This window comes from Macaca fascicularis, chromosome 16 (assembly GCF_037993035.2).
Source record: "Macaca fascicularis isolate 582-1 chromosome 16, T2T-MFA8v1.1".
Classification (NCBI taxonomy): domain Eukaryota; kingdom Metazoa; phylum Chordata; class Mammalia; order Primates; family Cercopithecidae; genus Macaca; species Macaca fascicularis.
In genome coordinates this window covers 3652402-3896194 of record NC_088390.1, presented here as the reverse complement: position 1 = coordinate 3896194, position 243793 = coordinate 3652402, and the positions used below count along the sequence as shown (strand labels likewise).

The 243793-nt window shown below is 51.4% G+C and overlaps 8 protein-coding genes across 69 annotated transcripts; 5 read left to right on the top strand and 3 right to left on the bottom strand.

The window, feature by feature from the left end:
- Nucleotides 1-3575: 3575 nt before the first annotated feature.
- NCBP3 (nuclear cap binding subunit 3) lies at nt 3576-47422 on the top strand. 5 transcript variants are annotated; one of them, XR_010582221.2, is made up of 15 exons: nt 3576-3781; nt 6716-6781; nt 9827-9932; nt 18890-19015; nt 22321-22449; nt 22708-22784; nt 24110-24218; nt 26956-27055; nt 27661-27764; nt 30133-30433; nt 32129-32283; nt 33925-34086; nt 35456-35618; nt 36083-36244; nt 46248-47422. XR_010582221.2 is itself a non-coding variant. In XM_005582533.5 (14 exons), the coding sequence occupies exons 1-14, from the start codon at nt 3599-3601 to the stop codon at nt 36189-36191; spliced, it is 1890 nt and encodes a 629-aa protein (XP_005582590.1). In that variant the 5' UTR covers nt 3576-3598; the 3' UTR covers nt 36192-37216. The 5 variants fall into 5 exon arrangements, 2 of the variants coding, with proteins under 2 accessions (XP_005582590.1, XP_065388685.1); XR_010582222.2 differs by lacking the exon at nt 46248-47422 and adding an exon at nt 38356-38606; XR_010582220.2 differs by lacking the exon at nt 46248-47422 and adding an exon at nt 36952-37216.
- Nucleotides 47423-47472: 50 nt separating this feature from the next.
- Nucleotides 47473-143139, top strand: ITGAE (integrin subunit alpha E). Of its 17 annotated transcripts, none has more exons than XM_065532605.1 (31): nt 47473-47590; nt 65854-65974; nt 80247-80338; nt 82223-82290; nt 82689-82806; nt 83032-83196; nt 83897-84012; nt 84945-85096; nt 86665-86818; nt 88023-88173; nt 89254-89321; nt 90170-90311; nt 91668-91810; nt 92150-92290; nt 93575-93799; nt 94926-95056; nt 97049-97179; nt 98698-98861; nt 101038-101166; nt 105697-105770; nt 111418-111550; nt 113868-113966; nt 115149-115228; nt 117298-117375; nt 119001-119064; nt 119143-119250; nt 123150-123206; nt 123510-123605; nt 126651-126746; nt 130661-130771; nt 143035-143139. In XM_065532605.1, the coding sequence occupies exons 1-31, from the start codon at nt 47500-47502 to the stop codon at nt 143104-143106; spliced, it is 3570 nt and encodes a 1189-aa protein (XP_065388677.1). In that variant the 5' UTR covers nt 47473-47499; the 3' UTR covers nt 143107-143139. The 17 variants fall into 17 exon arrangements, 14 of the variants coding, with proteins under 14 accessions (XP_065388677.1, XP_045231543.2, XP_065388678.1 ...); XM_045375608.2 differs by lacking the exon at nt 143035-143139 and adding an exon at nt 133182-133496; XM_065532606.2 differs by lacking the exon at nt 143035-143139 and adding an exon at nt 132801-132964.
- On the bottom strand, nt 120164-122966 carry HASPIN (histone H3 associated protein kinase). The gene has a single exon (XM_005582523.5). The coding sequence runs from the start codon at nt 122931-122933 to the stop codon at nt 120531-120533; it is 2403 nt and encodes an 800-aa protein (XP_005582580.3). The 5' UTR covers nt 122934-122966; the 3' UTR covers nt 120164-120530.
- Nucleotides 143140-143218: 79 nt separating the features above from the next.
- P2RX5 (purinergic receptor P2X 5) lies at nt 143219-173865 on the top strand. Of its 13 annotated transcripts, XR_012425134.1 has the most exons (14): nt 143219-143487; nt 144137-144356; nt 155902-156052; nt 156676-156747; nt 157026-157101; nt 157183-157279; nt 157548-157628; nt 157928-158066; nt 158635-158768; nt 159278-159371; nt 159692-159757; nt 163577-163659; nt 167524-168255; nt 171743-172389. XR_012425134.1 is itself a non-coding variant. In XM_074018228.1 (13 exons), the coding sequence occupies exons 1-13, from the start codon at nt 143292-143294 to the stop codon at nt 173573-173575; spliced, it is 1449 nt and encodes a 482-aa protein (XP_073874329.1). In that variant the 5' UTR covers nt 143219-143291; the 3' UTR covers nt 173576-173865. The 13 variants fall into 13 exon arrangements, 12 of the variants coding, with proteins under 12 accessions (XP_073874329.1, XP_073874331.1, XP_073874328.1 ...); XM_074018228.1 differs by lacking the exons at nt 167524-168255; nt 171743-172389 and adding an exon at nt 173536-173865; XM_074018230.1 differs by lacking the exon at nt 167524-168255.
- A 2954-nt stretch (nt 173866-176819) lies between these two features.
- Nucleotides 176820-177673, bottom strand: EMC6 (ER membrane protein complex subunit 6). 3 transcript variants are annotated; one of them, XM_045375623.2, is made up of 2 exons: nt 177473-177673; nt 176820-177387 (listed from the first exon to the last, which is right to left on the bottom strand). In XM_045375623.2, exon 2 carries the CDS (start codon nt 177336-177338, stop codon nt 177006-177008), a length of 333 nt encoding a protein of 110 aa, XP_045231558.1. In that variant the 5' UTR covers nt 177339-177387; nt 177473-177673; the 3' UTR covers nt 176820-177005. The 3 variants fall into 3 exon arrangements, with proteins under 3 accessions (XP_045231558.1, XP_005582586.1, XP_005582587.1); XM_005582529.4 differs by having other exon boundaries at nt 177498-177673; XM_005582530.4 differs by having other exon boundaries at nt 177586-177673.
- A 231-nt stretch (nt 177674-177904) lies between these two features.
- TAX1BP3 (Tax1 binding protein 3) lies at nt 177905-182955 on the top strand. The gene is made up of 4 exons (XM_015437388.4): nt 177905-177997; nt 181076-181195; nt 181589-181666; nt 181967-182955. Exons 1-4 carry the CDS (start codon nt 177959-177961, stop codon nt 182102-182104), a joined length of 375 nt encoding a protein of 124 aa, XP_015292874.1. The 5' UTR covers nt 177905-177958; the 3' UTR covers nt 182105-182955.
- Nucleotides 182956-184302: 1347 nt separating this feature from the next.
- CTNS (cystinosin, lysosomal cystine transporter) lies at nt 184303-211881 on the bottom strand. Of its 26 annotated transcripts, none has more exons than XM_074018243.1 (13): nt 211540-211655; nt 211079-211291; nt 208094-208173; nt 199918-199996; nt 198529-198613; nt 192381-192532; nt 191670-191773; nt 191419-191550; nt 189259-189358; nt 189050-189169; nt 187695-187865; nt 185869-185986; nt 184303-185609 (listed from the first exon to the last, which is right to left on the bottom strand). In XM_074018243.1, the coding sequence occupies exons 8-13, from the start codon at nt 191436-191438 to the stop codon at nt 185476-185478; spliced, it is 663 nt and encodes a 220-aa protein (XP_073874344.1). In that variant the 5' UTR covers nt 191439-191550; nt 191670-191773; nt 192381-192532; nt 198529-198613; nt 199918-199996; nt 208094-208173; nt 211079-211291; nt 211540-211655; the 3' UTR covers nt 184303-185475. The 26 variants fall into 26 exon arrangements, 25 of the variants coding, with proteins under 25 accessions (XP_073874344.1, XP_015292950.2, XP_073874339.1 ...); XM_015437464.3 differs by lacking the exon at nt 192381-192532 and having other exon boundaries at nt 184303-185228; nt 185495-185609; XM_074018238.1 differs by lacking the exons at nt 192381-192532; nt 211540-211655 and adding an exon at nt 211666-211881.
- Nucleotides 211882-212126: 245 nt separating this feature from the next.
- SHPK (sedoheptulokinase) lies at nt 212127-243048 on the top strand. 3 transcript variants are annotated; one of them, XM_005582520.5, is made up of 7 exons: nt 212127-212359; nt 217575-217716; nt 225264-225447; nt 226005-226157; nt 228190-228365; nt 236707-236907; nt 241246-243048. In XM_005582520.5, the coding sequence occupies exons 1-7, from the start codon at nt 212192-212194 to the stop codon at nt 241656-241658; spliced, it is 1437 nt and encodes a 478-aa protein (XP_005582577.3). In that variant the 5' UTR covers nt 212127-212191; the 3' UTR covers nt 241659-243048. The 3 variants fall into 3 exon arrangements, with proteins under 3 accessions (XP_005582577.3, XP_065388686.1, XP_073874338.1); XM_065532614.2 differs by lacking the exon at nt 236707-236907; XM_074018237.1 differs by lacking the exons at nt 228190-228365; nt 236707-236907; nt 241246-243048 and adding an exon at nt 226852-227838.
- Nucleotides 243049-243793: the final 745 nt, after the last annotated feature.

Genomic DNA, 243793 nt, shown 5'->3' with positions numbered 1-243793 from the left:
TGACCAACAAACCTCTAGACCCAAACCAAGTTCCATCGTGAACTTATGGCTGAATATGACACTTGCTCACTCCTTTCTTAAAACTCTCTTTCTGGTCTGTCCCAATGTCCTGTTCTCCTGATTTTCTCTGTTAATTAAAAATTATTTCCGGGTGTGGTGGCTCAGGCCTGTAATCCCAGCACTTTGGGAGGCTGAGGCAGGTGGATCATGAGGTCAGTAGTTCAAGACCAGCCTGGCCAAGATGGTGAAAACCCATCTCTACTAAAAACACAGAATCGCCTGGCGTGGTGGCACATACCTGTAATCCCAGCTACTCAGGAGGCTGAGGCAGAGAGTTGCTTAAAACTCTGGAGGCGGAGGCTGCAGTGAGCCAAGCTCATGCCACTGCACTCCAGTCTGGGCAACAAAGTGAGACTCCAGCTAAAAAAAATATGTATCCAGGCTTTGGAAATAGGAAAAAGGAAAGTGCCCTCTTGGTACTGTGCCAGGTGTTATCTGCCTGGGGAACCATCTGATTCTCTACAGATGTATAGCTTTGTCTGACTTCTTATGCACTATTGATTAGGGTATTTTACAACTGAGAGTAGTGGTTTATAGAAAATTCATAACAAGTGGCCGGGCGCGGTGGCTCATGCCTGTAATCCCAGCACTTTGGGAGGCCGAGGCGGGCGGATCAGGAGGTCAGGAGATTGAGACCATCCTGGTTAACACGGTGAAACCCTGTCTCTACTAAAAATACAAAAAAAAAAAAAAAAAAAAAAATTAGCCGGGCGTGGTGGCGGGTGCCTTGTAGTCCCAGCTACTTGGGAGGCTGAGGCAGGAGAATGGTGTGAACCCAGGAGGTGGAGCTTGCAGTGAGCCGAGGTTGCACCACTGCACTCCAGCCTGGGAGACAGAGCGAGACTCTGTCTCAAAAAAAAAAGAAAAGGAAATTCATAACGAGTAAATAATTCCTGTCCAGTAGTAATGCAAATGTTTTCTGTCTGGTGGTAAAGGGAATCCTGGAGATTCTAGTTTCTTGCCTTATAGGACATTAACTTGCCTTGTCGAATTAATCTCAGCATTCCTTTGACTGACCAATTACATATTCATTCAGGTTCCCCTTCAAACTATTCTTCACGTTTCTACCGGTTTCCCCATCTACTAACGACTGGATAACAGCTTTGACATGTATTCATTTGACATCTGTTTGAGAGTCACGTTTTTTAACTTTTTGAAAATTAGGCTTTACCACCTTCCTAAATTCTCTGTGGCTCCAACTCAGCAGGGCGGCACTGCGAACAGGAAAGGGGGTGGGAGACGGTGAGCAAGGTGACCAGAAAGAACAAGGCACAGAGGGCTTTCCTGACAAGTGCTAGGAGCCTTGATGATTGCCCGATGTCCCGGCTTGTCCTGGACTCCTCATGTACCTGCCAGCTGGTGTGCCAGGGCGCTGGGGCTCTTCTGAATGGCACCAAACTGCAACACTGAATCCTCACTGAATTGAGTCCTCAAGCAACAAGGCTCCTCCCCAGCAGGGAGAAGGGCCTGCCCAGCCTTCCTCTCCCATCCTCTCACCCCACAGACCTAGTAATGGTGAGAGCTGTGACTGTCACCTATAGCTGGCCACCCCAACTACACATTTTGCTCGAAATAACACACACACACACACACACACACACACACACGCATTCTATGTATGCATTCAACCCAATTTTTTAAAATTTGTTTTGGAGACAGAGTCTTGCTCTGTCGCTCAGTCTGGAGTGCAGCGGTGCGATGTCAGCTCACTGCAACTTCCACCTCCTGGGTTCAAGTGATTCTCCTGCCTCAGCCTCCCGAGCAGTGCATGCCACTACACCCAGCTATTTTATTTTATTTTTTTAGTAGAGATGGGGTTTCACCATGTTAGCCAGGATGGTCTCAATCTCCTGACCTTGTGATCTGCCCGCCTTGGCCTCCCAAAGTGTTGGGATTCGGGCATGAGCCACCATGCCCGGCCTCAACCCGATTTTTAAAACTACTTTGTATCCCATTCATCAAATAAAACTAGTCCTCTAAAGAGCTGTGTCTTGTGTTTATCCTACGATTTAGCCCAAATTTAAGAAAAACTATGATGTAGCCCAAAATTAAGAAAAACCATCCCTTCTGTTAGACCCTGTATCTACATATAAATTATCACATTTAATCCTCACAACCTCCTTTAGAGGTAGGTAATGGTCCATTTTACTGATGAAGGAACTGAGACTCCAAAGTGCTAAGCAGCTTGCCTAAGGTCACACATGGTGGATGGGGCAGGGCCAGCCAGCTCGAAACCCAGGTGTGTCCGATGCGGACCATGGTCTTCCTTAGTTTATCATTATTTGCTCCTCCATGGTCAGCGCTGGCAGGGCCTCAGAGACTGCAGGGTCTCACCTACGCCCTCCTCAGATGCAAAAACAGACCCAAAAACCTGTCCAAAGCTACCCAGGGAGGAAGACGCAAAATCAGGACTCAGGCCAGGCGCAGCGGCTCACGCCTGTAATCCCAGGACTTTGGGAGGCCGAGGTGGGTGGATGGCTTAAGGTTAGGAGTTCGAGATCAGCTTAGCTAACATGGTGAAAGTCTGTCTCTGCAAAAAATAAGAAAGAAAGAGAAAGAAAGAAAGAAAGAAGGAAAGAAAGAAAAGAAAGAAAGAAAAGAATGAAAGAAAGAAAAGAGAGGAAGGAAGAAAAAGAGAAATGAAGAAAAGAAAGAGAAGAAAGGAAGGAAGGAAGGAAGAAAAAAGAAAGGAAGAAAGGAAGAAAGGAAGGAAGGAAGAAAGAAAGAAAGAAAGAAAGAGAAAGAAAATCAGGACTCAGAACCTAACAGCTGATCAGTGACACCCTCGGGATGCCTAGACAACCCCCCTCCCCCACTAGGCTAGAAGTATCCGCAGGAAACTACGCTCACAGGTCTACAGTGGATGGCACCCTCAGGAGTCAGGAAATCAGTGTCCAAGTTCTGGCCTTTGGGCAGGTCTCAAATTTTGTGTATGTAACATGGGCCAATTTTGGGGAGACTTTTAAGAGACAAAGGCAGGCAAGGCAAGTAACGTTATAAACCTACAGATTGCCCAGAGGTGATATATCAAGGCTCATCGTAAACTCCGGAAGACTTAGATCCAGCTTTTATCCCTTAAATGGCGTCACCTCGGATCAATTTCTATACCTCAGTTTCCTCATATATGAAATGGGGGTCATAATGGGATCTACTTCATAGAGTTGTTCTAAGGGTTCGAGCGCTTGGAAGTGTCTGGCCCATGGTGATCGCTCAGTAAAGGTGGCTTTTAGTACAGGTTTAGCCTCAAGGCGTAGCTACATTGTAACCCTTGACTACCCCGGTCTCCTCCAAGCTCCGTCGCTCCCGCAGGCCCCGCCCCCGTCCCCGCTCAGTCCCGCCTTCTCCTCCCCAGGTCCCGCCCGCGCAGCACGCCCGGGTTCCTCCCGCCACCAGGGGGCGGCGGCGCTGAGGGCGGCCTTCTGGCCGAAGCCGGCGACGCTCTAGGTAGCTGCGGCGGCTCCTCTGTGGCCAGTGGCTGCGGCGCTCTAGCCGGCGGCCGTAAGGGGCGGGCTCTCGGTGGTGCGGCCGGCAGGCAGCTATGGCGGCCGTACGGGGCCTGCGGGTGTCGGTGAAGGCGGAGGCCCCGGCGGGGCCAGACCTGGGGCTCCCGTCCCCTGAGGCGGAGTCGGGTGTTGACCGTGGCGAGCCGGAGCCCATGGAGGTGGAGGAGGGCGAGCTGGAAATCGTGCCCGTGCGGCGCTCGCTCAAGGAACTGATCCCGGTACGGGCGGGGGTCGGGGGGCAAGGAGGAGGTCGCGGGGCTAGTGCCCAGCGCCGGAGGGGGCCGGAAGGGGCGGTGGCTGGAGCCCCAGCCGGGGAAGTCTGGGGAGCGGGAGAGAAGGGAGCCAGCGTCCTGGGGACGAGGGCGCCGGGCTGGAGGAGGGACGCGGAGCGGGAGAAAGGACGCCGGTGCGCCGGAAATGGGTGTTGAGGGGGCTGGAGGGGGTGGCGGAGAGCTGGGAGAGAGTTGAGGACCCCCCTCCGCTGCCCCCTCCGAGCCGTGCTGTGCAAAGGGGTGAGTGAGGAGTGTCTGGAGGGCTGAGATAAAGGGGGAGCCCTGGGCGGGAACAGAACCGGGAGCAGCCCAGAAGGAGCTGTTGGGTGGCGCCAGCAACCAGGTCTCTCCTGTGGGTCTTGCCCCGGAGGAATTTGTATCTGTGAAACATGGCACTCGCTCTTTCTCTTGGGAGGGCTGCACTTGTCAGCAGCAGAAACTCACTGTTTCTGTCGTGACTTCAGGGTCATCTTGCGCCACCCGCCCCCCACCCCCCCACCCCCCCCGCCGCAGCTCCACTGGCACCTACACCGTGGCCCCAGCATCTCACTCTTAATGAAAGTAAACTAGCAAACGATCAATAGACGCCCTTGATCCCTCATTTACCGCGCTGGGGATGGTGAGGTGTTTTGCTTGTGACTTGGTGGCTGTAGATCCAGTTCTTAGAGCTGATTTGAGGCCTGGATGACTCCTCTTAATTTCTAACTTAATATGAACTACTTTTCACCACATGTCAACATATTTAGACTGAAGTTATGGAGAAAGGTTAAGGTATGATCGCTAGAGATGGCAAACGTTATTGATTATGATTAACAACAGCTAATATATTAGCATTTACCATTCACTACATTGTGTCACTTAAATATACTGGCCATGCACACCTTTAGTGCCAGCTGTTCAGGAGTCTAAGTTCCAGACCAGCCTCAGTAATATAGCAACACCCCTTCGAGGTCCCTCCTTTCGCCTCTCCCCATCTCAAAAACAAAACAAAACCAAAATAAGTATCACTGCAGTTGTGAAGTAGGTGTTATCATCCTTTCAGTCATTCAGTTCGACATGGTTTTTGTTTTGTTTTGAGACGGAGTTTCGCTCTTGTTACCCAGGCTGGAGCGCGATGGCGCAATCTCAGCTCACCGCAACCTCTGCCTCCCGGGTTCAAGCGATTCTCCTGCCTCAGCCTCCTGAGTAGCTGAGCCCAATGGTGCGATCTCGGTTTACCACAACCTCCACCTCCTGGGTTCAAGTGATTCTCCTGCCTCAGCCTCCCAAGTAGCTGAAATTACGGGGGTGTGCCACCATGTCCAGCTAATCTTGTATTTTTAGTAGAGACAGGATTTCTCCATGTTGGCCGGGCTGGTCTCGAACTCCTGACCTCAGGTGATCCTCCCGCCTCTACCTCCCAGAGTGCTGGGATTACAGGCATGAGCCACCGTGCCTGGCCAACATGTATTTATTGCATCCCCCACTATGTACCAAGACACAGCCCTAGGTGCTTGATCAAGATCAACCTCCCTGCTGGAGTGTATGCTCCATATAAACTCTCAATGACAAAAAGGAGCCAACCTTGTGAAGACTGAAAAGGGGTTCCCCCAGCCGGGGCAATAGCAAGCACAGAGGGTCTGGGGTGGGTCCAGGATCGTTGCAAAGTTCTGTAGCGCTAATGGAAGGGCAGTAAAAGAGGTCAGGAAGGCAGGTAGATACCACGCAGGAAACTGGGACCCAGAGAGGTCAAGGAAACTATACAGTGTCCTGTAATTAGTGACCGTCAGAGCTGAGGCTTCCGTCCTCGCTTGGTTTCCAAATCCCATCCCCTTTGCATTGCACTGTGCTGTATTTGCCTCAGGAATTCTAGGTGAGGCTGGACTTCTGCATTGAGGTGGAGGGTTGGGCTCCACCTGGTGGCTGGGCATGGGGAATTCGTTCAGACTAGGTTGGGGAGCGAAGTGACTGTGCTTCATCTTTTGACATTTTCCACAAAAGCCTTTAGATTTTTCTGTACATGGATACTTTCAGTTGATGGAATCACTTCAGGTTTTGGACAGGCTCTGCTCTTCTTATTGGAGTGGTTGATTGATACCATGGAATCACTGGGATGGGGCTTCTTAATAAAAGGTTGTCAGGGGTGGGGAAGGGTTTTGAAAAGAATGACTCTTCAAAAAGAACCAGACTGGCCAGGTGCGGTGGCTCATGCCTGTAATCCCAGCACTTTGGCAGGCTGAGACAGACAGATCACCTGAGGTCAGGAGTTTGAGACCAGCCGGCCGACATGGTGAAACCTCGTCTCTACTAAAAATACAAAAATTAGCTGGCCATGGTGGCGCACACCTGTAATCCCAGCTACTCAGGAGGCTGAGGCAGGAGCATCACTGGAACCCGGGAGGTAGCAGTTGCAGTGAGCCGAGTTTGCACCACTGCCCTCCAGCCTAGGTGATAGAGCAAGACTCCATCTCAAAACACAAACACATAAACAAAAAGAACCAGACTCTGGGTGGTGGCTCATGCATGTCATCCTAACACTTTGGGAGATTGAGGCAGGAGGACTGCTTTAGCCCAGGAGTTGGAGACCAGCCTGGGCAACATAGGGAGACCCTGTCTCTACAAAAATTAAAAAAAAAATGAGCTGGGTGTGGTGGCATATTCCTGAGGGCCCAGCTACTGGGGAAGCTGAGGTGGGAGGATGGCTTGAGCCTGGGGAGTCGAGGCTGCAGTGAGCTGTGATCATTCTACTGCACTCCAGCCTGGTCAACAGAGCGAGACACTGTCACAAAAAAATAAAAATGAAAAAAAAATAAAAAAGAAGAACCAGCTGTCAGCCCGACTTTTATCATAGGTTTTTCCTCAATTGCTGTCTGAATTTCTCACCCTTCCCCTTTGTGTTAGGACACGAGCAGAAGATACGAAAACAAGGCTGGCAGCTTCATCACTGGAATTGATGTCACCTCCAAGGTAAGACAGGCTATGATTTATTTATTCGCTTGATAAGCAAGTGAACTTAATGAACTTGATCCCTAGGACTTAACAGTAAATATTTCCTCTTTTCTTTTGTTGCTGGATTTAAATTTTCTTTCTAAAAAAAAAATGGTGTTATTGGCCGGGCACACTGGCTCATGCCTGTAATCCTAGCACTTTGAGAGGCCCAGCAAGTAGGTCATTTAAGACCAGGAGTTCGAGACCAGCCTGGGCAACATAGTGAGACCCGTCTCTACAAAAGATACAGAAATTAGCTGGGTGTGGTAGTGCAGGTCTGTAGTCCCAGCTACTCGGGAGGCTGAGGTGGGAGGATCACTTGAGCCTGCCAGGTTGAGGCTGCAGTGAGCTGAAATCATGCGACTGCATTCCAGCATGGACAACAAAAAAAAAGTTTGTGTTATACAACGATGTCTTCATGCATCCTGAAACGGTGCAGGCAGCATTTGTGTGTTCTTACAGCCATGAAAAGATAAAATCACTCTACCTAGGTAACTGTGTTGAACCATTTCTAAGAAAATGTCCAGGATTGGGAATGCTTTTTTAAATGGTATGTCCATTTCTAAAAACAAATATGTACTGTTTCCACTTGAAATGAAACAAAATATGAAAAGCGCCTGGCACATAGTAGGCAGCCCCCCTTTTTCCTTTTTCTTTTTTTTTCAGATGGAGTCTCGCTCTGTTGCCCAGGCTGGAATACAGTGGTACGATCTAGGCTCACTGCAACCTCCCCCTCCTGGGTTCCAGTGATTCTCCTGCCTCAGCCTCCTGAGTCGCTGGGACTACAGGAGCACACCACCACGCCTGGCTAATTTTTGTAATTTTAGTAGAGATGGGGTTTCACTATATTGATCAGGCTGGTCTCGAATTCCTGACCTCAGGTGATCCACCTGCCTCAGCCTCCTGAAGTGCTGGGATTCCAGGCGTGAGCCACCACGCCCAGCATAGTAGGCCCTTAACAATCTTTATTCCTCATTAGCTGTAGACCCAGAAAAAGAGGACTTCCTGATTGCCTGGCTGTCTAAAGTCTGAAGCCCAAGTCAAGTGAATTATTCTCAGTACTTAAGACTATTGCCTTGTATCTAATGATTGCTATTACCAGATTACCACCTTCATTGTAACATCTCATAGAGTCAAGCCTATTATTTTCCTTATATGTAGTCAATACATGTAAGTTGCTTTAATCAGTGATGTTCCATTTTAGACCTTTTTTCTGATTTTAATGTGTAACGTTAAGTTTGGAACAGAATTTTGTATTACATTTCTGAATAATAATATATATTGCTGTATTGAATACATAAAAGCAAAATTAAAAATATATTTCATGCCTACCTTTTTATAATGCTTTTTTTGTTTTTTTTTTGTTGTTGTTTGTTTGTTTTTGTTTTTGTTTTTGTTTTGAGGCAGAGTCTCACTCTGTCACCCAGGCTGGAGTTCAGGGGTGCGATCTCGGCTTACTGCAGCCTCTGCCTCCTGGATTCAATTGATCCTTCTGCCTCAGCCTCCCAGGTAGTTGGGACTACAGGTGGATGCCATCATGCCCAGCTAACGTTTTTATGGTTTATCTGTGTCTCTGTGTGTTTCCGATTACTTAAAGGCCAAAAACAAAACAAAACAAAAAATAAGAAAGAGAATCGGTCATCTTTTAGACAAGAAAAGAGAATAAAGTGAAAATATTTTCTCACTGTAATTTAAAAAGTAAACTCTTCTTAATCTTACACCGTTTGCCATTATATGAAACAGGTATATGGGAAAACGGTGGTAGTCTCAGAGTTAGTGCTTTGTTTCTAAAGGAAGTAAATTGTTGTTTGTACTAGGAAGACTTGAGCATAGCTATTGGGAAATAACGGAAGTGTTACAGTTTTACCGATCCCCACAAGCTCTGTGTAGTCAGACCTTCAAATAGTGTGGTGAAGTCAATATACAATTAATGAAGGGGCCTGGGCACCGTGGCTCACATCTGTTATCCCAACACTTTGGGAGGCTGAGGCAGGCAGATCATGAGGTCAAGAGATGGAGACTATCCTGGCCAACATGGCGAAACCCTGTCTCTACTAAAAATACAAAAATTAGCTGGGTGTGGTGGCGGGCGCCTGTAGTCACAGCTACTCAGAAGGCTGAGGCAGGAGAATCTCTCGAACCCGGGAGTTGGAGGTTGCAGTGAGCCGAGATCGCGCCACTGCACTCCAGCCTGGCGACAGAGTGAGACTCCGTCTCAAAAACAAAAAACAAACAAACAAAACCAGTTAGTGAAGGGTTCCTAAGAGCCATCAGAAACCCACCTTTGGACCTGGGTTTATTTTAGCTCTTAGAAGAAACTTACAAAGCTGATTATTTTTTCAGTAAAGTGTCAATGGTTCTTACCACTTAAAGATGAAAACTGGTGATTCCATGGCCACAAGGCTGGAGGGGGAGAGAGTTTCTTTGCTTCAGTGTTGTTTTTGAACAGACTAGCTTTAGGGAGTGGACTGCTCAGGCAGATACGATGTGGAAGAGCATGACAGGTGTGACTGCCGTTGCCCGCAGACAATGTGAAATGGTTGTAGGTGGGCTCCTAGAAATAGCACTGGAATCAGATCTACTCGCTTACTAGCTGAAGTATCTCCAGCAAACCTTTTTGCTTTTTTGTGCCTCCATTTCTGCCCCTGGAAAATGGGGATGTTGAAATTGTTTAGTTGTAATTTGTTAGCATCATCGATAATAACAAATGAAGTGTCATATAGCTTCATAAACTGTAAAGGACTGTTCATTCACTCAGCAAATGCTTATTGAGTTCTTACTATGTCCCAGGCACAGTGACAGGCTGTGTTAGGTTGGAGATGCTTGCAAATTGCAGCAATATTAACATACTGCCTCCCAGGCATTGAGTGTGACTGTCCAGGTCTCTGCAACAGTTTTTCAAGGTGTAGTGTTGCTTATTTCTTCTTGTTTATTTCAGGTTTGTCACTGACGCATCATGATGCATTCGTGATTTAATTTGCCTTCTCCATGTTTTACTACTTTCACTTTTTCTGTACTTTCTAGGAAGCAATTGAAAAGAAAGAGCAGCGAGCCAAACGCTTCCATTTTCGATCGGAAGTAAATCTTGCCCAAAGAAATGTAGCCTTGGACCGAGACATGATGAAGAAAGGTATGGGGTGTTTTCGGGGAAATTTGTCCACATATCCCCAGAGAGCGACTTTTCCCTGCCATCGCCTCATGCTTCTGCCTTGCCTTGCATGTCCACTCCTTATCCAAACACTCCTGTGAGAAGGGACCTGTGAAGTCTCCATTTCTGAGGTCACCTGTTTAAAGTTCAGATGCTGTCAGCTGGCTCAGATGTTAGAGCTGGAGAATAAAGAGATTGTCTTTTCTGAGGGGGCCCAGAAAAAGTTACCAGTTAGTGGCAGAGCTAAGATTTGGACCTGTGCTTCTAAGGACCCTTACTCATTTTCTGCTTTTATCATCGAGGTGTTAACTTTTGTTTGCATTTAAATGTAGTGAAAGTGTATCACAGTGAGACTTCCTTTTCGGGGAGTTAGAGCAATTTTGAGATTGGTGGGGAAAAGCCATTAACACTTTTATTGATAATCTGAATCTGTTGGCCAGGTGTGGTATCTCATGCCTGTAATCCCAGCACTTGGGGAGGCCAAGGCAGGTGGATCTCTTGAGGTCAGGAGTTTGAGACCAACCTGGCCAACATGGTGAAGCCCCGTCTCTACTAAAAATAAACAAAAATTAGCCGGGCGTGGTAGCAGGCACTTGTAATCCCAGCTACTTGGGAGGCTGAGGCGCAAGAATTGCTTGAACCCGGGAGTCGGAGGTTGCAGTGATCCGAGATTGCGCCACTGCACTCCAGCCTGGGCAACAGAGCAAGACTCTGTCTTAAAAAAAAAAAATTCTGAATCTGTTGATAGTCTGAATATCTGATATATATAAACCACTCAATAACATCCTGTTGTCAGAGAAAGCTAAACTAATCCTGCCCTGAGTTTTAAGCCTGCCCTTACCGTTGGACTTGTGATTTGATTTGATCTTTGTGTTTTGTTGGGATATTTTGCTCCCTAGAACTCACCCCGAGTTATCATATATAGTAATCTGCCACAGTTTTCTAAAGCAATTTATACATAAAAGGAAAAATTACTACTTTTTTAGTGAGTCTATGTTCTTATTTATTAATCTACTCTAATATAAATCCATGAATGCAGAAGTGTTCCCTGTGTGGCATTTGCAAATTTGGGCGTTCATAAAGGGTTTAGTAGGCAGCCTTCTGACGGCATGTTAAAGGCCTGTATTGTATGAGCTTCTCTAGCCTTGTTTGGTTGATAAAAGCAAAAGCTCTGTAAATACATTGAATGAATGAAAGCATAGCTGCTATTTGTTGTAAACTTGCTTTTTCACCAGACTCTGTTAAGCACATTACCTCTTTCTTTCTTTTTTGTTGCTCACAACAACTCTATGAGGAATATATTTTTATCCCTATTTTATAAAGGAGGAAGCAGCCTCAAAGAAGTTTAATAAATTGCCCAGGGTCATGTAGCTAGTAAAGGTGGAGTCAGGATTCACACCTGGTTTCTTTGACTCTAAAGCCTTGCTTTTACCTCCTTTGCTCTGTTGCTGTGTAATGTAGGCTATGGTGCTGTCGACTGAAATTGTGTCTCTCCTCAGTCCGTCCTACTGGGCGCAGCAGTGTGGGCGCAGAGCTGAACTGTGGAAGCTGCTTCACTCTTTATCCTGCACGGCCAGTTCAAGTCAGAAACACGACCTTGCTTCCCTCGTGGGCGGGGGTGTCTGTTTGAGGAGAAGTCCTGTGGAGGCCAGGGACAGCGGTGAGGCTTGACATTCATGTGCCTGTACCTCCAGGCACGAGCGTCCCCGTGTGTCTCTCTGACAACTCTACCTCGAGGGCACCATAGCTTTATCACACCTGTCGACTTCTGGTCCCGAGAGCATTCCTTGGGGCGCCTTGCCTCTGATATGGCTCATGCCTTTCACTCTGCACATTTGCCCTTCCTTGTCCCGTGCCTTATCTCTGGTCAGGTGTCACTTCCCCCATGGAGCATCTCTGCTCACCCACTTGAAATGCTTTCTCACTTTTGTTGGAGCTCTTTAGGGTGCGAAAGCCTCCTAGAATCTAGTCTCAGTTCCTTTGTGACTGAGGACAAGTTCTTGAGCCTTGTTAGTTTCAGTCTCCTTGTCTGTGAAATGGAAATACGATACTTACCTTAATAGGATCACTTTTGGGGTTAACTTTTAATATAAAAAAATCTTTTTTTTTTTTTTTTTTTGAGACAGAGTCTTGCTCTGTTGACCGGGCTGGAGTGCAGTGGCCGAATCTCAGCTCACTGCAAGCTCCGCCTCCCAGGTTTTACGCCATTCTCCTGCCTCAGCCTCCCGAGTAGCTGGGACTACAGGCGCCCGCCACCTCGCCCGGCTAGTTTTTTGTATTTTTTAGTAGAGACGGGGTTTCACCGTGTTAGCCAGGATGGTCTCGATCTCCTGACCTCGTGATCCACCCGTCTCGGCCTCCCAAAGTGCTGGGATTACAGGCTTGAGCCACCGCGCCCGGCCTAAAAAAAATTTTTTTAAAATACAACTCCAATCTCATGGTTCTAAAGATACTCCTAAAACAGGCAGTAAGGCCGGCCGTGGATGTCAGCTGGGGAAGCTTGCTTATTTCAATCGATTCTTTGTCCAGGAGGCAGCAGGGCCTAGGATAGTGTTCCTGAGCCCTGGGGAACCCTGCTGCCCATCTCAGACCACTTTACATTAGTTGGGGTTGGATAGGTCCCAGGGAGAGTTACTGGTTTTCTTTTCTTTTCTTTTTTTTTTTTTTTTTTTTTTTGAGACAGAGTCTTGCTCTGTCGCCCAGGCTGGAGTGCAGTGGCGCGATCTCGGCTCACTGCAAGCTCCGCCTCCTGGGTTCAAGCGATTCTCCTGCCCCAGCCTCACGAGTAGCTGGAATTACAGGCGCCGCCACCACACCAGCTAATTTTTTGTATTTTTTAGTAGAGACAGGGTTTCACCGTGTTATCCAGGATGGTCTCAATCTCTTGACCTCATGATCCACCCACCTTGGCCTCACAAAGTGTTGGGATTACAGGTGTAAGCCACTGCGCCCAGCCGTTTTTTTTCCCCTCTCTGTCGCCCAGGCTGGAGTGCGATGGTACGATCTCGGCTCACTGCAACCTCTGCCACCCAGGTTCAAGCAATTCTCCTATTTCAGCCTCCTGAGTAGCTAGCATTACAGGCACCTACCACTGTGCCCAGCTAATGTTTGTAGTTTTAGTAGAGACGGGGTTTCACCATCTTGGCCAGGCTGGTCTTGAACTCTGACCTTGTGATCCACTCACCCTGGCCTCCCAAAGTGCTGGGATTACAGGTGTGAGCCATCGCACCCAGCCAATAGTTATTCTTTTTATATCTTCCGGGTAGTTGTTATTTCGTTTGTTTGTTCGAGAAGGAGTCTCGCTCTGTCGCCCAGACTGGAGTGCAGTGGTGTAATCTCGCTCACTGCAACCTCCGCCTCCTGGGTTCAAATGATTCTCCTGCCTCAGCTTCCTCAGTAGCTGGGATTACAGGCGCCTGCCACCACGGCCAGCCAATTTTTATATTTTTAGTAGAGACGGGGTTTCACCACGTTGACCAGGCAGGTCTTGAACTCCTGACCTCGTGATCCACCCACCCCAGCCTCCCAAAGTGCTGGGAGTAGAGGCGTGAGCCACCACGCCCAGCCAATGAGAGGAATTCTTATAGGGCTGCTGGGGACTGTAACAAAATGTTCCAGTTCATAGTGTGGCGCTTGGCACACAGCAGGTGCCCAGGTAATGTTAGTTCTCATCATCTGGTGTTCTCCATCTTCCCAGCCATCACTGAAGTGACCTAGCTTCTTGGGAGAGTGAGGAAATTGGAATAAGTATGTTGACTCCTGCATCCACACTAGTTGTCAAGTTCAAGTTATTTGTTATTAATACCAACAACAATAATAAAAGATAACATTTGTTAAGTGCTTACTATGTGCCAGTCACTCTGCTACGTGATTAACTTACCCTTTCAACAGCCCTGTGAGGAGAAGGTGTTTATTATTTCCATTTCACCGAGGAGAAAAGTAAGGTGTTAAGAGGTTGGGAAACTTGCTTGTAGTCCCACAGCTAAGTAAGTAGGAAGGCTGAGGTTCAAAGGCTGATCGGACTGAAACCTGTGTTCCTAACTGCTCTGCCAGCATTCAAACAGTTTGGGATGTGGTACCCTAGACTTTTCTGCATCAAGAATGACTTGCTATGTTTGAATGATTCAGTGTCAAACAGCTTTGGTCTCTTTATGCCCAAGATTCAAGCTTTCATGGGTGGAAGAGACCTTGGAGGTCATCTAGGTTAATCTTCTGCCCAGCCCTGCAGGCCTTTTAGCAAACTTCCTAATGGTCTTTTGGCCGCTGCCTGAATGTTTCTTAAGTGATGGCGTGAGAACTATTTATGAAGCAGACAACTTTATTTTTGGATACTTACTTGTGTTGAGCATTGCCTTCTAGTAATTTCTGTCTGTTAGTTGCTGTGTGACTGTGAAGTCCTTTCATCCAGTAGTCCTTCGGGTGGTAGAGGCACAGGCTTGCTGCCCATTCGCTCAGCTTTGCTTCGTGTGTCGTGACTTTCTGGTCTGCCTTTTCTAAACACTTTGCAGTTTCTGTTGTTCTTCCTGAGGCGAGATACACGTTCCAGTTATGGTTGGATTCACAGAGAGAATGGCAGGACTGTCACTCACCGTTGTCTCTGTCTCCGCCATTTCAGTGTTGCAGTCACCCTGTATGCAGCCAGAGCACTTAGGTCTTTTCCCCAGGAATGGTGCCCATCAGAGCAGGCTTTCTCATCATGTACTTGAGGCACTTTTAAAAAAAATTACTTTTAAATGTATTCCTATTAAATTACATCCTGTTGATTTCAAACCTCTGCTTTCATTCTGTTGAGTGAATTTTCATCGTAACTCCACCTTTCAGCTCCTAGCTCTACTCCTCAGCTTCTTGCTCTCCATTGTGTACACATGGCTTCTGTTTCTTCATCCAGTGGTTGAAGGGTGGGCAGTGTCTTTCATTATCATAAGTCTTATTCTATTACCATAAGGCCCACGGTTCATTTTACTGTCATGAGGAACTAGATTACATGCCTTAATGAACTTGAAATAGAGCCCCATCTATGTATTCTCTGAATTTCTTGACCTGGTAATCCTATCAAAAAAGAAATGAGGTTAGTGTGCCTTTTTTTGTTTCATCCACAGGCTTGGAGCTTGCTCCTTACGGAACTGCCGTCATTTCCTGTGGGAAATATTTGGTTATTTATTTATTTATTTTTTAGAGATGGGATCTCACTGTGTTGCCCAGGGTGGTCTTGAACTTCTAGATTCAAGTGATCCTCCCATCTCAGCCTCCCAAAGTACTGGGATTACAGGCGTGAGCTACCGCACCTGGCTTAAGACTTAGTTTTTAAAGGGATCATGGATTCTAATAACCTTTTTTTTAAAAAAAATTTCAGAGACTGACAGTGAGCTTTTCAATCTGAGATTTGGGAATTTTTCCTTTTTTTTTTTTTTTTTTTGTGAAAACCTGTACAGGATTAACCCTTCTCAGAGTTTTAAGGTACTTCCCTGCTACTTTTTAGAGATTACTACCTAATTCTGAAATCGTAGCTGTGTGTTTGAGTTAGTACGTGGGATATAATTCTAGACTAGAAGATTTAAATCTAAATTCTTATGCTCTTGTCACCTAACTTGAGTTTTGACTGTTCTTTAATGATAGTTGTTAGCAGAATAGCAAAATAGGTCAACAGTTCTGCCTTTTTTTTTTTTTTTTGCATCATCTTCCCAAAGCAGATTTTGCTATAAACACAAAAAGAAAGCTGTCAGCTTTTTTTTTTTTTTTTTTTTTAGACAGAGTTTCACTCTTATTGCCCAGGCTGAAGTGCAATGGCATGATAGGCTCACCGCAACCTCCGCCTCCCGGGTTCAAGCGATTCTCCTGCCTCAGCCTCCCGAGTAGCTAGGATTACAGGCATGAGCCACAACGCCTGGTTAATTTTGTATTTTTAGTAGAGACGAGGTTTCTCCATGTTGGTCAGGCTGGTCTGGAACTCCCGACCTCAGGTGATCTGCCCACCTCGACCTTCCAAAGTGTTGGGATTACAGGCATGAGCCACCGTGCCCAGCCTGCTGTCAGCATTTTTGATGAGCCTGTTCACTCTGGACTCTAATCTTTTCTTCATTAGCTCTTTTACAAACAGTTCATGCTCACCAAAGAACATTTGGAACATAGAACAGGAAGAAAAGTTGCTCACAGTCTACCATCCAAACCCAGTCATTGTCAATATTCCGTGTGTTTCCTTCTAATCTCTTATGGGCGTGAACTTCTGTTTTTCTCCTTTGTAGTCACATTGCTTTTTTTCGTTCCCTGGACAGTCCATGGTCAGCATTTCCATGTTACTGTATAGCCTGGCATTAGTCGTTCAGATGGTGCCATTCTCATTGTAATCTGTCTCTCTCCTACCTGTGTGCTTTGGCAAGTTGTGCTCACCTGAAATTCGCCACCTTCTCTTTTCCAGGGAACCCCAGGAAGTCCTTGTTAGTGGCTGGCAGTGCAGTAGTGAGCAGAGGCCTGAATGTGGATAAGATTGATTGAGTCCAAGGGCCTTCTCGGTGCTTGGAATTAAAAGCCATGACTTTGGAACAGAAAGAGCCTAAGGGAAGTAAGGAGATGGTTTCCTAGAAGGCAGCAGAAAGCAGGGAGAGCCCCGAGTGATGATAGAGGAAACAGACCGAGGATTAGGGAGAAAACATTAGGGAGACGTGTTGATCTGACAAAAAACATTAATTTTAAATGAGACTAGCATAGAAAACAAAGACCAAAAAAAATGACAAAAATAATTGCCAAGGGCATCATAACATTACAACATTAAAAAAACCTACAGGTGAAGAAATACCTTAAAAGCAAACAGGAAAGAGTATAAGGAACAAAATTTCTGGCCTCAGATGTCTTTTTTTTAAAAAAAAAAATAGAGAAGGTCTCACTATGTTGCCCAGGCTGGTCTCAAACTCTTGGGTTCAAGCAATCCTCTCATCTCGGCCTCCCAAGGTGCCGGGATTACGGGCACGAGCCACTGCACCCAGCCTCACATGCCTATTTTAAGTTAGAGAAGTCGTACACATCAAAACTTGGGCAATGGATAATCCTGTTCAAAAGAAGCAGGTAAAGATACAAAGAAAAAAAAAAAGAGAGAGAGAGGCAGGCGCTGGGTGCAGTGGTGCACGCCTGTGATCCCGCACTTTGGAAGACCGAGACAGACGGATAACTGGAGGTCAGGAATTCAAGACCAGCCTGGGCAACATACTGAAACCCCATCTCTGCAAAAAATAAAAAAATTAGCTGAGCACAGTGGTTTTTTCTTTTGGAAAAGGTCTTACTCTGTTGCCCAGGCTGGAGTGCGGTTGTGCGATCATGGCTCTTTGCAGCCTCAACCTCCTGGGCTCAAGCAATCCCACCTCAGCCTCCTGAGTACCTGGGACTGTAGCTGTACACCACCACACTCAGCTAATTTTTAAATTTTTGGTAGAGATAGGGTCTCCTGGTGTTACCTAGGCTGGCCTCTCGAACTCCTGGGCTCAAGCAGTCCTCCCACCTCAGCCTCCCAAAGTGCTGGGATTATAAGCATGAGCCACAATGCCCACCTGGATTCATAAATCTTCACGGTATCTTTATCTTTTTAAATCTGGGCTGTCAGGAAAGTACTCAACTGAGTTACTCTGGCCACACTCACATGGGCTCCTGTTAAACGCATCTCTTAACTCTTTGAGATTTAAAATTATTATGTGTTTAAAATTGTTAAACACATTTTTTTATGTGTAAAATTTTTTTGTTTTAAATAGAAGTAGTAGCATATATCTACAGAAGAAGGATGGGAGAAAAAATTTTTTAATTTTGTTACTAGCCTGTAAAAACATGCTTGGGAGTAACAGCCATTAAATTCTTTCTTTAAATTTTATTTTATTATTATTTTTTTGAGACGGAGTCTCGCTCTGTCGCCCAGGCTGGAGTGTAACGGCGTGATCTCGGCTCACTGCAAGCTCCGCCTCCCGGGTTCACGCCATTCTCCTGCCTCAGCCTCCCGAGTAGCTGGGACTACAGGCGCCCGCCGCCTCGCCCAGCTAGTTTTTTGTATTTTTTAGTAGAGACGGGGTTTCACCGTGTTAGCCAGGATGGTCTCGATCTCCTGACCTCGTGATCCGCCCGTCTCGGCCTCGCAAAGTGCTGGGATTACAGGCTTGAGCCACCGTGCCTGGCCAGAATTACGTTTTTAATAGACCCTTCCAGTTTGCCCTTCAAAGTGACGATGCCCACCAGCAGGGGAAGTAACTCTTTCCCCTACTTACTGCCAACATTTCACACTAAAATATGTAAGATATCTTGATTCAAGTACCAGAGACGCGGGAAAAATGAGATGTAAAATCTGGTCGGTGAAAACTGCTGTCCTCTTGTTTTCATGTGCATGTTAATGATCGGTAGTGAGGTCAGCCCATCTCCTCACATGGTTATTGGCCTTTTGTATTTCCTTTTATGTAAATTGCTTACTCATGTCCTTTGCCCATTTTTATTTTGGGTTGTCTTTTTTTTCTTAATTGACTTGTAGGATCTCTTTAGTTTCATGCTTTGACATAGTCATGGGCAGCATCTTTCAGAATTGTCTCCACTACTGCACATTTCTCTTCAATATACATTTAAAAATTTTGGAATCAGCCAGTTAGCTTCAACAAATACTCCTGTTGAGCTTGATAGTGCTCTGATTGCTACAGATTAATGTGGGGAGAGGTATCATGTATTTTATCAACACCCTTTGTTTGATCTTTCTGAGCCTGATACACCTGCTCCGAATTAATGCTGTTGTTCAGTGATAAAAGTTAAGGTAGTTTATCTTACTGTTGTGTCTCGTGCTCTTTTGAAATAATTGTAGTTTCTCTAAGCATGTTTCTTTCTAAACTCGTGCTGTCTGAACTGTTAGGAAGGAGGGCGGATGGGATGTGCAGTTGCGGGCAGGAAAATTCTATCATCTTTTCTGTGTCTTGTCTTTCTAGCAATTCCCAAAGTGAGACTGGAGACAATCTATATTTGCGGAGTAGATGAGATGAGCACCCAAGATGTCTTTTCCTATTTTAAAGAATATCCTCCAGCTCACATCGAGTGGTTGGATGATACCTCCTGTAAGTACACCGAGTTTTCTGTGAATATGCTTTTGTTGATGATTTTTCAAGAGGTCCTGCCATCAGAGATGATGAATGATTATGGCTCATACTACTTGTTTATGCCTAACTTCTGCTGTTAGTCCAGGAGAGAAAAACTTGTCGAGCAGTGAAGCCCAGCATGCCTTTACCAGTCTGCCAGCCCATACCCCGTAGTCTTCCAAGTCAGCTTAGAGGTGGTGGCCAGGGCTCTAGGAGGTGGGTTACTGGCTTCTGAATCTGCCGTACTCGAGTGAGGCCCCTTTAACACTCACCTTTTCCCAGTAAAGGAGAGGATCCAACTGCATAGACTTGGGGCTGCATTTTCAGAGCCTTGGACTTTGTCGTTGCTGCCTTCTGTACTGTTACTCAGAGGGCTGTGTCTCTGACCTAGAGAGAGACCAGTTTACACACTCGACAGAGTGTCATTCTGAATAGCAGAGTGACCTAGAGCTAAACACTCTCGTAGACCTCTCCTTTCTGCTTGCCTTGAACTGCGTGTTCTAGAATATCACCTGCTTGCCCTAACCCATGAGCTTTCCACCTTGTGGGCCAACTGTAATTTTAACTTGTCTGCTTACTGTAAGTCTGACCTGACCTCTTGTTACTGCTTTGCTGGCTTCTTGTCTTGACTCACGTCTAGTCTGGCTTTCCTTGCTGCCAGCTGGCTGACCTACTAGGTAGCACCCTGGATAGCAGCCTGGTTTTCTTAGCTGCTCTCTCCGGAAGGTGTCTTCACTGAAGGAGAAACATGACTGAGTGAAACATTTTTCTCCTTTTTTCTTTCTGTTTAACTTACACTATCCAAATCAGGAACCGGCAAAGCTTTTTCTGTGAAGGGCTGGAATACAGATATTTGAGGCTTTGTAGGCTTAGCGGTCTCTGTCACACGTACCCAGCTCTGCTGTGGTAGCATGAAAGCAACTATAAATAATACGTAAACTATGAGCCTGGCTGTTTTCCGGTAGAATTTTATTTACACAAACAGGTGGTAGGCCGGGCATGGTAGCTCACTCCTGTAATCCCAGCACTTTGGGCAGATCACTTGAGATCAGAAGTTCAAGACCAGCCTGGCCAACCTGGCAGAACCCCGTCTCTACTAAAAATACAAAAATTAGCCTGATGTGGCAATGCATGCCTATAATCCCAGCTATTCAGGAGGCTGAGGCAGGAGAGTTGCTTGAATCCGGGAGGCAGAGGCAGCAGCGAGCCGAGAAAGTGCCATTGCACTCCAGCCTGGGCAACAGAGTAAGACTTCATTTCAAAAAAAACAAAAAAACAAAAAACAAAAAACAGGTGGTAGATGTATGTAGTTTATTGTATATTAATCATACCTACATAAAGCTGGCACAAATATAAATAAACAACAGGTGGTGGGCTAACTTTTGCTTGAGGGTTATAGTTTACTAACCCTGATCTCAGTCATTAAAACTGTGAAGGCATAGTAGAATTGGAGGGGCTCTCAGAATTACTTAGTTCACCTACCTCGTGTTATTTATCAGAACCTGAGAAACAGAGGAAGGAACATGTTGCCTAAGGCCACGTGGCACATTAGTAACAGAAGTGAGAGCCTCAGACCTTCATTTCCCAAACTGAGATACAGGGGACACAGAAGTTTGAGAAATACTCTTTTAAACAAAGTTAAAGAGGTTTATTTTCTGTGAGACTTCTCAAACCCTTTTCTTGCTAAATTATCTTCCTTAAAGGGGCACATTAAATTAGTTGCTACAAAGCCAACTGGCTGTCATGCCTCCATTCTCCATATCCCAGGGATACCTCCGTCACCCACGTTTTCCAGAGGGAAGGGGGAACATCACTTAGCACGTCCCGACAAGGAACAGCAAAGGGCTTCCTGTAGGGGGCGGTAGTGTAAAGGACAATCCAAACTTATTTGACAGTTATCATCAAGAACTGCTAATACTTGAATATTCAGTATTTAACTACCTGTGTTCTGTCCCAAGTAGTTTTAATATACACAACCCTTTTTCATAGAATACTTATTTTGTGGAACCCAGTTTGGAAATGCAGCTCTAGGCTTATTTCATCAGAGAGGTTTTACTATCCTTTTCTTTCTTTTCCCTTCCCTTTCCTCTCTCTTTTCCCTTTCCCCTTCCTTCTTCCCCCTTCCCCCTTCCCCTTCCCCTTTCCCCTTTCCCCTTTCCCCTTTCCCCCTTCCCTTCCCCCTTTCCTTTTCTTCTCTTTTCTTTTTTTTTATTTTCTTGACAGTCTCACTCTGTTGCCCAGGCTGGAATGCAGTGTCATCATCTTGGCTCACTGCAAGCTCTGCCTTCCAGGTTCATGCCATTCTGCCTCAGCCTCCCGATTAGCTGGGACCACATGCACCTGCCACCATGTCCGGCTAATTTTTTGTATTTGTAGTAGAGGCTGGGTTTCACCATGTTAGCCAGGATGGTCTCCATCTTCTGACCTCATGATCTGCCCGGTTCGGCCTCCCAGAGTGCGCTCGCTCTCACTCTCTCTCTCTCTCTTTTTCTCTTTCTCTCTCTCTCTTTCTTTCTCTTTCTCTTCCTCCCTCCCTCCCTCCCTCCCTCCCTCCCTCTCTGTCTCTCTCTCTTTCTCTCTCTCTTTCTTTCTTTCTTTCTTTCTTTCTTTCTTTCTTTCTTTCTTTCTTTCTTCTTTCTTTCTCTTTCTTTCATCTCTCTCTTTCCCTCCCTCCCTCCCTTCCTTCAGCTTCTCATTTCTTTTGTATTTTTTTTTTTTTTTTTTTTTTAGTAGAGACTGGGTTTCACCGGGTTAGCCAGGATGGTCTCCATCTCCCGACCTCGTGATCCGCCCGTCTCGGCCTCCCAAAGTGCTGGGATTACAGGCTTGAGCCACCGCGCCCGGCCTTCTCATTTCTTTTGAGACAAAGCCTCACCCTGTTACCCAGGCTGGAGTGCAGTGGTGTGACTTCAGCACACTGCAGCCTCAATATCCTGGACTCAATCCATCCTCCCACCTCAGCCTCCCAAGCACCTGGACTACAGGCTCATGCCACCATACCCAGCTAATTTTTCTATTTTTTGTAGAGACAGGGTGTCACTATGTTGCCCAGGATGATCTCCCTTCAAGCAAATCTCCTGCCTTACCCTCCCAAAGTACTGGGATTACAGGCTTGAGTCACCATGCCTGGTCTGTGTTTCTCTTCATTAGTTGGTTTGTATATTTACTGATGATAATCTGTTGCTAGATGGGGCTGTAGTGATGAATGCGACGCGGAATCTACTCTCAAGAAGCTTTTACCATTTGCAAAGCCATGTAATGTCTTATTTTACATTTTATTTTAGGTAATGTAGTTTGGCTGGATGAAATGACAGCCACACGAGCACTTATCAATATGAGCTCCCTGCCTGCCCAGGATAAGATAAGAAGCAGGGATGCCAGTGAGGACAAGTCAGCCGAGAAAAGGAAAAAAGGTAACTGAACACAAAGGAGGGAACTGGGGTCTGAAAGTCCTTCTTTACACGGTCCTGTTGTGGGTCTTTGAGTTTCTGAGCAGAGCTCTATGTAGCATCTCATCACCAAGCATTTCTGAACTAAGCTATGATGCTTTAGATCATCAGGAAATAGGAGAAAATACTGGACTTTTAAAATTATATGAGATAGTTCATCTTGTATCTCATTTTATGAAATATTTTATCTTGTTTCGTCTTGTCCTTCACATTCCATTTTAGACAAGCAGGAGGACAGTTCAGAGGATGATGAAGCTGAAGAAGGAGAGGTTGAAGATGAGAATTCCAGTGATGTGGAGGTTAGTAACAGTGGAAAGACAGGTGGAAAGTTACTGTAAAAAATTGCTTACTGTCTTTTTAATTTAAGCCTTAAAGACTTAGTTGTGTTTTTTTCTCTTTCTTTTTTTTTTTTTTTTTTTTTTTTTTTTGAGACGGAGTCTCGCTCTGTCGCCCAGGCTGGAGTGCAGTGGCCGGATCTCAGCTCACTGCAAGCTCCGCCTCCCGGGTTCACGCCATTCTCCTGCCTCAGCCTCCCGAGTAGCTGGGACTACAGGCGCCCGCCACCTCGCCCGGCTAGTTTTTTGTATTTTTTTTTTTTTTTTTTTGAGACGGAGTCTCGCTCTGTCGCCCAGGCTGGAGTGCAGTGGCCTGATCTCAGCTCACTGCAAGCTCCGCCTCCCGGGTTCACGCCATTCTCCTGCCTCAGCCTCCCGAGTAGCTGGGACTACAGGCGCCCGCCACCTCGCCCGGCTAGTTTTTTGTAGTTTTAGTAGAGACGGGGTTTCACTGTGTTCACCAGGATGGTCTCGATCTCCTGACCTCGTGATCCACCCGTCTCGGCCTCCCAAAGTGCTGGGATTACAGTTTTTTGTATTTTTTAGTAGAGACGGGGTTTCACCGTATTAGCTAGGATGGTCTCGATCTCCTGACCTTGTGATCTGCCTATCTCGGCCTCCCAAAGTGCTGGGATTACAGGCTTGAGCCACCGTGCCCGGCTCTCTAGCTTTCACCGTTAGACCTTCTGAGGGTGCACCAGGCTCTTGTCCTTTAAGTTCGCGTGGATATAACGATTCACCTTGAAATCTCAGAATAGTACTCATGCTTCTACAAAAGAGAAAATAGTTTTATTGAGAAATACTTTGAAGTGTTATCTAATTGGTAAAATGAAGAAACAGCAAGTAATGGCATACTTCCTAATGGATTATGTACTATTGTTAAAAATATTAGCATGTATTCATTTAAAAAATATTTCCTGAGTACCTATTGTATACCGTATTCTAAGTGCTAGGGATATAGCTTCAAGTCAAACAAAGTCCTGGCCCTCTTGGAGCCTGCACTCTAGTGGGGAGTACAGAGGATACACTGATGCACAGATACCTTACACTGTGTCAGGTGGCGATGAGTGCTGTGAAAACTAAAGAGTAGGGGATAGAGAATGATGGAGACTGTTCTTTTAGACAAGGTGGGCAGGGGAAACCTCTGAGTTAGAAATTCTACAGAGGAACTAGTGCTGTAATGCTTGCAAGTATTAAAGGTAGAATGCTTTTCTTGATGGTAGCTTTACTACTGAATAAATATCAAAAGGACTTTAATTTTTATATTAAAAATACTCTTCTTTCTTAAGTTGGACACGTTGTCTCAGGTAGAAGAGGAGTCTTTGTTAAGAAACGATCTTCGTCCAGCTAACAAACTTGCTAAAGGAAACAGGTTATTCATGAGATTTGCTACAAAAGGTAAATATGATATTTGGTATTGTTTCGTATTTTCAATCAAAATGAGTTATTATGGAATGACATCCTTCTTTTTTGGATAGAAGTTAGATCAAGTAATCTCAAAGTTCCTTTTGAACTATAATATTCTGTGCTTATGAAATAATTGTTTGCCACCTGAGTTGGAATTTCTGATTTTAAAAGTGAATATTAACTATTTGTATATTTCTGTGACTTCTGGCTAAAGTGAGTTATTTTCTGTTAAAACTGGTTTGCCCCATATGTTTTCAGCCAGTTACCATCTGAATTATGAAAACTTTAAAATGAAACTTTATTTATTACAGCAACATCCTCCTGAACATTGCCAATGTACCATTCAGTTCTAATTCCCTTCTCATAAGACTGTTTACACACAGTGACTTTTGGTGGGCATTTAAAATGTGTATGTGTATATATGCATACACATATACACATATTGGTTTTTTCAATCATTTGAGAGTTAATTGAAGACAAAAGCCATCACCCCTAAATGTGTTCCAAAGAACAAGAACATTGTCTTATACATAGCACACTTATCAAAATCAAGAAATTTAACATTAATACAGTACTGTTACCTAATCCATAGTCGATATTCAAATTTTGTCAGTTGTTCCAATAATGTCCTTTATATATTCCCCGCCCAGCCCCCAGGTCTAGGATCCATCCAGGACTGAGTGTGTAAGTATGTAATGTTTCCTTAGTCCCCCTTAAGCTGGAACTACTTCTATCCTCCCATGTTTTCCAAGAGTATAGGTTTACTATTGTATAGAATGTCCCTCAGTTTGGGTTTGTCTGATGATTCCTCGTGGTTGAATTTGGGTTGTGCATTTCAGACAGTCGTGCCACAGAAGCAATGTCATGTCATTTCAAGGCATCACGTCAGGAGGCCTGGGATACTTACTCGTCCCAGTCCTAGGGGCGTTCACTTTATTCACTTGGTTAAGATAATCATCACTAGGTTTTTCCACTGTAAAGTTACTATTTTTCCATTTGTAATTTAAAAATTGGTGGGCTGGCCAGATACAGTGGCGCATGCCTGTAATTGCAACACTTTGGGAGGCTGAGGCAGGAGGATCATTTGAGCCCAGGAGTTCGAGACCAGGCTGGGCAACATAGCAAGACCTCATCCCTATTTTTAAAAATTAAAAAATGAATAAAATAAAAAATTGGTGGGCAGATACTTTGAAATCATGTAAATAGCTGTTGCTCATCGGAGCTTCATGCAGTAGCTTTAGTATCTGTTGATGCCTTTCTGACTGTATCATTTCTTTACTAGTAGACAGGTGCTCTACGGAAGAGCTTTCTGTTTTTACGTATTTGTTTGTTTATTTACCTCAGTTTAGAATCCTGGCTTCTTTATTCAGTGGGTTATCATCCAATAATATCAGTATTTTATTTTATTTATTTTTTTGTTTGTTTTGAGATGGAGTCTCGCTCTGTTGCCAGGCCAGAGTGCAGTGGCGCGATCTCAGCTCACTGCAAGCTCCACCTCCCAGGTTCATGCCATTCTCCTGCCTCAGCCTCCCGAGTAGCTGGGACTACAGGCGCCTGCCACCATGCCCAGCTAATTTTTTGTATTTTTAGTAGAGATGGGGTTTCACTGTGTTAGCCAGGGTGGTCTGGATTTCCTGACCTCGTGATCCACCCACCTCGGCCTCCCAAAGTGCTGGGATTATAGGCTTGAGCCACCGCGCCCGGCCTCGATCTCTTGACCTTGTGATCCGCCTGCCTCGGCCTCCCAAAGTGCTGGGATTACAGGTGTGAGCCACCGCGCCCGGCCTGATATCAGTATTTTAATTTACAAATTGTCTTGGATTTGGCCGGTAGAACCCCTTTCTTTCTTTATGGCACAGCAAAACATCTTGCTTTTCCAGACTCATTTTGCATCTTACCTGCTCCACATGTGGAATCAGCCATTTCTCCAAGGAGCTGGTGGGCATGGTTTGAGGGGTTTGGGGGTTGGGGGCTCTACATGCTGGTTTGTGTTGTCACGTTTACCTGCAGCACTGGATATATTTACAGTGGTGTTTGTTCTTTACAGTCAGAGTGTCCAAGAACTGTAGAAGGCCTTTGTATTACTGCTTTGGACAAAAATTTATGATGACTGACCACCTTTCTTTCCTGTTAACTGACATTTCAACTTGACATATGTGATCTTTACCACATTTACTCATTTAAGTGGCTGTTTGAGTACATTCTACATGTACAGTACTATGCTGTTTTTTTAAGCCATTCTGAGGAACACAATAAGCTGGAAAAAATGATTTACCAAATACATGGAATTGTATATAGTCTGTTTCCTTAATCCTGATTCTGTGTTGTTGGCATGTTATTCCAAAGTGAATATCATCTTTCATGGGGTGGCAAAAATGCCACCATTTTGAGAAAGCCTTTTTGATTCCTGAGTACCTGTAATGACCTAAAGCTCTTTTATGCCTCTTGGAACCTTGTATCTTGTATTGTTTATTTTTGTTTTCTCCATTAAGTCATTTGGCTCCAAAACAGCAGTTTTAACCTTGTTCATCTCTGTATTTTGCTTTGTCCCCTCTACACTGCATTGCTGTAGTGGGCACTCAGAGTGTGAATGTTGGTAGTGGATTTTTACTTTTTGTTGGCAATTTGCGCTGATCTGATTCCAGCTATGGAAAACATTTAAAAAAAAATTCAACATTGTCTTCGTACTCTCGGGAAATCCTAGGTGATTATTGTCATTCATTTGTAGATGACAAAAAGGAGCTTGGAGCAGCCAGAAGAAGTCAGTATTACATGAAATATGGGAATCCAAATTACGGAGGCATGAAAGGAATTCTTAGCAATTCATGGTAAGCCCAAAACCGTCAAATGCAATAGTATTTAAGTTTTTCTTAATCCTTCAGTTGGCATTCTGTGGTGAAATGTCTAAACCCTGTGTAGACTGGGAGGAAGACAAGAGGGAAGAATTCAAGATTCTTAAATGTGGTAAATGATGGGGAATGCTGAGTTTTAGTTAGTTACATTTAAAATATCTGTGTTAGTACCTAACATTGTGTCAACATGTAGTTGAAATGAATTAGTGAGGCCGGACGCGGTGGCTCATGCCTGTAATCCCAGCACTTTGGGAGGACGAGGCGAGCAGATCACCTGAGGTTAGGAGTTTGAGACCAGCCTGGCCAACATGGTGAAACCCCATCTCTACTAAAAATACAAAAATTAGTCTTGCATGGTAGTGGGCGCCTGTAATGCCACCTACTCAGGAGGCTGAGGCAGGAGAATTGCTTGAACCCAAGAGGCGAAGGTTGCAGTGATCTGAGACGGTGCCTTTGCACTTCAGCCTGTGAGACAGATCAAGACTCCATCACAAAAAAAAAAAAAAAAAAAAAAGAAATAGTGGATTTCAAGGTCCTTCCTATTAGTTTTTGATTGTGTGCTTATTTTGGCATTCTTGCAGGAAGCGAAGATATCATTCCCGTCGTATTCAGCGGGACGTGATCAAGAAGAGAGCCCTGATTGGGGATGACGTTGGCTTGACGTCGTATAAACATCGGCATTCTGGTAGTTGCCTGCTCAGCTCTTGGGTAGACACATGTTTGGCTCCTGAAATCATATTTTTATTCTTAATGCAATCTTTTAAGGTTCCAAACTTTATCATCCTCTCTTCCTTGCCCTCACCCTCTGCCAACATATAGGAAAGTAAGTCAAGTCACAATTAATTTTAAGTTGCCCAAAGAGGTCAAATGATTTTGTAAAAGCTGTTCTATCAAAAAAGGCAAAATGTGACATAGGAAAAATTAAAACATAACTTTCCTTAAGATCCTAATTTTTCTACTATTAATATCAGCAGCTGCATGAAAACAATTTTTTTTTTTTAAGATGGAGTCTCGCTCTGTCTCCCAGGCTGGAGTGCAGTGGCTTGATCTCGGCTCACTGCAGCCTCTACCTCCTGGATTCAAGCAGTTCTCCTGCCTTAGCCTCCCGAGTAGCTGGGACTACAGGCACGCGCCACCATGCCCAGCTAACTTTTGTATTTTTAGTAGAGACGGGCGTTTCACCATGTTGGCCAGGCTGGCCTTGAACTCCTGACCTTGTGTTCCACCCACTTCGGCCTCCCAAAGTGCTGGGATTACAGGCGTGAGCCACCGTGCCTGGCCAAAAACAATTTTTAAAATTATTCTATCAGATGAACTGATTGTATTGTTCTTTTTCTGTATTAAAAATAGGCTGCTGTGTTGAGTGCTTTGTGCGTGTTGGTTTGTGCATGTGAATGCCTCAGAAAAGTGGGATATCATGACCTGGGTTTCTTTCTCCTTTTTTTGGTGCTTATTGTAAAAGAACCATTTTATTTATATTTTATAAAGAATTATTCTTGTTTTGAGCCTAATCTGTGGAATCTTCTACATGCCTAATAGAACTAGCCAAGTCAGCATACAAAATAACATACACACACATTTATCATTGCAATGGGGACAGAAAGGGATGAAGTCTAGACATTTTATTTAATGTGTATATACAAAATTGTGTATTTGAGATCTACATGTTAATAATACACATAGTCTGGGAACAGTGGCTCACACCTGTAATCCCAGCACTTTGGGAGGCCAAGGCAGGAGGATCAGTTGAAACCAGGAGTTCGAAACCAGCCTGGGCAACATAGTGAGACCTTGTCTTTACAAAAAATTAAAAAATTAGCCAGACCAGGCATGATGGCACATGCCTGTGGTCCCAGCTACCTGGGAGGCTGAGATTGCCTGAGCCTGGGAGGTCAAGGCTGTAGTGAGCCAAGATTGTGCCACTGTATTCCAACCTGGGTGACAGAGCAAGACCTTGTCTCAAAATAATAATAATAACACATATACTTTTCTGTTACACAGTTACACTTTTCCAATTTTAGTTACTTTAAAATATTTTCATCATACACTTTTTATTTCCATATTAAGGAAATTAAAAAGCAAATTGCCCCTATTTCTAGTACCCTGTATGATGACTAATTTCATCTTACATTTTTCCCATGTGTGTATTTTCATAATAAGTAGTATAACTCTTGTGAACATATACTTTATATTCTACTTCTTTCGTTTATCGTATTTTTCCATTTTCATTATTCATGGTGCTTATGTTCTCTAAAGTCACTGTGAATGCTGAATTAGCAAATACTGAATGCACATAGCCTCTGGTCACATCATTTTTGTCAGTTGATAATATGTAACCTTGTTTTACATATGTTTCTCTTTAAAGACACCTTATTTAAGATACATTGTTGATTTGTTAACGTTGAGTTCACGGCCAATAGCCCTATAACTCATGCCTGAACACACCTTACCTGACATGGTATTTTTCCACAAGGCACATCAGTGCCCTCTCGCATCTTGGAACACTAGGCAGCACTTCAGCGCAACACTCAGGGCCATTTTAAGCAGTGACATCAGCAGCAGGCACACAAGTGTGAAAAATGCGGCACTCGTCAGTCGGACTGAAACAGACGCTTGTTTACAGCATGAGATGAAACAGGAAGGCAGAGTGTTGCTTTGTTTGACCTCTGCTGGGAGTGTGTGTGCCTGGTGACTCAGATTTTTTTGCCACACTGTGCGTGCCAGCAAATGACCATGGAAGCATTGCAAGTATTCATTTTGGAGTTACAAATAAATTTGGCAAATTTGCAAATACAAAATTTGTGAATAACAAGGGTCAGTTGTGTTTTAAATGACTTTGTGGTATTTGATTAGGCTGCTGCGTCATACTTTACCTAGCCATCCTCCTGTTGCAGTATCAGAGTAATGTCCGTTCGGCACTGTTATAGATAGTGCTCCAATAAAATGTCAGGGGTGGGAACCCCACCTTTTAAAAAGGTCACCAATGTAGAGTGGAAAATCATACTTATTAATTTTAGTGCTTTTCCTAATGTTTTCTGGTTTAATTTCTTCAGGGCTAGTGAATGTTCCCGAGGAACCCATTGAAGAGGAGGAAGAGGAGGAGGAGGAAGAGGAGGAAGAAGACCAGGACATGGATGCAGATGACAGAGTGGTGGTAGAGTACCACGAGGAGCTCCCGGCTCTCAAGCCGCCCCGGGAGCGGAGTGCGTCTAGACGATCCAGTGCCAGCAGCTCAGACTCAGATGAAATGGACTATGATCTAGAACTGAAAATGATTTCCACCCCTTCACCAAAGAAAAGCATGAAAATGACTATGTATGCTGATGAAGTGGAGTCTCAGTTGAAAAGTATTAGGTAAAACTTTGTTTTATCAATGCTAGCTTTAAATTTGATTTTAAATTATAACTTCTTAATTCCTCCTAATTTTATATCTTTTATCTATTCTGATTTCAGTCCCTTGTAGGAGTTTAATAAACGCCTCCAATATTTCCTCTGTACAAGCAGTGAGTCTTGTTATGAAAACAACAGACAACCTAGACAGTGACAATCATCTGTATTCCCACTCTTTCCCCACAGTAACTACTGTTAGCAATTTGGCGAATGACCTTTCAGCTATTTGTGTGTGTGTGTGTGTGTGTGTATATGGCACATGGAAAAACTATAGATGTATTTGTATAAAAGTGTATTTTTTATAAAAATGAGGTTATGCTATTTATAGTTTTGCATTGTGCATTTTTCACTTAACATATTGTAGACATTATTTTTTTCAAGTGTATGTAGTCTGTTGTTTGAAAGTATTATGATTTATTTAACCAATTACTTTTTGATGGACTTTAAGTTTCTATTTTCTTACAATTGCACTAACTAAATAAATTCCTCAAAGTCTAGTTATTACACAAACAATATACGTGTTTAAAAAGATGGTAAGTATTGCTTTATTTTTTTCCAGAAGGGTTTTTTTTTTCCTTTTTTTTTTTTGAAACAAGTCTCGTTCTGTCACCCAGGCTGGAGTGCAGTGGTGCCATCTCGGCTCACTGCAAGCTCCGCCTCCTGAGTTCACACCATTCTCCTGCCTCAGCCTCCCCAGTAGCTAGGACTACAGGCGCCCACCCCCACGCCTGGCTAATTTTTTGTATTTTTAGTAGAGATGAGGTTTCACCGTGTTAGCCAGGATGGTCTCGATCTCCTGACCTCGTGATCCACCCGCCTTGGCCTCCCAAAGTGCTGGGATTACAGGCATGAGCCACCGCGCCTGGCCTGTTCACTTTTTTTTGTTTTGAGACAGAGTTTGGCTCTGTCGCCCAGGCTGGAGTGCAGTGGCACAATCTGGGCTCACTGCAAGCTCCGCCTCCCAGGTTCACGCCATTCTCCTGCCTCAGCCTCCCGTGTAGCTGGGACTACAGGCGCCCGCCACCACGCCCAGCTAATTTTTTGTATTTTTAGTAGAGACGGGGTTTCACCGTGTTAGCCAGGATGGTCTCGATCTCCTGACCTCGTGATCCACCTGTCTCGGCCTCCCAAAGTGCTGGGATTACAGGCATGAGCCACTGCGCCAGGCCCCACATTCTCATTTTTAGTTTTCAGAGAACTTTCTGGTAGAGAATGCTGCTGGAACGGTGCTGGCACCTAGCATGGTATCATATCTCTTTAGAAGAGAAGTCTGCCCTTTAAAGAGAGAGACTGTAGACTATACCGTGTGTTGACTACAGCCAAATCACAGCATGTGTGAGCGGAAGCCCCAATCCCTTTGTAGGCCTCTACTTAACATTTGTCCCGGAAGAGGGGGATTGTAGTTACGTGCTCTGTGATAGCACATACACGTGTGGAAACCACCTTCGAAAACCTGCTTACTCGGACCAGTCTCTTTAGAGCGGGCAGATCATGGTTTCCATAAGCAAATAATTATAAGTTTATGGATTTGTAAGTGAATGTTGGCCATATTAGACTGGATTTCTTAAATTGTTTCCTCCAAAGTATGAGATTGTTGTTTGGGCCTTGTCTCACAGTTGAAGTTGGTTAACTGTGCCCCATCCTACCCCCTTTTTAAAGGAACTCCATGAGGGCAGATAGTGTATCTTCAAGCAATATCAAAAACCGAATTGGTAACAAATTACCACCTGAGAAATTTGCAGATGTCCGACATCTACTAGATGAGAAGCGTCAGCACTCCCGTCCGCGGCCACCAGTCAGCAGTACTAAATCAGGTACTGTTCTTCTCTTGGATTCCTGGCTGGATTCTGAGCTCCAGAAAGCAGACTGGGGCAGAGATAGGTCCCTGAGTAAAACATGCAATCTGTGAACTGATGTAGCTGTCCTGGTTCATCACGTCTAAATTGTGGGCTAGGTGTTGGAAATTTAGGAGATGAAAAATAATCAGACTTCTGAAAAACTAGCTTTAAATATTTTCATTCCAAATAATTAGTTATTCCTTGGTATCTCTGGGGGATTGCTTCTAGGACCCCCTCCCCACTCCCCTACAGATACCAAAATCTGCAGATACCAAAATCCATTGATGCTTAAGTCCCTCATATAAAGTGACATATTATCTGCATATAACCTACACACATCTTCTCATATACTTTAAGTCATCTCTAGATTATTTATAATACCTAATACAGTATAAATTCTTATCCTGTATTTTGTAAAATTTGTATTATTTTTTGCTGTACTGTTATGTTTTATTTTTTTCCCCCAAATGTATTCAATCAGCAGTTGGTTGAATCTATAGATGTGGAACCCATGGATGAGGAGGGCCGACCATATTTGACTCTATGACACTGGTATACTTTATATCCAGGAATAATAGAAATTAAGTTGGGTGGTTGTCTGAATGGTTAAGAGTTTGAACTAGATCATTTGTATGTTCAAACACTGATTCCGCAGGTCTTCAGCCGTATCTGCTATGTGCCAGACCCTGGGCTAGGTGCTAGGAATGTCAGAAGCCTTTGGAGGAGACGCAGAGCCACCATAGATCTACTAGGGAAATTGCGAAAGGTTTCTCAGTGAAAGTAGCGTTAGAGCCAGGCTTTGGGGAGGGTAGGATCTCTGTTGGCAAACCTGATTTTTTTTTACGTGGGAGGTAACCTGATCTTATATCTGTTTTAGAAAGATAACTTGAGGGTGCAGTGGGGTGGGGTAGAGAGTTAAAAAAGTAACGAGCCTGAACTAGGTCGGTGGAGACAGAATGGATAAAGAACAGGAAGTCTTGTGAAGGAAGACTCAGTGCTAGGAAGCGTTGGAGGAAAGGAGCTCAGGCCTCAGTGACCGGAGAGAACAGGGTGCTGCTCTCCGAGAGAAGCTAAAGTGAGAGGAGGCCTCGGCACAGGGCCTTGCCAATGAGTGTGTTTCTGTTGTTGCTGTCGTTGTGAGAGGGAACCCCAGAGGACAGGCAGATTTCTGGGGGGATTGAGGGATCCTTTGCTTTTTCCAGTCTCTTTGTATTTACTGGGTAAATGTAATACGTTTATTGGAAACTACTTATATGTTCAAAGATTGTGCCTTCCGCTTTCCGGGAGCTCACGGGATTTTTTGTTTGCTGAAACTTTTGTAAATTATTTAGTCTGCTTGATTCTGCTTTAAAAAAAAAATGGTTGTTTCTTCAGAAATTTAGTTCTGGAGCAGTCAGTTGAGGTTTTTTCCTCTGACAGCCCCTATGTCCGAATTTTCCTAGGGATATCCATACTGACTACAAAGGAAGACTACGTAGCAGCCTGATTGTCAGGTCCTGTGTCCTCACTTGGGGGGCAGGGCAGGGGTTAGTGCCAGATCCTGTAGAGGTCTCAGGCGGCTGGTTCTGAGCATAAAGCACACACATGGTCACTGGTGCAATTCTTCTCTTTTTTCAGATATACGCCAGCGATTAGGAAAAAGACCATATTCTCCGGAAAAGGCTTTTAGTAGTAACCCAGTCGTTCGGAGAGAGCCCTCTTCTGATGTGCATAGTAGGCTCGGTGTTCCCAGGCAAGATATTAAAGGCCTCTACGCCGATACTCGGGAGAAGAAATCAGGTTGGTAACACTTAAAACCGATGGGAATGGGGATTCAGTGAGAGCAGAGGACAATGGGTGTATTGGAGCAGACGGCAAGAAACAGCCCATGACAAACATAAGTGATTATTCCTTTTCCATTATAGTTATCATCAGTATCAGCATCAGCATCATCTCAACAGTAAGGAATGCTTAGAACATAGGAAAAAATAGCACACTCCTGGTTCTTTCTGCTTGGCACACATCTTTTTAGTTTCATGTGAGCTATTCTGGTCTTTGTCCACATACAAGTCCTACTTTTTTCACATAGCATTTTATCGTAGTTGTTTGCCACATTTTATAAACTTTATAAATAAAACTTTTAGGCCCAGCACGGTGGCTCACACCTGTAATCCCAGCACTTTGGGAGGCCGAGACCAGCCTAACCAACATGGCGAAACCCTGTCTCTACTAAAAACATAAAACTTGGCCGGGCGCGGTGGCTCAAGCCTGTAATCCCAGCACTTTGGGAGGCCGAGACGGGCGGATCACGAGGTCAGGAGATCGAGACCATCCTGGCTAACACGGTGAAACCCCGTCTCTACTAAAAATACAAAAAACTAGCCGGGCGCGGTGGCGGGTGCCTGTAGTCCCAGCTACTCGGGAGGCTGAGGCAGGAGAATGGCGTAAACCCGGGAGGTGGAGCTTGCAGTGAGCTGAGATCCGGCCACTGCACTCCAGCCTGGGTGACAGAGCAAGACTCCGTCTCAAAAAAAAAAAAAACAAAAAAAACAAAAAAAAACACAAAACTTAGCCGGGCGTGGTGGTGGGTGCCAGCACCACCGCACTTCAGCCTGGGCAACAGAGCAAGACCTTGTCTCGAAAACAAAAACAAAAACAACTTTTAATTGCCTTATAATGTGGCTATCCACCAAATTCTAAACACATATTTCTCTGTTGTTCAATTTTCATGAAATATATTTCAAAAAGTAATGGATGGTGGGCAGAATTTCTGAAATGTTACAGTATAGTAGGCCCATCGATTTGTAGAATGTTGAAGCTGGAAAGGAGCTGGGAATGGCCTACTCCTGGCAGAATGGATTGGCACACCGGGTGGTATCTCAGCAGGGAAGGGCAGGAGTAGGAAGAAACAGCCTCTCAGGTGATTCTGATGTGCCTGGTGACAGGGAGGGACCTGACCTGTCCCCCACGGTGAGAATCCCCTGCTGGGTCCAGACCCTTCTGTTTGCAGGCCAGGGGCTGCGGCCCAGGAAATGAGATTTTACCTACCCAAAGCTGCACTGTGATGGCGTTTCCTGCACAGCAGGTGTTGGCAGTGCCACTGCCCCCTCAGTACCACCCTGGTTCTTAGTGCTGACTGTGAAAGTGAAATGCCATCTCATCCAAACAGGTAATTTATGGACTCGCCTAGGATCTGCACCCAAGACCAAAGAAAAGAATACGAAGAAAGTGGATCACAGGGCACCTGGCGCTGAGGAAGACGACTCCGAGCTGCAAAGGGCGTGGGGGGCTCTGATTAAGGAGAAAGAGCAGTCTCGCCAAAAGAAGAGCCGGTTAGATAACTTACCATCTCTCCAGATTGAAGTTAGTCGGGAAAGCAGCTCTGGTTCAGAGGCAGAGTCCTGATGCCCCTGGGGCCTATGGCAACTGCCCTAAAACCTGACCTTCTTGCACAGGGTGGGGCGCGCAGTAGGAACCTCCCCCGCAGGAGCTGGCGCCCTCTCGCTCCTGCTCACACAGTCACCCTCTCAGCTCTTGCTACTTCGGCAAGACGTCTTAAGAATGGGACACATTTTCAAGGGCGTCTCTATCTTTCGCTGCAGAGTTGTAGTTCTGGGCCCTCGATTCCTTTCCCATCACCCCACAGGCTTTACCCTTTGAGAAAAAGGCAGCCCTCCAGATTTTGTAGACATTTTTCTTAATATTTTTAACATTGTGTCTTTTAAAAGAAATGTTTTACACAGTTCATCCAAAGAGCAGAGAACTGAACTTCTCACTATTGCCTTGGCCCTGACAGCTGTTACCAGCACCCTTTTCCCAAGAAAAGTCAATTCCCAGGTGCTTATTGGACATCCTTCGAGGGGGAAGAGGAGGGAAGCGGCCAGCTCACCCTTCCGGGACCCTAGTGTGGGGGCGAATCTCACCGACCTGACCTCAGAGGTGCACCAGTGCCGCCCAGGTAGATAAGAGCTGCAGCATTGACTGTGCTTCCGTTCTTCCCTCGGGGATTGCTCATGTCATGGGCCTCTTACTTGCTGTCAGCTTGATGTGAAGATCAAGTTCAGTGCTGTGGGATTTTTAGGAACAAAAAACTGTGACGTCTGGAATTGGGGTTGATTTTTGTGCTGGGGGTGGGATTATGGGTTAATGTTAAAGAATTTTTAAGTCTGTATTATGTTTAAAACACAAATGATTTGAAAGTTTAAATTTTTAATTTTTATATGTGGAAGTTCTTCCTGTTGGCTAAAGGGGAAGCTTGAGTGGTGTCTTCTTTTGTGCTGTTAAATATATATTCTATTCTTTGGAAGAAGGCAGAGAGAGGAGTATTATTATTTTTAAATGCTTCTAGTTGTATAGCCTGTCTGTTGTACATAGAGCTCAGCTTGCTTTTTGGCTCCAGTAGGAAAAAAATCCATCCATCTGAGATGGATCCTGTTGTTTATTATCACTCTAGAAGTTGATACATTGATATTTATTCTTTCTGTCCCCAAGTTGTGGCACCTGAAGACATCCTAAAACTTGGCAGAAAAGATAATAGTTATGAAAATTTTAGTTCATTTATTTTTAAGCTCCTTTCAGATTATTTTACCATTAGGAGGAGGTAGATTGTTTCTTCTTGCTGTCTGATTTTTGTTTTGTAGTATTTAATTTTGTATTCCTCTGCAGTTTTGAGAAACAGTGTTTCGCTTCGGTTTGCTGGAACATGAGAGTTAGAGCTGGTCGTAAGCCGTGGGCCTTTTTGCGATGTCACAACTCTTCACCTGCCTGGGCTGTTCCGCACACAGTGCAGCCTGGATCCTGGCGATCTGTACTTGTGGCCGAGCTAATGGTCGCATTGATAGTTGATTACACTGTGGCACGAATGAATGCAGAACACTGTTATTAATAAAGGAAGTAAAAGGGCTGCAAGATTTGAGAGCTGCAACAAAAACTGTATTGTCCCATATTTTGTTGATTAACCTGCTTTTTCTCCCTCCCTTTAGAGTATTAGAGCATATAACTGTGATATATTTCAGCTTCCTAATAGGATTCTAGGAGAGAGATGGTTCTGGTTTCTCCGCCAGTTGAGACTTAAGGCATCTGAGATTCCTCAGCTTTCCTTTCCCTGTGAAGCACACGGCTGAGAGCCAGGTTCTTAAGAAGGGTCAGGGGTTGGGGAGTTGGTAGAGTGAGAAGTGCGGGGGTCTGAGAATCAGAGACCTGGATGCCAACCCCTGGCTCTGTGCTATGGACCTGGGCCTCAGTTTTCCCATCTAGCAGTTGAGTGAGCTGGTACCAGAATTCCTGGCTTTGTTGGTGCGTCTCAGTGGCGGTTTATTCTTCCCAAGCTGTGATGGCGGTGGGCTGGCCTGCGTGAATTTCTATTGCAGGTGGCTGGAGGAAGCGCCGAGGAGACAACTGAGAGCGAGCATGAGGTGTGGACAGGGGCTTTTCCCATCCCAGCAGTCTCTGCAATGGGGCAGAGATGTCTTGTGGTCAGGGTCCCAGCTGGCATGGCCTCTGCAGGGTTTAGAATATGCCCCTTCACAGACTTTGCTTTTGGTTTTCCACCAGCAGCTCAGGCCCATTTGTTCCATGGCCTTTCAGCACTCACCAGTCTCTTGCTGGAGATCAGCAAAGACATTCTGGAAGGAGGTGGTGTGCAGTCAAAACTGGGTCTTTGATCTAACCAAGAAAAATACACACTTGAGTAGCCTCCAGTTTTCACAGACACACAGAGAGAACCCGGAAAGGCAGGTTTGACGATTTTACTTCTCGGAGTTACTGGCCTTATTAGCCTCTCTAACCCTTCAGCCCACTCTCAGTCACTCAGATCTTGCAACATCTTGAGTGTGTCCTGAATGACGAGGCCTTTTCTTTGGCGTTTCGGAGTGAGAATGGATAGTCAGGACAGGCCTCTGGCAGGCAGCTGGGCGTGCTTTTACCCTGGACGCTCCCCACACATGTGGGCACAGGGCTACCCACTTTGTGTATCCCTGTTAGTCTCATAGGTAGGAGATTTTAAATCCATGTTTGCTGCTTGATGGTAATTGCAGATACCTCATTTGTTTCCCACTCTCCTCTCTGGAGAGTTACCAGGTACCCAGGAGAACTTGTGGCGTCCACCGCAGGATGGAGTCTCCTTCTCTGGCCCCCTTGTAGTCTGATCCTGTGAACCCCTCCCCGTACTTCAGCCACTGTCCTTTCCAGCTGCACTTGTACAGCAGCCTCTTCACTGGTCTCTGCCCTTTCTCCGTTCTGCACACCGCAGCCGGGACGAACCTTTGTTGTTGTTACCAGCTTAATTAAGATAAAATTTGCATACAGTTCAGCCATTAAAAGTGTACACTTCAGTCGCTTTCAGTATATTTACAGAGTTGTGCACCAGCACTGCTATCAATTGTAAAACATTTTTATCACCCAGAGAAACCCTGAGCCCATTAGCAGCGCTCCCTATTCCGTCTTCCCTCTTAGCCTCTGGCCACCACTGATCTTCCTTCTCTCTCTCTGGATTTGCCTGTTCTGGACAGTTCGTATAAATGGGATCATATACTATGTGTCTATTTGTGACTGGCTTCTTCACATATTTTTGGGGTTCACCCCTGTCACATAGCATGTATCAGTATTTCGTTTTCAAAAATTAACGAATAATAGTCCATTTTATGGGTACGCCACTTTTTTTTTAATCCACTTACTGGTTAATGGGCATTTGAGTTTCTACTTTTGGGATATATATATTATATATACATATATATATTTTTATTTTTTTATTTATTTTTGAGACAGAGTTTCGCTCTTGTTGCCCAGGCTGTAATGCATAATCTCAGCTCACTGCAACCTCCGCCTCCGGGGTTCAAGCGATTCTCCTGCCTCAGCCTCCAGAGTGGCTGGGATTACAGGCACGTGCCACCACGCCTGGCTAATTTTTTGTATTTTTAGTAGAGACGGGGTTTCACCATGTTGGTCAGGCTGGTCTTGAACTCCTGACCTCAGGTGATCCGCCTACCTCGTCCTCCCAAAGTGCTGGGATTACAGGTGTGAGCCCCCGCACCTGGCCCTACTTTTTGGCTATGATGAATAATGTTGCTGTGAACATTCCCATACAAGTTTTTGCATGGACAGGTGTTTTCATGACTCTTGGGTTTATGCCTAGGAGTGGAGTGGCTGGGTCCTGATCACCTTTAACCTTTGGAGGAGGCGCCAGGAGGCTTTTCCAGGCAGTGGCGTCATTTTCCATTGTCCATTCCCACCAGCAGTGTGTGAGGACTCCAGTTTCTCCACATGTCCACCAACACTCACTGTTTTCTGGTGTGAAGTGGTACCTCATTGTAGTTTTTTATTTTTATTTTTTCTTTTTAAAATACATTTTGTACAGATGGGGTCTCATTATGTTGCCCAGGCTGGTCTCACGCTGGTGGCCTCGAGTGATCCTCCTGCCTCGCCCTCCCAAAGTGCTGGGATTACAGGCATGAGCCACCACGCCTGGCCCTCATTGTGGTTTTTTATTTGTATTTCCCTAGTGACTGATGATGTTGGGCACCTTTTCACATGCTTCAGGATGAACTTTCTTAAATATAAATCTGCTTCGATTATTCTTCTGCGTGAAACTTTTCCAAAGCTTCACTATTGCACTGAGAAGAAATTCCACACTCCCGACCGCATGAGCCCAGGAATTCAAGGCTGCAGTGAGCTATGATTAAGCCACTGCACTCCAGCCTGGGCAGCAGAGCAAGACCTGTCTCAAAAAATACGTACACACATCAATTCCACCCTTTTTGATAGCTTTTTATAAGGCTCGCCAAGGTCTGTCCTCTGGCAGTGTCCCTGGCCTGTTCTCCCCATCTCCCCTGCCCTCTGCTCACCAGTTCCCTGAATGCATCTCGATCTCACTAGCCCTCCAGACTGTGCACAGAACTGTTTCTACCTCCAGCGAAATACTTCCCCCCAGGCTTCTCCCCCTCCCGCCTCAATGTTCCCCTCACCAACTTAGGGTCTTAGGGCCCCTCCTAGGAGGCAATCCCCAGCTTCCAGAGCCAGGGTCTAGGCTCCTTCTCTGTGTCCCATGGCGCTGCCGCAGAAGAGTCTTGGCTCTCTCCAGGATTCAGTTCTAAGGTCAGTGTCTAAGGTGAAAATGGAGGGTAACTGAAATTCCTCTTAGAAATCTAAGGAAGGTGCCATGTTGAAGACCAACATCTCGAGGTCCCATGTAGTCATTTCTTGCCCATGTGGGAACAGATTACTGTTTGGATGAGTACCAGGTGAAGTGACTGGCCTGCAGTTAGGGCTGAGTTGTGCAAAAACCACTTGTATTTAGGTGTTAGAAGCACACTTAGGCGAGAAGGCCACTTTTGGGGAGCTTGGGAAGCGAGGCAGGCCGCAGGGGCAGCAGAGGCGTGAGCTTGCCCGCGCCCGCCCTCCTGTCCGTGCCCACGGAGTGAAGGAGGGGCCAGCGGAATGGCCCAAACAACTGATTTGTTTTTCTTTTTTACAAAGTTTTTCAGACACATACCATTGTGTTTAAGTGAAATGTGTGTATAATGCCCCATCACTGTACCCTGTAACCCCGCACACCTCTACACTGGACTGTGATTTCTTGTTCCGAGTTTGTCTTGCTAGACTGTAAGCTCCGTGCGAGCAGGGACCATGTCTGCTTGTTCACTGGGCTTTCCCCGGTGCCTGCCAGCGTGCCTGGCATCCAGCAGGTCTTGTGTAAAGATGGGATGAATCTGTAAAACCCTCCAGCCTCAGGAATGGCTCCATCCTCTGAGGCTCTGGGGCCCACTGACAGGCTAGTCATTTTTCTGCCATGTGCGTACAATGCTTTATTTTCATGTTGTATTTTCCTTTCTAGCCGGTAAGCAAGCTCCTGATGAGCCAGGTTCTTTGTGGTGGTGTCTCCGTATGCTTCCGTCAGGCCAGCCCAGAGTGAGCAGTGCTGCGAGAGTGTTTGGTAACTGAATGAACTGTGGTAACGCAGCCCAGCTCCGGCATCACTGTCTGCGGGTTAGTCTGATTCTAGATGAGAGCCCCAGATTCGAAAAAGGGACGATTAATTATTCAGAGGTGCATATGCTTGTATAAGAAAAAAAAATCTCATTAAATAGACCTGAGTAAACTTCACATTTTAATGATACGGCCATGTCGGAGCTGAAGCTGACCAGGCTCTCTAAAGCGTTTGCTAGGGAATCATGCAGATAGTCCAAAATGTGTTTTAGAAAAGGATTCATCTGTCCCAGGATAGACGTAGAGGAAGCTGGCAGGCAGGCAGTAGGCCCCAAAGAAGGACGGCTGAGCCAGTTCTGAAGCCTGTGGTCCTGTTGGTGAGGAAAGTGACGGCAGTCCAGAGCAGGTGAAAAGAACAGAGCTCATTCCTGCAGTGGCTGTTTTGCCTAAAGCAGCATTCCTCAAACTTCTCACTCGAAGCATTAAGTGATGGTGAGATGCTAACACGCACTTTAGATTTAAGTCAAAATTTGCTGTGAAGCCACGGCAAACTCTGGCTTCACGGGTGAATTAGTTGCTACACAAATAAGTTTGATACCTAAGTCCAGTAATTGCTTTTAAACCTTATAATAACAAGAAGTTAATAATTAGAAGTTAAACCATGTTTTTTTCTTTTACGAACTAAAAGAAGAGAATGCTTTTGATACTGAGAATGGCACACTTGCGTCAAGCCAGATTGTTACTGCATCACCAGACCCGCAATAAATATCTAGAACTTTTCTTACGTGTTTATAAAATAAATCTTAGAAGAAGAAATATTGTAGCTTTTTTTCCTTTTTTTTTTTTTTTTTCCGATGAAACTCTCTGAACATTTCACAGAACTTTGTTACTGGGAGTGGTTAGGGAAATGCTGCTTCAAAAAGCCTGTTTTAAGTAGTTGTGAGGCATCAACGTGGAATTTTGCTGTATTGTCAATAACACTCGAGAGTACAGGTTGTATTTCGCCTACCAAGGTCAGTACCCTGCTTCGGGATTCTTACCTGTTCATTTGAGCAATTCCAGGGGCCCTCTCTGGATGACCAGATTCTTAAATAGTTGAGACTTTGTGTTACCTCAAATTGTCACCCTCACCTCTGGGCCGGCGTAGGTTAGCGAGGTCGAGAGGCCCACACCAGTGGCAGAAGAGAATTATCAGGCGGGGCGCGGTGGCTCCTGCCTGTAATCCCAGGACTTTGGGAGGCCGAGGTGGGTGGATCACCTGAGGTCAGGAGTTCGAGACCAGCCTGACTAACATGCTGAAACCCCGTCTCTACTAGAAATACAAAAATTAGCTGGGCATGGTGGCGGGCACCTGTAGTCCCAGCTACTTGGGAGGCTGAGACAGGAGAATTACTTGAACCCGGGAGGCAGAGGTTGCAGTGAACCAAGATTGCGCCACTGCACTCCAGCCTGGGTGACAGAGTGAGACTCCGTCTCAAAAAAAAAGAATTCTCATCTTCCTTTCCCTTCCTAGGATTTTCGTGGTAGTTTTCAATCCTGTGATAATGGCCATCTTCTCCTCAGAGGGCCTGTGAGAGGGAGGCAGCATCTTTTAGCTCAGGTAGAATGCCTGTTGGGGAAAGTCAAATAGGACGGCAGCTGGGGCCGGGACCCTGGGACTCCTTCTGCCCCACATACTCAATTGGAAAGACAGAGCAAGTCCCCTCACCTCCCTGGGCCTCAGCTTCCCTGTCTGTCAAATGGAGGGCTCAACTGGGATGAGCTCCAGTTTCCTTCTAGTGCTAATGTGTGTTTGAGGACCCTTGCTCTCCTTTCCAGGGAGCATCAGGGGTTTCAGGAGTATGGGTTAGACAGCAGGAAAGAAGTAGGGGCTTGTAAACAAGAGATCCAAGCCCCTGTACCCTTGGTCCCAGCACCCAGTGCAGCCCTCCCACTCCCAGACACTTAGTTCTAAGAAAAGACAAGAGAATCCACTCCTTGTTCTCTCCCTGTCCCATCACCCCCTCAGTCCCCCACAGATCTGAGGCCAGAGGATGCCAACATGGTGGGCACCCTCTTGCTGTCTTACTCACGTAGGCTTTTCTTGGTGCCTGCACACGGCCCTTGTAAGGCCACCACTCTTACTGGATTATGATCTCATTTAACCTTAATTACTTCCTAAAAGCCGTATCTCCAAGAAGAGCCACATGGCGGGTTAGGGCTTCAACATATGCATTTGGAGGGCATTTACAGTTCAGTCCACAGCACCTGGCCATGTGGAGATCCCAGTCTGCATTTGGAGGGCATTTACAGTTCAGTCCACAGCACCTGGCCATGTGGGGATCCCAGTCTGCATTTGGAGGGCATTTACAGTTCAGTCCACAGCACCTGGCCATGTGGAGATCCCAGTCTGCATTTGGAGGGCATTTACAGTTCAGTCCACAGCACCTGGTCATGTGGAGATCCCAGTCTGCATTTGGAGGGCATTTACAGTTCAGTCCACAGCACCTGGCCATGTGGAGATCCCAGTCTGCATTTGTGGGAAGAAATCTCTGCTTTTTTAAAGTTTACACACCACCTAGCTGGGCACAGTGGCTCACGCCTGTAATCTCAGCACTTTGGGAGGCCAAGGCAGGGGATCATCTGATGTCAGGAGTTTGAGACCAGCCTGGCCAACTGGTGAAACCCCGTCTCTACTACAAATACAAAAATGAGCCGGGTGTGGTGGCGGGTGCCTGTAGTCCCAGCTGCTGGGGAGGCTGAGGCGGGAGAATCGCTTGAACCCAGGAGGCAGAGGTTGCAGTGAGCCGAGAAAGCACCACCGCACTCCAGCCTGGGCGACAAAGCAAGACTCCGTCTCAAAAAACAGAAAGTTCACACACCAATAGAGCTGAAGGCAGAAGAGTTTGTGGTGGCTCAGAATCGTGATTCTGGAGGAAGCAGACCTGTTTGGAGTCCCAGCTCTGCTCCTTCCTGCTGTGGCCTCTCGGAGGCAGCATCCTCATCTGAGGAATCGGGTTGACCTTGTAGGTGGCTGAGAGGCTCCGATCAGGGCTCGCGTGTGAGGCCTTGGCACTGAGCAGGGCAGTCCTACTGAGCGCTCAGTCAAAGGCCGTGAGTACCACTGCTCTGCAGCCCTAGGCTCTGGTCTCAGCAATGTCGTCACTCTTTCTGGCTTCCTAAGACTCAGAAGGCAAGTGGGGGAATAGAACCATTTCCTGCCTCTGAAGACTGTGCCTCAGTGCTTTTGACTCTGAAGACAGCAGGCAGGCCTTTCTGTTTTTTTTTTGTTTTTTTTTGGAGACAAAGTCTTGCTCTGTCGCCCAGGCTGGAGTGCAGTGGTGCAATCTCGGCTCACTGCAGCCTCCACCTCCTAGGTTCAAGCAATTCTCCTGCCACAGCCTCCTGAAGCTGGGACTACAGGCGCACGCGGCCACACCTGGCTAATTTTTTGTATTTTTAGTAAAGACAAGGTTTCACCATGTGGCCCAAGCTGGTCTCAAACTCCTGAGCTCAGGCGATCCACCCACCTCGGCCTCCCAAAGTGCTGGAATTACAGGCGTGAGCCACCGTGCCTGATCGACAGCCCTTTCACCTGACACCAAGCACGTCTCCTCCATCCGTGGACATTTTTGCAACTTTTTTTTAAAGAGACAGGTTCACACTATGTTGTCTAATTGGACTCAAACTCCTGGGCTCAAGTGTTCCCAAGTAGCTTGAGCCTCTCAAGTAACTGTGACTATAACCGCACCTGGCCATTTTAAAAACTTTATTCTTCCTGGTATCAAGGGGGGAAAGAAAAACATTAAAAAATACATAAAACTTTGTTTTGAAATCATTTCAAAATCACAGCAGTTTCCAGGGTACCACAAAGAACATTTTGCCACGTTTTCTCTTTCATTCATTCCCTCTTTCTTCCCTCACCCCTTTTTCTTCCTGTCCTCTCTGAACCGTGAATCATTTGAGGGTTATTTGCATACATCATGCTCGTTTATCCATAAGATGTTTTAGTGAACGCTTCCCAAGAACAGGGACAGCCTCTCACTTGTCCATGGTACAGCTGTCAAAGTTGGGAAATGTGTCATACTCTGATCGGCCCAAGAGTTGCTCATTTGTCGTTCAAGTTTCAGATGTGCCAACCGTCCCAATCACGATTTTGAAAGCCGTTGTTTTTCTGGTCCAGGATCCAATCCAGGATCAGGCGCTGCCTTTAGTTATCCTGTCCGCAGCCTGCTGTCATTTGGAGCAGGTCCTCAGCCTTTCTGTGTCTTTCATGACACGGATGTTTGTGAAGGGTACAGTCCAGTTTCCGTTGTGTCCCTCGAGTTGGTCCCGGAATATTTGTTTAACGTGAGTTGGCAAACCACATTCACGTGTGTTTTGGTTATGTACGTATTTGCCAAACACCCAGCCTTGTGCGAGGTGCTGCTGTGACGGGGAGCATTACTCAACACAGCCCGCTGACCTTGGGGGTGCAGTTTGGGTTTGTGGGGAGAGCAGCTACCGTCAGCAGGGCTTTGCGGACCCCTGTGTGTCTCATGACCAGAGGCACTGACGCTTGGATAAATACATGTTGGATGGATGCAGGATGAGTCAGCGTTCTAGAAGTCTGCAAAGGTACAGAAATGGCCCTGCTCCCTGTCCGGCAGCCAATCATCAGCTTTTCCTGGCTTCTCCAAGGCACCCTGCCGTTCACACTCCAAACACAAAGGCTTCTCTCAGGAATCAGTGAGCTGCAGTCTGGGTTCTGGCCCTGCCCTTCCGGGGATCTGCACAGTGTGGGCTGCTCTCTTCCCGCTTTAGGCCAGTGCTGGGGAGAGGAGACCCCTGTGACTCTCCCCGGTGCCCTTGGAGCTCAGAATGAAGTGACGGGGGAGGAGGGCACGAGCCCTGAAGCGCTGGGAAGACAGGCTGTGGGCCACAGGTCCCGACCCCGCCTGGGACAAGGTTCAACAGAAGTAGGATGGTTTCATCATGACCTGGCAGGAAAACCACCAGACCTGGAATTTTGCTTTTACAGCTGGTTAACTTCCCTGCTGTTTAACTTCTGTTTCATGCAGGATGAAAACCGGTGACTTGTAATCTCACATCACCGAGCAAGATCTAGTAGTCATAAGCATTCTGTCGGCAAAGCAGACAAGGCAGAGTGTTGGAAATGTCATCGGATCTTCACAGAACCTTAGCCGAGCAACCTTTCCGTGCGAGAAACAAAATAACGTGGATTTTTATCTAGTAATGAAGTCAACACCATTGTCCACTCTGTGTTAACACATTCACTTTTCAGAGTTCCCTCCCTGGGGCTGCAGACACTCATGTGAGAGAGACTTGGAATGGCCTGCCTTTTTAAATTTAATTAAATAAAATAGAAAATTCAGTTCATCAGTTGTTCTGGTGACATTTTAAGGGTTTAGTACCATATGTGGCTCGTAAGTACCGTCCTGGACAGTGTCGACCTAGAACAGTTCCATCCCTGCGGAGAGTTCTGTGTGACGGCACCACTCTGCGCTCCCAGCAGCCTGGGGAGCAGGGAAGCAGGAGACAGTTCCGTCCATCTCACAGACTTGGTCACACAGTACAGATTTGACAGCAGTTAAATACGACCGCAAACTGTCAATGGCGTGTTCTGTGGAATGCTGGGATGGATCAGAGGTGTGTTGGAAGATGGATAGAATTTTACTACTTCTGTTATTCTGGTAACTCAGAGTCCTGTTCAGTCAGTTTCCGCATCAGGATGCTGTCCTCGTGGTTTTAAAGAGGACGAATGCAGCCAGCGTTGAATCGAGGCGGTGATTCCACTCACCTGGCCCTCCAGAGCCCCAGGGTCTTGAGTGCATGGGCTGGTACAGGAGCCCAGTTTTTGACTCGGGGGGGCACTTCCTATGGGAGGAGGACCCCTGTCTCAGTGCTGAGGCAACCACCACTGAGGACCCTGGGCTGGAAGCTGGGCTGAGATGTCTGGTGCTAGGTTCTGAGGCCGGACAGGGACCGACTCAAAGGGATATGGACGGCAGGCTGGATTCATGTTGCTCCTGCACCTCCGGCTCTGCTGAGGACACCCAGAACTGCGGCCCTGGCCACACCTCAGCTCCCCATTCCATCAAAGTGTGGGTGGGAGAGTGGGGCTGACAGTGGTCCCGAAGCTCCTAGGGTCCAGCCCACAACTGAGGAAGCCACACGGCTGGTTGTGTATGAGCCAGAGTGTCTCTGTCTGATTAAAAGTGCCTATCTGCCTGTGGGTCGTTGCTGGTGTGTGTGCTTCTGTCCCCGCCTCCTGGCCTCCTGGCTGAGGGGAAGCTGAGTGGGCCACGGCCCATGTGTCTCACTTGCCTCGGCTCCCACACAGCTGCCTCTGCTCCAGCTCCAGCTAGGATGTGGCTCGTTCACACGCTGCTCTGCATGGCCAGTAAGTCCTCACCCGCTGCCTTGAGGGGCTGCGGTACCCTCAGCTCCAGCCAGATGTCTGCAGACCACAGCCTTGACTGTCTGTCTGATGGGGCTCAGTTCGAGCCAGAGGTTAGGGTGGGAGCTCCTCCAGGAGAGTGGTCTTGCTGGGTGGGTCAGGTGCCCAGGCTTGTTGGGAAGGGCGGCGGACGCTTTGTGTTGACAGTTCTAACAGCCAGGGCCTTCAGACTCCAGGGCTCTGCCACTCGGTTCCTTCTCCAGCCAGCCTCCCCCGACCACCTAAGCCCTCTCCCCGTGGCACCCACTTGGGGCAGGTGCTCGCCTCTGTAGTTTGTTCTCTGAGTATGGAGGCTCCGCCTGGCAGAGCTCCGTTCTGTGACAGAGCAGGGGTTGGGCTGATGAGGGTGCGGACCCTGTGAGAGAGTGTCGACGAGAGACCGGGGGCAAGCGTCTGTATGTAGAGGGCGAGCGTGTTGGCGGGGAGCCTGCTTCCTGTGTTGTCGGGCCAGGGTGAAAACTGGTATGTGGGGTGGGGGAGGCACTTCTGCTGCCTGGCGGGGGGGGTCCCGTTTTAGCCTTTAAACTGTCCCATGGAAGCCTCTGGGCAAAAGCCAAGCCACAATCCTTTCGTGGGCCCCCAGGGATGAGACAGCACAGTCAGGTGAGCCCCTGGAGGCTGCTAAGACCAGGCGGGAGGCCAGGGTGGTCCTGCCTGGTGATCTGAGCGGACTTCCCATGGACCTCCTGCCCCCGCTCAGGAGGTTGGCGGGAGAATTGGATTAGCATCCCACATGGGGCCAGATCACCCAGGAAGCAGGCCACAAGGTGTAGGGTACCAGCAAGTTACGGTTTTGGACAGATTTTAATATTTTATATTCATTTTATTTTTTGAGACAGAGTCTTGCTCTGTTGCCCCAGCTGGAGCCCAGGCTGGATCTTGGCTCACTGCAACCTCTGCCTCCCAGGTGCAAGCAATTCTCCTGTCTCAGCCTCCAGAGTAGCTGGGATTACAGGTTCGTGCCACCACGCCCGGCTAATTTTTGTATTTTTAGTAGAGACGAGGTTTCACCATGTTGACCAGGCTGGTCTCAAACTCCTGACCTCAGGTGATCGACCTGCCTCGGCCTCCCAAAGCGTTGGGACTACAGGCGTGAGCTACCATGCCCGGCCTAATATTTTATATTTCAAGAACATCAGAATAGTCACCACGGAAAGATCAACAGTTTGTTGAACTTCCTTTTATTTTACAATTTAGACTTCTCTGTTTTTAGTTCCATGTGAGGTGTAAGGAGTCTGTTTTTATGGCTTGTGGCTTTGATCTCCCATGACTGAGAATACCTGGAGCAGATGGTTAGACTAGACTCTTGTCTACCCTCTCCCAGTACAGAGGAGGTGACTGGGTCACAGAGGGGACAGTGACGACCCAGGCTTGCAAGCAACTGACAATAGACACGGGGCTCAGGCCCAGGCCTCTGTCCTGCCTCCCAGCTCCAGAATCCTCCTGTGGCTCATCTGTCTCCTGCAGCCTCTGGGGCCACCACTCATCACCTCAGTGCCTTTTCCAGCAGGTGGCATTGATCAACCCTCTTCGGAGGCCTAGGCCCTTCCCGAGCTGATGGGCAGCAGAGAGCAATGATGGAGCAGACTTGCCACGAGACCACTCAGCCCACAGCTCAGCTCAGCCATGGGAAGGGGTCGAGAGCAGGGCCCCAGCAGCTCCAGTGTGGGTGGCAGAAACGAAGCTGCTGCAGTTCTGCCCCACGCTGTGAGGTCCTGAGACTGGGACGGACCAGTCCGGGAGAGTTTCCTGGAGAAGGTGAGGTGGCGTTGAGTCTTGGGGGCTGAGGAGAGCCTGAGAAAGAAAATGCCTGGGAATTGCTGGCAGGAAAGACTCCCTCAGACAGTGGCCCAGGCCCAGCACCCTGAATCCCATGCCGGGCCGGGGCTCCTTAGGCTGGAGAGAATCCAGGACTGGCCTGGCGCTGACCTTCCACCCTCTCCAGGCCACCCGCTCTGGTGATGCCTACTTCTTGTTATTCGTGAGAGCAGATGGAATAATAGCGATTGTCTAAGGGAGATTTTAGAAGAGTCGGGTGCAGACAGACCGTGAAATCCTGGAACTGCCCACAGCCTGACCACCAGCCCCATCATGCCCTGTTACCCTGTGACCTGCCGTCCTCAAGTCCGTCTTCACCCCTGACTCATTCTGCAATCACAACATCAACTCACTTCTCCATCCTGGGTCTCAGAGGTTGGGTTTCCACCCTTGCACCCTTGCGTGAAGAGGCCTGTCCTGTCAGCCTCCAAAGCCTTACAGGGGTGAAGAAGAAGGAACCGGAAGTCCAGGGCCCACTCTGCTGGTGGCACGCACTCGGGCTGAGGTCTGGGGCTCTGCCGGGGCATCACCCCAGGCCTGTGCGTGATAGAAAACCTCCGTCCTTGGGGAGTGGGAGACTGTGGCATCTGAGGTGGGGTCTGAAGGATGGGGAGGTCCTTGGCAAGTACAGGCTGGGGGTGAGCAGAGGGGCCTTCCCTGCAGGGGGAATAGGAGGCACCAAGCCCTGGGGTGTGAGGAGTCTGGTTGGTAGGAAGATGGAGGCGGAGTGGGAGTGGGAGTGGAAGGCCGTCTCCTCTGGTGTTGCTTTCCCTTCCAGCCCCGCCCCAAATCGGGACATGCTGGGGCCTGGAGGTGCGGGCAGAGGCAAGGCCACCCCTGTCCTGGCGCCCTGTGTGAAGAGAAGGCAGGCTGTGCACACAGTAGCCTCTCCAGCCCCAGCAGCGTCTCACAACACGGGGGTAGGGAAAAGGCACTCCCGGCCGAGGGGCGGCCCAAGCAAAGGTGAAATGCCAGCAGAGTGCAGTGTGTGTGGGAGAGCTGGCTGGGGGAGTGTGGGCTGTGTGGGAGCCCCACATCCCTGCCCGTCTCTGGGAGGTCCCCTTGCGTGGGGCCGGTGTGGTGTGAGTGGAGGAATGCGGGCATCCAAGCCCGAGAGGCCCACAGCGGCGGGTGAGGAATGTGGGGACCTGAGTGCCGGCCTGGGGGAGCTTGGAATTCCTGCTGAGGGCAGTGGGGAGCCACAGGTCTTGAGCGGGGTGTCGACAGACTTGTATGTTGAGTGTTAGTTGGAATCTGGGGGAGAGGCCCGTAAGGAGGCTTCTGCCTCGGTCCCATCCACAGGTCCTGGGGAAGGCAGACGTGGGGAGGAGGAGACACTCATGAGAAACGTTTAGTTTCCTGGCCGGGCGCGGTGGCTCACACCTGTAATCCCAGCACTTTGAAAGGCCAAGGTGGGCAGATCACTTGTGATCAGGAGTTCAAGACCAGCCTGGCCAACATGGTGAAACCCCATCTCCTAAAAATACAAAATTTAGCCAGGCATGGTGGTGTGCACCTGTAATCCCAGCTACTTGGGAGGCTGAGGCAAGAGAATCGCTTGAACCCAGGAGTCGGAGGTTGCAGTGAGCTGAGATTGTGCCGCTGCACTCCAGCCTAGAAGACAGAGACAACGTTTCAGAAAAAAAATAGAGGCCGGGTGCAGTGGCTCATGCCTGTAATCCCAGCACTTTCGGAGGCCGAGGTGGGCAGATCACAAGGTCAGGAGATCGAGACCATCCTGGCTAACACAGTGAAACTCCGTCTCTACTAAAAATACAAAAAATTAGCTGGGCGTGGTGGCGGGTGCCTGTAGTCCCAGCTACTCGGGAGGCTGAGGCAGGAGAATCACTTGAATCCGGGAGGTGGAGGTTGCAGTGAGCTGAGATGGCGCCACTGCACTCCAGCCTGGGTGACAGAGCAAGACTCCATCTCGAAAAAAAAAAAAAAAAGGAAAAGAAAAGAAATGTTTAGTTTCCAGCACACAGTAGTGCTCAAGGCCTGTTGGCCGTTCTTGTTATTAGAGAGATGAAGGGTGAGGGAGAGAGATGGTCTCAGCTGACCGTGAGGTTCGGGGTGGAGTTGATGAGGCTCCGTGTAGAGGATCGAGGCGGGGGGACCGTGGCTGGGTGGTCCGGCGCAGGCGCGCTGCAGATGGCTCTGAGGCACAGCCCTCCCATGAGGCCCGGCTGGGTGTTCTGGGCTGGGTGTCAGGACCCCTGCGTCTAGTCCCACGTCTGCAGCTCCTGCCATCAATGTGGGTGAATCATGCCTCATGAGCCTCAGTTTCCTAAATTGGGAGTAGTGGTACTTATTGTACTGTGAGAATGCGTGTTTGAATTGCCCGGTGTGCTGGGGGAGACAGAGGGTTGAGGGGAGACAGTGGTGGCTGACAGGATGGAGGGGATCTCGGTCTGACTCAGCAGGCCTCTGTGGCTGGGGACAGCTCAGAGAGGTGGTCCTGTGGGTAGTGCGGTGACAGACACCGGTGGAGCTGTGTCTGTAAGTCTGCAGCACGCGATGGGGGCTTGAGGGGGAGGGCCAGCCCTCGCCTGTGGTTGTGACTCTCTCCAACCTCAGCCTCCACGTGCTGAGCCTCCTGCATCAGACCTGGGGATGGGTGTTGCCCCATTGGATCTGCACAACCCCGTGTCCCAGAGGGGAGACGGAAGGGAGGTGCCAGGGCCCTTCAGTGACTCCGAGGCAGTGAGGATTTGAACTCAAGACCCTCTACCAAGACGATGCTGTTTTCTGAGTCCTGGTGGGAAATGCAACAGGAGGTGGTTTCCTGATGGAGGCGCAGCTCGAAGGCGAACTGTCAGGCCTGAGGTGCGTCCAGTCCGAGGAAACAAGCTGAGCCAGGCCTGGCAGACCTGGGCACCAGCTGACTCTCAGGGAAAGCCCAGCAAATACAGCGACCTCCCCCACCCCACACACACACACACACACACACACACACACACACACGGATGTACACACACACGTAAGCACACAAGGATGCACGCACACGTGGATGCACACTACACGCACACATGGATACACACGCACACAGATGCACACACATGCACAGATGCATACACGCATGCACGCGCACACGGATGCACACACGCACACAGATACACACAGATGCACACACACACAGATGCACACATGCACGCACACACGCACACATACACGCACACACGGATGCACGCACACGGTTGCACACACGCACACACAGATACACAGATACACACAGATGCACACACATGCACATGCACACACGGATGCACACACATGGATGCATGCAGACACGCACACACGGATGCACACACATATGGATGCACACACAATGCACACACACATGCAGATGCACACACAGATGCACACGCACACGGATGCAGACACACACGGATGCACACCCACACAGATGCACACGCACACGGATGCACACACGCACACACGGATGCATGCACACACGGATGCACACACGCACACATGGATGTACACACACGGATGCACACACATGGATGGATGCACACATGGATGCACACACGCACACATGGATGCACACACGCACACGGATGCACACACATGGATGGATGCACACATGGATGCACACACGCACACGGATGCACACACATGGATGGATGCACACATGGATGCACACACGCACACGGATGCACACACACATGCATACACACACGGATGCACACACACGTGCATACACACACACATGTACACAGTTTCTCATGCCACCGTGCCCCCGCAGCAGGCTCTTGCTGACCTAGTTACCAGCCCTCTAAGCAGAGCTCTGCTGCAGCTCAGTGAGCCGCCAGCACAGCAGGAGCAGTGCCCAGCTTCTTGAGGCCATTCGTGACCCTGCCCTCTCTCTGATTACCAACCGCTCAGTGCCTCCAGCTTTTACTAAAGGCTTTGGAATCGGGCACAAACACAGAATCTGAGCCCCAGACGCAAATATTCACTCTTCCGATGGGCCGTGTGCAAACCACACCCCTCTCTGAGCCCAGCACCTAGCGTGGTGCCTGGAAGGCAACAGGTGCTCTGGGGGAGCAGAACCCTCTGTTGAACAAGATCTCTCTGTTGAACAGAGTGAACACGGGGGTGGGGTGGCGTGAGGAAAGGGAATATCTGGCCCACTCTGACATTTTTCGGGCGCCTCTTTTGGGCCTGGCCCTGTGCTGAGCTGGGCTCTGTGGCTGGGGGTGTTGTGTGTGACTCAGATCACATCATAGTTCGGGGGAGATAGACTGAATCACAGATCACCCTGATCCAGACAGAATTTGGTCAGAGCCAGACAGACCACAGGATGCTGAGGGGGTTCAGGGTTCGGTCAGAGCCAGACAGACCACAGGGTGCTGAGGGGGCTCGGGGACCCGGGAGTTACTCTGACTGAGAGTCTGGATTGGCTCCTGGCTTCTCGCTGGCTGAGCAGGGCCACAGAAGACGGGCTTTGCAGACGGAGGTGGAGAGCGGTGAGCAGGCCTGCTGGATGGAGGGAGCAGCTGTGCCGAGGCCTGGAGGCAGGAGTGTGCAGAGGGTGCCACGGAGACCCAGGACAGGAGACTAGACTTTGCTCTGCGGTCTCCACTCCTGCCTTTCAGTTACACCAACAGTGAAATAGGGGGACAAAGGCCCCACACTCACCCCTCGTAACATGTTGGCAGCTCGCACTTTTTAATTCTCCTCTAGGCAGTTTGCTGACCTCCTGTTTTTTCCCCAGCCTGGCTGACCAGGAAGCACAGGGCTCAACGTGACGTGGGCCCTGGGGCCGGAGCCCAAACTCCCTACTGGGCATCCCTTATCTCAGCTCTGGATTGGTGAGGGAGCAGCGGGAACAGTACAACCTTCTTCCCTGCCTGGGGGTCTTGATCTGGAACCTTTGAGAGTCTGTGTAGGCTGCAAGCGGCCACTCTCCCAGCACCTACCGAGTGTGGGCCACCATGCCAGGTCCTGAGATAATGTGGCAATCAAGGCAGATGCAGTGTGTGCCCTCATGGTACTCACTGGTGGCAGGGGGGCAGTCACTGGCAATAGGGAAACAAGGCCGAGCACAGTGGCTCACTCCTGCAATCCCAGCACTTTGGGAGGCCAAGACTGGAGGATTACTTGAGCCCAGGAATTTGAGTCCAGCCTGGTCAACATAACAAGACCCCCGTCTGTACAAAAAAATTTTTAAAAAAATTAGAGGCTGGGCGTGGTGGCTCACGGCTGTAATTCCAGCACTTTAGGAGGCCAAGGCGGGTGGATTGCAAGGTCAGGAGTTCGAGACCAGCCTGACCAACATGGCAAAACCCCATCTCTACTAAAAATACAAAAATTAGTCGGGTGTGGTGGCAGGTGCCTGTAATCCCAGCTACTCTGGAGGCTCAGGCAGGAGAATCGCTTGAACCCGGGAGGTGGAGGTTGCAGTGAGCTGAGATCATGCCATTGCACTCTGGCCTGGGTGACAAGAGCAAGACTCCATCTCAAAAAAAAAAAAAAGGCCGGGCGCGGTGGCTCACGCCTGTAATCCCAGCACTTTGGGAGGCCGAGGCGGGCGGATCACGAGGTCAGGAGATCGAGACCATCCTGGCTAACACGGTGAAACCCCGTCTCTACTAAAAACTACAAAAAACTAGCCAGGCGAGGTGGCGGTGCCTGTAGTCCCAGCTACTCGGGAGGCTGAGGCAGGAGAATGGCATGAACCCGGGAGGCGGAGCTTGCAGTGAGCTGAGATCCAGCCACTGCACTCCAGCCTGGGCGACAGAGCGAGACTCCGTCTCAAAAAAAAAAAAAAAAAAAAAAAAAAAAAAAATTGGCTGGGCGCGGTGGCTCAAGCCTGTAATCCCAGCACTTTGGGAGGCCGAGACGGGTGGATCACAAGGTCAGGAGATCGAGACCATCCTGGCTAACCCGGTGAAACCCCGTCTCTACTAAAAAATACCAAAAAACTAGCCGGGCGCGGTGGCAGGCGCCTGTAATCCCAGCTACTCAGGAGGCTGAGGCAGGAGAATGGCGTAAACCCGGGAGGCGGAGCTTGCAGTGAGCTGAGATCCGGCCACTGCACTCCAGCCTGGGTGACAGAGCGAGACTCCATCTCAAAAAAAAAAAAAAAAAAATTAGGATGAAGAGGAAGCCAGGAGACAGGCTGAGGCAGAGCACTTCAGGCAAGGGGAGGACTTTGTACACATGTGTACTCAGGGGATCAGGAAGGGCTCCAATGCTTCCATCAAATTCTCAAAGGGGGCCGGGCACGGTGGCTCACACCTGTAATCCCAGCACTTTGGGAAGCCGAGGTGGGCGGATCACGAGGTCAGGAGATTGAGACCATCCCGGCTAACATGGTGAAATGCCATCTCTACTAAAAATATAAAAATTAGCCAGGCATGCTGGCATGCGCCTGTAGTCCCAGCTACTCCGGAGACTCAGACAGGAGAATCACTTAAACTGGGGAGGCGGGGGTTGCAGTGAGCCGAGATCATGCCATTGCACTCCAGCCTGGGTGACAGAGTGAGACTCCAACTCAAAATGAAAAAAAGGCCGTGCGCGGTGGCTCACGCCTGTAATCCCAGCACTTTGGGAGGCTGAGGCAGGCGGATCACGAGGTCAGGAGATGGAGACCATCCTGGCCAACATGGCGAAACCCTATCTCTACTAAAAATACAAAAAATTAGCCGGGCGTGGTGGTGTGCACCTGTGGTACCAGCTACTCAGGAGGCTGAGGCAGGAGAATCGCTTGAACCCGGCAGGCAGAGGTTGCAGTGAGCTGAAAATTGTGCCATTGCACTCTAGCCTGGGCGACAGAGTGAGACTCTGTCTAAAAAAAAAAATAGAGGCCAGGTGCGGTGGCTCAAGCCTGTAATCCCAGCACTTTGGGAGGCCAAGACAGGTGGATCACGAGGTAAGGAGATCGAGACCATCCTGGCTAACACGGTGAAACCCCGTCTCTACTAAAAAATACAAAAAAAAAAAAAACTAGCCGGGCGAGGTGGCGGGCGCCTGTAGTCCCAGCTACTTGGGAGGCTGAGGCAGGAGAATGGCGTAAACCCGGGAGGCGGAGCTTGCAGTGAACTGAGATCCGGCCACTGCACTCCAGCCTGGGCGACAGAGCCAGACTCCGTCTCAAAAAAGAGAAAAGAAAAAAAAAGAAAAAAAAGAAAAAAGGGAAGATTCTCAAAGGGATCCATGACCCCCAAACAAGAACGTCAGGTCTGGGTGTATTTCCTGTGCTTTCTACTTTTGGGGCAGTGGCAGGGAGGACACAAATCACAGCTCTGGAAAAGCCGGAGTACAGAGTTTCTTCATTGTGTTCTCACGGAGGACCCTTAGGGACAGTTTTTTTCTGGTTTAAATAACAGGACTGGTTGTGCTTTGCCTGGCAGTGTTGTCTTTTTTGGATTTTGTGGACACTGCATGGTGTTGACTGATCTTTTTCATGTTGATACCACCTTCAAGAAAGCTTCATTCATTCCTGTATGCATTGAATCAACAAATGATTTTATTAAGCCAAAGGATTTTAGGAACTCTGCTGTGAGCCAGCGCTGTGTTCAAAGCCAAGAGTGGGGAACAGGATAGAAAGTGTTGGCACTGGGCCGGGCGTGGTGGCTCACGCCTGTAATCCCAGCACTTTGGGAGGCTGAGGCAGGTGGATCACAAGGTCAGGAGTTCGAGACCAGCCTGGCCAATATGGTGAAACCCCATCTCTACTAAAAATACAAAAATGAGCCGGGCGTGGTGCGGGTGCCTGTAGTCCCAGTTACTCGGTAGGCTGAGGCAGGAGAATTGCTTGAACCCAGGAGGCAGAGGTTGCAGTGAGCCAAGATCGTGCCACTGCACTCCAGCCTGGGTGACAGAGCGAGACTGTGTCTCAAAAAAAGAAAAAAAAAAAAGAAAGTGCTGGCACTGCTTGATCTACATGTTAGCTGTTGGCCTCCTTCCTGGTTTATTGTATCCCCCTCTTTTTTTAAACTATCATTTTCCTTCTGTCCTTTTCTGCCTGCCCCATTATTTTAAGCAAGCGTTTATCTTACCTGTATTATGTATTTTTATGAATCACCACAAATCATTCCAGGCAAGGAGAGGTATAAAGAAAAAGGAATAAAATATAGATATCAGGCTGGGCATGGGGACTCACACCTGTAAGCCCAGCACTTTGGGAGGCCAAGGTGGTGGATCACCTGAGGTCAGGAGTTTGAAACCAGCCTGGCCAACATGGAGAAACCCCAACTCTACTAGAAATACAAAAATTTGCCAGGCATGGTGGCGCACACCTGTGATGCCAGCTACTTGGGAGGCCAAGGCAGAAGAATTGCTTAAACCTGGGAGGCAGAGGCTGCAGTGAGCCGAGAACGCACCACTACACTCCAGCCTGGGCAACAGGGCCAGACTCCATCTCAAAGAATAAATCCATAAATAAAATTAAATTAAATATAGATATCCACTTTGTGCCAGACTCAGGGAAATGGCCTGGAAATGGAGAGATGAGAGATACAGGGCCTGGCCTCAGAGCCCTCTCCCCAGGCTCCTCCTCAAGTCTGGAATTTTTGGATAATAAAATCTTAAGCATGTACACAGGTAAACAAGATAACTATAGTAAAGCCAATATGTCCATCAAGCGGATGACACAATGATCAAGATCCGGCCACACAGCCTGAATTTATTTTGTGTTCCCTTTTTCATTTTCGTTGTCAAAGTATTTAAAGCCTGGCTGCTCAAAATGTGATCTGAGGACCAGCAGTTTCGGCATCATCTGGGAGCTTGTTGGAACAGACTTTCGGCCCCACTCTGATTCATTACCTGCTGAGTCAGAATCTGCATTTTACCAAGATCTCTGATGATTCATTTGCATGTTAATGCTTCAGAAACATGATTTTAAACCAAACCCCAAACATCGTGTCATTTCACTCCCAAAAAACATGGACATTTTCATTTCTAAAGACCATCAGGGGCCAGGCGCAGTGGCTCACGCCTGTAATCCCAGCACTTTGGGAGGCCGAGGCAGGCGGATCACCTAAGGTCAGGAGTTCAAGACCAGCCTGGCCAACATGGCGAAACCCCGTCTCTACTAAAAATACAAAAATTAGCTGGGCATGGTGGTACACCCCTGTAATCCTAGCTACTCAGGAGGCTGAGGCAGGAGAATCACTTGAACCCAGGAAATAGAGGTTGCAGTGAGCCCAGATCGTACCACCGCACTCCAGCCTGGGTGACAGAGTAAGACTCCATCTCAAAAATAAAAATAAAGAACGTGGACATTTTCTTAAATAGCCATAATGTTCTTACCACCTAACTAAATTTATGATAATTCTTTAGTATCATCTAATTCCAAATACTTAGTTCATATACAAATCTCACTGTCTCAAAGTATCTTTTTTTTTTTTTTTTTTAAGGTGGAGTCTCACTCAGTAGCCCAGGCAGGAGTGCAGTGGCACCATCTCAGCTCACTGCAACCTCGACCACCCAGGTTCAAGCAATTCTCCTGCCTCAGCCTCCCGAGTAGCTGGGACTACAGGTGTGCGCCGAGATGCCTGGCTAATTTTTGTATTTTTAGTAGAGTCAGGGTTTCACCATGTTAGCCAGGCTGGTCCTCAACTCCTGACCTCAGGTGATCCGCCCGCCTCCACCTCCCGAAGTGCTGGGATTACAGGCGTGAGCCACCGCGCCCGGCCTCAAAATGTCTTTTTAACAGTTGGTTTGTTCAAAGCAAGATCCAAACAAGGTCCACACATTACATGTGGTTGCTGTGGCTCTTTCTGTCTAGAGTGCACCCCCATTCCCATTTTCTGCTTTCATGTCTTTGATTTAGTGCAGAGTTTGGTCAGGGTGTTGCAGAACATCTACATTCGGGATTCGTGTGTTTGCTTCCTCTTGGTGGGATTTGTCTTTTTTTTTTGAGACGGAGTCTCGCTCTGTCACCCAGGCTGGAGCGCAGTGGCACGATCTCGGCTCACTGCAAGCTCCGCCTCCCGGGTTCAGGCCATTCTCCTGCCTCAGCCTCCCGAATAGCTGGGACTACAGGCGCCCGCCACCGCGCCCGGCTAGTTTTTTGTATTTTTAATAGAGATGGGGTTTCACCGTGTTAGCCAGGATGGTCTCGATCTCCTGACCTCGTGATCCGCCCGTCTCGGCCTCCCAAAGTGCTGGGATTACAGGCGTGAGCCACTGCGCCCGGCGGGATTTGTCTTTTTATTCCCCAAATTGCCTAGAAACTGGAAGTTTAACATCAGGTTTCAGTTTTCTGGCGATCATACACTAAGCAATCGTGAGGATTTTGCCCCACTTCCTACAGTTATTTAACTGCTTTTTCTTTTGTGTGTGTGTGTGTGTGTGTGTGTATATGTGTGTTTGAGACAGAGTCTCGCTCTGTCACCCAGGCTAGAGTGCAATGGTGCGATCTCGGCTCACTGCAACCTCCACCTCCTGGGTTCAAGTGATTCTCCTGCCCAAGCAGCTGGGATTACAGGCGCCCGCCACCATGCCCGGCTAACTTTTGTATTTTTAGTAGAGATGGAGTTTCACCGTGTTGGCCAGGCTGGTCTTGAACTCCTGACCTCAGGTGATCCGCCCACCTCAGCCTCCCAAAGTGCTGGGATTACAGGCGTGAGCCACTGCGCCCAGCCCTTCTTTTTCTTTTCTTCACTGAAGTATTTTAAAGCCTTAGTACTCAGAATGTGGTCTGAAGACCAGCAGTGTGGGCATCCCTTACAAGCTTGTTGGAAATGCAGAGTCTTGGGCCCTTAGATCCTTCCTAGGGTGTCACACCGAGAAGGACTTATGCCTGGGAGCCCCACTCCTGGGGATGTGAATATGGAGTAGTGGGCTCCGGTGGTGTCAGCCTAATTGTAAAGTTAGTCTATCAGACTCTCATTTAGTAGTTTTACCTATTGATGATCCTGGCGTGAATTAATTATTGTGTTTCATTAGGACTCACCAAATAGTTCGGTTCTATTATTCTTCCTACATTTATTAGTAATAATTTATCCATAAAAAAAGAAATTTTTCTTGCCATTTTTATAAAGGCCAGATGAACAAATGAAAACTAAATTTAATACTGGGCGCAGTGGCTCACGCCTGTAATCTCAGCACTTTGGGAGGCCGAGGGAGGCGGATTACTTGAGATCAGGAGTTCAAGACCAGCCTGACCAACAGGGCGAACTCCATCTCTGCTAAAAATACAAAACTTAGCTGGGTGTGGTGGCGCGTGCCTGCAATCCCAGCTACTGGGGAGGCTGAGGCGGGAGAATTGCTTGAGCCCAGGAAGTTGAGGCCGCGTGAGTCTTGATCGCACCACAGCACTCCAGCCTGAATGACAAAGCAGCGTCAACTTCCTGAGCTCAAGTGATTCTCCCACCTCGGCCTCCCAAGTAGTCAGGACCACAGGCAGACGCCACTGTGGGCAGCTAATTTGTTTATTTTTTTGTAGAAACGGAGTCTCACTGTATTGCCCAGGCTGGTCTCAAACTCCTGAGCTTAAGCAATCTGCCTGCCTCAGTCTCCCAAAGTGCTAGGATTACAGGCGCGAGCCACTGTGCCGGGCCTCTAGTTTTCTTTTTGTTATTGGTTTAAATTCCAGTATAGTCAGAGAACATATTCTGAGTTATTTCAATTCATTGATATTTATTGAGGCTTTGTGACCTAGCATATGGTCAATTTTGGTAAATGTTTCACATGTACTTGAAAATAATGTTTCTGAGGGCCGGGCACGGTGGCTCACACCTGTAATCCCAGCACTTTGGGAAGCCGAGGCAGGTAGATCACAAGGTCAAGAGATTGAGACCATCCTGGCCAACATGGTGAAACCCCGTCTCTACTAAAAATAGAAAAATTAGGCAGGCATGGTGGTGTGCGCCTGTAGTCCCAGGTTCTCAAGAGGCTGAGGCAGAAGAATCGCTTGAACCCAGGAGGCGGAGGTTGCAGTCAGCCAAGATCGCGCCACTGCACTCCAGCCTGGGTGACAGAGTGAGACTCCGTCTCAAAACAAAAAAAAAACAAAAAAGGAAAGAAAAAAAAGAAAAAAATGTTTATTTTTCCATTGTTGGGTACAGCGTTCTGTTTGTCAGGTCAAGTTTGCTAATTGTGTTATTCCTGTCTTCTATATCCTGCCCAGTTTTTGCTCTGCTTTTGTAGTTAACATAAAAGGATTGTTGAAGTGAAGTCTCCCGCTTTCATTGTAGTGTTTTGTATTTTTCCTTTGAATTCAATTTTTGCTTTTATATTTTGAAATGTTACTGGATACATACAGATTTAAAATTGTCACATCTTCCTAGTGAATTAAAAACAACATATTTGTGTGCATGTATTTCCTTCCCTTCCTTATACAGAAGCTAGTGTCGTTTATATACTTGTCCTTCATGTAATGATTTTACTTTCTTTCTGAAACCTCTACTGCTAAGTAAACAACCATTAACTGGAAAAAATATTTGCATCGATTTCATTAAAAAAATTGTGATGCATTCCACCCAACCGAAGATACTCAGATGATTTTTACTGTTAGGAAAATGTATTCATTGACCAATAAAACAAGTTTAGATGAATAAAAACAATACTTTGAATATAAAAATACAGTTTCCATATACAATTTATTGTAATGAAGGTTTATTGGCCTTATTAAAAGAAGAAGACAAGATTTGACAGTGGGGGCTAGGTGTGGTGGCTCACACCTGTAATCCCAGCACTTTGGGAGGCTAATGTGGGCGGGTCACTTGAGGTCAGGACGAGTACGAGACCAGCCTGGCCAACATGGTGAAACCTCGTCTCTACTAATAATACAAAAAATTAGCCGGGCGTGGTGGCGTGCGCCTGTAATCCCACCTACTCCGGAGACTGAGGCAGGAGAATTGCTCGAACCCATGAGCCAAGATCACGCTACTGCACTCCAGCCTGGGCGACAGAGTGAGACTCCATCTCAAAAAATAAAAATAAAAAATGAAGTCATAGCAAAAGTCACAGAGAAACACCTTGAGGGCAAAATAAATACTGAACCCAAAAGCACTTCCAAACACATGGAAATAGCCTGTGCGCTCATCCCACTTCAGAATCATAGAAGCTTCAGCCCTTGCGATCGGCGTACATAAGCAAAAGCAGGCATTTGGGATTTATCCAAACATGACATGCAATGCAGATTTGTTCCATATGGTGGTGTTGGACTAGAAACTGTTGCACAGTAAATCAGTGAGTGTGTCTTCATGTGAGAGTGTAATGTCAAATGTCATTCCTTATATCATGTTTACCCAGTGTATTTAGAGATGAAAAAGTCACTCAACCAAAAAAAGGAGTGTTGCCAAGAAGTTGTATAGCTTTTTAAGAGTGTTTATGGCGAAAGTCGTTAATTGAACAGTACTTGAACAGGTAAGTCTGTAAACTGGACTTCATCTTGCTTTTTTCCCATGTAAATATATATTAGAGATGGGAGCAGTGGCTCACACCTGTAATCCCAGCACTTTGAGAGGCTGAATCATCTGAGGTCAGGAGTTCGAGCCCAGCCTGGCCAACACGGTAAAAACCTGTCTCTATTGAGAATACAAAAATTAGCTGGGCGTGGTGGTGCACACCTGTAATCCTGGCTACTTGGGAGGCTGAGGCAGGAGAATCGCTTGATCCTGGGAGGTGAAGGTGGCAGTGAGCTAAGATCGCGCCACTGCACTCCAGCCTGGGCAAAAGAGTGAGATCTTGTCTTAATAAAATAAAAAGTAAAAAATATTTGGGAGGCCAAGGTGGGGGGGGCGGATCATCTGAAGTCGGGAGTTCGAGACCAGCCTAACCAAAATGGAGAAACTCCGTCTCTACTGAAAATACAAAAATTGGCCGGGCGTGGTGGCTCATGCCTGTAATTCCAGCACTTTGAGAGGCCAAGGCGGGCGGATCACCTGAGATTGGGAGTTTGAGACCAGCCTGACCAACATGGTGAAACCTCATCCCTACTAAAAATACAAAAATTAGCCAGGCGTGGTGGCGCATGCCTGTAATCCCAGCTACTCGGTAGGCTGGGGCAGAATAATCGCTTGAAACTGAGAGGCAGAGGTTGTGGTGAGCTGAGATCGTGTCATTGCACTCCAGCCTGGGCAACAAGAGTGAAACTCCATCTCAAAAAAAAAAAAAAAAGTAAAAAATAATTTTGGAACAAGATGGTGAGATACTCTTAAAATAAGGATGAAAATGTCTTCACAGTCAGTCCAGGCAACACTGTGGGGAGACAAGCCTTCTCCCATGCTGTGGTTGGAGTATGACTTGGCAAAATCTCTTTGGGAGGTAATCTTTCAATACCTATTTTTCCCCAAAAAATGTTAAATGAAAAATTTCAAATACATAGAAAAGTTGAAAAATTATACAGTGGACAACTGCATCACCACACTTAAATTTGACAGTCATCAACACTTTTGCATATTTGTTTTATCACATATATCTATCTACCCATCCAGCAAGCCATCTTATATTTTTATGCATTTTAAAGTAAATTGCAGGCTGGATGTGGCGGCTCACACCTGTAATCCCAGCACTTTGGAAGCCCAAGGCAGGTGGATCACTTGAGGTCAGGAGTTCGAGACCAGCCTGGCCAACATGGTGAAACCTTGTCTCTACTAAAAATACAAAAATTAGCTGGGCGTGTTGGCAGGCACCTGTAATCTCAGCTACGTGGGAGGCTGAGACAGAAGAATCGCTTGAACCTGGGACACAGAAGTTGTAGTGAGCCAAGATTGCACCACTGCACTCCAGCCTGGGAGACAGAGCGAGACCCCATCTCAAAAAAAAGAACTAAATAAAAATAAATTGCTGACTTACGTATAATTCAACTCTAAACATTTCAGCATACATATCAACAAAATGTGTCTGCGTTTCTTTTGTAAGGTAATATTTACATACAGTGACATGCACAAATTCTAAGTGGACCATTCATTGAATGTGCTTTAACACATGCACACCTTGGTAATTCAAACACCCATCAAGATACAGAATATTTTCATAATTCCAGAAAGTTCCTTCTAGTCCCTTCCCAGTTAGTCTCATCTTCTTAGGCATTTTTTTTCTTTTTACTATAGATTTAGTTTTGCTGGTTCTGGAACCTCATATAAATGGAGTTATACAATATGATTTTTGTTGCCTTCGCTCAACAAATCTGCTGTGCTCTGCTTGAATTCCCTTTCCCTGCATCAAGGTCATAAAATTCCTCCAGAAAGAAAGCTGAGGGTAATGACAGGGCTCGTGTTATTTGTTCGTGTTTTCTAGAGATCACTGCCCTGCGCTGCCTGTTGTCAAATGTCTGAAAACGTTTTATCCGTTTTGTCTAGTGTTCTAGTTGTTTATGGTGAAATAATTAATCCAATACCAATTATTCCTTCATGGAAAGGCCAAATAAGGGACAATTTAAGAACCAATATGGTGATAACAGATTATAACCATTGAATAAAATAGAATTCGTGAGCCTATTCTGCTGTAAATAAATTAAAAAAAAAAAAAAAAACAAATAAATGAGAAGAAAGAAGAAAGATGTAAGGCCTTCTGCCACTCAGCATAATGATTGTTGTTGTTGTTTTGAGACGGAGTCTCGTTCTGTTGCTCAGGCTGGAGTGCAGTGGTGTAATCTCGGCTCATTGCAACCTCCGCCTCCCAGGTTTAAGCAATTCTCCTGCCTCAGCCTCCCGAGTAGCTGGGATTAAAGGCACGTACTACCACGCCCAGCTAATTTTTGCGTTTTTAGTAGAGACGGGTTTCATCAGGTTGGCCAGGCTGGTCTCAAACCCCCTGACCTCCAGCGATCCAGCTGCCTCGGCCTCCCAAAGTGCTGGGATTACAGGCGTGAGCCACCGCGCCCGGCCAGCATAATGATTTTTGAGATTCGTCACGCTGCTCTATCTGTTGTTCATTCCTCTTTACCTCTGAGTAGGATCCTATCGTAGGAATACACCACAGTGGGTTTTTCCATATTCTCCTGTTGATGGACATTCGGGTTCTTTGCAGTTTGGGGCTCTTCCGAATAAAACATTCTTGTGCAGGCAGTTTTGGGGACACATGTTTTCTCTTGGGTCGCTTGAAGGGGTACATAGAACATACGCAGGCCCTCTTCCTGGGGCTCACAGTCTACTGTCACTTCGGTACAAGACGCGGTAATGTGAGTACGTTCCGCGTGTCCGGTGCGGAGCTGACGTGAGGAGGCAGGAAGTGCTTCTTTGGGGAGAGCTAGGCGTGGCTTCTTGGAGGACGGGGGCTCGGGTACTGGTACAGCTTGGTTTAGTAGGAGAATCAGAGGCTCTGGGTCAGATACACCTGCGTCTAGTCTTTCTCTCTCACACACAAAGATCCTTGGGGAGTCTCACTTTTCTCAGCTGTAAAACAGGGTTAAAGACGCCACAGGATTTGCTGGAATCATGGGAGTAAAAGGCCTCTTTCATTAAACGCTCCTCTTTTCCCCCCAGGCCTGGCCCCGCTGGCAGCCTTCAATGTGGATGTGGCCCGGCCCTGGCTCACGCCCAAGGGAGGTGCCCCTTTCGTGCTCAGCTCCCTTCTGCACCAAGACCCTGGCACCAACCACACCTGGTGAGTAGGGCAGGAGGCCTTCAGACTGAGGGGGCTTCCGGGGAACCTGAGATGGGCCCCAGGGACGGCCATGGCACCCCACCCCACAGTCAGGAGAGGAACTTTCTCTTTCAGAAGGGCATGCAGGAGAAAGAGAGAAGGCGTGAGAGAGGCTGTGGGCATTCGGCCAGTCTGTGGGGTCCACAGAACCCCAGCCCCGTGCCTCACTGGGCCTCTCCCTGTTCCATTGCCCAGGGGGAGGGTGGACTTAAAGACAATTTTAAAATAATGCATATTAAGGCTCTTTTGTTCCTTATGGAAGTAACACATGTTCAATATAGAACATTTGGAAACAAAAAATAACAAAGAAAAAACTGGGCCTGGCACCGTGGCTCACGCCTGTAATCCCAACACTTTGGGAGACTGAGGCCGGTGGATCACCTGAGGTCAGGAGTTCGAGACCAGGCTGGCCAACCTAGCGAAACCCTGTCTCCACTAAAAAAAAAAAATTAGCTGGGAGTGGTGGCGGGCGCCTGTAATCTCAGATTCTTGGGAGGCTGAGGCAGGAGAATTGCTTGAACCCAGGAGGTGGAGGCTGTAGTGAGCCGAGATCGTGCCATTGCATTCCAGCCTGGGTGACGGCGCGAGAACTCTGTCTCAGAAAAAGAAAAATAAACAAACAAAAAATGTTTGTGGTAGGATTGTTTGGAATCATGGAAGACTGACAATATTCCTCATTAGGAAAATGGGAAAAATACTGATATAACTCATACAATGCTATACTAAAAGCAGACCCCCTGAATGAAGCCAGTGCAATGGTTGTTTACCTGGATCCATCTGGAAACATACTGTGAGTTGCAAAAGGCAAGTTGTAGAGTTTAATATACAAAGGTTGGCGGGTGCAGTGGCTCACCTGTAATCCCAGCACTTTGGGAGGCCAAGGTGGGTGGCTCACATGAGCCCAGGAGTTCAAGACCAGCCTGGGTAACATAGTGAGACCCTGTCTACAAAAAACATTAAAAATTCAGCCGGACATGGTGACTTAAGCCTGTAGTCCGTCCCAGCTACTTGGGAGGCTGAAGTGAGAGAATTGCCTGAGCCCAGGGGAGTCGAGGCTGCAGTGAACCACGATTGTGCCGCTGCAGTGAACCACGATTGTGCCACTGCAGTTCAGCCTGGGTGACAGAGCGAGACCCTGTCTCAAAAAAAAAAAAGAAGTAAGTAAAATATGCATTCCCTCAGATGGCGATGGTGGCCATGTGCTGATGTAGGAGTATGTCTGTAGTTAGGAGAAGCTCTGGCATAAAGGGTCATGAGATCTGAGGCTCATTTCAATTTCCCGTGTTGTCACCAAAATGACTTATTTATTTATTGGAGACAGTCTTGTTCTGTCACCCAGGCTGGAGTACAATGGCGTGATCTTGGCTCACTGCAACCTCCGCCTCCTGGGTTCAAGCGATTCTCCTGCCTCAGCCTCCTAAGTAGCTGGGACTACAGGTGTGCGCCACCACGCCAGGCTAATTTTTTGTATTTTTAGTAGAAACAGGGTTTCGCCATGTTGGCCAGGATGGTCTTGAACTCCTGACCTCAAATGATCTGCCCACTTCGGCCTCCCAAAGTGCTGGGATTACAGGTGTGAGCCACCGTGCCCAGCCCCGAAATGACTTCTAGAGCTGTGTAGTTTTAAAGCCAGATCTGGTCAAGGTTTATGTATTACATATTGCTGTTACGTCTCTGTCATTGATTTCAATCCAAAGCAGTGATTTCTCCCCCATTTTTTTCTGGGTGGTCGTAGGGCTTTTCCTGTGTATACTCTCCCACTGCAGGCCCAGCCTAGGATGGTGACCTCCTCACCCCACCCCAGCCCATCCAATTGCTTTGCTTCTGGTCAGTGGTCAAGGGTTTCCTTCATACCCAGCATACCGGAGCAAGTGAGCCCAGGGTTCAAACAGGCACTGGGGCAGAGCCAGGTGAGGAGCTCAGGGTTCCTGGCTGGGCAGGGCAGGAGCTTTGCTTGATAGAGGATGGGTGGGTCGTGGTGGCTCCTGAGGCAGCCTCACAGGCCCTGGGACTTGGGCCATGACCCCGACAGCCAGGCAGACGTGGATCCTCTGATACTGTGAAATGTGTATTTGGTATTCCAAGACTGAATACATATTTTACAGTATAACACATAAAAATGTATTTGGTCTCAAAATAAATATTTGGTCCCATTTTCTGGCATATACTCCTAAAATCTTTGGAATCTCCAAAGTAATAGATGTCTTTTTCTTTGCTAATGAGTTGACAGGTGACCGGCAGCCCCCAGATAGCTTCAAAAGGGGGGCTGGTCACTGGAGAGACCCCAGCAGGATCAGAGGGTTGGACTTTCAGCCGCACACCCCCATCTTCCGGGAGGGGGAGGGGCTGAAGGTTTAGTTGATCACCAGTGGCCAATGATTCCATCAATCATGCCTATGTAATGAGGCCTCCATAAACACTCAAAAGGACAGGGTTTGGGGAGCTTCTGGGTAGTGGAACACATGGAAGTTTCTGGAGGGTAGCCCCGGAGAGGGTATGGAAGCTTTGCCCCTCACCCCCACTTTGCCTTATACATCTCCTCATCTGTATCCTTTGTAATATCCTTTTTTTTTTTTTTTTTTTTTTGAGGCAGAGTCTGGCTCTGCCACCCAGGCTGGAGTGCAGGGGCATGATCTCGGCTCACTGCAACCACTGGGTTCAAGCGATTCTCTTGCCTCAGCCTCCCTAGTAGCTGAGATTACAGGTGCGCACCACCACGCCCAGCTGAGTTTTGTATTTTTCGTAGAGACGGGGTTTAACCAATGTTGGCCAGGCTGGTCTTGAACTCCTGACCTCGTGATCCGCCTGCCTCTGCCTCCCAAAGTGCTGAGATTACAGACATGAGCCAAGGCACCCAGCCTGTAATGTCCTTTATCATAAACCAGTAAATGTAAATAAGTGCTTCTCTAAGTTCTCTGAGCCACTCTAGCAAATAAATCGAACCCAAGAAGGGAGTCACAGGAACCCTGATATATTTGGTTGGTCACAAGCACAGGTAAAATAACTAGGGTCTTGTGATTGGCCTCAGAAGTGGGGGACGGTCTTGTGGGACTGAGACCTCGACCTGTGAGGTCTGATGCTACCTCCGAATGGAGCATGTTGGAATTGAGTTGAAGTGAGGACCCTCAGCTGCAGTTGGCTGCCTAAGGACTGCTTGCCTGGTGTGGAGGGAAAGCCCCACTCACCTGGGGTCACTGGACTGTTTTGTGTCGTGAGAGTTGCAGGGGAAACAGAGCTCAGTGTTTCCAGCGTCACTAGAGAGTCCTTTCTGGATCCTCGTTTCATTGGTGCAGTCAAAAGTCTGGTCATTGCCAGGCGCCGTGGCTCATGCCTGTAATCCCAGCACTTTGGGAGGCCGAGGTGGGCGGATCACTTGAGGTCAGGAGTTCGAGACCAGCCTGGCCAATACGGTGAAGCCCCGTCTCTACTAAAAATACAAAAATTATCTGGGCGTGGTGACGGGTGCCTGTAATCGCAGCTACTCGGGAGGCTGAGGCAGGAGAATCGCTTGAACCCGCGAGGCGGAGCTTGCAGTGAGCCGAGATTGCGCCACTGCACTCCAGCCTGGGCAACAGAGCGAGACTCCGTCTCAAAAAAAAAAAGTGTGGTCACCATTAGATTGAAGTGTTAAGGGTGGGGCCAATTCATTCATTCATTCATTCAGTATTGATGGAGCATTTACTCAGTACCAGGCAATATTTCGGGAATAAGAGAGTAAGGGAGACATGGTCACTGCCTTCATGGAACTCCTGGGCTCATGAGGGAAACACAAGCCAGACAATGACAAGAGAGACAAGGACCTCACAAAATAACAGCCCTGGTGGGGGACGTCCGAGGCACGGGGGGAGTATGGAGGCAGGTGTGGTCATCCGCGTCTGCTAGGATTTGCAGGGTGAGTGGGAATTAGCATGAGAAGGAACAGGAAGGGGATTGCAGGCACAGAGAACAGCTTGGTCAGAAGCCTGGAGGCCGGCTGCGTAAGGTCAGGAAACTGAGAAAATGACCTGCGGCTAAAGCTGAGAGCAGAAAAGGAAGCGGGCAGAGGTGGGCGGTGCCTGTCACCCAGGCACTGAGGGTTTGGAGGAGTCAGAGGAGGGAGCTGGGAGAGGTGGGCGATGCCTGTCACCCAGGCACTGAGGGTTTGGAGGAGTCAGAGGGAGCTGGGAGAGGTGGACGGTGCCTGTCACCCAGGCACTGAGGGTTTGGAGGAGTCAGAGGAGGGAGCTGGGAGAGGTGGGCGATGCCTGTCACCCAGGCACTGAGGGTTTGGAGGAGTCAGAGGGAGCTGGGAGAGGTGGACGGTGCCTGTCACCCAGGCACTGAGGGTTTGGAGGAGTCAGAGGAGGGAGCTGGGAGAGGTGGGCGGTGCCTGTCACCCAGGCACCGAGGGTTTGGAGGAGTCAGAGGGAGCTGGGAGAGGTGGGTGGTGCTTGTCACCCAGGCACTGAGGGTTTGGAGGAGTCAGAGGAGGGAGCTGGGAGAGGTGGATGGTGCCTGTCACCCAGGCACTGAGGGTTTGGAGGAGTCAGAGGGAGCTGGGAGAGGTGGGTGGTGCTTGTCACCCAGGCACTGAGGGTTTGGAGGAGTCAGACGGTTTGAAGCCAGGAGGGGCGGTGACGTTTTCAGGGAGTTTTGCGTGGCAGGAAGATGAATTAAAGCTCAAGATTGTGTTTGGTTTGGGTAAAATTTTTATCAACATATACCATACAGAAGAATGCACACCCGGCCGGGCACGGTGGCTCACGCCTGTAATCCCAGCACTTTGGGAGGCCGAGGCGGGCGGGTCACCTGAGGTCAGGAGTTCAAGACCAGCCTGTCCACCATGGTGAAACCCCATCTCTACTAAAAATACAAAAATTAGCTGGGCATGGTGGTGGGTGCCTGTAATCCCAGCTACTTGGGAGAGGCAGAACAATCGCTTGAACCTGGGAGGCGGAGGTTGCAGTGAGTCAAGACCGCACCATTGTACTCCAGCCTGGGCAACAAGAATGAAACTCTGTTGAAAGAAGAAGGAAGGAAGGCTGCCGGGCGCGGTGGCTCACGCCTGTAATCCCAGCGCTTTGGGAGGCCGAGGCGGGCGGATCACAAGGTCAGGAGATCGAGACCACGGTGAAACCCCGTCTCTACTAAAAATACAAAAAATTAGCCGGGCGCGGTTGTGGGCGCCTGTAGTCCCAGCTACTCGGGAGGCTGAGGCAGGAGAATGGCGGGAACCCGGGAGGCGGAGCTTGCAGTGAGCCGAGATCGCACCACTGCACTCCAGCCTGGGCGACAGAGCGAGACTCCGTCTCAAAAAAAAAAAAAAAAAAAAAAAAAAAAAAGAAGGAAGGAAGGGAGGGAGGGAGGGAAGGAAGGAAGGAAAGAAGGAAAAAAGAAAGAAAAGGGAAGGAAGGAAGGAAAGCTGCACACCTCACAAGCATGCAGCTCAGTGAATGTCCACAGAGTGAAGCACCGTGTAAGCAGCGTGCAGATCCAGGGCGCGTGAGCTGCCTCGCCTAAGCCTCCTCTAAGCCCTGCACTCCCTTCCAGACGCATCTGCTGCCAAGAGGAACTTCCAGCCGCCTTTCATCTCTGTGGATTAGTCTCGCCTGGTGTTGAATTTAACATCAATGAGGCATACAGTGTGTGCCCCGCTGTCGGGCTCCTCTCCCTCCACATAAGGCCCGTGAATTTCATCCACCGTGTTGCCCGAGGCGGTTCTTCTTTTGGCTTCTGGGGTATCCCATTGTGTGAACAGTACTGATGACTGGCATTTGGGCAGTTTCCTTGGGCTGTGAGGAATAGCACTGGTGTGCACCTCCTTTTGCTGGATGAATTTTTTTTTTCTTTTTCTTTTTTTTACCCCTCAGAGTTGATCCCAAAGAATGTACTCATGTTGGGGGAGGGCATATGGGCTCAGGAGTGGAGTTGCTGGGTCAGAAGTTATGCAGTTGGTTCCGCAGTTTTCCAAACTGTTCGCGGTGCATGAGCAGGTTTCAGTCAGCATTTTCTGTAACCGTCTCCTGCCCAGTTCCCTCCCACCAATACCCCAGCGACCCCACGCCCCAGCTCCAGGTCCCACCGACGTTCACAGCCCCTCCCTCAGAAGCGTAGAGGCCAGGGTGCAGGAGAGAGTTTGAAACCCGTGGTGCCCAGGGCTCTGAGTCCGCCAGGGGCTGCGGGAGGGCCCAGCGGGGCTCCCTGAACAGCAAACGTCCCTGAACACCTGCTGAAGCAGAGAGGGGCTCCCAGGCTTGAACGTGCTGGGGAGGAGGATGTGGTGGGAGGCAGTTCTGGGTCCCTGCTGCAGATGGTGGGGCCTGAGACCACGGGCCTGCTGCACGGGGCAGGAAGTGCGCTGGCTGGCCGACTCGGCCCTAGAAAAAGGAAGGGGCTGGGCTCCTGCTTGAGAATGACGTGTGCCTCTCACTCACATTGCCTCTCCTAAAATGTAAGAGACCAGGGCCGGCAGCATCATGGGTTTTGGTTGCCACAGAAGGTATGAGTGGGACAGACAGCAGACATGGAAATAGACCCTCAGGGCTGGGCAGGGGCTCACACCTGTAATCCCAGCACTTTGGGAGGCTGAGGCCGGCAGATCACTTGAGGTCAGTTCAAGACCAGCCTGGCCAACATATAGTGAAACCCCATCTCTACTAAAGATACAATAAATAAATAAATAATAAAAATTAGCTGGGCGTGGTGGCAGGCACCTGTAATCCCAGCTACTTGTGAGGCTGAGGCAGGAGAATCGCTTGAACCCAGGAGGCGTAGGTTGCCGTGAGCCGAGATCACGCCATTGCACTCCAGCTTGGGTGACAGAATGAGACTCCATCTCAAAAAAAATAAAATAGAAGAAGAAGAAATAGACCCTGAGAACAGGACAGGTTACAGCTGGGTAAAGGCAAGATGTGAACTTCAAGTCAGTGACAAGTTAAAAAGATTATTAAAAATGTAAATACAAAATACTAAATAAGGTCGGGCATGGTGGCTCATGCCTGTAGTCCCAGCCCTTTGGGAGGCCGAAGTGGGTAGATCACCTGAGGTCAGGCGTTCGAGAGCGGCCTGGCCAACATGGTGAATCCCCGTCTCTAATAAAAATACAAAAATTAGCCAGGTTTGGTGGTGTGCACGCCTGTAATCCCAGCTACTTGGGAGGCGGAGGCAGGAGAATCACTTGAACCCAGGAGGCGGAGGTTACAGTGAGCCGAGATCGCACCACTACACTCCAACCTGGGTGACAGAGTGAGACTCCATCTCAAAAAAACAAACGAAGAAAAAATAATAAATAAAAGCAGGAGATGGACAAGGATTGCTGGGCTGTACCCAGTTCAGGGTGTAATAGGGCCCCTGTGGCTGTCAGCTGATGGCCAGTCGTCTATCAGAGCTGGTCGGTCAATGTTTTTTTTTTTTGGAGATGGAGTCTCACTCTGTCGCCCAGGCTGGAGTGCAGTGGCGCGATCTCAGCTCACTGCAAGCTCCGCCTCCTGGGTTCACGCCATCCTCCTGCCTCAGCCTCCCAAGTGGCTGGGACTACAGGTGCCCGCCACCACGCCCAGCTAATTTTTTTTTTGTATTTTTAGTAGAGACGGGGTTTCACTGTGTTGGCCAGGATGGTCTCGATCTCCTGACCTCGTGATCCACTTGCCTCGGACTCCCGAAGTGCTGGGATGACAGGGGTGAGCCACCGTGCCCAGCTGGTCGGTCAGTGTTTACTTGGTTTGTCAGCCATGTGCTCAGCAAACCTGCAGACCCCTGGCAGTAGGGGATAAAAGGTGTGGGGAGCAGGGGCAGCTCACACGGCCCAGGCCATGTCATTGCATGACAGCGACATGAATGGCAATGTTGGGATCTGCAGTGCACAGCCTGCACAGCTGTATGTGATGGTCTCCTGGGAATGCGCCATCCAGGTGGGAAGAAAGGGTGGGGATTGGGGTGGGGTGCTATAGTCAGGGCTGCTGCACGGCCTGGAGGGGATCAGGCTGCACTTCCTTTGGGAAGACTTCCTGAGGAGCTGGGGTTTGGGATGACTGGTCTGCAGGAGGAGGCGTCGCAGGCAGAGGAAACAGCCTGGGCAGAGGACTGAGGAGGAGAGAGACTGGAGGCCTGCACCTACCGCACCAAAATGGGGTCTGGGGTAGAGCCTGGTTTTGACTCCACCCTTCATGGGGGAGCAGGGAGGGAGATGCTGAGTCTAGGGCTGAGGTCAGGGCTGGGGAGAGAGGCAGGGTTGCTAAGGAAGCGACCTAATTTGGGGGCTCAGCTGCAGAGCCCGAACAGAGGAGCAGCTCTCAGCTGCACCCAGCTCTCCGCCCTCAGCCCTGCCCCAGCTGAGCCCTCTCAGCTGTCACCTGGGCTGTTGTTCAACAAATACTTACTGAGCCCCTGCTCTGTGCCAGGCATTGCTCCAGGCCCTGGGAATAACATGGTGAAGAAGATAGACAAGATCCTTGGGGAGCCTACTGTCTGGTGGGGAAGACAGATAATAGGCAGTATCAGACAATGACAGGTTCTGAGAAGGAAATCAGACAGGGTGATGCGAAGCAGAGTAACTGGGTTGTGAGGTGGGGCTGGCTGGGAAAGCATTTATGAGGAGGTGACAGGCGAGACTGGGGAAGGAGAATAAGCCAACCTTGGGGAGAGGGGAAGATGAGGGTTCTGGGCACAGGAAACAGCAGGTGGAGGGAACAGCACGGTGGAGGGAACAGCACGGTGGAGGGAACAGCAGGTGGAGGGAACAACAAGCTGGAGAGGGAATAGCACGGTGGAGGGAATAGCGTGGTGGAGGGAACAGCATGGTGGAGGGAACAGCGCAGTGGAGGGAACAGCGCAGTGGAGGGAACAGCGCAGTGGAGGGAACAGTGCAGTGGAGGGAACAGAGTGGTGGAGGTAACAGCAAACGGGAGAGGGAACAGCAGGTGGCAGGAACAGCATGGTGGAGGGAACAGCAAGCTGGAGAGGCAACAGCGTGGTGGAGGCAACAGCAAGGTGGAGAGGGAACAGCATGGTGGAGGGAACAGGGCAGTGGAGGGAACTGCGTGGTGGAGGGAACAGCGTAAGGGAGGGAACAGCAAGCTGGAGAGGGAACAGCACAGTGGAGGGAACAGAGTGGTGGAGGTAACAGCAAGCGGGAGAGGGAACAGCAGGTGGCGGGAACAGCATGGTGGAGGGAACACCAAGCTGGAGAGGGAACAACGTGGTGGAAGGAACAGCGTGGTGGAGGGAACAGCAAGGTGGAGAGGGAACAGCACGGTGGAGGGAACAGCAAGCTGGAGAGGGAACAGCACGGTGGAGGGAACAGCACGGTGGAGGGAATAGCACAGTGGAGGGAAAAGCATGGTGGAGGGAACAGCAGGTGGAGGAACAGCATGGTGGAGGGAACAGCAAGCTGGAGAAGGAACAGTGCGGTGGAGGGAGTAGCGCAGTGGAGGAACAGCATGGTGGAGGGAACAGCAAGCTGGAGAAGGAACAGTGCGGTGGAGGGAACAGAAAGCTGGAGAGGGAACAGCACAGTGGAGGAAACAGCATGGTGGAGGGAACAGCATGGTAGAGGGCTTGAGGCAGGAAATGCTGGTACTGGTCACCCAGAAACTGGGGCTGCCACTGACAGAAGGGACACAGTGTAAACTACATGAGTGGGCCAGCTGCTGTGGCTCATGCCTGAAACTCACTGTAACCTACAGGGCTCACTCCCAGCACTTTGGGAGGCCAAGGCAGGAAGATTACCTGAGCCCGGGAGTTCGAGACTAGCCTGGGCAACATGGCAAAACCCCGTCTCTACAAAACATAAGAAAATTAGCCAGGTGTGATGGCACGCATCTGTGGTCCCAGTTACTTGGGAGACAGAGGTGGGAGGACCATTTGAGCCTGAGAGGTTGGGGCTGCAGTGAGCCATGATCATGCCACTGTACTTCAACTTAGGTGACCGAGGGAGACTCTGTCTTTTAAAAAAAAAAAAAAAAACTACATGAGTAAATTTAAAACAAATAAATGGGTAAGGCATGGTGGCTCACTTCTATTAATATAGAAGTTTTCTTGTAGTTTTGGAGGTCAGAAGTCTGAAAAGGTGTCAGCAGGGCTGGGTCCCTTCTAGAAGCTCTGGGGGAGAATCTGTTTTCTTGCCTTTTTTTGGCTTCTAGAAGCTGCCTGCATTCCTTGGCTCATGGCCTCCTTCTCCTCCTAAGCCTGCAGCATAGCAAGCTTCACGTCTTTCACAGACACTTCTTGCAGAGTCTTGCTCTGTTGCCCAGGCTACAGTGCAGTGGCGCGATCTCGACTCACTGCAAGCTCCGCCTCCCGGGTTCATTCCGTTCTCCTGCCTCAGCCTCCTGAGTAGCTGGGACTACAGGTGCCCGCCACCACACCCAGCTAATTTTTTGTGTTTTTAGTAGAGACGAGGTTTCACTGTGTTAGCCAGGATGGTCTCGATCTTCTGATCTCGTGATCCGCCCGCCTCACCTCCCAAAGTGCTGGAATTACAGGCGTGAGCCACTGTGCCCGGCCTCTCTGACACTTTAGAAGGTCAAGGTGGAAGTGCTTGAGCCCAGGATCAGCTTGGGCAACACAGTGAGACTTCATCTCTATAAGAAAAATAAACAAAATCATCTGGGCACAGTAACTCACTCCTGTAGGCCCAGCAACTTGTGAGGCTGAGGTAGGAGGATCGCTGAGCCTGGGAGGTCAAGGCTGCAGTGAGCTGTGATCACACTACTACACTCCAGCCTGGACAACAGAGCAAGATGTTACCTGAAAAACAAACAAACCCTACAAAATAACAGGAGGCTATTACCATAGACAAGGCAGGATGATGATGGAAGGAACATTTGGAGAAGAGCTGCTTTCTAGAAATAATTACAGGCGTGGTGGCTCACGTCTGTAATTCCAGCACTTTGGGAGGCTGAGGTGGGTGGATCACCTGAGGTCAGGAGTTCAAGACCAGCCTGGCCAACATGGTGAAACCCCGTCTGTACTAAAAACACAAAAATTAGCTGGGCGTGGTGGCGGGTGCCTGTAATCGCAGCACTTTGGGAGGCCGAGGCAGGAGAATCGCTTGAACTTAGGAGACAGAGGTTGCAGTGAACCGAGATTGCGCCATTGCACTCCAGCCTGGGCGACAAGAGTGAAACTCTGTCTCAAAAAAAAGGAAAAAAAAAAAAAGAAAGAAAGAATTTGGAGAAAGAACCAACGAGGTTGGCAGGTGGATTGGATGTAGGGCATGAGTGAAAACACGACGGAAGTGAGGATGCCTCCTGGGCTTCGCCTTTAGGACTTAGTGGTTGCTGGTGCCATTTCCTGTGGCGGGGAAGATGAGAAGAAGCAGACTTGACAGGAAAGACCACAAGTTCTGTTTGTTTCCTATTGACGCTGTAACAAGTTACCACAGATGTAGTGGCTTACAACAACACAAGTTTATTATCTCTTTTTTTTTTTTTTGCACTCTTTTACACAGGCTGGAGTGCAGTGGTGTGATCTCGGCTCACTGCAACTTCCACCTCCCAGGTTCAAGTGATTCTCCTGCCTCAGCCTCCCGAGTAGCTGGGATTACAAACATGCACCACCACACCCAGCTAATTTTTGTATTTTTAGTAGAGACGGGGTTTCACCATGTTAGCCAGGCTGGTCTTGAACTCCTGACCTCAGGTGATGCGCCTGCCTCGGCCTCCCAAAGTGCTGGGATGACAGGTGTGAGCCACTGAGCCCAGATGCAAGTTTATTATCTTCTAGTTTTGGAGGTCAGAAGTCTGAAAAGGTGTCAGCAGGGCTGGGTCCCTTCTAGAAGCTCTGAGGGAGAATCTGTTCTCTTGCCTTTTTTGGCTTCTAGAAGCTGCCTGCATTCCTTGGCTCACGGCCTCCTCCTCCTCCTTGAGCCTGCAGCACAACAAGCTTCACGTCTTTCTCTGACTCTTGATTCTCCTGCCTCCTTCATAGAAGGACCTTTGTGATTACACTGGGGCTTTATAACCCACCTGGGACAGCCCTGGGGGCTTCTGGGATGGGAGAGGCCTCCTTGGGAGGCTTCCAGCCTTCCTGCAGTCTCGCTGCTTCTCCTCTCTGCCTCAACAGACCCCTGAGTCCCTGCAGCCTGCGCACACCACCCTGCAGCCATGTTTCTCGGGCCTCCCTCATAGAAGGACCCTTGTGATTTCACTGAGCCCATGCAGATAATCCAGGATAACCCCACATCTCATGACCGTTTATTTATATCTACAAAGTCCTTTTGGCCATAAAAGGCAACATATTCACAGGTTCTGGGGACTAGGACGTGGCCGTCTTTGGGGGGGCCATTATTCTGCCTCCAATAGCAGATGGAGAGGTGGGAATTTCAGCCTTTATAGGTGTATTGAAGCCACAGGCTTGGAAGGGATCACTAGGGAGAGTGTGCCGGCAAGGACGACAGTGACCCAGTCCCCGGATCCTGGTGGCAGATAGAGGCCAGACTCCAAAGGCACCAGCGAAGGCTTGAGGAATGAGGAGAGAGTCCGCAGAAAAATCTGGAAGAAAGTGTTTCAAAGAGATGGTTACGCTGGGCGCGGTGGCTCACGCCTGTAATCCCAGCACTTTGGGAGACTGAGACGGGTGGATCACAAGGTCAGGAGATTGAGACCATCCTGGCTAACACGGTAAAACCCCGTCTCTACTAAAAATACAAAAAATTAGCCAGGCGTGGTGGCGGGCGCCTGTAGTCCCAGCTACTCGGGAGGCTGAGGCACGCGAATGGCGGACACCCAGGAGGCGGAGCTTGCAGTGAGCTGAGATCGCACCACTGCACTGCAGCCTGGGAGACAGAGCGAGACTCCGTCTCAAAAAAAAAAAAAAAAAAAAAAAAAAGGAGAGATGGTTACTTATGTCCCGGGCTTCTGAGAGGTTGAGGAAGACGAGGACAGAGAGGGGTCCATTGGATGTGGCATTGTAGGGACGCCTGGTGACCTTCACAGGAGCCGACTCAGGGTGGGAAGTCCCCCTGGGGTGGGTTCAGCTGGGGGTGAGCAGATGCATGCACAGGTGCAGACTTTGTTACTATTCTGTAAGCCACGCCGATACGTGAATATATTTCTTTTTTTTTTTTTTTTTTTTTTTTTTTTGAGACGGAGTCTCACTCTGTCACCCAGGCTGGAGTGCAGTGGCGCGATCTCGGCTCACTGCAAGCTCCGCCTCCCGGGTTCACGCCATTCTCCTTCCTCAGCCTCCCGAGTAGCTGAGACTACAGGTGCCCACCACCACGCCCGGCTAGTTTTTTGTGTTTTTAGTAGAGACGGGGTTTCACCACGTTAGCCAGGATGGTCTCGATATCCTGACCTCGTGATCCACCCGCCTCGGCCTCCCAAAGTGCTGGGATTACAGGCTTGAGCCACCGCGCCCGGCCCCACGTGAATATATTTCATAATGTATTAAAATGTAGAGTGACAGGAGTTGAGGAAGTGGAGACGGTGTCTCATTTCTACCCCCATCCTGTGCTCTTTAATCTGTCCCAACCCACTGCAGCCACATCATGACTTTTTTTTTTTTTTTTTTTTTTGAGACAGAGTCTCACTCTGTCGCCCAGGCTGGAGTGCAGTGGCGTGATCTCGGCTCACTGCAAGCTCCGCCTCCCCGGTTCACGCCATTCTCCTGACTCAGCCTCCTGAGTAGCTGGAACTACAGGCACCCGCCACCTCGCCCGGCTAATATTTGCATTTTTAGTAGAGATGGGGTTTCACTGTATTGATCAGGTTGGTCTCAAACTCCTGACCTCAGGTGATCCACCTGCCTCAGCCTCCCAAAGTGCTGGGATTACAGGTGTGAGCCACTGCGCCCAGCCTCCAAACCTCCAGTTCTGACTAACCCACAGGATGGGGCACCAATATGCTGTCTCAGGAACTAAGGCTAGGCAGGGAAGGCCCCCGGGGTGGCCCACCAGGAAGCCAGCCAGCACTGCCCCCAACAGAACCAACCCCAACGCTGGCGGTTTTCTGGCCTCCCCATCCCTACCCCCACGAGCGAGCAGAGTTTTTGTTAACCATCAGCATCACCCCTTCTCTGTCAGGGTGGGCAGCAAGCAAAGAGCGGTTGCATTTAACCATTTCCTGCCTGGCGCTGTGTAGAAGTAGAGACTGGGCAAATGTTTTCCCCGTAATTCAGAGTCTGGGCTAGGAATCTGCAGGCCACACAGGGAGCCTGTGAGCCCAGACAACTGGAATGGGAAGTGTGCTGGGCAGGCAGGGAGAAGACGAGGAACACCAGCCAGCTCAGCTTTGCCATCTCCCCTCCCACTCAGGCTCCTGGTCACCAGCCCCAGAACCGAGAGGACACCAGTGCCCCTCCATCGATGCTCCCTTGTGCAGGATGAAATCCTTTGCCATTCTGTAGGTAAGTCACCCCCAACTCCAGGGAATGCTCCCCAGGACCCCCTTTCTTACAAAATCCCCCTCATCTAAACTCAAACCATTCCAACCCCAGCCCTGCCTAATCCAGCCCGTTCACCCCTAGACTCTAGCATCACCCACAGCAAGATTCCATCCCCATGTCCAGTCCCACCCCAACCCAATCCTAACCCCCAGCCACCTTTCCTAGATGCAATCCTAGCAACAGAAACGATCCCTACAATGTATTGTGTGTCCACCGTGTGCCTGGCAGTCCTCTGAGTCATTTAGTTTTCTTTTTTTTTTTTTTTTTTGAGACGGAGTCTCGCTCTGTCGCCCAGGCTGGAGTGCAGTGGCCAGATCTCAGCTCACTGCAAGCTCCGCCTCCCGGGTTCCCGCCATTCTCCTGCCTCAGCCTCCCGAGTAGCTGGGACCACAGGCGCCGCCACCTCGCCCGGCTAATTTTTTGTGTTTTTAGTAGAGACGGGGTTTCGCCGTGTTAGCCAGGATGGTCTCGATCTCCTGACCTTGTGATCCGCCCGTCTCGGCCTCCCAAAGTGCTGGGATTACAGGCTTGAGCCACCGCGCCCGGCCGAGTCATTTAGTTTTCATCCTCACAACCACACCATTTACAAGAGAGGAAGCGACAGTTCAGATAATGTAAATCTTTTGGTTACCAGTATGACAAAGGTCACACTTTTAGTGGTGGCTGATTCAAAACTCTAGCCCTTCCTGATGCAACTAACTCATCACACCTCAGTGGAATTCACCCCCTACCTATTCAGTCTAACTGTGGCCATCCTAGTAACTAGCATGGGGCCTGGCATATATTAGGTACTCAATAAATGCCATTTGAATGAATGAATGAATGAATGAACCTGATTCATTCATTAACTAAACTCTATCCATCCTACCCAATCAAACTCAAATCACAGATTTACTGACAACCTCTTGGCTATATATATATATATATATTCCTTGTCTGAGGCAGGATGCCATGGCTTACGTCTATAATCCCAGCACTTTGGGAGGCTGAGGCGGTGGATCACTTGAGGTCAGGAGCTCGAGACCAGCCTGGCCAATATGGCAAAACCCCATCTCTACTACAAATACAAAAATTAGCCAGGTGTGGTGGTGCGCACCTATAATCCCAGCTATTTGGGAGGCTGAGGCAGAAGAATCGCTTGAACCCAGGAGGTGGAGGTTACAGTGAGCTGAGATTGCACCACTGGATTCCAGTCTGGGCAACAGAGCAAGATTCTGTTTTTAAAAAAAAAATAAAAAAAATCCTTGTCTGAGAGGCACTGAGTTGAACAGACTCAATCTCAGTCCAGCAGGGTTGACTGAGTGATTCCGTGACTCAAAAATAAAACAGTATCCTGAGGCTGACAGTGGGGAGGAAGAGGAAGGAGCTACCATTTCTGCCCCTGAGGCTGTGGGGCAGTAAAATTCCCCAGGATGGGTCTGTGAGATTGGCGGTTCCTCGGTCCACACAGCCAGTCCCGCGGTTCCTTGCACATTCCTTGGCACTTTCACACCCACCAGGCAGTGCTTCTCCACCCACCTGTTCGACCAAGCTCACTGAGGAAAAGCAGCAGGTATCAGCTATTGCTGGACGCCCATCACCACACTCACAAGGCTGGGCACAGAGCAGACATCAATGGACATGTGTTAAATGGGCCAGCAGATGAGCCCCAGGGATGGGCACTCGGCCCTGAACATGTCCAGTCCTGACCTTGAAGTCCCCCGTTCTAGCTTTCTAGAGGCTTCTCTGAGTGGCCAACAGTTCCTCATAGGGGCCTGACCAAGGTGGCTCTGTGCCCTCTGACCTTGGCTTTGGGTCTCTGCCTCCCAGAGTGCCCTCCTCCTTACCTGGGTTTAACTTTTTCAGAGCATGTCCCCATCCCCAAGGGGAGGCACCGGGGAGTGACCGTTGCCCGGAGCCACCACGGCGTTTTGGTGAGTGCATGGGCAAGAGGGAGGGCCTTAGGGAGGCTGGTGCTAACCCTCGTGGTTGACCCTGGTGTTGAGAGCGGTTCCGACTGGCATGCTATTTCCGAGGCTGAGTAGTCTAGCATCTCCCTGGTGCCAGCCCCAGGGCTGACTGTAGCTCCGACCACCTATTCTGATACCAGGACTGACCTAGGTGTTCCCTGTGACCCAGCACACTCATGCAGGTGTCGGCCTCAGCCTTGACCCCAACACAGACCCCTACACCTGGTGAGGGGTGGGCCAGCCACTCCTGTGCCCCCTGCCTGGTTGATCCACTGAGTTCTAGAATGGGGGTGAGAATGTGGCTGTAGCTCGGGAACGCGGGGGTGACCTGGTGTTTCCCTACCCTCTATTCCCTCACCCAGATATGCATTCAAGTGCTGGCCCGGCGGCCTTACAGCCTCAGCTCAGAATTCACAGGCACCTGTGGCCTCCTGGGCCCTGACCTCCGTCCCCAAGCTCAGGCCAACTTCTTCGACCTTGGTAAGGATTGGACATTCACTGGCCTTGGATAGCTCTAAAGAGATCTCCTTGGTCTCCAAGAAAAGGCACCAGCTCACGGCAAATGCAGCGGGACACAGGCCCACGGTGGAGCAAGGCAGGGTTGAGGCATTGCATAAAAGGAATCAGGGCAGAACCACATGTGAGCGTGCTCAGGTGAGGACGGAGCCTTTCTGACTCTGAGCTCTTCCACCTATGTTTTTAAAGAAAATCTCCTGGATCCAGATGCACGTGTGGACACTGGAGACTGCTATAGCAACAAAGAAGGCAGCCGGGGAGAGGATGTGAACACAGCCAGGCGGCGCCGGGCTCTGGAGAAGGAGGAGGAGGAGGAAGATGAGGAGGAGGAGGAAGACGAGGAGGAGGAAGCTGGTGAGAAGAGGCAGATCTGGGTTGCTCTGAGTCTATCAGAGCCAACCCCTAGGCTGGCAGCCTCCAAGGGTGAGGGGTGCCTCAGTCTGAGATGGGGAGCAGTGGCTGGACTTTACAGGCCTGACCAGTACCAGCTCCACCCACTCTATCTTATAAATGGGGAAACTGAGGCTCAGAGAGTGGTAGTGATGGGAATGGCTCACACAGCAAGCAAAGCCTGACCAGGTTCTAGCTCTCTTTTTGAAGGGGGAAACAAAAGCTTCTCTCTTGGGGCCAGGCATGGTGGCTCACGCCTGTAATCCCAGCACTTTGGGAGGCCGAGGTGGGCGGATCACTTGAGATCAGGAGTTCGAGACCAGCCTGGCCAACATGGTGAAACCCCGACTTTACTAAAAAATTCAAAAATCAGCCAGGCATGGTGGTGTGCACCTGTAGTCCCAGCTACTTAGGAGGCTGAGGCAGGAGAATTGCTTGAACCCAGGAGGCGGAGGTTGCAGTGAGCCGAGATCCCACCACTACCCTCTAGCCTGGGCAACAGAATAAAGCTCCATTAAAAAAAAAAAAAAAAAAAAGCTTCCCACTTGGGAGGTTCTCCAACTTCTTCCCTGAATTGAGCCCTCAGGCCTACAACAGGGGCATGTACCGTACACATGCTGCCCTCACATCCCATGCCCACTCCTGACCTGTTTGTCTTGGCCAGGCACCGAGATTGCCATCATCCTGGATGGCTCAGGAAGCATTGATCCCCCAGACTTTCAGAGAGCCAAAGACTTCATCTCCAACATGATGAGGAACTTCTATGAAAAGTGTTTTGAGGTGGGCTTTCCTAAGAGCTGGTTACCACTTATCTGTTGCTGAGAATCACCCTACCTCAGAACAACAATCACCACATTTGCTCACAATTCTGTGGGTCAGATACTTGGGCTGGGCTCAGCTGGATGGTTCTTCTGTCCATCTTGCCTGGAGTTACCCTGGAGCTGCAGGCATCTGGTTGCTTGACTGGGGCTGGATGGCCTAAGATGACCTCACTCACTTGTCTGGACCATGTGTCTTTAGCAGGCCAGCCCAAATTTTTCATGGCAGCAGCAATCTAAGAGGGCCAGATCCAATGCATGCAAGTATTTTTCAAGTCTCTATTTTTTTTTTTTTTTTTTTTTTGAGAGGGAGTCTGGCTCTGCCGCCCAGGCTGGAGTGCAGTGGCCGGATCTCAGCTCACTGCAAGCTCCGCCTCCCAGGTTTACGCCATTCTCCTGCCTCAGCCTCCCGAGTAGCTGGGACTACAGGCACCCGCCACTTTGCGCGGCTAGTTTTTTGTATTTTTTAGTAGAGATGGGGTTTCACTGGGTTAGGCAGGATGGTCTCGATCTCCTGACCTCGTGATCCGCCCGTCTCGGCCTCCCAAAGTGCTGGGATTACAGGCTTGAGCCACCGCGCCCAGCTCAAGTCTCTAATTATATCACATTTGCTGATGCCTCATTGGCCAAAGCCAGTCACACGGCCAATCGCATTGTCAGTATGGAGGGGACTACACAGGGAGCTAGGGGGAAGTCTGTGATTCATTGGGGGCCATTACTATCACACCCTTCTCCACCCCCACTCGCTTAGAGATTTTGCTCTGCCTTAGCATCTCTTTCTGCCCAGGGATAAGGTAGAAGGAGTGGATTTTTCTGCTGCTTCCAGGGGGAGCCATTTCAGGGGCAGAGGTGGCAGTTCTTCCAACCTCCTGCCCTCCTCCCCATCCCCTGCAGTGCAACTTTGCCCTGGTGCAGTATGGAGGAGTGATCCAGACTGAGTTTGACCTTCGGGACAGCCAGGATGTGATGGCCTCCCTCGCCAAAGTCCAGAATATTACTCAAGTGGGGAGTGTCACCAAGACTGCCTCAGCCATGCAACATGTCTTGTGAGTGTGGGGGCTGCAGGAATTATTCTGGCCATGCCCAGAGTCTCTGTGGCATCGTGCTTGGAGGAAGTGGCTGGACAGAACTGCAGAAGAGAATTAGGGTTCCAGCCTTTCCGTGGCTGAGAGAGAACGTGAGGGATGATACCTCAAGACTGTCTTCCAAAAAGTCTTCCAAGGACTTCCTCTTGTGAGAGGCAGGAGAGCAGAGTGCTCGGTGGACAGGCCGGCTGGGTTCAGATCTCAGCTCTGGTTTGTATCTGTGTGACCTTGGGCGAACTGAAGGACCTTGTGACCTGGGCTTCCGTTTCCTCACTTTAAAAATGAGAAAAATAGGCTGAGCGCGGTAGCTCACACTTGTAATCCCAGCACTTTGGGAGGCCAAGGCAGGTGGATCACCTGAGGTCAGGAGTTTGAGACCAGCCTGGCCAACATGGTGGAACTCTGTCTCTACTAAAAATACAAAGGGTGTGGTGGCAGGTGCCTGTAATCCCAGCTACTTGGGAGGCTGAGGCAGGAGAAACGCTTGAACTCGGGAGGCAGAGGTTGCAGTGAGTTGAGATGGTGCCACTGCACTCCAGCCTGGGCAACAGAGTGAGACTCCATCTCTCTCAAGAAAATAATAATAATAAAATAAATAAATAAAATGAGAATGATAATAGGACTCACAGCTTGGAGCAGTGGCTTGTGCCTATAGTTCCAGCTACTCAGGAAGCTGAGGCAGGAGGACTGCTTGAGCCCAGGAGTCTAAGGATGCAGTGAGTCATGATCACACCACTGTACTCCAGTCTGGGTGACAGAGTGAGATGCTGTCTCTAAAAAAGAAAGAAAAATAATAGCACTTACCTGGTAGATTTTGTGGCGGTTGGATGGGTTAAAATATACAGTGTTGGCCGGGCGTCGTGGCTCACGCCTGTAATCCCAGCACTTTGGGAGGCCGAGGTGGGTGGATCACGAGGTCAGGAGATCAAGACCATCCTGGCTAACACAGTGAAACCCCGTCTCTACTAAAAATACAAAAAAATTAGCTGGGCGTGGTGGCGGGCGCCTGTAGTCCCAGCTACTCGGAGGCTGAGGCAGGAGAATGGCGTGAACCCGGGAGGCGGAGCTTGCAGTGAGCCGAGATGGCACCACTGCACTCCAGCCTGGGCGAAAAAGTGAGAATCCGTCTCAAAAAGAAAAAAAAAAATTATATATATATATAGTGTTTACAGCAGTGTCTGGCACATGATAAACGCCTGGCATATGATATTATCTATCATAAATGATAGATAATAGAGTATTAGCTATCATTTTAATGTCATTACTCTTCCTGTATGCACACAAAAGGAAGAGACTGCCAGCCAGCACCTTTCTGCTGGGAGCAGGTGAGAAGCAAGAACACCTGTGTTACAGCCCTCCCTCTGCCTAGCCTCGCTGTGTGACTTAAGGGGGCATCACCCCCTTCTTTGGGTCTTTTGGGAGGATTGTGAACCCTCCCCATTCTAATACAGGTCAGAGAATGAAGTCTCTCCTGGAGGCGGTCATGCCTCTGGCAAAGCTCTCTTCTTCCTTTACTCTCCCCTGCTCAGAGACAACATCTTCACCTCAAGCCACGGCTCCAGAAGAAAGGCATCCAAGGTCATGGTGGTGCTCACTGATGGTGGCATATTCGAGGACCCTCTCGACCTTACGACAGTCATCAACTCCCCTAAAATGCATGGTGTTGAGCGCTTTGCCATTGGGGTAAGAGCCAGGAGCCGGGAGGCCCCTCCTGACCCTGCTCAGCCTGGGGTGGGGAGGAGTCAGGGTTGTAGATGGGGGCTTCTCTGTAAGCAGCTTATCCAGACCCTGTTCTGTTCGCAAACACTCCCCTTCTCCCCATGCCCTGTCATCCCAGAGAGGGCCCATTTCCCCATGGTGGTCACAGCTTCCTGGCCAAATAGTGACGGGAGAGCCCACAGGAAACGCACCAAGGAATGTTCCTGGAGGACCGTGGTGCCGAGCTGAGTCCTGCCAGACAAATGAGAGTAGCTGCTTAGGGCACAGGGGAGGCAGAGAAGGCCCCGCAGGCAGAGGGAAGGGGAGTAGCTGCTTAGGGCACAGGGGAGGCAGAGAGGGGCCCCGCAGGCAGAGGGAACGGGAGTAGCTGGCCTAGGGCACAGGAGAGGCAGAGAGGGCCCTGCAGGCAGAGGGAACGAGAGTAGCTGCTTAGGGCGCAGGGGAGGCAGAGAGGGCCCCGCAGGCAGAGGGAAGGGGAGTAGCTGCTTAGGGCACAGGGGAGGCAGAGAGGGCCCCGCAGGCAGAGGGAAGGGGAGTAGCTGCTTAGGGCACAGGGGAGGCAGAGAGGGCCCTGCAGGCAGAGGGAATGGGAGTAGCTGGCCTAGGGCACAGGGGAGGCAGAGAGGGCCCCGCAGGCAGAGGGAAGGGGAGTAGCTGCTTAGGGCGCAGGGGAGACAGAGAGGGGCCCCGCAGGCAGAGGGAACGAGAGTAGCTGCTTAGGGCGCAGGGGAGGCAGAGAGGGGCCCCGCAGGCAGAGGGAACGGGAGTAGCTGGCCTAGGGCACAGGAGAGGCAGAGAGGGCCCTGCAGGCAGAGGGAACGAGAGTAGCTGCTTAGGGCGCAGGGGAGGCAGAGAGGGCCCCGCAGGCAGAGGGAAGGGGAGTAGCTGCTTAGGGCGCAGGGGAGGCAGAGAGGGGCCCTGCAGGCAGAGGGAACAGCATGTGCAGAGGTGAGGAGGGGCTCGGTGTGTTCAGGAGAACTGGTGTACTTTGGTAAAACTGGAATTTTGCCCAGAGTGTGTGTAGAACAGGGAGCAGGGAAAGGAGGAGAAAGGAAGAAAGGAGGCAGGTAATGGAGGGCCCCAGAGGCCAGGGGAAGGGGCTCAGCTCTCTCCCTGGGCCTGGGGAATCCCCGTGGCGCTGACTCGCTGACCCAGGCCCCCTGTGCAGGTGGGAGAAGAATTTAAGAGTGCTAGGACTGAGAGGGAACTCAACCTGATCGCCTCAGACCCGGATGAGACCCACGCTTTCAAGGTGACTAACTACATGGCGCTGGATGGGCTGCTGAGCAAACTGCGGTACAACATCATCAGCATGGAAGGTGAGGGCTCCAGGACCCACGCCACCACAGGAGACCCCAGCCTGTGCTCTAGCCCCGCCTCTGTCCCATCTTCATGTGGTTTCTTTGAGCAACTCCCATCATCTCTCTAAGCCTCAGCTGTTCCATGTCTAAAAAGGCAATGGCCGGGTGTGGTGGCTCACGCCTGGAATCCCAACACTTTGGGAGACAGAGGCAGGTGGATCGCTTGAGGCCAGGAGTTCGAGACCCGCCTGGGCAACATGGTAAAACCTTGTCTCTACTAAAACAAAAATTAGCTGGGGCCGGGTGTGGTGGCTCACGCCCGTAATCCCAGCACTCTGGGAGGCCAAGGCCGGTGGATCACCTGAGGTCTGGAGTTCAAGACCAGCCTGGCCAACATGGTGAAATCCTGTTTCTGCTAAAAATACAAAACAATTTAGCCGGCCGTGGTGGTGCATGTCTGTGATCCCAGCTACTCAGGAGCCTGAGGCAGAAGAATCACTTGAACTTAGGAGGCGGAGTTTGCAGTGAGCCAAGATCGCCTCACTGCACTCCAGGATGGGTGACAGAGCAAGCCTCCGTCTCAAAAAAAAAAAAAAAAAAATTAGCCAGGCGTGGTGGTGCGTGACCTGTATTCCCAGCTACTTGGGAAGCTAAGGCAACAGGTCACTTGACCTTGGGAGGCACAGGTTGCAGTGAGCTGATATTGAGCCACTGCACTCCAGCCTGAGCAACAGAGCAAGACACTGTCTCAAAAAAAAAAAAAAAAAAAAAAAAGAAGGCAACAATATCTCCAACCTCCTTGCGTCCCAGAATCTCCATGAAGTTCTGATGAACTGAGCTGGTGCTGGAGAAACAAGGATGACTGGAGCGTAGTCCCTTCTCCCAGGAGCTCCCAGACGAGGAAACTGAGGCCTAGAAAGAGAGAGCGAACTGCCCAGACAGTAGTTGCTCAAGGAGAACCTGGGTCTCTACCTTCAACCGGGTGCTCTTCCTGTTACACCAAGCATGGTTCCCTGAGGCCAAGCTGGACTGTCCCCTGCCTCCGTTTCTCCCTTCACCTCCGCCCACAGCAGTCTCACTGGGCTTCTTGGCTTGCAGGCACGGTTGGAGACGCCCTTCACTACCAGCTGGCACAGATCGGCTTCAGTGCTCAGATCCTGGATGAGGTATGTGGCTGACTCAGCACCAGGCAGGCTCGCCCGTTGGGAAGGGGCCCAGAACACCTAGGATTCAGGGACTCCTGCCTCCCATCCAGAGCTCTGCTCTCCCTGTGATGATTCCTCTAAAAGAGCCATTTTATTTTACTTATTTATTTATTTTGAGACGGAGTCTTGCTCTGTCGCCCAGGCTGGAGTGCAGCGGTGTAATCTCGGCTCACTGCAACCTCCGCCTCCCAGGTTCAAGTGATTCTCCTGCCTCAGCCTCCCATGTAGCTGGGATTACAGGCACCTGCCACCACGGCCAGCTAATTTTTGTATTTTTGGTAGAGACGGGATTTCACCATGTTGGCCAGGCTGGTCTCGAACTCCTGACCTCAGGCGATCCACCTGCCTCGGCCTCCCAAAGTGCTGAGATTACAGGTCTGAGCCACCACGCCGGGCCTGAAAGAGCCATTTTAGGATAAAGGGAAATATTTCTGCCTGCTCATCTTAATCTGGACCACTGAGATAGACAGAAGTGTGGCCATATTGATGACAGGAGGTGGATTTTTTCTGTGTGCTCAAACATCCAGTTGCTCCCCTGAATACAGACCAGTCAACAGGATTCGGCCTGGGTCAGCCTACCAACCAAGCTGCTTGCTTCTCCCGGAGGCGGGAGTGCAAGGGCACGAGGCAGGAGCCCAGGGTTGGCCATCTCACCTTCGCACCTGCATCTCTGGCCAGACGGGCACTAGGCCACCGAACGCCCCCCTTCTCCCAGCCAGGTTAGCCGCGCTGGCCCAGAGACCCGCTGCCACCGTGGCCCGGCCCTGGGTCCCTCCCACTCATCTGGGCCCCATCCCCGTCCCCTTCAGCGGCAGGTGCTGCTCGGCGCCGTCGGGGCCTTTGACTGGTCCGGAGGCGCGCTGCTCTACAACACACGCAGCCGCCGGGGTCGCTTCCTGAACCAGACGACGGCGGCGGTGGACGGGGAGGCTGCGCAGTACAGCTACCTGGGTGAGGGCGGGGCCTGGGGGCTACCTGGGTGAGGGCGGGGCCTGGGGGCTACCTGGGTGAGGGCGGGGCCTGGGGGCTACCTGGGTGAGGGCGGGGCCTGGGGGGCTACCTGGGTGAGGGCCGGGCCTGGGGGGCTACCTGGGTGAGGGTGGGGCCTGGGTGCTACCTGGGTGAGGGCCGGGCCTGGGGGGCGAGGCTACCTGGTGAGGGCGGGGCCTGGGTGCTACCTGGGTGAGGGCCGGGCTTGGGGGCTACCTGGGTGAGGGCCGGGCCTGGGGGGCGAGGCTACCTGGTGAGGGCGGGGCCTGGAGGCTACCTGGGCGAGGGCGGGACCTACCTGGGCGAGGGTGGGGCCTGGGGGCTACCTGAGGAGCGAGGGGCCAGGAGACTACCTGGGTGAGGGCGGGGCCTGGAGGCTACCTGGGCGAGGGCGGGGCCTGGGGGCTACCTGGAAGAGGGCGGGGCCTGGAGATTACCTGGGAAGGACGGGGCCTGGAGATTACCTGGGTGAGGGTGAGGCCCAGATGGGGACACCGAGGCTGCGCATTGGGCTGTACTTGAGGTTTCCAAATGGGGGCGAGACCTGGTCGGTCACATGGGCCGAGGGGCGGGCCCTGGTTAGGGACCCTGAGGCTGAGAATTACCGCCTCCTGGATAGGGACAGGGCCTATCAGGTACACCAGGCAGAGCAGCCGCCCACAGGAAGGCGGGGCCTCTCCATTAATAATAGTGGTGCAGTAGCTCACGCCTGTAATCCCAGGAGGCCAAGGCGGGCGGATTACCTGAGGTCTGGAGTTCGAGACCAGCCTGGCCAACATGGCAAAACCCTGTCTCTACTAAAAATACAAAAATTAGCTGGGCGTGGTGGCAGACGCCTGTAGTCCCACGTACTCAGAAGTCTGAGGCACAAGAATCTCTTGAACCTAGGAGGTGGAGGTTGCAATGAGCTAAGATTGTGCCACTGCACTCCAGCATGGGTTATAGACCGAGACTCTGTCTCAAAAATAAATCAATAAACAAAAATAATAATAGTGGTGGGCAATCCTCTCACACCTCTTCTCAGTCCCCCTAGGGTGTGTGTGTGAGCGTGGGTAGTAGATGTGTGCGAACGAGTGTTTTGAGCAAAGCTGCATACGTGACAGTGTGTGCATCACTTCTGTTGATGGGGATGTGTGTGACTGGTAAAGGGAGAGTGTTTGCTGGTGCAGATCTTTAATATAGTGAGAAAGACAGTCTCTCCTATTTTACCCCCCTCCCCAGGCCACTTTGAAGGCCTGACTGGGAAGGTGCCGGGGCCAAAAGAGAGGCCAGGTGGGAGCACACGGTGTGTTCACAGCCATCCCACCCTTGCCCCAGGTTACGCTGTGGCCGTGCTGCACAAGACCTGCAGCGTCTCCTACGTCGCGGGGGCTCCACGGTACAAACATCATGGGGCCGTGTTTGAGCTCCAGAAGGAGGGCACAGAGACCAGCTTCCTGCCAGTGCTAGAGGGAGAGCAGGTACCCACTGGGGAAAGCTCCCACCCCTTTTGACGGATGGGGAATCTGAAGGCCCCAAGGGAAAGGGGTGGGTCCCAGGGTGCACAGTGGGCCAGGGCCCAGGCCGGGTAAAACTCAGGCTCCTGAGTGGAGCTCAAGGGCTCTGCATGTCTGATTGCTACACAGTTTCCTCCGCTGTGGGGCCTGGACTGCTCCTCCGCTCTCCTGTTACTCTCAGTGAGCAAACTGATATGTAACGACCCAAACCGGGTGGTCCAGGAAGCACGTGGGCACAGTGTAGCCTTGCTGAGGGGTGGAGGAGTGGGGCTCCTGGTGAGCTGAGTTCCTCCCGGGCTGTAGATGGGGTCCTATTTTGGCTCTGAGCTGTGCCCTGTGGACATTGACATGGATGGAACCACGGACTTCTTGCTGGTGGCTGCTCCATTTTACCATGTTCATGGAGAAGAAGGCAGAGTCTACGTGTACCGTCTCAGTGAGCAGGTGGGAGAGTCTCCATCTTCATGAGCTTGATAAGGCTGTGGCACTCAGCCTGGCACAGAGGTGATGGAGGCTGGGAGTGCCCTGGCTCTGCCTGGCACCAGTGGGCAGTGATGGGGAGGTGCTCAGGCTGGATGGCGGCTGGGCAGGGCAGCGGCATCTCTCTCCGCACCCACTTTCTTACCCAAGGGCAGTCGTTGATAATATCTGTAATATCTCTTTTCGTTGTTGTTGTTGTTTTTGAGGCAGAGTTTCGCTCTTGTCGCCCAGGCTGGAGTGCAATGGCGTGATCTCGGCTCACCGCAACCTCTGCCTCCGGGGTTCAAGCGATTCTCCTGCCTCAGCGTCCCGAGTAGCTGGGATTACAGGCATGCACCACCACGCCTGGTTGGCTAATTTTGTATTTTTAGTAGAGACAGGGTTTCTCCATGTTGGTCAGGCTGATCTTAAACTCTCGACCTCAGGTGATCCACCCACCTCGGCCTCCCAAAGTTCTGGGATTACAGGCATGAGCCACCGCGCCCAGCATTTTTTTTTTTTTTTTTTTTTCTGAGACTGAGTCTCACCCTGTTGTCCAGGCTGGAGTGCAATGGTACAATCTCGGCTCACTGCAACCTCCACCTCCTGGGTTCAAGTGATTCTCCTGCCTCAGCCTCCCAAGTAGCTGAGAATACAGGCACCTGCCACCACATCCAGCTAATTTTTGTATTTTTAGTAGAGATAGGGTTTTGCCATGTTAGCCAGGCTGGTCTCGAACTCCTGACCTCAGGTGATCCACCTACCTCGGGCTCCCAAAATGATGGGATTACAGGCCTGAGTCACTGCGTCCAGCCGATGACATTTCTTACAGCTGCATGGGTGGCAAAGCCCATTTAGTCCAGGATCTCATTTGTTTCTCACAGCAACTATGGGAGGTAGCTGCCACTCTTATCTTACGGATGAGGAAGCTGGGGCTCGGTGAGCCTGTGATGCTGAGACTTGCTCAAGTGTACCTAGCATGTATGTGGCAGAGCCGCGAGTGGAACCCAGGCCTCCCATTTGCAGCAATGCACCCCTGCCCATGGAAGTAGAGGGGGGCAGGCTCTGAGTCCTGAACTTCAAGGTGGGAGGACCCCAGCTTTCCCCTCGTGCTGTGTGATCTTGGGAAAGTCCCTGGCCTTTTCTGGGGCTCAGGCTCCCTGCTGGAGAATCAGAATCCACCAGCCCAGTGAGCGTGCATCCTGGGTGGCCATGGAGTGGGCACCTAGCGCCCCTTCTTGGGGGCTGAGCTGTTTGCTTGCTTTACAGGATGGTTCCTTCTCCTTGGCACGCATACTGAGTGGGCACCCCGGGTTCGCCAGTGCCCGCTTTGGCTTTGCCATGGCGGCTGTGGGGGATATCAGTCAGGATAAGCTCACAGATGTGGCCATCGGGGCCCCCCTGGAAGGTTTCGGGGCAGGTGATGGTGCCAGCTTCGGCAGTGTGTATATCTACAATGGACACTGGGACGGCCTCTCCGCCAGCCCCTCGCAGGTGACCCATGGGGCCCTCTCCTTCCTCTCCTCTGGGGCTCTGACCTCTCCCAGATATGATGACCAAGCCCCAAGTCGACTTCAGTCCTAAGTGCTGGGCAGGTCTCAGGGGGCTGGGAGTGCCCAGTGGAAGAAAGAAGTCCCTCAGGCTGGTGGGAGGTTCCAGACCAGGGCCTCAGCTCAGCCCCTTCAGGTTGAGGGGAGGTTGTGGCGGTACCTGTCTCCTTCCCTGGCCTATACCCTCTCCTTCCACCCACCTGCCTCGGGTCCCTGCTTCCTCTCTTTCTGTCCCTCGCTCCTGTCTCCCACCCAGCCACCTCTCTGCCTTATCTCTCATTCCCCAGGGCTCCCTCGCCAGCCTCTCACACTGCATGTGTTACGGGTACTTTCACCCACCTGCAGCTCCTCCTGAGAACCTCCACCTGGATGGCCCCAGGCATCTCACTCCTGCCCGTGTGGCCCATCTGAGAGCACCTGCTCCCCCAGACCTGATGCTCCTCTGAGTCCTCATCCTCCTCCACCCCCAACACCAGAAACCTCAGAGGGTCCCCAGCATGCTCACACCCTGCACAGCTGTCAGTCCCCACGTCCTCATGATTCTAGCTGTCTCCCAAGTCCAGCCCCTTCTCTCCATCCCCACCGCTGCAGTCCCAGTTCAGGCCTTGCCATCCCTCTCCCAGCCCACCCAGCTTCCTCCTCCCCTCCATCTCCCACCCCATATCTTCAGTGCCATTTCTAAAGTATTATCCTGATTATGTCGCTTCAAAAAAACAGAACCTTTGTTGACACCCCCACCCCCAAGCCCCACATCAAGCCTCCTTGTACCCCAATCCCCTGCGGTCCACCCCGTCCCTGGCCCTGGCTGCTTCTCAGAGGGTCCTGCTCTTTCCCCATGCCTCACTCCCTTACTCTCCCCTGTCAAGTCCCACCTGCCCTTTGAGGCTCCACCCAAATGCCACTTCCTCTGAGAAAGCTTGCCCCCTCTTTCCTGGCTCTAGACTGGGGAGGGGGGGGCTCCCTGGGGCTGGATGGGGCCTGCAATGCTGATTGGTATAGAACATGAAAGAACTCCCTGCTCCATTTCCCTCCCTTCCCTCACCCCACGCCTTGTGTTTCTGCCTCCACAGCGGATCAGAGCCTCCGCGGTAGCCCCAGGACTCCAGTACTTTGGCATGTCCGTGGCTGGTGGGTTTGACATCAGTGGCGACGGCCTTGCCGACATCACCGTGGGCACTCTGGGCCGGGCGGTTGTGTTCCGGTAGGGCTCTGTCCTGCTTTCTGGGGTCCCAGGCCCAGCCTCACCCATTTGTCCTGCTCTAAATAGCTCAATGCAGATATTAGGCACCGAGGGAGGGAGCCAGCACTGTGGTTGGGGGCACAGGCTCTGGAGTCTGCCCGTCTGGGTTTGAACCTCGGCTCTCAGCCCTCTCAGGGTGCCCTTGGGCAGGTTATTTAATTCTAAGACCTCACATAGGAGTTATAAGAGCACTGCGTCCCAGAGCTAAGAGGATCATGCAAGTGAATATATGCAACGTCTTTAGCACAATGCTCAGCGATGGCTATGATTATTCGGAATTGTGGAGTTTTTTTTGTTTGTTTTGTTTTGGTTTTCTTGAGACGGAGTCTTGCTCTGTGGCCCAGGCTGAAGTGCAGTGGTACAATCTCGGCTTGCTGCAACCTTTGCCTCCCGGGTTCAAGCAATTCTCTGCCTCGGCCTCCTGAGTAGCTGGGATTACAGGCATCTGCCACCACGCCTGGCTCATTTTTGTATTTTTAGTAGAGACAGGGGTTCACCATGTTGGCCAGGATGGTCTTGAACTCCTGACTTCATGATCCACCCACCTCTGCCTCCCAAAGTTACAGGCATGAGCCATTGCACCTGGCCAAGAATTGCAGAGTTTTTGTGCCCCATCCCTCAGTAAATGATCAAGTCCTGTGGCTGTAAATGAGCTCATGGAGCGCCCGTCTGTCCCGTCCTCTCCACCAAGCTGCAGACTTGCTCTCTACCCAGCACCTCTCTGGGCTGCCGCTCATGGTCATCCCGAAGTGAACACGTCTAAAAACAAAGCTCTTGTTTCCCCCCACCCTTCGTTCCCCCACATCTGTCCTGCCCTCAGGCTTTCTGTCTCAGCAAATGGCACCATCATCCACCCAGAAGTTCAGGATGAAAACCTAGGCGTCATCCTTGACGCCCCTTTTTCCTTCATCTCCATCACATCAACGCGTCTTAGTTGGCTCCGCCTCCAAACCGCCTCCCAGCACAGGCACCGTCTTCACTTCTTGGACACTGCCACGGCAGCCTTCCCTGCTTCCAGCCCCTGCACTCCATTCTCCACGCAGCGGGAGCCCGATTCCTTCACTCTGATGCCTGAAACCCCTCCACGGCTCCTATTTAGAGAAAAATCCCAATTCCTTACCATGGCTTTACAGGGCTTTTTGTGGCCTGGCCGTCCCTGCCCCTCCATTTCCATCTCCTCCTCGCATCCTCTGTCTCACTAATTAGGCTCCAGGCACACTGACCTTTGTGCTCCTCAAACAAACCAAAAGTGTTCCTGCCACAGGCCCTTGGCACTGGCTATGCTTTCTTCCTGGCGTGCCCTTCCCCAGATCTTTCATGTTAACAAATCTCAATGGAAATGCCCCTGCATCAGCCACGTCATCTCTGACCACCAGTCTCAGTAGCCCTCAGTCCTTATTACAGTATTTTTTTTTTTTTTGAGACAGAGTCTCACTCTGTCGCCCAGGCTGGAATACCGTGGCATGATCTCGGCTCACTGCAACTTCTGCCTCCCAGGTTCAAGCGATTCTCGTGCCTCAGCTTCCTAAGTAGCTGGGATTACAGGCACCCGCCACCACGCCCAGCTCATTTTTGAACTTTTAGTAGAGACGGGGTTTCACCATGTTGGCCAGGCTGGTCTCGAACTCCTGACCTCAGGTGATCCGCCCGCCTCGGCCTCCCAAAGTGCTGGGATGACAGGCGTGAGGCACCGTGCTCGGCCAACAGTATTTTAATTTTTATCACAGCCTTGCCAATACATAGTATTTCCCTGTTTCCCTCATTTATTTGCTTGTTGTCTGCTTTCCCCCGAAAGCAGAAACTCGTCTCTTTCCCTTGTGCCCTGAGACTCAGGGCAGCACCTGGATGTGGGCATGTTTGATAGAGACCCACTGAATGCATGAACCAATCATCCAGGCCCTGACCCAGAAGCCGGGCAGTCACTTCTCCCATCCTCTTTGCTGTCTTGTTTAGCTCCCGGCCTGTGGTTCGCCTGGAGGTCTCCATGGCCTTCATCCCCAGCGCACTGCCCATTGGCTTCAACGGCGTCGTGAATGTCCGTTTATGTTTCGAAATCAGCTCTGTGGCCACAGTCTCTGCATCAGGTAAAACGTGGTCCAGCTGACTCCTGCCTGGCGTCGTGCTCCTTCCTTTTTGGCTTCTGTAAGGGGAAGGGAAAACGTACTGGGGTCGGGGGGTGTTGGTCTGAGGTCCTGGTGCTTGAAATCCCTCAATTAGAGCTTAGCTCCTTTGTCTCCAGGCTCTGTTAAATGCAAACTGCCTTAAGAAAGGGCAGTCTGGCCGGGCGCGGTGGCTCAAGCCTGTAATCCCAGCACTTTGGGAGGCCGAGACGGGCGGATCACGAGGTCAGGAGATCGAGACCATCCTGGCTAACACAGTGAAACCCCGTCTCTACTAAAAAATACAAAAAACTAGCCAGGCGAGGTGGCGGGCGCCTGTAGTCCCAGCTACTCGGGAGGCTGAGGCAGGAGAATGGTGTGAACCCGGGAGGCGGAGCTTGCAGTGAGCTGAGATCCGGCCACTGCACTCCAGCCTGGGCGACAGAGTGAGATTCCGTCTGAAAAAAAAAAAAAAGAAAGGGCAGTCTGAGGTTATATCCACACTCGGACGGGGTTTAGAGCTGACACTGTTGGGAAGAGGGATGTTGGAGCCCTTCCTCAGGGTTGAAGGGTTCAGTTTCTGAAAAGAGGACTCAGAAAAAGGCAGCCAGTTCTCCATGCCCACGTGTGTGCGTGTGTGCAGGGGCTCCTGAGACGCACCCTCCTCCTTCTCTCTGACTTGTGTCTTCTCCCCTTCCCTCCTCACTGTGTGCCTCTGGCCCAGGTGGGATGGGATCACCTGGCGGAGGTCTGGTTTCTCTTTCCTTACCTGAAACTCATTAGGAGACTGTTTCCAGAAAGGAGGTGGCGGGTACGGCTTTCACAGCCCAGGTATTTACGGTCCACCCAAGAGCTTCCCCCAGAACGATTCCTCAGCAACAGTCCCCGAGGTTTAACCTCCCAGGAGCAGTCTCTGAGATGGCCTCTCCCTCCCACGGGGCGGAGAGCAGTCTCCTGCGGTGAGGTGGCCTTCCCAAAGCAGAGGGCTATTATCCTACAGGCCTGTCCCTTCCAGGACGCAGAGCTCGCTGGGCTGTGCGACGCTGGGCAAGCGTCTTTCCTTAGCTGAGCCAGTTCTGTTCTGAACAGTAAGAGAGGCGGCCCCAGAATCTCCATGGCGCTTCCAGCTCTGCCGTCCTGGGGTTCTCCCTCCATAGTTTCCCTCTTTCCCTCTCCATTCTCTTCGTTGTCTCTCTCCCTCCTTGTTTTCTTCATCAATCTCCACCCGCTTCCCGAGCCCTCCTTCCCTAAGGAACGCTGACTCAGTGCTGGGAACGTGCCGTTCCAGGTTTGGGGCTGGAGCACTCAGAGGCCCTGGTCAGGTGTCAGCAGACAGTGAGAAAATATCTTTGAAAAAGCGACGCAGGGGTCCAGCCCCAGGGAAGTACCTGCATGGGGACACTGTTCAGCAGGGGCTACAAGGAACCTCAGGCAGGCTGGGGGCCTTCTGTCTGCGGCCGGCTCATCCCCACCTCACCGGGAAGGTCTGGTCTTCATTCCCAGGTCTCCGCGGGGCATTTCTCAACTTCACGCTGGACGTAGATGTGGGGAAGGAGAGGAAAAGGCTGCAGTGTTCAGACGGGAGAAGCTGTCTGGGCTGCCTGAGGGAGTGGAGCAGCGGGTCCCGTCTTTGTGAGGACCTCCTGCTCGTGCCCACAGAGGGAGAGGTAAGTGGCGGGGGGGGTTGGATGGGAGTCCGGAGGGGTCTGTGTCATTGAGAAAGGATTTGAGGTAACGCAGTGAAGGGCACATACCCATCCCTACAAATGAGGTGATTGAAATAATCCTAACAGGCCAGGTGCGGTGGCTTATGCGTGTAATCCTAGCACTTTGGGAGGCCGAAGCGGGCAGATCACTTGAGGTCGGGAGTTCAAGACCAGCCCAGCCAACACAGTGAAACCCTGTCTCCACTAAAAACACAAAAATTAGCCGGGCATGGTGGCGCGTGCCTGTAATCCCAGCTACTTGGGAGGCTGAGGCAGGAGAATCGCTTGAATCTGGGAGGTGGAGGTTGCAGTGAGCCAAAATCATTCCACTGCACTCCAGCCTGGGCAACAAGAGCAAAACTCCATCTCAAAATAATAACAATAATAATAATAATAATAAATCAAGAGCCACATAATGGCATGGAAGATGGAGATGCTGTCATTGCTGACGTTTTTCTTGGTAATAACTCAGGAATGCCAGGTGTTCTTGGCATCCGTTATCCGACCTCACCTGATAATAACTAGGACGGAGGGCCTGAATGTCAACTGGCATCAGAAAAAGTGAACAACTGAAAGGAAGAAATAAAAAGATAGAAATGACCATCTAGAAAGGTTTACTCCTGGCAAAGGTGCCCAGAGACGTGGGGAAAAAAAAAAAATAGCATGTCGGGATTCAAAGCCTGACAGGATCTAGAACTTTGGATCTATCTGGATCGTGTGTTCCAATAAACAAACGCATGAATTATTCTTCTGAATACACATTTACCCCCAAAGTGATTATTAATTGGATTAAGAAAGTTTCTAGCAAGTCTACAGCCTTCCTTAAATAAAGGCTTAATCACATCCTCTACGAGAGAATCATGCTCCCTTACTCCCATGGGCTCAAGGTTCTTACGGTGGCAGAAAAGCTCATTTAAACAAAGACAGTGGCAAACAGTAGGCTAAGCAATCTCCTTATCTTCTCTCTTACCTCTCTAATATGTCCTCCATGTTGCTTGGAGAAAGATTTTGGTCGGCTGGGCGCCGTGGCCCACGCCTCTAATCCCAGCACTTTGGGAGGCTGAGGTGGGCGGATCACCTGAAGTCAGGAGTTTGAGACCAGCCTGACCAATGTGGTAAAACCCTGTGTCTACTAAAAAAAAAAAAAAAATACAAAAATTAGCCAGGTATGGTGGTATGCACCTGTAGTCCCAGGTACTTGGGAGACTGAGGCAGGAGAACCTTGAACCTAAGAGGCAGAGGTTGCAGTGAGCTGAGATTGAGCCACTGCACTCCAGCCTGGGCGACAGAGCAAGACTTCGTCTTAAAAAAAAAAAAAAGAGAAAGATCTTGATAAACACAAGTGTGGCTGTGACTCTTCCTTTCTGTCTGAGCCAGTTCTTTACCCCTTTGTGATTGGGGTGAGAACCACAGGAGCTATGAGACACAAAACCATAGTAGAACGAAGGAGATTTTCCCAAAGCACTTGGCAGCTTGCTTGAAGGACATGTCCCTTCAGCCTGGCTTATTTGGAAGATGCTTAGGACCTCTGACTCACCACTTTTATTGTTTATTTCTTCTTATGACAACATCAAAGCAGAAAGTATTCTTGCTAGGCGCGGTGGCTCACATTTGGAATCCCAGTACTTTGGGAGGCAGAGGTGGGTGGATTTCTTGAGCCCAGGTGGTTGAGGCTGCAGTGAGCCATGATGATGCTGCTGCACTCCAGACAGAGTGAGTGAGACCTTATCTAAAAAAAAAAAAAAAAAAAAAAAAAAAAAAAATTGATGGACGAGCGCGGTCGCTTATGCCTGTAATCCCAGCACTTTGGGAGGCTGAGGCGGGCGGATCACCTGAGGTCAGGAGTTCGAGACCAGCCTGGCCAACATGGTGAAACCCTGTCTCTACTAAAAATACAAAAATTAGCTGGGTGTGGTGGCGCACGCCTGTAATTGCAGCTACTCGAGAGGCTGAGACAGGAGAATCGCTTGAACCTGGGAGGCGGAAGTTGCAGTGAGCCAAGATCGCGCCACTGCACTCCAGCCTGGGTGACACAGCAAGACTCCGTCTCAAAAAAAAAAAAGAAAAAAAAGCATTCTTGTTGTCGTCTTCTCCCCCACATCAAACTCTAACCCTGCGTTTCATGGTGACCCCACAGCTGCATGAGGAGGACTGCTTTTCCAATGCCACTGTCAAGGTCGGCTACCAGCTCCAGACCCCGGAGGGACAGACAGACCATCCCCAGCCCATCCTGGACCGCTACGCTGAGACCTTTGCCATCTTCCAGGTGACTCCCCACAGCCAGTGCCCAGCCCTCTTGAGAGCCCATCCCACAGAAACCACCTGCTCCCCTAACTTCCAAGAATGTTGGAGTTGGGAGGGAATGTCTTCAGACAGCATTTGGGCCCCACTGTACACATGGTGAAACTGAGTACCTACAGTGGTGTTAAAGTGTACCCATGAGTGCGGACTCGTGGGCAACGCAGGTCTCCGTCTGCCCCGGTGCTTGTTCCTTTATGTTCACAAAAGCGCTTGACATGTGTGTGTGTGTGTGTGTGTGTGTGTGTGTATTTTTTTTTTTTTTTTTTTTTTTTTTTTTTTGAGACGGAGTCTCGCTCTGTCACCCAGGCTGGAGTGCAGTGGCGCGATCTCAGCTCACTGCAAGCTCCGTCTCTTGGGCTCACGCCATTCTCCTGCCTTGGCCTCCCGAGTAGCTGGGACTACAGGTGCCCGCCACCATGCCCAGCTAATTTTTTTGTATTTTCAGTAGAGATGGGGTTTCACCGTGCTAGCCAGGATGGTCTCGATCTGCTGACCTTGTGATCCACCCGCCTCGGCCTCCCAAAGTGCTGGGATTACAGGCGTGAGCCGCCGCGCCCGGCCACCGCTTGCTACATATTTAATAAAGCACATGCATCCTGGGAGCCTCACGTGGCAAGCGGCTGTGATGGCGCTGTGGTGGGGGTCCCTTGTGGGAGCTAGACCGGAGCTGTCCTGTCTTGCACTGCAGAGAGGATGCCCTTTGGTGCACCTGCCTGTTCACGCCCTGCCAGGGCCTTCAGGCTGAATGGCCCCACCAAACCTGTACCCTAGCCTCTCCTCCTGGTGCCCATCAGTGCAGCTTAGACAGGCGGGTAGTGTCATAAGAAACTTTTGTCGGCCGGGCACCCTGGCTGACGCCTGTAATCCCAGCACTTTGGGAGGCTGAGGCGAGTGGATCACCTGAGGTCAGGAGTTCGAGACCAGCCTGACCAACATGGTGAAACCCCGTCTCTACTAAAAATACAAAAATTGGCCAGGTGCGGTGGCAGGCACCTGTAATCCCAGCTACTAGGGAGGCTGAGGCAGGAGAATCATTTGAACCCAGGAGGCGGAGGTTGCAGTGAGCCAAGACCGTGCCATTGCACTCCAGCCTAGGCAACAGAGTAAGACTCCATCTAAAAAAAATAAATAAATAAATAAAAATTTAAAAAATACAAAGATTAGCCCAGTGTGGTGGTGCAGGCCTGTAGTCCCAGCTACTCAGGAGGCTGAGGCGGGAGAATTGCTTGAATCCGGGAGGCAGTGGTTGTCGTGAGCCAAGATCGTGCCACTGCCCTCTAGCCTGGGTGACAGAGCAACACTCCGTCTCAAAAAACAAAACACAAAACAACAAACAAACAAACAAAACCTTCAGTATATATTTCCTAAAAACTAAGGTATCGTCTTAACATAGTACCATAATCAAAACCAGGAAATTCACATTGATAAAATGCTATTATCTAATCTACAAATTCTATTCAAATCTTTCCAGTTGTCCTATTAATATCCTTTATATCAAAAGAAAAAAAAAGGTCCTGGTCCAGGATCATTCACAGCGTTCTATAGTTATTTATCTTTAGTCTCCGAAAGATCTGGAAGAGTTTCTCAGTCTTTCCTTGTCTTTTAATGACATTAACATTTTTGAAGGTTACAAGCCAGTCCTTTTATATGTTCCTCAATTTGATGTTTCTTCATAATTAGATTCAGGTTATGCATTTGTTTTGTTTTGTTTTTGAGACAGAGTTCTGCTCTTGTCACCCAGGCTGGAGTGCAGTGGTGCGATCTCGGCTCACTGCAACCTCCGCCTCCTGGGTTCAAGCAATTCTCCTGCCTCAGCCTCCCGAGTAGCTGGGATTACCAGCATGCGTCACCACGCCTGGCTAATTTTTGTAATTTTAGTAGAGACGGGGCTTCACCATGTTGGCCAGGCTGGTCTTGAACTCCTGATCTCAAGTGATCCACCCGCCTCGGCCTCCCAAAGTGCTGGGATTACAGACGTGAGCCACCGCGCTTGGCCCACAGTATTTTAATTTTTAGCACAGCCTTGTCAATACGTAGTATTTCCCTGTTTCTCCCATGTATTTGCTTGTTGTCTGCTTTCCCATGAAAGCAGAAACTTGCCTCTGCTTTCTGTTTGGAATATCACAGAAGGAAAGTGTGTTTTTCTCTGTACACCACCTCAGGAGGCGCCCACTGTGGATTTGTCCTATGCCTAGTGCTGTTTGCCTGTGGCATCAATGAGCACATCTCATTTTATGGTGAGATGCCTTGAGAGTGTATCCTGCTTAACATCTCTTTATGTGTCTTTCCTTAACCAGCGATGATTATTATGCTATGGCAAAGAGATTTTTTTTTTTTTTTTTTTTTTTTTGAGACGGAGTCTCGCTCTGTCGCCCAGGCTGGAGTGCGGTGGCGCAATCTCGGCTCACTGCAAGCTCCGCCTCCCGGGTTCATGCCATTCTCCTGCCTCAGCCTCCCGAGTAGCTGGGACTACAGGCGCCCGCCACCATGCCCGGCTAATTTTTTTTGTATTTTTAGTAGAGACGGGGTTTCACCGTGTTAGCCAGGATGGTCTCGATCTCCTGACCTCGTGATCCGCCCGTCTCGGCCTCCCAAAGTGCTGGGATTACAGGCGTGAGCCACCGTGCCCGGCCTGGCAAAGAGATTTTAAAAAATTTATTCCCTGTATAAAACGGGTGAGGAAAAATTATGTGGTGTTAGGCACACCGATGTTACCAGAGAATGCGTTCTAGCTGGGAGTTTAGCTGGCTTAACCCCATTCTCTTTCGCTGGGGCTGGGTGGAAGAGATTGGGCTACTTGGCTATATTAAAAATGCAACAAAAAACCCTGCATGAGACTGCTGACCCACTTAGAGAGAGCTCCACGCTTTGACCTCTGCAAATGGCGTCCCCCTTCCGCAGGAAGTAGAAAGTTTCCTTTCAAGCTCTGGGCTCTCATTCCCACCCTAGGCCATGGGAACAGACCCGCAGAAAGCTGCTGAGGTGGCTGCCGGGAGAGAAGTGCGAAGTGCAGGGGCTGTCCAGCCGAGGAACTGGCTGCCTTCCTTCATAATACAAAAACAGACCCAGCTACGTTAGAACACTGGAATTTTTAAACACACACTGGAGCTTTTCAACCTCCATGGGGCCTTTTGAAATGTGGCTTTCAGAATTCGTTGGTTATGTGTAGGCAAGATTGCAAGGGAAATAGTTAGCTTACAGAGACGACTAGCCAGGCCGGGCATGGTGGCTCACACCTGTGATCCCAACACTTTGGAAGGCCGAGGCAGGTGGATCACCTGAGGTCAAGAGTTTGAGACCAACCTGGTGGTTGGTGGACTTGAACCTTGGTGGACTTGAGCCTGGGTCTCTTGACATCCTGGACAATGCTATATTCAGAACCCAGTATTCTTCACAGCGAGGATGTCCTCTACCTCAGTTAGAGGTCACCTCTTTCCTGGCCCACCTCTTGGCCAAATTAATTAATTAATCAAATATTTCTGGACCACCCAACATGGCGAAACCCTTTCTAATAAAAATACAAAATTAGACCGGGCGCGGTGGCTTAAGCTTGTAATCCCAGCACTTTGGGAGGCCGAGACGGGCGGATCACGAGGTCAGGAGATAGAGACCATCTTGGCTAACACAGTGAAACCCCGTCTCTACTAAAAAATACAAAAAACTAGCCGGGCGAGGTGGCGGGCGCCTGTAGTCCCAGCTACTCGGGAGGCTGAGGCAGGAGAATGGCGTGAACCCGGGAGGCAGAGCTTGCAGTGAGCTGAGATCCGGCCACTGCACTCCAGCCTGGGCGACAGAGCGAGACTCCGTCTCAAAAAAAAAAACAAAAAACAAAAAACAAAATTAGCCAGGTGTGGTGGCACATGCCTGTAATCCCAGCTACTTGGGAGGCTGAGGCAGGGGAATCGCTTGAATCCAGGAGGCGGAGGTTGCAATGAGCCAAGATCACGCCACTGCCCTCCAGCCTGGACAACAGAACGAGACTCCGTCTGAAAACAAACAAACAAACAAACAAACAAAAACCAGATGACTAGCCATGAGGAAGAGAACCTCCAAGGCCTGGACCTTGACAATATTTGGCTAGGTATCCCCCATTCCTGCCTACACCCGAAAAGACTAAGGAAGCTTCTCTTCGCATAGGTGTCTGCTCCCTAAATGCGCAAAGGCGTGAGTTGTGTGTTGCTGCTTAATTTGCATGATGTCAGTGGAATGGGCACAGCTAACATTCCGTGAAGGTCACCCCAGTTTTCACCTTGGCCAGAGGACTGGGTCACAGTGTGCCCATGTTATAGGACAGATCCAGGAATGTCACCCAGGAATGTCACAGTTCCTGTTCTTTGGGGACAATCCCAGCCTGCACCCCTCACCTCCCTGAAACTGTACTTCTCAGGGGGAGCAGAAGGCACAGCCCTAAGCGTCCTAAGGAGAAGAGCCAGAGGCAGGGCTGCCGGGGAAGGCGGGGCCTGGGCTGATCGGGACTCTCTCTGTCTGGTTACAGCTGCCCTATGAGAAGGCCTGCAAGAATAAGCTGTTTTGTGTCGCAGAATTACAGTTGGCCACCACCGTCTCTCAGTGAGTTGGATGCAGCTGTCAGTTTCCTCAATTAACCTCCTCCCAAACGCTTGCCTGGGGAATCCTCATCAGGATGCCCAGCACACCCCTTCCCCTCTTCCCGGGGCCCACACACGGCTTCTGCACTTATGATGTCATGATGTCCTCAGCTACCCGAGGAGGGAGGCAAGACGGAGCTCTGTCTTCCCACTTTCTAGATTAGGAAACATACTCAGTCGCCAAGGGCCCTGCATAGGCCATTTGGTGGACTTGAACCTGGGTCTCTTGACATTTTGGACAATGCTATATTCAGAACCCAGTGTTCTTCACAGCGAGGATAACCTCTACCTCAGTTAGAGGTCACCTCTTTCCTGGCCCACCTCTTGGCCAAATCAATTAATCCATCAAATATTTCTGGACCACCCACTTTGTGCCAAGCACTCTGGGTGCTGGGGATACCTCTGTGGACAAAAATCCCTGCCCTCCTGGTGCTCTCAGGGGGAGAAGATGCTAAGCAGGTAAATTGTATGTGGATGAGATGAACGTTGAAGAAACAGGGAAGGTGGGAGGGAGTGCCGGGTGGGGACTGATGCTGAAGTTTTCAATGGGGTGGTCAGGGAGGATGACACTTTGGCACACACTGGAGGAAGTAGGGGAGCGAGCTATGTGGGTGGGTGTCTGAGGGAAGAGCAGCTGCAGGTGCCCTGGGTTGGGAGCCTGCCTGGTGGGTAGGAGGCAGGACGAGGACCTAGTACTAGGCTGCAGTGGAGTGGGGCGGGGGGTGAGGGAAGAGCAGCTGCAGGTACCCTGGGTTGGGAGCCTGCCTGGTGGGTAGGAGGCAGGGTGAGGACCTAGTGGCTGCAGTGGAGTGGGGCGGGGGAGTAATGATGGAGGGGGAGGGAGGGGAAGAGGCAATGGGGCTTCTTAAGGCCTCAGAAGGGCTTTTGCTGTGAGCTAGGAAGTCAGAGGAGTGACACGCTCGTGCAGCTGGGCAGGATCCTTCTTGCTGCCGAGCTGAGAAGAGACTGTAGGAGCAAAGGTGGACGCGGGGGCTGCACCTGCTCCCTTTGTAACCACTCAGGTGAGAGGCGATGGGGGCTGAGACGCAGGTCCCAGCCATGACGGGGTAACAGTTTGTAGTGACAGCCCATAGCATGTGCTGACAGAGTGGAGGCGGAGGGAGGAAAGAGGCCCACAGCCCAAGCATGCGGCACTGCACTGTCCAGCACACGTCGCTGTTTGCATGTACATGAGTTACAGTGAAACACAATGAAACATTTTGTCCCTCAGTCACATAGCCACACTTCAAAGACTCGGTGGCCGCCTGTGGCTGGTGGTGTTGGGCAGCCCAGATGCTGCCTGTCTCCATCGCCACAGACGTTCTATTGGACCACACTGAATGCCAGAAGGACGGTGTCGCCAAGCACATGCGTTTGGGTTTGGACATGCAGTGGTCTCAAAATGCCCTCCCAGGCTAGGTGCAGCGGCTCATGCCTGTCATCCCAGCACTTTGGGAGGCTGAGGTGGGCGGATCACGAGGGGTCAGGCGTTTGAGATCAGCCTGGCCAACATGGTGAAACCCTGTCTCTACTAAAAATACAAAAGCTAGCTGGGCGTGGTGGTGCATGCCTGTAATACCAGCTATTGGGGAGGCTGAGGCAGGAGAATCGCTGAAGCTTGGGAGGCGGAGGGTGCAGTGAGCTGAGATCGTGCCACTGCACTCCAGCCTGGGCGACAGAGCGAGACTTCGATCGGGGGAAAAACAAAGCAAAACAAGCCGTCCCTTGTTAGTCCCAGCTAGTGCTGTGTGTGTTTTGTGATTCTGATGGCCAGCTGGCCGGAGTTGCCATATGGGAAGAACGCGGTTCCCCAAGTCCTGGTCAGCCGTTCCATAGACATCTGCAGGACCAACTGAAGACTTTCAAACGCTCTGGAATCTGGCCTAACAAGCAGGCGCAGCTGTTTCCAGCAAGGAATTAATTACAGTCAAGAACCAACCTCCCAGCCAGCTACTTGGGTAGTACAGATACAGCACACACGGCTTGCCCTACATCGCCCCCTAGTGTACACAGCAAGCAAACGCTTCTCTTTCAAAAACACTAGGCCGGGCGCGGTGGCTCAAGCCTGTAATCCCAGCACTTTGGGAGGCCGAGGCGGGCGGATCACGAGGTCAGGAGTTCGAGACCATCCTGGCTAACACGGTGACACCCCCCCCTCTCTACTAAAAATACAAAAAATGAGCCGGGTGTGGTGGCGGGCGCCTGTAGTCCCAGCTACTTGGGAGGCTGAGGCAGGAGAATGACGTGAACCCAGGAGGCGGAGCTTGCAGTGAGCTGAGATAGCACCACTGCACTCCAGCCTGGGCGGCAGAGCGAGACTCCGTCTGCAAAAAACAAAAACAAAACAAAACAACACTAGTGAGCCTGGTTGTCAGCATCCAGCTGTCTCAGTGGTTTTTGACCTTTCTGAGGACATGGATCCCCTAAAGAATCTCATGGCCGGGCGCGGTGGCTCACGCCTGTAATCCCAGCACTTTGGGAGGCCGAGGCGGGCGGATCACAAGGTCAGGAGATCGAGACCACGGTGAAACCCCGTCTCCACTAAAAATACAAAAAATTAGCCGGGCGCGGTGGCGGGCGCCTGTAGTCCCAGCTACTCAGGAGGCTGAGGCAGGAGAATGGCGTAAACCCAGGAGGCGGAGCTTGCAGTGAGCCGAGATCGCGCCACTGCACTCCAGCCTGGGCGACAGAGCGAGACTCCGTCTCAAAAAACAAAAAACAAACAAACAAAAAAAAGAATCTCATGAAGACTACACGCTACTCTACGTAGAAGATCACATGTGCATACATAAATGTTGGCATTCCAGGCCCTCTGAGACGGTCCCTAGGCCTCAGATTAGGCAACGCTGTTAAATATTCTGACGACACTGAGGTCTCACGCCTGGGCTCTGGGATGGTGCGTCCAGCTGACGTGTCAGCATCTCTGCTTCGTTATCCCATACGCCCCTCTTATCATGTCCCAGAGTGGACGCATCTTCTTCCATCCTTGGGTCTTCCGCCCGTGTTACCTCCCTCAGTCGATGGCTCAATGGCACTACTCAGCCACCTGAGCTAGAAACTCAGAACTCGCCTTTGACTCCTCTGTCCCCCCTCCCTGCCTCTTTTTTGTTTTGTTTGCTTTACTGTCTCTGACTTCTTTCCTTCTCCACTACTGTTGTCTTTTTCTTTCTTTTTTGAGACAGGGTCTCACTCTGTCACCCAGGCAGGAGTGCAGTGGCGCAATCTCGGCTCACTGCAACCTCCGCCTCCCGGCTTCAAGTGCTTCTCCTGCCTCAGCCTCCCATGTAGCTGGGATTACAGGCACCCGTCACCACACTCAGCTAATTTTTGTATTTGTAGTAGAGACAGGGTTAGCCAGGCCGGTCTTGAACTCCTGGCCTCAAGTGTTCCACCCGCTCGCCTCCCAAAGTGCTGAGATTATAGGCGTGAGCCACCGTGTCCAGCCGTCCACTACTGTTTCCTTATTTCAGGCCTGTATCATGTCTCGGGTGGAGACAGCAGGCTCTGTCTTTGCTTCCTGTCCCTCCCTCCAATCAATCCATCCTCTTCTCAGCTGGGATAAAAACCAAACCAAAACCAAACGATGAGAACAAAACACATGTCGCATTACTTCCGAGATCTGCACATTCCATCTTTGGACATTTCAGACGGAAAACAGTTTTCTTGGTATTGCTAATATGTTTTTCTCTAGACCTCAGCTACTGAGAGTGGTTCTGCACTTTGGGTCCCCGTGATACCTCAGCATTCTGTAGGAGGCTTTCACACATCCCCAGGTCCCTCTTTTCCAGGCCGCATGGACTCATGTCTTAAACCACAGCCTTTTAATGGGAAGGGTCTGAATGATTTTGTGGTAGGAAGCTGAGGCCAAGAAAGGGGGTGGGACAGTATGTCTTACGCACACCGGTCTCCAGTGCAAAGCAGTGCCCCATAAATACTGTGGCGTGGAAGAATTTGTGTCACAGAGTACCTCACCTAGGGTCACAGTGAATTGGTGGTAGAAAGAGGATTTGGGTACAGTTCTCTCAACTCTTTGGAGGCTGATAGACTCCAGGCATTTAATTCGCCTTTTTTTTTTTTTTTTTTTTTTTGAGACAGAGTTTCACTCTTGTTGCCCAGGCTGGAGTACAATGGTGCGCTCACGGCTCAATGCAACCTCCACCTCCCAGGTTCAAGCGATTCTCCTGCCTCAGCCTCCCGAATAGCTGGGATTACAGGTGCCTGTACCATGCCTGGCTATATATATATATATATATATTTTTTTTTTTTTTTGAGATGTCACCTGGGCTGGAGTATAGTGGTGCGATCTCGGTTCACTGCAACCTCCGCCTCCCGGGTTCAAGCAATTCCCTGCCTCAGCCTCCTGAGTAGCTGAGACTACAGGTGCGTGCCACCACACCCGGCTAATTTTTGTATTTTTAGTAGAGACAGGGTTTCACCATCTTGGTCAAGCTGGTCTTGAACTCCTGACCTCATAGTCCACCCGCCTTGGCCTCCCAAAGTGCTGGGATTACAGGCGTGAGCCACTGTCCCCAGCCAGTTTTTGTATTTTTAGTAGAGACGGGTTTCGCCATGTTGACCAGGCTGGTCTTGAACTCCTGACCTCAGATGATCTACCCGCCTCGGCCTCCCAAAGTGCTGGGATGACAGGTAATTAGCCTGTCTTGGCTTCTGTTTCCTCTTCTGTGAAATGGAGAGTAGCTGTACTATGTCACAGGATCACTATGAGAGTTGAGCATGTGAGACACAGTCCTTGGCACACGGTAAGCACTAAATAAACGGCAGGTATTATCATCATCTCATGCAGCAACTGAGATGGGCTTGGCAGTCCAGCTCTTCCCTTATGTTGAGAGGAAAAATGTCTCAGCTAAATGTATTCCCTAGGCAACTTAATCTCAAAAGTTAGTTAAGAAGGTGCTATTCTGGGTTGTGTGCGGTGGCTCACACCTGAAGTCCTAGCACTGTGGGAGGCCAAGGCAGGTGGATCACCTGAGCCCAGGAGTTCAAGACACGCCTCCACATGGCGAGACACTGTCTCTACAAAAAAATACAAAAATTAGCTGGGCATCGGCCGGGCTGGGTGGCTCAGGCCTGTCATCCCAGCACTTTGGGAGGCCAAGGCAAGAGGATCACCTGAGGTCAGGAGTTCGAGACCAGCCCGACCAACATGGAGAAACCTTGTCTCTAATAAAGATACAAAATTAGCCAGGCATGATGGCGCATGCCTGTAACCCCAGCTACTCGGGAGGCTGCGACAGGAGAATTGCTTTAACCTGGGAAGCAGAGGTTGCGGTGAGCCGAGATCACGCCACTGCACTCCAGCCTGGGCAACAAGAGCGAAACTCCATCTCAAAAAAAAAAAAAAAATTAGCTTGGCATGGTGGTAAAACACCTGTAGTCCCAGCAGGCTGAGGTGGGAGGATCACTTGAGCCCAGGAAGTGGAGGCTGCAGTGAGCCACGATTGTTGTGCTACAGCAGCCACACTCTAGCCTCGGTGACAGAGCAAGACCCCGTCTCAAAAAACAAAAACAAAACCAGAACATGCTATTCTATTGCATCGAAGTTTTTACAATTAAATAAACTGTACCCTTTTTATCTGTGCCCTGCGCAGGCAGGAATTGGTGGTGGGCCTCACAAAGGAGCTGACCTTGAACATCAGCCTAACTAACTCCGGGGAAGATTCCTACATGACAAGCATGGCTTTGAATTACCCCAGAAACCTGCAGTTTAAGAGGATGCAAAAGGTAACTGTCAGCGGCTGTGGAAACAGGTCCCTCACGCCCCTCCCTCGCTGCATGCCTGCTTTTCTGTGGCGACTCCCTCACTGGCACCCCTGCCTCCAGCCTCCTCCTGGTCCATCCAATAAATGGTTAATACCTAGATACATCCCCGCCAGTCCGGCTAACATGCCTCCCGAGCCACCATATTCTGCTGCACTGTGGCCTCCCTGTGTGCAACCTTCCTTCACCAGGGTTCTGAGAGAGGAGTGAGCTCCAATGCCCTAAGATGCTGAGAAAGTAAAAATTAGCTGAGACTGGGAACGCGAAAATCTGCCCTGCCATTCCCCAGGCTGGATCACAGACACAGATACTAGGAAACAGTCTGTTTCCCAAGGACACCCTGTGGCTGAGAAGTACCGCCACGCTGAGAAGTTCTGTTCTCTAAAATCAGATCAGAAAACTTTGCTGTTTGAAGTTACGTGGGTAATTATGAACCCCTGTCACTCTTGCCTGGAGAGTGCGAGTCATTTTGACCAAGAGAAGGGTCTGTTTCCATCTGAGGTACAGAGTTTCAGATGCAGTGTGTGTCCACTTTCTACTCTATATTAATGGTTTCCAAGGAAGCGGGCCCTGGGTCTGATTCACAGGCTGACCTGACGTTGGCTGACTGCTTGACACACAGCCCTGCTTTGGCATCAAAACGCGACTTTATTTACATTTCATCTGAACTCTACCCTTTCCCAGAGTCCTTTAATAACCGTCTTTTCTGTTGTTCAGTGATACACACAACAGTGTAGTTTTTGGCTGGGTGCGGTGGCCCACGCCTGTAATCCCAGCACTTTGGGAGGCCGAGGCAGGCGGATGACCTGAGGTCAGCAGTTTGGACCAGCCTGGCCAACATGGCGAAACCCTGTCTCTACTAAAAATACAAAAATTAGCCAGGTGTAGTGGTGGGCACCTGTAGTCCCAGCTACTCTGGAGGCTGAGACAGAAGAATTGCTTAAACCCGGAGGTAGAGGTTGCAGTGAGCCAAGATTGCGCCATTGCACTCCAGCCTGGGTGACAGAGCAAGACTCTGTCTCAAAAACAAACAGGCCGGGCGTGGTGGCTCAAGCCTGTAATCCCAGCACTTTGGGAGGCCGAGATGGGCGGATCACGAGGTCAGGAGATCAAGACCATCCTGGCTAACATGGTGAAACCCTGTCCCTACTGAAAAAAAAAAAACTAGCCAGGTGAGGTGGCGGGCGCCTGTAGTCCCAGCTACTCAGGAGGCTGAGGCAGGAGAATGGTGTGAACCCGGGAGGCGGAGCTTGCAGTGAGCTGAGATCCAGCCACTGCACTCCAGCCTGGGTGACAGAGCGAGACTCCGTCTCAAAACAAACAAACAAACAAACAAACAAACCCAAAGTGTACTTTTCCTCGTTGCAATGAGTCAATAAACTTGACTTTGTTGGACTGTAGGTTTGTCCCCGGTCATCTTAGGCTATTTGGGCTAGGACCGTATCCATTATATGAATGAAACAATCTCCTAGGCTAGGCACGGTGGCTCACGCCTGTAATCCCAGCACTTTGGGAGGCTGAATCGAATGGATCACTTGAGGTCAGGAGTTCAAGACCAGCCTGGCTAACACAGTGAAACCCTGTTTCTATTAAGAATACAAAAAATTAGCCGGGCGTGGTGGCGGGCACCTATAATCCCGGCTACTCGGGAGACTGAGGCAGGAGAATTGCTTGAACCCGGGAGGTGGAGGTTGCAGTGAGCCCAGATCACGCCACTTCACTCCAGCCTGGGCGAAAGAGCGAAACTCCATCTCAAAAACCAAAAACAAAAACGAAAAACAATCTCCTAGGCGTCTAGAGGGGGACTAGGGATGCACCGTCCTTGGGAGAATTAAGAAAGCTCACTGCAGTCATCACCTGCCCCTCGGGGGTCCGGGTGGGGAGCCTTGGTGGCTTCGTGGCAGTGCTGGTGTGTGCCGGCCTTCAGCCAGGCTGTGGGTTATGTTTGCATCAGGCCAAGGCCGAGCTCAAATGCCTCCTTCCTCAGGAAGAGCTTATGGATTCCCCTGAGTTGGAATTCACCTTTCTCCACCGCAGTTCTCTGCAGCTCCCTCACGCAAGCACCCCTTAGGCCTTGTATTTAAATTCCTCGGGGATCTACCGCTGAGCCCGCTGAGACCGTCTGTCTGTCTTGTCAGGAAGACAGGGACCAAGCGGACTTTATTTCCTCAGCTCCTGGCAGGCAGAAAAATTAGTGAATGTCTGCTGAATTGGTGTGAGGAAACTGAGTTGGTTTTTTTTTTTTCGCTCTTTAAGAGAATGTCATCTGCTCTGTTAACAGCCTCCCTCTCCAAACATTCAGTGTGATGACCCTCAGCCGGCTGCTTCTGTCCTGGTCATGACCTGCAGGATTGGTCACCCCGTCCTCAGGAGGTCGTCTGTGAGTCGGTTTGGACTGATTTGCTCTTCCCGCCACCTGCAGTTGGCGTCCTCTGCATCTTAGTCTCATTTGAATCCCTCGGTTCCAGCTTTGCGCTTCCCTTGACTGCAGTCAGTCCGTCCTCAGCGGCACCTCGGCACCTACAGTGGCTGAGTTGGCTCTGAAAGGAGGGCGTGATGGGGACGGGAGCTTTCTAGTACACAGCCCTAGATGAACTGCCTGCTCACCTCGGGGAAGTGGAGTGAAGTTGGAGGGCATGTCAGACCAAAAGTTGTTGGTTTTTTTTTTTTTTTTTTGAGATGGAGTCTTGCTCTGTCGCCCAGGCTGGAATGCAGTGGTGCCATCTCAGCTCACTACAACCTCTGCCTCCCAGGTTCAAGTGATTCTCCTGCCTCAGCCTCCTACGTAGCTGGGATTACAGGCGTGCACCACTACACCAGCTAATTTTTTTAATACTTTTGGTAGAGATGGGTTTTCACCATGTTGGCCAGGCTGGTCTCTAACTCCTGCCCTCAAGTGATCCGCCTGCCTTGACCTCCCAAAGTGCTGGGATGACAGGCATGAACCACCATGCCCGGCCAAGACCAAAAGTCATTAACCCTGAGCTGTCACTGATCATCTCTGCTGTGGGAAATTTCTGAAGTGGCTTTTTCAACTATAAAACGGGAATGAGGCCGCCTGCCCTGCTTACTCCATATTTGTATTTGAGGCTTAAATGATATAATGGGGCTGGGCGTGGTGGTTCACGCCTCTAATCCGAGCACTTTGGAAGGCCAAGGTGGGTGGATCGCTTGAGGTCAGGAGTTTGAGACCAGCCTGGCCAACATGGAGAAACCCCGTCTCTACTAAAAATACAAAATTAGCCAGGCATGGTGGTGCATGCCTGTAGTCCCAGCTACTCAGGAGGCTGAGGCAGGAGAATCGCTTGAACCTGGGAGGCGGAGGTTGCAGTGAGCCGAGATCACGTCACTGCACTCCATCCTGGGTGACAAAGCGAGACTCCATCTCAAAAAAAAAAAAAAAAAGAAAGAATGGAAAGGAAACATGCTGTGTTACAAAAATGTGAGGAATGTGAAAATCTGAGGAATCGTCTCCTAGGTCTGTTCCAGGAGTAGCCAGCAGTCTGAACTGTGAGTGGTATAGGGAGGAATCAAGTGACCAATTTTTTCTCCTTTAAAATAGGCTCATGTCTCAGTCGTTTGGCAGCTAGAGGAGAATGCCTTTCCAAACAGGACAGCAGACATCACTGTGACCGTCACCAAGTAAGTACTGCCTGGGTCACAGCAGAGTCAGGCCATGACCCTGGAAGACATCTCCCTACCACATGTGTGCTGTGAGAGGAGTGGCCCCCTTACTGCCCAGGAAGAAAGGAAACCCCAGTGAGCCCACGGAAGGCATCTGTGTCCCCGCAGGGACTCGACTTGCTCTTCTTGTCACCAGAGACAATTAAAATGTTCTTTTATCCACACACACAGTAAAACGGTGGCACAGTCTGGTGGCATGAGCCTTGCAGTTCTGGTTCTGGTTCACTCAGCTTTGGAATAGCGTGGGGTAGCTCTGTTATCTGCAAGACCTCTATGTTTGGGGGTAAGGGGAGAGTGCTGTTGGGAAGAGTTCTCAAATGGAGGTGACTCTGCCCACCAGAGGCCGTGCCCGTTTTGACTGCCGTGATGTGGGGGGGGGGTGTTCAGTAGCACATCTGGTGGGTAGAGGCCAGGAATACTGCTACACATCACACAGAGCAGTACAGGACAGCCCCCACAACCAAGAACTAACTGGCCCAAAATGTCAATAGTGTGGAGGCTGAGAAGCCCTTTTAAAATCAGCATTTTTCTAAGTGTGGTCTTCTAGAGACAATTCCGAACTCCAGTTGCTTATCTCTGAAAGCCTTTTCTTTTTCTTTTTTTTGGGATGGAGTCTCGTTCTGTCTCCCAGGCTGGAGTGCAGTGTGCGATCTCAGCTTACTGCAACCTCTGCCTCCCGGGTTCAAGCAATCTCTGCCTCAGCCTCCCACGTTGCTGGGATTACAGGCGCCCACCACCACGCCCAGCTAATTTTTGCAGTTTTAGTAGAGACGGGGTTTCACCATCTTGGCCAAGCTGGTCTTGAACTCCTGACGTCGTGATCCACCAGCTTTGGCCTCCCAAAGTGCTGGGATTACAGGTGTGAGCTACCGTGCCTGGCCTCTGAGAGCCTTTCCTTATCTGACTGCCAGTGACCCGGGGAGCCAGGTGCAGAAGCTCCTGTTACGCAGTGAGAACACATGGACACAGGGAGGGGAACAACACACACTGGGGCCTGTGGGAGGGGCAGGGGGAGGGAGAGCATCAGGAAGAATAGCTGATACATGCTGGGCTTAGTAACTAGGTTCTGGGTTGACAGGTACAGCAAAGCACCATGGCACACGTTCACCTATGTAACAAACCTGCACATCCTGCACATGTACCCTGGAACTTAAAAAAAAAGGCTGGAGGCCGGGCGCGGTGGCTCACGCCTGTAATCCCAGCACTTTGGGAGGCTGAGGCGGGCGAATCACAAGGTCAGGAGATCGAGACCACGGTGAAACCCTGTCTCTACTAAAAATACAAAAAATGAGCCGGGCGAGGTGGTGGGCGCCTGTGGTCCCAGCTACTTGGGAGGCTGGGGCAGGAGAATGGCGTGAACCCGGGAGGCGGAGCTTGCAGTGAGCCAGGATTGCGCCACTGCACTCTAGCTTGGGTGACAGAGCAAGACTCCGTCTCAAAAAAAAAAAAAAAAAAAAAAAGGCCGGGTGCAGTGGCTCACGCCTGTAATCCCAGCACTTTGGGAGGCTGAGGCAGGCAGATCACTTGAGGTCAGGAGTTTGAGACCAGCCTGGCCAACATGGTGAAACCCCGTCTCTACTAAAAATACAAAAATTAACAGGGCGTGGTGGCACACGCCTGTAATTCCAGCTACTGAGGAGGCTGAGGCATGAGAATTGCTTGAACCCGGCAGGGGGGAGGTTGCAGTGAGCTGAGATCGCACCACTGCACTCCAGCCTGGGCAACAGGGCGAGGCCCTTTTTAAGAAGCACTTGCCCATCCTGGCTAACACGGTGAAACCCCGTCTCTACTAAAAAAAATGGAAAAAATTAGCCGGGCGTGGTAGCGGGCACCTGTGGTCCCAGCTACTCGGGAGGCTGAGGCAGGAGAATGGTGTGAACCCAGGAGGCGGAGCTTGCAGTGAGCCGAGATCGCGCCACTGCACTCCAGCCTGGGCAACAGAGCAAGACTCTGTCTCAGAAAAAAAAAAAAGAAGCACTTGCTATGTACAAAGCAGGTGTGCTGTGAACTAACACTCTTATTCCTAGTTCCAATGAAAGACGGTCTGTGGCCGAGGAGACCCACACCCTTCAATTCAGGCATGGCTTCGTTGCAGTTCTCTCCAAGTAAGTACTCCTGAGGGGCCAGCACTAGTGTGACTCCGTCGCCCAGGGGACGGCTTTGGGCTCTCTGTCTTGTAGACGGAGCTGGTGGTCAGGATGAATGTGGACACTGTCCTTCTGAGAGGAGCCTGCTTAGAACCCAGGCTCTGATATTGATCTCTAGGGTACTAACGTTTGGGTCACAGAAATCCCATTGTGGTCATCAAAGGAGGTGTGTTGCCAACTAGTCTTGCTACAAAAGGGAATTAATATGACGTTGTGGAGGGAAGAAGGCAGCTGTGGGACTGGGAAGTAAGGAGGGGATGAGTAAGGCCATGTGAGGGATAATGAGTAAATGAACCAGCCCAACTATACAGAATTCAAATATTCCACTTCACCCCAACTGCGATACGAGCACTTTACATTTTGAAATTCAGCTTTTTTTTTTTTTTTTTTTTTTGAGACGGAGTCTTGCTGTCGCCCAGGCTGGAGTGCAGTGGCCGGATCTCAGCTCACTGCAAGCTCAGCCTCCCAGGTTCCCGCCACTCTCCTGCCTCAGCCTCCCGAGTAGCTGGGACTACAGGCGCCCGCCACCACGCCCGGCTAGTTTTTTGTATTTTTTAGTAGAGACGGGGTTTCACCAGGGTAGCCAGGATGGTCTCGATCTCCTGACCTCATGATCCGCCCGTCTCGGCCTCCCAAAGTGCTGGGATTACAAGCTTGAGCCACCGCGCCCGGCCGACATTCAGCTTTTATTCCTTTTTTTTTTTTTTTTTTTTTTTTAACTGAGACAAAGTCTCACTCTGTTGCCCAGGCTGGAGCACTTGGTGCTATCTCAGCTCACTGCAACCTCTGCTGCCCGGGTTCAAGCAATTCTCCTGCTTCAGCCTCCTGAGTAGTTGAGACTACAGGTGGATACCACAAGGCCCAACTAATTTTTTAAAAATTTACTTTAGTAGAGATGGGGATTTCACCATGTTGGCCAGGCTGGTCTTGAACTCCTGGCCTCAGGTGATCCGCCCGCCTTGGCCTCCCAAAGTACTGGGGTGACAGGCGTGAGCCACCGCACCTGGCCTCATTCCTCGTAAAGGTCTGGTGCCCTCTGTCCTAGCGTATTCAGTTGAAAGCACTCAAGTTCATTCAAAAAGAGGCCGGGCACGGTGGCTCACACCTGTCATCCCAGCACTTTGGGAGGCTGAGGTGGGTGGATCACCTGAGGTCAGGAGTTCGAGACCAGCCTGGCTAACATGGCAAAACCCTGTCTCTACTAAAAATATGAAAATTAGCCAGGTGTGATGGCAGGCGCCTGTAATCTCAGCTACTCGGGGGGCTGAGGCAGGAGAATCACTTGAACCCGGGAGGCAGAGGTTTCAGTGAGCCGAGATCGCACCACTGCACTCCAGTCTGGGTGACAGAGCAAGACGCCATCTCAAAAAAAAAAAAGAAAGGAGGATGGGTGCGGTGGCTCATGCCTGTCATCCCAAGACTTTGGCAGGCTGAGGTGGAGGATCACTTGAGCCCGGGAGGTTGAGGCTACACTGAGCCATGATTGTTCCACTGCGCTCTAGCCTGGGCAACAGAGTGAGACCCTGTCTCCAAAAAAGGGAGAAAGAGTCCTCAAGGGCTGATGCATGTCCTCTCAATTGCAGACCATCCATAATGTACGTGCACACAGGCCAGGTGCTTTCTCACCACAAAGAATTCGTCTTCCATGTAAGTACTTATTATTGTAAAGCTATAGGTGGCAAAGCAACACCCGCTTTGAGTTCCTACTCTGATTTTAATTTGCAGATACATGGGGAAAACCTCTTTGGAGCAGAATACCAGTTGCGAATTTGTGTCCCAACCAAATTACGTGGTCTCCAGATTGTAACAGTGAAGAACCTGACGAGGACTCAGGTATTTAAAGGCAGTTCTTTATCACAATCGCATCTTTTTCCAGAGTGACCACAGAGTCTCAAGTATAAAAAACCAGAGTTCTAGAAACGGAGGAAAGACAAGTTAACCATGGGAAAAGACTAGGAGTAAATTACCAAAATCCTGTTCAGAAGGAATCTCAATCACTCAGATCTTAAAGCAACCTGTCAGTTTTCCTCCGTTGAGGAAAAATAAGCAAAAATTAAAACCTTGTCAGTAGACAAGAGACATTTCCCCTTTGAAAATTGATAAATTCTGCTTCTCTGTTTGACTGATACAACATGTGACATTTCTTACACTGCCCCCTGTAAGTTGCTTACTAGCTTCCCTTCTTCTCCCCTGAGACTCTTTTTTTGGTCTCTGCTTTGCCTCAGCCTCTTTACTTTCAGTTGTCTCATCTGTAGTCTGGTTCCCAAAGCTAGCCTTGATACCTGAAGCAACAGGCTCTGCTCAGTATGACGGCTGAAGCCTGGGCTTTTTTTTCTTTTTTTCTCACACTACATCAGTGTCAATGCTCAAAAAATGGAAACGAATTTACAGAAACGACTCTGCTGACAATTAGAAAGAGGGCTTACAGGTCAGGTACCATGGCTCACGCCTGTAATCCCAGCACTCGGGATGCTGAGGCGGGTGGATCACAAGGTCAGGAGTTCGAGACCAGCCTGGCCAACATGGTGAAATCCCGTCTCTACTAAAAAAAAAATACAGAAAATTAGCCAGGCGTGGTGGCGTCCGCCTGTAATCCCAGCTACTCGGGAGGCTGAGGTAGGAGAATTGCTTGAACCCGGGAGGTGGAGGTTGCAGGGAGCTGAGATGTGCCACTGCACTCCAGCCTGGGTGACAGAGCAAGACTGTCTCAATACAATAAAATAAAGAGGGCTTACAAATATAAACATTTGCATTCATATGCAGTTTATTTATTTTTAAAAATAGAGGCAGGGGTCTTGCTATGTTGACCAGGCTAGATTTGAATTCCTAGGCTCAAGCGATCCTCCTGCCTCAGCTTCCCGAGTAGCTGGGACTACAGGCGCACGCCACCGCGCCCAGCTAGTTTACTTTTTAAAGAACGTTTGTTATCAGCACATTTAAACATTTCAACAAATATTTCAGTTTCCATTTGGAAACAAAATTCTTGTTTGAAAAGCTGACTGGAAGCCTGTGAGAATGGGAGTTCCACCCTGCTCTGAGGATGGAGGCTGAAACGGCACCAGAGGCTTCAAGACCAGCCTCCTCTCACCTGGGGGCAGTCAGACACATTGAGCTTACTTAAATAGACTGTGCTGGCAGAGCAAGTCAGCGGCAGAGCTGAAGTTCAGCATTGTCCTGTGGAACTCCCGGATCTGCTTCCTGATTTGCTTCATGGCAGGAGTGTTACATTTACTCTTGAAGGTCATTTGTTTCAGAATCTTGTCTGTCAGGTAATGTAGCCAGAGCACATTACTATAAGGGTGATATTCTCCCCAGCAGTTGTTATTCTCCTTCTTCATAAGCCTGTAGATGTCAAACTGGTAGTCGCCATCACCGGTAAACAGGTCCTCGTCCATGGAAACGTCGCAGAAAACCACAATCCCGTCCCGTTCCAAGCGGGACAAGGTGTAGTCAATGATGCTGACTTGCAGCCCACGGGTGGGGATGGTGCTGCTCTTCCCGTTGAGGGTGTAGTGGAGTTCTTTGAGGCTGGTTTTCTTTAAGAGCACATTCCCCCAGTGTAAGTCTCGGTGCTCAAACCGCAGTGATGCCTCCGCCACTGCGAGGGAGGCTGTGAGCTGGTGTAGAATGCTCTTTGCAGTAGCCAAGGAAGACAACTTGGTTTTCATTTGCTCTAGGTCAGTCCCTCCAAACTCAAATTCCAGCACAATGAAGAGCTGGTCGTCTTTAAAAAAATCAGGCCGGTCATTTGCGGAGCCTTTGGTTGAATGATAGTGATCCCAGGCTTTGAGGAGCAAGGGAGGGTAAGATCCCTGGACACAGTGCACTGAGTTCAGCCCGATAAAGCCTTCAGTGCGGTTGCACACTTCACCGGATAAGAGGCTCAACTCTTTGGAGATGATGATCTCTGGCAGGATTTCCTCAAAGGTTTTCTGATGGGATCCATTGACTAAATCGGGTCCTTCAATAGCAATGATTTTTATGGCTACAGGTGCGTGATCAGCAATTGTTCGAAACACTTCGCCAAACACCCCTTCCCCAATCTTCTCACAGCATTGCAGTTTTTCTGTGGGAAGGCAATGGCTAAAGGGGACAGGACCCTTCTGATTGCATTCCCCATAAACCTTTTCAGCATCAGATGCCTTTTTGTTTGAAATACTTAGAGTGTTTAAGGGGCTTAGCAAATACATTGAGGAGGAGTGCCAAGAGGACAGAGCACCACTTGTTTTGTTCATGACATGCCGGTTTGAACATTCTGATAGGAGGGATCCAGAGAGAGAAGTGGCAGTGGTATAGATGCTGCAGACCTCTGACACATCAGTCACAATTTTCTTCTTGTGGAAACTGAAGGAAGCCCTGGTTTTGGTCCAAAAGCTGGCATTCTGTAAAGGAGTCAGGTCCTGGGTGGGGAACGAATCTTTTCTCATCTTTTGGCCCTTTTTAAAGTGGTGGGAATGGAGGAGAGAGGTTTCCCTTGCCTCCTGATGTTTGCTCTTCCGGCTTGGTCTAGTTCTCTCCAGCCTGTCGATTCCCCCTGGCACAATGCGGCCCTTGGAAACGCTGGCTTCCTGATGCTCTCTCGGGACGGCCTCTTGAAGCGCGCTCTCTTGACAAGAGACTTGGCCCGTGGCCCTCCTCTTGCCTGTGTTTGACAGACCTGGACACTCCGGTCCACTTCCCACCAGTTTCCTTTTACTGCAGGATTCCCTCATATTCTTCCCATCTGCCCCAAACTCGGAATCCTCAGGGGTTCCTGAGTTCACAAGACCAAAGATTGCTGACCTGAAGCTGGCACGGGTTTGGTGGACCATCCTGGTGAGCCTGACTCCTCCTGTCGCTTCCTCCTGGGAGCAGGGGAGAGACGCTTGGTCCAGGGAGACTTCCGGGAGGTAGAGGCCGCTCGGGACGGCTGAGGCTGCAACCAGAGAGGCGGAGGTGCCGATCGAGATGGCCCTGTCCCTTGACGTTGGGGACCCGGGGCCGGGCGAGGCCAGAGAGCTGAACAGGGAAGCACTGGTGCCCACCTCGTCGCCGTCCCTGGGCTGGCCGCACGCGCTGAGGTCCGGGCTGAGGCCGCCGGGGTCGCGGCTGGGGAAGGGCGGGAGTCGGAGCGGGCCGCAGGGGGTGCTGCACTTCTGCGGGGGCCGAGTTCGCAGCCCCAGGCGTCTTGGGGTCACGGTGAGGCTCGGGCGAGCTCGCAGCTTCCGGCGCTTTGGGGTCACGGTCAGGCTGGGCCGGTCCTTGGGGACTCGGCCGCCGGGACGCCTCCGCCGCCGCCTCACCGGGCTGCCGGGGAAGTCGGGGTCGTCCGGATCGTCGGGATCGTCAGGATCGTCGGACTGCGAGGGGTCGCCGATGCTGGCGTCGCTGCTGCCGCTGCTGTTGAAGAAACGCCTCCGGTCCTGCGGCGGGAACCACTGCGCGGCTTCCCGGCCCGGCCGCCGCTGTCTCCTGCCGTCGGCAGCCCCATAAGTGCGGAAAAGCCGGCTCCCAAATCCCGGGGGCGAAGCCGCCATGGCCAGCACCCGCCAAGATGTTCAAACGCAAACATCGCGAGACTTCCGCGCGACGCGGACGCGCCGGCCTGCCGCGGGGTCCTAGCTCCCGGCTCTGCGCATGCGCACCTCGCCGGGGCATGGGTCCGGGCACTGGCCGGGGCCGGGGCCCGGGCGGGAACCGAAAACTGGCGGCTCGGTTTGTTCAGCGCGTCGCGGTCATGGGTCTCGTTTCAGGCCTTCACGGTGTGCACCTGGAGTCAGGAGCGCGCTTGTGGATTCATTCCGGTTCAGGTAAGTGTGGCCGTCCCGACAGGCCAGGGGAGGGCGGAGAGCCTGAAGCGGGTGAACGAGAGGCCAGGAGACCGTTTTTCCAGGGTTACCCCTGCCTGCCAGTGCCAGGGGCTCCCAGGCCCTCCCTAGCTTCGTCCCTGGGTCTCATTTGCTCCCGCCGGAGCTTTGCTTGGGCCGAGGTGAGCGCTGAAATTGCGCACACCCTCTATTCTGGGACCTTACGATGCTCTGTGTCCAAAGTGTTAAACGTGTCAGTCTTTCCGCACGGAAAGGAATCGTGTTAACTAGACCCTGCTTTTCCAGCATGTGGAAGAATGGCATTCAGTGAGCTGTGTCATCGCTTCAGATAAAGAAAATGTAACCGTGGCTGCAGAGATCTCCGTGGATCACTCTGAGGAGGTATTTGAGACTGAAATGCTCCAGATTTGATTATCCAGTTGCTCACGGGCATCGCCCCCGAGAAGAGATAATAGCATCTTTGTATACCATGTCCAAAATAGGTCTTTTGGTGCGAAAAACCAACCCTCTGTTTCAACCCGTTCCTTAGCTGCCCTCAGGAGGGTGATTTACTCCAGTTACAGGACAAAGAACTCTAGGGATTACCTGTGACTCCGCTTTCCTACATCCCCACGTCTTTTCTAGCAGCAAGCCCTGCCATTTCAGTGCCAAAATATACCCAAAATCCATTCACTTCTCTCCATTTCCACTGCCGTTGTAATTCAAACTACCCTTTCTTGCCAGGGCTGTTGCAATCACCTTCAGCCTGCTTTTCTTGCCTCTGTTTTTCCCACATTCTCTATAAATAATTCCCACGTAACAGCTATCCATCTTCTAAGAGCAGACATTAGATTGTGCCACTCCCCTGCCTATTTAAAAAACAAAACAAAACAAAACTGGTGCTTGAGCACACTTAGACTAAAATCCATACTTTTTTCATGGCCAGAGCAAGGCACTACTTGATCTGGTCTCTGCTTAATTCTTCAACTTCATCTCCTAGTACTCGCCTTTCTCTCCCACTGCCCCTTTTATTATTTTATTTTATTTTTTTTTTTTTGAGACAAAGTCTTGTTCTGTCGCCCAGGCTGGAGTGCAGTGGCACGATCTCTGCTCACTGCAAGCTCTGCCTCCCGGGTTCACGCCATTCTTCTGCCTCAGCCTCCTGAGTAGCTGGGACTACAGGCGCCCACCACCACTCCTGGCTAATTTTTTGTATTTTTTTTTAGTAGAGATGGGGTTTCACTGTGTTAGCCAGGATGGTTTCGATCTCCTGACCTCGTGATCCGCCCACCTCGGCCTCCCAAAGTGCTGGGATTACAGGCGTGAGCCACTGCACCCGGCCCACTGCCCCTTTTATAATCGGATTATTCTGTCCTATTCTTCTAGCTTGCCAGTACAGTATTATTCTGGCCATAAGACTTTGTACTTGCTGTTCCTTTGCTTAACACTGCTCTTCCCCTAGGTCCTCATGGAGGTGGTTTCTTCTTAAATTTAGCTCAGGTGTTCTTTTCTCTTTTCTTTTCTTTCTTTCTTTTTTTTTTTTTTTTTTTTTGAGACGGAGTCTCGCTCTGCCACCCAGGCTGGAGTGCAGTGGCCAGATCTCAGCTCACTGCAAGCTCCGCCTCCCGGCTTCAAGCGATTCTCCTGCCTCAGTCTCCTGAGTAGCTGGGATTACAGGTATGCGCCACCACGCCCGGCTAATTTTGTATTTTTAGTAGAGATGGGGTTTCATCATGTTGGTCAGGCTGGTCTTGAACTCCCGACCTCAGGTGATCCGCCCACCTCGGCCTCCCAAAGTGCTGGGATTACAGGCGTGAGCCACCATGCCAAGCCTCAGGTGTTATTTTCTTAGAGAGGCCTTCCCTGATTACTTATCCTAAAGTGGGAATTAGTGATCAAGTGATCAAGTTTAATGTCTTGCAGTGATCCAGGTGACATTCATGAGGTCTCAACTGAAGAAGTAGCAATGGGGGTGGAAAAGAAAGGGACAGGTACAAGATAAAATTAAAAAAAGAATTGTGAGTGTGGTGGCTCACATCTGTAATCCCAACACTATGGCAGGCTGAGGCGGGAGGATTGCTTGAGGCCAGGAGTTCAAGATCAACCTGGGCAGCAAAGTGAAACCCCATCTCTTAAAAAAAATAAATAAAAAATAGCCAGGCATGGTGGCTCATTCCTGTAGTCCCAGCTACTTGGGAGGCTGAGGCAGGAGGATCGTTTGAGCCCAGGAATTTGAAGCTTCAGTGAGCTATGATTGAGCCACTGCATTCCAGTCTGGCTAACAGAGTGAGACCTTGTCTCAAACAAAAAAAAAAAAAAAGGGAAGAAACGCTTACATTAAATAAAATGAATAAGCTGAGTGCGGTGGCTCATGCCTGTAATCTCAGCACTGTGGGAGGCTAATGTGGGTGGATTGCTTGAGCCCAGGAGTTTGAGACCAGCCTGGGCAACATGGTGAAACCCCATCTGATCTGCAGTTCAGTTACATCTTTTAGTAACTAGAAGACGGGGAAAGGAAGGAGAGAAACAAAACATATTTTAGACATGAACTCACTGTGTTTGAATGGCCCTCACCACCTTTCCTTTTAAAGGCATTCCTGGGCTTAGTTAACGGCCCCAAAGTACACAACACTACACAAAGTTACCCAAACAAGACCATCTGCAGTTATTCTCCAACTTCCTTTTCTTTCTTTCTTTCTTTTTTTTTTTTTTTTGAGACAGAGTCTCAAAAAATACAAAATACAAAAATTAGCCCAGTGTGGTGGGGTGTGCCTGTGGTCCCAGCTGCTCGGGAGACTGAGGTGGGAGGATCACTTGAGCCTGGAAGGTTGAGGCTACACTGACCCTTGATCATACCATTGCACTCCAGCCTGGGTGACAGAGCGAGATCCTGTCTCAAAAACAAGTCAGTCAAGAGCTGACTTTGGATGGCACAAGGGAAAAGAAGAAAAGGCCAGGCGCGGTGGCTCACGCCTGTAATCCCAGCACTTTGGGAGGCCGAGGCGGGTAGATCATCTGAGGTCAGGAGTTCGAGACCAGCCTGGCCAACATGGCATAACCCCATCTCTACTAAAAATACAAAAATTAGCCGGGCGTGGTGACTCACGCCTATAATCCCAGCTACTCGGAGGCTAAGGCAGGAGAAGCCCTTGAACCTGGGGGGTCGGAGGTTGCAGTGAGCCGAGACCGCAGCACTTCACTTAACTCTAGCCTGGGCAAAAGAGCAAGACTCTGTCTCAAAAAAAAAAAAAAAAGAAAAGAAAAGGAAGTTGGAGAATAACTGCAAATGGTCTTGTTTGGGTAACTTTGTGTAGTGTTGTGTACTTTGGGGCCGTTAACTAAGCCCAGGAATGCCTTTAAAAGGAAAGGTGGTGAGGGCCATTCAAACACAGTGAGTTCATGTCTAAAATATGTTTTGTTTCTCTCTTTCCTTTCCCCATCTTCTAGTTACTAAAAGATGTAACTGAACTGCAGATCCTTGGTGAAATATCTTTCAACAAATCTCTATATGAGGGACTGAATGCAGAGAACCACAGAACTAAGGTAATTCCTGGCTAACTTCTGAGTAGTGCCCAAGGAAAATTGTGCCTAACCTTTGAGTGCCTGCACAGACATTCTGTTGCCCTCTTCCTGTTTTCAGCCTTAACACTTCTGATCTTGGCTCTGCCATCACTGCCTTTGTGACCTTGAGTGAGTCAGCTTCTGCGAGTTTTTTGCCTATGAAATAAGGCAATTAAGAGGTGCAAGCTGAGGAGTTCTGAATTGAAATAACTAGGCTGGAATCTGCATTATATACTTTGATTTGAAAATATATTGATTGGCCGGGCGCGGTGGCTCAAGCCTGTAATCCCAGCACTTTGGGAGGCCGAGGCGGGCGGATCACAAGGTCAGGAGATCGAGACCACAGTGAAACCCCATCTCTACTAAAAATACAAAAAATTAGCCGGGCGCAGTGGCGGGCGCCTGTAGTCCCAGCTACTCAGGAGGCTGAGGCAGGAGAATGGCGGGAACCCGGGAGGTGGAGCTTGCAGTGAGCCGAGATCGCGCCACTGCACTCCAGCCTGGGCAACAGCGTGAGACTCCGTCTCAAAAAAAAAAAAAAAAAAAAAAAAAAAAAAGAAAATATATTGATTAAAAAAAAAAATTTCCAGCCAGGCACTGGTGGCTCACACTGTAATCCCAGCACTTTGGGAGGCCGAGGCGGGTGAATCACTTGAGATCAGGCCAAGACCAGCCTGGCCAACGTGGTGAAACATGGTGAAACCCTGTCTCTACTAAAAATCCAAAAATTAGCCGGGCGTGATGGTGGGTGCCTGTAATTCCACCTACTTGGGAGGTTGAGGCACGAGAATCGCCTGAATCTGGGAGGTAGAGGTTGCAGTGAGCTGAGATCGTGCCTCTGCACTCCAGTCTCAATGATAGAGCGAGACCCAGTCTCAAATAAATAAATAAATAATTTTTTTAAAATTTCCTAAGTAAGAAATTGTTTTTCGTATACATTAACTGTCTTAGTGTGCTGTATCAGTGTTTGGTTATAGTATTAAACAGTACTCAGGAATGCATAAATCTTTTATAAGATTTAGACTAGATACTGGAACTCTTGGAATTCTTTTTGCAAACGTATGACCAGAACTTAGACTGATGCCTGTGATTTATGGACTGAATGCTTTGTGTGTTACCCTGTGTGTTCATTCTTGTTGACACTTGCCTGGACATGGCTTCAGAGGTGATCTATCTGTGAGCTCTGAGCTCTTTAGTTAGGCATGATTGTCTACTAGAGGGAACGTCAGGAGAGTGATGCTGGATTGCTAAATATAAGGTCCTCTGTTTTCCTCCCTGGAGGAGCAGAAAGGAGCAATTGTCTAGACATGCCAATATAACATTTCCTTTTATTTTTAAGTAGTGTATTTCTTTTTTTTCTTTTCTTTTTTTTTTTTTTTTTTTTGAGGCAGAATCTTGCTCTGTCGCCCAGGCTGGAGTGCGGTGGTGCGATCTGGGCTCACTGCAAGCTCCGCCTCCCGGGTTCACGCCATTCTCCTGCCTCAGCCTCCCGAGTAGCTGGGACTACAGGCGCCCGCCACCATGCCTGGCTAATTTTTTTTTGTATTTTTAGTAGAGACAGGGTTTCACTGTGTTAGCCAGGATGGTCTCCAACTCCTGACCTCAGGTGATCTGCCCCCCTTGACCTCCCAAAGTGCTGGGATTACAGGCGTGAGCTGCCATGCCCAGCTAAGTAGTGTATTTCTAATACAGAAAACAATGTGGAAGAAATAGAAGTGCCCCATTATTGCACTGCCCAAATTTTAACCAATAAAAGTAATAGCAAGAAAATCCAAGCCATACAGAGAACGGTAATGAAATGAAAAATAATGGTTCCTTCACTTCTCCCTTCCCATGCCCCTAGCAGGGAGGAGTTACTATTAAGTTTCTTACGTGCACATTTTAAATTTATATATTTCCCCCTCTTACTTACTGATACTTTTATTTCTATGGCATGGATTCCGCAAAATTCCTTTCTTTAAATCCAATATCCTAAGCAAAGTATTAAGTAGTTCCTGACAATAAGCACCTGAGTGACAGTGACTCTGTGAATATAAACAAACTATCCAAATGCATTTCAGCCGCAAGAAAGGGAAAATCCATCTCTTCCAGCACAAGGGCATATGCTGTTTATCCAGCGAGAGAGAGTGACCTGGGGCGATGGGCTGGCTGCTTTTGTCCTTGCACTCTGCCGTGTTGGGGCTGCGTTCCGTCACGGCCAGCACAAAGTTACCACGTCTCCAAATGCTATGTTTTCACATGGCAGGATACAGAACAGGAAGCAAGAAGTCAGTCGCAAAAGGATTTTGGCTTTTTCCTCATGCGCCTTCCCTTTTCAGGGATGAAACAGTTTCCAAAAGCTCCCAGGAGACATCCTCTTACCTCTTCTTAGTGAGATCTGAATCTCACGTCAGTCACTGGCGAAGGAGAATAGCTGTGTGTCATGATCACCTTAGACCAACCATGATTCCTGAATAAAATCCGAAAGGAGGGAGTGGCCACTGGGCAGGCCAGCATCAGTGTTTGCTGCAAGCAGTAGTACCTGGTGCCCTGCTTCTCCCTTAACCTCTACCTGGGCATCTTCAGGGCACTTTTGGGAATCTGTGGGTTTAGAAGAGGATAAAGGGAGGCGGCTTTGAGAAATGGGGACATGTCTTCTACTCAAATCTGGCCTGTTTCCCGAGTCACCTTGGGACTTCCTTTCACTTCCCACACCCAGGTTCTCGAGTCCCCCTCTTTCTCCTATAGAAGAATATTCCAGCCCTCTTTCTGTTCTTCCTCCGTCTTTGTTGCTATGGTACCTCCCTATTCTCAAGTCCTAGGACTTCACTTCTATTAAGTTCACTACCTATGATCTAAGTAGGACCTGGAAGGTCAACTTTAGGTCAACCAGCATTTATAACTTAATTGGAAGAGGCCTTAAAGGTAAGTTTGTCCAGCTCTTCACCCCGTACAGAAACCTCTCCAAAGCATCCCTGACCTTGGCGCTTAAACATACACGTGAAGGGAACTCAGTGCTCTGAGCAGGCAGAGAAGTCTTGTTGGCTCTCTGGCCCCACCTAAGTCCTGGGAACTTGTTCTGGCCACAACTTGGAAGGGCCATCCCTGGGTCTCAGGAAGCACATCCCTGGGTCTCAGGAAGCACATCCCTGGGTCTCAGGAAGCACATCCCTGGGTCTCAGGAAGCACATCCCTGGGTCTCAGGAAGCATATCCCCTGAACTTTCTAGCTGAGCCCTGCCAGAAGAGAGATGAGACTCCCGACACTGGGAGAGCCTTTGGAAAACAAAACCTGAGGATGACTTCTAATAGCTGAGCTCTGCAAGTAGTACACATGGATATAATTTTGCATTTATTATGTCCCTTAGGTAATACACACTTTTTAGTCTGGTGAGGAGAAGACCAGTACTTTTGTCATATTTTGTGGGGAAAATGTATTACCAAAGCCTTTAGGGATCTGTGCAAGATCAAAAAGAGCCGTCAGAACGGAGTTGGAAAGGACTTGGAGATCATTGAAAGGAAGTCATCGTTTTAAAGAGAACAGGCATGGGGCTCAGGGACATAGAGCAGTGAAGTGGTGTGACAGCCTCGCAGTCCTGTGTTGAGACTGCATTCCGCGGGACCCTCTTTCAAGCTGTCAGAGCATCTTTAACAGAAGGTCACAATCTCCTGACAGACCTAGCCCTTCTAGATAAGGGGCCAGAATAGTTTCTTACAAAGTATTTGGATGATTGGATAATTTTAGATGATCTAAAATGCTGTATCAGGGAATATTAGCTTTTTGCTTTCGTGTCATCAGTTTTAATCAATACACAGGATGTTGCCAAGTCCTCGTATTTTGCTCCTTAAAATAACATGTAGGATTTTTTCCTCATTTCCTTCACCTGATGTATTGGGCCATCTCTTTGTCTTGTCTAGATCACTGTCGTCTTCCTGAAAGATGAGAAGTACCATTCTTTGCCTGTCATAATTAAAGGCAGCATTGGTGGACTTCTGGTGTTGATTGTGATTCTGGTCATCCTGTTCAAGGTCAGTTCTACTCATGGCATAACGGTGAGGGAAGACTGGGCTCTGGTTTTGGGCACAGAACTCCTTAGGACAGCTAACCTCTGACTTAGAGCGGCTGCCCTGGCCTCGTGGCCACTTTTTTCTCCTCCTTCAACTACACACCCCCATTTAGACAAATGAGTAAAACAGTATCTGTCTGAAAAGAGAAAACTCTAATTGAATAATAAAGAGCGATTCTATATATATTTCTTTGCCACCTCGCTATTCTCAAGGCCCAGAACTTACTCCTGTTACGTCCGGCTACCTGTGAGTTAAATAGGGCCTGGAAGGTCAACCCTAGGCCAGCATTTGTAACTTGATTGGAAGAGGCCTTCACGGTAAAAAAGGCCTTAAAACAGATGTGATTGCTGCTCCCCTAGTGAAATCTTTTCCTTGCCTTCCCCTGTCTTAATGTGCAAACTCTTCTACTGATATTTTTTTTTTTTTTTTTTTTGAGATGGAGTCTCGCTTTGTCACCCAGGCTGGAGTGCAGTGACCGGATCTCAGCTCACTGCAAGCTCCGCCTCCCGGGTTTACGCCATTCTCCTGCCTCAGCCTCCCGAGTAGCTGGGACTACAGGTGCCCGCCACCGCGCCTGGCTAGTTTTTTTGTATTTTTTTTTTTAGTAGAGACGGGGTTTCACCGTGTTCGCCAGGATGGTCTCGATCTCCTGACCTCGTGATCTGCCCGTCTCGGCCTCCCAAAGTGCTGGGATTACAGGCTTGAGCCACGGTGCCCGGCCTCTTCTACTGCTATTTAAGATTCTCTCCTCTCTGTCCTCTACCCCTCTCTACCCTTAAGTGTTCCTTTTCTTCTTTTTTTTTTTTTTTTTGAGATGGAGTTTTGCTCTTTGTGCCCAGGCTGGAGTGCAGTGGTGCGATCCCCGCTCACCGCAACCTCCGCTCACCCCCCCGACCCCCGCTCCGGGTTCAAACAATTCTCCTGCCTCAACCTCCCGAGTAGCTGGGATTACAGGTGCGCGCCACCACGCCCAGCTAATTTTTGTATTTTTAGTAGAGATGGGGTTTCACCGTGTTGGCCAGGCTGGTCTCGGACACCCGACCTCAGGCGATCCACCCGCATCGGCCTCCCAAAGTGTTAGGATTACAGGCGTGAGCCACTGCGCCCAGCTTTTTTTTTTTTATTTTTTTATTTTTTGAGACGGAGTCTTGTTTCTTCACCCAGGCTGGAGTGCAATGGCGCGATCTTGGCTCACTGCATCCTCTGCCTGCCAGGTTCAAGCAGTTCTCCTGTCTGAGTCTCCCCAGTAGCTGGGATTACAGGCACATGCCACCATGCCCGGCTAATTTTTGTATTTTTAGTAGAGACAGGGTTTCACTGTGTTGGCCAGGCTGGTCTCGAACACCTGACCTCAAGTGATCCACCCACTTCAGCCTCCCAAAGTGCTGGGATTACAGGCATGACCACTGTGCCCAGCCTTTTTTTTTTTTTTTTTTTTTTTTTTTTTTTAAATAAAAGACAGGGTCTTGCTTTGTCCCCCAGGCTGGAGCTCAGTGGCACAATAATGGCTCACCGCAGCCTCACACTCCTAGGCTCAGGCCATCCTCCCGCCTTAGTCTCCTGAGTAGTTGGGACTGTTACTTAGGCGCATACCACCACACCCAGCTAATTTTTTAATTTTAATATTGTGGAGATGAGGTCTCCCTATATTGCCCAGGCTGGTCTCAAACTCCAGGGCTCAAGCGATCTTCTCATCTTGGCCTCCTGAAGTGCTGGGGCTACAGACATGAGCACCTGGCCCTGCTGTTTTCTCCCAACAAGTCAAACTGTTCCCTAAATAGGTTCGTGCCTCTGCGTACGCATAGGCTGCTACTGTTGTCAGGAATGCCCTCCATGACTGCTGACTTCGCTCACTCTCTTCCCTGAAAGCGGTCTAGAGACTCCTGAGTCGTCTGTGCTGGCTTCTGTGCGTTTGCTGTGAGCTCCCTTCTGGGAACCCTTCCAAACGGCAGTCACCACACCGTATTGTAATTATCTCTTTTTCTGCTAGGTGATGAGCTTGACGTAGGAAGCTGTACTTGATCTCCTTCTATCTTCAGCATCATAGGCTCTACTGAGTATTTTTGCATAAACGAGATTAGATCCAGTACAGCCGAAATTATCACGCTTTGCAAAATAAGTTAAAAAGGTTCAGCTGCTTGGGAGGGCAGGGGTCAGAGGAGGTGGAGTCAGTTCTGATGGAGGGATGAGCACCAGAGGTCTTGAAGGATTGGACTGTCCGGGAGAGAGTCAGAGGAAGGTAGGAGAAAGGAATAGTGGTTATGAGAAACAGAGGAATGTAGGGGCTGTTTAGACAACAGCCAGAGTGCCAGTTTTCTGAAACAGATGGGAATCTTCGGCCTGTCTCTGGACTTTCCTTCCATTGTTTCAGTGTGGCTTTTTTAAAAGAAAATATCAACAACTGAACTTGGAGAACATCAGGAAGGCCCAGCTGAAATCAGAGACTCTGCTCGAAGAAGAGAATTAGGACCTGCTATCCACTGGGAGAGGCTGTCAGCCAGTCCTGGGACTTGGAGACCCGGCATCCTTCGGAATACTTTTTCCTTCAGGATGATGGACAGCAGCATGAAGCCGTTTGTAGAATATCAGTTTTTAACCACGCATTGTCCCCAAAGCGTCTGTGCATTGTGCAAAAAGTACACTTGGGAAACATTTGGTATTAAATAAAGTTACACTTTTCTTCACAGTAGTGCCTTTAATCTGGAAACACAGTATTACTTACGACTTGCAGGACATTTTGCCTGATAGGGCAAGTTTTCATTCTTATTTTAAAAAAATGATAGATTGTGGCCGGGCGCGGTGGCTCACACCTGTAATCCCAGCACTTTGGGAGGCCGAGGCGGGCGGATCACGAGGTCAAGAGATCGAGACCATCCTGGCCAACGTGGTGAAACCCCATCTCTACTAAAAATACAAAAATTAGCTGGGCGTGGTGGCGGGCGCCTGTAGTCCCAGCTACTCGGGAGACTGAGGCAGGAGAATCGTTTGAACCCGGGAGGCGGAGGTTGCAGTGAGCCGAGATCGTGCCACTGCACTACAGCCTGGGTGACAGAGCGAGACTCCGTCTCAAAAACAACAGAACAAAAAAAATCATCGATTGTATCCTTTCAGATAATTCTTAAGTATCAATTTTTCAGATTTCCAAAAGAAACCCTTTGGGGTTTTAATTTAAACATACAGGTTAAGTTTGGGAGCATTGATATCTTTATAGAGTTGTCTTTCTACTCCACTTGCTGAGATTTTGTTTGTTGGTTGGTTTGTTTTTTGAGACAGAGTTTCTCTCTTATTGCCCAGCCTGGAGTGCAATGGTGCAATCTCGGCTCACCACAACCCCTGCCTCCTGGGTTCAAGCGATTCTCTTGTCTCAGCCTCTCAAGTAGCTGGGATTACAGGCATGCGCCACCACGCCCAGCTAATTTTGTATTTTTAGTAGAGATGGGGTTTCTCCATGTTGGTCAGGCTGGTCTCAAACTCCCGACCTCAGGTGATCCACCCATCTCAGCCTCCCAAAGTGCTGGGATTACAGGCATGAGTCACCACACCTGGCCATGCTGAGGTTTTTAAAAACACTTTGCAGCAAGGTTTTACAATTTTCTTCAAAGGGGTCTTAATTTATAAAGACTTATTTCCAGCTGTATTTTTATTTGTTTGTTTGTTTTAGGGACAGGGTCTCACTCTGTCGCCCAGGCTGGAGGGCAGTGATGGCAGTCATAGGTCACTGCAGCCTTGAACTTTTGGGTTCAAGCAGTCCTCTGCCTCAGCCTCCTGCGTAGCTGGGACTACAGGTGCAGGCCATCATGCCTGGCTCCTTTTTGCATTTTTCTTTTGTAGAAATGGGATCTAGCTATGTTGACCAAGCTGATTTCAAACTCCTGGCGTCAAGTGATCCTCCTGCCTTAGCCTCTGAAAGTGCTGGGATTACAGACGTAAGCCACTGTGCCTGGCCTGTACTGTGCTTTTGTTGCTACTGTGAGAAAATACTTTATTCTTCCCCCTGACTGTTTAGAGTTTGCATTTAGAACAGTTGGTGGTTTTGAATGTTTATCTTATCTGACCATTTTACTGAACTGGTTTTTTTTTTTTTTTTTTTTTGAGACGGAGTCTCACTCTGTCGCCCAGGCTGGAGTGCAGTGGTGTGATCTCTGCTCACTGCAACCTCCGCCTCCTGGGTTCAAGCGATTCTTCTGCCTCACACTCCCGAGTAACTGGAACTACAGGCACACCCCACCACGCCTGGCTAATTTTTGTACTTTTAGTAGAGACAGGGTTTCACCATGTTAGGCTGGTCTTGAACTCTTGACCTCAGATGATCTACCTGCCTCAGCCTCCCAAAGTGCTGGGATTACAGGCGTGAGCCACCGCGCCCGGCCAAACTGTTTTTTAATCACTCTTTAGTTGATTCTTTTGGATTTTTTTCTAAGGAGATCATTCTATTTGCAAATAATGGCAATTTGGAGTCTTTCTGATATTTCTACTTTTGGCTACCCTTACTTCTTTGACTAGGACGGGGAGAGCTCTGAGAAGTAAACCGTGTACCTGGCTGTAACGGGAGGGCTTTTCCTGCCCTCCTTTGCCTGCCTCACACCTGCCTGTCATCCCAGCCCCGGCTGCTCTGCCTTTGGGTAGTTTCTGGGGCTTGGTTGCAGCAGCCCATTCCCCTGTCACGGAGCCCCGTACCTTGCCAGTGTTACATCGCTAGGCTGTTAGGCACGATCTGCTTCCCTGTTGATCTGATTCCATCATCTTCATTTCATTCAGAAATCCCTCTGTGTTATTGGTTACTTGATTATATTGTTCTCTGTTTTCCAATCCTGCCACAGGCTTTTCCCCTTCCTTGTAACTCTTGGGTGTTTCAGTGGGATTTGCCTTTGAGGAAAGACCCACAGGTAAGTTTGCTTAGTTATTTTCCTGTTGAGCTCAGGAGTCGTGTCCAAGTTTTCAATATTATATAAAAGCCCCTACTTTTATACTTTTTCAAAATTGCAAATAAGACACCCGCTCCCATTGTCACAGGGAAGCCTTCTATTGACTTTGCTGAGCTGTGCTGATCTGATTGGCAGTTGTAATCAGGGGACTCCATCAGGAACTACTCAGTGAGGAGGAAGACACTTTTAAGTGTAGACATGGTTAGTGTCAGGCCTCTGAGCCCAAGCCAAGCCATCGCATCCCCTGTGACTTGCACGTATACGCCCAGCTGGCCTGAAGTAACTGAAGAATCACAAAAGAAGTGCAAATGCCCTGCCTGGCCTTAACGGATAACATTCCACCACTAAAGAAGTGAAAATGGCTGGTCCTTGCCTTAAGCAATGATATTATCTTGTGAAATTCCTTTTCCTGGCTCATCCTGGCTCAGAAAGCTCCCCCACTGAACACCTGGTAACCCCCACTCCTGCCCACCAGAGAACAACCCCCCTTTGACTGCAATTTTCCTTTACCTACCCAAATCCTACAAAACGGCCCCACCCTTATCTCCCTTCGCTGACTCTCTTTTTCGGACTCAGCCCGCATGCCCCCAGGTGAAATAAACAGCCATGTTGCTCACACAAAGCCTGTTTGGTGGTCTCTTCACACGGACACGCATGACAGTTAGATTTTACAAATTCATATGCTATGGCTTGGGCCAAGGTCTGTGGCATACACCAGTAGTCCCAGCTACTCAGGAGGCTGAGGCATGAGAATCGCTTGAACCCGGAAGGCAGAGGTTACAGTGAGACAAGACAAGACCCTGTCTCAAAAATAAATAAATACATAAATAAACGAGGCCGGGCATGGTGGCTCACGCCTGTAATCCCAGCACTATCCCACCGAGGTGGGCACATCACCTGAGGTGGGGAGTTTGAGACCAGCCTGACCAACATGGAGAAACACCATCTCTACTAAAAATACAAAATTAGCCGGGCATGGTGGCACATGCCTGGAATTCCAGCTACTCGGGAGGCTGAGGCAGGAGAATCGTTTGAACCTGGGAGGCAGAAGTTGCAATGAGCCGAGATTGCACCACTGCACCCCAGCCTGGGTGACAGAGTGAGACTCGGTCTCAAAAAAGAAAAGAATGAGTGCTGAGCTCAGCCCTGTGCAGTAACCTTTTCTCATAATCGAATGAGATTACGAGAACATGACCAATTTAGGTTTTCACACCTGCTCGGTTTCATCCCTCCAAAGTTCAGATGGTGTCTTCAGAGAAACAGATTATTTGAATCTGCACTCACTATCTTGTACCAGGGGAAATGAGAACAGAAAGCACACAGGGTACTTCCCCAGCTGGTCTTTCTTCTAAAAGCTGCCTTTTTGGTGCTAGGCCTTTCTCATTTCCTTTTCACCCTCTGCCAGGGACAGGAAATGGTAGAGCTTGCATAGATCCAAGAACAGGACTGAACTGGAACCCACCGAACTTTGGATGCAGTTATTGGAGGCATGAAACCAAGCAGGTGTGAAAACCTAAACTGGTCACGTTATTTAGGCCTCATTCGATTATGAGGAAATGTTACTCCACAGGGCTGAGCCCAGCAGTTTTTTTTTTTTGTTTTTGTTTTTGAGACAGGGTCTCACTCTCTCGCTCAGGCTGGAGTGCAATGGCGCGATCTCAGCTCACTGCAACCTCCGCCTTCCAGGTTCAATCGATGCTCCTGCCTCAGCTTCCTGAGTAGCTGGGACTGCAGGTGCCTGCCACCACGCCCAGCTAATTTTTGTGTTTTTAGTAGAGACGCAGTTTCACCACATTGGTCAGGCTGGTCTTGAACTCCCGACCTCAGGTGATCCGCTCACCTCGGCCTCCCAAAGTGCTGGGATCCCAGGTGTGAGCTGCCGCTTCTGGCCTTCCGCAGTCTTAAATGACCTGCACTACTGCATTACTCTGTGCACGGCTCCAATACATTTTCAAGGAGGGGAGTTTGGTTAAGATTTTCTGGTCTTCTAGTCATAATTATATTGTAATGGCACCAGAATTTTACCATTACTTGAACTAGGAACAGATTGAGTACATGGAATCAAGCGAAACTTTCATTTAATCAATTTTTTTAATTTTTGAGATGGAGTCTCGCTCTTTCACCCCGACTGGAGTGCAGTAGCATGATCTCGGCTCACTGCAACCTCCGCTTCCCAGGTTCAAGTGATTCTCCTGCCTCAGCCTCCCGAGTAACTGGGACTACAGGCATGCGCCACCATGCCCGGCTAATTTTTGCATTTTTAGTAGAGACGGGGTTTCACCATGTTAGGCTGGTCTCGAACTCCTGACCTCGTGATCCACCCACCTCGGCCTCCCAAAGTGCTGGGATTACAGGCGTGAGCCTCCACCACACCCGGCTATTAAAATTTTTTAATTTTTATTTTTGGAGACTGGGGTCTCACCTTGTTACCCAGGCTGGAGTTGAACTCCTGAGCTCAAGTGATCTGGAGTAGCTGGGACTAAGGGCATGTGCCACTGTGCCTGGCTTAGAGAAACTTTTAATCACTTCAGGAAGCATCGTCGTCCTAATGGCAGAGTTCAGGAGGATGCACCTAAATGGACAATTCCACCTTCGGTTGACTTGCTTTGGTTTTTTATGAGTGGAAGCAAATTTTGTAAAGTGCATGAATAATAGGTACATTTCTCAAAGTGAAATCAGTAAAAAGTGAAAATTTGCCTTTGTCGCAGCCTTGCTTCATTCAATGCTGTTCCTTAGAAGCTGAGATGACCTGGTTTAACGTGTATCTTTCCAAACCGTATTCTGAGCTGGGCACTTTGGGAGGCCGAGGAGGGTGGATCACCTGAGGTCAGGAGTTCAAGACCAGCCTGGTCAACATGGTGAAACCCCGTCTCTACTAAAAATACAAAAATTAGCCGGGTGTGGTGGCAGGTGCCTGTAATCCCAGATGCTTGGGAGGCTGAGGCGGGAGAATCGCTTGAACACGCGAGGGGAGGTTGCAGTGAGCTGAGATCACACCACTGCACTTCAGCCTGGGCAACAGAGCAACACTCTGTCTCAAAAAAAAAAAAAAAAAAAAATCATATTCTGTGCATCTCTTTTATATGTATGTGTGTGTGTGTATATATATATATATATATGTACAAAGTTTTTTTGTGAGGGGGGTTGCATAAATAGGATTGTATCTTCTGCCATTTGTGATCATTTGTGAACATGTTCAAGGAATCCATGTCAGAAGCTAAATGCTGCTGCTAAATGTTGGGGGTCAGGTGGGGGAATAGAGGGACGGCTATCATCTTGGTCTAACATAATCTTTGGGGAATTAATCACATACGTTGATGTAGCTCTTTACAATTTGTAAAGAAGCCCTTTTAGCTTTTTCCAAGAGTGGAATTAAAAACTTTTTGTAATTGCTGTGCGGTGCCAAAGTGCTTTCCAGAAAGACTGGATCACTTTATGTGGTTATCAGCAGTGTGAACTTGTTCTGGAATCTCCATTTTTACTTCATTTGTTTGCTTAATGGGTGTATAATTCTAGTTTCAGTTTTACTTTTCTTTGATTGTTGGCAGGTCCATGTATTTTTCCGTGAATTAAGATGAGTTTTTTCCTCCTCTCTGCTTTAGGTTTTCTTTCTTGTCCAGTTCAAACAACATGACCCTGGTATTTTCTCATTAGCTTTTTCTGAACTGCTCCCTGCTTCTGGGGTAGAAGAGGTGCATTTCCATGAACTTCTGAGCCTTGGGGCAAGTGAGGGTGATTTGAGACTTTAATAGGATTAGAGAGCCATGTGCTCTCCAAAGTGGGGGAACTAAGTCTTATAGATGAGGTGGTGGGCATTAGCAAGCAGCCGTCATCATTGGTGGTCTGTCTGAAAGACACTCTTCCTAAGTACCACAAGGGAGAAGACAGGACCACGGTGCCCTTCTGCTTCTGGGAGACGCCCTGCCCTTGCCCTCCCTCTGTCCCTGATGAGGTGGAGATTCCTGTTTGTTTTTGTTATTCTGAGATGGAGCCTCCTCTGCTGCCCAGGCCGGAGTGCAATGGCGCGATCTCTACTCACTGCAAGCTCCGCCTCCCAGGTTCACGCCATTCTCCTGCCTCAACCTCCCGAGTAACTGGGACTACAGGCGCCGCCACTGCGCCCGGCTAATTTTTTGTATTTTTTAGTAGAGACGGGGTTTCACCATGTTAGCCAGGATGGTCTTGGTCTCCAGACCTTGTGATCCACCTGCCTCGGCCTCCCAAAGTGCTGGGATTACAGGCGTGAGCCACCGCGCCGGGCTGAGATTCCTGGTTAATCGTCTCCTAGGACCAGGACTGCAGCCAATTGCAGTCCTGTGGGCAGAGTAGTCGGGGAACTGAAGGTGTGGTCTCTGTGGACGCCTCATCTTCTGTCCAGGGCCGAGAGGTGAGCCTGGACTAGTCCTGCCCAGAGCACTGGCAGACGTTTTCAAGCTCTTGGCTTTGGTTTCTCGGAGTGATCTTTCCTCTCTTTAGAGCTGTGAGATCTGAGGCTGAGGTTGGAGTGCTGGGGTGAGTGAGAGAAAACATCACCGGCCCGCTTTGGTTCTGCAAATCTTTTTGATTTCTTAGTCTGGCAAAAGGCTACCAGCCTAGGTGGAATTGGGACACCAGGGCCTGGGGTCTTTTGGCTCCCGGATAAAGAGCTGACTGGATTAGCTAGCTGGTTAAGGACACCAGTACCTCTAGGTTAGGGGTTTCTGACCGTTTGGTGGGCCATAGATCCTTTTGGTGGTCCAGCGACCCCTTCTCAGGCATTTTCCCAAATATTGCATTACAAAAATGTTCACACATACAGAAAAGTTGAATTTGACAGTGAACACTGGTCTGCCCACCACCTAGTTTCTGCTGTTGGCATTTTCCTGTGCTTGCTTTACCATGTTTTCCCAACCGTCTATCAGCTTATTTTTAAACAATAAAAGTTTACAAAAATCCATTATATTGAAATCTAACAATCAGAATGTTTTTAAAATTTTATGTATATCTTTATTAATGCCTTAGAGTAGCAGGTCTAATAACTACCCTACTTCCAAAGTGGTGATGAGCTTACATTGTATTTTCAGGTACCTGCGGTAGCTGTAATATAACAGGAATATACAATTTCTGTTGGTATCAAGATTACTAGTGGGCGCGGTGGCTCACGCCTGTAATCCCAACACTTTGGGAGGCCCAGGCGGGCGGATGACCTGAGGTCAGGAGTTCGAGACCAACCTGGCCAACACGGTGAAACCCCATCTCTACTAAAAATACAAAAATTAGCCAGGCGTGGTGGCAGGTGCCTGTAATCCCAGCTACTTGGGAGGCTGAGGCAGGAGAATCACTTGAACCCAGGAGTCAGAGGTTGCAGTGAGCCGAGTTCACGCCATTGTACTGCAGCCTGGGCGGCAAGAGCAAAACTCTATCTCAAAAAAAAAAAAAAAAAAAAAAAAGATTACAGGTACTGCTGATACGACTAGGGTTGTTGTCTGCTTCATAATTGAAGGGAATGTGGCCGGGCACGGTAGCTCAAGCCTGTAATCCCAGCACTTTGGGAGGCCGAGACGGGCGGATCACGAGGTCAGGAGATCGAGACCATCCTGGCTAACACGGTGAAACCCTGTCTCTACTAAAAAATACAAAAAAAAACTAGCCGGGCGAGGTGGCGGCGCCTGTAGTCCCAGCTACTCGGGAGGCTGAGGCAGGAGAATGCCGTAAACCCAGGAGGCGGAGCTTGCAGTGAGCTGAGATTGCGCCACTGCACTCCAGCCTGGGCGACAGAGCGAGACTCCGTCTCAAAAAAAAAAAAAAAAATGAAGGGAATGCTACATTTCAGTTGAAGGGTTGTAAATAGACATGTGAACCTCACAGACTTCCTGCTCCGGTCCTATCTGCAAAAGCACGTGTCCTACACGGGCTTTGTACTTTTGCAGGTAACCCTCATGATCGCTCCAGGCGATACTATGTTTTATGGAGAGGATATGATGTTCTTTGTTTCACAGAGGAGGGAACAACTCGGCCAGGCCCACAGGGCTAGCGTACGGCAGAGCCGCTGTTCCCAAGGAAGGCTTTTGGGTCACGTCGAATGCTTTTCCACAGAAGCTTCATGCGGACTCGGTAGGGCCTAGGTGACAGCCTCAGAGTGGAGTTGGTGTTTTAGACGTTGGCGGGTGGAAGAGTGACTTGTGAACTCAGCTCTTCTGGCTCTTTGCCCCGACGCCCAAAGGCTCTGATGCTCTAGCTGGGCTTGGATCTGGGCCTCTGCAGTTTTCGGCATGTGCTCCAGGCGGTGGTGATGTGGGAGCCACACCCTGTGAGATGCCACTGATGAGATCGGTGTCTGCGCATCTGGTTACACTTCGTCAATGGGCCGCACTCAGGACGGACTTGCAGTCTTCAGGAGGCGAATTTTCACTTAATGCTCTGGTAGAATTACCTCTGTTGAAATCTTCTATGGGCCAGGCACAATGGCTCACAGCTGTAACCACAGCACTTTGAGAGCACGAGGCCGGCAGATTGCTTGAACCCAGGAGTTTGAGACCAGCCTGGGCGACATGGTGAGACCCCGCCTGTACAAGAAATACAAAGATTACCCAGGGGCCGGGCGTGATGACTCATGCCTGTAATCCCAGCTCTTTGGGAGGCTAAGGCAGGCAGATCACGCTGTCAGGAGATCGAGACTGTCCTGGCCAACATGATGAAACCCTATCTCTACTAAAATACAACAAATTAGCCAGGTGTGGTGGCGCGTGCCTGTAGTCCCAGCTACTCAAGAAGCTGAGGTAGGGGAATCGCTTGAATCTGGGAGACAGAGGTCGCAGTGAGCTGAGATCGTGCCACTGCATACCAGTCTGCCGACAGAGCAAGACTCCATCTAAAAAAAAAAAAAAAAATTAGCCAGGTATGGTACATACCTGTAGTCCCAGCTACTCAGGAGGCTGAGGTGGGAGGATCACCTGAGCCCAGGAAGGTCAAGGCTACAGTGAGCCATCATTGTGCCACTGCACTCCAGCCTGGGTGACAGAGTGAGACACCATCTCAAAAAAGAAAAAAGAAATCTTCTATTAATATACACACAAAAATAAAAGTCACTTAGTCACTCTATCCCAGACACCTCCAGTATACAGGCTAATGGGTGATTAGAAATTTCACTCATTCATTCTTTGTTCATCATTCTACATCATTCTACAAGACTAACCTACTTCATGCAGGTCCTATGGTCAGACTGGTAAAGGCTTTCCTGGCCGCTTAGCCCCTGCTTGACAGATACGTACCCAACTATGACAGCAAGGGAGAAAGCAATGAATTCTCTAAATTTTACAGCTCTTATTGTGTGGGCATTTGGAGGAGGAGAGCAATCCAGGAGGCCTTCATGAAGGAGACAGACACCTGTAAGCTGAGCCTTGAAGCCACGAAGGACAGAGGAAAGATCCGCCTGAGCAGAGGCAGGGAGGCTGGACACTGAAAACTGTGGTAAAGTCCACGAGCCAACCTGGCTGAGGCAGAGGGTACAGTGGGGACTGTGCGGCTGGGAACACAGGTAGGACCGTGCATTGGATCCGAATTGTGTACAGGGAACTATGGGAAGACACGGGCACTGGTGGTATTTGATACGTGGGTTTCACACTCATCCTCATTGTATTACCAGTTACAGTCCTGGAAGTTGGGAGTGGAGAGGAGCGGATGCGTGTGAGAAAGTTCACACATGCTGTGGGGGAAGCCAGCGCTGGGAACCGGAGTTAGAACAAGATGCGTGGAGCTCTAAGAGGGACCGTGGTAGAGTGGTCACTGCTTTGTGGATTTGGTTGACTCGAGTTTGATTCTCTATCCTCTTTTTTTTGTTTGTTTGTTTGTTTTGAGACAGTTTTGCTCTTGTTGCCCAGGCTGGAGTGCAGTGGCGCAATCTCGGCTCACCGCAACCTCCGCCTCCCAGGTTCAAGCGATTCTCTTACCTCGGCTTCCCGAGTAGCTGGGATGACAGGCGCACACCATCACACTCAGCTAATTTTGTATTTTTAGTAGAGATGGGTTTTCTCCATGATGGCGAGGCTGGTCTCAAACTCCTGACCTCAGGTGATCTGCCTGCCGCAGCCTCCCAAAGTGCCGGGATTCCAGGCTTGAGCCACCACGCCTGGCCTGAATCTTGATCCTTTTTAGTGCCCATTGGACTAGCATTTGGCTGTTTACTCTTTCAAGTGTTTACTGTCTCAGTGGAATTTTCCTCAGTTCAAATACTGGGCGCTGGGTACTGAGTACCAACCCATCAGTTATGGTGGGTCCTGCAAGGTGCTGATGGACACGGAAGTGCCTCCCACGGAGAGGAGTGTCCTGCCTCCTGTTGCCTGTATTTAAATGGCATTAATAATGCATCTGCCGTTTAAGTGGATCAGTATTGTCTATTAATGGGATATGTTTGTCTTGGCAGGACCTCAGCAGAAGGAAAAGGGCAGGTTGCCTTGGGAGGCAGTTGATGAAATTCTACCGGTACCACCCCTGCCCACTGTTGTCTCTCTGGGCCACCCAGCTCCTCGGGACTCTGCAGGAAGGCTGGGTCTGCACCTGGCCCCCTTATCTCGGAATGACCTCCTTGTGTGCCCCAGGAGAGACTCCAATCTCCTCCTTCCAGGCCTTCCTGCTCCTTTGAGGTAGGAAATAGAATTCACCATAAGGAAGTAACATCTGAACCTCTACTCCAAGAACCATATGATTTTATGGGATTTGGGGTTTTAAAATGTTGTTTATTTTCTGTTTTGTTTCCTTTAATTTTGTGGGGAATGTTTTTTGGGTTTGTTGGAATCTCAGGCTAAGGGGGAGGTGTTATTTCACCCTCACCAGGACTGCAGGGGAAGAGGGAACCCACGTGTCTTTGGAGGCCGCAGGGTGGCCAAAGGACATCTCCAGGCTGCTGCTGGGAACAGGGATGCTTTGGCAACTCTCCCACAGCTGACGTTTTTCCTCCCGGAAGCGCCTCATCCCATAGGGAAATGAGAAGTTTTCTTTCTCTTTTTCGTTTTTTAAGTATCTCTCTGTGTCACCCAGGCTGAACTGCAGTGCATGATCTCAGCTCACAGCAGCCTCAATCTCCTGGGCTCAAGCAATCCTCCCACCTCAGCCTCCCAAGGAGCTGGGACCACAGGCACTTGCCACCATGCCCAGCTCATTTTTAATTAAATTTTTTTTTAGGTGGAAACAAGAGTCTCACTTTGTTGTCCACGCTGGTCTCTAACTCCTGGGGTCAGGTGATCCTCCCACCTCAGCCTCCCAAAGTGTTGGGATTGTAGGTGTGAGCCACTGGGCCTGGCCTCGTTTGTTGCTGAGTTTTTCTTCATTGAGGAGTAATTCCCCTGTCTCTAAAGGCTCAGCGCATTGCATGGTACATTCTCCCTTTTCATCTATAAAATGTGTAGAAGGAACAGAGACTGGTGTGGGGAAAATTTGGGATCAGAGGCAGGAGGGTCTGCTTTCCCCCAAGTGGGGCCCCCGGTACATTTCTTTGGAGGAGGGGAGGGCTCTGTCTGAGGCTCTCTCACGGCTTTTACTGGATACATTTGGGGGTCTACCAGGGTTTTATTAGAGACTGTCCCAGGTCTCAGAGCAGACCAGGATGTCCCAGAGTAGGTCCAGACCACAATAATAGACTTTAAAATGCTGGCAAGTCTTAGGAGCAAGTGAGATGATGTAAAAAGAAAATGGCAGGCTGGGTACAGTGGCTCACACGTATATTCCCAGTGTGTTCAGAATCGGTTTCTTCCGGTGGGTTCTTGGTCTTGCTGACTTCAAGCATGAAGCCACGGACCCTCGCGGTGAGTGTTACAGTTCTTAAAGATGGTGCGTCTGGAGTTTGTTCCTTCAGATGTTCGGATGTGTCCAGAGTTTCTTCCTTCCCGTGGGTTTGTGGTCTTGCTGACTTCAGGAGTGAAGCTGCAGACCTTTGCAGTGAGTGTTACAGATTGTAAAGGTAGTGTGGACCCAAAGAGTGAGCAGCAGCAAGATTTATTGTGAAGAGCGAAAGAACAAAGCTTCCACAGCGTGGAAGGGGACCCCAGCGGGTTGCCACTGCTGTCTCAGGTGGCCAGCTTTTATTCCTTTATTTGGCCCTGCCCACATCCTGCTGATCGGTCCATTTTACAGAGTGCTGATTGGTGCATTTACAATCCTTCAGCTAGACACGAAGTGCTGATTGGTGCGTTTACAATCCTTTAGCTAGACACGGAGTGCTGATTGGTGCGTTTACAATCCTTTAGCTAGACAGAAAAGTTCTCCAAGTCCCCACTCCACCCAGGAAGTCCAGCTGGCTTCGCCTCTCACCAGCACTTTGGGAGGCCGAGGTGGGTGGATTACTTGAGGCCAGGAGTTCGAGACCAGCCTGACCAACATGGTGAAACCCCGTCTCTACTAAAAATACAAAAAAATGAGCTGGGCATGGTGGTGGGTGCCTGTAGTCCCGGCTATTCGGGAGGCTGAGGCAGGAGAATCGCTTGAGCCGGGGAGACAGAGGTTGCAGTGAGCTGAGATTGTACCACTGTACTCCAGCCTGGGAGACAGAGCAAGACTCTGTCTCAACAAAAAAAAGAGAAAATGTCCCTTTAGAAGTTCATTTTATAGTCCTCACCACTTCACTGCAGGTACCGTAAATCATCCAACTAGACCAGGGGTGTCCAATCTTTTGGCTTCCCTGGGCCACACTGGAAAAAGAATTGTCTTGAGCCACACGTAAAATACACTCACACTAACAATAGCTGATGAGCTGAAAAAACAAAAAATTGCCCAAAAAACCTCACAATGTTTTAAGAAAGTTTGTGAATTTGTGTTGGACTGCATTCAAAGCCGTCCCGGGCCAAGGGTTGGACAAGCTTGAACTAGACAAAGGCTTGTGAATCAGACAACAATGGAACAATAGTCACTGCTCATCCCGTCCTTTATTTCAGGTGAACAGGAAGGGATTCTACTCATTATAGGGAAGCATGATGTGGACTTCTGTGAGAAAGCAGGAGGGGTGCTGTGGTGAGGCAGTGAGGGGGTTGTGACTGCTCTGAAAACCAACCATTCACCCGGGCCCCTGGCTGGGGTGAGGGGAGTTTCTGGGGAGGTGTCGGGAGGCTTCCAATCTTGGTGGAAGGCAAAGGCGGACCTGGCATGTCACAGGGTGAGAGGCGGCAGGAGAGAGAGGAGGAGGTACCAGTCTCTTTTAAACAGCTGGCTCTTGCATGAACTACCAGAGCGAGAACTCACTCATTATCCTGGAGAGAGCGCCAAGCCGTTCATAAGGAAGCCACACCTATGACCCAACACCGTCCACTAGGCCCCTCCAACACGGGAGGTCACATTCCCACGTGAGATGTGGAGAAACACACATCCAAACTGTATCACTCGAAAGCAGCAGGCATTTTTCTCTGCAGTGGAGACTTCATCTTGGTTTTGGAAATGTCCCTGACTTGGACTTTTTTTTTTTTTGAGCCGGAGTCTCGCTCTGTCACCCAGGCTGGAGTGCAGTGGCACGGTCTCGGCTCACTGCAACCTCTGCCTCCCGAGTTCAAGCGATTCTCCTGCCTCAGCCTCCCAAGTAGCTGGGATTACAGGCACCTGCCACCACGTCCAGCTAAGTTTTGTATTTTAGTAGAGACGGGGCTTCACCATGTTGGTCAGGCTGGTCCTCAAACTTTTGACCTCGTGATCCGCCCGCCTCAGCCTCCCAAAGTGCTGGGATTACAGGCGTGAGCCACCATGCCCGGCCCTGACATGGACTTTTAATAAAGCAGATGTAAAAAACAAAGTCCTCATCTCCCCATTGGGCACAATGGGTGTCTCGCATGTGCTTGTGAGGGTGGTGAGTTGGCCTCAGCCGTGGGGAGATAGAATGCAGATACCGGGGGCACAGCTTATAAGTATTTTCCACACTATTTTGACTGTGATCTACAGGAAGAAGTATATTCCACATCACAATGCCATATGTGGACAATGTGGACACTCACACTTGAAACAAATCACGTAACACCCACACTTCCTTAAATACACTACTATTTTCTATTTCTCTTCTTCTTTTGAAATGGAGTATCTCTCCGTCACCCAGGCTGGAGTGCAGTGGCATGATCTTGGCTCACTGCAACTTCCACCTCCTGAATTCAAACGATTCTCCTGTCTCAGCCTCCTGAGTAGCTGGGACTACAGGCATGTGCCACCACACCCAGCTAATTTTTGTATTTTTAGTATAGATGGGGTTTCACCATGTTGGCCAGGCTGGTCTCAAACTTTTGACCTCTTGATCCACCTGCCTTGGCCTCCCAAAGTGCTGGGATTACAGGTGTGAGCCACTGCATCCGGCAATATTTTCTGTTTCTGTTTCTGATCATTGCTCACTACAGTGCTGAACTCCTGGGCTCAAGAGATCCTCCTACCTCAGCCTCCTGAGCAGCTAGGAATGCAGGTGTGCACCACCACACCTGGTCAATTGTTTTTTAAGAAGCAGGGTCTCTATCATCCAAGCTGGAGTGCAGTGTTGCAATAATGGCTCGCTATAGCCTCAACCCACCTGGGCTCAAGTGATCCTCCCGCCTCAGGCTCCCAAGCAGCTGGGACCACAGGCGTGCACTACCACATCCAGCTAATTTTTTAATTTTTTGTATAGAAGGGGTCTCCCTATGTTGCCCAGGCTGGTCTTGAACTCCTGGGCTCAAGCAGTCCTCCTGCCTTGGCCTCCCAAGGTGCTAGGATTAAAGGCATGAGCCACTGTGCCTGACCTGGCTAATTATATGTGTGTGTGTGTGTATAGGTGTGTGTGTATATGTGTGTGTGTATGTGTGTGTGTATGTATATGTATATATATGTGTGTGTGTATTTATATGTGTGTGTATATATATGTATATGTATATATGTGTGTGTATATATGTATGTGTATATATGTATATGTATATATGTGCGTGTATATATGTATACGTATATATGTGCGTGTATATATGTATGTATATATGTGTGTGTATATATGTGTGTGTATATATGTATATGTATATATGTGTGTATATATGTGTGTGTATATGTGTGTATATATGTATATGTGTATATATGTGTGTGTATATATGTGTGTGTATATATGTGTGTATATATATGTATATGTATATATATGTGTTTGTATATATATGTGTGTATATATGTATATGTATATGTGTGTGTATATGTGTGTGTATATATACACATACGTATATGTAGAGACAAGGTTTTGCTATGTTGCCCAGGCTGGTCTTGAACTCCTGGGCTCAAGCGGTTCTCCTGCTTAAGCCTCCCAAAGTGCTGGGATTACAGGCATGAGTGCCTGTGCCCAATCTATTCTTTTTTTATGCTGGTCGTCACCCAGTAATTTGATGTCATGCCTCACCAGTGGGTCTGGATCTAGTCTATGAAGCTGTGCAGTAAGGGACCCCGTAAGGATGGGCCTGGTCCCGTCCCCGAGAGCCCTGTCCCCTCTAGATGCCCCCATGTGGTCCCTAAAGCTTCAGGACAGAATTTGCAGCCTGGTCTTGGCTGTGCCGTGGGGAGTTCAGGAGGGGCTGCCTGTACTGGAGGGGAAGTCAGAGCAGAGCCCTTCTCTAAAGCCACAGTGGCAGTTAAGACAGGACATGGAGAGCAAGTGCCAGGCAGTTCAGCCTCTCCAGCAGCACACAAAGGTTTGATGAATCGAGAACAGCAGAGTGCCTTGGACTGGGGCTAGTGGTAGGCTCTGCTCTGGGACCTCACTTACTCACCCCTTCCCTAATCCCCCCTGAGAAATGAAGGTCCTGGTCTCTAGAGACCCCTCCAAAGAACAAACAGGCCCTGGAACAAAACCTGGAACTCCCTTGGGGAGTGGAGAGACTCAATGTGGCACCATCTATGTGATGCTCATGTTGTCCCGTGCTGGGGTTGATGGGGGAGCTCTTCTCCAGGGCAGATGCAATTCAGGCAACTCCTGCGAGACTCTGAAAGTCCACCTTCCCTCTATACCTTACCCTGGAGCAGCACTGTCAGGGTGACAGGCATCTTCTTAGGCATGATGTCATTCGGTGGCAGCCACTTTGGTGAGCGTTGGAGCGCTGTATTAGCAGGGGGCTGAGGAGGGGACTGGCAGGAGAGTCAAGATGACTACAGCCCCTAAAATTCTCAGTCATGACTGGGGTAGGGTGGAATCCAAATGCCCTCCCTGTTTAAAAAAAAAAAAAATCAGGGCCAGGTTTGTCCACTCATTCAATAAGATGTCTCGAACTATTATGTGGCAGGCACAGGGACATACAGAGAGGTCCAAAGGCAGGGTCCCTGCTCTCTGGGAGCTTCTGGTCTTAGGGGGACATACAGTCACTAAGTCAACGAGATCCTATTGGATAGTGACAGGTGCTCTAAGGGACTAAGATGAGGTCATGGGATAGAAAGTGGCTGGACTGGGGCTGGGGGCTACTTTGGGTGGGTGATAATAAGAACAGGCCTTTTTGAAGAAATGGCAGTTGAGTTAAAATGGATGAAAAGATGCAATGATCCACACTTCCCCAAATGACAGTTTGAGAGCAAAATACAGGTTCCCAGCCCCATCTCAGATTTCATGAATGAAAATTTTAGGGGCAGGGCCTAGGAATTTGCCTTCTTCCAAATGATTCCCATGCACACCGAAACTGGAGACCTTCCTTGGGGCTTTTACTTTAGAATCACACTGGTGAATTGCAGGGTTCCTTCCAATTCCCGGAGTCTGTGGCTTAGGGAAGGGAGCCTCTTTGGGTGTGAAAGCCAGGGGCAGAGAGAGGAGCAGGACTGCTTGTGGTCAGATTGCAGGATGCAGAAAATAAGCGTGCACAGCTTCTCACCACACAGAGCTCATCCAGGGTCCTGCATCTATGGCTATCAGGAGTTCTTCTAAACCTGCCACCCCAGGAGGCCCTCCCTCATCCCACTCCCACTCCTGTTGAATTCCACATACTGGGAGGGCTGCAGTCACAGCTGCGTGGATCAGCTCTGTTTCTTGCGCGTTGGGAACCATTCCAAGCAGTTGGTACATGCGCACTCTCCAGGCATATTTTTAAGATGCCAGGGTGGGCTGCCTGTGTCACCCCGCCCCCACCCCATACGCCCTCCACCCCCACCCTCATGCTGCCGGCACTCGGGACCTGCCTGACCACAGACTCCGCCGGAGTGTGGGCTTTTAAACCTGCAGCAGCTGCCTCAGTAGAAGGCGCATTAGTCCCAGCAGACACAGGTAGCCTCGGGTGGGACAAGTCTTGTCTCTTCCAGCCTGTAGGGGCGGGGGTGGGGCACGGCTCCCCCTGCCCCGCACAGAGCAAGAAAGTATCTCCCCGGCAGGAGACCGGGCGCCAGGTGAATCAAGAAACCTGTTGTGTCCCCTTCCGTCCTCTCCTGGCCTCAGTTTCCCATCTATTCAATAGGGAGAACCCTTTGGGATTTCCTTGGGAAGAGAGAAAGGGGGATTTTGTTTTAAAAGGAGCCCTTCCCGGCCGTGCGCGGTGGCTCTGGCCCGTAATCCCAGCACTTTGGGAGGCCGAGGCGGGTGGAACACCTGAGGTCAGGAGTTCGAGACCAGCCTGGCCAACACGGTGAAACCCCGTCTCTACTAAAAATACAAAAATGATCACGCCTGTAGTCCCAGCTACTCGCGAGGCTGAGGCAGGAGAATCGCTTGAACCCGGGAGGCGGAGGTAGCAGTGAGCTGAGATCGCACCACTGTACTCCAGCCTCTGCGACATAGCGAGGCTCCGTCTCAAAAATAAATAAATAAATAAATAAATAAATAAATAAATAAATTTAAAATGAAATAAAGAGGAGCCCTTCCCCCTTTCACTTCCTCTCCTCCGCGATCGCTGCTTTCAGCTGGGCAAGAGCGCAGCGCTCTCCTGCGCATCCCGGGCTGCGCTCCCAGGCCGGTGGCTGGGGAGGAGGTGGCAGGTGTGTCACTGTGTCGGGGGCGGGAGGGAGGAGGAGGAGGAGGAAGAGGAAGAGGAGGAAGAAGAGGAGGAGGTGGAGGAGGAGGTGGCAAGGTCGCGGTCCGAGGCTCCGGTGCTCGCCGCCGCCCAGCCCCCAGCCGAGGCTTTCTCCCCCGCGCCAATAAAAGGCCGGCCCGACCCGTCCCCCGCGCTCCTCAGCTCTGCGGGACACCCCGGGCTGCAGCTGGGCGGGCGCAGACGGGCCGAGACGGGCGCCGGGCGCGCAGGGACCGAGGGACCGAGGGCTCCCCATGAGGGCACGTGGGCCGGGCGGTCTGCAGGCCCGGCTGAGAGCGCGCCATGGGGCAGGCGGGCTGCAAGGGGCTCTGCCTGTCGCTGTTCGACTACAAGACCGAGAAGTATGTCATCGCCAAGAACAAGAAGGTGGGCCTGCTGTACCGGTTGCTGCAGGCCTCCATCCTGGCGTACCTGGTCGTGTGAGTTCTCCGCGGACTTTCGGGAAGGCGGGGGAGGGGCAGGGCGGGTGCCAGCAGCAGCGTCCTTCTCCAGGGTCCTGGAATTCCCGGGCGTGCACATGGTTTGCCCAGTAGCTGGGGGTCTGTGAGCCTGCTTGGGGTGGGGGTCCTCTTTGGGTCCTTGGGTGTAGGAGTAGGGTGTAGACGGGAGGCTCTCCACTCCCCCACTGGTGCCAGAGGTGATGAGAGGTGGGCAGGGGCCTTCTGGGTTCCTTGATTTATCAGGCTTTCCATGCAGCTGCTTCTCCCAGAGTCGGGTCCCCACGTGTTAGGGCCATGGGAAGGGGGCAGGGATGCCAGGGGGCTGGGTGGCAGCTGTCGCCCCAGGAGCCTCCCCAGGCCTTGGCCTGGCAGCTGACCCAGGCGCCGGCAGGTTATTTATAATCATAGGGTGTCACTGCCTACTCAGGGCTGGAGCAACTCATCAGCCCGGCATGTTCCTCAGCTCCCTTCCGGTCAAGCTGCCCCACCCGCGCCAGCCTCACTGGTGTCCAGCTGGGGGTCCTGTCCAGAGGCCTCTATCTCTGGACCCAGCTCGGCCGTCCCCTTCTCCCATCCTCATGCCACCTGACAGGAGCTGGCACCACAGAGCCAAAGGGGCAACTTGTGGAGGCTGCTCTGCCAGGTGCCTTCAGAGCCCTGCCCCCCGTGGGGGTGGGCAGTGAGCAGGTGGAGGGGGGCAGCAGCGCGCCACAATGGGGATGCACCTCGTCCCATTCATTCAGTAAGTGCTGTGTGGAGTCCCTCCTGCTTCCTCCTGGGAGGGCAGCCCTGACGCCTGGCTCTCCCCTGGAGGTCCAGCAGTCACATTCCCTGAGCTGCATTCCCAGGCCCCTGGCCGCCTCCCACCTGAGCGGCCTCGTAGGCGCTGGGCTGTTCCTCAGCCAGGCCTGCCTGTCCCCTTCCACTGCCTTAGCATCCACTCAGCCCGCAGATCTGGGCTCTCGGGTAACTCCCTCTCCCTTCCTCCTGTTCCCGCAGTGTAATTATTAGGCTTATTTGGGAGATCATTTGCCTAAAGTCGCCGTCAGTCCGGGAATGCCCTGAGGGTAGGGCCCAGCAGCACTTAACTGCTTAGGGAATAGATATGAAATGAACGCGTGAATGAATAAATGGAGTTGCTTTGGCTTAAACAACAGAAACTTAATTCTCGCAGTCCTGGGTGTGGAAATCTGAGATGAGGGTGGTAGCACAGTCTGGGGTCTCAGAGGGGCTCTGGGGTCTCAGGGGGGCTCCTTGGCTTGCAGATGGCCACCCTCTCACTGTGTCCTCGTGGCAGGGAAAGCAGGAATTATTTAACTACGTACAAATATGAAAATTAGGAAATTGGCGGCCGGGCGCTGTGGCTCACGCCTGTAATCCCAGCCCTTTGGGAAGCTGAGGCGTGTGGATCACCTGAGGTCAGGAGTTTGAGACCAGCCTGGCCAACGTGGAGAAACCTGTCTCTACTAGAAATACAAAAAAATTAGTTGGGCGTGGGAGTGGCGCCTGTAATCCCAGCTACTCCAGAGGCTGACGCAGGAGAGTCTGTCTCTATCGATTTGCCTATTCTGGATATTTTGTATAAATGAAATTGTATAGTATGTGGCCTTTTTTTTTTTTCTTGCTTCTTTCATTTAGTGTGATGTTTTCAAGGCTCACCCATGTTGTGGCATCTATCAGCTCTCCATTTCTCTTTGTGGCTGAATACTATCCCGCTGTGTGGGGCTGCCACATTGTGGTCATGCGTTCATTAGTTAATGGACATTTGGGTGGTTTTCACACCACTGGGTGTGGTGGCTTATCCCTGTAACCCCAACCCTTTGAGAGACTGTGGTGGGTGGATCACTTGAGGTCAGGAGTTCAAGACTAGCCTGACCAACGTGGTAAAACCCCATGTCTACTAAAAATTCAAAAATTAGCTGGATGTGGTAGCAAGCGCCTGTAATCTCAGCTACTTACGCCAGTGCACTACAGCCTGGGTGGCAGAGCGAGATGCTGTCTCAAAAAAAAAAAAAAAAAAAAAGCATGCTTCTAAGAACATTCATGTACAAGTTTTTTGTGTGGACGTGTTTTCAATTTTTAAATTATTATTATTATTATTATTATTATTATTATTATTATTTTGAGATGGAATTTTGCTCTTGTTGCCCAGACTGGAGTGCAATGGCGTGATCTCGGCTCACTGTAACCTCCGCCTCCCGGGTTCAACAGATTCTCTTGCCTCAGCTTCCGGATTAACTGGGATTACAGGCATGTGCCACATTACAGCCATGCCTGGCTAAGTTTTGTATTTTTTTAGTAGACACGGAATTTCACCATGTTGGTCAGGCTGGTCTCAAACTCCTGACCTCAGGGGATCCACCCGCCTAAGCCTCCCAAAGTGCTGGGATGACAGGCATGAGCCACCGCACCCGGCCTGTGTTCTCAATCTCTTGGGAATTTTCTGGCTCATGTGGTAACTCGATCCTTAACCTTTTGAGGAACTGCTAAACTGTTTTCTACGATAGCTACCTCATTTTACATCCCTATCAGTGATATATGGGGGTTCTAATTTCTTCACAACTTTATCAACACCTGTTATCTGTAGGGTTTTTAAAAAATGACAGCCATCCTAGTGGAAGTGAAGTAGTATTTTATCGTGGTTTTGATCTGCATTTCCCTAATGACCAATGGTGTTCAGCATCTTTTCGTATGCTTAATTGGGCATTTGTGTATCTTTTTTTTTTTTTTTTGAGAAATGTCTATTCAAATCCTTTGCTCATTTTTCAATTGGATTGTTTGCCTTTTTATTGTGAAATTATAAGAGTTTTTAAATATCTTCTGGATACTAAACCCTTACCAGATACATTATTTCAGATGTGTTCTCTCATATTCTGTGGGTTGTCTTTTCACTTTCTTGAGTGTGTTTTTGATGCATGAAAGTTTTAAATTTTTATGAAATCCAACTTACCTTTTTCTTTTATTGCGTGTGTTTTTGGTGTCAAAAAGTATGGGATTTGTACTCTTATTTCATTATTTTGTTGTTTTTGAGGCTGGGTCTCACTCTGTCACCCGGGCTGGAGTGCAGTGGCACAATCACGGCTCACTGCAGCCTTGACCTCCCAGGCTCAAGGGATCCTCCCGCCTCAGCCTCCCGAGTAGCTGGGACAACAGGCTGGTACCACCATGCCTAGATTACTTTTTTATTTTTCATAGAGATGGGGTCTCACTATGTTGCCCAGGCTGGTCTCAAACTCCTGGGCTCAAGCGATCCTCCTTCCTTGGTCTCCCAAAGTGCTGGGAGTACAGATGCGAGCCACCGTGCCTGGCCTGTACTCTTATTTTGTAGAGTGCCCCTCAGTCTGGGTTTGTTTGAGGTCTCATCGTGATTGGTTTCAGGTTAGGCACCATTTCATCTAACCATCATCACAACCCCAGTGGGAGGCACTGTCACCCCATGTTATGTTGGAAACTGGCTTGCCTGGGGTCACCAAACCGGTATGTGGTTGAGCTGGTTTCAGCCCAGGCTTGTGCACTTGGGGCCTCTGAGTGAACTGTGGTCTTTGCCTCTTTAGAGCCCCCATCTCTGGGGTTGCTTGTCGCCTCTGCTGCTTGCAGGACTGGGTTTTAGTCAGCAGTGGGAGGTGGCCCCTGCCTAGGAGCTGGTGGGACAGGTGGAGCTCTGAGCCAGCCCCACCTCAAGTAAGAGTTGCTGTGATTCGTACCCGACCCCAGGCCTGGGAGAGCTCCCTGAAGGCAGCAGTGTGGCTGATGCTTACAAACCGGCCCCCTTCCCACAGATGGGTGTTCCTAGTAAAGAAGGGTTACCAAGACATCGACACCTCCCTGCAGAGTGCTGTCATCACCAAAGTCAAGGGCGTGGCCTTCACCAACACCTCGGATCTCGGGGAGCGGATCTGGGATGTCGCCGACTACGTCATTCCGGCCCAGGTCTGAGTCCCCACCTAGCACTGTGGCGAGGGCTGGCAGGGCCTGCCTGGTTCGGGTGGGTCACGCACCGCAAGCTTCTTGGATACCCAGGGACCCCCAGGGACCCCCACCCATCATCTCCCTTGGCCCAAGACAGCTGCCGGGGCTTGCAGAGAGCGACCCTGTCCAGATCCTACCTCCCAAGCCAAACCCCTCTTTGACTGCGCCGCGGGCGACTGCTCTATTTTCTCTGAGTCTGTTGAGAACAAATGGGATCCAGAGGACTTTCAGTCCTTGTGAGTCAGGTGGGCTGGCACAGAGAACCCCCCTTCTAAGTCACTGCCTCTGGGAATGGCTCTCCAGCCTGTTCACAGTTGGCCAGGGCCAGGGCAGCCTGACCCCGCCCCCACTTCTTCCGGATCCTGGGGCAGTGGGGGTTTGTGAGTCTGGAGGAGATATATCAATAGGCATCTACTCGGGGACTGTGGGCTCCATGAACAGGTGGGCAGAGTCCACTGATTTTGTGGCCCCATTATCCCCAATACCCAGGCAGAGGGTATTACTCTTCCAAGTAATGCTGGGAAGGTGGGGGTGGACCTTAAGAGGGCAGGAGGAGGTTCCTTAGTGCCTCTCTGGTTCCTTAGGGAGAGAACGTCTTTTTTGTGGTCACCAACCTGATTGTGACCCCCAACCAGCGGCAGAACGTCTGTGCTGAGGTTTGACGTGGCGAGGGGCCCTGGCGTGGGGGTGGGAGAGCCACCGGCCGTGGTTGGGGTCTACTGTCTTCTGAAGCAAGGGTGTCCGTCCACTCCGAGGGTCTCGGGAGGTTGAGTGCGCCCGTGTGTGGCCCCTGAATTGTATGGGGAGGAAGCAGGTTCTCAAAGTGTGTGTGGCCCAGGTCAGAGAAGAACCCCTATTCTAACTCCCAGAGTGGGACTCGGATCTGAGCTGGGGGGATCCCCCCCACATCCAGGTGCTCCTTCTCTCCTGGCAGAATGAAGGCATTCCTGACGGCATGTGCTCCAAGGACAGTGACTGCCACCCTGGGGAGGCGGTTGCAGCTGGAAATGGTGAGGGCCTGGAGCGGCCAGGGACTGAAGGAGGACTTGGAGTGGGAGGCTCCTGGCATTGATCCTGTCCCACCCCTGCAGGAGTGAAGACTGGCCGCTGCCTGCTGAAAGAGAACTCGGCCAGAGGCACCTGTGAGATCTTTGCCTGGTGCCCGGTGGAGACAAGCTCCAGGCCGGTGTGAGTGGCTGCAGCCTCAGGACCCTGAGGGGTTTCCCGGCCCGGGGCACTGGGTCCCAGCCTGAGGGTGTGCACTCTGGGAGCCTCATGCTGAGGGAGAAGTCAGGCTGTCCCAACAAGGCCCGACGACCTCCCCAGCATGAGCAAATTAACTGTTCTTGGCAGAGGCTCCAGGGCACCCAAGGAACAGGCCTCACACTGGCCCAGGCCTGGGGAAGGGGCACAGGGGTGGGGCCTCCTGGACAGGCCGTTCTGGGTTGGTTTTCAGGGAGCCAGTCCTGAAGGAGGCCGAAGACTTCACCATTTTCATAAAGAACCACATCCGTTTCCCCAAATTCAACTTCTCCAAGTATGTGGGCTTGGCTACTGGGGGCCGGGGTGGGCCTTGGTCCATGAGGGGCCTAGGCTGGCCCTCCTTGGGTCTGTGCCTGGGGTGTATGTGTGTGTGTGTGCGTGTGTGTGTGTGTGACGTCTGCATGTGAATAAACGGTGGGTGACACTGGGGCGCCCCTTCGCCCTGCTGTTAAGTAGGGTGCTGCTGCAGGGAGGTGTCAGGACTCAGGTTGGTGAGGGACAGAGGGACTCGTGGCCAGGCCCGGGAACATCAAGTCTTACCTCATTTCTCGGCTGCCTGTGGCCTCCACCCAGGAGCAATGTGATGGACGTCAAGGACAGATCTCTCCTGAAATCCTGCCACTTTGGCCCCAAGAACCACTACTGCCCCATCTTCCGACTGGGCTCCGTGATCCGCTGGGCTGGGAGCGACTTCCAGGATATAGCCCTGGAGGTGGGTGGGATGCACGAAGGGAGCCCTCCCTGAGGGCCTGGGGGCTCTGGGACTGACTCTCCGAGGAAGAGGGTGTGGACGTGTGGACGGGACTCGTGGGGCGAGGGTGGCTCTGCAAAGTCACCTGCCCCCAGGGACTCATTGTTCTCAGAATTGGCTGTGGCACACAGGCAGGCTGTCGCAGCACTCAGACCACGGGCACTCAGTTAGAGCCAGCCCTGGTACCTGCTGTGCAGTTCTGAGTCCTTGAGGCACCAGCTGAAGGTGAGGCAGAAGGAGCCCCTTTGGCACACCCTGGCTGGAGTGTGAAGTGCCTGTCCAGAGAAGATGCCCACCCTTGGTGGGTCCCTTCTCCCTGAAGAATGAGGGGGGCAGCCCTGGGGCTGGGGCTATGCAGTGTTCTCAGCCGCTCCATGGGGGGACTAAGCCTCCCGAAGGGTGGTCTCGAGGGGCTGACCTCGTGCCTGAGCACCTCCTCCTATTGTCCAGTGCCGGTGAAGGGCTGGCCTGGGATGCTGTCGGTCTCCGGAAAGCTCTGTGTGCTGACCGTCGTCTCTCTTTTATCAAGGGTGGTGTGATAGGAATTAATATTGAATGGAACTGTGATCTCGACAAGGCTGCCTCTGAGTGCCACCCTCACTATTCTTTTAGCCGTCTGGACAATAAGCTTTCAAACTCTGCCTCCTCCGGGTACAACTTCAGGTAACCGCTGCCTGTGCCCCCTTGTGACCTGGCCATGATCAGTGGCACCTCTCTGGGTGCCAGCACCATGAGACCCCTTCCTGGGGGTGGGCGTCAGAGCGGGAGGTGCAGGGACAGATGGCCGAGGAGAGGTGTGGGCCCCAGCAGAGCGGCCAGCGACCAAAGCTGGGGGTGCCCCGGGAGAGGAGAGCACCCCTTTGCCTGTTCTCTTGGTGAAGCCGAGTCTTACTGCCTCTGCTGCATCCGTTCCATCCGCGCCTGGGCGACCCGGGGCTTGCTCAGAGTGGGCGGGGAGGCCCTTGCTCCTCAGGGAATGTTTGGCAGGGATTTCAAAGAGTTGCACGTGTCTCTGTTTTCGGCTCGGTGAGAGGGTCTGCGAGCCGCTCCTGCGGCTGCTCAGAGTCAGGGGCCCGGGAGTCCTTCTAAGTCCCCAGAGCAGCCACATCGGTGCTGCCAAAAGAGGGAAGGCCGGGCAGGCTGAGGCCTCCCCGGGCTCCTGCCTCCCTCAGATTTGCCAGATATTACCGAGACGCGGCCGGGGTGGAGTTCCGCACCCTGATGAAAGCCTACGGGATCCGCTTCGACGTGATGGTGAACGGCAAGGTGTGTGTGCCCTCTCCTGTTCTGAGGCTGGGGGATGGGGGACGTTGGGAGGGTCCCTGGGGGCCCCGCTGTGCATTCTCCTGTTCTGAGGCTGGGTGGTGGAGGGGCGGGGGATGTTGGGAGGGTCCCTGGGGGCCCCGCTGTGCATTCTCCTGTTCTGAGGCTGGGTGGGGGGGCAGGGGATGTTGGGAAGGTCCCTGGGGGCCCCTCTGTTCTGAGGCTGGGCAGGAGGGGGCGGGGGGGCGGGGTACGTTGGGAGGGTCCCTGGAGGCCCCACTGTCCACCCTGCCTCGCTCACTCGCCTTGTGTCTGTCTTCCAGGCAGGGAAGTTCAGTATCATCCCCACCATCATCAACGTGGGCTCTGGGGTGGCACTCATGGGCGCTGTGAGTACCTCCCCTCCCTACCCGCTTCCCACCCTCTCCCCTGGCAGCTGCACTTCAGGAGGAACATGTCCCAGTGCCCCCAGAAAGAACCAGAGCTGGCAAGATCAGAATGGGCATGGGAAAAGAGGGCTTTCTGGGATTTCGGGCTCTGCCAGCTGTCCCCAGGTAGCAGTGACAGCCCGAGTCTCTTTCCAGAGCCAGGGAGGCATACGCCAGCAGCTCTGCAGCTGTGGGTGGGTTTGAGTCAGTCCCCAGCCAAGGCATGGCTGGAATATTCCTGGGATCCCAGGTGAGTCCCTGAACTTCTAAAGTCTCCATCTCTACTTCTGCTAAAAGAGGGCAGGATTAGGCCGGGCGCAGGGGCTCACACCTGTAATCCCAACACTTTGGGAGGCTGAGGCGGGCGGATCACCTGAGGTTGGGAGTTCAAGACCGGCCTGAACAACATGGAGAAACCCCGTTTCTACTAAAAATACAAAAATTAGCCAGGTGTGGTGACAGGCGCCTTTAATCCCAGCTAATCAGGAGGCTGAGGCAGGAGAATCGCTTGAACCCGGGAGGTAGAGGTTGCGGTCAGCCCAGATCGCACCACTGCACTCAAGCCTGGACAACAAGAGCAAAACTCCGTCTCAAAAAAAAAAAAAAAAAAAAAAAAAAAAAAAAAAAAAAAAAAAGGCAGGATTAGGCTGCAGACAGTTTCTTAGCCTGAGTGCTGCTGACTTTTTGGGTCGGATAATTCTTTGTTGTGGTCTTACACACATCCTCTGACGTGCCTTTAAACATTCTACAATGCACAGAGGGCTGTCCTGGATGTTGTAGGATGTTTTTGTTTTGTTTTCTATTTCATATTTCACACTTTTCCAGTCTGATAATATGTATTTTCCCAGACCCTGAGGATGTTGATTTCAGAGACAGGGTTACCCAGGCACTCTGTTACCCAGGCTGGAGTGCAGTGGCATGATCATGGCTCACTGCAGTCTTGAATTCCTGGGCTCAAGCGATCCTCCCGCCTCAGCCTCCCCAGTAGCCAGGGCTGCAGGTGCACCACCACGCGTGGCTAATTTTTAAATTTTTTGTAGAAATGGGGTCTCACTATGTTGGCCAGGCTGATCTTGAACCCCTGGGCTCAGGCAATCCTCCGGCATTGGCCTCCCAAAGTGCTGGGATTATAGGCGTGAGCCACCGCGCCCGGCCCGTTGTAGGATGTTTAAGAGCGTTCCCGGTTTCTGCCCAGTAAATGTCAGGGGCACCCTCCCCTGCAGTTGTGATGGGGCAGAATAGCAGCTGGCTGAGAACCACCCAACTGAAAGGCTGAGAGGCAGGGAAGACGGCCCTGTGACTCTTCCTTGGAGGTGGCCCTTCAGTGGGGCCGAGAGGGTCTCGCAGGGGAGGAGGCGCAGGCACTGAGGGCAGGGAAAGGCGTCCCGAGTCTGCACTGCCCCTTGGTCCTGAGGGCAGGGAACGGCGTCCCGAGTCTGCGCTGCCCCTTGGTCCTGAGGGCAGGGAACGGCGTCCCGAGTCTGCGCTGCCCCTTGGTCCTGAGGGCAGGGAACGGCGTCCCGAGTCTGCGCTGCCCCTTGGTCCTGAGGGCAGGGAACGGCGTCCCGAGTCTGCGCTGCCCCTTGGTCCTGAGGGCAGGGAACGGCGTCCCGAGTCTGCGCTGCCCCTTGGTCCTGAGGGCAGGGAACGGCGTCCCGAGTCTGCGCTGCCCCTTGGTCTTCTGGAGTTTTTGAAAGCCATGGAAATGGTCAGTGGGTGGCTGGTGGCTATCCCAGCAGGTCCCTTTCCCAGGTTTCCGGCGGCCTCTTCCCTCATTCCTCTGCCCGTGCATGCAAGACAGCCCCACTGGAGGAGTCCATCGGGACCCGGGGTGAATTTTGTTGAGGCCGGGAAAATTGTGTCCTGCACCAGGACTCAAAAGAGACCACGCTCCTGGGAGGGGGTCAAGAAAAGTGAGCCCCACATGGATCCCTAGATGCAGACAGTCGCTGGGAGGGTCCCAGATGTTTGCGCCTGTTGCTTTCTTAGAGGGAGCCCCACCTTCAGCCATCGCTTCTCTTTTTCTTTTTTTTTGAGATGGAGTCTCGCTCTGTTGCCCAGGTTGGAGTGCAATGGCACGATCGTGGCTCACTGCAGCCTCTGCCTCCCAGGCTTAAGCAATTCTTCTGCCTCAGTCTTCTGAGTAGCTGGGATTACAGGCACGCGCCACCACGCCTGGCTAATTTTTGTATTTTTGTAGAGATGGGGTTTCACCATGTTGGCCATGACCTCAGGTGAACTCCTGACCTCAGGTGATCCGCCCACCTCAGCCTCCCAGTGCTGGGCTTACAGGCATGAGCCACCGCGCCCAGCCCAGTCATCATTTTCTGGTGAGTTAAGTCGGAGCATCCTCTGGGGACAGACCTGTGAACTGGAGGTAATGGTGCAGAAAGAGGTAGTGGTCAAGGTTAGGTTTGGGGTTGGTCTCTGGGGAGCTGGGAATTAGTAAGCAACATTTTTGGCATCTGGGGGATGGATGTGCAGCACCCAGGGTCCAGGGACCAGGATTCCTTGCTGGTCCCTCCACTGACCCTTCCCACCTTCACCCTCCCCCGTCATTCAGACCCTAACCCCGCCCTGTGCTGTGGGTGGAGTCACCCTCTGCTGGAGGACAGGGGCAATTGCATGACCCGCTCTGGTCCTAAGGGCACGTTTTGGGTGTGAGGGGCTGAGCTGGGGTCATCCACCTCATCATCTTCCTTTTTGTTTGTTTGTTTGCTTGTTTTTGTCTTTTTTGAGATGGAGTTTCGCTCTTGTTGCCCAGGCCGGAGTGCAGTGGTGCAATCTTGGCTCACTGCAACCTCCACCTCCCAAGTTCAAGCGATTCTCCTGCCTCAGCCTCCCAAGTAGTTGGGATTACAGGCACCCGCCACCACGCCCAGCTAATTTTTGTATTTTTAGTCGAGACGGGGTTTCACCATGTTGGCCAGGCTGGTCTCAAACTCCTGGTCTCAGGTGATGCGCCTGCCTTGGCTTCCCAAAGTGCTGGGATTACAGGCGTGAGCCACTACACCTGGTACCCGTCATCTTTCTTTGACCAGCACCGTAGTGTCCTTGCTGGTTAGAACCCTTCTAGCCCATCTCACACTACCACAGGGATCTTTCTAAATGCCAAAATTCGGGCTGTGGTGCCTCCGCCTCACCTAAAGGATGAGGATCAATGCCTCGGAAACATTCTAAGAAACCTAGCAGGCTGGTCCCCATCCACCTCTCCAGACGTGCCTCTCCCTCTTCTCCACAGGCCCCTCCAGACGTGCCTCTCCCTCTTCCCACACAGGCCCCGTGGCATTTGTTCCTCCCCCCTCGAATGTCCTTCCGCCTCTGCGTCTTGTATTAGTTCTTAAGGGCTGAATAGGGACCCTCCCCAGGCTGAGTCAAGTCCCGTCTGGGTCGTCATCGACACACCTGTCTCCAGCACCAGAGGGAGAGTCCCCAGGAAGCCTCTCTTGCCCAGATCCTCCCTGTACCTCGGTGCAGGCCCTGGCATCTGCTGGGTGCCCAGCAAACGTGTTGAAGGAACGATTGGACGGGGTCCGGGTGGTGCGGGGTCGGGGAGCGCCTGGCCTGTGGGATCCGGGGAAGCTCCAGTCCAGCTCCACCACGGACCGGCTCTGAGGTCTCGGACAAGGGTGCCCCTTCCTGAGCCCAGTTTCCTCATCTGTTAAATGGGGACAGTGAGGCCTCCCTTAGGGGCTGTTGCAGGATCGAACAACAAGGTGCTCCAAATGAGCAGTGCTCTCGGAGGTCTAGGACTCTGAATCAGACACCCCTCTTTTGCAGGGAGCTTTCTTCTGCGACCTGGTACTCATCTACCTCATCAAAAAGAGAGAGTTTTACCGCGACAGGAAATACGAGGAAGTAAGGTCAGTTCTGCTTTCAGGCCGCGGTCCAAGTGCAGCCCTGTGGAGCGCCCCCCGGCTTTGCGCCTTTACCCTCATGTGAATATTGACGGCCGGGGTGGGAGGCAGGGGCTGGAGGGCCCGGGGAGGAGCAGTGTTCTGAGTACATGCTCTACAGAACCGGATTCGGCCTCGGCAGCAGTGGGAGGAGAGGGCGCTGTGGGCCACGGGGTGGGAGACGGAGTTCACAGGCTCCGCCTGACTCCGGACAAGTCCCAGGCCTCCTTGGGCCTTGGTTTCTCTATCTGGGAGATGAGAGAGCTGGTTTACGAATCAAATGGGTGTCTGCAGCACTTTTGTTTTGGGATTCTTGGACTTGGTGATCCTGGTGGGCCGGGGCTGAGGGAAGCTGGAGTAGTAAAGGAAAGGAAAGCGTATTTTTTTTTTTTTTTTTTTTTTTGAGACCAAGTTTCACTCAGTCGCCCAGGCTGGAATGCAATGGCACCATCTCGGCTCACTGCAACAGCCGCCTCCCGGGTTCAAGCGATTCTCCTGCCTCCGCCTCCTGAGTAGCTGGGATTAGAAACACGCACCACCACGCCAGGCTAATTTTGTATTTTTAGTAGAGACAGGGTTTCACCATGTTGGTCAGGCTGGTCTCGAATCCTAACTTCAGATGATCCACCTGCCTCGGCCTCCCAAAGTACTGGGATTACAGGCATGAGCCACTGCGCCCGGCTGGAAAGCAGATATTTTCTTCTGTGCAGAGGCTGTTTCCGGAGTTTCCTGGGCCCTGGGTTTGGTGGGGTGTGTGTGTTCAGAGTGGCAGAGCACAGCATGGGTGGGGAACACTGATGACTGTGGGTGGAAGGGAAGGGGAAGGGGCTGTGGCTTTGGCCTTTGAGGAAGGCTTTCTGGAGAAGCGGGGATCAGAATGGGAGTTGGGGCAGACACCTTAGTGCTCCCTCAGCGCCCCCACAGCCTGGGACCGTGGGTGTCAGGTCTGCCTGTGTCATTCACCTTGCTGCACTCCAGCTGTGGCCTGAACCCCAGGCCTGGGTTATAGGGTGTGCCCTGACCCAGGCCACAGGCTGAACCCCAACCACAGTCCTGACTGTGCTGCTGGAGGAAGCAGGGTAGAGGAGGCAGGGTGGAGAACGCGGGGTGGAGGATGCAGGGTGGAGGACGCAGGGAGGAGGACACAGGGAGGAGGACGAGGGGTGGAAGAAGCAGGGTGGAGGAAGCGGAGTGGAGGACGCAGGGTGGAGGAAGCGGGGTGAAGTGGAGTGGAGGACGCAGGGTGGAGGAAGCGGGGTGAAGTGGAGTGGAGGACGCAGGGTGGAGGAAGCGGGGTGAAGTGGAGTGGAGGACGCAGGGTGGAGGAAGCGGGGTGGAGGATGCAGGGAGGAGGATGCAGGGTGGAGGAAGCAGGGTGGAGGAAGCGGGGTGGAGGAAGCGGGGTGGAGGAAGCGGGGTGGAGGACGCGGGGTGGAGGAAGCGGGGTGGAGGAAGCGGGGTGGAGGACGCGGGGTGGAGAACGCGGGGTGGAGGACGCGGGGTGGAGGAAGCGGGGTGGAGGAAGCGGGGTGGAGGACGCAGGGTGGAGGACGAAGGGTGGAGGAGGCAGGATAGAGGACGCAGGGTGGAGGAAGCGGAGTGGAGGACGCAGGGTGGAGGAAGCGGAGTGGAGGACGCAGGGTGGAGGAAGCGGGGTGGAGGAAGCGGGGTGGAGGAAGCGTGGTGGAGGACGCAGGGTGGAGGAAGCGGAGTGGAGGACGAAGGGTGGAGGAGGCAGGATGGAGGACGCAGGGTGGAGGATGCAGGGTGACAGCCTGCAGGGTGGAGGAAGCAGGGTGGAGGAGGCAGGGTGGAGGAGGCAGGATAGAGGAAGCCGGGTGGAGGAAGCAGGGTGGAGGACGCAGGGAGGAGGACGCAGGGTGGAAGAAACGGGGTGGAGGAAGCAGGGTGGAGGACGCAGGGTGGAGGACGAGGGGTGGAAGAAGTGGGGTGGAAGAAGTGGGGTGGAGGACGCAGGGTGGAAGAAACGGGGTGGAGGACGCAGGGTGGAGGACGAGGGGTGGAGGACGAGGGGTGGAAGAAGTGGGGTGGAAGAAGTGGGGTGGAGGACGCAGGGTGGAGGACGCAGGGAGGAGGACGAGGGGTGGAAGAAGTGGGGTGGAGGAAGCAGAGTGGAGGACACAGGGTGGAGGAAGCCGGGTGGAGGATGCAGGGTGGTGGAAACAAGGGGGAGGAAGCAGGGTGGAGGACGCAGGGTGAGGCTGTGGGAGAGGCTGCTGGTGCTTTAGCCCCCAAGGTCCCCCTTAGCTCCCGAGTCCCTGGCTGGCCAGGGGTGTGGGCTGTGCCATGCTAGCACTCAGATGATAACAGTGCCTTGTTACACAGCACTCACTCTCTGCCCAGAACCCCTCTGTACTCTCTGTATTTGTTAAGTCATTTAAGCAACTAAATGAGGTAGACACCGATCTTCCCCATTTTACAAATGAGGAAACTGAGGCACAGAAAGTCTCAGTAATTTGCTCAAGTCACACAGCTGGTGAACGGCAGCGCTGGGATTTGAATCCCAGCAGTGTCTGTAGGATGCGGTTTTCCTGAGTTACTCCGTCTTCGCCAAACGTCTCTGTGCTCAGATGACCCCCCAGCCCCTCTTCTGTGTGCGATTCTGGGGCTGCCCCGGCCTCGGGAGGGTGCTGGCCGTGCTGCCAGGGAGGTCCTTGGGCCACGCTTCCTGGGGATGCTGGCTTCTCTGCAGACGAGGCTCAGCCTGCGTGGGGACGGCGTCTGGCTGGGTGGGGGGCCTGTCTCGGGCCTCCTCTGCGTCTGCCTTGCAGAGTGCCTGTGCAGTGAGCAGGTGCCTGGCCCTTTCTGTACCTTGTTTTCCTTTTTTTCCCCTACCATTGGGGGCTGGACACCTCCTGCTCAGTCAGACTGGGGTTCTGTGACTCTTGTAAACCACACCCCAGGTACTCACTGACCTGGGTGGCCTTTCCCCTGGCCCAGCTTTCGTTCCTTGCTGGTTCAGGAATTGGCAGCGTTCAGCTGGGAGCTGGGCCCGGGCAGGGAAGGAGCAAGAAATAGACTGGGCTGGGCCGCGTGCGGTGGCTCAAGCCTGTAATCCCAGCACTTTGGGAGGCCGAGACGGGCGGATCACGAGGTCAGGAGATCGAGACCATCCTGGCTAACACGGTGAAACCCCGTCTCTACTAAAAAAATACAAAAATCTAGCCGGGCGAGGTGGTGGGCGCCTGTAGTCCCAGGTACTCGGGAGGCTGAGGCAGGAGAATGGCGTGAACCCGGGAGGCAGAGCTTGCAGTGAGCTGAGATCCCAGCCTGGGTGACAGAGCGCGACTCCGTCTCAAAAAAAAAAAAAAAATAGAGAAATAGATGGGGCTGGAGAAGAGTGAGGAGAGAGAGAGGCAGGGGCTGCAGTGGGGCAAGGAGGCTGGAGGTTAGGGGTCCGTGTGGGGCAGGCCCAGAGCCTGGCAGCCCCTCCTGTGCTCCTTGAGTTGACTCTTACTTTCTGGGCGCTCACCTGAGCTCCTATTCTGAGCAAGCGGGAAGCCCGACTGCCTGGCTTGTCTTGGCTGAGCCTCGCTGCGGCTGTGGGAGGCTCCGGACTCACAGGCCCACGCTCCAGCTGCCACTGCAATTGCTGCTGCTCCTTGCGGGGGCAACTCCAGAGGCTTCTGCCTGAGCATCTATGCATGCTGGGCTTCCACAGGAACCCTGGCGGACTGCACTGTCTCTGAATGCTCTGCCTGCCTGCGGTGCTGCCCGGAGCGGAGCGGTGCTGCCTCTGGTGAGGCTGGCCTACCCACCGGCTCCCGACAGTCCTCTCTGCCCTGTGCGCCCCCTCCTGCCCACACACAGGTCTGGCCATTTGCAGAATGCACAGGCGAATTTGGAGCAGCTGCAGACAATGGAGACGTAGCCAGGGCTGTTGGCTACCAGCAGCGTCGCTGAAGACATTGGGGCCGGAACCACCGGCAGCTCTGAACTGGGAAGAGGAGTCTGTGCCTGCATGAGAGAGGGGCCTCCAGGCGCAGCCATCTCTCCTGCACTTTGGGATCTTGCTGCAAGCTTTTCGTTGAGTGAGGAGGGGAGCCGTCCGATGGTCAGAGGGGCTCAGACCTAGAAGAGGAGTCCCTGGAGTCCAGGGAAAGGGGCAGGCCAGGGCCCTGAGTGGAAGTGGAATGTTTGGATTGTCCCTGAACCTGGCTGCACCTTCACTCATTCATACGTGCGGTAAACACGACTTGACGCATGCTGTGTGCTGGGCCCGCCCAAGAGGTGCTTAAACGAGACACTGACCTGCCCTCAGGGAGAGGGGCACGCGTGTAATTCCTCCAAAGCCAACAGAGACGTCACAGCCAGGCTCAACCACTGCAGCTGGCCCTCCACTAGCCTCTAGCAGAGTTTCAGAAATCCCTGCCGGGAACGGTGGTCGCTCGGAGAAAGCTCTTGGACAACACCCAAGAGGACATTTGGGCTTTGCCCCAAGGATAAAATTTAAAGGTGGCCATGGAGGCAACCAGGAAAGGACTGGAGCAGTCAGGAGGCAGCTGGCTCTTAGGGGGAGAAGCCAGCTCCGGGGCAGTCTAGGTAAGATGGGGAAGGGGAGGCAGGGAGGCCTCTGCTCCACCTGACTCCGCCAGCCTTGGGAAGCTCGGGGAATACGGACTTGCCCAGATGGGAGAGGCAGTTGCCTTGGCCCTGACGAGCTCCTGCCGTCTCCCCAGCCCTCCTCGGAGGCTGGGTCTGAACTACTAACGAGATCAAGGATGGCGCCACTCAGCAGGTGTAAACGGGCTGAGTTAGGGAGGCCCTCATTCCCCTCCCGCCGTCCCCACCTGTCCCGTGCCACATCCACCTGCTGCTCTCTCCCTCCATCACTGTAGAGCCTTGCTTTTTATTTATTTATTTGAGAGAGAGTCTCGCTCTCTCGCGCAGGCTGGAGTGCAGTGTTGTGATCTCGGCTCACTGCGACCTCTGCCTCCCAGGTTCAATCAATTCTCCTGTTTCAGCCTCCCAAGTAGCTGGGATTACAGGTGCCCACCACCACGCCCGGCTAATTTTTGTAGTGTTAGTAGAGATGGGGTTTCACCACGTTGGCCAGGCTGGTCTCAAACTCCTAACCTCAGGTGATCCGCCAGACTTGGCCTCCCAAAGTGCTGGGATTACATGCGTGAGCCACTGCGCCCGGCCAAGCCTTACTATTTAAAGTGGGGTCCAGGGACTGGAGCCTGCTAGAAATGCAGGTCCCAGCACCCCCCGCACCCAAATCGGAACCTGCGTTTCAACAAGATTCCAAGGTGATTTGTGTGCACAGTGACATTTGAGAAGCCCTGGTTCTCAGGGAAAAAAGGCCAGCTTTGGTGGATGGAGCCAGTTTCTAGGTCAGACTTACACGCATGCTACCAAGAGACCAAGAGGCTTCCTCCCCCACCCTGAGAGTAGCAGTATGCTCAGCTGATTTAAGTTAAAATATTTTGACTAGGTAACACTTATATGATTCAAAGTTTAAAAGGTGCAAAAGAATAGTTGGTGAGAAGCAACCCTCTGTCCTCCCCGTGCCCCAGAGGCAGCCAGTGTTACTAATGCAAGAGGCTCCCTGATTTTGCTGAGAACTCGCTTGATTTCTTACACATTCACTCAGGTTGAACTTCTCCTGATGCTGGCGCTTAAGACTGAGTCTCCCCCGTCAAAAACGGACACGAAGTACGTTTCAGTGTTGGGCTTGGGAGCTGACTAGGCCTCTTCTCCTGCCCCGTTGTCTGTGAGTCGTCTCCTTGTAAATCCAAAGTGAGAAACCTGGAGCTCAACCCTCGTCACTGCCCGAGTCTCCCGGCAGAAAAGCCCCCCAGCGCTTTCCTGACTCAACCAGACCCAATGCTGTCTGGGCGGCTACCTGGAAGCACCCTCTTTGGAGGGGTTCTCTCTGCACACAGAAAGCGGGGGTGAGAGCACCCCTCCACTGAGGCTTTGGAGAGAAGGGGCCTGGCAGGTGTCAGTGATGCTGTTCCTGGGACCCAGGGACGTGGTCTCCAGAACAGGAACCCTCCCAGAGCAAGGAACTTCCTCACTTTGGGTTGTCTGGGAAGGGAACCTGCAACAAGCCTGTACTGCTCTCTGATTAGAAAGTAAAGATCCAGGGCCGGGCGCGGTGGCTCAAGCCTGTAATCCCAGCACTTTGGGAGGCCGAGACGGGCGGATCACGAGGTCGGGAGATCGAGACCATCCTGGCTAACACGGTGAAACCCCGTCTCTACTAAAAAAATACAAAAAACTAGCCGGGCGATGTGGCGGGCGCCTGTAGTCCCAGCTACTCGGGAGGCTGAGGCAGGAGAATGGCGTAAACCCGGGAGGCGGAGCTTGCAGTGAGCTGAGATCCGGCCACTGCACTCTAGCCTGGGCAGCAGAGTGAGACTCCGTCTCAAAAAAAAAAAAAAAAAAAAAAAGAAAGTTAAGATCCAGGCTGGGCCCGGTGGCTTTGGGAGGCCGAGGCGGGTGGATCACCTGAGGTCAGGAGTTCGAGGCCAGCCTGGCCAACATGGTGAAGCCCCGTCTTTACCAAAAATACAAAAATTAGCTGGGCGTGGTGGCGGGTGCCTGTAATCCCAGCTACTTGGGAGGCTGAGGCAGGAGAATCACCTGAACCTGGGAGGGAGAGGTTGCAGTGAGCTGAGATCACGCCACTGCACTCCAGCCTGGGGTGACAGAGTGAGACTCTTGTCTCAAAAAAAAAGTGAAGATCCAGGTGATCCACTCAGGTGTGTCACTTCCGCACTGAAGCAAAGCCTTGCACTTTATAACTTGGTGACTTTTAGGTTTGGGAGGAAGCAAAAAAGGCAGGGGTCATGGCTGCTGATTTTAACCAGACTGAAATGGCTGGCAGAAGCCACAGAACCTGAGGATAGTCGTACTATTTGTTTCGTATTGCAATGAAAATGTCTTCCTAGCCGGGTGCCGTGGCTCACGCCTGTAATCCTAGCACTGTGGGAGGTCGAGGCGGGCGGATTGCCTGAATTCAGGAGTTCCAGAACAGCCTGGGCAACATGGTGAAATCCTGTCTCTACTAAAATACAAAAAACTAGCTGGGCGTGGCGGCATGCACCTGTACTCTCAGCTACTCGGGAGGCTGAGCAGGAGAATGGCTTGAACCTGGGAGGCGGAGGTTGCAGTGAGCCAAGATCGTGCCACTGCACTCCAGCCTGGGCGACAGAGCAAGACTCCGTCTCCAAAAAAAAAAAAAAAAGAAAAGAAATGTCTTCCTACAGTTAGTCATTCCTTTAGCCAGGAAATGTTTATGGAGTCCCCGTGACGTGTCAGGTGTTGGACCAGACACTGCTGAGACAGGGATGAGCAACACAGACATGATCCCTGCCCTCGAGGGTATCCAGTCTAGTGGGCGTTACCAAATGATCACGCCTGTCATTGCAGGCGGAATGGGGTGTCGGAGAGGTCAACGAGGAGTAGCCAGATAAAGTCTCCCCAAGGAAGCGACCTGTGGGTTGAAATCTGAAAGGTTATAGCAGCCTAATTAGGTGACGGGGAAGCATTCCAGGTGAGGTAAGCGCAGGTGTGAAGGGACGCTTTGACGTGGGAAGGAGCAACGAAGAAGCTGGGTGAAGGCGGCAGACAGGAGCCAGGTTTGGCGAGGCTTTTGTCTAATCAAGTTGACTGTCTTTAGCTGTGAGGGTTGCCCCTTTAGACTTTGCTTCCTTAGAGGACTTACCCTCGTCGTTTCTTCAAGGCTGGCCAAGCCTTCCAGTGACCTCCTGACTGCCCATCAGGGCCCCCATGCTCAGAAAAGCCAGAGATCCCGTGACAGCTTCCAGACAGTGTCACACTCTTCCAGTTTCCTTGCTTTTTGCGCAGCCCCCAGCTCCCACCGTTTTTCTGCATAATCTTGGTGCAAGAGTGGGAGGCTCATTAATCTGATGGAAACTGGCTTTTAAATGGGGAGAAGTGAAGCAGGAACTGGAGCTCCTTTCAGACTTGGGAAAGCCCTTCTCCCTGGGCACTGGTTGCCTCACTGGGAAGCTGAGAGTGCCAGCCTCTGGAGCTCCTTTCTGTTCTGATATTCCAGGAGCACGTGAATTGCCTCTGCTTATGTTCAGGCCCCATCCTAAACCCAGCCGTCCGGCACCGAGCGATCCCAGGCCTTTGGGAATGCCATGATGCTGCCCAATGGGAAATTTGTACACTGGGTGCTATCCATGTCACATCACGGGGACCAGCCATGAAAGAGCAAAGTGACCTCCACGTCTGATGCTGGGGTCATCAGGACAGACCCATCATGGCTGTCTTTTTGCCCCACCCCCTGCCGTCAGTTCTTCCTGTCTCCGGGGCTGGCTTCCCGCACTAGGGAACGGGTTGTAAGTGGGGAACACGACTTCCTTCCAGAGTCCTTGAGCACCTCAGCTAAGGACCACAGTGCCCCGTAGAGCTCCTAGATTACCTCACTTGGAACGGCATTGCGCATGTCTGGAGAAGGGCTCCATTTGGTTCCGCCCCACTCCCCTCTCCAAGTGCCGCAACTTCCCTCAGAGCATCCTCTCCAGTGGATCCAAGAACTCTCTCTCCTAAAGACACCACCTTCCTGCCAGCTGTTTGCCCTTAGGCCAGTACACAGAATGAGTGGGGGATGGCAGACGCTTTCTGGCACCTGCCCAATACGTGTATTCTCCGACACTCTTATTTGGTGATAAAACAATAAACGGTATCAATTTCAAATGTGTCCTGACTTTCTTCCCCTCATGCCTTCATGTTTACCTGTGTATATATATTATATATAAAGTGTGTGTATATATATATAATATATATACTATATATAATATGTAGAATATATATAATATATATATTATATATATATATTTTTTGAGACGGAGTCTTGCTCTGTAACCCAGGCTGGAGTGCAGTGGCACGATCTCGGCTCACTGCAGCCTCCGCCTCCCAGGCTCAAGCGATTCTTCTGCCTCAGCCTCCTGAGTAGCTGGGATTACAGGTGTGCGCCACCACGCCTGGCTAATTTTTTTTGTATTTTTAATAGAGACGGGGTTTCACCATGTTGGTCAGGCTGGTCTCAAACTCCTGACCTTGTGATCCACCCACCTTGGCCTCCCAAAGTGCTGGGATTACAGGCGATAGCCACCGTGCCTGGCCCATTTTTCCCTGTATTCTAATATTTTTTTTTTTTTTTTGAGATGGAGTTCTGCTCTTGTTGCCAAGGCTGGAGTGCAATGGCTCACTGCAACCTCTGCCTCCCGGGTTCAAGCAATTCTCCTGCCTCAGCTTCCTGAGTAGCTGGGATTAGAGGCATGTACAACCACGCCCGGCTAATTTTGCATTTTTAATAGAGACAGGGTCTCTCCATGTTGGTCAGGCTGATCTCGAACTCCCGACCTCAGGTGATCCGCCCACCTCATCCTCCCAAAGTGTTGGGATTCCAGGCGTGAGCCACCGCGCCCGGCCTTTTACCCGTATTTTGAAGGAAAATGTAGGAAGGCAAGATCAAAAGAGGCAGACACGAGAAATAATTAGTAACCCATATATTATATCCCCATTATCTTGCAAGGAAATTCAAATTATGGAAATGCTTTAAATGAACAACTATTAAAATTATAGACTAGGAAGGCACTGATAAAACTGGTACTTTTCATTCAATTAGTGTAATCTAACAACTTGAAATCATTTGGAATCAAATTTTTATCTTCTGCTGTAGGAACTTACTAAATTTCTCAAGACAATAGAAACGCAGACATTCATTGGAGAATTTTTTATAGTAGTGAACATTTCAAACTTACTGCCCAACAATAGGGAAATGGGTAAGTACATCATCAGCTCACTTATCCCTCTTCCTTCTTCCTCCTCTCCCACCAGGCCGGGGACTCCCTCTGCTTCTCCCTCACACCAGGAATGAACGTTTCCTTCCCACTCAGAGGAGGTTCTGAGAGGACAGAGGTGGGCGAACCACTGAGGATCTTCAGTGGGGGGCAGAGAAAGGGCTCACTGGGATAGGGAGGCAACACTACGGCCTCGGCTTCTCCTTGGCGTCGTGTGCATGTGGTCCTGAAGCTGAAACGGAATATAACAGGTCTGGGTCCCAGATCCATTTCCATGACTGGTCATGGGCTATGATCTGTCAAAAGGGGTCTTGGATTCAAGCTCTCAGATCCCCTTCCAAACGAAAACAGATTATTAAAAGAAAAAGGCCGGGCGCGGTGGCTCACGCCTGTAATCCCAGCACTTTGGGAGGCCGAGACCGGCGGATCACGAGGTCTGGAGATCGAGACCATCCTGGCTAACACGGTGAAACCCCGTCTCTACTAAAAAATACAAAAAACTAGCCGGGCGAGGTGGCGGGCGCCTGTAGTCCCAGCTACTCGGGAGGCTGAGGCAGGAGAATGGTCTAAACCCGGGAGGCGGAGCTTGCAGTGAGCTGAGATCTGGCCACTGCACCCCAGCCTGGGCGACAGAGCAAGACTCTGTCTCAAAAAAAAAAAAAAAAAAAAAAAATCCAAATGTGATTACATCACTTCAGACTAAAAACTTCCAAAGGCTTCCCCCATTTGCTCTGAGGATCAAGGCCAGGGCAAATGGGAGCTCACTGCAGCCTGAACCTCCTGGGCTCAAGTGATCTTGATCTTCCCATTCCAGCCTCCTACAGGGACATGCCCCCGTACCCATTACTGCCCTCCATGATCTGGTCTGGGTCTACCCTGTGGCCTCTTCTCTCACTCTCTAAATACAGTCACATTCCTTCCTACCCAATGGCCTGGAAACATGCGCTTTCCTGAAGGTAACCCCTTCCCCACACTTTACTTGGCCATGTTATTCAACCTTTGGGTTTCAGATGTAATGTCATTTCCTCAAAGAAGACTTCCTTGACCTCCATCCCCCAACTTGGGCTAGGTTTGCTGTGTCCTCTCTTCACAGTACTTACCATAATTTAAGTATTTGTGAAATTAGGTGATGCTGGTCTCCCCAGTTAACTATAAATCCAATGAGCACCATCATGTTCATTACCGTAATTTCTTTTTTTAGACAGGGTCTCGCTGTTGCTCAGGTTGGAGTGTAGTGGCAAATTATGGCTTACTGTGGCCTCAACCTCCTGGGCCCAGGTGATCCTGATCCTCCCACCTCAGCCTCCTGAGTAGCTGGGACTACAGGCACATGCCACCACACCTGGCTAAGTACATGTTTTTTTTGTAGAGATGGGACTCTCACTATGTTGCCCAGGCTGGTCTTGATCTCCTGGGCTCAAGCCTTGGCCTCCCAAAGTGCTGGTATCACAGCATGAGCCACTGCACTCAGGCAACTACTATAATTCTATTGCAATATCAAATAAACACACGCGTTTTATTCTTTCTTTTTTGAGATGGAGTTTCACTCTTGTTGCCCAGGCTGGAGTGCAATGGCGCCATCTCGGCTCACTGCAACCTCTGCCTCCCAGGTTCAAGCAATTCTCCTGCCTTAGCCTCTCTAGTAGCTGGGATTACCGGCATGTGCCACCACGCCTGGCTAATTTTGTACTTTTGGTAGAGACGGGGTTTCTCCATATTGGTCAGGTTGGTCTCGAACTCCCCACCTCAGGTGATCCATCCACCTCAGCCTCCCAAAGGGCTGGGATTACAGGTGCCCGGCCACAAATGCATTTTAAGATAACTCTCTTGACAAGAAAGGATCAGGGATTAACACATGGAGGTGTTTACACCCTAAACCAGCCCAAAATTCAGTTTAAATGTCCAAACAATTTTTTTTTTGAGATGGAATCTTGCTGTCACCCAGACTGAAGTGCAGTGGCACGATCTTGGCTCACTGCAACCTCCACCTTCCGGGCTCAAGTGATTCTCCTGCCTCAGCCTCCCAAGTAGCTGGGATTATAGGTGCCCACCACCACGCCTAATTTTTGCATCTTATTTTTAGTAGGGATGGGGTTTCACCATGTTGGCCAGGCTTGTATTGAACTCCTGACCTTGGGTGATCCGCCCGCCTCAGCCTCCCAAAGTGCTGGGATTATAGGCATGAGCCACTGTGCTGGCCTAAATGTCCAAACAATATTTAATCTTCCCTAGACATATTCTAAAAAATACAGCTTGACTGGCCGGGCGCAGTGGCTCACGCCTGTAATCTCAGCACTTCGGGAGGCTGAGGCAGGTGGATCACGAGGTCAGGAGATCGAGACCATCCTGGCTAACCCGGTGAAACCCCGTCTCTACTAAAAATACAAAACATTAGCCGGGCGTGGTGGCGGGTGCCTGTGTATATGTGTGTGTGTGTGTGTGTATATATAGATAAAATCTTGACTTTTTCTTATGGAAAATACTGTCACTAAATGAAATGGAACTAAAATGACACCATTTATACCTGGAAGTAGTGGTTAGTGGTTAGTGGGAGGGAACGCTGGCCTGGGAAAGGTACACCCAGCCTATCAAGAGCAAATTAAGAGACCTGCGTTTGAATCCTGGCTCTGTCTCTTCCTAGCTGTATCTCCTCTGGCAGAAGTATTTAACCTCTCTGAGCCTCAGGTTCCTTACCAGGGAGCTAACAATAACATCTACCCTGTAAGGTTATTGCTAAAATTAAATGGGAGGATTGGTGTAAAAAGTACAGATCACAATGCCAGCATATAGGGAACTCTGTTTTCTTTTTCGTGAGAGACGGACTGAGTCGCGCTCCATCACCCAGGCTGGAATGCAGTGGCGCGATCTTGGCTCACTGCAACCTCTGCCTCTAGGGGTCAAACGATTCTCCTGCCTCGGCCTCCCCAGTACCTGGCATTGCAGGCGCGCGCCACCACACCCGGCTAATATTTGTATTTTTAGTAGACACGGAGTTTTGCCATGTTGGCCAGGCTGGTCTTGAACTCCTGACCTCAGGTTATCCGCCCACCTCGGCCTCCCAAAATGCTGGGATTACAGACATCAGCCACCGCGCCGGCCCAGGAAGCTCTTAATACATATTAACTGTTACCGCTTCTTAGGATGTTAATAAGAAGTTATTTCCTTATGTAGGCCCTTAGGGTCCGTTTCTGGATGGCCTATGTGTAAACGCAAGGACTTAACACAAGGCTCTGGCCCAGTCCCTGCTCTCCAGGAGTCAAATCTCGGCGATTTTGCATCAGTGGCAGACTAAGCTTTATGGCAGGAAAGAACTATACCAAGTGTCTCACGCTTCATTTAATCTGAAGAATATTACAGGCTCTCCGTCTTCAGATATAAATTATTTATAAGGTTACAGAACAAGCAGCGAATTCAACCACTTAAGGACTAAGGAAGTCTACACGGTGTTAATTGCTGGCCACAGTCCTCCCGATCTGGTTTTTAAAAAAAGTCCCCCGGGCCCCCATTTCAGTAGACGTGCACCATGCCGTAGAGGAACGTCCAGAACAGGACGTAGGTGAAGAGGCCCCCGATGAGGCCTCCTGTAAAGAGGGGTCTCCGTGATTTGAAATATTTGTTCCACCTCCTTCCCGCCTTGAGAATGAGGAGCAGGGAGAGCAGGACGGAGGCGAGCAGGTAGAAGATGAAGCCGTAGAGGCCGGTGAGGCCGAGGATGCCGGCCGTGGCCCCCGACAGCGCTGACACCGAGGTCCGGCAATAATCCAGGACGGCGGCGTTGCCCCGCACGGCCGCCTCGCTGATGAACGGCGGCCCTTCCCGCTTGGCCACCACCGCGGCCATCGCACCCGCCGGGGCTCGGCCTCTCGCTTTCTCGCGGAGCAACGCGGAGCTGCGGAGAAAACCAAGTTACAAGCAGCGCCCGAAGCTCGGTGAGTTGGGTTCACGCCGCCCCCTCCCCCTGGAGCTTCCGAGACCTGGCACCAATCCTGGGCCTCGGACCTTCCAAAAACGCCGAGGAGATTGAGGGTGCGAGTCGGCCGGGAGGTGGTGGCGCGTCTGCGTTCCCCGGCCACGCTGGCCCAGTTACCTGGAACACGGCGCCGGACACAGTACTTAGGGTTCCCTCAGACGGGAAGGGGAAGCGATGCCTGCGGCGCCATCTTGCTCTGAAGGCTGCCGGGAGGTCCCGGGCTGCGCACGCGCCCAGGTCCCGCCCCGCCCTCCGCGCCTGCGCCGTGGGCGCCCCGGACAGGCTCCACCCTCTGCCTGCTTTTCTACGCACGCGCCGGGACTTCCGAAAGCGGAGTAGCGCTCCGGCCAGTGATTGGCTGGAGGTTTGTTAACTATTCATGAGGGGGCGGACCGAGCGGGGCGGCCTTTGTTAAGCAGCGAGGGCGCGGCCGCGGGGACTCTGCTGCCGGCTTCCCGGAGCGGCGCTGGGCGACCAGAGTGGGGTCGAGATGTCTTACATCCCGGGCCAGCCGGTCACCGCCGTGGTGGTGAGTGCGCTTGCGCCGGCTCCTCCTAGTCTTGGCCTGACCCCACCTCGCAGAGCGGGAAACGGACACCCCAAGCTGGTTGACAAGAGCATCGAACCCGGGGATCCTGCGAACCGGCGGCAAGGGCTCGGGTTCCCGCTTTGCCGGAGCGGGCCGCAGTTCCCCCAGCCACGAAACAGGGACGGCCGGGACCCGAGAGCCTCCCGAGACCCTGGACGGAGCCCAGACTGCGCGCGCGGGGCGGGGAGGGCCACGGGGAAAGGCCCGGCTGCGGGAGCCTGGGAAAGCGCCCCCTTCCCGGGCCTCCGTGTCCCCAGCCGGGGAGCTGCGGGGGGCGGGCGCCGATCCCGACGTCCATGAGTCGCAGCCTCTGGAATGAGGAAATGCTTCCTCCGCTGCAGCTTGCGCCGCCGCCCGAAGGGAGATCTGGGGGTGGAGCTGTCCCGAGCCTGCCGTGGCAGCCCCTTCTCCCTTCCTGTCCAGCCTTGCTCCTCCGACCCACTCGCCGCCTGGTCCAGGGTGGACGCTCGTATAGCTGCGATGAGCGTTGCGTCTTGGAACTTTTCTTGGTTCTCCAGCCCTTAAGGCAGAAAAGTCCAGGCCTCCCTCCTGGCACCTGAGTCCTGAGTAGACCCTCTGGGGGCTAGCCTAGGCCCCTGGCCGCCCTCTGGCTTGTTTTAGGTGCTGGGTGGTATTAGACTAGGCAGAGAGAGGAAGGGAGGCTGGGCTGTTAGACTCAGACGCCGGTGTCACGGTGGGACGGGGCCTGGAGAGCAACCCTATGACAGAGGTGGGGAGTCCCAGAAAGAAGTGCTCAGCCAGAGAAGACCTCAGGATAGACTCAGGTCTCCTGCCTACCTCCCGACAGCATTCAGAGGAGGGACGAGAAGAAATGCCTGCCCGGTGGGCAGTAGGTCAAGTCCCCGCCCTGGAGCCTTAGGGACTGGGTGTGCTATCTCAGATGGGTGTGCTGGAGAAGCTCAGCAATCAGGTGGGTGGAGGCAGAGAAGCCACTGATAAAGGCGACACGTGAGGCTGAGCTTAGAGCACCAGCTCAGGCCTGGGCCAGGAGGAAACATTGCTGGACCAGCTGACAGCTGTCCTAAGCTTCACCCTCCCTGCACCAGCCTGACTTTTTTTTTTTTTTTCTTTGAGACAGTCTTGCTCTGTCGCCCAGGCTGGAGTACAGTGGCGTGATCTGGGCTCACTGCAACCTCCGCCTCCTGGGTTCAAGCGATTCTCCTGCCTCAGCCTCCCAAGTAGCTGGGATTACAGACGTACACGAGCACGTCCACCTAATTTTTGTATGTTTAGTAGAGATGGGGTTTCACCATGTTGGCCAGGCTTGTCTTGAACTCCTGACCTCAGGTGATCCACCTGCCTCAGCCTCCCAAAGTGCTGGGATAACAGGTGTGAGGCACCGCGCCCGGCCCAGCCTGGCTTTTTTAGATCCCTAGCTGCCCCAGAGAGAGGGCACCAAGTTTACTCTTTAGCTAGAAGCGGGGTGGGGGCAGGGGCAGGTGAGGAGCCAGAGCAAGCCACCTTCTGCGTGACCTCACCCAGCAGATCAGTGACAGCCCTGTCTCCCAACCCAAGGGCCTGTAATCTTCTGACTATGCCGGCGAAGCAGGCCTGGAGGAGCTCAGTTTGGGGCATGAAGACCCAGGCGCAGTGGGTCTCATGCTTCCTGCCCCGCTCCCTCATGCCATAACTGGTCCCAGGGCCTTCCCCAAAATTGCAGGTGCATGCCTCCCAATTCTAGTAACACCAGGAACGTGCTTGAACATGGTGTGTATGGTCTGGCCTCTCCCTTGAGTCTTGGATTGGGGATGGGGTTGGGCAGGCTCACTCCCCAGTCCCTACCCTCTCCCATGTAGAATTTTGAGAATGTTAAATCCATTTAGGCCATTCCTCTGAACTCTGGCTCCATTGATCCATCTGCCTTCTGGACACCTGCCCTGCAGCTCCTGGCACTCCAACCCAACCTGTCCCTCCTCCTCCTGGGTCCTCATCTGAGTGATGCGTGTTCAGCCAGGCAAGGTGGCTGGGTGCTCCTCTTGACTCCTCTCCTCCATGAGTGGTCCCTAAGTCTGTAGATCTCCATTTTCAGGTAGCTCCATGTCCCCTAGCCTCTGCATCCTGCTTTTGTGAGATGTCCGTTCCTCTACTGATTACCTGAGTGGTCATTCTAGCAGCGAACCTGGCCATGCCCTGCCCTACTCCATTCCTGAGAACTCCAGTGGGTTCAGGATCAAGGCTACCCATCACCCCCTCAAAGCCTGATGCAAATAATCCCCGCTTTGGGAAACTTCTTTAGGTCTAGTCTGGATTGTCATCTTTTGCTTCTTTTCTCCTTCCTGTTAAAACTCGACCTTGGGAGTGATCTGGTCTGGCTCCCAGCATCTGCTTACTGGACAGTGCTTGCCAAGGGCTTTGAAAGGAACTTGGCACAGTTGGGGACCATAACCCCAGAGCATGGTGGGAGCGCCTCAGAACACTCTTGTTTCTGCACAAGAGCAGGGCCCGGGGCTTAGGGAGACACCCCTACTCCCCTTCAGGACGGGATCTGGCCCCAGCCTTACACTTTCAGCCTCATCTCGCCTCCCAGTTCTGTGTCCTGCACTGGACACTCCAGTCTCACGAACACGTATCCACAGCACCTTGAAGCCTGTGCTGTGCTCTGGTCCGCTTGGCCGGGAAGCCCTTCCTCTCCTTTCTATGCAAGTTTGATCTCTGTTTTTCCAGAGCGCCTCCTGTGAGATGGGCTTCCCACCCACAAAAGCCATAGCACCTGGACTCTTGGGCCAGCAGGGGCTTTGACCACGTGTTGACCAAGACCAGTGCCTAAGACTAATAGGGGAAGTGGGGACAGGTTGAGGACAGAGGGCTGTGTGGGTGGATCAATGTGGCCAATTTCTGAGTGCCAGCTCCTCAGCCTCCCAGGCTGTGAGCAGCTGGATTCCTGCAGGGGCCTGGGCCCCACCCCCTTGGCATGGCTCCGAGGCTGCTGCTGGGGACACACACCAGCCTCATTCTCCAACCACCCACTTCCCTCAACTGGCTTTTTTTCTTTGCCAGCAAAGAGTTGAAATTCACAAGCTGCGTCAAGGTGAGAACTTAATCCTGGGTTTTAGCATTGGAGGTGGAATCGACCAGGATCCTTCCCAGAATCCCTTTTCTGAAGACAAGACGGACAAGGTGAGGGGGTTCTGGGGTACTGGGACCGCTCCATGGGGCACAGGGGCCTGAGATGGTGGGTCTCTGTTTCCTGGGCCCCCATGGAAGGAGCAGACCTCATCTCTCAAACCATGTTCTCTAAGCAGGCATTGGAAGTGACCTAGTGAGAATAAGGATGGGTAGGGGTGAGGAAGGGCTGTCCAGATAAAGCCCAGGGGAGCACGGCCAGCGCACGGTGGGGCAGCGACACTCTGTCCCGGCTCTCTCAGAATAGTCCTCACTGACCGTGTGTGCTGGGACAGGCTGAGTGCGGGGACAGAGGGACGGCTGACAATGTGCTATGCTGGCTTCCGCTCTGTGGATAAGGGGCCAGTCCAGGGACCACAGGGCTTGACTTGGGCTACCCCTTTCCAGGGTATTTATGTCACACGGGTGTCCGAAGGAGGCCCTGCTGAAATCGCTGGGCTGCAGATTGGAGACAAGATCATGCAGGTAACACGTGTCCCAAAGGAGGAAAAACAAGGTTTGGGCCAGCAGGTCTGAAGCACGTGGGGTTGGGGACCTGCCGCAGCCTCCCAGCTGGGAGGAACTCACCATAGCCAGTTGGGAGCCCATGCTGGTATTGCCCCAGAGGACGCTGGCTTTCTCTCCTGTGTGTGTCTCAGCCACAGCGCTTGGCCTGGGATGTTAGGCTGGGGGCTTACTTGAATGACCCGGGCCTCCAAAGCCCTCTGCTTCCAGATCCCAGAGGGCGGGGAGCTGAGGTGGGCCTGTCTTCTCTCCCTGGGCCAGGTGAACGGCTGGGACATGACCATGGTCACACACGACCAGGCCCGGAAGCGGCTCACCAAGCGCTCGGAGGAGGTGGTACGCCTGCTGGTGACACGGCAGTCACTGCAGAAGGCCGTGCAGCAGTCCATGCTGTCCTAGCAGCTGCCACCGTCTGCAACTCCTGCCTGCCTCCCCTCTGTACAGGAACGCCACTGCCACGCTCTCTCCCCACCTGGCTTCTGCTGAGTGCTGGGCCCCAGCTCAGAAGGGCTACAGCTGGTCCCAGAGGCCGGGCCTGGCCTTCCTTCTCTTCTCCCACCCCTGGCCTGGGGCCTCTGGGACCAGCTTTCTCCCCTGGACACCGAGGATTGGAAACAAGGGCCTGGAGCTGAGTGGTAGCCGGTCTGCTGTGACCACAGGCTCAGGTCCAACCTTGCTGCCTGGCCACAGCTGTGGCAGGGCAAGTGGGAACCACCATCTCTTGGGAGCCACCAAAGCTGGGAAATGCCGGAGAGGCCGGGCCTTTCCCGCTTTGCCCTGGCCGCCGGGTTCGGCTCCGCCACCGCCCCGCAGCCCTCGTGTGTCCACCCCGCAGTGCCTCTGCCCATCGGGGGACTGCACACACGTCCTGCCAGGGGCTCTATGAAGGTTTGCCCAGACAGAAGCCAGGTGGGCTCCCCGTTCACTCCCACTCTCCCGAGGGGTGCTGGCCTCCCCAGGGTTTACCTTCTTACAGGATTTAGACGAGGTTCGAGGCTCACATTTCAGGGCAGCTCTCAGGATTGTCATTTTCCTCTTTGCCTGTGGGTTTAACTTTTGTATTTTTTTAATCACGTTTGATACGAAATGTTTTTATCGTACTCTTTGGAGGTGCCCATTCTACTTCTGAATTTAGCTTACTAACTCGCATCTGGAAGCTCAGCAAGTGCACAAGCCTTACTTTGGTGACCGTGGAAACCACTGCCGCCCCTCCCCAACGTGGTGTGCTCAATAAACAGTGCTGGAATTCACAAGGGCTTTGCTGAGGCATGGGCTGGGATGTCTCGGGGGTGGGATACTGGGGCCAGAGCTGTGGTTTTAACGATGGCTCCATCCCCCACTGTTCTGGGACAAAGCTTAACTACTCCCAGGCCCACCTGCCTGGAAAGCCCGGGGCTGGTGGAGCCGTAGCAGCTGCACTGCGCCTCACCGGAACCACATCTGTGGGAGCATCTGGGAGCACTGCGGTGGGACCCTGGGGTGCATGTGCTTTCTTGGGTGTTATTGTGAAGCCCCTACTTGCTCCCACCTTCCTTTTTGCAACCTAGCCTCAGCTCCCACCTGGGAGGGGCCATAGGGACACCCAGAGGTGCCTGCGAGAGACCCCTGCCTATAAGACACTAAGGGCACTCCCTGTATCACAGCGAGGGATGCAACCCCCCACGTTGCTGGGGGCCGTGATCTGGCCAGATGGGGGTGAGCCAGAGAGCACCTGACCACCTGCGTACCAGCTTGGGCAAGGTGTTAGCACTCCTGGACCTACCTAGCACTGCCAAATCAGATTTTAAAGAAAAGTCCATAATTTTTTTTTTTTTTGAGACAGAGTTTTGTTCTTGTTGCCCAGGCTGGAGTGCAATGGCGCGATCTGGGCTCACTGCAACTTCCGCCTCCCGGGTTCAAGTGATTCTCCTGCCTCAGCCAATCAAGTAGCTGGGATTACAGGCGCCTGCCACCATGCCCAGCTAATTTTTGTATTACTAGTAGAGATGGTGTTTTGCAACGTTGGCCAGGCTGATCTTGAACTCCTGATGTCAGGTGACCTGCCTGCCTTGGCCTCCCAAAGTGCTGGGATTATGGGCGTGAGCCACCGTGCCCGGCCGGAAAAGTCAATCATTTGAAATATCTCATTTTAAAGTATGGCACCCAGTAACACATTGATTGGGTGACACAAGTGAGACAGGTCTGTGGACCTGGTCAGGCCAAAGTCTCTGCTCTACAGAAACGAGACCTGACATTCTTTGATGTTTGTGACAACTACATAGAGGAAGCGTCTGGAGAATAAGACCCCCACTGCCCCCCGCCCCCACACCCAGTGCTGGTGTGCCCTTCAGAACCTCATCCGCCCCCACTCACATCCAGATTGAGTGGCGTGCCCTGGTAATGGTAGACATGGAGCCTGGGAGAGTGACCTGTCCCTGGGCGGGCAGGAGTCTCACACTACCCAAGAGGACTCCCCAGTGAAGTGCGGGGTCAGCACGCAGCCCCCTCGGGTCAGTGAACTTCACAACCTTACGCGCTTCCTTACACAAGGTGGGGAGCAGGGGCACCTGGCTCTGAAGGCCAGCACACCTGCCTTCTGTATCCAGCACACTTAAGAGTGCAGAAAGGAAGCGAGTAGGTTTTAATTCAAGATACAGGCCCCTCGCGTTGTCTCATGGACGAAAGCTCAGTGGACTGACAAGCTCAAGGCATGTACGAGGCACGTCCTGGGACCCCCTGCTGCCATAGGAAGAACGACAGCTTCGGGTGGAGGGAAGGAGGTTGAGATCAGGGTTGGGCCCATACAGATTGTGTGAGGTGGTCTCAAGTACAAATACTTATCTGAGGCTCCTGAACAGGCCAGAAACTGGTGAGTGTCAGTTAGGGATCTGGGGAAAGAGAGAGAAGGGGGCCTGCCCTCCCTCCGGGGCAGCTGCTCGCCGTTTGGCAGGCCTAACAGACCTCTAAGGCACAGACTGGTAGCAGGAGAGAGGTGTCCTGTACTCCAGATGCTGGGTAAGGAGGGGCTGGGTGTGCTCAGGTGGGGCTCATCGGACTGGAAAGGTGGAGGTAGCGGAGAGGGCAGAAGAGAGTAAGCCACTTCCAAACGTCCCTCCACAAAATCTGAAAGGAGTTAGTATGCTAATGTGCTGGGCATGAGTCCAATTCAGAACCAATCTGGCAGGCCCCTCAGGGCTCAGAAATACTCTGGGTAGGACCAGCTGTTGACGGCAGTCGCGGACGCTGAGTTATGTAGAGAGAGCATGTCAGGAAAGTGGCCTGCAGAGAAAGAATCCCGCGGCCTAACCCCAAAGTCCTAGTCCCTCCACCAGCACCTCTGAGTCCACTGGCCACGGCACCTGGCTGCTTGGTCTCTGGGAACGCAGCGGTGGCAGCGAAGTGCCCTTGGCTCTCCCGGCTGCAAGGTCAGCCCTTCAAGCTGCTCGCAGAAACGCTGGTAGTTTGGGGCAAGGCCTTCAGCTGCAAGTTCGGTGCCCAGTCCTGCCTGAGACGGCTGCCAGAGCCTGTGCGCGCTGCTTGAAGCCTTAAAGAAAAGAGATGGCGGCGTCAAGGCGACGGTGCCACGTGCCTGGCCGGGGAGGCCCAGGAGGGGCCCGGATGAAGGCAGGCTGTTGAACGGCCTCTGGCTCCAGGAGCAGAGTGCTCTCCTCTGTCCGCACACTGAGCCGGCCCTGCGTGCCAGGGCCCAACCGCTTCTCCGGCCTTCGCTGGGTGAGGCCTTCCCCAGCAGGGCGCGAGGCCGGGGGCTTTGCACACTGGGTCCCTGGGTGCTAGTTCAGCTGGTCGTACCCCGGTCTCTTTCTGTACAAACAGAAGTGCTGGATGAAGAAGACGACGTCGAAGAAAATGGAGAAGACCCCGAGTCCAAACTTGGTTGGGTCTCCGAAGATGAGCGTCCACTGGTCTGTTAGCGGCCGGGGGATGGAAGCTGGTGTTAGATTGTAGCTCCTGAGGCAGCTGGAGCATGTGGGGTGGTGGGAGGTGAGGGTCCCAAAAAACCACAAATCCTGCAGCTACGAAGGCCCCTAGGCGGGTCTCTCCTTGGGGGCTGGATTGGCTTGGATCCCAGCTGGGGGTGGAGCCCTGGTTGGAGGGTCCCGGGAAAGCTGGCCCCGCCCAATGCTCCAGCCACAGGGTGGCCAGCAGCCCGCTGGCTGACTCACCGTTGTTGTAGGACTGAAGGAACATCTGCAGGAGGCTGAAGCTGCCCCCGGTGAAGTCCAGGAGCACGTTGCCAATGCTCCAGCCCTCAGTGCTTTTGTAGTGAAAGTTCATGTAGGCCTGGGCCAGACAGAGGGACAGACAGATGGAGGGCGGTGAGGACTGGGCGGCTGCCTCACGTGCCTCGTGACTGCCCCTCCAAACAAAAGCGGTTCTCATTCCTCCCACTGGGGCCTTGGCTCCAAGGAACACAGTGACCTTTGGGCTGTGACAGGCCTCAGCCAAGGCACAGTTTGGGTGGTCCTGGGGGTGGGCGTCTCATCTGCATGTACAGCAAGGAAAGGCCCCCCACCCCCCGCACCTCACAATTCCAGGGAGGCGGGGCTGGTGCTGCCTTCCTGTGTCTTCCACATCCCTGGGGCTAAGGCCCTAAGCTGGTTTCCCTGCAGTTATGATTCCTCTCGCCTCCAGGGAAGGCTGTCCCCAAACTCGGCTGGGACTTCATGTGCTTAGGGACTGGGTGGGAGTGGGACGTCTGGTTTGGAATCCTGGCTCCGTCACCAGAGCTTGCTGTCTTGGGCAAGTGACAGTTCTCCTAGCCTTGGTTTCCCCGTCTGTAGAGGGGGTTAACTCCCCTCGCAGGCCTGGCCAAGGCTTCTGGGGTCTGGGGGTGGGTCTGCGGGGAGGCGCTCCAGTCTGCCTGCCTGTGCCCCACGTCCTCCCACGCCGCAGAGCCCTGTGGGTCCTCTGACTGCTGTGACCTTTCCTTCCCGCCGTGAGGGAGGTCCTGGCCTCTCTGGTGGTCTCCCAGTCAGCCTCCGGTCGGTCCCTGTCTTGTGTCCTGGCTCACCCTCTTCCGTCCTTGCTGCTGCCCCTCCAGTCCTGGACAGTTCCAAACATCTCCAACCTGGGCTCCTGCCTGCCTGGTTTCTTGGCCCCAAGCCGTCCCACCCTCAGGGACTGGGGCCCACTTCCCCAAACCTTCCCCTCCTTGGAAACCCTCCCGAGCTCCTGGGACTTGACCCCAGCTTCCCAGCTTCAACATGCTCAATACTGTTCAACCAGCCATGTCCCCTCACTACCTCCCCGTGTCCCACCCCAGGCTTTGTGCAGGCTGGCCTGGCCCGGAACACCCGGGCTCCTTGTCCACAGAACTCAGCCTGCTCAGCCTGAGCCCAGCCCTGCCTCCCAGTCACAACGCTGGCCCTCCCGAGCTCACAGAACACAAGGCTCCCAGGGCTGGGGACACTGGGGCAGGGCTCCTCCCTTTGGGAATGGGGTGAGTTAAATGAGGCCCTAGATCCCCGGGTGCAGCAACTTCAGCCCCAACCCTGTCCCAGGCCATAGGGCAAGATGTGCTGGACCCTGAGTCCCCGGATCTGAAGAGGACCTGCTGTGCTCGCTCGTAGGAGGGGCTGAGCTCTGCGCAGGAAGCTGCTCCCTCCTCCCACCTCACCTCTCCAGAGTCTCCTGCCGTCGCCCCTCGGGGCTGCCCCTTGCTGTGGAAATGGAGGCAGTGGTGGGGGCAGAGCCAAAGGCATCAGGAAAGGCTGGGGTGTGGAGAAGGGGAACCACCCACACAACGCCTGATGCTTAAGGGAGCATGGGGTCCCGGGGCCTCCGCTAACGATCTCGTGTGATTCCAGCCCGGGGGAAGAGCGGTAGGCTGGCCTCCCCACCGCGCTGCTCCTCCTGGGCTCCCGGGCTCCCTGTGGCTTTCCATCCTGTTTCCTCGCCCCGGCCGGAGCTGCCCCACAGGAGCAGGGCCTGGGCCCTGTACCTCTCGCCTCTCCTGCCACCGGCCATGTGAACAGGGCCCTGGAAGTACCTGTGGAAAATACTTGACCAGCGTGACCGCGAGCTTGATATAGGAGAAGCAGAAGAGAAACTGCAGCCACGTGGTCACCCCCACGGCAGCCACGATCATGGTGACAAGTGCGAAGAGCCACGCGAGCACCAGGAAGCCGACGGCAGGCCAGGACACACGCTGGCCACCGCGCTGGGGGCGACAGGAGGGCGGAGATGTGGACCCACACAGAGGCCAGGCCAGGGCTCAGCACGGGCGGCCCCGGATAGGGCGGGCTTGGAGAAGGGCACGAGGCTGGACCCTGGCCTTGAAGGAGCCCCTGCGAGGTGGGGACTGCACTGGGGTCGTGGCAGGGGAACATCCGGGCCACAGAAAGCATCACACCTGGGCTGGGGTGACATCTCTGGCACCAGCCACACCTTCTCATCGCCAGGGCCTCCCGTTCAGGCCGCTGGGACTCAAGCTCCGTCTGCTTCGTTCCTACTTGGCAGAACTGGGCGCCTCTCAGCACTCACTCGGAGACGTGGGCTCCGACCTCTGGGGGCCTGTTGCCTCTCCCAGCCAGGTACTGACTCGTCCCACGACCCGGCGGCAGCCTGAGCATCTCAGGAATCTGTCCCCTCGCCTTGCCTTTCCCTGAACACGGGCCCAACGTGGGCCTCCTTCGCTCTCGCGTCACACCGACAGCTAAGAAAGCCTAGAGGGATCATGCGGGTGGCCGGACAGCCCCCCGCTGCCTCACAGCGTGAAGGGAACGCCCTGGGAGAAGGGAGCGCAAAGCTGGCACATCAGGGGCCTCCGGACCCAGCCCTGGCGGGGCCCTGCCCTGCTGACACCCATGGCCTCCAGCAACAAGGCTGAATACCGGTGCCTCTGCCTGCACGTGGGCCCTCTGCTGACCGCTCAGGAACCTGCCCCTCCTGGCACCCTAAGCCCAGCTGCACCCACCTGCTCAGGGTCCCTCTCAAATGCCCCTTGGCCTCTGTGACCTGACCCCTCCGGGAGCCCACCCTGGCTCCTCCCCTCCTCCACAGGGACTTCACTCATCCTTGGAACACAACCAAGCGTCTTCTGCCGCCCTCCTCCCTCCTCCCTGGCGGGGCCCAGGGCCTTTCGCTCCTCCATGAGCTGTCTGTGCTCCTCTGCGCACAGCTCTCAGCCTGAGTCCAGCCACTGCCTCTCCCTGAGTCCCTCACCCCAGACTTGGTGGGCTCTGAGGGCCTGGACTCATGGGCGTCTTCTCTGCCCAGCACAGGACCGGGCTGAATGAACACACCCACTTCCTTTCCCAGGCTCTGCCGCGTCTTCTGTCAAAGGTGAGGCGGGGTGGTGGGTGTTGGCTGGGGCGGCCTGTGGGGGGCCAGGCCTGGTCTCACCTCATACAGGCAGCACTGCACGATGATGATCAGAGTGAGGACGACCGCGTGCAGGCTGAAGAAGACGTCGTTGCTGTTCACGGGGTTCACGCCATTGGGGTATTTGAGGAGAAACTGCTCCTGTTTGGTGGGTGGGAGAAGCTGGGTGGTGAGGGGCAGCCAGGCCACCACGCCACGTGGGCAGAGATGTGGGACAGGCAAGGCCGTACCTTGATGTAGGGCACCCACAGGAGGCCGATGTTGAATACACTGTAGGCCACGAAGCCCGTCAGGTTCAGAGCCACAAAGTCGAAGCTCAGACCAATGACGCTGCAGGGGGTGGAGGGGCAAGACAGGGCAGGGGTGAGGACTGGCGGGGGTGGAGGGACAGGGCAAGGGGTGAGGACTGGCGGGGGTGGAGGGACAGGGCAGGGGGTGAGGACTGGCGGGGGTGGAGGGGCAGGGCAGGGGGTGAGGACTGGCGGGGGTGGAGGGACAGGGCAGGGGGTGAGGACTGGCGGGGGTGGAGGGGCAGGGCAGGGGGTGAGGACTGGCGGGGGTGGAGGGGCAGGGCAGGGGGTGAGGACTGGCGGGGGTGGAGGGGCAGGGCAGGGGGTGAGGACTGGCGGGGGTGGAGGGGCAGGGCAGGGGGTGAGGACTGGCGGGGGTGGAGGGACAGGGCAGGGGGTGAGGACTGGCGGGGGTGGAGGGGCAGGGCAGGGGGTGAGGACTGGCGGGGGTGGAGGGGCAGGGCAGGGGGTGAGGACTGGCGGGGGTGGAGGGACAGGGCAGGGGGTGAGGACTGGCGGGGGTGGAGGGACAGGGCAGGGGGTGAGGACTGGCGGGGGGTGGAGGGACAGGGCAGGGGGTGAGGACTGGCGGGGGTGGAGGGACAGGGCAGGGGGTGAGGACTGGCGGGGGTGGAGGGACAGGGCAGGGGGTGAGGACTGGCGGGGGGTGGAGGGACAGGGCAGGGGGTGAGGACTGGCGGGGGTGGAGGGACAGGGCAGGGGGTGAGGACTGGCGGGGGTGGAGGGACAGGGCAGGGGGTGAGGACCCCAGGGGCTGAGGACTGGCGGGGGTGGAGGGGCAGGGCAGGGGGTGAGGACTGGCGGGGGGTGGAGGGACAGGGCAGGGGGTGAGGACTGGTGGGGGTGGAGGGGCAGGGCAGGGGGTGAGGACCCCAGGGGCTGAGGACTGGCGGGGGTGGAGGGGCAGGGCAGGGGGTGAGGACCCCAGGGGCTGAGGACTGGCGGGGGTGGAGGGGCAGGGCAGGGGGTGAGGACCCCAGGGGCTGAGGACTGGCGGGGGTGGAGGGGCAGGGCAGGGGGTGAGGACCCCAGGGGCTGAGGACTGGCGGGGGTGGAGGGGCAGGGCAGGGGGTGAGGACCCCAGGGGCTGAGGACTGGCGGGGGTGGAGGGGCAGGGCAGGGGGTGAGGACCCCAGGGGCTGAGGACTGGCGGGGGTGGAGGGGCAGGGCAGGGGGTGAGGACCCCAGGGGCTGAGGACTGGCGGGGGTGGAGGGGCAGGGCAGGGGGTGAGGACCCCAGGGGCTGAGGACTGGCGGGGGTGGAGGGGCAGGGCAGGGGGTGAGGACCCCAGGGGCTGAGGACTGGTGGGGGTGGAGGGGCAGGGCAGGGGGTGAGGACCCCAGGGGCTGAGGACTGGTGGGGGTGGAGGGGCAGGGCAGGGCTGGGGGTGAGGACTGGCACTACTGTGGGGAATGGGAGGGACAGGGCTCCCAGGCCACGGGGAAGGAGGACTCGACCCGTCTCAAGCAGGGCACTGTCCTTAGGTCTCTCCTGCTCCCACCACGGATGCTACCCAATGCCTGCCCTCGAGAGCTACTTCCCTCCTCTCTTCCTCCCCTGCCTAAGATCTCTCTGCTCCTCGAGTCCTGGCTCCAGAGGGGAGTCGGGGAGGCCTCCGAGGAGAGGCTCCCTCCTGGCCGTCTGCTTGCCATCCCCCCAGGAGGCCCACGTGGCTTGGGTCCTTGCAAGTCGAGGTGGGACTGCTTCGTCCCGAAGGCCGAGTCTACAGGACTTGAGACCGCAATCCTCCAGGGCCAGGTGGACCCAGTGCAGAGCAGATTCACAGTGGACTTCCCCCACTCCCCTGCCCATTCTCCACTAAACTAACGAGCCCCATTTTGTTGCTTTCTCAGGGAGGGGCTGAGCTGGGCAAAGGATGAAATGCCCAGCACGGGAGTCCGACCCAGGCTCCCCGAGCCTTTGCATTGGGACAACTTCGCATTGGGACAGCTTTCTGGAAAGGGCAGGCAGACAGAAGGGTAGAGGGGACGTCGGAGGCTGCGCCATCAGCAGCCTTGCTGGAACGCCCTGCTCCTAGTGGCCCCAAGACTGCTTGTGAGTACGGCCCAGGGGGTTACCTTTTCCGCCTCCAATTCATGATCACCTGAGGGTAGAAGGAGATGGACCAGGCCACAAAGTAGATCCAGCCAATCACCTGGTTTACGATGCTAATGGCGTTGCTGCGGATCACGAGGAAGCGTATCCTCGGGCTGGAAAGGAGTTTGGGGACCGGGATGAGCTGAGGCTGGGCTTCCGAAGGAGACTTCCACGCGCCCAGGACGGCCCCCTTCTTGTCATGTGAGGCCCGCACGCGCTGAGGCCAGCCTACCCGGTCTGATTGGAGTGATTTCCATGGAGATAAACAGTAACTTGTCCAACATTTTGAGATGTCACTTGAAAAGAGGAATTTGTCACTCCGGGAGGCACCACCACCTGTTAGGAAGACTGAGGTTCAATCCGATGCCATGTACGGTCACTGAGGGCACCGCCGGCATCTAGCTCCATGCTACACGCTAGGGAATGGAGGGACGCATCACCCACAGCCCCACCTTCCACGAACTTACTAAGCAAAAGGAGAGACGCTGCAGCACCCACCAGGCAACTTGAACCTCCTGTTCGCCATGCTGCCCAGGCTGGTCTCAAACTCCCGGGCTCAAGCAATCCACCCGCCTTGGCCTCCCAAAGTGCTGGGATTACAGACGTGAGCCACCGCGCCTGGCCTGAGTGAGACTTTCTTTTTTTCTTTTTTTCTTTTTTGAGGCAGAGTCTCACTTTGTCACCCAGGCTGGAGTACAGTGGGGCGATCTCGACTCACTGCAACCTCTGCCTCCCGAGTTCAAGTGACTCTCCTGCCTTAGGCTCCTGAGTCCCAAGTAGCTGGGATTACAGGTGCACGCCACCATACCCAGCTAAGTTTTGTATTTTTAGTAGAGACAGACTTTCACCATGTTGGCCAGGCTGGTCTGGAACTCCTGACCTCAGGTGATCTGCCCACCTTGGCCTCCCAAAGTGCTGGGATTATGGGCATGAGCCACTGCACCTGGCCTGGGTGAGACTTTCTGAGCAGAGCTATGGACTCGTCCTCATGCCCTCCCCCGGCTTATCTCTGAAGGAAGGAGGGATGGCTCTTGTCCTCTCACTGGGCACGTCACCTTGGGCAAGTTATTCAAGCTCTGATCTCAGTTCGCTCATCTGTAAAACGAGTTAACAAAAGTGTCTACCTTTCAGGGCTGCCATGACTGACAGGATGTCCAGAAAGCGGACAGCACAGAGCCTGGTGCACAGCAAGCTGGGCCACTGCTTTACTGCAATACCATCACTTCTACTTCCATCATCACTAGGCTCCTCAGCGTCCACAAAACCATGCGTGCCCTGTGCCAGCCTGGCTGCCAAGTGACGAAGCAGAAGAGGCACATACACGAGACACTTGGCAAAGAGGGCATTTTCACCCTTGCTGCTGCCCAATGTTTGGCAAATGCTCTGCTTCAGGAAAAAGTACCTGGAGGCCTGCCTGCAACATCTGGTCTCCCAAGCATTCCTGCTGAGACTCTTTTTTTTTTTTCCTTTTTCCTGAGATGGAGTTTCGCTTTTGTTGCCCAGGCTGGATGGAGTGTAATGGCGTGATCTCAGTTTACTGCAACCTCCGCCTCCCGGGTTCAACCGATTCTCCCGCCTCAGCCTCCCAAGTAGCTGGGATTACCGGCATGTGCCACCACGTCGGGCTAATTTTAGTATTTTTAGTAGAGATGGGGTTTCACCATGTTGGTCAGCCTGGTCTCAAACTTCCGACCTCAAGTGATCCACCCACCTCGGCCTCCCAAAGTGCTGGGATTATAGGTGTGAGAGTCACCACGCCCAGCCTTTCCTGAGACTCTTACATCCTCTTGGAGTGGTGGGGAGTGGGAGGATATCCTTACTGAACCAAACTGTCTCCCCTGGTCCCCAGCTTCTGTGCTCCCTGGATAATACTCCACCCATACTGCAGGTGCCATGAGGATCTGGCTCATTAGACTGCCGTGGCTGCTGCTGCTTATATATTTTTTGAGACGGAGTCTCACTCTGTTGCCAGTCTGGAGTGCAGTGGCACCACCTCAGCTCACTGCAACCTCCGCCCCCAGGGTTCAAGTGATTCTCCTGCCTCAGCCTCCCGAGTAGTTGGGATTACAGGTGCCCACAACCACGCCTGGCTCAATTTTTGTATTTTCAGTAGAGATGGGGTTTTGCCACGTTGGCTAGGCTGGTCTCGAACTTCCGACCTCAGGTGATCCACCCGCTTCAGCCTCCCAAAGTGCTGGGATTACAGGTGTGAGCCACCGTGCCTGGCCTTCTTATTTTTAAGAGGCAGGTCTTGCTCTGTAGCTCAGGCTGGAGTGCAGTGATGCGTCTGTAGCTCACTGATTACTCCAACTCCTGGGCTCAAGCGATCCTCCTGCCTCAGGCTCCTGAGTAGCTGGGACTGCAGGCGCTCTACCGCACCCTGCAGTGGCTTCTTAATGAGGACCCTTGAAGCACTGCCTTCTTGTTCTTAGCACCAGAAACCAGGGGCTTTGGCAGAACAATGGAAATGGTATAGCGGCTGCAGCAAAGCCTCGAATCCAACTTATGGTCCATGTGTTGCAAGCTACATCTTCATAACACATGCCACTCCTGGCTCTTTTATTTTCCTGCCACTCACTTTTTCTTATTTATTTATTTTTTTTTGAGATGGAGTCTCGCTCTGTCCCCCAGGCTGGGAGTGCAGTGGTGCGATCTCTGCTCACTGCAAGCTCCACCTCCCGGGTTCACACCATTCTTCTGCCTCAGCCTCCCGAGTAGCTGGGACTACAGACTCCCGCCACCACACCCGGCTAATTTTTTGTATTTTTAGTAGAGACGGGGTTTCACCGTGTTAGCCAGGCTGGTCTCGATCTCCTGACCTCCTGATTCTCCCACCTCGGCCTCCGAAAGTGCTGGGATTACAGGCATGAGCCACTGTGCCCGGCCACTTTTTCTTATTTTTAACAGATATTCCTTCCAATGTTGCCTGGAGATTTGTTAAGTGGCCACTAAATCCCTTCTGGAACTAGGAAGGGAGAAAATCGGTTGATCGACTGATACAAGACAATGAAATGATAATCGCTGCCTTTCACTGAGTGCTTTCTGTGTATCAGGGACGATCTTAGACATTTTTTTATTTTTTATTTTTTTAGGTGGAGTTTCGCTCATGGCTGGACTGCAATGGCGCGATCTCGGCTCACTGCAACGTCTGCCTCCCGGGTTCAAGTGATTTTCCTGCCTCAGCCTCCCAAGTAGCTGGGATTACAGGTACCCGCCACCACTCTTGGCTAATTTTTGTACTTTTAGTAGAGACCGGGTTTCATCATGCTGGCCAGGCTGGTCTTGAACTCCCAACCTCGGGTGATCTGCCTGCCTCGGCTTCCCGAAGTGCTGGGATGACAGGCGTGAGCCACCACGCCCGGCCAATCCTAGACATTTTATACTTGCTAGTGCTTTTGATCTTCACAGGGCTGTCAAGTAGACATTACTCACCGTATGGCTGCAAATAAGGAAATGGTGCTATGTCGGGGTGAAGTGACTTACCCAAGGCTCACAGGCCTGGCTCCTAGACCACCCAACTCCCATGTTCTAACCAGAGGCTTCCAGTATCACAGGTAGTGGAGGGGAGTGGTGAGAGGTGGGTGGGGAAGGGCAAGTGAGGCAGGAGCCTGAAAAGGTAGGTGGGTGCCCATAAATTCCCTCTCACACCAATGGTTTGACTCTCATTGTTAAAGACTTTTCTTTTCTTTTTTTTTTTTTTGAGACAGGGTCTCACTCTGTCGCCCATACTAGAGTGCAGCAGCATGATCTCAGCTCTCTGCAACCTCCGCCTCCCCGGCTCAAGTGATTCTCCTGCCTCAGCCTCCTGAGTAGCTGGGATTATAGGCGCACACCACTACCGCTCAGCTAATTTTTGTATTTTTAGCAGAGATTGGGTTTCACCACGTTGGCCAGGCTGGTCTTGAACTCCTGACCTCAAACGATCCACCAGCCTCAGCCTCCCAAAGTGCTGGGATGACAGATGTGAGCCGCTGCGCCCAGCCTCTCACTGTTGAAGACTTTTTTAAAAAACGGAACTGTGACATATAGGTAGAAAAGTACACACATCACAGCTTGATGAAATGTCTACAGACTGAATGCATCCAGCTTCCAGATGAAGAAATGAAACATCCCCAAGTCCTCAGAAGCCCCGCTTGCTTCCTCCAACCTCCCCTGGCCCCAGGGGTCACCGCTACCCTGACTGACACATGGATTTGCTGGATCTGTTTGTGCTCCAGGTTCAAGGACTCCTACAGCCCAGGCTTGTTTGCTGTCAGGTTTCCTTTGCTTAAGACTTTCCCTGATTTTAAAAAGAGGACACTTTGGCCGGGCACGGTGGCTCACGCCTGTAATCCCAGCACTTTGGGAGGCTGAGGTGGGCGGATCGCCTGAGGCCAGGAGTTCAAGACCAGCTTGGCGAACATGGTGAAACCCCATCTCTACTAAAAATACAAAAATTAGCCAGGCGTGGTGGTGTGTGCCTGTAATCCCAGGTACATGGGAGACTGGGGCAGGAGAATTGATTGAACTCGGGAAGCGGAGGTTGCAGTGAGCTGAGATCACGCCATTGCACTCCAGCCTGGGTTACAAAGTGAGACTCTGTCTCAGTCAATCAATCAATCAATCAGTGGCCGGGCGCAGTGGCTCACGCCTGTAATCCCAGCACTTTAGGAGGCTGTGGCGGGTGGATCACCTGGGGTCAGGAGTTCGAGACCAGCCTAGCCAACACGGTGAAACCCCGTCTCTACTAAAACTACAAAAATTAGCCAGGCCTGGTGGTGGGCGCCTGTAATCCCAGCTACTTGGGAGGCTGAGGCAGGAGAATCGCTTGAACCCGGGAGGCGGAGGGTGCAGTGAGCTGAGACTGCGTCACTTTACTCCAACCTGGGCAAAAGAGTGAAGCTGTGTCTCTAAATAAATGAATAAATAAAATAAAAAATAAACGAATACATAAAAATTAAAAGATGACACTTTGACTTAGATGTTTGGCCCTAAACGAAGCAATCAGCATCTGTTCCTCCCAGAGTCTGAATTTAATCTGTGGCTCAGAGGGCTGTGCTCTCAGAACCCACCAGCTCTGCATGCTGGGCTCACACCCGGGGCAAGAGAGGAGGTGTGGGAAATGGCACTGCCTATCGAGGTGCTCACCAGCAGGGGGATCTCCCTCTCAGGCAGGGTCCCCTTAGCTGGACACTCTGAGACCTCTCTCTCAGCAATGCTGTTATTTTTCAAAATTTTACTTTTATTTTTAATTTTTTAGAGACAGAGCCTTGCTCCAACACCCAGGCTGGAGGGCAGTGGTACAATCGTGGCCCACTGCAGCCTTGAGCTCCTGGGCTCAAGTGATTCTCCTGCCTCAGCCTCCCAAGTAGCTGGGACTACAGGTGCACATCTCTGCAGCCAGCGATGCTATATTTTTCAGATCACAGATTCCCACATGCTTGAGACTGATCGTGTTTCATTCCTGTTTGCTTCCTAGGGGGCTCAGAGCTGATTTGCAGCCCATCCCGATGTGCCTCATGGCTACTGATCTCATCCCTGCATTCTTCTCCTCCCGCTTCCACCAGCTTTATTAAGGTATCATTGACAAATAAAAAGTGTATAGATTTGCAGGATACAACGTGCTTTGATATATGCATACATTGTGAAATGATTAAATCAAGCTCATTAATATATCCATCATCTCATATACTTACCTTTTTTTTGTTTTTTTGTTAAGAACATGAGTAGCTAGGACCCTAGGTGCAAGCCACTGCACCCAGCTGTGGTGGGAACATTTAGGATCTAATCTCTTAGCAGTTTTCAGGCATGCAGTAATACATGATCATTAACTGTATTGCCATGTTGTACAATAGCTCCCCAGAAGTTACTCACCCTGAGTGACGTGCATTCATCTTTTTTTTTTTTTTTTTTTTTGAGATGGAGTCTCACTCTGTCGCCCAGGCTGGAGTGCAGTGACCAGATCTCAGCTCACTGCAAGCTCCACCTCCCGGGTTTACGCCATTCTCCTGCCTGAGCCTCCCAAGTAGCTGGGACTACAGGCGCCCGCCACCTCGCCCGGCTAGTTTTTTGTATTTTTTAGTGGAGACGGGGTTTCACCGTGTTAGCCAGGATGGTCTCGATCTCCTGACCTCGTGATCTGCCCGCCTCGGCCTCCCAAAGTGCTGGGATGACAGGCTTGAGCCGCTGCGCCCGGCCCATCTTGTTTTTAAACCCTTATTTACCACCTCCTCTATGGATGCTTTTTATCTAATTGAATAGCAGCTGGCTCAAATTCTCAGTAAGGTGGAAGCAGGGTGCACACAAATAGATACATGCATAAAGCTATGGGTGATGATCACTGTTAGATCCCACGGCCGCTGGCACTGGTTTTTGGAAATGACACCCAACCAATGGTGTCTCAGAATGAGGCTTCACAAACCTTAATGTGGACTCACACCATCTGGGATCTTGCTAGTGTGCTTTCAATCAGTAGGTTTGGGGGGGTCCTGAGATGCTGTGTTCCTAAGGAAGCCCAGTTCTGCAGGTCCTGGAATGCCCTTTGAGTAGCCAGGCCTTAGAAAATTGTAAGAACTTTTTTTTTGAGATGGAGTCTCGCTCTGTCGTCCAGACTGGAGTGCAGTGGGGTCATCTCGGCTCACTCCAACCTCCGCCTCCTGGGTTCAAGTGATCCTCCTGCCTCAGCCTCCTGAGTGGCTTGGATTACAGGCGCGTACCACCACGCCTGGCTAATTTTTATGTTTACTTTAGTAGAGATGGGGTTTCACCATGTTGACCAGGCTGGTCTCGAACTTCCTACCTCATGTAATCCGCCCACCTTGGCCTCCTAAAGTGCTGGGATTACAGGTGTGAGTCACCACTCCCAGCTGAAAATCCTAAGAACTTTTACATTCCCAGAACGATTTTTGCCTCAGGTTCCTTACTATCACCTTCTTAATTCCATCTAATGGCATATGATACTCATCCCCAAAGAGACCAACAAAGCCATAATCACAGATTTCTAGGTTGATGGAACAGGGGCCGCCTAGGAGACCTAGTTCCACCAGTTCTTAATTCAAATGTGTTCTGTTACCTAGCATTTCCCTACCCATCCGTTAAGATTGGTTACTTACTTCTTCGGGGAGCTCAAGGATAGTAATATTTTTGGAACGAAATGTGATTTCAAAAGTGATCACCAGGGTTGCATTTAATGGTGGCCTGTGGAGGACAAGAGTCTAATTACTGCTGAGAAGCTGGACACAGTGAGATCTCAACCACCCCTCTGGATTTCAAATCTGGCCTTCAACTCTCAAGCAGTTAGGCTTAGGAAATGTTATGTGCTCCACCTTGATGGGTAGCCAGGTGGAAACCCTGCTCCGTAGGCTTTCCTGCCTTAACCAGGAGACCAGGTGTCCGCCCCTTCAGGGTAGGGTGAGAACAGAGGAGAAAGCAAACTGGGTGTGAATGACAAACGAGGCATCTGGAGGCCCAGGACCACAGCTCCCTGCTCCGGTAGGAAAGGCTTCCCCGAGGTTGTCGGGTCTGAGCACGGCCTTCTGTGAGGGCCAGAATTTGACCGAAGGAGGAGAGGGCTCAGGCAGGGAACAAGGAGGGAGCAGTCTGGGCCTGGAAAGCTAGGAGAGGCATCAGACGGGAGAAGGCAGACGTGCTGGCTGGAAGCCACCTCCTGGGCCCTGGCTCTGGGTTTAGAGGCCTGGAGTTAATTTGAAAGGCAGTGGGAGGCCGCTGCAGGGGCCTGGAGAGTTGTGGTAAGACATGACTTGTAAGATTTGCAGGGGGAGGGTGTGCAGAGACAGAGGAGCTGGGAGTGGAATGGCGGGCCTGCTAGGGGCCTCGGAACCAAAGCTTTGGTTTCAGGCCAGATCTCGCAGGAGAGGCAAGGAAGGGGGAGAGGCGTAGAGAGAAGGAGAGGGCTCCAGGTCTTCTTCATCAGGGAATCCTCGTGGCCGGGAGGCAAGGGCAGGACAAAACAGCTAAGAGCAGAGAAGGCAGAGGGAGCCTCCCTGGCACGGACTGGACTAGGTCGCAACGCTTGTGCCTAAGCCAGCAGATGGCAGCAAGTTAAGACTCCCAGACAAGGCCCAGCGTGAGTGGCATTAACCCGACGTGGCCAATTCTGCTTCTGAGAGCAACCTCAGAAGCGCCAACCAGCAGCTCAGGCTGCTGCCCCTTGACCTTCAGGGCTGTCTTCAAATATTTAGTCTTAGAATCGCTTTGAAATCTGGCCTCCACTGCTGGTCACGCAGGACTCTTCCCATGCGGGTAAAAGACCCACGTCTCAGGGAGAAGTACCCCTTCCTTCTCCTCCCAGGGGAAGTGAGGATTCAGAGTGGGGGTCAGCATTTGCGATCCCACCCTGCAGCCCAGAGCTAGCACCATCCCTTTTTCTATGGCTTGTCTTACAGGTAAGAGGCAGGAGCAGCGCATCAGGAATCTGAACAGACTGACCCAGCTGCAGGGCGTGAGTGGAGCTGAGCACAGCACCAGGCCCGGGAACTTACCGCAGGGCGATGCTGACGTTGGTCGAGCTGCCGTTTTCCAGCTTTACAACGGGAGGAACGGTAAGGCTGACGGTTGACTCTGGAAGGACCCAAATCAATGACGTGAGGCACTGGGTCAGAGCTCGGGCCTGCGACAGGAAACTGGGCCGAAACCCCTGACATCTGAGCTCCTGAGTTCTGACTCTCTGATGAGCCCTGTTCTGTGATGGGACTCCAAACACAGACCCTGGTTAGGTTCCTTCCCCACCTGCTGCCAGAGACAGAGATGGAGGAAGACAGGCCTGAGCAGGAAACGCCAGAGCGTCCTCATCCCCCTGCGATGACAGGCTCTGAGAGTCTGTGGCTGAGCTACCCAGAGATCGTTAGAGAACCATGGAGTCCAAAAATCATTACAGGGGAATTCAAGCATGATATGGGAGCACAAAAGGCAGCCCTGAACCTCCTCTTCAGATGGAAAGGACACGGGTCTGTCTCTTCTGTTCGTGAAGTCAAAATGGCCCTGAAGAATTGGGCCAGCCCCTTTCCTGTGCTCTGAGAGACACATGGGCCCAGCTAACGGGTTTCTAAAGAGCCCTCTGGGGCTCCTTCCTAACCCAGCTCACCCCGGTACTGGTCGGTTCCTTCCTAACCCAGCTCACCCTGGTACTGGTCTCCTTCCTAACCCAGCTCACCCTGGTACTGGTCCCCTTCCTAACCCAGCTCACCCTGGTACTGGTCCCCTTCCTAACCTAGCTCACCCTGGTACTGGTCCCCTTCCTAACCCAGCTCACCCTGGTACTGGTCCCCTTCCTAACCTAGCTCACCCTGGTACTGGTCCCCTTCCTAACCCAGCTCACCCCAGTACTGGTCTCCTTCCTAACCCAGCTCACCCTGGTACTGGTCCCCTTCCTGGGGCTATCTGTGGGGACTGGAGGAAGAAGCGTGAATAGTTGTTTCACTCTCAGAGATTTCTTCTTGGCATTATGCTGTAAACTCAGAATCAAGTTGACAAACAGGCCCCCTGGATGAGGGAGGAAGCAGGTCTGGGTCTTAGGGTCTTAGAAAACCATCTTGGGGCCGGGCATGGTGGTTCACACTTGTAAACCCAGCACTTTGGGAGGCCAAGGCGGGAGGATCGCTTGAGCCCAGGAGTTGGAGACCAGCCTGAGCAACACAGAGAGATTCTGTCTGTACAAAATATTTTCTTAAAAAAAGAAAGAAAACTGGTCAGGCGTGGTGGCTTATGCCTGTAATCCCAGCACTTTGGGAGGCTGATGAGGTGGGTGGACCACAAGGTCAGGAGATCAAGACCAGCCTGGCCAACATGGTGAAACTCTCTCTACTAAAAATAGAAAAAATTAGCTGGGTGTGGTGGCACGCGCCTGTAGTCCCAGCTACTCGGGAGGCTGAGGCAGGAGAATGGCGTGAACCCAGGAGGCGGAGCTTGCAGTGAGCCGAGATCGTGCCACTGTGCTCCAGCCTGGGCAACAGAGCAAGACTCTGTCTCAAAACCAACCAACCAACCAACCCACCCTCTTGCAAGACCAATGAGCCCAGAGCACTGGACTGAGTAAGCCTCTCTTTGTGTGCTTCCTGTATTCTTTGGGCAGCCCCGTCCCAACCTCTGCTCCCAGGGGTGCTGGAAGCCCCACGCCACACCTGCCCATATCACCTCCCCTGCCTGACTACCTTCAGGGTTATACACAGCCTAGGGGTCATGATCATGAATCCAGGCTGGCGAGGAAGCAGGTGCATGACTGTGATGAGGGGGATCCTTGCAACGGCCAGCATCCCTGGTTCCCCCACCCAGACCCCATCACTCAGATCCCCAGGCCCAGTTCCCCCATCCAGACCCTATCACTCAGACCCCTCAAAGGCTGCTAGCAGCCCTGGTTCCCCCACCCAGACGCCCTCACTCAGACCCCTCAAAGGGAGATGAATTGAGATCTGAAATTTTAGATGCTTGGGTTGGAAGGAAACTTTTTTTTTTTTTTTTTTTTTGAGACAGAGTCTCGCTCTGTCGCCCAGACTGGAGTGCAGTGGCATGATCTTTGCTCACTGCAACCTCTGCCTCCCAGGTTCGTGATTCTCCTGTCTCAGCCTTCCCAGTAGCTGGAATTACAGGCATGCGGTGCCACATCTGGTTAATGTTTGTATTTTTAGTAGAGACGAGGTTTCACCATGTTGGCCAGGCTGGTCTTGAACTCCTGACCTCAGGTGATCCGCCTGCCTCGGCCTCCCAAAGTGCTGGGATTAGAGGCGTGAGTCACCGCATCTGGCCTGGAAGGAAACTTAAAGTTACCCAATTCGACCTCTGATTCTCTGCCTCGATACTCCTCCCTGGTAGTTTCTCTTCCTCTGTAACCTCATCTCCTCTAAGGAGATCACAGCCTGAAGCTTGTCCTCCCAGGCCAGTCTCTGCTACCTGGAGCCTCTCAGACCCTGAGAGCTGCCTTCTCCATACTCAGCACATGTGAATGCAGATGGAAGCTCTGTCCCAAGTCTGCAGGTTCCCACAGTCCACAATCTCCAGTCCCCTGCTGGCTGGCTGGGCTCCTCAGAACAGGATGTCCCCTGGTCCTTGCAGAAGCCCGGCTGCTGTGGCGACTCTGCCCTTCTTTTTCAGGCTCATTGTTCTGAGGACATTCCGAGGCTTGCTTCTGGGCTTGCGTAGCTGGGACTTCCTGTACCGCCAGTTCAGTTCTGCCTAGAGCTGAGGACCATGACAGATAAGCAAGTCCCAGAACCAGCCACTGTTCAGGACAGGGTGCTGAAAGTGATGCCGGGCGGCCAGCCAGACTCTGGATCCCTAGGGCTCTGCCGGAGGCAGTGGAGGTCAAGGTGAGTGGGAGATCTACGTGGCCACAGAGCGCCTGCAATCTTTGCATTATAACATAGGAGGTTGAGGGCCGGGCACAGTGGCTCACATCTGTCATCTTAGCACTTTGGGAGGCTGAGGTGGGTGGATCACCTGAGGTCAGGAGTTGGAGACCAGACTGGCCAATATGGCGAAACCCCGTCTCTACCAAAAAGACAAAAAATGAGGCCGGGCGCGGTGGCTCACGCCTGTAATCCCAGCACTTTGGGAGGCCGAGGCGGGTGGATCACGAGGTCAGGAGATTGAGACCATCCTGGCTAACACGGTGAAACCCCGTCTCTACTAAAAATACAAAAAATTAGCTGGGCATGATGGTAGGTGCCTGTAGTCCCAGCTACTTGGGAGGCTGAGGCAGGAGAATCACTTGAACCCAGAGGCGGAGGTTGCAGTGAGCTGAGATTGCGCCACTGCACTCCAGCCTGGGTGACAGAGTGAGACTCCGTCTCAACAAAATAAAAATAAAATAAAATAAGAGTTTGTGAACTCTCCAAGAACCAGACCAGAGAATGTTTATTTCCTCCTCCTTTAGCACCACAGAAAACTGAGGTGCTCAGCAACTCAGATACTGGGCTTCAAAGTCACACAGTTCCATTCTGGCTCTGAAACTTCCCAGCTGTGTGACCATGGGTAAGGTGCTTACCCTCTCTGAGCCTCCATTTCCTTATCTGTACAATGGGGAGAATACCAAGACCTAGCTCACCAAGTCATTGTGAAGATAAAATGTAGCAACGCTTGTAACATGTTTTCCACAAAGCCCAGATGTTAATAATTGTTACTATTATTATCACGTGCCAACTGCAGAACATTTTTAGCCCAAGGTGGGAGGCAGTTAGGAAGCTGGCCCCATAAGTCTAAAATCTTAACATTGTATCAGAATTACAAAATGAGTCGTGACACCATCCTGAGTTCCTCCTAAAGAGTGATCATGGCTCACTGCAAGTGATCTGCTCACCGCTGCCGCCTCTTACCTCAGTAGCTAGGACCATAGGCATGCGCCCCCATGCCCAGCTACTTTAAAAAAATTTTTTTGGCCGGGTGAGGTGGCTCACGCCTGTAATCCCAGCACTTTGGGAGGCCGAGGCAGGCAGATCACTTGAGGTCAGGAGTTCGAGACCAGCCTGGCCAATGTGGTGAAACGCTGTCTCTACTGAAAATACAAAAATTAGCCGGGTGTGGTGGCGCACACGCCTGTAATCCCAGCTACTTGGGAGGCTGAGGCACTAGAATCGCTTGAACCCGGGAGGCAGAGGTTGCAGTGAACTGAGATCATGCCACATTGCACTCCAGTCTGTGTGACTGAGCGAAAATCCATTTAAAAAAAAAAATTTTTTTTTTTTTTGTAGAGACGGTGTCTCACTATGTTGCTCGTGCTGGTGTCAAACTCCTGTGCTCAAGTGATCCTCCCTCTTTTGGCCTCCCAAAGTGTTGGCATTACAGGTATGAGCCACCATGCTTGGCCAGGTTTTTAAAATTAATTCTTATAGGCCTCTCTCCCACTCTGCGCCTACCCAATACCAGGTACTCTGCTATACTCCTAGCACCCATTTTCGAATTATTACAAAAGTGAGAGGTAGGCATTATTATTCCTATTTTACATTTCAGGAAACTGAGCATTCTAAGAGGAAAGGTTTTTTGCCCACACAGCTTGAAAATGGTGAGGGCAGGATTCAAACTTAGGCCTGTCTAGTCCAAAGCCCAGGTTCTTGCCACGAGGCTGCACTGCCTCAAGATTCCACCTGGAGAAGTCAGAGACAGACAACTCTGAAGGCCAGTCATCTCCTCTGTGGTCCTTAATAATTACTACCCAAAGCAAAGAGAAGAAAGAAACAGCAAGGGCAGAATGAGGTTGGAGATTCAATTCCAGTGACTTGATTTTATGGTGGCTTCCATTCTTCTTTCCTTTTTTCTTTTTGAGATGGGGAACTGCTCTGTGGCCCAGGCTGGAGTGCAATGGTGTGATCTCAGCTCACTGCAACCTCTGCCTCCTGGGTTAAAGCGATTCTCCTACCTCAGCCTCCTGAGTAGCTGGGCTTACAGGCGCACGCCACCATGTCCAGCTAATTTTGTATTTTTAGTAGAGATGGGGTTTCACCATGTTGGCCAGGCTGGTCTCGAACTCCTGACCTCAAGAGATCCACCCCCACCTTGGCCTCCCAAAGTGCTAGGATTACAGGCATGAGCTACAGCGCCTGGCCCATTTTTCTTTTCTAATGGCATTCAGGAAAGGAGGCAAAGTAATCTCATGCAGCGGGGATCCTGTGCAAGTTCCAGCTTTGTTACCTTCTAGCTGTGTGACTTTGGGGAAGCCTTCTACCTTCTCTGGGCCTGTTTCCCCTCTGGGTAACTGGAGTGGTGGTAGCTGGATTTTCTGTTTTTCTCTTAGGGGAGTGTATTAGCTTCACTAATGGGGCTTTAAAGTGTATGTGTGAATGACCGGGCGCGCGCACACGCACACGCCTGGCCACACGTACTCACGCGCGCACACACACGCCCAGGCCCATGCACACGCCTGGCCACACGTACTCACATGCACACACACACGCCCAGGCCCACGCACACGCCTGGCCACACGTACTCACACGCACACACGCACGCCCGGGACCACGCACACGCCTGGCCACACGTACTCACGCGCGCACACGCACGCCCAGGCCCACGCACACACACACACGCCCGGGACCACGCAGACGCCTGGCCACACGTACTCACACGCACACACACACGCCCGAGACCACGCACATGCCTGGCCACACGTACTCGTGCACACGCACACATGCCCAGGGCCACACACACGTCTGGCCACACGTACTCACATGCACACACACACACCCGGGACCATGCACACGCCTGGCCACACGTACTCACACGCGCACACACACGCCCGGGACCACGCACACGCCTGGCCACACGTACTCATGCACACACGCACACACACATGCCCGAGACCACGCACATGCCTGGCCACACGTACTCGTGCGCACGCACACACGCCCAGGGCCACACGTACTCACATGCACACACACACGCCCGGGACCACGCACACGCCTGGCCACACGTACTCGCGCGCACACACACGCCCAGGGCCACGCACACGCCTGGCCACACGTACTCACGCGCGCACACACACGCCCGGGACCACGCACACGCCTGGCCACACGTACTCACACGCACACACACACGCTCGGGACCATGCACACGCCCGGCTACACGTACTCGCACGCGCACACACGCACCCAGGCCCACGCACACGCCCGGCCACACGTACTCGCGCATGCACACACACGCCTGGGCACACACACACGCGCGTGCACACACACGCTCCAGCCTCAGTCTCACAAAGTCTGACCCTGGAGGGCGGGGAAGGGGTTCCGAAACACCAGGCTCCAGGGTCTGAAAGACCTGCCTTCCCCCGAAATTGCTTATCCACAAGGTGTGACCACAAACAAACATTGCTGATTGTTTAACAAACCTGGAAGAGATGATCATGTGACCACTGTTTCCTCAGAGATGCAAGAGGCCAGATAACTGCAGTGGTGCTAGGCTCTGGGGAGACCTCTGCAGGATTTGTGTGGTTTGTCAAGGTTCACTTGAAATGGGAATTCAAGATGTATCTGGGCCAGGCACGGCGGCTCACGCCTGTAATCCCAGCACTTTGGGAGGCCGAGGCAGGTGAACCACGAGGTCAGGAGCTCGAAACCAGCCTGGCCAACATGGTGAAACCCCGTCTCTACTAAAAATACAAAAAAAATAGCTGGGCGTAGTTGCGGGCGCCAGTAATCCCAGCTACTCAGGAGGCTGAGGCAGGAGAATTGCTTGAACTCGGGAGGTGGAGGTTGCGGTGGGCTGAGATCGTGCCACTGCACACCAGCCCCAGTGACAGAGTGAGACTCTGTCTCAAAACAAAAAACAAACAAACAACGTATCTGATTTTTGTATTTGACCCAACAGGCAAGCTGAGGATGAAATGAATGGGCCCGGCACCCTGGAAGTGCTAAACACGGCTCTTTATGGAGGGAATTCCAGAGATGTTTTGGGCAGTAGGAGAATTGCTCGAAGGGCACGAGTCTCAACGAGGCCTGTGCTGAAGGTCAGTCCTCCTACAAGGACGTGTAAACTCCATCCCAGCCTGTGTTCCAAGTGACCCCTGGCCCTGTGGGGCTGTTGCACCTTGTTCCTCAGCCCCTCTCTAAGGGACAGGTTTTCTCATCTTACAAGGGGATGCTGGGCAGACTCCTCAGATGACCTGTGCCTGGCAGAACCAGGTACAACAGGGTGGCCACCTCTTCTGCTTCCCCGCTATTTCCCAGGACCCAGGACTGTCTCTGTGAGGTCCACAGGCAGGGACATAAGCCATTATTCTTTTTTTTCAGGAGTGGGACAGAGTCTTGCTCTGTCGCCAGGCTGCAGTGCAGTGGCGCAGTCTTAGCTCACAGCAACCTCTGGCTCCTGGGTTCAAGCAATTCTCCTGCCTCGGCCTCCTGAGTAGCTGGGACTACAGGCGCCCGCCATCATGCCCAGCTAATTTTTGTATATATATTTTTTTCAGTAGAGATGGGGTTTCACCATGTTGGCCAGGATGGTCTCAATCTCCTGACCTTGTGATCCACCCGCCTTGGCCTCCCAAAGTGCTGGGATTACAGGTATGAGACACCGCACACGGCCTTCTTTTTTTTTTCAAGTCAGGGTCTCACTCTGTTGCCCAGGCCGGAGTGAAGTGGTGTGATCATAACTCATTGTAGCCTTGACCTCCTGGGCTCAGGTGATCTTCCTGCCTCAGCTTCCCAAGTAGCTAGGACTATAGGCACGAGCCACTGCACACAGCTAAGTTTTAAAAATTATTTTTTAATAGAGATGGGGTTTCACAACGTTGCCCAGGTTGGTCTCAAACTCCTGGCCTCAACAGATCTTCCTGCCTCGGCCTCCCAAAGCTCTGGGATTATAGGCGTGAAGAGCCACTGCTCCAGCCTGAGCCAGTCTTTAAGATATTATCCCAGGTTGTTGGGGCTCTACAGTTTGACTTTGAGAATCAGCTGCATAGTCTGACTTTAAGAACCAACTGTTCGCTTTGATGATACAGGAAAGGTACAGAGATACCAGGGCAGAAGGCCAATTATTTGTGGAACTATCTGGCTCTTTGCCAAACACCTGGATCCCAGACCTGGGTCCGCTCCACCACCCCAGGGGTCACATGGCTGAGGGGCAAACAGAGACACGTGGTCTGACTGATACTAAACCCTTGGCAACAAACAGATCAGAGGACTACTTCCTCTAGCCACCATTTCCCTCTGTACAAAGTTGACATGTCATTTCTAAACTTACCACATTTCTCTACGAGCTTCAGGGGAAAAAGGATAAAAATAGCCAGCCAATTCCTTATCATGTTTCCCGATTTCTCAGAACTAGGAAGAAAAATAGCGAGAGACGTTCAGGTGAATGTTGAATCAGCTCAGCTCCCTGTAGACGATCTGCCCTCCGGAGCATGGATGGCTCATAAAGGACTCCCAATTGGCAGCTCTGACCTCAGGGCTTTGCATCACAGCCTCAGAGGGCCACCCAGAGAGGCCTTATCTTCCTTTGATATACGGGAAACGGGCTCGGGGAGCCAAATGGGTTGTGTAAAGTGCCCCCCTGTGGAAGTGAACAAAGACCAGAATTTTTCCCTCCTCAACTGCTTTTAGCAAATACTTAGTTAGCAGAAAGAAAGGGATGCAATTTTACTGGCCTGAGATTCTTTTTCTCCAAAAGTTAAAACTGTGGTCAGATATTTGACATTGTGAACCTACAAACCTCAAGGAAATTAGTTTCCTTTACTGTCCTGGGATAAGAGTCTAAGGGCTGATGACACCAATTGACCCTTAAGACTTAAAAAAAAAAATTTTTTTTTAATATACATATTACAAAAACTTTTTTTTTTGAGACAGAGTCTTGCTCTGTTGCCCAGGCTGGAGTGCAGTGGTGCGAACTCAGTTCACTGAAACCTCCCCCTCTGGGTTCAAGCAATTCTCCCGCCTCAGCCTCCTGGGCAGCTGGGATTACAGGTGCTCGCCACCATGCCCAGCTAACTTTTGTATTTTTAGTAGAGACGGTGTTTCGCCACGTTGGCCAGGCTGGTCTGGAACTCCTGACCTCAAGCGATCTGCCCGCCTCAGCCTCCCAAAGTGCTGGGGTTACAGGTGTGAGCCACCATGTCTGTCAAGACTTTATTTGACAAGTGTCACTATTTCAGGACTGGCTGGGGTCATTCACAAGGAGGACTCGGGGAGGGATGAGCCCCAGAGCAACTCCTCGGTTTAGTGTGGAAGATGGGGAGCTGCATGCCTGTAACCCCAACACACAGCAGGTGAACCGTGGGTCAAGAGCAAGCAGGCTGGCATGGATTTCTGTAGCTTGGTCTCTACGCTGCCTCAGTACACAGTGCTCAGGTCCTCCCACGCTGACAGCCTCCTGGGGTTCCTGCAAACTGTGGGGAGCACTGGGTAAGGTCTGTATGGAGAGATCCCTGTTCCTACTGTAATTTCAGTTTCCCCAAGGCCTCCAGCATCTCCTGACAACTCCCTTACATACTCCTCAAAAAGTCTCCCTGGCTGCTCCAGCTGTCTGACCTCTGTTGGCCCCTGTCTCCTCCAGGGTTCTCTCTTCGGCTGCTGCAGCTCTGCCTCATCTGAGACCCTTCCCACTGGCCAGGAATGACGCCCCACCCACGCTCTGGCCTCCCCTGGGGGCCTTGCCCTTGGCGCTGGATTCCTGTGCTCTGACCTTGGAGGAACTGCCCTCCTGTGTGTATGGAATGACCACAGGCCTCCCTCTCACTCTTGCTGCTCTCCGCTCCTCATACCTGCCCTGTGACCTCAAGTTCGGGATTCAGTTTGTTGCCCCGGGCAGAGTGGTTTTTCTCCAGAAATTAGATGCAGAATCAGGCCTAACCAGCTTCTCAAACTCACAGACTTGGTCAGCAAATATCCCCAAGCCTCAAAGGCTGAGACACCTGGAGGAATGATGCCAGCAGAGACAAAACGACATTGAGAGGTAAGTCAACTAAAATGTTAAAAAACATCAGATTAGGCTGAGCGCAGTGGCTCATGCCTATAATCCTAGCACTTTGGAAGGCAGAGGCAGTTGGATCACTTGAGGTCAGGAGTTCGAGACCAGACTGGCCAACATGGCAAAACCACGTCTCTACTAAAAATCCGAAAATTAGCTGGGCATGGTGGCATGTGCCTGTAGTCCCAGCTACTTGGGGGGCTGAGGCAGGAGAATCGCTTAAACCCGGGAGGCGGAGGTTGCAGTCAGCCGAGGTTGCACCATTACACTCCAGCCTGGGTGATAAGAGTGAAACTCCATCTCAAAAACAAACAAACAAACAGATTGATAATTACATAAAACTAGTGGCTTGTGAAAGCTACAAGATAGAAATGAAGTATCTCTTGACAATGGGCTCTGTCTGGTGTGCCCTTACTATGTAAGTTCTAACAATTGTCCAGGCCTCATTCAGATGTCACATGTTGTTTCACCCATTCAGTCCCTTCCCAGGAGCAACCTGGGGCTATGGGTCTCCTGTGGCAGCTCCTCTCTGCCAGGTATGAGTTGGTCCTGTCCTCTGTTCTATGACCTGGAACTCCCTGGGTCTCCTGCTTTTGGAGAGGGTATACAAATAGTGGTAAGGGCTGTGTACACTGGAGACAGGTTTGAACCTGGGTTCGCGTTTATTCCTTATGTGACCGTGTGGTGCTAAACAGGGACAGTGGTAACTACTTCATAGGACTTAGATGAGGAGATGTAAAGCATGCATTGTCAAGTTGGACTAAAATTGGCTGGGGGTAGGCTGGGCATGGTGGCTCACGCCTGTCATCCCAGCACTTTGGGAGGCCGAGGTGGGCAGATCACCTGAGGTCAGGAGTTCGAGACCAGCCTGGCCAACATGGCGAATCCCCGTCTCTACTAAAAATACAAAAATTAGCTGGGCATGGGGGCTTGGGCCTGTAGTCCTAGCTACTTGGGAGGCTGAGGTAAGAGAATCACTTGAACCCGGAAGGTGGAGGTTGCAGTGAGTTGAGATGGCGCCACCACACTCCAGTCCTGGGCGACAGAGGCTGGAGACTCTATCTCAAAAAAAAAAAAAAAAAAAAAAAAAAAAAAAAAAATGGCTTGGGGTGGTGGGGGGAGGTGGTGGTGGAAAAAAATCTAGCTATTACAATGGTTTGTGGTCACATAAACAAATACCTAGTGTACTAGTGGTATTAAATTTTATGGGAGAGGGGTGGGTAGGAATAAGGAGGTTGAGAAACAATGATATAAAGTGGTTACCTCTGTTGCTTAGGGCGCGTAGCGAGCTCTCACAAAGCACAGTTATCCTCCTCAATGTTACTGGAAGAGGCAGGGCTCAGGAGTCCTCCCTTAGCCCTGAGTGAAAACCCGGAGGGGAGGGTGGGGTCTCCTGCTGCTCAGTCCCCCCGAGCCCCGAACTTGGCACGTCAACCGGCGCTCTCGCAAAGGTCCTCTCACCGTCTCCAAAGCAATCTGCAAATTCCCCAACCCAGACCCAGGCGGCAACTGAGCAGAAGGGAAGGGGCTGGGAACGGCACCCACCCCGGCAGCCCGCTGTCCCTGCCTCCGCTGACCAGCGCTTGGGCCCTTCCACCCCGGGGTTGTCCGGTGTCGCGAGGCCAGCACTGGTGGCGGGGAAAAGAGCCCGGCGCGGCTGCCCCGCTGACCTGCTGTGCCTCAAGGGGCCCGCCTGGGAAACGGGAGGCTGTGCCCGCTCTCACCTGAGCCCCCCAGCTCGGGGAACCGCCCTCAGGGGACGCAAGAGCCTCGCCAGGTGCCGGTCTGGAATGCACCGCGTTCCCCGGCCCGGCTAGACTTTGGGAGAGGCGGGTCCGCTGTCACCTGACCTCTGCCACCTGACTGGGGTCCTATCTCGGCGAGATGCACTCTGGGAGTTGTAGTTTTCACGCGTCTTGGCCGGAGAAAGCGCAGCTGGGTCGGGGCGCAGGGATTGGGGCTTCGGCGTGAGGGAGGATGAGGCCGCTGCCAGTGACACAGAAGCTCTTGGAGCCACCAGCGTTTCCCGGCTCCTTTGGTGAGCGCCGCTCAGACAGCTCTCCACTGGGCGGAAACCAGAGCCCTGTGGGGCGGGGCCCCCTTTAGGTCCCGCCTTCTGCCGCCTCTCCGCCTATAGCTAGGGCCCGCCGCGAGGGTTGCGTGGAAACCCGCCTACCCCGGCCAATGGGAAGACGAGAAACCTCCGTGTGGCTGAAAGATTGGTTCGCCTTTCCCGACCAATGGGAAGGCGAGAAACCTGCATGTGGCTGAAAGATTGGCAGGCGACTCCCCGCCCCTGCCCCGCCCTCCCGAGTGAAAGCCGCGGACTTGTGGGGCCGCCGGCTGCAGACCGGAGCTGCGCGGGTGCGGGAGATAATGGCTGCGCGGCCGATCACCCTCGGCATTGACCTGGGCACCACGTCTGTGAAGGCAGCTCTGCTGAGGGCTGCGCCCAACGAACCATCCGGGTTCGTGGTGCTGGCGAGTTGTGCCCGCGCTGCGCGGGCAGAGGCGGCGGTCGAGAGCGCGGGGGCCGGGCCCCAGGTGAGGTAGCGCCCTGGGGCAGCGCCGCCTCCAGGAGCCTCCTGACCACCCTCTTCCACCCCAGGAGGCCTCCCTGACAGCCCTTCCCTCAAGGAAGTGTCTATTGCAGCTTGTCCCCAGCTTCTCCAGGGGCCCCTCTGCCTGCAGCAGCTGTGCTCATGATCCCTTAGGTCTGGTCCCGGAATCCTTCCCACCTGCTGGGACCGATCCCCCCGCCCCCCGCACCTCCACCCCGACTCTCTGGCCTCCTCTGGGGGCCTTGCACTTGGCCCTGGATCCCTGTGCCCTGTGTCCCCTGACCTTGGAGGAACTGCCCTCCTGTGTGTATGAAATGACCACTCTTGCTGCTCACCTCCCTCTCAGTCTTGCTGCTCTCCGCTGCTCACACCTGCCCTGTGACCTCAAGTTCAGGATTTAGTTTGTTGCCCAGGGCAGAGTCTGAGTTTTTCCTCCGGAAACCAGATGCCAAATCAGGCCTAACTGGCTCCTGGCTCATTCCACAGAAGCAGAATGCGGACCAAGAAACCCTTGTTCATTCAGCCGGGCCTCGCTGGCTCACGCCCGTAATCCCAGCACTGTGGGAGGCCAAGGTGGCGGATCACATGAGGTCGGGAGTTCGAGACCAGCCCGACCAACATGGAGAAAACCCGTCTCTACTAAAACTACAAAAATTGGGCGGGGCGCGGTGGCTCACGCCTGTAATCCCAGCACTTTGGGAGGCCGAGGCGGGCGGATCACGAGGTCAGGAGATCAAGACCATCCTGGCTAACATGGTGAAACCCCCGTCTCTACTAAAAATACAAAAAACTAGCCGGGCGAGGTGGCGGGCGCCTGTAGTCCCAGCTACTCGGGAGGCTGAGGAGGCTGAGTCAGGAGAATGGCGTGAACCCGGGAGGCGGAGCTTGCAGTGAGTTGAGATCCGGCCACTGCACTCCAGCCTGGGCGACAGAGCGAGACTCCGTCTCAAAAAAAAAAAAAAAAGAAAGAAACCTCGTCTCTACTAAAAATACAAAAAATTAGCCGGGTGTGGTGGCGGGCGCCTGAAGTCGCAGCTACTCGGGAGGCTGAGGCAGGAGAATGGTGTGAACCCGGGAGGCGGAGCTTGCAGTGAGCAGAGATCGCGCTACTGTACTCCAGCCTGGGTGACAGAGCGAGACTCCGTCTCAAAAACAAAAACAAAAGAATTAGCCGGTGGCGCGGTGCCTGTGATGCCAGCTACTCAGCAGGCTGAGGCAAGAGAGTTGCCTGAACCCCGGAGGCAGAGGTTGCCGTGAGCCGAGATCGTGCTATTACTCTCCAGCCTGGGCAGTAAGAGCAAAACTCTGTCTCTAAAGACAAAAAAAAAAAAAAAAAAAAAAAAAAAAAAAAAAAGAAGAAAAGAAAAAGAAACCCTGGTCAGCCAAAGACCCCCAGCCTCAAAGGCTGAGACATCCTGCAGGAAAGACACCTTGAGAGCATATAGACATTTTTTTAAAAGTCTTAAAAATTTGTTTTTAAAAAGGGTGAGGTTGATAATTATGCGCTACAACTACTGGCTTGTGAAAGCTACAAGGTAGAAATGGACAATTTCAGGATCATGGGCTCTGTTGGAGATGTAGGTGGGTTAAGAAAAGATGTTAATCTTCAGAGCTGGACTCCGTTAATTCCCTAAAAAGGAAAAGTGAACTGCGTTCAGCTAATTGGCAATAGAAATTAATAGCAAGGGACTTTCTGTGTAACCTCACATGACTTTTTCCTGGGCCTCAGCTTGTTCTCTGAGTTGAAATAGGCAGCCCCTGAGGCCCCTTTCAGCCACAAACCTTGGTTTTCTGAGTCAATATCCACTCCCAAGAGCTTTCTTTTCTTTTTCTTTTCTTTTCTTTTTTTTTTTTTTTTTTTTTTTGAGACCGAGTCTCACTCTGTTGCCCAGGCTGGAGTATGCGGTGGCATAATCTCGGCTCACTGCAACCTCCACCTCCCGGTTCAAGCGATTCTCCAGCTTCAGCCTCCTGGGTAGCTGGGACTACAGGTGTGAGCCACCACACCCGGCTAATTTTTATATTTATAGTAGAGACAGGGTTTCGCCATGTTGGCCAGGCTGGTCTCGAACTCCTGACCTCAAGTGATCCGCCCACTTGAGCCTCCCAAAGTGCTAGGATTGCAGGTGTGAGCCACTGCGCCCGGCCCAGCTTTGTTTTTCACAAGCTCTTGCCACATGCATGGACACGGTTGTTTAGGGTTCAGGGTCCATTTGGCTCAGAAGCATTTCTGAGGATAGGGATTACAGGAGCACTTTGTATCTACATAGAAACTTTCAAGATTAGTTTGGTTGGGGCATTAGGGCATATTAAAAGGATTCTTACTTAAAGGACTATGAATTGGAGGCAGAGATGGTTCTGACCCTGGTGGGGTGAGCAGGAGAGCTGGGGTTAGGGGAGAGTAGGCTCAGAAAGTGCCCCTTTCTCTTGAAATAGGGCAACCTTTTTTTTTTTTTTTTTTTTGACAGGGTCTCGCTGTGTCACCCAGGCTAGAGTGCAGTGGTGCGATCTCTGCTCACTGCGACCTCTGCCTCCCGGGTTCAAGTGATTCTTGTGCCTCAGCCTCCCAAGTAGCTAGGATTACAGGTGCGTGCCACCACACTTGGCAAATTTTTTTGTATTTTTAGTAGAGAGAGGGTTTCACCATGTTGGCAAGGCTGGTCTCAAACTCCTGACCTCAACTGATCTGCCCGCCTGGGTTTCCCAAAGTGCTGGGATTACAGGTGTGAGCCATCCCGCCCGGCATGGCCACTTCTTGAAAACTTTTCTGCACTCCCTCCCCAGCTTTCAGCGGGCTGTTCTGTGCTTTCAGGCCCACCCGGTGTGCCACACCTGTCTAATGAAGTGCTTAGCGGAGGCCAGTCATGACCCCCCACACCACATATGAATCGTGCTCTGGGACAAACAGCGCTGCTGTGATTTAGTCTGTGTAGCAGAGGGTTTCTCAACCTTGGCGCCGCTGACATTTTGGGCTGCACAGTTTTTGTTGTGGTGAGGGGTGTCCTGCGCATTGTAGAATGTTTAGCAGCATCTCTGGCCTACTAGATGCCGGCCACGCTTGCCCCTCTTCCCCAGATGTGACAACCAAAAATGTCTGCATGTTGCCAAGTGTTCTGTGGGTGATAAAACCACCCCGAGTAGGAACCAGTGATCTATAGTCATATGTGCGGCCGGGCGTGGTGGCTGATGCCTGTAATCCCAGCACTTTGGGAGGCCGAGGTGGGCAGATCACTTGAGGTCAGGAGTTCAAGACCAGCCTGGCCAATATGGTGAAACCCTGTCTCTACTGAAAACACAAAAATTAGCTGGGTGTGGCGATGCGTGCGTGTAATCCCAGCTACTTGGGAGGCTGAGGCAGGAGAATTGCTTGAACTCGGGGGGCGGAAGTTGCAGTGAGCTGAGATCGTGCCATTGCACTCCAGCCTGGTGACAAAGTGAGACTCTGTCTCACAAAAAAAAGAAATGTAACTCCTACAAATGGAGCCAGGCGTGGCCTTTCAATTTTCTAGCTGCCCTATTAAAAGAAATAAAAGGAAACAAATGAAATTAATTTTAATTGCATATTTTATTTAACCCAGTGTATCCAACACATTATCATTTTGATGTATGATAATCAAGGCTGGGTGTGGTGGCTCACACCTGTAATCCCAGCATTTTGGGAGGCTGAGGCAGGCGAATCCCTGAGGTCAGGAGTTGGAGACCAGCCTGGCCAACATGGCGAAACCGCCTCTCTTCTAAAAGTACAAAAATTAGCTGGGCATGGTGGTTTGAGCCTGTAATCCCAGCTACTCAGGAGGCTAAAGCAGGAGAATCGCTTGAACCTGGGAGGCGGAGGTTGCAGTGAGCCAAGATTACGGCACTGCACTCCAGCCTATGCAGCTATATGCAGCTCACGCCTATAATCTCAGCTACAGGGAAGGTTGAGGCAGGAAGATCACTTGATCCTAGAAATTTGAGACCATCCTGGGCAACATAGACTCCACGTGGCCATGGGTTTTAAAAAAGGATTAAATGAGATAGTGTATATTTTTTGTCATACTAGATTGTAGTCTGATGCGTGTTTTCTATTTACATCTCAATTCAGACTAGCCACATGTAGCTAACGATTTTGGTATTGGACAGTGAGGGTATAAACAAATGTCTCTTCCCAGAACCCTTCTTCCTCCCCACCACCCCCATGTCCCCACCCTGCTCTTCTTTCCTCCTTCTGGGGATCCTGCGTAGCCACCTGGCTCCTCTGTGCCCCTCGTCTTCCACTTCCTCTTGGCTGTGGTCTCTCTTGCCTGTGGAATCCTTGCTGGGCTATGGGGCTACTCCCGAGGAAAAGGCTGTGCTTCCTCTGAACTCCTTGCCCCATCCTACCCCTCCTCTCTTCCCTCCTTTCTCTTCCTTTGTTCCTGCTTGTTAGGAGCCAAGAGCTGCCCCTGACCAAGGCCGCAGGCGGACAGGGGCAGGTGAAAGGTTTCCGAGGAGGGAAAGACAGCTCTCCCTGGAGGGAAGCAAGACATCTGAGAACTCAGCCTTCGAACGCCTTTCTAAGATCTTAGCTTTGCTAGTTCCTCAGAGAGCTGACATTTAATGAGAGCTGAGCCACAACTCTCTTCCCCTTTTTTTCTTCTGAGCTTTCTGTGGATTCCTCTGTTTTTTTTTTTGGTTTTTTTTTTTTGTTGTTGTTTGTTTTTTGAGATGGAGTCTCGCTCTGTCGCCCAGGCTGGAGTGTCATGGCACGATCTCGGCTCACTGCAACCTCCGCCTCCCAGATTCAACCGATTCTCTTGCCTCAGTCTCCTGAGTAGCTGGGACTACAGGTGTGCGCCACCACACCCGGCTAATTTTTTGTATTTTTAGTAGAGACGGGGTTTCATCGTGTTGGTTGGCCAGGCTGGTCTCGAACTCCTGATCTCAGGTAATCCGCCCATCTCGGCCTCCCAAAGTGCTGGGATTATAGGCTTGAACCACTGTGCCTGGCCTTGTTTCTTCTGTTTATAGCACAGAGAATGCTGTTCTCAGCTGAGTCTGACCCCAGTGGAGGGCAGGCCCGGGCAGTTTGCTGCAACTCACCAGCAGCAGCACCTCAACTGTGAAGTTGGGGAGTGGACGCTGCCCACCACATTCCTGCTCCAGGACATCCTGGGAGGCCTGCGCCTCCCCCTGCCGGTGTGTCTGCCCCTGCCCAGTGTGTTCTCTTCTGCTTCCAGGGGCGGGAGCAGGATGTGAGCAGAATCCTCCAGGCCCTGCACCAGTGCCTTGCTGCCCTTCCCCGGCAGCAGCTCCGGAGCGTCGTGGGCATCGGGGTGTCGGGCCAGATGCATGGAGTCGTGTTTTGGAAAACAGGCCAAGGTATGCTGGGCTCCGGGACGGTCTCAGGCTGGTAGCAGTCACTTCCCGAATGAGAGCAGGGCCGCACGAGAGCAGGGCCACACGAGAGCGGGGCCGCACGGCTTTCTGAGAAGGGTCGGGTTATCCTGCACTGGGAATAGGATCTTGTTTCTTGGAACGGACGAACACGGCTGCCTCCTGCGTGGGTGGACATTCTGTTTGTACCAATGTGAGGTGAACAAGGGGACTGCCCACTCCCACGTGATCAGCACGTTATCCACGAAGAGGGATCCACGAAGAGGGAAGAGAGCGCTTTCTTGGGTTCTCCCGAAGGATTCAGCGGAGTGCCTTTTCCACAGCGTTCTCTTTACCGTGTCGGTATCTCAGAACGTTAGTGGAGACAACCAAGAGATTGGCTGTAGCCGCGGGAGATGCCAGGACACAGGGCACGCTTTTGAATTGGGGCACGTTTGTCGTTGTTTACATATTTGTGATTTTGAAAATTCCAAGGCATATCTTTTTTTTTTTTTTGAGGCAGAGTCTCGCGCTGTCGCCCGGGCTGGAGTGCAGTGGCCGGATCTCAGCTCACTGCAAGCTCCGCCTCCCCGGTTCACGCCATTCTCCTGCCTCAGCCTCCCGAGTAGCTGGGACTACAGGCGCCCACCACCTCGCCCGGCTAGTTTTTTGTATTTTTTAGTAGAGATGGGGTTTCACTGTGTTAGCCAGGATGGTCTCGATCTCCTGACCTCGTGATCCGCCCGTCTCGGCCTCCCAAAGTGCTGGGATTACAGGCTTGAGCTACCGCGCCTGGCCTTTTTTTTTTTTGAGATGAAATTTCGCTCTTGTTGCCCAGGCTGGAGTGCAGTGGTGTGATCTCGGCTCACTGCAACCTCCGCCTCCCGGTTTCAAGAGATTCTCCTGCCTCAGCCTCCCGAGTAGCTGGGACTACAGGTGCTTACCACCATGCCCAGCTAATTTTGTATTTTTAGTAGAGATGAGGTTTCACCATGTTGACCAGGATGGTCCTGATCCTTTGACCTCGTGATCCACCTGCCTTGGCCTCCAAAAGTGCTGGGAGAACAGGCGTGAGCCACCGTGCCTGGCCATATATATATATTTTTTTTTAAGATGGAGTTTCACTCTTGTTGCCCAGGCTGGAGTGCAATGGCACAAACTCAGCTCACTGCAACCTCTGCCTCCTGGGTTCAAGTGATCCTCCTGCCTCAGTCTCCAGAGTAGCTGGGACTACAGGCGCCCGCCACCACGCCCAGCTAATTTTTGTACTTTTAGTAGAGATGGGGTTTCACCACGTTGGTCAGACTGGACTTGAACTCCTGACCTCAAATGATCCACCCGCCTCAGCCTCCCAAAGTGCTGGGATGACAGGTGTGAGCCACCATGCCCGGCCGACATATCCTTTTTATGGGTTCAGTTGCTAAGCATTTCTAGTTGGTTGTCTTATGAAGGTCTGCCACAGTACAGAGGTGGATAACCTGTTCTATTTGGCCTTGAGGAGGAGAACTAAGACAGTAAAACCACAATGAGCACTTCACATGCCTGATGCCTGGCTGAGGACATCAGTTGCATGATCTCATTGGATATTCCCAACAACCTGGTGACATAGGTTACACTGTTGTCCCCATTGTGCAGGTGAGAGGTTGAGGTTCAGAGAGGTTAGAATAATATGCTCAGGGTCATATTTCAGCAAGTGAACCCCACTTTTGAATCCAAGTCTGTTCAAGGAGCTTTATTTATTATTTTTTCATTTATTTATTTATTTTGAACGGAGTCTCGCTCTGTCACCCAGGCTGGAGTGCAGTGGCACGATCTCCACTCACTGCAAGGTCCGCCTCCCGGGTTCACGCCATTCTCCTGCCTCAGTCTCCCGACTGGCTGGGACTACAGGCGCCTGCCACCACGTTGCCCGGCTAATTTGTTGTGTTTTTAGTAGAGACGGGGTTTCACCATGTTAGCCAGGATGGTCTCGATCTCCTGACCTCGTGATCCTCCCGCCTCGGCCTCCCAGAGTGCTGGGATTACAGGCGTGAGCCACCGCACCCAGCCTCAAGGAGCTTCTAAAGGCCTGGCGGGGTTGTTTTTGGTGAAGGACCAGGGCTGCAGGGGGACACAGTGGCTTAGCGAGAGACTTCCCAGCAGAATGTCCAAAGAAGGATGAGACTCCTGTAGGAAGTTGGGCGCTCCCTGTTATGGCAGGCATTAAAAAAACTTTTTAAGGCCAGGTGTGGTGGCTCACGCCTGTAAATCCCAACGCTTTGGGAGGCCGAGGCAGGAGGAGTATTGCTTAAGGCCAGGAGTTCAAGACTAGCCTGGGCAACATAGTGGGACTCTGTGTCTACAAAAGATGTGAAAATAAGTTGGGTGTGGTGCAGCACGTTTGTAGTCCCAGCTACTTGGGAGGCTGAGGTGAGAGGATCACTGGAGCCCTCGAGGTTGAGGCTGCCGTGAGTTGTGATTGCTCCACTGCACTCCAGCCTGGGCTACAGAGCAAGAGCCTGTCTCAGAAAACAACAACAACAAATCAAACTTTAAAAGAAATTGTATTGGCCAGGCACGATGGCTCACGCCTGTAATCCCAGCACCTTGGGAGGCTGAGGCGGGCAGATCACGAGGTCAGGAATTAGAGACCAGCCTGGCTAACATGGTGAAACCCCATCTCTACTGAAAATACAAAAATTAGCTGGGTGTGGTGGTGTGTGCCTATAATCCCAGCTACTCGAGAGACTGAGGCAGGAGAATCACTTGAACCCGGGAGGCAGAGGTTGCAGTGAGCCGAGATCGCGCCACTGCACTCCAACCTGGGCGACAGAGCAAGACTCTGTCTCAAAAAAAAAAAAAAAAAGAAAATATAAAATATTTAATTTAGACAAACAAAAATAGGGAGAATAGTGCTATACACCAACATATACCCATCACTCGGCTTCAACAAAATCAACATTTTACTGCAGATGAACATTTTAAGCAGATGGATGGCTACTTTGGGGGGCTGTAGTTACGAGGATTTGAACATTGGATTCATCCCTTTCTACATGGAGAGTCAGCGATTTAGAGTGCCCTGAAGTGCATGGTGACTCGCCTGTCAGTGGGACTGGCATTTAGTGATGTACCCTTTAATCACCCCCAGGATGGGGCCGGGCAATCGTAGGAGCCGATACAGACTCCTCCTCCTCCCCTTCCTCCCTCCTGTCCGCCTATCGTCGGGCCCGCCGGGACCATGGGAGCTGCTTGGCACCAAGCAGTGGCGGGAGCATAAGGCGATTAGGGTGTCAAGGCTAACCTCTCAGAGGGAGTCTAGATTGTAAAAGCTTTTAAAACTCCTTAATTTTGCATTAATGAGAATAAATGTCCTTTTAATACGAAAACCCTTTCCAAAGAGGACAGCAGAGAGCTGATGACTGTGGTCCGGTCACATGCCTTCCTTTCTGCCTGTCTCCTGGGCTCTCTAACAACCACACAAACCATCAGCCACATCGTTGGAAAGAGCTGCTTCATATTTTATCGAGCCAGCCCACATGCCTCCTGGGTTTGTTTTCTGTTTCTGGGAAGGAGGAAGCCACAGTTCGGTGACGGTGAACCTGCTTAGTGGGGTCAAGTGAAATCACATTTGGGATCCAGTCTTGCCGATTTTAATGGCAGCCTTAATTCAGTTTGGTTTCCCCACCTACAGCATATAAAGCCCTTTGCTAGGCCCTGGGGGAGAAATAGAAATGAAGGAACGAAGCCTCTACCTTCCAAAACAGTCAACACAGACGGGCAGGAGTAACCTGAGCAGAGAGCTAAGTGCTTCAGTGAGGGCACCCCGAGCGAGCCGGAGGGGAGGAGAGGGAGCGATTAGTGTCTTCTGAAAGACCTGTGGTTACGCCGGTTTCCAGACTCCATTTTCAGGCTCAGTAAAAGCAGAAGAGAAACCAGGATCATAAAAGAAAGCTAAAAGGCGAGCAGCAGACAGGGAGAAAATATCTGGTAGTGAATAGTGGACAAAGGACAGGTCAGTACATGCAAAGAACCAGTAACTAAGAGAGAATAAGCAGCCCTGTGGAAAAATGGGCAAAGGATACCAACAGGTTATTCCTAGAAGAGGAAATACGAATGGCTAGTACACATCTGCAAAGATGTTCAGCATCGTTAGTCATTAGAGCGGTGCGGATGAAAACAACAGCGCAACACTCTCCACCCATCGGATGGTAAGAAATCAAAATGTTCAGTAATGTCGAGAGTTGGCAAAGGGAGTGGAAAACTGGTATTTATTTTTGTTTTTATTTTTTTTGAGATGGAGTCTTGCTCTTGTCGCCCAGGCTGGAGTACAATGGTGCGATCTGGGTTCACTGCAACCTCTGCCTCCCGGATTCAAGTCATTCTCCTGCCTAAATCTCCCCTCCCAAGTAACTGTTATTACAGGCACCTGCCACTATGCCTGGCTAATTTTTTTTTTTTTTTGAGATGGAGTCTTGCTGTGTTGCCCAGGCTGGAGTGCAGTGGTGCGATCTCGGCTCACTGCAAGCTCCGCCTCCTGGGTTCACGCCATTCTCCTGCCTTAGCCTCCCGAGTAGTTATGACTACAGGCGCCCGCCACCAAGCCCAGCTATTTTTTTTTTGGTATTTTTAGTAGAGAAGGAGTTTCACCATGTTGGCCAGGCTGGTCTTGAACTCCTGACCTCAAGTGATCCACCTGCTTCAGCCTCCCAAAGTGCTGGAATTACAGATGTGAGCCACCGCGTCTGACAAGGTAACAGATATTGAGGATACAAATAGAAGCACTAGCATCTAAATAATAGGAGACCGGAAAGGGAAAAATAAAAATGGAGAGGAGGAAATCTTTGAAGAAATAATGGAGAAAAATTTCCTATAATTGGTAAAATAAGATGGAACACCCCAGCCCGAAAGGGCCCATAGAATGTCATAGAGGAGATAAAGACAACGCCCAGCTAGATATATTCTAGTGAACGTTTAAGGATTTCAAAGACAGAATTCTAAAAGTTTGCAGAGCAAAAGATCAGATCTCATATGAAAGAATAAGGGTGAGATTGACATTAGATTTTTTTCAACAGCAACACTCCATGTGAAAAGACAATGGAATAGTATTTTTTTGTTTGTTTTGTTTTTCTGAGATGGAATCTCACTCTGTCACCCAAGTTGGAGTGCAGTGGTACGATCTCAGCTCCCTGCAACCTCTGCCTCCTGGGTTCAAGCGATTCTCCTGCCTCAGTCTCCCGAGTAGCTGGGATTACAGGCATGCGCCATCATGCCTGGCTAATTTTTGTATTTTTTGTAGAGATGAGGTTTCGCCACGTTACCCAGGCTGGTCTCGAACTCCTGACCTCAGATGATCCGCCTGCCTTGGCCTCCCAAAGTACTGGGATTATAGGCGTGAGCCACCGCGCCTGACCAGGAGTAGTATTTTGATGACCTATTGCGGCATAACAAACTACCTCCAACCTAGTGACTGAAAGCAACAAGCATTTATCATCTCATGATTTTTTGGGTCAGGGATTGGGCAAGGCTTAGCCCACTGCTGCTCGTACATGGAGATGGTGGAGGTTGCTTCAGTGTTCATCTGGTGGACAGATTGGTCGGGGAGTCATGGTGGCTTTACTCAATGCCTGGTACCTTGGTGGGGAGGGCTGGAGGCTGGGCTCACCTGGAAACGGTATGCCGGCTGCTCTTTGCCCGTGCTCTCCTCAGCATGGCGGCCTCGGTGTAGTTGCACTTCTTATCTGGAGGCTGATTGCCCCAGAGAGAGTTATGTAAGAGGCTTGGGTGGGAGCTGCAATGCTTCTTATGACCTAGCCTTGGGAGTCCCAAGATGTCACTGCCTCCACATTCTCCTGGTCAAGCATGTCACCAAGGTGATTCTATATTCAAGGAAAGAGGATTCAGATGCCACCTCTTAGTGGGAGGAGTAGTGAAGAATTTGCGACAGTCAACCACAAAAAGTGCTTTTAAGCATGGAAGGGAAGGAACTCAGAACCAGACTGTTGTAACGGATCAAACTGGCATTCAAAGATGGGAACATGAAAAATACCTGGAGGTATCTAGGTCTTCAGACACTGCCTGGAAAGACTGACACTGAGAATGGCCTTGGGTGAAATCACTGAATCAGAGCAGAGAGAAATCCAGAGGATGTCACAAGGCACAAATGAAAAAAATCTCATGGTCAGATTTTTTTAAAGTAAATTTGGACGTCTAAAAATCAATCAGGGCCAGGCGTGGTGGCTCATGCCTGTAATCCTAGCGGTTTGGAAGGCTGAGGCGGGTGGATTGCCTGAGCTCAGGAGTTGGAGACCAGCCTGGGCAGCATGATGAAACCTTGTCTCTACTAAAAAATCAAAAAAATTAGCTGGGGCCGGGCGCGGTGGCTCAAGCCTGTAATCCCAGCACTTTGGGAGGCCAAGACGGGAGGATCACGAGGTCAGGAGACCGAGACCATCCTGGCGAACACGGTGAAACCCCGTCTCTACTAAAAAAATACAAAACACCAGCTGGGCGAGGTGACGGGCACTTGTAGTCCCAGCTACTTGGGAGGCTGAGACAGGAGAATGGCGTAAACCCGGGAGGCGGAGCTTGCAGTGAGCTGAGATCCGGCCACTGCACTCCAGCCTGGGAGACAAAGCGAGACTCTGTCTCCAAAAAAAAAAAAAAAAAATTAGCTGGGCATGGTGGCTTGGGCCTGTAGTCTCAGCTACTCGGGAGGCTGAGGCTCGAGAATCGCTTGAACCTGGGAGATGGAGGTTGCAGTGAGCCGAGATCATGCCACTGCATTCCAGCCTGGGGGACACAGTGAGACTCTGTCTCAAAAATAAAATAAAATAAAATAAAATAAAAATCAATCAGCTAAGACCTAAGGAAAAGAGAAAATTTACTGGTAATCAAGTAGCAGGAAGCCTAGATAATGTTGTCATGATGAGGGTTGGAGGGACAGAGACCAGGGGACTTGAGATTGTGCCAGACATCTTCTCTTTTTTTTTTTTTTGAGACGGAGTCTCGCTCTGTGCCCCAGGCTGGAGTGCAGTGGCCCGATCTCGGCTCACTGCAAGCTCCGCCCCCCGGGGTTCACGCCATTCTCCTGCCTCAGCCTCCCGAGTAGCTGGGACTACAGGCACCCGCCACCTCGCCCGGCTAATTTTCTTGTATTTTTAGTAGAGACGGGGTTTCACCGTGTTAGCCAGGATGGTCTCGATTTCCTGACCTCGTGATCCGCCCGTCTCGGCCTCCCAAAGTGCTGGGATTACAGGCTTGAGCCACCGCGCCCGGCCAAGACATCTTCTCTTATGGGATGTGGGGAGATGTGATATTAACTTCAAAAAAGAATAAAAAGAAACAGGAAGTGTGGCAAACGGAGGGAGTATGTGACGTGCCCAGGGTCCCACAGTCATTATATGGTAGAGGCAAGCACTAAAGCCAGTGCCATTAGGACCCACAGGTGGTGCGCCAGGCTTTATCATGGGACCATTCGCACGTATTTTGTCACTCACCAGCAGAGTGGTATCAAGGCCGCACCATGCCTAGTCAATTGCTCTTTTCTTCATTTTTGGCCGTCTCTTTTGTTCCAGGCTGCGAATGGATAGAGGAAGGGATTGCCCCTGTGTTCGAGCCCCGAGCTGTTAGCCACTTGGTCACGTGGCAGGATGGCCGATGCAGCAGCGAATTCCTGGCCTCTCTACCCCAGCCGAAGTCTCATCTCAGTGTGGCCACGGGCTTTGGCTGTGCAACGATCTTCTGGCTTTTGAAACATTGGTACGGGCAACTGCACTTTGACTTGGGGGCTGGGTTTCTGGGAGAATGAGAATGGGCCGGGGCTGCGTCAGCATCGCCCCGCCTGCTGGGCTCTGCTGCAGTGAGCGTGTCTTGGCAGGACAAGAGGGAGCATGGCCTGGACCTAGATTGGGTCCAGAACCGCATCCTTTTGCAGAGGGCTCTCTATTGGTTATCCAGTTCCCACCCAGATGGGAAGAGGAAGGGACAGAGAGGGCAAGTGACTTGCCGAGGGTCACGGGGAGAGTTTGCAGTGTGTTCATGCCTGCGAGGCTGCTGCGGAGGCTGATGTCTGCTTTCCCAGGCTTGACACTTCCTCCTCTGAGGCCCCTTCCCTGGGGCTGACTTAGGCTGGCTTTGCTTGGGGCAGCTGGAAGGTCCTAATCCCAGCGACCCAGCTGGACTTGAGCCATAGCATGTGGGGTTGTGGCTGCCACCTGGCCATGGCACAGCTGGTCCCCGCTGCCTGCTGCTAGATGCGGCACATGCTTCCGAGTTCATGTTGTACCATGTTGAGTTGTTTTTGGTATGAAAAACAGCCCGGAGTTCCTGAAGTCCTACGACGCAGCCGGCACCATCCATGACTATGTGGTTGCCATGCTGTGTGGCTTGCCGAGACCCCTGATGTCCGACCAGAACGCTGCTAGCTGGGGCTATTTCAACACGCAGAGCCAAAGCTGGAACGTGGAGATGTGAGTATCACATCCTTGCAGGCTGTTCCTCCTGCTCCAATCCGAAGGGCAACCCCAGAGCCAGTGCTTCAGTGGGAGCTTTCCCACCTGGGAGTGGCGGAGGGTTCCCGGAGGCCAGGATCAGGGTCCAGTGCCCCCAGCCTGTCCCAGTCACGGGGCATGGGTGGGCCAAGTGTAAGCGCAGCCCTGAGCCCTGGGGTAGGGGATTCAGCCATGCTGTCCTCCTCCACAGCCCCCCAGACCCCGGGTGGGCTGTCCCTTCTCTGTGACCGTGGGCCCAGTCTGTAGGTTTCAGAGTGCAGCTTTCACTCTTTAATACTTTAACTTAGAGGGCCAGGCACAGTGGCTCATGCCTGTAATCCCAGCACTTTGGGAGGCTGAGGCCTGTGGATCATCTGAGGTCAGGAGTTCGAGACCAGCCTGAGCAACGTGGTGAAACCCCATCTCTACAAAAAATACAAAAATGAACTGGGCATGGTGGCAGGTGCCTGTAGTCCCAGCTACTCCAGAGGCTGAGGCAGGAGAATCACTTGAACCCAGGAGGTGGATGTTGCATTGAGCCAAAATTGCACCACTGCACTCCCGTCTGGGGGACAGAGCGAGACTCTGTCTCCAAAAAAAGAAAAAAGAACTAGAGATAGTAGGCTTGAAGGATGCCTTTTAAGTTCTTTTAAACAATCATTTGCCTTTTCAGGTACAGAAATCCAGTGCCCTGTAAGTTCACTTCCTTCAGGGCCCAAATTCTGAGCTCTGAAATAAAACAAAAAGCACCTAGTAGTTCAGGTAAAGGACTTTCCAGCATGTTGTGTGAAATTGACAGCCCCCCATTCACTAACGCTGAGTGATGAACGCATTTGATATTCAGGAGCTTGCTGCGTTTGACTTTGGTTTGGACTGTGCTAACCAACCATAATGGCGCCGAACCTCTGGCTGCCTCCGTTCGCAGAGTTTTTGAGTTCCCTTCAAACAAGGGAGGCTGGACTTGATCAAGGCTGCTTATGTTGTTTGTTTTCTTTCCTGGAAGGTGAATCCTAAGCTTATGAAAGCCAGTGTACTCTACTGACAAAGCCTAAGCTCATGGTTTTAAAAAAGCCAGAGAAGCTACCTGTGACGGCGCTGAATTCTATCCTCTCTTCGGCCATGTGTGTCCTATAGCGCTTTCCTGTGCAGAGTTTCCTGGAAACAAACAAACAACAAAAAAGAAAGCAGCTGGGTGTGGGGGAGTACGCCTGCTTGGGAGGCTGAGGCGGGAGATTGCTTGAGCCTGGGAAGTTGAGGTTACAGTGAGCAGTGATCACACCACTCCACTCCAGCCTGGGTCACAGAGCGAGACCCTGTCTGAAAAAAAGAAAGAAGGAGCCGGGTGCAGTGGTTCACGTCTGTAATTCCAGCACTTTGGGAGGCTGAAGCGGGTGAATCATGTGAGGTCAGGAGTTCGAGACCAGCTGGCCAACATGGCGAAACCCCTTCTCTACTAAAAATACACAAAGTAGCCGGGCATGGTTGTGTGCGCCTGTAATCCCAGCTACTAGGGAGGCTGAGGCAGGAGAATTGCTTGAACCTTGGAGGCAGAGGTTGCAGTGAGCCAAGATGGTGCCACTGCACTCCAGTCTGGGCAACAGAGCAAGACTCTGTCTCAAAAAAATAAATAAGTAAAAAAGAAAGAAAGAAGGAAAGAAAAGGAAGGAAGGAAGAAAGGAAGGGAGGGAGGGAGGGAGGGAGGAAGGAAGGAAGGGGAAAGGAAGGAGGGAGGGAGGAGGGGAAGGGAGGAAGGAAGGGAGGGAAGGAAGGGAGGAAGAGAGGGAAGGAGGGAAGGGAAGGGAGGGAGGGAAGGAATGGAGGGAGGGAGGGAGGGAAAGAGGGAAGGAGGGAAGGAGGGAAGGGAAGGAAGGCAGGGAGGAAAGAAGTGGAGAGATGGAGGGAAGGAAGGGAAGGAAGGGAGGGAGGGAGGGGGAAAGGAAGGAAGGAAGGATCCCTTAAACTCCAGAAACCTAAGTGTGGATCCATGTAGGTGTCCACTTTTGTTTCACAGACTGAGGAGCTCAGGCTTTCCCGTCCACCTGCTCCCGGACATCGCCGAGCCTGGCAGTGTGGCGGGCAGAACTTCCCACGTGTGGTTTGAAATCCCAGAGGGGACGGAGGTGGGAGTGGCCTTGGGTGATTTACAGGCCTCTGTCTATTCCTGCATGGCCCAGAGGACAGATGCAGGTAAGTGTTTGTTTTGTTCTGTCCTCAGACTTACACTGTCGCCTGCCTCGTAAGCACCAACTCTGTGTGAGTCTGCAGGCATGCGGAGCTTAGCAGTCTCGGCATCCTGCCGGAGATCATTATTCTGTAAAGGTGAAAAGCACCCTCTTCCTTGCAGGGAAAATCCTCTATTGAGGGAGCTTACAGGCCAGCAGGGCAAATTCTGTCCCTGAGCACCGACCATCTGTGCTGACCCCCTGTGGGGTTGGGTGAGGGAAATGGCTCTTTCTAGCTGTCTGGTTTCTATGTGACTATAGGCCCAAGAAAACAGATGAGCTGATGAGGGTTTTGGTTACTGTGTGTTTGTCAGTAGAAGTGATGTCAGATCTGATTAGAAGTGCAGAATAGGCCGGGCGCGGTGGCTCAAGCCTGTCATCCCAGCACTTTGGGAGGCCGAGGTGGGCGGATTACAAAGTCAGGAGTTCAAGACCAGCCTGGCCAAGATGGTGAAACCCTATCTCTACTAAAAGTACAAATTTAGCCAGGCATGGTGGTGGGTACCCATAGTCCCAGCTACTCGGGAGGCTGAGGCAGAGAATTGCTGGAACCCGGGAGGCAGAGATTGCAGTGAGCCGAGATCATGCCACTGCACTCCAGCCTGGGCGACAGAGCAAGACTCCGTCTCAAAACAAAACAAGAAAGTGCAGAATATTTTCTGTATTCATGGTAAGGGTAGAGGCAGCCATGTCTAGGGCAGGGGTTGGCCCTTTTTCTCTAAAGGGCAGAACATATTTTCTGTAAATATTTTCGGCTTTGTGGATCATGCAGTCTGTGTTGTAACTGCTCAGCTCTGCTGCAGGAGTTCGAAACCAGCCCTAGACGATGTGTGAATGAACAGGTGTCGCTGTGTTCCAGTAAAACATTGTTCATAGACACTGAAATAGGAATGCCATATAATTTTCATGTGTCATGAAAAATTCTTCTTTTAATTTCTTTTCAACCATTTAAAAATGTGAGAACGTGGGGCGACGTGGTGCTTGGTGGTGCTGCGAGGCCAGAGCCCAGGGCTGGTGGCCATGTTGTCAGGTACTCACGGGTTGACAGCAGAGGAGGGGAACCAAGCTATGCTCAATCTGAAAGCAGCAGGATGGTCGGAATTGAGTGAGAGAGAGATGCTATCTACAAAGCATTCTCCTTCCAACTTTTTTTTTTTGACATGGAGTCTCACTCTGTCTCTCAGGCTGGAGTGCAGTGGCGCGATCTCAGCTCACTGCAACCTTCGCCTCCCGGGTTCAAGCGATTCTCCTGCCTCATCCTCCCGAGTAGATGGGACTACAGGCATGTGCCACCACTCCTAGCTAATTTTTGTATTTTTAGTAGAGATGGGGTTTCACCATGTTGGCCAGGATGGTCTCAATCTCTTCACCTTGTGATCTGCCCGCCTCGGCCTCCCAAAGTGCTGGGATTATAGGCGTGAGCCATCGTGCCCAGCCTCTCCTTCCAAATTTTTAATCAGGCATTTGGCTTTAGGCCCCGAGTTGCCCTACAAGCAGAGAAGATGATGGTTCAATGTATAAAACAAGGTCCAGATAACTCTCACCTCACATGACTGTGGGGGACTGACCAAAAGAGATGTGAAGCTGGCCACGTTTATTGAAAAAGCAGCTTTTTCTGTGTGATTTCTTCCAAAATACATGTAAAATCTTATAACACATTACTGCAATGTAGGCTGAAGGCAATTTACGTGAACAAGTTGAGTTGTTCTTAAGGCATCATCCCTAGAGAAAAAAAAAAAGAAAAATAACAATTTAAATTATGTAAATTTAGTTTGCCTTTATATACTATGTTTTGTAAAATCAGGGCTTAAATACAAAATGATTTAAACTTGAAAAAAAGGGTGAGAACATGCTAGTGGGATTGTAAAAAGGTACAACCTCTTTAGAAAACAGCTGGTAGTTCCTCAAATGTTAAACATGCAGTTACCAACAGGACCCAGCAATTCCGCTCTTAGAAATACACCCAGGAGAACTGAAAATAAATGATGTCCACACAAAAACTTGTACACAGACGTTCACAGCAGCATTATTTATAATAGCCAAAAAGTAGAAACCACCTAAATGTCTATCAACTAATGAATGGTTTTGTTTTGTTTTGTTTTGTTTTTTGAGACAGAGTCTTGCTCTGTCACCTGGCTGGAGTGCAGTGGCACAATCTTGGCTCAGCGCAACCTCCGCCTCCCGAGTTCAAGTGATTCTCCTGCCTCAGTCTCCCAAGTAGCTGGGACTATAGGCGTGCGCCACCATGCCCGGCTAATTTTTGTATTTTTGGTAGAGATGGGGTTTCACCATGTTGACCAGGATGGTCTTGATCTCTTGACCTCGTGATCCACCTGCCTCAGCCTCCCAAAGTGCTGGGGTTACAGGTGTGAGCACTGTGCCTGGCCGTGAATGAATTTTTAAAATGTGGCATATACACATAGCTAAAAAAGGACTGAATGTTGGATAGAAGAAAAACTTAAGTGCATTTAAATTTTAAAAAGCTTATTTGGCTGGTTGCAGTGGCTCACGCCTGTAATCCCAGCACTTTGGGAGACTGAGGCAGGTGGTCACGAGGTCAGGAGTTCAAGACCAGCCTGGCCAACATGGTGAAACCCCATCTCTACTAAAAATACAAACAATTAGCCAGAATTGGTGGCGGGCACCTGTAATCCCAGCTACTCGGGAGGCTGAGGCAGAGAATTGCTTGAATGTAGGAGGCAGAGGTTGCTGTGAGCTGAGATTGCGCCAATGCACTCCAACCTGGGCAACAGAGTGAGACTCTGTCTCAAAAACAAACAAACAAACAAAGAGTTTATTTGAAGATTCAGTGATTTGTGAATCAGGGTAGCACCAGACTGTTAGCACTGTGTCAGAAGAGGCAAGAGGGGAAATTTTCGTAAAGTATTTGCAGAAGCAAGACAAAGAAAACAATTTCAATAGGGCAGACAAAGCATTTTCTATGCCAAACAGGGATACCTTTCATTTTTGCTCTGAGCTCAAGATTTTGACCAACGCATGAGAATGCTTAAAAAGCAGAGCTAGTTAATTTGAGAGCCTGACTTTATAAACAGTAATCTAGTTCTCTTTTTTTCATCTTTTTTTGACTTTGGGGTACGAGGTAAACAAGCAAAAATGTCAGCAGATTCAGCGTAGGGAGAGGAAGGTAGAAAGAAAAAGAGATTAGAAACCTTTACCTGCCAATCAAAAACATATGTCATTGTTTCTGAGGTGTTTGGAATTTTTTTGTTTGTTTAGGTTAAAACTTCCTTACTGTGGCCACCAAAATTCTAAATTAGTTTTGGTAAGATTCACTCATTTATCTAGAAAAGCAAATGTTCTGAGATGGAGTCTCAGACTCCCCGAATTTAAATAAACCCATTATTTTCTGTCTTCCTGGAACCTTTTCTACTGGAGGTCTTTTACTAAACCCAATTTAGTTTCTGTCTGACCCAATCGGACACCTGAAGCTTCCCTTCAGGACCCATTTAAAAATGTCCAAGTAGGCCGGGCGCGGTGGCTCAAGCCTGTAATGCCAGCACTTTGGGAGGCCGAGGCGGGCGGATCACAAGGTCAGGAGATCGAGACCATCCTGGCTAACACGGTGAAACCCCGTCTCTACTAAAAAATACAAAAAACTAGCCGGGCGAGGTGGCGGGCGCCTGTAGTCCCAGCTACTCAGGAGGCTGAGGCAGGAGAATGGCGTGAACCCGGGAGGTGGAGCTTGCAGTGAGCTGAGATCCGACCACTGCACTCCAGCCTGGGCGACAGAGCGAGACTCCGTCTCAAAACAAAACAAAACAAAACAAAAACAAACAAACAAACAAAAAATGTCGAAGTAACTACGTGAACTTAACACAACTTGTGGAGTTCATATGTCCAAGAGGGCTTACTGGTGACGGCCTGCAAATGTGCAGTAAGAAGCAGTGAGCGCAGAGGCTCAGTGGATACTTATGCCCGTTTGCTTGTTGCTCCCAGAGGTCATCACGAGGTGGGTGGCTTCAGATCCCACTTACGCCACCAGATCTGATTAAAGAAAAACTTGGCTGGACACGGTGGCTCACGCCTGTAATCCCAGCACTTCGGGAGGCTGAGGCAGGCAGATCACTTGAGGCAAGGAGTTCGAGACCAGCCTGGCCAACATGATGAAACCTCATCTCTACCAAAAATACAAAAATTAGCTGGATGTAGTGGCACACGCCTGTAATCCCAGATACTCAGGAGGCTGAGACAAGAGAATTGTTGAAACCTGGAAGGCAGAAGTTGCAGTGAGCTGAGATCACACCACCGCATTCCAGCCCAGGTGACAGAGTGAGACTCTGTCTCAAAAAAAAAAAAAAAAAAAAAAGGAAAAGAAAAACTTAAGTACCTTTACATTTTAAGAAGTTTATTTGAGCATTCAGTGATTCCTGAATCAGGGTAGCACTAGAGAGCAGGCGGCTAGTACACCACTGAGAGGGGCACGAGCGAAGACTTTCTTTTTTTTTTTTTTTTTTGAGACGGAGTCTCGCTCTGTCGCCCGGGCTGGAGTGCAGTGGCCGGATCTCAGCTCACTGCAAGCTCCGCCTCCCGGGTTCCCGCCATTCTCCTGCCTCAGCCTCCCGGGTAGCTGGCACTACAGGCGCCCGCCACCTCGCCCGGCTAGTTTTTTGTCTTTTTTGGTAGAGACGGGGTTTCACCGTGTTAGCCAGGATGGTCTCGATCTCCTGACCTCGTGATCCACCCGTCTTGGCCTCCCAAAGTGCTGGGATTACAGGCTTGAGCCACCGCGCCCGGCCAACGAAGACTTTCTTAAGGTGTTTGCAGAAGTCAGACACAGAAGATAATTCTGACTGGTGAGAGTGGACAATTCCGAGTGAGAGGTTCGTTGGTGGTTTCTGACTGGTGTAGTTTCCAGTTTCATTTTACTGTTTACATTGGGTTTTGGTTTGTTCACACAGGAATTCACAGTACTAGAGCCACCTTTGTGTAACGGCCTCCTGATTAGAGTTTTTCCTTTTTCTCCTTCTTTTCTTTTCTTTTTCCCCTTCTTTCCTTTCCTTTCCTTTCTTTTCCTTTCCTTTCCTTTCCTTTCTTTTCCCTTTTCCTTTCCTTTCCTTTCCCTTTCCTTTCCTTTCCTTTTCCTTTCCCTTTTCCTTTTATTTCCTTTTCCTTTCCCTTTTCCTTTTATTTCCTTTTCCTTTCCCTTTTCCTTTTATTTCCTTTTCCTTTCCCTTTTCCTTTTATTTCCTTTTCCTTTCCCTTTTCCTTTTATTTCCTTTTCCTTTCCCTTTTCCTTTTATTTCCTTTTCCTTTCCTTTTTCCTTTCCTTTCCTTTCCTTTCCTTTCTTTTCCTTTTTCCTTTCCTTTCCTTTCCTTTCCTTTCTTTTCCTTTTTCCTTTCCTTTCCTTTCCTTTCCTTTGTTTTCCTTTTTCCTTTCCTTTCCTTTTCCTTTCCTTTCCTTTTCCTTTCCCTTTTCCTTTTCTTTCCTTTTCCTTTCCTTTTTCCTTTCCTTTCCTTTCCTTTCCTTTCTTTTCCTTTTTCCTTTCCTTTCCTTTCCCTTTCCTTTCCTTTTCCTTTCCTTTCCTTTTCCTTTCCTTTCCTTTCCCTTTCCTTTCCTTTTCCTTTCCTTTCCTTTCCTTTCCTTTCCTTTCCCTTTCCTTTCCTTTTCCTTTCCTTTCCTTTTCCTTTCCTTTCCTTTCCCTTTCCTTTCCTTTTCCTTTCCTTTCCTTTCCTTTCCCTTTCCTTTCCTTTCCTTTCCTTTTTCCTTTCCTTTCCTTTCCTTTCCCTTTCCTTTCCTTTTCCTTTCCTTTCCTTTTCCTTTCCTTTCCTTTTCCTTTCCTTTCCTTTTCCTTTCCTTTCCTTTTCCTTTCCTTTCCTTTTCCTTTTCCTTTCCTTTTCCTTTCCTTTCCTTTCCTTTCCCTTTTCCTTTTCTTTTTCCTTTCCTTTCCTTTCCTTTCCTTTCCTTTTCCTTTTTCCTTTCCTTTCCTTTCCCTTTCCTTTCCTTTCCTTTCCTTTCCTTTCCTTTCCTTTTCCTTTTTCCTTTCCTTTCCTTTCCTTTCCTTTCCTTTCCTTTCCTTTCCTTTCCCTTTCCTTTCCTTTCCTTTTCCTTTCCTTTCCTTTTCCTTTCCTTTCCTTTTCCTTTCCTTTTCCTTTCCTTTCCTTTCCTTTCCCTTTTCCTTTTCTTTCCTTTTCCTTTCCTTTTTCCTTTCCTTTCCTTTTCCTTTTTCCTTTCCTTTCCTTTCCTCTCCTTTTTCCTTTTTCCTTTCCTTTCCGTCACCCAGGCTGGAGTGCAGTGGTGCGATCTCGGCTCACCGTAACCGCCGCCTCCCGGGTTCAGGCAATTCTCCTGCCTCAGCCTCGCAAGTACCTGGGATTACAGGTGTGCACCACCACGCCCGGCTAATTTTTGTATTTTTAGTAGACATGGGGTTTCACCATATTGGTCAGGCTGGTCTTGAACTCCTGACCTCAGGCAATCCACCCACCTCGTCCTCCCAAAGTGCTGGGATTACAGGCGTGAGCCACTGTGCCCAGCCGCTGGAATTTTTTCAAACAGCACTGATAAATGCTACAAAATGTAAGCGAGAGTGAAAGAAACAAAAGCGTTGTTGCCTCCACCCGAGGGGACGGTGGAGGGCATGTTACTTCCAGTTTGTAGTCACGGTGGGAAGCTTGACGTGGCACAAAGCAAACGGTATTGGCTTCCTGAGGCTTCTTTTTGCTCTCTTTGCCTTTGACCCCCTGAGTGGGTGGGAAAATTGGATGCTGAACTCTGGCCCGTAAACAGATTGGGACGAGCAGGCTTTTTAGCTCGGTCTCATGAGAAATGGAGAAGGCACTGCTGGAACAGCCCCCAAGCTCTGGCCTGGAATTAGAGGAGAAACTCATCCACTCTGTGCTGGGCCCAGGGGATTTCCCGTTGCTGGTGACAGGGAAGGTGTGAAGAGAATACTTTGGGGCTGGGCACGGTGGCTCAGGCCTGTCATCCCAGCACTTTGGGAGGCCGAGGCGGGTATATCACCTGCGGTCAGGAGTTCGAGACCAGCCTGGCCAACATGGTGAAACCCCGTCTCTACTAAAAATACAAAAAATTAGCCAGGCGTGGTGGCACATGCCTGTAATCCCAGCGACTCAGGAGGCTGAGGCAGGAGAGTCACTTGAACCAGGGGACAGAGGTTGCAGTGAGCCGAGATTGCACCATTGCACTCCAGCCTGGGCGACAGAATGAAACTCTGTCTCAAAAACAAACACAAAAACAAAAGCCACAACATAAAAGAGAGAATACTTTGGAAATAGCAAGCATGGTACTCCCTGCCAATGAATGAACCCTCTCCAGAGGATAAAGCCCTTGGTCTGAGGTCTTACCCTGTCATAGTTTTCTTTTGCTGTGTAACAAATTACCCTGATACGTAGTAGCCTAAAACAACAGGCGTTTATTATTTTGGACAGTTTCTGAGGGTCAGGATTCTGAGTGGGGCGGGATGGCCTGGCTCAAGGTCTCTTGTGAAGTTGCATTCACACTGGAGCTGCAGTCTTCCAAAGGCTTGATTGAGCCTGGAGGATCTGCCCCCGAGCCCATGTGTGATGCTGTCGGCAGAAGGCCTCAGTTCCCTGGAACGTGAGGCTCTCCACAGGGCTGCTCACGACGTGGCACCTGCCTTCCCCGAGAGCAAGTGATCCACAAGACAGCGTGACCCAGACAGGAGCCGCAGTGCCTTTTATGACTTAGCCTCTGAAGTCGCACACTGTCTCTTGGGCTTTATTTCGTTCACTAGAAGTGAGTCACTAAGTCCAGCCCCCTTTTCACAAGGAGGGGAATCAGGTTCTACCTCTTGAAAGGAGGAGTATCGGCTGGGCGCGGTGGCTCCACGCCTGTAATCCCAGCACTTTGGGAGGCCAAGGTGAATGGATCATGAGGCCAGGAGTTCGAGACCAGTCTGGCCAAGATGGTGAAACCCCATCTCTACTAAAAATACAAAAATTAGCCGGGCGTGGTGGCTCACACCTGTAGTCCCAGCTACTCGGGAGGCTGAGGCAAATTGCTTGAACCTGGGAGGCGGTGAGCCGAGATCGCACCATCGCACTCCAGCCTGGGTGACAGAGCGAGACCCTGTCTCAAAAAAAAAAAAAAAGAAAAAAAAAATCCTTTGATCTACATCTCTACAACACCTTGCCCTTCTAACTACCCTGGACATATTTTTAAAACCCCACCCTGTCTCACTGCCGAACTGTGACTCATGACCTCTGAATTAGCCTGACAGGCCACCCTCTCTCACTGCCAAACTGTGACTCGTGACCTCTGAGTTAGCCCCACAGGCCTAAGTTCTGCTTTCTCTGGACCCCAGTTCTCAACATCAGCACCTCGGTTCAGCTGGCAGCCTCCATGCCCTCGGGATTCCAGCCCGGACAGACTCCAGACCCTACGGCCCCAGTCGCCTACTTCCCATACTTCGACAGGACCTACCTGGGGGTGGCCGCGTCACTCAACGGCGGCAACGTGCTGGCCACGTTTGTCCACATGCTGGTTCAGTGGATGGCAGATCTAGGTAAGGTGGGGTCCACACAGCGCTGTGTTCTCTGCCTGTCCTTTCTACCTGGCAGGGTCTTGGAGCTTCATGTGCGGTTTCAGCGTCCACATTCAGGTCTCTGACCCCACCAGGTCCTGCCATATTTCTCCCATCCTTCGGGATCTGAGCTTGCAGCCTCTTTTCTTCTTGTCCTCTGAGCTGCCATCACCTACTTTTTTCTTTGGGTCAGGCACCCTTCCCTCAACCTTGACTGTGAACCTTCCTAACAGTCTCCCCAGCTTTCCCCCGCCCTCCCTGCTCCCCCTTTTCCCCTCCTGCTCCCTTCTCTTATTCCTGGGGTAGAATTTATGAGGTTTTCTCTGCTCTCCATAGACAGATGCTCCTCGACTTGCAATGGTGCATATTTCACTTACAATGTATTTATATCCTGAGAAGACTGGCCCATAGGAAGTGCGATGCAAACGTTTCCTCTTCTTTTTTTTTTTTTTTTTTTTGAGACGGAGTCTCACTCTGTCACCCAGGCTGGAGTGCAATAGCGTGATCTTGGCTCACTGCAAGCTCTGCCACCCGGGTTCAAGGGATTCTCCTGACTCAGCCTTCCAAGTAGCTGGGATTACAGGTGCCCGCCACCACGCCTGGCAAGTTTTTGTATTTTTAGGAGAGACTTGGTTTCACCATGTTGGCCAGGCTGATCTCGAACTCCTGACCTCGGGTGATCCACCCGCCTCAGCCTCCCAAAGTGCTGGGATTACAGGCGTGAGCCACCGTGCCTGGCCTGATGTAGGCATTTCTTTTTCTTTTCTTTTTTTCTTTTCTTTTTTTTTTTTTTTGAGATGGAGTCTCGCTGGAGGGCAGTAGTGCGATCTTGGCTCACTGCAAGTTCCACCTCCCAAGTTCACACCATTCTCCTGCCTCAGCCTCCCAAGTAGCAGATACTACAGGCAACTGCCACCATGTCCAGCTAATTTTTTGTATTTTTAGTAGAGACGGGTTTTCACCGTCTTAGCCAGAATGGTCTCGATCTCCTGACCTCGTGATCCGCCTGCCTCGGCCTCCCAAAGTGCTGGGATTACAGGTGTGAGCCACCACGCCCGGTCCGATGTAGACATTTCTCAGAGAAGCACGGTGCGGGGTGGAACCCAGGAGAGGGGCCTTGGTTCCCAGCTGTGTCCCTGAGTCTCGGCCTTGGCAAGCGCCTTCCCCCAGCTCCAGTGTCTTGTGGTCTTAAGTCCATGGGTTAGAATTAACTCAACAGCTCGTAGGAGCTTTGGCCTCCATGAGTCCTCACTAATAGATTAGCGGGAGCTGAGGACGCAGACACTCTGCTAGAGGCCAGGCCTCTCTTCCAGGCCTCCAGCTGGGATTCGCCTTCCTTCAGGTACCCCAGGGCTTGGGTCATGGCCCAAGTATTTCCCAGAGAGGAAGAAGACCTTGACCTTGAGTATGTTTTAACTTTCCTTTACAACTGTTTTTGGTGCTGTGCATGGTGACACGTGGCTGTAATCCCAGCTACTCAGGAGGCCGAGGCGGAAGGATCGCTTGAGCTCAAAGTTGTTCAAGTCTAGCCGGGGCAACAAGCAAGACCCTGTCTGTAAAAAAAAAAAAAACCAAAAACCTTTTTTCCTGAACTTTTACTAAAGAAAGACAAGAACATGATTTAAAAAATAAAACAGCCAGGCGCGGTGGCTCACGCCTGTCATCCCAGCACTTTGGGAGGCTGAGGCGGGCAGATCACCTGAGGTCAGGAGTTCGAGACCAGCCTGGCCAACATAGTGAAACCCCATCTCTACTAAAAATACAAAAGGTAGCCAGGTGTGGTGGCCCACGCCTGTAATTCCAGCTACTTGGGAGGCTGAGGCAGGAGAGTCGCTTGAACCCGGGATGCGGAGGTTGCAGTGGGGCTGAGATTGCACCCCTGCACCCCTGCATTTGCAGAGGTTCAATGTTCCCACGGTGACTCCTTGGTGACTCTCTAGATTGATGGGTGTCAGCAGTGACCACACCCGGGAAGTATTGTGGAGTTTAAAAATAGCATTGCGTCCTGGTCCCACACCCATAAATTCTGATTTATTGGACTGGGTGTGGGCCTTGAGCATGATGTTATATAAAAGTTCCTCAGGTGATTCTGAGGCTTGGAGTATTAATAAGCACTGCTCTAGAACTTTCTCCTCAGAAAGCCTGGTCCACAGCACAGGGCCTGCAGTACAGCTTCCTCTGGGAGCTTTTAACAAATGCAGAACCTTAAGGTCAGCCCTGGGCAATCTGAGTCCAAGCGATGTGTTAAAAAGATCCCTGGCCGGGCGCAGTGGCTCACACCTGTCATCCCAACACTTTGGAAGGCCGAGGAGGGCGGATCATGAGGTCAGGAGTTCAAGACCAGCCTGGCCAATATGGTGAAACCCTGTCTCTACTAAAAATACAAAAATTAGCCTGGCGTGGTGGTAGGTATCTGTAATACCAGTTACTCGGGAGGCTGACGCAGAAGAATCCCTTGAACCTGGAAGGCAGAGGTTGCAGTGAGCTGAGATCATGCCACTGCATTCCAGCCTGGGTGACAGAGTGAGACTCCATCTCAAAAAAAAAAAAAAAGAACCCTGAGTGACTCATCTGTATATTCAGGCTGGAGAAGCCCTAGGATGGAGGAGCCTTAGGTCTAGGTCGTGGGCTCCCCAGCCTGGCTGTGTATAAGAATCACCCGCAAGTGTTTACAAATTCCAGCCCTCAGCCTGCAACCCACACCAGTTAAATCAGAAAGTGTGGAGATGGGCCCACAGTGCTCTCAAGAAACCCCGATGTTGATAACTTTCTTCTTATCAAGGCGATGTTTGCTTTCCCTCAGGTAATGCTAGGTTAGAGATCAAAAGTGATTCTAAGGTCAAAGTGTATTGAAAGCAAAGGCTTTTTTTTTTTTTTTTTTGACCAAGTCTTGCACTGTCACCCAGACTGGAGTGCGGTGGCGCCATCTCAGCTCACTGCAAGCTCTGCCATCTGGGTTCAAGCGATTCTTATGCCTCAGTATCCCAAATAGCTGGGGACTACAGGCACACACTGCCATGCCTGGCTAATTTTTGTATTTTTAGTAGAGACGGGGTTTTACCATGTTGTGCAGGCTGGTCTGGAACTCCTGACTTCAAGTGATCTGCCTGTCTTGACCTCCCAAAGTGCTGGGATTACAGGCGTGAGCCACCGCGCTTGGCCCTTTTTTTTTTTCATTTGTTTGTTTTAAGAATGCAGAACTGGCTGGGCACAGTGGCTCACACCTGTAACCCCAGTACTTTGGGAGGCTGAGGCGGGTAGATCACGTGAGATCGAGAGCTTTAGTACAAATTTCGTCTGTACTAAAAATACCAAAATTAGCTGGGTGTGGCGGTGTAGGCTTGTAATCTCAGCTACCTGGGAGGCTGAGGCTGGAGAATCGCTTGAACCTGGCAGGCAGAGGTTATAGTGAGCCGATAGGATACGTGCCACTGCACTCCAGCCTGGGCGACAGAGTGAGTCTCAGATAAAAACAAAACAAAACAAAAACGAACGCAGAGCTAACATGGTGTCAGGGAGAAAAGTCCGACCGGGATTCTGGCTTGACACTGAAAAGCAAGTTGTAGGATGGTCAACTCATCCTTCCTCCTTGGCTTTCAGGTGTCCTGTGCACATAACAAGGGTGGCCCAGACAGTGATCGGTCCTGGATCCTGGGATTTCTGATGCTGCTAATGACTCTAATAACATCCATGATGATAGCTTTTTTTTTTTTTTTTTTTTTTTTTAGATGGAGTCTTGCTCTTGTCGCCCAGGCTGGAGTGCAGTGGTGCAAGCTCCACTCACTGCAACCTCTGCCTCCCTGGTTCAAGCGATTCTCCTGCCTCAGCCTCCTGAGTAGCTGGGATTACAGGTGCCTGCCACCACGCCCGGCTAATTTTTGTACTTTTAGTAGAGTCGGGGTTCCACCATGTTGGCCAGGCTGGTCTCGAACTCCTGACCTCAGGTGATCCGCCCGCCTCGTCCTCCCAAAGTGCTGGGATTACAGATGTGAGCCACTGCGCCCAGCCAATGATAGTTATTAATCAGTATATGCACTTGGTCCCCTTGGTTAAGAAGCCTGGGTTAAGGTTAGGGCTCACAGCAGCACTTACGAGATCTCACCCTGATGTCTGCCTGGGGTCTGCACTGAGACAGCGGGTGGGGATCCAGGGCAGAGTACAGCTAGCCTGGCTATAGAAGTCCCTGAGCCCAGAACCACCAGCCGCAGCGGGAGGAGAAGCAGCAAGTAGCGCTGTTCCCGCCCTGTGGGAATTCTGTACCATCTCAGCCTGCATCGAGGGGGCTGCAGGAGCTCACACAGATCTCTCTGTCTCTGGCAGGCCTGGAGGTTGAAGAATCCACCGTGTATTCACGCATGATCCAGGCAGCTGTGCAGCAGAGAGATACCCACCTGACCATCACCCCAACAGTGCTGGGGGAGAGGCACCTGCCGGACCAGCTGGCCTCCGTGACCAGAATCTCCTCCTCTGACCTCTCCCTGGGGCACGTGACCCGGGCTCTGTGCCGAGGCATTGTTCAGAACCTGCACTCCATGCTTCCGATTCAGCAGCTCCGGGAGTGGGGCGTGGAGCGGGTGATGGGCAGTGGGAGTGCGCTGTCCAGGAACGAGGTGCTGAAGCAGGAGGTGCAGAGGGCTTTCCCTTTGCCCATGTCCTTTGGGCAGGATGTGGACGCAGCTGTCGGGGCAGCCCTGGTCATGCTCCGGAGACACCTCAACCAGAAGGAATCTTAAGACAGCAAACTCTTTCGCCAAAGGACTGCTGCGAATGTTACCTGGTTAACATTCCTGACACCATCTGTGGGTCATCCTTTCCCTGGACAGTTCAGTGGACAGCTTTTAAGCCGTGCTTGTTGTGAGGTTCCATCTCGGCCAAGAACTTCCCTTCAGAACATACTCTAATAAGGGGCAGCCAGGAGCCGTCAGCCAGATCCCAAATGAGTGCCTTCTGAAAGAGACCCGCCTGGGAGCCCTTTACAAATGTCAGTGTGGGAGAGAGAGAGCGTGAGAGCACAGTAACCCAGGCTCCTGGTCAGCAGACTCCTCTGTGGTTCACTTGTAGACAGAGAGCAGATCAGTGTGTACTTCAGACACCAGAAAGTCCGGTGACTGTGGCCCCAAGTAAGAAAGGAAGACCTGCCCCATGCCCAGCTTTCAATGATTGTTTTTGGAGACCTGAAGCTCAGACTCGGGACATATGGACTTCTGGAACAGTTCTTCTGTCCTGCACTGAACCATGTGACCGGAGGCCCCTTTCCTAGTCTCATCCTCCGCCTGGCCGCAGGTGCTCAGCTGGGTCAGGGAGTAACCCAAGCACGATGCAGCAGGCTGGCTCAGAGGACGATGCGGGGCTGCGTGCCGGCCTTCTTGCTGCGTGTACTCAGCCCCAGGAGAGCTTGCTGCACCCGGGCTGCCCAGGTCTTCACGGCACAACTGCCTGGAAGGCAGGTTGCGGAGAAGGAGAGGCGGATGGCCCGAGCAGCAAGGGGGACCGATGCTGTGCGGCTCACACCACTCCAGAACCTGACAAGGCACCAGCAGGACCCTTGCCAGGAGCATGTCTGTGCAGCAGTGCTTTTGCCCCTGCACGTTCCAGAAGCCTTCATGGGAGGGGATGCAGCCAGGCCGACTCCTGCCAGATGGGGCAGGTAGTTCATTCAAAGAGAACTCTGTGTCCCATAGACCTAGGCTCTCCTTTCGCGTGGCGTGGGCTTCGCTGGCCCACTGTCTGTTCCTGGCTCAGCAGAAACATCTATTTGAGTCAGCATCCCTGCAGGGACCCCAGAGCATCGTAAGCCTTCCTGTGATTGGTAGGGATGGCTGTGGGGTGGTTTCCAGGAGGGGGCCACCATCGCTGCATCTACTCCCAGACCCCCACAGGAGCCCAGGCTCAGGCAGGCCTGGCCCAGAGGCACCCAGGCAACCACGAGTTTGAGAGGCAGTCGTAGTCTCTCTCTCTCTCTCAGTATCCACGACAGGTATGAAACATATCGTCTCTTTATAAATGTCATTTTACAAATTATGCGATTATCTGGAAGCTCTGAGATGAGAGCAAATGCCTGATCATGCTGGGCAAATGTCAGATACTAAAGCCCATATTAAATGGAAAATTCCTGAGACAGTTCCCCAAGTTTTCCACTGTGCGTGGTGCTGAGCAGTGTGATGGTCTCTGCCGTGCCGTCCGGGATGTGAACTGTCCCTGTTTCCCCAATGTCCACACCGTAGACGCTCCCCACTCCGGTCAGTCACTTGGTCATCAGATGGCCCGTCCTGGTATCACAGTGCTTGTGTTCCGGTCACTCTTACTTCATAAGGGTCCCAAAGCACCCGAGTAGTGATGCTGGCTATTCGGATATGCCAAAGAGAAACCCTAAGGTGCTTCCTTTAAGTGAAAAGATGGGAGCAAAACAGTCATACGCTGAATCTTCTATCTGTGAAATTGTAAAGAAAAATTCATGCTAGTTGTTTTTGCTTTTTTTTTTTTTTTTTGAGACACAGTCTCATACTCTGTTACCCAGGCTGGAGTGCAGTGGCGCAATCTCGGCTCACTGAGCTGCTTCCTGTGTTCAAGCGATTCCCTTGCCTCACCCTTCTGAGTAGCTGAGACCACAGGCTCCTGCTACCACTCCCAGCTAATTTTTTTGTAGTTTTAGTAGAGATGGGGTTTCACCATGTTGGCCAGGCTGGTCTCGAACTCCTGACCTCAGGTGACCTGCCCACATCGGCCTCCCAAAGTACTAGGATTGCAGACGGGAGCCACTGACCCCGGCCTCATGCCAGTTTTGCTGTCACACGTGGAACTGCAAAAGTTACGATTACAGTGTGTGATAACTTTTATTACAGTATATTGTTAAAACTGTTCTATTTTG

Coding starts and splice junctions, on each gene's coding strand:
- EMC6 (XM_045375623.2), bottom strand. CDS start 177,338: ATGGCCGCGGTGGTGGCCAAGCGGGAAGGGCCGCCGTTCATCAGCGAG.
- CTNS (XM_015437464.3), bottom strand. CDS start 208,154: ATGATAAGGAATTGGCTGGCTATTTTTATCCTTTTTCCCCTGAAGCTC. Junction 198,614..199,917: donor AACGTCAGCATCGCCCTGCG/GTAAGTTCCCGG, acceptor TGTCCTCCACAG/GCCACCATTAAATGCAACCC. Junction 185,229..185,494: donor TTGTACAGAAAGAGACCGGG/GTACGACCAGCT, acceptor CTTTTCTTTAAG/GCTTCAAGCAGCGCGCACAG.
- HASPIN (XM_005582523.5), bottom strand. CDS start 122,933: ATGGCGGCTTCGCCCCCGGGATTTGGGAGCCGGCTTTTCCGCACTTAT.
- NCBP3 (XM_005582533.5), top strand. CDS start 3,599: ATGGCGGCCGTACGGGGCCTGCGGGTGTCGGTGAAGGCGGAGGCCCCG. Junction 24,219..26,955: donor CATGAGATTTGCTACAAAAG/GTAAATATGATA, acceptor ATTCATTTGTAG/ATGACAAAAAGGAGCTTGGA. Junction 27,056..27,660: donor GGAATTCTTAGCAATTCATG/GTAAGCCCAAAA, acceptor GCATTCTTGCAG/GAAGCGAAGATATCATTCCC.
- SHPK (XM_005582520.5), top strand. CDS start 212,192: ATGGCTGCGCGGCCGATCACCCTCGGCATTGACCTGGGCACCACGTCT. Junction 212,360..217,574: donor GCGCGGGGGCCGGGCCCCAG/GTGAGGTAGCGC, acceptor TTCTGCTTCCAG/GGGCGGGAGCAGGATGTGAG. Junction 217,717..225,263: donor GTTTTGGAAAACAGGCCAAG/GTATGCTGGGCT, acceptor CTTTTGTTCCAG/GCTGCGAATGGATAGAGGAA.
- P2RX5 (XM_074018227.1), top strand. CDS start 143,292: ATGGGAAGACACGGGCACTGGTGGTATTTGATACGTGGGTTTCACACT. Junction 157,629..157,927: donor CCCAAATTCAACTTCTCCAA/GTATGTGGGCTT, acceptor GCCTCCACCCAG/GAGCAATGTGATGGACGTCA. Junction 158,067..158,634: donor TCCAGGATATAGCCCTGGAG/GTGGGTGGGATG, acceptor TCTTTTATCAAG/GGTGGTGTGATAGGAATTAA.
- TAX1BP3 (XM_015437388.4), top strand. CDS start 177,959: ATGTCTTACATCCCGGGCCAGCCGGTCACCGCCGTGGTG. Junction 181,196..181,588: donor CTGAAGACAAGACGGACAAG/GTGAGGGGGTTC, acceptor ACCCCTTTCCAG/GGTATTTATGTCACACGGGT. Junction 181,667..181,966: donor TTGGAGACAAGATCATGCAG/GTAACACGTGTC, acceptor TCCCTGGGCCAG/GTGAACGGCTGGGACATGAC.
- ITGAE (XM_045375608.2), top strand. CDS start 47,500: ATGTGTCTCACTTGCCTCGGCTCCCACACAGCTGCCTCTGCTCCAGCT. Junction 92,291..93,574: donor TGTACCGTCTCAGTGAGCAG/GTGGGAGAGTCT, acceptor CTTGCTTTACAG/GATGGTTCCTTCTCCTTGGC. Junction 119,251..123,149: donor AGAACCTGACGAGGACTCAG/GTATTTAAAGGC, acceptor GTCTCGTTTCAG/GCCTTCACGGTGTGCACCTG.